The following is a 270800-nucleotide window of genomic DNA, read 5'->3' on the forward strand; positions in this document are numbered from 1 at the left end:
AACCGGCGTGACTCGGTACGGTACATTGGAAAGTGGGAGCTGTAGAGAACACAACATACTTGTCGGAGCGGTCCGTCTGTTTGCGGGGCGGGAAGGGGCTGGCAAAATCCGTCTACAGCAGTGTATTCTTTTGGCGTTCTCGAATCTTGTCGACCTTGTTTTCAACTGTCGTGTGCTGGAATGATGCGGACGAGGAGGCCGCGGCAGCGTCCATGGCTGGTCACCCGAGTGTCGTTTTTTGCTCAAACTCTGTCTCTCTCGCGGGCGTCCCGTTGATGCGAGAGGTACAGAGCGACGCATGACGACTGGGTGCCGTTCGCAGGCCGTGCACTGAAAACGTAATGGTCGGACACATGGCCAAATTGTGGCGCGACAAAAAGTCGCGCCGAAAAGCTCTAGCCTAATTATACACACCTGCATTCGGTCCGGAAACGAAGTTCACTGCAAGAAAAAGCCGCAACAAAAGAGCGCTAATTCCTGGCAAATTTTTAATCGGGAATTTGTAGTTCTTTCAAAGTACAAAAATTGTTGTACAAATCACAATAGAACCGGCGTGACGAGTGCTGTGTGCAGTCCAGGCCTCGTTGTAGCTATGTAGCTTGTACAAATCTCTTTGTACTTACTACAATCACCGTTGGGTTGTTTTTTTCGTACAGTTTTCGTGGTACTTTTTTTGTACTATTCACACTTTCCTATCCGTCGAAGCGACTGGGTCGGCAGGCGACGGATGCCGTCTGACGCGGCGCATCTCGGCGGCAGCAGTAGGGGGCTGTCCATAAAATACGTCACGCGTTTTTGGGTCATTTTTGATTCCCCACCCCTCCCTCATCACATCTTTGTCACACACGCCTGTAAGTACCGTAGGCGGAAAGCATGGCTGTGCTCTTCTTGAGCAGATGGAGGGTGCTCGCAATGCTCACACACTGCGTACTTTTGTTGTGCGTAGCTTTTGCGCGGCATGCGCTTGAAACGCTGCCACGCTTGGTTCGCACTATGAATAGTGTGACTGTCCCACACGTGGGTGCATTGTGGCGCGTACCGGTTGGCGCGTAGTGTACAAGCTAAATGGCCCGTCATGTGCCCGCGCGCTCTCGAGAGCGCATCCTGTTCAGGCCCCTCCCCCCTCGTTGACCCTCGTTGACCGGTACTGTATCGGGGAACGACTAAGGGCGGCCGCCGGCCGGGACTTGGGGCGACTGCCTCCCTCGGCCACCCTTCAGGGTCACCCTAGGGGGCCACCCCTGCCAGTCTCCTCGTCACTGGCAGATGGGCCAAATTAGCAGAAAGCAGCCGCGCTTGCAGTGATGCTGTCAATTTGCAGGCGAACGGTGACGTGTTTGACGGCGGCGAGCTCGATGTGGCGACACGTTCTTAGGCCGACTGTCCTCAAATGATTTGCCTCCCTATCTAAACTTAAAGTGTGTTTTTAGCAGATGATACATTATACACAACGACATAAAGACAAAACAGAAATAGTAGTGTAGATAATGTATCAGCATGCTAGCACTCAGGATGCGTAAGGATGCGAATGAAATGTCTGTAAGGGGACCGATTCCGCGTGCGCGCCCGCCGCTTGCTGGGGCTCCCCGCCTGTCTGACTGCCAGCTCTCCTGGCCGCCCGCTGGCCTGCCTGCAGACTGATTCCGCACAGTGCGGAGGGGCCCACCCGCATCACTCTGTCTCTCTCGCACTCATGGGTACTGTCGGTCGGCGGGGCCCCTCCGCACTGTGCGGAATCAGTCTGCTGACTGCCAGCTTGCCTCGCCGCCCGCCCCGCCGCAGCTCGGCTCGCCGCGCCCGCACCCCCTCCTCCCCCACCCCTTCTCGCAAGCAGGCTGCGCCGGCCTCACGTCCAACCACTCGCTCAGGTGTGATTTCCCCTGTAAAAAAAAAAACGCGTGCGGAAAAGTGCGCATTCGTCGAGCTGGGTGGAGGGAAAGTAGACAATCCTTCCTGCATGTTTCCAGAGAGAGAGTCATGGGAAAGCTCGATTTTAGTCAGGGAGAGGTCTTGGGAACCGAAATTCCAAATGTTGTCACTACTCTGTGAGAGATTTGAGACCTGTTTGTGCCAAGTTTTGCTTCCCTAAAGATATGCTGGAATTAATTCTTTTGAAATGGTTGTTTCAGTTACGGGAAGTCTTACCAGTAACTCAGCCGCCCAAAAGTATCAAATCCGCAATTCTCTGTGACTTCGCTGGAGCCCAGCAACGCAGCGCAGCCCTCTTGGCCAAGTAGGTGCACTTACTGGGAGGAGCTAAAATGAGTTTGTGGATCCAGAGACCGAGGGGGGGGGGAAGGGGGGACGATCAAAAGTTGCCTATCTTCAGGGGGCAAAGTGTGGCTTTTTGAGGTTCTGAAAGAGGGGAAAACTTGAATGTTTGGTCTGGAAAACGGAAGCCCATTTTCAGTGACAACGTTACGCACTAGGGGCAGGAGGTTATCCATCTGGTCACGCTGCGGGAACTAGGACAACTCGTCCCGGGCCCAAGTCGACCCATGTCCATCTCGACCCTGCCCTTTCGGCCCCCGGGTTAACTCACCCCCGAACAAATTAATAAATTAATTATTTGCTTAAATATTTTTTAGGGGTGGACCGATTTGACCTGCTTGGGACGAGTTGGCTGTCACCCGCATAATGGGGTAGTATGTGGGTCAGAGAGCCAGCGTAACGTGACGCTAAAGTGACGGCTAAACCCTTCAAATATGAGAGCTAAAAGTTCAAAGCTTTTCCATGAGAAATTGTCTAGTATTACGCTGTGTAGGGAGGCCAGCAGAACGCCAACCCTTCCATGCCTTGTGTCTGCCAGGGGCCATCCATAATGTACGCGCGCTATTTTGGAGTCAACCCTACTCCTATGTCCGCGATCTAACCTAACCTTCCCCTTGGGCTGTCTGTTTTGGTGTAACCCCCCCCCCCTCTAAAACTATGGACGTACGTACTTTATGGATGGCCCCCAACTTGGCCTTGACCTCGTGACTCCTTGCAGTTCTGTACATGAGTAACGTCTTCTCTTCCAGGTCCAGTCGGCAAGATGTCCTGTCCGCCCTGCGACGCTGACATGAAGGAGATTTTCAACAGAGAAGCACTGGATGTCTACATAGAGTCCATCAACGATTATTCGCCTCTTTGGGAGATGGCGGAAGAGGAGGGAGACGGGCAGAAGAAGGGTGACGAGGAAAGCCCCGGGGAGATTGTCGAGCCTAACACATTGCTCAAGCCCAAGCCGGTGTGTCATGAACTGTGGAACCAGACACTCATGGACCTGGGCCTCCTGCTCGACCAGGATCCATTTCAACCGCTGCCGGCTCCGCCCTCGCCCACGCCCCCGCAGCCACGGCCGCCAACGGCGGCCCTCACCATCGATTGGCCCCCGCTATCACCGTCGCTGCCGGCCCCGCCGGCCCCGCCGGCCCTGCCGGCCCGCGAGATGGACTCGCTGCTGTCGGCGTGGCCGGTCAACCTGCAACCATCACCACCACCATCACCCCCATCACCACCGCCAACGCCGCCATCACCAACACCACCTCCGTCGCCGCCACCGTCGCCTCGCAGCGTGGACGACATGGGGCCTCAACGCGAGCCACCCGCGTGCCCCGCAACCATCCCTGCTGTGCCTTCCGTGGTGATGATCATCTCCGTCAAGGAAGGAGTCGTGGTGCCAGTCCCCACCCTCGTCGCGCAAGGAGTCTCGCGTTTGGTGACCATCCCCAATTGCGTCGCTCCGCCGCTCCTGCAAGCTGGCCTCCGGAGCGGCCGCGAGCGACTGTCCAGCTGGAGCAGCGATGTGGTCATGCCCATGACGCCAGAGTCCTTGGCATCACCCGAGTCCATGGCATGGGACTTCTTGGACAGCGAGTCGTCGGCGTCCTGTGCATCGCCGTCCTGTGTATCGTCGCCGACGTCCCCGGCGTCGCCGCCCGCCCCAGTGCCGCCGCCGTCCCCGGCGTCGCCGCCCGCCCCAGTGCCGCCGCCGTCCCCGGCGTCGCCGCCCGCCCCAGTGCCGCCGCCGTCCCCAGCGTCGCCACCCGCCCCAGTGCCGCCGCCGTCCTCGGCGTCGCCGCCCGCCCCAGTGCCGCCGCCGTCCTCGGAGTCGCCGCCCGCCCCAGTGCCGCCGCCGTCCCCGGCGTCGCCGCCTGCCCCAGTGCCGCCGCCGTCCCCGGCGTCGCCGCCTGCCCCAGTGCCGCCGCCGTCCCCGGCGTCGCCGCCTGCCCCAGTGCCGCCGCCGTCCTCGGAGTCGCCGCTCGCCCCAGCGCCGCCGCCGTCCTCGGCGTCGTCGCCCTGCCCAATGGCCTCCCCAGAGGCAGCCGCCCCGAAGAAGCAGAGGGCGCGTCGTGGGGGGCGGGCTACCTCGAGGGCCGCCGCGAGACCGAAGGGAGTCCAGCCCCGCAGCTACGGCGGCCGTAAGGGCGCCGCCGCGGCCAGCACGCAGCCACCCGGCCCCGCGCCGGCCCTTGAGGCCGCCCTGGAGGCCGCCACGCCGTCGCCTCGGAAAGCGCCCTCCCCGCGGAAGACGTCCTCTCCCCGGAAGACGCCCTACACCCGGAAGGCGTCCGCGGCCGGTACCGCCGTCCCTTCGCCCATCAAGGACTCGGCGCCGTCGCCAATCAGGTACTCCGCGCCGTCGCCCATCAAGAACTCGGCGCCGTCGTCCATCAAGTACGCGGCGCCGTTGCCCCTGCCCAAGGCGTCGTCGGGCAGCAAGAGGCGGTGCCGTGGCGGCGCCGGAGTCAAGCTGCCGCGCGAGGGTACCTGCCCCGTGTGTGGCAAGACCGACCTGAAGCGACTCGACAAGCACTATGACACCCACAGGGAAGAGAAAAAGTACCACTGTACGATGTGCGACAAGTCGTTTCGCCAGTCGGAGCACAAATTGCGGCACATGAAGAGTGCGCACGACGTGAACAGCCCCAACCGCGTGGTGGCGCCGTGTCCGGTCTGCGGCAAAGTGCTTTCTAGAAGGGACAAGCTCAAAGAGCACCTTCGGAAAGCACACGACCGTGACTTAGACTCTCTTTCCGGGCGTGCGTAGGCGAGTCCTTCGGGGCTCCTGCGGAATTCGAAAGTTCATCAACATATACGCAATTTTAATTTGAATGCAATGTGAGATACTGAAAGTAGTAAGGAAGAGCGTGGCTCTTGTTCAGTTTTGTGTGTGACATTAAAATTGCTTGTGTGTGATGTGTTTCGGGAGGAGCATCAACTGACTGTAAGGGAGAATGTGTGTTTGTGTGAGGGAGAGAGAGAGAGAGTGAGTGAGTGAGTGAGTGAGTGAGTGAGTGAGTGAGTGAGTGAGTGAGTGTGTGTGGGGGGAGGGGGGTGGGGGAAGGTCCGACTTATCTTCCATGGGGGGAGAGGGGTTGTGAGTACCACTGAATGCTAACTTAGAGAATCGATTTTATGTGCACTCTGTGTGTAGATTTATGCAGCTGAAAACTGTTTGGATCAAATTGGCTGATATTTTGTGAATTGATATTGTATTGTTTTTTGACAGGGTCAAACAACTTAAACAGCAATGTATATCAGGATTTTAATTTAGAGTCTAAAATACTCTATATGTTTTGTATTTTTACAAGTGCTTGAAAGTATATTTTATTAATTTTATTTACTGTGGAGCAAGCATTGTATACATGTTGGTTTTATGTAAATTTCCCTTTTTTTGAAAAAAAAAAAAAGAGTTTTATTACAATAAATTTTTTTGGCATGGATTCTTTGTATTTACTATTGCCAGAAAGTGAGTATCCGCACAGTTCTATTCTTCACTAACTTATAAAACACCTCACACAGTCATAGTAGACCTCGTAGAAAACGTAATTAGAAATTATCGTTGGCCGCGGGACTAGAGTGAGAGAGAGAGACACACAAAGAGGCTGTTCGAGACCTTCGGCTGGGGAGTGCGAGAGAGCCAGCGACACTGCCATAAATAGTTCGTTCCTTTGAGAGAGGCCCGGAGTGCGCGAGAGAGGTGTGAGAGAGAGAGAGAAGGCGGTGCGCAAGGTGCGCATGCAGTAGACGCAGAGCGGACAATGTTCGGCGAGGCTGTCTTACGGCCGACAAGCGCTGACACACGACACGTCACCCAGTATTGGCGGAACGGCCGGACAGCTTTCGACGAGTCCTTTCGTCGTTGTGTCTCTGTCGCACTCGGAGAGAGAGAGAGAGGTGTTTATTGTGCTAGAAAGGCAGAACGACGAAGAAACGACTCTTCGCTCGGCTGCACGGCCACGCCCCCGCCACATGTTTGCTACAATGCCCGGCGGCCCGCGCGACTGGCGGTCCGGGTCCGGCACCTGTAGACTCATTCCGAGAGTCGTTTACGTCGCTCTGTCTCTCTCGCACCTAGACGGGACGCCCCACGAGTGCGAGAGAGACAGAGCCACGCTCGGAATCAGTCTGCTGCCGCAGCACCGCGCACATGCCCAAGGCCATGCCGCGTGCCGCGCGGACCGGTTGTGCAGTCTTCAGAGTCTCCATCCAACAGAATCCCGAAAACTTATCTGCCTTCAGGGACCGCACGGCGTCCGGCAGCACAGGGGTGCGAGTGAGACAGCGAATAGCCCTACACTGAAAAACCAAACGTGGTCTATAGACCTCACCAACAGGTGTGGTCAAATGGGTGCCATTTTGACCTCATCAGTTGGTGACCACGTTTGGTTTTTCAGTGTGAAGTTTACCGAGGGGCGTACCGTGGCAAGCCGCCCGTCTCCAACCCGCGGCGGCGTGTCGTGTGAATAGGGTATTTCGGAGCAGCCCTGGCCCGGAAGAAAAAGAACAAAAACGGAAGTTGGAAATGACAGTTTATGTGAGAAATATACGCTGCGGGTGCTCATCCGTAGCGTATATTTCTCATATAAACTGCCATTTCTAACTTCCGTTTTTTTCTTCTTCTTCCGGGCCACGGCTGCTCCGAAATACCCTATTGGTCGTGCGTGTGTTGATGATCCTGTCTCATTTGGGGAGACTGTTGCTCGCGCGGGACGGATGCGGGGGCCATAGAGGCCATGCGAAGGATGTGGGCCGAAGGGCGGCATTGCCATGGCATTGCCGAGCAATGCAATCTGATTCTGGGAACAAAGAGTGCCCTCTGGTGTTTAGTTTATGGTTCCGGTCCCACCCAACTCGCGCGGGCAACGCGCTGCAGCCGGGCTTCCGCGCTTACGGCTCGTCCGACCCGCTCGCATCACAGTACTGTACATACAGCGCCTGATTGGCAAAAATACGGCCCGAATTAGTGACAGTTATTACTGCTTGTGTCGGTCGGGCCGTGGGAAACCTTCCCCACCACCTCGCTGGATTTTCCATGCATGTAATGAAAATGAAGCCAGGGCTGGCCAGGCCACTTAGACTCTGGGAGTCCTGCGCGGAGCCTCTCTGCTGGTGGACCTTGAAGGAATCATCCTAATAGACAACAGGCCAGGCAGCTACATTGTTGTGACTCGGCAAATCGCCCCCCAAATTTTGGTCAAAATAATCAATGACTTCTCGCGGGTCCAATTTGCTGAGTCCCTACGCAGTGTCCGTCTTCTCGCGGCTCTCACGGGCCCGGGCCTGATTACATCGGTGTCGATGCCACCGCGGCCTGGCTCCTGTGGAGGCCTGGTTACACTGTGTGGGCCCCAATCAGAGCCTGGCACGGCGCGGTGTGGCACGGCATGGCATCCTCCATGCTTGCCGGGTTTTACTACTTTTCTAGGAAATCGTGTCGCGATCAGGAGGGGAGAATCAAATAGCGGAGCCGCAGGAGCGCGGGGGGAGAGGAGGGTGCGACCCGCAGCGTTTGGACTAACGAAGCACGGAAGGGCACAGCGACCGGCGCAGCTTTATAGCATTTAAATCGATGTGTGGCGGGCGTTCAACCTTCCTAAACCATGTTAGAGTAGAAGAGACTGACAGGTCGGGTCTGATGACATCTACTGTGATGAGCTTCTCTCGCGTTCTCTGTCTGTCTGTCTGTCTGTCTGTCTCTCTCCGATTTCCTCTCTTCTTTTCTAATTTTGGAGAATTTCCGAGAGGGGACCGGGGGGGGGGAGTGTGGCATCCTGCCCGCCTAACGCGGATGGACGACGGGCCATCCTCCAATAAGGTCATACTCAAATGCACCACTATTAATTTCTGCACTGCGCCGCCTTGCCCGTGACTCACTGGCTTAATTGACCCTTGTGGCGAGCGACACAAGTGAGATACATTGTTGCGAATGTTGCAAGTGCGCTGTTGGCCACATGCACAGTAGGAGCCCCCAGGAATCGATCGGGTACTTAAGTGTCGACGCCGGAAGGGGCCAGGCAGTTGAGTCCCGAGCACGGTCCAGTGCAGTGAGTGTTGTGTGCAAGAAAGTGTAGTGTGTGAAGCCCTGAGAAGCCAACCCATCTCGTCAGCCAATAAAACACCATACTCGCGAGTAAAGTGTTTCACTGTCAAGAGCCCTAAAGTACCCCTAAGACCGGCCCCTGTACTGTTGGATAGCGCGCACTGACCATCACACCCAGACAGGGAGCCACGCGTCACAGGAGGGAGGGAGCCAGAGTGGAAGGGATGACGACCGGGTCACGTGGTCCACGGTTTATCTATATAAGCGTTGGACGCGGAGTCCGGGCATCAGTCCTCATCGTCACTCCAGGAGCTCCACAGAGTCCCCCTGTCAGTCTCGGCGAGGAAGCTGTGCGGGATGCCTACCTTGGTCCTCATGGAGTCTGGGCTATCTCTGGCTTAGGTATGCGAGTGGAGAGGCGGATCCGTTTCTAGTGTATTGTATCTGCAGGTCGAGGGGGCACGCCCGGCTGTAAGGCGGTAGCGGTGTTGTGATGTGTTTATGTATGCGTGTGTGTGTGTGGGAGAGAGAGAGAGAGAGTGTGTGTGTGTGTGTGTCCAGCCCAGCGAATGGCAGAGGTGCCGAGCCGAGCTCATGGCGCGCTTGGGACCGGCCTGGCGGCTGTCTCTCTCGCGGGGAGTGGCCGCGGCACCATGAGAGGTGGCACTTCCCTCCGGACCGCCCGGCGGCCACGGTAACTCGGACTGCTTGGTGGCGCCGGGGCGCGCGGCTTTGCAGCAGCTGGTCCGCACGACCAGAGCAGGGTGGCGCGGGGCGCGGTGAGGCTGGCTAGATGGCTAGATGGATGGCGAGTGGCGGCGCGTGGCTGTGTGGCTGGCGGTAAGCTGGCGGGAGGGAGGGGGGATGCGGCGTTGCCAAGTGGGCCCCGCGGCCCCGCGCGGGCCCACTGTAGCCCACTGATGCTCCTGGCGGTCCGTCCCGCGCGGCAACGCGGCTTAGGCGGTGCCCCCTCGAAGCTCGCGACCGCGACACTGGCAGCGCCAGCAGCAGCGTGAGCGTGCGCGAACGAAGCTAACCCAACTAGTATAGCCCGTTGCGTTGCTGCGTTCGCCCGACGGCAGGATTCGTCTCGACGGAGCGTTTGCGCGCGGCATGTGTGTGTGCAGAGCCCCGGTCGAGTTGCACCGGAAAAGCCGACTGCTGCTGCCCTCCACGGTGAGTACTTCGGCCGGCGTGTGTTCAACTGTTCGCAGCCCGCGCCAGTTTCCTTGGTGTTGCCAGCGCTGCGCCGCTCCGCCGAACGCGCCCAGCCTTTCGGTCTCGAATGCCTTGGCCTTGGTTGCGGGCCGGGCCGCCTGTTTTCGGGGAACTGCCTCGGCAGGCACGCCCAGGACGCACCAGCCGTTGACAGGGCTCTGGGGTTTTCTGCGTCCGCCTGCGCTGGGGCAGCGGCGATGTCCTCGAACAGCTGACGCGCTGACGCAGCTCGAATTTGGCGCCAACCGAAATGGCACGGATGTTTACATCAGGGTTGCCGCTTATTGTGCCTAACGGCCGGGCAAAGGAAAGGGGACGACTAAATGCCTTTGCGATAGCTGCTCTCGGGTAGCACTCTTCTTTATTGGCGCCAGGTTGCTGACGTGCGGGCGTTCGACATCATTAGCTTCGAGTTGAGATTCCGAGATTCTACGAGCGAGCGCTACTGCTGCTTTGTTTTGTCCCTAAGCGGCGACACCTGGTGGCGCGTCGCTTGAATCGTGTGGGAGTGGATTCAGTGCCGGCACAGTGTATGGCCGCTGGCAGCTCGGGACCCCGCCGCGACCGCAGCCACCTCTCCGCGACCCCTCGAAATTAATTTTTTCGTGACTCCATTTGCGGTCGTGACCGCAAGGTTGGGAACCGCTCCCCTACCTGGTCGTGGGCCATAGAAAAAGGATTCTTACTCTATCTAAGTCGTGGGCTCAGAACGGTTTATAGCTGTGTTTCAGTACAGCTACCGGATTACAGATGTACCTCCGTGTTACGGTGTTTATAGCTGCTCCCTAGGAGGGAAAGAGGGCAGGGCTCATAAATGGTGAGTGGGTGGCCGTGTTTATGGCCGCTCCGTCACGATGCGGTAGTTCAGGTAGCTTCATTGAAGTTGTATGCAAATCGAGCGGCACGCGACGCGTCGCGACGTCCGTCGTGGAGAGTCGCTCGCTATCACCCCGAAGGGCCGAAGGTCCGAAGGGGGTGTCGGGGTGGCTCTTCGACAGGTCCGCCTGCCGCTTAGGTTGCCCGCGAGTCGTCTTCAGTCTGACTGCGCTAGTGTCAGCGTCTCCAGTTCACGCCGTTGCAGTCTTCCGGCGTGGACGGCTAAACCGGGTAACCGACCCAAGCTGTCCCTCGCTGGTGTCGGATTGGCCTTATCGTTCGTTGGTCGTGGGAATGAATGGGCCATCGCCGCCAGACGATTTATTCTGAGGCGGCGGCGCCTTGTCCCAGTCCAATACTATTAGGAGAAAAGGTTTCCAATTTCTTGCTCCAATTTTGCGATGTTTTTTCAGGAGCTGCCGCCGCCATGTCGCAGCAGCTGGAGACCGACGAGCGGGCGTCGGCGACACCGACTCCGTTGCCTGAACCGCCGGTAGCAGTGCCCATCGACCCAAGCCTGTTCAAGAAGCGCAGCAACAGCCGAAGCCCCCGCGGCGGTCTGAACCCTGGTTCCAACCCTGGTTCCAGCCCCGGATGCAGCCGAAGTAGTCCTACAGGTTCCAGCTCAAGCCGAAGCCCGCGCGGTGTTCCGAACCCTGGTTCCAGCACCAGCCCCGGATGCAGCCGAAGTAGTCCTACGGGTTCCAGCTCAAGCCAAACCCCTGCTGCTGGCCCCAGCCAAACCAGCTCCCAAAATCATGGCTGCAACCAAAGGCATGGTTGCTGGCAAAACCCTGGTTGTACCCGCCCTGATTGCAGCCACTCTGGTTGTGACCACCCTGGGTGCAGCCACTGGGGTTGCAGCAACCCTGGTTGCTGCCGTAACGCTGGCAGCATCGCCCCAGGTCAAGACAACAGCGGCAGTGGAGGTCCTTGCTGCGGCCATGCCCTTTGCTGCAGCCGCGCAAGCCAAGCCAGCTCCAGCCACGGTTTGTGCAGCCAGGAGAAGGGTGACCAGGGCCACTTCGCCGCCGCGGCCGCCGCCACCAGCATCGGCACGTGCCCCGACGTCGACGTTGACCTCTCCACCTTCTTTATCAAGGAGGAGCCCGCCGACGTGGACCCCGCCGACGTGGACCCCGCCGAGGCCGGCGCCTTCGGCGGCCTCCCCGTCCTCTCCATCGCCAGCGTGGCCGGCAACGCAGACGACCAGTGGGGGCTGCAGACCACGCTGGACTTCGAGGCAGAGGTCAAGACGGAGCCCATCGAGCAGTACTACGACTTCTGCGAGTCCGAAGAGGAGCAGGACTTCGACGCGGAGGCGGAGTACAGCAGCGTGGAGCCAGCCGCGTCGCGGGTGTCCCCCGAGGTGGAGGTGCTGCCAGTTCCGGCGCGGGAGTTCGAGGTGGTGGACCTGGAGGCTGAGTGGGAAGATCGGGAGTCGCCGCCCGGCAGCCCTCTTGGCGACAAGCAGCCGCCGCCCCGGGTGGTGGTCAAGGAGGAGGCCGCCGGCGCCGCCCGCGAGGCGGACTTCAGCCCTGCGGCCGCCCGGCCCGCCCAGCCCGCCCAGCCCGGCGCCGAGGGGGTTATCAGCAGAGTGAAGGGCGAGCGGGACCGCGCGGGCCGCTCGGAGCGCTCAGTGAAGCTGGAGCGCGACCACGACGAGGAGGCCGGGCGCGCGCTGCTGTTTGGCCAGCAAGAGTTCCCCGACGACGGCGAGGAGGAGCTGGTGGCCGACGAGGAGAGGCAGGCCGACTCCGAGCAGCAGGAGCGGACGTCAGGCCGCAGCACCGCGCTGTACCCGGCCGTGAGCTCCAAAAAGCTGCTGGAGATGAAGTTGCACGTGGCCACCATCGTGAACGTATACAATGAGATGAAGAAGCCACGCTTCAGGACGTTCTCCGAGGAGCGGGCGTCGTCCACGTCGCCCGTCACCGTCACCCACAAGTCCAGGGCGCGGCGCCCCCACAGCCCCGCCGGCCCGGCCGACAAGCGGCGTTCCAGCCACGACGCCTCGTCCAAGAAGGCCAAGCGCGACCCCAGCGCGTCGCCGTGCCGGCGGAGCAGGCCGAGCAGCACGGACACGGCCCGCGCCAAGAAGGCCTCTGGCCGCGACCCCAGCCCGAGCAGCAAGGACGCCAAGCACCCCAAGAAGAAGGCCCTGGCGCCGGCGCCCGCCTCCGTCAAGAAGAGGCGTCTCCAGGGCGTCAACGAGGAGGTCGCCGACGAGCCGCTTTCGCCGCCAGCGCCCGCCTCCGTCAAGAAGAGGCGCCTGCAGGGTGTCAAGGAGGAGCCCGTAGACGAGCCTCTGTCGCCGCCAGCGCCGCCAGCGCCCGCCTCCGTCAAGAAGAGGCGCCTGCAGGGCGTCAAGGAGGAGCTCGCCGACGAGCCGCTGTCGCCGCCGCCACCAGCACCCAAGTCCAAGAAGGCCTTCGCTGGCCCCGCCTCCGTGAAGAACAAGAAGAAGCTGCCGGTGCTGCCCGCGGCCCAGCACCCCACGGTGCTGTCGCCGCAGTACGACGGCCGCTCGCCGCTCTTCATGGAGGACGACACCCCCCGCAAGAGTTACTCCTCTGGACCTGCGGGTAAGTGGTCAAGTCCAAGTGGCACTAGCCTACACTAGCTCAAACCCCCCGCCCCGACCTTCCTTCATTGATGACTGAACTGCTGAACTGTGCTCGGTTTAAGGACTTGCACTTTAATTTGTTACTATGGGCAGGGAAAGTGGCAATTTTCACCTTTATTCTGGTCTGTCTTTGACTTTTGTCTTGTGCTTACAGAATCGTCAGAGAAAGGACCTATTCGGGCTTCGGTGCGTCCATCTTGGCTCGAGTCACTCCTTTACAGTATTGGTAAATGGAGGCCGGAGTGGCTCAAAGTATGTTTCACTTTGATGTACATGTTCTTTAAGTTGCATTTTCTTTGTATCTTATTGACATTTTGTGTTGTCAACAGGAAGCCCGACATATCAGTTCAAAGAAGGTCCCACCTCTTCTTCCAAATATGGAGAGATTTGATGTGGAAACAAAACATTTACAATTTGACTCAATAGATGAGTATTTGAGTCACTTCCAGAATGCGCTCTTGATTGAACTGTGGGAAACCATCCGGAAGGAATCTAGACCATCAAAACCGTAAGATTTTTTTCATTAACATAAAATAGAATGAAATTATTTGTGAAGTTTCTGTTGGCTGGTCATGGGTTTTTAGAGGTGGTGCACCATTTTCTGGAAAACCTAAGTTTTAAAAGGTTCAGTAACTTAGAAATCTTCTTTATTTGAAAGAAAAACAGAGAGATGTAGTTGATTGTTTCCTTGTTTTTCCAAATTTTATGATTTTATTCTTATAATTGCCAGTAAAAGTAGTGTGTAAACTTATTGTAACCCTTTAGATTATATTTTTACCTTCAAGATGAGTAACTGAATCTGAATAATCACCTTTGGTTCCCAATCTCTCAGCCTTTTTACCATCTGATGTCTTTGCGTCTTATGCAGGTTCCTGACGGCTGTAGAATCATCACAAGACAAGCCTTTGCTAGGGAACAAAAGAAAAAGAACTCTCACATGTCATTGTAAGTTGGTTATTAGTTATTATATTTTACGAATCAAAGCCTGATTTGTTTGTGTTCAACTCCCTGTCAAGTCAATATTTGTATCTTGCATTAATCCTACAAAAGATAAATACATTTTGCCAATCTTATTCCAATCAGGCGGGTCTGATCAGAAAAGCCCATTTAGACTTGGAGATTTGGTCATCGTTGGTCCTATTGGAAAATCCTCCGAGCCAGCTAAACCTCATTTTGGTTATATAGAAGTGGCCTCTAGAAACCAAGTTGTGTCAGATTCTGTCAGGCTATCTGTGCATCTTCAAGGTATGCTGTGGTTTATCTCATTTTACATTACTTTCAGGATTACACAATATGTATAGATATTTATGTTTCTACAAGGGCGGAGAATCCATTATTTGGCTTCACATATAACTAGCTCTCTTTTTCTTATTTGCAGAACATTTTAAAAAGGAGCCTGATTTTAAGTTCTCTTTTAAAGTTACCCTGTGTTCAGATGATAACCCGGAGACTGTTCCCAAAGTGTTAGCGGTGAGTTCTTTTAATATTCTAGTGTGTTGAAAAGTTTCTGTGTCAACTGTATTGAAGCCTAACCTTTTATATTTCCAGCTAAAAAAGCTAACAAATGTTTACGAGGAGGTCGAATTATTTAAGTTCTTATCTGATTTTGCTATCCACAATATGGCTCCATTGGTTTTGAAGCCATATTATGCAATTCGACCAGAACCTGTATTTGGTTTAAAAACTGTAAGTTGCCTTGATTTTTTAACATAGTGAATCCTTGTTATTATTTTTTTCCTTCTTAATTAACTTACTGTTACATATTTCAATGGCAGGGTGGAGACCTACATCCTCTAGCACAGAAGCCTGTGTTGCTCTCCTTAATCCAGGATATTGTTGACTATGAAGCTCCATCTCTTAGTGTTGTGGAAGGAGGACCTGGAACTGGAAAAACCCACTTAGTAGCTGCCCTAGCGCAGGAGCTAGTTGAACGTAAACATAAGCTCAACAGAGATTGTTACGTTATTATAGCAGCAAAATCAAACAACCAATTGGATATAATACTAGAAAAGCTGCAAGCTAGAAATCCCATGTTATCTGATGATCCTAAAAACAGAGACCCTGATGCTTTCCGTCCAGTTTGGCTTGGGAATGAACTGAGGGTGGGTGATAGGTTGAGGAGAAATAGTTTAAGACAGTTGGCAGAAAAACATTTGTTGAAACAGAATACAGAGCCCCTTGAGAAAGACAGGCGTGCACTTATGAAGGAAATTGCCAGGAATGAAACAAAATTAATTAAAATGACCAAGAAAAATTTCAATTTTCCTGACATAGCTTCTGCAACTGCCAAAATGAAATTAGAGTTGACTCTTTTAAATGAGCGGATAGAGATGATTTCTTCACAAGTAAGTTTTGGGAATCTCGTTACAACAATATTCATTTAAGTTGCTCTATCTATTGATCTTCATTATACAGGCAAAAGACGAAAATGTTGCTTTCTCAACTATTTTGAAGAAATGTGACATACTTTTAACAACATTTAGTTGTAATTTTTATCGCTCAAAGGCTCAAGAAGCCATCCTTCAGAGGTAAGTGCCAACAACTTTTTCTGTTATGTAAGTATTCATCAATTTCCTCCAAACAAGAAAATATTTATTCAATAATTATGTAGAGGTATGTCTTTAGCCCTGTGTGCATGTGCACAGGTTTGCTGCATAGCAGGGTTTTTATGACATCAGACCCTTATCTAATTATTTAACGGCCTCTGACACAAGTACATACAGTACTATTGAAAGCAGTTTGATTTATCTTTACCCAACCATTGTTATTTCTAGCAATCAACGGAAACATAAAGTTCTCATCATTGATGATGCCTCTGAAGTAGGGGAGCCTACAGTCATAAAGCTGATGGTTCTCTTTGGAATCACAGATGTTGTCCTCTTTGGGGATACGAGGCAGCACACGCCTTACGTGTCCAGTAAGGTAAGATCCTTTTTTTACTATTTATGGGAATTTAAGTCTTCTGGCCTTTCTGGCAGGTTTTTAGTTCATTGTGAATCCTTTGTTGCATGTTTCATTTTAGTGGGCTCGCAATGCTGGACTGGTAGTACCCCTCATGAAAAGGTACACTAATGCTCTGAAGGAGGCGCAATGTGTGCCCCCAGCTAGATTCTTATCAAGGCAATTTCGGATGCATCCTGATGTGCTCAGAGGCATCAATAAAACCTTTTATGAGGAATCTATGAAGCCATCAAACGATTATAAGAGGTACTTGGCAGAAGTTCAGGAGCATCAGTTGCGGCCTTATGTATGGTTCAACTGTACATACTTTGACGAAAAGTGAGCTTTTTACTTTCTTAAAGGTTTAGCTGCCTATGATTGGAATTGCTTAAATATTAGTATTAATTATGTGCTTACAGGAAGAAAAAGAAGAATGAAGCTGACTTTGTAATAAAACTGCTCTCCTCTATATTGTCATGCAAATCATACCCAAGCGACAGTGTGAAAAAACCTATCAGTGTCATTTCATTCTCCAAAGATATTAATGCCCTCCTTGCTTGCACCGAATAGTGAGTATTAAACATAATCTCTCCTTTTCTATGCTAAGGATGTAGATTAAACAAAAATATTGTTTCAAATTTTCAGCGCTAAATACTGTGACGTGGCAGAACATATATCAAGTATGGAGTATGATATTGTCATACTGTCATTTGGGCCATCAATGAGACTACGTGTAGACAGGACTATTTGTGCCCTGACAAGGGCTCGCAAGTCTCTCTTCATTTGTGGCAACATTGAGGTAATTGTCTGGAATTGTTTCCCCTTAGCCAATCGTAGTTCCATGTTTCTAACTTGTTTTATTTTATTGCAGGACTTATCTCCTAAGTTTCTTGCTTTGTTCAAAGATGCAAGAGACTTAAATTGCACTGAAGATGTAACCACTGGGGACATTGAAGTAGAGGATATTTGTAAATTAATTAGGATTTAAGATTAGATTTATGTGTGTGTATGGTCTTTTGGGGCGCAAGCAACAGGGCTGCATCAACTTCCATATTTTTCCGTATAGCATGTGTGTTCTGAATAGATTATTACCCCCGACATATTAAGCATGTCCAGAATACTCATGTTTGGTGGAAAAATTTAATTATGCATATATAGGAATTATATACTAACATAGACTATTTGGACCAATGAATTTCTTAAATCAAAGTGTCTTATGTATATTTTAACCAGGCATTATATTTAATGTAGGATATTTGTATTTTTTTATCTATTAATAGTATAAAGAAATTGTTTTATACTGTTTGTTGATCATGTACTCAAATTTAAAGGGGAAAAATGTGTCTTCTTATTACTGTTTGTTATTGAGTGTTTTTCTTTCTCATTGCATAAATGAATGAGTTAATAATTAACTACTCTGATTGGAATGGTTGTATTTTTTTATCAATTGATAACAAAAAGTTAATTTTTTTATTCTCTGTTGATCATTTACTCAATTTATTAAAAAAAGGTGATGTAAGGAGTTTGTGTAAGTCTCTGCTTTCTTATTTCTCATTACTGAAATGAATGAGTTAATAAATAAACTCCTCTAAAAATCCAACACTTGTGTGCTACCCTACCCCCTCAAAAGAAAAAGACTCTAGCTCTGCATTTTCGTTTGTCGAAATAATCTTCACGCTGTCAGTTTTCGGCTTTGGACAATGCTCAAGTCCTCCAAGCAAGGGGAGGTGGAAGTGGCCCAATTATTTTGTCCACCAAGAGAGCAGCTCGGCGCGGATCCAAATAGTCCGTGGGTCACTGCAATGCTGTGAACAGAACTGATAACGTATGGGCCTATTTTATACGTCCCCTGGTGGGAAACTGGGAGGAGGGGGGGTCCAAGAATTTTTATTGGCACTATAAAAATGAATGGAGGCGCGGGGTATCGATCCCCGTACCTCTCACATGCTAAGCGAGCGCTCTACCATCTGAGCTACGCCCCCATTACGTTCAGTGTAGAAAGAAAGTCGGTACACAATTGGCCCTGGACCCACCTGCCCAAACCGGACTGGGCTGGGCGTTGGCCTTGCGCCTTGCCAAGCGTTGCCCCACCAACGGCAACCGCCGTGAGCCAGCCGACCACCGATGGCCGCGTGGAGGGGGAAGCCCCAGATACCTTCGAATCATGTCAATCATGTACTATTCTCTCATAAAAGTAGTCCACATTTCCCAAATTTCAGTGGAATGATCCAGTTTTATTCGTTCTTAAACGTACCCTAGTACATGCATTCGACGGTTGCATAAAGTCTATAAGTAAATGCACCGTTACAATGTGGGCATGGTTCCAGCTTATCAAGCGTTCCAACAATGTTGATTATTTTGTGAGAGTAGTAGCTGGATGCACTGAATTACATTCTGCATTTAATATTGTACACGATTAAATACACGTTAAAACACAACATTCATGTCCAGGTGAATCAACCCGTAAATCGTCAATTTCTTAACTCAATTGCTTCAGTCAGTCTTTGGCAGCCACAGTCCACTCTCCATCGTTGTCCCTTTTGCTCACAAATTTCACCCAGACTCATACACAGACAGACGGACAGACACACACACACCTGACACCTACTCTCTCTCTCTCTCACTCACGCGCACACACATTGACACCATTCTCTTTGTGGATTGCATCGTACAAAACAAATTACTTAGTTTTATAGTATTAACTAAAATGCATCAAATACAACCTTCAGTTTAAAATGTACATTTTCCCCTTTCTGTTCCAAAGTGTGACGTGCAGACAATTTTCGTGGACGAAAGTGTGTCTACAAACTCATCGTGCCACTCTTCAGTTTCTAAATTAATACAAAAATACATCTCCTTAAAACTAGCCTAATAAATAAATAAATAATTCCATCAAATAAATTAGCGGTGAGCTTCCCAGAGAAGGCGGAAGTGTTTCAGTCTCCATGCCCTGGACCTGGAAGACCTGGAACCTGGAATTGGTGTCACTTCTTTTTCCCCTTCTTGATGGTCCCCGTCTTGCTGCCCGAGTCCGACGCCTTCCGCTGCTGTTGCTGCTTCTTGGTGGCGCCCCCGCTGGCCCCGCCCGAGGGCATTGGGGGCGGTGTCGGCGGCGCCTTCGTGGTGGCCCCTGCGCCGACTTTCGGCGAGGCTGGCGCTGGGTTGCTGTGCTTCTGGGGCTGTGGTGACTTCTGCTGAGGCGGTGGCGCCGTGTCGCCAGTTGGCTTCGCGGCCGAGGCTTCACCGAGGGGCGGATGGTCTGCCGCCTTCTTGAGCACAGGCTTCGGGGCGATCGCCGGCGGGCTGCCCGGGGCGCCGGTCGCGCTGGCCGTCGCCGCGGGGGTCGCCAGGGTCACCCTGGCCGGGGTGGGGCTGGCCGTGGGGGTCGCGCTCGGCGACGGTGCAGGCGCCGGCCTGGCCAGCGTCGGCGGCGTTGGCAGGTTGGCCTGGGGGCGGGGCTCGGCCGGCTCGGCCGCCTCGGCGGCCAGCGGAGGGCGAGTCGGCGCATGCACCTGGGGGAGGTCCTGCATGTGCACCTGGGGGTGCGGCTGCGTAAAGCCGTAGTCGCTGTCGTCCGTGGCCGCGGCGCGCACCGGGTTGTTGGACGTGGCCTTGATGATGACGCGGGGCTCCGGGCGCCGCAGCGTCACGCTGCTGGAGGACGTCTGCGTGACCGGCAGGGGGGCCGCGTCCTCGCACGGGTCTCGCGCCCGGATGATGACCCTGGGCTCGTAGCGCACCTGCGGCGGCGACGTCCCCGGCGTCCCCGGCCCCGCGGTGGGGGCGGACGGCGTCGGCGTGCTGCCCGGCAGCTCCGGAGTCGCCGGAAGCATCACTCTCGCGCCGACCTGCGATCGTAAATGTCGATGTCACCCTCGGTGTCACCACTTCTGCGGTCATGGTTTCGGTTGACGGACTCACCGGCTGTTGCCTCCGACCCAGGGTCGACGAGATCCTCGGCGGGGGCGCGGGCCTCATCCTGTTGTAGAGGCCGGCGTCCGCGGCGTCCATGGGGATGGCGCACGGGTAGGCGCACGGGAACGTCATGTTCCTCGCCATCTGGAGGTGTCCCGGCGGCAGCGACCGTCGCCGCGCGGCTGCCATCTGCATGGCGCTGAGCTGATGGGGCAGAGGGCCGCAGCCCGGCGCGTCGCACACGGGCAGGTCCGGCAGCACCTGCTTGTGGAGAGCACCAAGTAAACGCGGGGTTCGTCGCAGTGCCGGGGCGGGGGAGCGGTCGCGCGCTTACTTTGGGGTAGTTCCTCCTCCGCATGCTGTCCAGCGCCTCCTCGGCGCACATCTCGGCGGCCTGCTGCGACTCGTCGCGCGACGTCACGTTCACGTCACGCGGGCCCACGAACGAGTGCATTGGCGTGGCCATGGGCGTGGCCGCGGGGGGCGACGGCGGGCCGGGCGCGACCACGATGTCCACCAAGCTGGGCTGCAGGTCCATGACCACGCTGGTGATGCTGCGTCGTCGCTCCAGGGGCTGCGCGGCAGGAGAAGGAAAATCAAAAATCGGGTTCGAGCTGCAAAATCGAGACGAGAACGGAAGGACTCTCACCAATCCGTCGACCTCGTCCACGGCCTCGGAGCGCTGCAGCGAGGGCCGAGAACACAGCGAGGGCGTGGACCTGGTCATGCCGGCCACGGTGCTCTGCCCGCCCTGCCCGCCCTCGGCGGCGGCCTCGGCCAGCCGCGCCGTCTCCTCCAGGGACTTGCTCAGCTCGATGGGGAGCTGCCGCAGCACGGACGACGACCGGGCCGCGGGGGTCGCGTCGATCGCCACCGAGACCTGGGGAAGGAGGAACATCGTGAAGTGCGTCGTCCCGGCCGACTAGCTTCCAGTGAACTCCGAGTACTGCTCTACCTTCTGCACGGCGGCCTTGGTGCCGCCGGGACGCGGACTCTGCCCGGGGCTGCGGCTGGCCGCGTCGTCGGGGGTGTCCGGCTGGTCCGTGGACGAGCTGGCGGACAGCGGGGCGCGGCCACTAGCACGGCGGCCTCTGCGCAGGAACCCCGGCGAGCACCTCTGCACCACCTCCTGGGCCACCCAATCGCGCATCCTGGAGGCCGCGTCGTCGCGCCCCTCGTCCTTGGCCGGCTGCCTCGCGCGGCCCATCCTGCTGGTACTCCTGCTGGCGCCGCGCACCGCCTCGTACAGGTCGTCCTTGCTGTCGGCGCGGCTGTGGCTCGCCGGCCCCAAGGGCCCCGACGGCGCCCCCACCCCCGCGCCGCGCGTCTGGCGGTCCCGGCGGGGAAGTCCGGGCCCCGTCCGGTTCAGGAACAACCGCAGGCGCTGTCCGAGGCCGCGGGGCTGCTGCTGAGGCGGCGGCGGCAGGGGTGGCGACGCGGCGCTGCAGGAGAAGCCACCCTCCGCCCCGGACGGAGCCTTCTTGGTGTACGCGTCGTCGCAGTCGTCCTCTAGGCCGCCACCGCGGCACTGCGAACTACACAGACCGCCGAGAGTCAGACCACCCACCCGAGGGGTGAGTGGAACTCTCGGAACCAGCCCGCAGGCACGAAAGGCTCTTACCTAAAGAACTGTTGCTGCATGCGCAGGCGGTTCTTCTTGTAGTACAGGAAGCCGAAGGCGCACACGTTGACGAGCAGAAACGAGATCCCCACTACGATGACGACGGACAAGGCCAGCGCCGAGGGCGCCACGCGGCCCAGCCCGTCCTCGGAGGCGCGGTCGCGGTCCTCGACGTCCGCGATGGTCAGCTCGAGGTCGGCGCGGGGCGGCGACGGCGCCCCCGGCGTGTCGTCCTGGCCCGAGTTGACCATCGTGCCGTAGGTGCGCCGGGGCGTCGACAGGTCCTCCTGGAACTCCGCATCGTCTATACTCCACTGCTGTTTCAAAAGCACGGGGCACGGTGGGCCAGAAGACCGGCGGAGGCGGCCAAAATCTAGACGCGTTTTGAGCTCCAGAGTCGCGAAAGAGGACTCGAACCGGACTTATGACCCTGCTCTTCGAAAGAGGAATCCATTGGTGGGGTCACACGTTCGGTTCGAGTCTCATTTACCGACGCTGGAGCTCAAAACGCGTTCGGGATTTTGACCACCTCCGCCTGTCTTCTAGCTCTGCGGGCCATCGCCACGGGCAGCGCTGTGCGCCTCACCTCGCGGTCGCGTGGCCGCTGGAACAGGCGGGGCACGCCGTACACTGCGCTGTCCCGGTTGCCCTCGCGGTCCTGGGGAGACCAGGGCTCCGTCTGGGGGTTGCGCAGCAGCTGCGGCAGGTCGTGGTTCCAGTACTTCATCTGCTGCGCCCGGTAGTGCTGGTCCACGCTCAGGTGGATGCCTGGAAAGCGTTTCACACACATTCTGAAGGATGCACAGTGGAGAATTGGCGAAGGCCTCAATGCGGCCTGCCGTCGCACACTTACTGATGTTCAGGTACACCATGTCGGTCGTGTCAAACTTGGGCCAGTTAGGGGTCCTTCTTCTCGGTATGTTTGGGTCTCTGTAAAAATAAACGCTCAGTTTTGTTTGTTCCGGTCAAGGCTTTGTTAGCTGTCCTCGCCGCCCCAGCGCTCACCCCTTCTTGGCGAAGTTGGTCCAGAGCGTGATGATGGTCTCCGCGAGGCGCTTCTCGTCCATGGTGTAGTGCTTGTTGCCGGGCCGCGCCGCGCTGGGCGTCAGGGGCAGCCCGAACACGTAGGCCAGCTCGTCGCCCTGGACGGACTTGTCCACGGCCGGGTAGTTGCGGTTCTTGGTGCGGTGCGTGAACACGTACAGGTAGCTGCTGCGGTTGGCCTCGGCGTGCAGCTCGGCGGTCTTGATGACGGGCGCCGCGACGCGCGCGTCGGACAGGATGTCCAGCAGCAGGTCGCGCTGCCCCTCGGCCGCCACGGGGTGGTACAGCGCCGGGTCCTGCGCGTACTCGGCCAGGGTGCTGGCCAGCACCATGTCGGGGTGCTTCTCGAAGCGCGCGTGCGTGTAGCGCTTGAGCATGGCGTCGCGGTCGCGCTCGGGCACGCCGTAGGACAGCGACTTGCCGTCCAGCAGGTGGTACGCCTCCTGCTCCGTCACGCCCAGGAGCAGCTCGTACCTACACCACAAAAAGAGAAGTTTGGTGACGTTTTTCGTGACGTGTTTACTTTGATCTGTGGTGGCGGCGTGGCTCACCGACTGAACAGCTCGCGGTAGGTGCCCATGAGCTGCAGGGGCTCGTTGGGGATGACGCTGCCGTCCACGACGGGGCCGAAGGGGGTCTTGAAGGGCGGCCGGTTCACCTTGACGGCGAGGAGGTCGCTGAGCCGCCGCTTGCGCAGGCAGGCGGCCAGCTCGTCGCTCAGGGGGCAGTTGAGCTCCGAGGCCACCTGGATGGTGAACTGCAGCGGGCTGGGCGTCATGGCCCAGTCCGCCAGCGCCGTGCCGCTCATCAGGATGGCGCGGTGGAACAGGTCTGCGGAGAAGAGGGGTGAGCGAACAAGAACAAGCCGCACTCCTGTCGACACGATAGTCCTCGCCGCGGCACAGTGGACCAGAAGACCGGCGTCGGCGGCCAAGACTCTAGACGCGTTTTGAGCTCTAGAGTCGCTAAGCAAAACTCAAACCGAGCGTGGCCGCCGGCGCCGCTCTTCTGGCCCACTGTGCTAGTTACTCACTGCTGGAGACGGGCGAGACGAGCAGCAGGGAGGCGCAGGCCGCCCCGGTCGAGTGCCCCATCAGGGTGACGGAGTGCGGGTCGCCGCCCAGCGCGTCGATGTTGTCCTTGACCCACTGCAGGGCGGCCACCTGGTCCAGCAGGCCGAAGTTGCTCACGGTGCTGTCGTGCACCCCGGGCCGCAGGAAACCTGGCGGGGCAGCACGGCGATAGTCATGTGTCGTCATGCATTTGTCTTCACGGCATTTGTCGCCGTTTTGATCTACTTTGCGGCAGGACTGCTCCCATGGGAGAGGAAGGTCTGAAGACGAACGAACGGAGCCGAAGCCGAGCAGCCCGAGCGAGCAGGCCAAGCGCCTGTGATGGACGGGTTAGGCCTGCCCGTAACGCAGCGGCCGCGTGCGGGTTGCCTACATCCAGGCGCCGAATGCAGCTCGACTGCAGCTCGACTGCAGCTCGACGCCCTCGAGGAGCGGCGCCCTGTTGGCGTGGGGGGTCCTGCGGGCTGATTCCGAGCAGTCCTCTCGTCGCTCTGTCTCTCTCGCACCCCGGCGGGGCGGTCCATGAGTGCGAGCGAGACGGAGCGACGGGAGCGCGCCGTTCGGAGTCAGCCTGGTGCTGGGCGCCGCAATTAGGGGAGTGAGTGGCCCCTGCGGCCTCTCCCCTCCCCCTCCCCCTCCCAGGAGGGCCTGTTTTTGTTCGGCATCCCGCCAGCAGCGCGCCCCGTCGCCACGCCTGCCAGGTGTGGCGATGCCCCGGCGCCCCGGCGCCCCAGCCGTGCACAAACACCCTCCGCGGCCGCCGCGCGCTGCAGTGTGTGTGTGTGTGTGGGGGGGGGGGGGATGATCAGCTGCCGCGGCTGGCCGACGTCCAGTCGCTGACCCCGATATCGCACAGTGCGGCGAAACGGCCGAAACGCTGGCGCCCGCCTCGCGGTGCCTCTCGGTCGTGGGGTGTGGAGTTCGGGGTGGGGGTGTTGGGCCGCAGCAGCGACGCGTCATCATCCGCAGATGTCCGCCGCAATTTCACCGCATTGTACCATTTTGAAGCGCGCCCGTCTGCACTAAATCAGTTTCTAGGACGTCGCGGCGGGTTTTCGTGCCGCCAGGCCGCGCACGGAAAATGAAACATATTTCCCGGCGTATCAAACATGACGAGTGGCGACGGGAATAGCCCTTGCCTTCCCTTGCCGCGCGTCGGCAGGGCGTCGGCTTGACGGCCCCGTGCCGTGCCGTGCCGTGCCCTGCCCACCCCGATGTCGTGACGAATGGACGACGGGCACAAAGGCAGCTTTTCATCGCCGGCGGCCCAATCCGCCGAGCAGGGGCTGCTCTGCCAAAGTCCGTCCGTCCGTCCGTCCGTCTGCGAGTCCAGCCAGGGGACACTGGCGCCAAAAGAACCGCTGAAGCCGCTGAACCGTCGCGGTTTGAAGGTACGTGGTCGCGGCCGCCAAGAAGGCCGTGGAGGCCATGGCGCCGCCTCGCCGCCCTGCTGCACTGCAGGCCGCTGCACTGCAGGTGTCCTTTGCGGACGCGGGCCCGGCGGGCACGCGGCATCCGAGGCGCCCAAGGGGCGTCGTCTTCGCCGCTGCAGCGCTTCCGCGAAAATAGCGCCACGGTGGTGCCGGCCCCCCTCGCCGCGGCCCTGGCTACGCCCCTGCCCCAACGGGGCCCAACGGGGCCCAACGGGGCCCAACGGGCGCTATTTCGGGGCGCATGTTGTCGTCGCGGCCCTGCCCCCACTCCCCCCTCTCCCCCGCCACTTAAAACCAGGTAGGGCACGACGCGGCTCGCAGCTTCGCGTGGCATTCCCCGCGTTAAAATGCCTCCGCTCTGGCGTGGCGGCGTGGCCATCAGTCAGTGGCTAGTTGTCGCATGGCCTTGCGAACCGAGCGGCCCGACCGCCCCTCCCGAGACGTAACCGCCGGCAGCACCAGCAGTCCGTCGGTCTGCCGCCGGCGAGGTTGTTGCACCGGCAGAAGAGTTGACCCGTCGGCCGTCGCGAGGGGGGCCTCGGCGCCAACGTGCATTACTACACCGCTCTCTCTCTCTCTCCCTCTCCTCCTCTCTGCAGACGCGCGCGAAACTCACCGAGGATGCCCAGGCGGAAGTTGAAGGTGACGACGATGACCTTGCCGTAGGCGGCCAGCACGGAGCCGTCGTACGGGGTGCCGGCGTTCCACTCCAGGGACTCGCCGTGGATGTAGACGAGCACCGGCAGACGCGACGAGTGCGAGGAAGCTGCAACAAACAGAACACGCGTCGCCTGTAGGTTTGTCTCTCGTTCTTTTCGTGGGGGTGGGTGAAAATTTGGTCCAGGATCCTGTTTAGCGCCACGCAGTTGACGGACGCCCCCGCGCTTCCTGGCTGCAGTCCCCGCGGCACCCCGTTGCACAGTGGGCCAGCAGACCGGTGAAGGCGGCCAAAATTCTTGACGTGTTTGAGCTCCAGAGTCGCTAAATGAGACTTGAAGCGAACGTGTGACCCCACCAATGGATTGCTCTCCGAACGAGGAATCCATTCGTGGGGTCACACGTTCGGTTCGAGTCCTGTTTAGCGGCTCTGGAGCTCAAAACGCGTCTAGAGTTTTGGCCGCCTCCACCGGCCCGCTCCCTCGTAAAATGGCCTTAATTAAATTTAATAAATGTTATATTAAATCTTTATTAAGTTTTCATTAATATTTAACAAATACCAGTTTTATAAAATTTAATTAACTTTAATGAAGTTTCTTATTAACTTTTGTTAAGGGCCCGTTAATAAGGCCAGATTGGTGAAGCAGCTACCAATAATGCATCCAGGTAGCACGTCATAGGCTCTTTCCGTTAACAAAAACTAGTTAAATATTGTTAAAATTAACAAGTTTTAATTCAATTTTTTGGTTTTAATTAAAATCTTTTAATAAAATACCTTGTTAAAGTTAAAGTAATTTAATTAAAGAAGTTTTGATTAAAACCGGGAAACGTTTGAACTGGTTCGATAATTTCGGATGGATGTTCGACAGAGACCCTGAGGCCGGGTAAGATCCCCCTAGACACCTGCCTAGAGGAACCAAGTCAAAAATCAGGAGATCGGACTCCTCTGAGCGCGACTGGTTCAGAGGGATCCGCCTGCGCACCTTATGCTAGCGGCTATGCTAGTGAACTCCGCGAGCTAAGGGATTGAAGTAGACGGCAGCGCCATCTAGCGGCATACAAGTTTTTATTAAATTTAATTAAATCTTGCATTCATAGGACTGACTTAACATTATCGTATTTATTGCCTTGAAAAGCGCGTGCTTGATGTCGATGCTCAATTAATGGAAGCTAGTCCCTTTCCTCGCTTTTGTCCCGTTCAAGTCACGCTGTTCACGAAGACAAGCCTCTTGACTTATTGACATGATTAAATTAGATCGTAACATAACCCGTTAACTTAATCCAGGGCAAGAGTTCACTTTAATCAAAGAAGTCTTTAATTTAGGAACATCCGTAACAAACTCAAATTAAACACCGAACTAAACTTAACAAGACCGTCCAATGTTGTTAAAGTCAATTACAAACGAGTTTAATAAAGAAATATTTTTAACAAACATTAATGTAAGGTTCAAATTAAATTTTGTTAGATCATTTTTTTAATAAATCCAACTAATAAATTTTTGTTAAACACGGCAATTTAACAAAAGAAGTTTAATTAAAGTAGACGATTTAATTAAAAGTTGATTACTCTTAACAAAACTTTAACAAAAATTTTATAAAATTTAATTTAACGTTTTTACGAGGGTGTGTTGCTGCAGGTCAGTGCACGCCTCGGCATGCACGTATTACGTGCAGTGCACTTCCCGTTGTATGGCGGGTGTGCTTGTGCGTGGGAGTGGGTGGAAATAATCCCGTGCCGGTGTGAATAGCCAGGACACGGCGTATTCTTGGCCGCGAGTCCTTTTTTACGGCGGGGAGGGAGGGGCGGGGGCGCCGCCCTGTTGTTTGGCGTCGCGCTGGTGGCGCCTTCGCTGTGCCTTCGCTGCGCCTGCGATGGCCGCTGCCCTTGGACCCCGCGGACCTAGGGACCGGGGGCGGCGTCCCTTGAAACCGCGAGGACCGAACGCGCACTGTAAAACCAGAAGCTTTACGCTGTTGTGGTGCAGCGGCGGCAGTGGCACACCCTTCGAGCGCGCGCCGTTTTTGCACGCGCGGGCCAGATTCCGTAGCGAGTCGTTTCGTGTCGCTGCGTCCCTGTCGCGCCCACGGTGCGTCCCGCTCGGGTGCGAGAGAGACAGGGCGACGAATCGCAGACCCCAACCCGTCCATATGCGTGTGATTACCGTCGGGGAGTCGCGTTCGCGTCGCTTGCCGCCTTGCCTGCCGCCTTGCCGCGCACCTACTGCTATAAATAAGGCGATCTTCGGAGAAGGGGGAGGGGGGGGGGTAGGTGAAGGGCAGATGACGGGGCCTTTGAGGAGGACCAACTCGCCGTAATGTGCTCTGACGTCCCCGACGTCCCCGCTCTGGCGCGCGCCTCTGGAAGGAGGCCGTCGAGGAGGACAGGGGGAGTCGGGAATCTCGTTTTATTGCACAGTTTTCGTTACACTCTGCTGCACCAACTGCAAACTGCTCTCTCTCTTTTACAAAACTGTACGAAAGAACAGAGATTCGACGGCGTTTGCGGGTGCGGTCTGTCACAGGCTGTGCTTGTTTCTTCTCGGTAGTGCTGTACTTGTAGCTTGTAGCGTGCGCTGCTCATGCCGATGACTTTCGCCAGGCTCTGACTGCGGCTCTGGCAGTGCAAGCACACTGCAAGCGCGAAGGGCCCTTTGCGCGCCCAGCCGGCGCCAGCAGCGGCCAGCAGCGCGCCCGTCTCAAAGTCCCGCCCCGCCCCCGCTCGGCATCATACACTCGGCGCCCGCGAGCCAACGCAGCCACCTGGCCAAAACCAGAGACCAGCGCCAACAAACAATCCAGGGGCGGACTGGAATACCCTCTGGCCTGTGGTCGTGTTTTTAGCCGGCCAGCCTGCCACGCAGTGGCGTGGAGATCACTGTTGGTGCACCAGGGGAGGCTGCCGGACCCGGCGGCCCAGCGGCGGGCCTCGCCATAGGAACCCCTAGGCCTCACGGCCTCACGGGCGGGTAATCCTGTTAATTTCCATCAGATGAACCTCGGGGCACGGTGTCGGTGTCGGCAGGGCGGCGGGGGCGCGAGACTGTTTGCCTCCTTGATCACGACAAGCGCCTCAAGCTCAAGTCCCTCTGAGTGTCTCGCCGGGGCGATTCCCAGCAACACGTGTAAAGCCTCTCTTCAAGTGGCTCGCTCCGTCTCCGTCGCACCTTCGGGGCGGCTCGCGAGTGCGAGAGAGACAGGGCGACGAAAGCCACACGCTGTTCGGGATAAGCCCGCGGCGGCGCGTTCCGGTTGTTTGCTTTTCGGTCCGAAGTGTCTCCTCGGCACGCGCGGGTCGTTATTGATGCGAGCCGCCCCCGCCGCCATGCAGGCCGCCATCGTCCCGTTTCCCTAAAAAGCGTCTCGGGTTGCCTCTCTTCTCGCGTCCGCCAGGGCCCCGCGCTATGGCCCCGCGCCACGCGTCGCCTCGCCTCGCGATGGATGGAGACGAGTTCCGCTTCCGGAGGCCACACCAGTCGCAGTGTGATGACTTACAGTGAGCTAACTGAACACTTGGTTTTGTTTCTGGGAGACGTCCCCTAGAGGCGCGAGAGAGACAGTGAGACGAAAGTGACTCTCGGAATCAGTCCGCTGCAGCTGCTGGCCCAATGGCAACCAGACATCGCGCGCCGCCCAAATGATCCCCAACGTCACGGACTCAGAGGGACCCCAAGGGGACTCCACAAGGGACTCCAAAGGGAGCCCGAAGGACCGCACCGCCGCACACCGCACCGCGCTCAATGCGCGCGCCCTGCCGTAGTAGTACTACGCGCTAAACTTAGCCCTCGGCGTGCCGCGTGCCGCGCTGAGGGCGTGACCGACGCGGCGTGACGCGGCGTGACGCGGTGTGACGGGCACCTCGATCTCGGCCTCGGCGAGCACGACGGCCAGCACGACGGCCAGCACGACGGCCAGCGCGTGGAGCGGCGCCGCCGACAGCTGTCAATCCGGCGTCGCGCAATCGGGACGGTTTTCGAAAAGCAATCAGTTTTGGATAGTGATGGCGCCTTGTTTATCGCAACAGAAGTCTAGCTAGCCGTTTCCGAACAGGGGGTCCAACGCGGTGTCTCTCTCGCACCCATGGTGTGTCTCGCAGATCGTAGAGAGAGACGAGGCGCTGCTGTTCGGAATCTAGACTAGCCAGTGGAGATAGAGGAGTGCAAGGGGGAGACGCCGTCGGCGCGTCGACAGAGAGGGGGTCTGTGTCTGCGCCTTGACTTGCATGCTTTTGATTTATCCCCAGCCTCTCCTCTCCTCTCGGGCTGCAGGCTCCGCGACCCTGGTGGCTCGCGTCACTCGTCGACACTTCGACGGGATCCTTGACGGGTTCCTGGGCCTCCAAGCACCCTCTGCATACTTCATCCCCTTGTGACGAACGAGTAATTTGGGCCACTTCTCACCCGCCTGCCGCCTCTCTGAAGAGTCTTCTCGTCGCTCTGGCTTTGTCGCACTCGTGGCGCGCCCCGTAGGGGTGCGAGAGAGACAGAGCGACTGTTCGGAATCGCTCGGCGGTTAGTGATAAATCCTCGCTTCATGACTGCAATGTCCTCGCTGCCCGCGCCGCGCTGATGCTGATACGTGCAGCTGGCTCGTGTTAGTGCCTCAAAACACGCAGCTTACTGTGCGCGCACTGCGCCGGGCCGGGCCGGGCCGGGTTGGGTTGGGCCGCCGGCTCGGGTGGCCAAACAAACAGCAGTGCAATATACAGCTCCCTTAAATACCGCGCGGCGCGTTGAACCTCGAACCTTGATCGGCTGGCTGCATCGACGGGCCGATTTACTTCACTCCGAGGCCCGAGCCGAGGCCCGAGGGACGTCGAGGCGGCCGGGCCGAGAGGCCGGCTGCCCCTGGGCTGCCCCAGACGCGACGCCCTCCTTGGCCAGCCCGGCCTGCTCGGCCTCGGCCGCCGCGACGCGACGCTCGATGGCGCCGCCACAAAGCAGCGCCCGTCAATTACCGTCGATGGAGTCGTTAATCAAGGCCAGATTTATACCGGTATGATTTTTCATTCCGTCGCAACAACAGCGTGGTCGGCGGCGTCGCGACGCCGGCGTCGGCCGCGGCGGATTCCTTGGCCGGCCGCCAGAGTGCGTGCGGGGCGGGGCGGGGCGGGGCGGGGGGAGGCGAGGGGCAGCTCCACCGTGTCGCCGTGCGTCTCCGCGTCGCCGCTGCCGCCATGCACACCGTGTGCGTCGCCGCGTCGCCGCGTCGCGAAGACCAAGCCCGCCCAGACGCCCCAGACACAATCAAAGGGGAGGGCGGCCGGCGGTGCGACGGCCGCGGCGAGACGCCGCTATGGAAGTCCCCCCCCCCTCCCTCCACCGTCTGGCGACCGGGCGGGCGTATTATTGTGTCTGGACGCAGCCTCCCTCGCGCATGCCACGCCTCCGAGGGGCATATCGTGACAGACGCAGTAATTGGGGTCGCCGTCGCAAGCAGCCGTTCAAAGGCGCGTTCGGGGACGGCGCGTATTCGCAATGGAGCAGCCCGCCCGGCGACGCTGCACAGTGCGCCAGAAGACCGGTGGAGGCGGCCGAAATTCTAGGCGCGAGGTCCGGAGTCGCTAAATGGGACTCGAACCGAACGTGTGACCCCACCAATGACTTGCTCTCCGAACGAGGAATCTTTTGGTGGGGTCACTCGCTCGGTTCGAGTCCTGTTCAACGAGCTCAAAGGGCATTTGGAGGTTTGGCCGCATCCACCGGTCTTCTGGCCCACTGTGCACCTCGCTGCGGCGCGACGACGACGGGGACCGCGAATGCACCCGTCCACCGCGCGTCCTCCCTGGCCGGAAGCTTTGACTTCGGGGAAGGGCCAAAATAGTCGGCAAGTACCACGGCGTGCTGCGCGCCGCGTGCACCGTCGCGCCACATCCGTCGGGGCAGGAAGTGCCTTGGCACCTCCGCCACGGCCTTGTTGTCCACCAATCAGAACAGCGTACCGCGGCACCGCGGCACCGCCTGCATGCGTCCCGCGCCCGATTCCGCTGAGCGACGTTCACACTCAACCCCCGAAAAAATGTTTACAAACATCCTGCTCGGAAGGCGGACGTGCTGCGCCCTCTCGGACGGGGCGTGTCGGCGTGTCAGGAAGAACACATGATTATGCACTTTGAGGCGCGTTTGAGGAGTGGCCCCGGAGGCGCCGCGTGTCAGGACGTCAGGACGTCGTCAGGACGTCACGACTCGCATTCCGTCAGGCCGACGCGTCACGCGCGCGTCGTCGGCTGATCACTTTGTTTCAGACGGCGCGCTGCGCGCTGCGGCCTCCCCGTCGTCGGCGCCCTGCTCGGAGGGGCGGGGGAGCGCGCCGAGGACGGTGTGATTAACTACGAAACATGGACATTGCGCCAGGGCCGCCAGGATGCCGACGGGACGCCCGAGACGCTCACCATTGTGGACGTCGGCATCCTGAGCCACCGCGTTCATTTATCCTCGTTGTCCTGGGGCCCCGTGGCGCCGCGAGGACGTCGACGTCGCCGTCAAGCCACGTGACAATAACGAGAGTGGCGGCCCGACGGCGTGGCGGGCTGGCGGGCTGGCCGCGCGGGGCGCTAAATTTACCCCGGAATGGTGGTCGGGCCGAACCGCGAAGAGGCCGCGCTTACGCCGATGGCGACGGCGACGGCTCAGTGTTGCAAGTGCAACAAGTGGGCATCGGCGGAGGAGGAACGGGGTGACACACTAACGCCGCGGACCAGTGCGGCCCTCCCTGACTGTCATGCGAGTGTTTTCGCGGAGTTTTGGCGGGGCGGCCCCACCAGTTGCCGGGTCTCACCTTGTGACGGCGCGTACACGTTGAGGTACAGGCAGTCCTCGCTCTGGTCCTGCAGGTAGGGCAGCAGACGCTGCACGTGGCCCAGCCTGCCGGGCGACGCGTCCTGCAGCGTGAGGTCGGGCAGGGCCTGCGGGCACACGGGCCCGAAGCGGTCCGCCACCCTCAGGCCCTTCCACTGGCTGGGCGAGGCGGGCGGCATGAAGCGCTGGCTGCCCACCGGGGGCTCGGCGTAAGGCAGCCCCAGGAACTGGTGCACCTCGCCGAAGCCGGGCACCGAGCGCACCACGCCGACCAGGCGGCCCTGGCGCACGATGACCTCCCTCGTGACGCCGGACGACGGGTAGCGCGGCACCATGTCGTCGTACTGCTGCTGCTGGTAGGGGTACGCCGGCCCCGGGTCCGCGATCATGTCGCCGTCGGCGTTCTCCGCCAAGACCCCCGTGGGCGTGAACTGCGCCGACTTCCTCGGCGAGGACGTCCGCGAGCGGCCCAGCATCTCCCTGAGGCTGGCCGTGCCGTGCGTGGCCACGCGTTTGGGCAGCGCGCGCCACAGCACGGACTGGCGCTCCGTGTCCTCGGCGTCGTCGGCGCCCTGCTCGGCGCCCTGCTCGGTGCCCTGCTCCGGGGGCGGCGTGCCGATGCCGAAGGGGCCCAGGCCCGGGCCCAGGCCCAGCACGGGCAGCGGCTCCAAGGGAGCATTGAGGACGGGGGGCGTCGCGGCCGCGGCCAGCACCAGCACGGCCATCACCGCCAGCAGGGGCGACATGGTGGCGGTCAGCCTCGGCCTCGTCGTCGTCCTGGGTCGCAGAGACCCTGGAGCTGGGTGCGGGGGCTGCTGAGGAGTCGGGGCAGAGGCCTGCTGCAAGCCATGCTGGCCCCGATGCCGACGCTGGTCTGCTACCCCCACTGTCGCATGCCGCGCCGGTCACCGGCCGAGGCCTTCCCCGATGACGTTCCGATGGTCACTTTCACTGCGCACTGGCATGTCAGCCGACACCACACTGCACTGACGAACTCGCACTTTGTCGCGCCGGTCTCGTTCACGGCCTCGGAGGGCAAACGTCACGCGCGTGGCGCGGTGCCGCCGCGATCGCACGCCTCGGCCCCTCGGCCCTCCCCGCCGCGCACGCTGCCAAGCGCTGCTAAGCGCCGCCAGGACCCCGGCGTGACTGCCACACTGCCACTGCCGAGGGAGGCTGTGGTTGGGGCGCACCGCACCGCGCCGCACCGCACGCCGAACGCGGGGCCAGGCACAGGCACACCGGCATGGTGGCGCGGGGCGCGCGGGCCGAGCGCGCCAAGAATAGCAGCCCAGCAGCCGCCACCGTCTTCGCGGTACTCTGCGACCACGACAGCCACCTCCTCCGCATCCGTCCGCCGTCCGCCCCGCGACCACGCCGATGAGGACCGCGGCCACCGGCGACAGCGTGGGGGCGGGGGCGCCAGGGGCGGCCAGGCCGCCAGGCCACTCGGACTGCAGGCGAGACCGCGCCGCGCGCCACCGCACTGCAGCGAACGTCTCAAGCGGCCTCGGGGGAAGTGTCCGAGTATCCCACGTGTCTTTCGGGAAATCGGAAATCGGAGTTCGCGTATTGACTTCGGCGCCGCCGTGGGCGTTGGCGGGGAGCCCCGAGGCAAAGCGCGCGGGCAACGCTCCACAGGTGGCGGTGCGGGGCCGCCTCGCCGTGCCCAACTAGCTACTTGGCTTCAAAAACCCTCAGTGCTTGGACATGGTAAAGAACGTCAACGCGCCGATTTCAAGTTCTGCGATCAGTCCCTCTTGAGAGGAGGGGCCACGGCAATTTTCGGCTGCCGGTCTTGGGTCGCGAGTCCGAAAGGGTTGAGAAACGCGTAGCTAACAAGACCAGCCGGGCGCCGGGTAGGCAGGCAACTGTTCCGGCAGCTCTCTCCCTACGCAGCGTAGAATAAATTGCCTACCTCCACGGCGTTCGCCAGCCGGCGGGCGGCAGGGGCGTGGCAGCATGGTGGCACTCGGGCTGCAGAGCGACCAGTCGTTTCGTCTCTCTGTCTCTGTCGCACTCCTGGCGCGCCATGTAGAGGTGCGGGAGAGACAGAGAGACGGTCCTTCTGAATCGGCCGGCCTCCGTGGATTTCCCCGCGAAACTGTCCGGTCCGCTAAAGGCACGGTCGAGGTATATGGGTAACGGTAAGTTGGTGCTTGTTGGTACCCGTCGGCCCATCGCGACTCGCAAGGCGGACAGCGCACAGTGGGCCAGAAGACCAGTGGAGGCGGCCAAAACTCTAGACGCGTTTTGAGCTCCAGAGTCGCTAAACAGGCCTCGAAACGAACGTGTGGCTTTCTGGCCCACTGTTCAGCGTCCCTCGCGACGTCCTTGCCGCCGTTCAGTTCCGAGCCATTCGTCGTTCTCGAGTCCAGTCATCGAACCCCGCGGGACCCACGGGCCAGCCTGGTCGGCCTGGTCACAGGTGTGTGACTTTGTGACATGCCGCCCAGGGCCACCCTGCAGACTGATTCCGAGAGTCGTTTTCGTCGCTGTCTCTCTCCCATGAGTGCGAGACAGACAGAGCGACGAGGACGACTCTCGGAATCAGTCTCCTGTCATTAGACACACAGTGACAGAGTGGCAGCCGATGCTCCAGTCCAGTCGCGGCGTCGCGGCCGCGGCCGATGACGCCGCGACGCCGCCGTCGAGTGCGTGGCGGTGGTGCGCGCGGCGTTGCCACGTCGGCGCGCCGCGAGTACGGCGAGTACGGCCTGGACGGAGGGGAGGGGGATCACGAACTCCACGCTGCACCCCATCACGGCGATGCACCGCATAAAAAGCGAGCCTCGTCCTTTTAACTCTCAGCTGAACCGCGCCCGGCTCGCCGCCACGCCACGCCACCATGTTTAAAAGGCAAACCGGCTGGCCCCGCCCCGCCCCGCCCCGCCCCGACCCGCCGCCCGGTCTCCGGTTCAATGAGGCGGCGGGGGAAGGCACGGAAGGCAATGACCCGGCGTGGTGCGCCGCGCATGTGTGTGCTTCACGGTGCACTGCTTGCCTTGCTTGCGGTGCGCGCCGCGGCTGGCGCAAGACCGGCGCGTGGCGTAGCGTGGCGCCGTCCTGTGGGGTGGTGTGGCCCACTGTCTCTGAGAGCACGGCGTCGAGCGTCGAGCTCGCGTTGCACCGACGCCAGCGTTGTTCCTGCTGGCGTCATTTCGAATTGATTCCCGCTCGCCGCCCCTCGCGAGGCCCACTAGTTTTAGCATATGTGTGCTTGGGCACTGGGTCTGCGCGAGTGTTGACTCATCAGAGCAGCTTGCTGCAGGCAGCTCGAGCGGCCGGGCGGGGTGCTTGGCGTGCTTCGTGGCGCAGGGCGGGGCCGACCGCGCCCGACCGGTAGAGGGAGCGCAGTGGACTGATTTTTCATCGCTCTGCCTCTTTCGCATCCATAGGGAACGCCCCGTGAGTGCGAGAGAGACATAGCGATGAAAACGACTCTCTGAATCACTGCGCTGCGCAGCGCAGCGTGGTGTTCCCGGTCGGTCGGCCTAGGCGGCCCGCATGCCGTGAATCCGTGCTGGTGAGTGGAGGGCCCTGGACACTTTGTCTCTCTCGCGCTCATGGGGCGTCCCGCATGGCCGCAAAGGGTGCGAGTGAGAAGGAGCGTGAGGGCAATGCAGCGCGTCCTGCCCGTGCATTGCGTCGTGTACGGTGCGGAGAAAGCCTCCGGCGACAGTTCTGCCGGCATGCCGTTTGACGGTTCGGCGGCGGCCTCGGCCGGCACTTTCCGTCCGTGCGGGGTAGAGAGCGTGGGGCCCACAGTGGGCCAGAAGACCGGTGGAGGCGGCCAAAGCTGGCGGCAGCGAGTCGACGGCGACCATAGACGCGAGGCGGACTTTAAATCGCCCTACCTGCCGCGCCTGCGCTGCCCTGCTTACCGGGCCGCCTTGGCCCTTCAGTCAAATTAAAACAATGGTCGCACTGGTCGCGCCGCCGGAAGTGGAGCGGAGTGGAGAGACAGAGCGACGAAAACGACTCTCGGAATCAGTCTGTCGGGTCGCTGTTATCATCGAGGGAAGGTTCTTTATTTGGCGATCCTGCGGGCCGCGCCCAGTGTGCCGCGCCCTCCCCGCGCCGAGACACGGCCTGCCGTCTTCTTGGCCGCCTTCTTAGCCGTCCACGTCGCCGACGTCTCCGTCTCCCACTGCGACGATAAGGCGGACCTCTCGCTTCTATGAACCGCGCCGTCAACACGGTGGCACGGATGGAATGGCGACGGCGTGGAAAAGTGCCACTCCCCGACAGCGACAGCGGGGCAGCCCGGCCGGGCCGGCCGGCTAGACGCACAGCACATGCACAGCGCGCAGGGCTGCCGCCGCACGCCTAGGGACGGTGCGATATAAGTCGATAAGGACAGGCAAGGCAAGGCGGTGCGCGCGGAGCAAGCACCCATTCGCTGTGTCGCCGATAAGGGAGGCCTGGACTCGCACACACACACACACACACACACACACACACACACACACACGATCGCGAAGCAAGTCCAGTCTCGCAGCGTTTCCTTCCTGACTATCGCCTGACGCGCTGCAACGTCGCGGCGACGACGCCGACGCAGCCCGCAGGGTCTTTGCCTTGCCAGGGGGGCTGGTGCAGGTGTTGGAATGCCATTTCCATCCAATCGCGTCCCGCCCCGCCCCGCCCCGCCCCGCCACGCCCCCCGCTCGCGAGACCATGCCGAAGTGAAACAAGCCTCGCCTGCAGCTGTCTCCGTGTCCTCGACGCCGTCCTCGCGCGTCGCGCCCGTCGCGCCCGTGCCTCGACGTTCCCTGGCGCCCCGCCGCGCCCCGCCCCCCTCACCGTCCCCTTCCCTTCCGCCCGGCCGGCGCGCGTGCTTCGTGAAGCACGGGGGGAGTAGTGTCAATGACACAGGAAGAATGGGAAAGAATATCGGGAGGAAGCGGATTTCGGAAAGAACAAATACTAGATCCCCCCCTTTTCATTTGCATCTGTTCATTTCGTCGGCCGAGCGAGCGTGTGCCCTGCAAGCGACTGATTCCGATTCGTCGCCGTGCCGGGGGGGGGGGGGGGGGGGGGGTGAGACGGACAGCAGACTGATTCCGAAAGTCGTTTTCGTCGCTCTGTCTATCGCGCACTCGTGGAGCGTTCTTATGGGTGCAAGAGAGACAAAGAAACTCTCGGAATCAGTCTACAGAGCGACGAAAGCCCTGCTCGGAAGCAGACTGCCGTACATTCCCTTTCATCAATAATTCACGAGCGATGCGAGTGCGTTTTAAAGAGCTCCCCTATCGGCTTCGGTTCGGGTTCGGCAGCTCGCCGGAAGGTTTTTTAAAGCGCCCTTATCTGGCGTGGCCCCGATTCGGCTTTTGACATCGCACTGATAAATGCGGGAGCGCCGGGCTGTGGTGCAATGCAACGCGCAACAGGCAACACTGGACTGATTCCGAGAGTCGGTTTCGTCGCTCTGTCTCTCTCCCACCTAGACGGGACGCCCCATGAGTGCGAGAGAGACAGAGCGACGAAACCGACTCTCTGAATCGGTCTGCAGGCGGAGAGGCAAGGCCGAGTACAAGTTTAAAGTTCCCTGGCTCCTGGTTCCTCGTTCTCGGACGTCCTGAGGTGGCTCCGAGGTGGCTCGCTGATGTACAGCATAATTAGTCGTGTTACAGCATGATACTCAGAGGGAAACACCACTCCCTACACCGAGTATGCACAGCCTTTGTCTTGGGCGGGCGCGGGCGAGAGAGACACACACAGATCCGCCGCCCGCCGCGGCTGCCGCCTGTGATCAGGAGGGTAGGCAGAACCCAGACCGGACGGTGCGGCTGGTTGCATACGCCTACGGCGCACGGCGGGCCTTGCGCGTCTGTCTGTCTCGCTCTCGCTCGTGGACTTCCCTCGGGCTGCCCGTTTCGTAGAGCGGACGTTGCTAAAAACGGAAAGAGGAGCACTCAGCGGGCAGGAGGAGCTTGACGAGCCGGGGGCTAGCCGGGGGTGAAAGGAAGCGCGATGCGCGATCCTCCTGTTTTGACTTGTTTGTTTGTTGGCCCACGCGCAAACAAGGCGATTTTCCGGCCTCTCACTTCTGAAGAAAACCGGCGTGTATGAGCCGAGCTCCCATGCACATGCACTTGCACACACACACATCGATCCCAGCCCCAGCCCTCCCCTAGTTGGGCAAGAGGCCGCATGGGAGCGCCAGCAGCGGAACTGCGAGCAGAGCGAGGTGGGGGAGAGAAGAGGGGGGCGAGGCGAGGAAGGAAAGGAGGCGAGGCAGACAGACGGGACGGGACGCGACGGGCGGACAGCGACGCGGCACAGCAGGGAGCAGCCATAACAGTGTCTGGATTCTGGAGCCCTCAGAATCAATAACATCTGTGTGTTTGGCTATTCCTCATGTGTACGTGTTCATTTCGAAAGTCGAATTTCGGGCAAGTTGAAATCGTGAGCCGGAGCTTTTGTGTTTGGGGCCCGTCGTGAGGTCTGTTTCGAGGCCAGACTGTGTCTACATGGCTTTTCGAAATACCTAACGGTTCGGGCCCATCCTACTTTTCCCAACAGTCCCAACCAATTTTGTTTCGGCTCTCTTGGACTCAACACTAAATTCTAATTGTGCTTTGTATTGGAAAATTGAAGAAGTTCTGGAAAGAGAACAAGTCTGTTCAGTCCAACGTTGTGGTTATGTAAAGCTGATGTCTGTTGTGAATTGTTTCACTATGTGGCTGTGAACTGTTAAACATCATCTGTGTCTAAAATTACTCTTCAAACTCGTAATTTTTTATGAGTCTGATTTGCCAGGCTAAATTATAATTTGTAAACATACCTCAGTTTCTTTTATCAACAATGTTTGCTCCTTTGTTCTGTTGACTTGGTTGTTTTGTTGGCGTGTAGCTATTGCTAGTTACAACCTTCAATGTGACATGCAAATTTTCTCGGCTCCTGATTTCTATTTGGCTTGTCCTGTGTGAATTTATTCTCATTGCATGGTTCTTTTAACTTTCAGTTGTGTGCCAGGAAGGTTACATGTAAACGCCCGCTCATCTGCTGGGCTTTCAAAATTACACTATTTATAGAAACTTAACTGAAAATGATAAATCAAGATTATGAACGTCGGCTGCTGCAGCAAGCAGAGAAAGCCTGCTGGAACCCTTCCATGTCTCCAGTCAAAACACCAACCAAAGATAACAGCTACATGGACAGAGTGAGTTATTGATTAGCTTTTCTCTCGATGATACATTTGCACTATCAACTTTAGCCATTTGTATGACTCTTGTTTTGATGCAGTTGGGATCACCACCACCATTTTCTCCACCACCATATTCATCACCTCAATTTGGATCCCCATCACGAGGCCCAACTATTGGTGACAGATTTATTCCAGCTCGTGCTGGCAACAATTGGCAGACACAGTTCGCAATGATAGCAGTAAGAGATTTCCTCTTTCCTACCATTTGCTTTGCGCATTTTCTGTGATCTGGAGAACTTACTCAATTTATTTTACAGGACAACTCTCCAGGCAAGAAACTACGCGAAAACAGTGAAGCCACGAGAGAAAATCGGGAGTGCCGAGACAGTGCTGCCTATGTGTGCTTACTTAAAAATGAACTGTTGCAAGCTGGAATTGAAGACTTAAAAGGACAAGCAGAAGATCGCCGTGCTCTTGCTCCACTGCACAGTGGGAACCTGTTTCAATATACCACTCCAACCAAGCGCCATAATTTTACTTCACCATATTCTGTGTCTCCAGTTAGTGCTCGTAGTCAGAAATTACTGCGCTCTCCTAGGAAGGCTACTCGTAAAATCTCCCGCATACCATTTAAGGTATTACTGAAATTAATTCAAGTTTCACTTGGATTTATTTGTCATTGCAGCTAACTGATTTATGTGTTTCCTTTCCTTTGAAGGTTCTTGATGCACCAGAGTTGGGTGATGATTTCTACTTAAATCTTGTTGACTGGTCAGGTCTCAATATCTTAAGTGTGGGTTTAGGGACCTGTGTTTATTTGTGGAGTGCCTGCACCAGTCAAGTTACTCGTCTGTGTGATCTTTCTGGAGATTCAAATTCTGTGACGTCAGTAGCCTGGAATGAACGTGTATGTATGCCATTATGAAACAATAATTTGCCTACATGTCAGGAATGTTAAATAAAAATGTGTTTGTTTGCTTTTCCCCAGGGAAATCTTGTTGCCGTTGGAACACACTTGGGCTATGTCCAAATCTGGGATACTGCTGTCAGCAAGATGGTCAACAAACTTCAAGGCCATTCATCTCGAGTCGGATCATTAGCATGGAATGGGGACACTCTTGTGTCTGGCAGCAGAGATCGCCTTATAATGCAGAAAGATGTCCGAACTCCCTCCATTTTGCCGGAGCGACGGCTCGTGGGACACCGCCAAGAAGTATGTCCTTCAATATAAAACTGTTTGTTTACTCTGCCTGTTTGGAACTTACAAATACTTACTACCTCTTTCATTTTTAGGTATGTGGCCTTAAATGGTCTCCGGACAATCAATATTTGGCGTCTGGTGGGAACGATAATCGCCTCTATGTATGGAACCTTCATTCCTTGTCACCAGTTCAAACCTACACTGAACATGTAGCTGCTGTGAAGGGTGAGTGCCATGCATCCTTTGTCAACTGACTAATTTACTGTCTTCTAGCTCACCTTTATTTGATGCAAAGAGAGGGTTGCGTGATTGATTGATTCATTGATTCATTGATTGGTGTTTTTAGCAATAGCATGGTCTCCACATCACCATGGTCTCCTAGCAAGTGGAGGTGGTACTGCTGACAGGTGTATTCGTTTCTGGAACACCTTAACTGGGCAACCCATGCAAAGTGTGGACACCAACAGTCAAGTTTGCAATCTAGCGTGGAGTAAACATTCATCAGAACTTGTAAGTAATGTTTCTACATCTGGTTATTTCATGCCGCACTCAATTCCTTTGTCTCGTCTACAATGTATTTACTTTCTATGCTTTCAATTTCCAGGTGAGCACCCATGGCTATTCTCAAAATCAAATTCTTGTGTGGAAGTATCCAAGCTTATCTCAAGTAGCAAAACTAACTGGGCACTCCACTCGAGTTTTATATCTTGCCATGTCACCAGATGGTGAAGCTATAGTCACTGGAGCAGGTGATGAAACACTGAGGTTTTGGAATGTGTTCAGCAAGACCAGATCTCAAAAGGTAACCATGCAATAAAATTGGATCAATATACTTATGTAATATCTGAAGTTTTCCATACTTTCTCTAATCTGCCCTTTCTTTTTTCTCAGGAAAACAAATCAGTTCTCAACCTTTTCTCTAGTATCCGATAGTTGAAAATGTTACAAGCAACTATGAATGCAGTGAATCTGAGACAAGAGGACCAAAACCAAAATCATTCGTAGTTTGTGAAAACAGCTAATTTAAACCTGATTCAGGACCTTGTCCTAAATTCTTTAACCCTCTTACGAATTATTGTAAATAGTATTTATCAACTATTGAGATATATTTATCTGTACATAAAAAGTAGTGATAAAACATGTGCAATCTACTATCGATGGAAGTGCTTTGGCAATAGGATGCAACTGTCTTTCTCGGTTGAGACAAACCTTCATATTCCACTACAACTAAAAGAAAACTGTTAAATGCAGTTTTGTTTTATGAAAGCTGTGGTATTTAATTTACCCCTTTGGTTGAAATTCTACTTATGATACTCAAATAGTTTTTTAATTGACTCAATAAGAGTGTCTGTTAATGTTTTGAAAATGTCTCTCCATGCACTTTGTTAAATGCCAGTGACTTGTTGACAATTAACTCCCTATTATTTTTTGTAACTTTTTATTAGGAAGTAGAAGGAACAGTAGTTCTTCTAAAATTTATCATGGCAGTTAATCTTTGACACATTACTTACGGTCTTTGAGTAGTGGTGATTACAAAAAAAACTCTTTTAATGTCTGATGTCTTATACTGAATCATTTCCTTAGACATCACCAATTTTGCATTGTCATCAAATCCATACCATGATTTTGTTTATGTAAAGATCCGTTTGGTTCGCTTCCAATTGCCTCGAGTATAACCTGAAATAGTTCTCATAATTTGTGATTTTATGTTTAAGTTTTTACAACTCGAAATGCATTTATTAATTTTAGCATTTCACAAATATATTGAATTTTTTTTTATTGAGCTGATGATGTGGGTTTAGTTCTTGATAAGTTATTCTAAAGCTTTATGTAGTAATCTTCAAATTAAATCATAGCAATTTGTATTTTTTGTTTGTTCAAGGCATTAGTTAATGTCTTACTTGTTTTTTTTCTCTTTCATTTCATTAAATCTTTATTTAGAGTTTTATGTTTGTGTGACAGTTAGGGTGTGACAGTATGATTGTTGTTCAATGTTTTTCTTTCTAGTATGGATGAATGTTTGGTTTTTTAACTGAGTGTGTCAGAAGGCACTGCTTGATTTGATAAGTAGGAAGGTTTTGTGATGTTTCTCAGCCTATGAAAGGCTTTGATTCAATATCGCATGCTAGTCATATCAATAGATTTCCCTTCTTACTTGTCATCTGACTTGGTCTTGCCTCCTTACAGATTTCTGTTTGAAGATGACACTTGAAGTCGGAGTAGTTATCTTAGATTAATCGGGCAGTGCCGCCCTAACTTAAATATATAAAATGAATGTGTTTATACTCATTGTTAAAGAAAATAAATGATTGTCTGATTATTTATTTGTTGCTCAGTATCCCTTTTAAATTGTCTTAGTTGGATCAGAACCACTACTGTTGCTGGCCAAAAAATTGAGAAGCAAGCTATGTATTGTTGTCACTTTTCAACAAGAGCAATATTAGTACGTACAGCAGGGGCAGCTTGGGCTGCTTATTCCATCACATTAAATCTGCCTTGGTCTGCACTGACAGACTTGGCCACAGGAGACTTGGCTACTACGGCACAGCCAGGATTTGACGTGAGAAGATGTAGTCAGACGATGATAAATACTTTAATTTTTATTTTCAATTTCATAAATAAATTAAATATTTTGCTGTGTTGTTATAGTTCCTGGATAAGAGAGATCTTACTTGAAGAACATCCATGAGACATGACCACAGTGAAAACAATTCAATCCATGATGACATGTCAACAATTCTAAAATTGCCTCTCACAGGAGGCACCAACAGACTACAGGAGATTCCACCTTGATCTGTAAAACCAATAATTTAGCAGTATAAACTTAACAAATTCAACAAAAAATATACAACTTCATCTTTCTGCCCTTTTAGACACAGGGAAAATAAACAATAATAAGTACAATGCTGACTGAAGAAAATGTATAAAAAAATCTGCTGAGAAAATTTTCTTCACCGAATTATAGAAATAAATACAATGTCATAAGTGTATAGAAGCTTAAGAAATTCAAGCTTCCTAAAGAAAAATGAGAGTACACTAATTCACCAGGATGGACAGATGTCTTGCTAATCAGCAAACTAGCTCGTGTACACAGACCCTCAATCATAATAATAACCATAAAAATATTAAAAGAACTCCCCTTTGTCACTTAGAGAAGTTCTCTATCTTAGGTGGCAAAAGATGCCTTGCTGCTGTAGATTTCTTACAACTTTACTTAACTGAAGGAACGTAGAAACTCCTCTGGCTCTGGATCCAGTAGTTGGCCACCATCGCCAGGCACCACCTTTGGTAACCCAATAACTAAACACAAGACCCACGCTAACGTCAGGACTACAATGGGAGGGGATTCCACAAATTTGACTTAGAATCACAGTCGTCTAGAAAGTGTTTCGACTGGGACATGACGTCCAGCGTTTTAGTTGCTGTATGGTAGGCGCACCGACAGACCAACAGTCTCAATGAAGCAATCGCCCTACTGCACGCTGCGCTTGGCTGCGCTCTGCACGACAGACGGGGCGAACTGAAGAAGTGCTCGTTTCTTCTCCGCCTCTCCCAGTCTCGTTCGCTTTCATCCAGCTTGATGTTCGCGCGTCTCAGTTCACACACACATACGCTCGCACAACGACGTGCTCAGGCCTTGGGCGTCCGGTACACGCCGGCGAAGAGGACCGTCTTCTGGCCCTTGTCGTACAGCATGTAGACGAACGGGTGGTTGCAGATGAACTGGATGGGCGTGAGCGGCCGCGAGGATCGGAACGCGAACAAGGCCGTGGCCCCCGCCGCCTTGGTGCCCTGCTCGTCCACCTCGATCTTGGCCTTGTGCATGATGCGGTCGAACAGGATGCCGGGCTGGCCGGTCAGGCTGGTCAGGTTGGCCGTGGGCTTGAACAGGTCGCCGACGCCCAGCGCTTCCAGGGTCTGGGGGCACAGAGGCAGGACAGTCAGAGTCGCGCCTCGGTGGCGTCAAAGTGCGTGCAATAGGCAATGGCAGCGAGTGGCTCCTACTCCTACCTGGACGAGGTCGGCGGACTGCTCCACCTTGAAGGTCGGGATGGCCACCTCCACCTGCCGGGGCATGAGCTGGTCGTCAACCAGGTCCAGGACGACGTCGGGGGTGAGCGCGCCCAGGATGCCGTCGACGCCGTTGGACACGCCGGCGGTGCCCTCCACGCCCATGCCCTTGACGAAGGGCGGCAGCAGGATGTACATGGACACGTCGTGGCCCTTGTAGGGCAGCTCCAGCACGTGCGCGCCGAGCTGCTCGGAGACCTCTGCAAGGGGGAGGGGAGGGAGATCTGCGTTAGTTTGGTTCCACACTTGAGGGCTCTCAGGACGCCTTACAGACAGGGAATAGGCAGTCCCGCCGGACAGGAGTGCATTCGGGACTGCCTACTCGCCAGGCGCCATGACCCGCCTTGGACTTCGCTTGCCACTGCAATGCAAGGTCCCTCAAGGGCACTTCCCCGAGACATGGGCACCCAGTGGCACCCAGGGGCGGCCATGGGGACCCAGAAGCAGCCCACCCCCCACTGCGGGCAAGATATCGCACCGGGCGGCGTGGCCAGCGCTATCAGAGTGTCACAGTAGCTACTGACGTCGTCGCGACGTCGAGCCCTGTCGCCCCGTCCGTGTTTTGCCGCGCTTCGCTTTCTCCTCTCCGACCCTTTTTATCGACAGATTCGAAAAGCCCTCCCTCCCGACTCCCAGCCCGGCACTGAAAGCGACTGCTTACTGTAGTTGAAGCTGCCTTTCTGCTTCATCATGTTGACGATGGAACGCTTGTCAGAGGAGATGTGGAACACCTCGGCGTGGGTGTTCTCGGCGGGGAACTGGGACTGCCACAGGCCCTTGAAATAGGCAGCGTTCGCCTGAAAGAAAAAATAAACACATTAATATTCGACCGCAGACAGCACCACGCCGCGCTTGAATCCGCGACAAATTCGTAGCGCACTTACAAGGATAAGCTTGGTGTTCTCGTGGACGCCGTCCTCCGGGATGAGGTCCCGGATGTGTCCCTTGGTGACGTTCTCCACCCACTGGTTGATGGAGGCGCGGGCCGCGGCCGGGTCGCTGGCGAAGTCCATCACCTTCAGCTCGGCGTCCTGCAGGATGGCGGCCAGGCACTCGCGCACGCTCTGGGACTTGTCGATGAACAGGCGGTTGGCGGAGCTCAGCTCATAGCTGGACGAGTTGAGGGCGCGCTGCTCCAGCGTCTTCTCGTCGAACTTGTAGGCGTACAGCGTGGCCATCTTGCCCAGGCCGTCGGGGAGCTGCAGCACGCGCTTCACGGACTGCTCCGTGTGGCCGGCCGCCGTGAAGTACGCCAGCAGCAGCGCCTGGTAGATGGAGTGCGGCGACACGAACAGGTTGCCCTCCGAGGTGGCGGCCAGGTGGCGCAGCAGGTTCACGGAGAAGGCGCGCTGGCCCTCCGAGAGCGCCTGAGGGAGGAAGCAGGTCAGCGTCAGCTCCAGGCTCCACGCACAGTGGGTCAGAAGACCGGTGGAGGCGGCCAAAACTCTAGACGCGTTTTGAGCTCCAGAGTCGCTAAACAGGACTCGATTCGAACGTGTGACCCCACCTATGGATTGCTCTTCGAACGGGGAATCCATTGGTGGAGTCACACGTTTGGTTCGAGTCCCATTTAGCGAGTCTGGAGCTCGAAATGCGTCTAGAATTTTGGCCACCTTCACTGTTGTTGGTCCACTGTGAGGCGATGACTCGACAAGCACACTGAGGACTCGGGCGAACCCCGAACCTGCCACCGTCGACTCGACTCACCTGGCGAGCGTTGATGCCCTGCGTCATGGCCTCCTCGTCCACGCACAGCGCCTTGGCGGGCTCCTTCGGGGGCGCCAGCGCGGCCGGCGAGGGCGCCTGCTGCGGGGCGGCGACCGCGGCGCTCACCACGCACAGCGCCACCACTGCCAAGGGCAGCCATCCACCTGAGGAGAAGAGGAAGACGGAAGGGGTTATTAATCGAGCCGAGGCTTCCAGCAGACTCATTCCGAGAGTCGTTTTCGTCGCTCTGTCTCTCTCGCACTATTCGGGATGCCCCATGAGTGCGATAGACAGACTGCCGTGGGCGGGCCAATTAGAGTGGCCCATTTTGGCGGCACTTCGAAAGGGACGATCGCGATTGGCCAGCCTCAATCTCAACGTGACGCGGCGACGCGGCCTCGGGGGAACCGGCAGCAGCACACTCATTCCGAGAGCTGAATGGTCACCCTGTCTCTCTCGCACCTATACGGAACGGGCCATAAGTGCGAGAGAGACAGCGCGACGAAAACGACTCTCGGAATCAGTCTGCAGCAGCAGCTTGGAATGGAACGCCAACCCGGCAAAATAAATTGATCCCCGGGCTTCACAGGCTCCCGTTCCGGGCAAAAGGGCCCCCGCTTCGGGGCTTGTGTGGGCGTAGGGCGGGACGGGGCGAGGCGGGGTGCGGCGGGGCAGGGAGGGGCGCCATTCATAAAACGCGGAGGCGTTGGGTCCGCAAGGACTCGCGGGGGCGTAGATCGGAATGAATGAACACCGGGGTGGGGTGGGGGAGGGCGAAGGGGGTTGTTGATCAGCCGCGGGCGATGCGGGCCCCGCCGAGGCCCCGCTCTCGCGCTTTGCCTTTCCCGGCCTTCGACGATCCACGCGAAAAACAAGTGGCGCGGGCGCCACGGCCTGCAGCCCACAGTGGATCAGAAGACCGGTGGAGGCGGCCACAACTCTAGACGCGTTTTAAGCCCAGAGTCGCCCGAACGAGGAATCCATTCAGGCTCGGACTGGCCAGGGCAGACAGGCAGTAAAGTCTGCCGGGGCCTTCGGGTTTAGGACCAGTAACGTCACAAAGTTGGTCAAAAAGTGATTGAATCTCAGAAAGTAGCCGTTTTTGCTGAATTTGGGCGGCCACTGCGTCCGATCTAGTTGCGACCAACGGCCTCCCTCGACGTCCCAGTGTTCTTAAGACCCTACTCTTTCATGCCCTGTATCGGGAAGACGTTGACCACAACGATTTTGCCTTTGACCGCAACGATTTTGGGACCAAAGTTGGCCAAAAAGTGGTCGAATCTAGGAAATTTGCTGATTTTGCTGACTTTGGGCGGCCACTGTGTCCAATCTAGTTACCGTAAAAGGCCTCCCTCGACGCCCTTGCATTCTTAAGACTCTACTCTTTCATGCCCTGTATCGGGAAGACGTTGACCACAACGATTTTGCCTTTGACCGCAACGATTTTGGGACCAAAGTTGGCCAAAAAGTGGTCGAATCTAGGAAATTTGCTGATTTTGCTGACTTTGGGCGGCCACTGTGTCCAATCTAGTTACCGTAAAAGGCCTCCCTCGACGCCCTAGAATTCTTAAGACCCTACTCTTTCATGTCCTGTACGGGAAGGTTATTGACCGCAACTAGTTTGGGAGCGGTAGCCTCACAAAGTTGGTCATGAAGGGTAAAAACAATGATGATCGGGGGCCTTTTGCGCTCTTATCCGCCGGGGCCTTTTGGGGGCCAGTCCGAGCCTGAATCCATTGGTGGGGTCACACGTTCGGTTCGAGTCCCAGCGAGTTTGGAGCTCAAAATCCGTCTAGAATTCTGGCCGCCTCCACCGGTCTCCTGGCCCACTGTGCGGTGCCTCTTCGAGTCCTCGGCGCGGTAAGTCCGTATTATCCGCGCGTCTGCCTCTCCGCCTTGACGAAAGCCTTGACCTCGGCCAGGAGAGGCGCGGTGCAGCAGGGCGCGCCGCGCGCCGCGCCGGGTGGAGCTGTTGGCTCGGCTGTTGGCATACCGCTGAGGCGCGTTGCGCGTTCGGGGACAATCCGCTTCCTGTCTCCGTCGCTCCCGCTTGAGCAGGCTGGCCGGCGCGGGCAGTCCGACGGAGACAGAGAGTCTCAGGGTGAACGCACCTCGAGCCTCCTCACCGTGACAAGGCTGTCGCCCGCCCCGCGCCGAGCACCGCGCGAGCACCGCGCTCTCGGCTTTTTGTCCGTCTGGGGTCTGGGCCACAGTGTGCTAATATGCACGGCGCACACACGCACAAAGGCACACTCACACAGAGTGAGATCCACCGGCCGGCCGTTCGAGAGGCTCTAGAAACGCGGCGAGGTGCCTGGCTGCAGACTCATTCCGAGAGTCGTTTTCGTCGCTCTGTCTCTCTCGCACCCATACGGGACGCCCCATGAATGCGAGCGAGACAGAGCGACGAAAACGACACTCAGTGTGCTGGGTGTCCTGGACGTCCTGGACGTCCCGGAATTCCCCGAGCGACGGCGAGAAAGGAGTGCTGCGTATAATGCCCTGCCCTGCTGCCTGCGGCTGCCAGTGCCAGGGTCGACGGGGCGAGACACGTACAGGATGGTCTCGGACTTTTGCTCTTGTTGTCGCTCTTGATGTTGCTGCTGCTGGCCGTCCAGTTAATCGGCGATCTCCATCACGATTTGTCCCGGCGTGCACGTTGCACGTCGCCAATAATTTGCAATGCCGACGCGGCCAGCGCTGCGCTGCCATTGGCTGCCATGCGCCTCGAGGTATGGCGATGTGCACGAGGCCCGCGTCGGCGGCCCGACATTTTGAAAACGCGATCCGTTTTTTTCGGGTCCTTGTTGACGGCGTGCCTCAGGGCCGACGCGGAAGTCTGTCGCACCGAGCGGCGCCTGCCGCCATGCGGGTGGCCGCCATCGTCGCGACTCTAGCGTCGCCTCGCCCAGCGCGCTGCCACACCACACCGGCGTGCATGAGGGTTAGGTCGCGGTGGGCTCACCAGCACGCCAAGCGAGCCGGCCGGGCCGCGGGCCGCACCGATCGGCGGCGCCTCGCCTCGATGCCACCAGACTCATTCCGAGAGTCGCTTTCGTCGCTCTGTCTCTCTCGCACTCATGGGGCGCCCCGTGTGGGTCGAGAGAAACAGAGCGACGAAAACGACTCTCGGAATCAGTCCTGCAGCGCAGCCTAGCGCGGCGTGCGCCGCCATGGTCGCCATATCACTGCCAATGCCTGCGGCAGGTGTGCTCGGTTCAGCGCGCTTCCCCGGCACTGCCGGCACTGCCCACGCCACACTGCAAGCCCCACTGCAAGCCCCGCCATCGCGTCGGAAGCTCACTCCGAACAATGTGCTTTCGCCTTTTCCCTCTGTCTGTCTCCTCCGCACCAATGCGGCACACGGCACGTCACATGAGTGCGTGAGAGACAGCGCAGCGCAGGGCCAGGAGACCGGTGGAGGCGGCCAAAATTCTAGACGTGATTTGAGCTCAGGAGTCGCTAAATGGGCCTCGAACCAAACTTGTGACCCCACCAATGGATTCCCCGTTCGGAGAGCAATCCATAGGTGGGGTCACACGTCCGGTTCAAGTCCTGTTTAGCGACTCTGGAGCTCAAAACGCGTCTAGAGTTTTGAGTTGTGGCCGCCTCCACCGGTCTTCTGGCCCACTGTGTTGCGCGACGAAGCGCGGTTTTGAATGGGCCTGCCGGACGCCACGGGACGAACGCTGCTCTGGATGGGATGGGGCATCTAATTGGCCTGGTTCCCCATTTCGATGTCGGCGTCAGCACACTGATCCCAAACAATGCTTTCATCTCTCTCTCTCTCTCTCTCTCTCTCTCTCTCTCTCTCTCTCTCTCTCTCTCTCTCTCTCTCTCTCTCTCTCTCTCTCTCTCTCTCTCTCTCGCACTCATGCAGCGTGCCGTTGGGGGTGCGAGAGAGACAGAGCGACAAAAGAGCGGGATCGCTCTGCAGCAGGTCCACCGGCGCGGCCGCCCCGCTTCCTGTGCGTCCGTTTGAACCCACCGTGGTGGGTCGACCGCGGTGTGTGGCGCTGTGCTAGCTTTAGCTTTAGCACGTCGAGGAGGCGGTGAAGTACACAACGTTTCGAGTCTTTTCTCGAAGGTGTCGGTAATTTTGAAAAAAAAAAAAAAAACAGAACTGAGGTGAGAAGGCGTGGCATTCCCGGCCGATAGGAGCCTCTCCGACAACACGTCTGACGGGTACTCGGTGACGTCACCCAGGACGCGCACTCGCGTACGACTGACGGGGCGGGGCGGGGCGGGGTCGGGCGGGGCGTCCCGCGAACTGAACACGCACACCGTGGACTCTCTTCTGCCGGTCTCTAGTCCGGCCGACGACGCGGTGGGCCCCGCACCACCCCAGAGGCTCTGCACTGCCAGAGAAAGCGATCCAGTAGTTCGCGGATCGCGTTTCCACTGTGCCGGCACCCCCATCGGCTCAGCCGTCCCGGAACTGGGAGCAGCAGGGCTGCATCTACCGCTGCGGCTCGGAAGATATGGGGATGCGTCCAACTCCGGCGCTGGATGTCCCGACGGTCGAGTCCGGCCTTCGGCGTGCCGCGCCGCGTCGCCGCCCTGGCCGCCGCCACAATGCAGTCCTTGCGCAACGCCCCGTGCCTCTCCCTCCCTCCCACGCCACGCGCCGCCACGCGCCGCCACGGCCGCGCCCAGGGCGGCACGACGGCGAGCCCGCCGAGTTGGGGTGTCCATCTCTACCTGGTGTCCTCCACGCGTGATGCAACGACCCGGGAAAACCGCCGGCGTTTTGAGAAGAAACTACACGGAGGAGGAAACGGCGTTCCGAGCGCAGGCCGAGGCTGCCCAGGCCTTGGAGCGCCTGCCGGCGAGCGGGGTAGGCAGGCCCGGCGCACAGCGCTGCGCCGAACGCAGCGCGCGGCCTACCTCGCAGGCGGGCAAGCTCCAGGCCGCCGCGGCGCGCGCTCCGATGAACCTCCATCCCTCTCCTCCCCGCCCGACACTCCGGCACGCGGCGAAAGCGGCAGAAATACAGGCGGAAACGGGAAGAGCGGGCAAAAAATCGGATGCGGGACAGACAAGCCCAACCAGCCCGCCGTGTGCCGCAGCAGTGCCTTTTCTTATCTGTTGCACATTCCGAAGTCCGCCTGGCGTGCTCCGGAGTAGGCCTCGGGGGCTGGGGGCGCCCCGCGGGTGGCGGGCCTGGCCGACGGCCTGGCCGACGGCGTGCAGGTGCGGCGGGCGCGCGCGGGGACTCCATGGAGGGGCCGAGGGTGGCAGTCCTGGCCACCCCTGGCGCGTGATAGCGTCCCGCACGTCGCCGGCCTCCCCCTTCTCCGTCCACGACGCCGTGCACCGAGCCGAGGTCCACGCCTCCGGCCGTGACCAGGTCGCGGATGCTCGCCGGGTTTTCCTAATCTCAGTGGCACCGGCCGCCGCCGCTTGCCGCCAGCTCTACCGACCGCCAGCGCGGGTGGCCCTCGTCCACCGCGCCACGGCCGACTGCGCACGCACCCAACCTCGATGTGAATGCGTGTCTGTCTGTGGGCATGTGCCCAATGTGAATGTGTTTGGGGCGGCCGCGGCAAGACTGGGCGACTGGGCCACTGTAGGACTCCAGGCCACTCCAGCCCCCCCGAAACTGGAACAGGTTGTGGGACGTCACCGACCGGACTAGCCGGCCGGTCGGGTTGCGGGCGTGACCGGTGTGATGTCACGTCTCGATGCCACACTGCAAGGCCTGGCAAGGCCTGCGTGAGTCAGGCGGCACGCACTGTGCACCGCGGTGCAACGCTATCGCAATCACCCCGAAAAGCAGCCATCCGACAAAAGAATCCCGAATCGGAGTTCTATTTCGGGCCGCCGATCGAGGACACGTTGCGTGCGGCCTGTGGACACAGCAGTCATCCGGCGACGAAAAAACAGGGAAGACTTTCGGGAGGTTTGGCTTTGCCGCCCGACGCACAGTGGGCCAGAAGAACGGTGGAGGCGGCCAAAACTCTAGACGCGTTTTGAGCTCCAGAGTCGCTAAACAGGACTCGAACCGATCGTGTAAATCCACCAATGGATTCCTCGTTCGGAGAGCAATCAGTTGGTGGGGTCACGCGTTCGGTTCGAGTCCTGTTTAGCGACTCAGGAGCTCAATACGCGTCTAGAGGTTTGGCCGCCAGCGCCGGTCTTCTGGCACGCGACGGGGCTGTGCGGGTCGGACTTCCCGCCGGGGCGCCGCCAGCCCTGGCTGCCCTGGCTGCCCTGGCCAGCGCGCCATGAACACGGCGAGCAGGAAGGCGGCCGGGAATTTCGAGTCGAAAAGGGAAAGGAGGAAAGCCTGGGCCAAGCCTGGGCCGGCCTGGCCTTGGCCCAGTGCACGGTGTAGCGACACGGTGTAGCGACACGGGGGAAGCCCCAGCGAGAGCCTCGCCAACGAGAGCAGAGAATTTCCCGGCCGGCGCGGGGTCGAATCCTCATCGTGCCGGATCTCAAGAAAGAGTCTTGTGAGCCGCCGCCGCCACGGCCGTGCGCCGCCGCCGTGCGCCCTGCTGCCGTCACCTGCGCCCTCGCTCGGCCTGAGTGAGTGTGTGTGCGTGAGTGTGAGTGCACGGCGGAGGTGTGGGTGTGACGTAACGCCGGACTGAGGCTCCGAGTTCCCCCCTCCGCGAGCTCCGCCGCCCCCCGACGCTTTCTCGGTCTCTGAGTCTCAGCCGGGCCGGCACGCACCGAGCCTAACCGCCTAACCGAGCCGCCCATTCAACAGCACTCGCATGGTGTTCCTGCCAGCGGCCCGGCGACGGCGCGACAAAAAACAAAATCCAAAAGCGCCGCCGCCCTGCCGGGGATCGAACACGGAGCCGGCCGAGGAGCCGGCGAAGGTCGCAAGCATGGGAGGCCAACGACACGCCAAAGGCTAGCCAAAGGGCATCAAGGCCACCGTGGCGCGCGCTATCAGGCGGTCGGCCTGTCAGCCATGCTGTCAGGCAGCTAGACAGCGAGCCGGTCCAGAAACACGAGGGAGTCCAGAGCTAAGGCCATGACCGGTCTCGTGTGATTCAGGTGCAAAAGTGCACGCGCGCACCTGCGGCATGGCTGCCATGGCCGCCATGCGGGGCGAACGCGGCTGGCGTGCGCTTGAGTCGGGCTTGAGTGTACAGCAGCAAACGACTCGGAGAAAAACATTGCGGGGCCGTGCTCCAAAAGACAGTAGGCCTTGCGCGATGTAAGAGGGGCGTACGTTGGGTAGGGCTGGGTCGGGAGGTTGCGATCATGGGTCTTGTGTTTGGGTACGGCCCCCCGCCCGGTGTTCGCCTCCAGAGGCAAAGTCAAAACGTCTTTGCGAGGGCAGTCGGTCGGGCAGCGCGCCTCGCGTCACACTCCGCGGCAAACACGCACGATCCTTCTGGCGACGCTCCACGACGACGAGCTCGAGCGTGACCTACAGGAGCTCCTCCCGGTTATGACACGGCGCAACGGCCTGCGCGCCAGCAGGGCCGGCGGCGGAACTGTCCAGCTCCGCGGCTTCGCGGGGGCACTATGCACTAAAAAGTCAAGTTCCGCTGCGACTGCACTTGGCTGTTCGACCGGACGCCGGCGTGGGGCACGGCGTGGGGCACGGCGTCCAACAGGTGCCGGCTTACCTTCCGTGCTCGGGGACTTCATGATGTCGACGCGGTGCACTGCGGTGTGGTGCGGCGTTCACTCTGGCAGCAGCTCGGTCCAGTCGGGGTCCTGCTGCAGTCACGGCGGAGGCACTACTGACTGACGGCGGTCGGCGCGGACGGCGCGATTCAGCAACAACTACGCTCTTACCCGCCACGCTCCGCACCAGAGGAGTTTCCCGCGGCCCGGCCCCGCGAGGGCCCTGCCCCACCCCGCGCCCCGCGCTCACAGAACGCGTTCCCGAGCCGGAGCCGAGTGGGACGGGGGCGCCCGAAGCGGCGCCGAGCGCAGCCGAGCCGGCCGCCGAGGGAAAAGGGCGTTTCGGTTTCACCTGCCGGCCTGCCGGGGTCTTTCAGGTTCTGCCCGGTGGCCGGCCTGGCCGGCTTGACGGCGTGCTGTCGTGGCGCTGGGCTTCCTTCTTGTTCCGGGGGAACGCCTCCGACGCCGCCGCCTCGCGCCCCTCGCGCCATTCATCGCCCCTTTTGCACCGCCCGTCTGCTCTTCTTTTCTCCTCTTTTCACCCCCCCCCCCTCCCCCTCCTCCCCCTCGCCACCTGCGGGGCTGACTCGGCACTGCTCGGCACTTCGCGACGGACACGACTCCCGCTTGTTTTCGCAGTGAGTGTGTTTTCGTCCCGGGGGTACTTCTCGCTCTGGAAAAAAAAATACGCGCGTTGGACGAAAATCGTATGCCGTGGTGCTGAGCGAAATCCGATGCCGAGGCTCCTCCAGTGTGCGCCCACATGTGAGCGAACACCGGCAAGTCGTGTGTCTTGCGCGGTCAAGTGCACCATGACGTGTTCCAGGCGCGCTGCCTCCAGGAACGACTCCCGGAACCCCCTCTCGGCTGGAACGACTCGCGGAAAGTCCTGCGGCTCAAGGAGGCTGCGTCCGGGTCCTGAGGGAATCACCACCGCGAGGCACAGAGGCGTGCGCAGAAATTTTGAAAGGGAGGCGACGCTTTCTGCCTACCATCAGGCGGAATGCATCGTAATTTGCCTACCTCGCAGGCGGCTGACTACTGCGGAAAGGGTGAGGGGTAGTCATGACCCCCAAACCTCCCCCTGCGCACGCCACGACTCCCGGAACACCGACCGGGCCGGGACCCACGAAGCCTGCTGCCTGCGTCCGATGCCGTTCTTTTCGGGGAAAACGATAAAAGTCGGTATCGCGAGAGGAAAAGCGGGCGCGTGATTGTTTTGGTTTTGGTTGCCGTGACAGGGTTCGCGAAGCCGCTGCTGTGCGCCCCGCGCTGTGACGCTGTGACGCCACGCGGCCGCTCTTTCGTCACCCTTGCCGGCTTGGCTTGTCCCCGCCTGCCTCTCGCTTCTCGGAGGAGGCAAGTTTCCTTCCACATTCCTTGCGCAGCATCAGCGCCGTTTCGCAAAATGTCCAAACCGCGTCGCGTACGCGGCCGGCGTACTCGCGAGACAGGGGCGCCTATCCTGGGAAGGAGGCATCCGCGCATCCGCGCATCCGCACCCGCCGCGACAATGGCTCGCGGCGCGCCCTGCACCTGCACGGCCACACGGCAGTCGACCTGGCGGCCTCGGTGGGGTCTTCGACGTCCTCAAGGAGCGGCCGGGCCGGGCCGGCCGGGCGCGATGACGTCAGGGGCTGCCCAAACCCGCGACGACGACGTGCCCAGGGCCCAAACAATGGGCCGCCTTTTGGTCACAGCGGAGCCAATTGAACTCCGTGAAGTACCGCCTTGAGCAGACCGATTCCGAACGGCGCTGTCTCTCTCGCACCCCTACGGAACGCCCCACGAGTGCGAGAGAGACAGAGCGACGACAGCATAAGGCAGGTGCTGTGGGGCCGGCCTAATCGCGCACTCGCGCGACGCGACACCAGTTGGACGACTTCCAGAGACGATTCGTTATTCGTGTTCAACAGCAGCCTTAGCCTTGCCTTTACGGGCCCCGTGTACGCGACACGCCCAGGGTCTCCATGGCCCCAGCCAGGCCCTCGGCGCGGCAGTAGACTGATTCTGACCGAATCCGAAAGTCGTTTTCGTCGCTGTCTCTCCCGCACCGGTACTGGACGCCCCATGTGTGCGAGAGACAGCGACGAAAACGACTCTCGGAATGAGTCTGCAGGCGCGGTGCGCGGGCGGCGCGAACGCGGACGGGATTCCCGGGGCCGTCGTCGCGTCCCCGGTACAAAGCGCCAAGCGGGGCAGCGCGCACCAGGCACGGGCTGGTGGCACGCCGTGCGGCACGGGCACGCGGAAGGCGCGCGCATTCGCGTTACTATTGTGTTGTTGGTCCCTTCGGTTCGGCCCGGCCGGCACCCGTTATCGGCATCCAGGCGTTATGGTCACTCCTCCGAGGAACGGCGGGAAAGGGTGACTCATGGGGACGACCAGACCAACCAGACCGGGCCGGACCAGCCAGTCCAAGTACTCGCTCGGGCCACTTGGGAGGGAAGACTGAACAACGCTGGGGAAACTGTGGAATTTTGAGCGGGTACCTCAACCGAACAGACGACCTCCCATGAGAGTGTCCCTCACGCCCAAATGTCATGGATGTTCTCCGTGCAAAAACTGTCCAAGAGTCAGGATAAGGAAGAATAACACAAGTTTGGTACAAAAAAAGTTTATGAACACAGTTTCAATCATTTCGTTTCTGCAGAATAAAGTCTCATATTGCCCTTCCACACAAATTTTTTTCTTTCCTGTATAAAGTTTTCAATTGGCATTTTCCAGAAAATTTATATCAGGATAAAGTCTCTTGACAGTTGCAAGGAAAGTAAGTTTCCTTAAATCAATTACAACATTAAATATATTATATTAATTAAAAAGAATGACTAAAGTTGATATTTCTTTACTTTAAAATTCACTCTATAAACACACTCAATCAGATATATCTTTGTGCAGGGTATGACGCTACAATAAGGATATCATGAGGGCATTACATGGTATTTATGTGAGTGCTCAGGTACGCGCTTTTTTACTAAAATGCTCTAAACAATTAAAAAAAAATTCTGCCATTGCAGCCAAAAAGCCTATCACCCAATTTCCTTCATAGAAATCTTGGTATTCTATTAACAAATTCAATAACAGAAAGCGGTGGGTACTAACTACCCATTAACAACACAACAGACCTTGATAAATAAGACACAAGTATCATGTGTGATTAGGAGAATAGATCTAAAAGCACAAAATCCCATAAATTAATAAGGCTATAGTTGATTTAACCAAACGTGGGAGAGGAAAAACTATGAAGGATGTTACAATGTACAGATCAGACCCTGATACTTAAGTGCTTGAAAGCTTGATCACAATATTTTTAAAAATGCATACAAACATTCTTGATTGGAACACTTTCTCTCCACTTGCTAAATTTAGGCAGTGAAATATTGCCGAAAGGAAGCAAGAAGAGAGAGAGTGAGAGAAAGTAAACTAGCCTGCACTTATCCACCCACTTTCTACCATGTAATTAAATATATGCTTCAATGGCTCCCCATCCAAAGTACACGTTTGAGATAGAGTTGGTCCATTTTCTCTCTTGCTACCCTTGTTGACATGCATCTGCAAAGAAGAAAAATCAAGGTCAGTGTCAACAGAAGCCTCTCCAGAAAACAACCCAGTGACAATCAAAACCTGCTCTACCCACCTCGAGAAGAGAGTATTTAGCGCCATAATATTGATTAGGTGTAATATTTAATGATGAACATAGCTGAAACACGGACCGTTGGATTAACAATGAACACTGACAATGACCTAAGTGTGACCACGGATGATGGTGGAGCACCAAGTTTACCTTAGCCTCATCTTTGGAAAGCAAAGGGTAGCCGGGGAGGGCCGCGACGTCCTGAGGAGTGTCCCCTGCCATGGTGTCGTCGCCGTCAGCGTCCCCGCCACCCTCGGCACCGCTATCTGGACTCACGGGAAACAAGCAGCGATCGTTTCCCGTAGATGTTGATTTTTTTATGATTGAGTATGAGCCGCCTTTTTCTCTGTAATGCAGAATAGACCTGTGTTAAGAATGTGTCAGGGAGATGTTTCAAGTCACCGGCACATTCAGCCCATGTTTCCCGCACGTATGAATTCAAGCACATGAGTTGCAGTTCAAATGAGTATGAGACGCAATGTGAAGTTTAATTGAATCAAAATTATAGTACAAAGTGTACAGAAAGTCTCCTAAAACAGCAAGTTAGCATTCAAATTTCATCAGTTCACCTTGATGCTTCAAGACTAAATAATAGAATTCAGGAACATGCATTTCCCAATCATTTTATGACCACTCCAAAATTAATCAATGAAAAATAATTAGAAAAAGAAGACTATTTGGAGACAACCAGCTACAAACGTAAACCAGGGGTAAGTTGGGAAAGAAAATTTTAAGTGAAGAAAGGTACATCCACCTGGGGTTCACAGATCTCTATATACATTTGACAGGAATTTCATGTTAATTTTTTTGAAGTCAAAATGTCAGCTCTACATAGGTGTACTTTTCTAACCCACCTTACCCACAGACATAAACCTTAATAAAGACTTGGAAGGCACAAACACCCAGGCATAACTCAGTATTTATCTACAAAGCAGGAAGACTAAGACTTACAAAGTAACAACATACACACACATTCATGGTTATTACTTTACATCAGTGGAGAAGAATCTTGATGTAATGTAACCTGAGTACTCTGATAAAGTCAGACCACACCACATCACACGCAATCAAACAACCTTTAATTGCAACAAACAGTCCATCAAAACCAACTAACCTTCTTTTTGACTGCGCTGACAGAGGAGAGAGGGACACATTGCAGCTGTCCTAGTCAATAGTAAACATTGTAGTAATTTTTCAATTGAAAAATATGACCCATCCATTTAACAATTTTTATGATTAATTGATTGCTTACCGAGTTCCTGCGCTTATCCCTGGCTTCTTGTCTGAGCTGTTCAAAATGATGACATTCCTCAACTGTAGTAATTCCATGGCGACGGTATCTCATCAACTCATTAATTCGAACTTCAAGCTCACGCTGGCGTCGAATGCCTGACAAGAACTGCTCATGTTCTTGAGATGAATGAAATTGTGTTAAAACACGCATGTGCTCTTGGAACTCCCTATGAAAAACGCATTGAAAAACACATTAGACATGGCAGAAAATGCAATCAATGAGATAACTCAGTATGAAAAGAAAGTGTACCTCTCCTCTCGGGTCAGCTTCTTTTTCACAATAGGACGCTCTTTGCGAGTAGTAGGCTGGAAGAAATTTGCCACAAGCTGGTAATCTCTGCCAACTCTTTTGCGTCTAGCCCTTTCTCTTAGTCGTCTAGTATACATATCCACTTGAGCAAGTTTCAGTGCTGAAAGATAAAGAAGTAAAAATTGTTAAAGAAGTAAAAATTTTAAGCGTGTTATGTGATGTCTCATTCACCTACCTATGTCAAGTTCATCATCTTCTGTGGGGTGAATTGATAGTGGGGAAGCAAGTGATTCAGCATCATTGTCATACTCCTGAAAAATCAGAACACAGAATTTCTTTAGATTCTGACAAGCCAAAAAGATAACAATCATCAATTTGTATACAACAGACCTTTTCATAATCATCCCTGAGAGGCATGTAGCCCAACTGAACACATTCTTCAGCAGTAATGTCCAATGGTGGTAACTTGTTAATTTGTTCAGGAGCAAGCGGACCTTCATCAGGGAGTGAGACTTCTGCTAAAAGAGGGCGCGAGCTGGCAGCTGAAGTCCATGTAGCTTTGCCAACATTACCCTCTAAATAGCGAGAAATGTACTCCTCTCTAGCTTCTACAGTAATGGTAAATTGCAGAGAAATGTTAAAAATGTAAAAAATATCAGATAATAGGCACAATAATTTTGAAATTAATTCTTAAGTACCTTCAGGAGTTCTGGTTTCAATGTGACGACTAATATCTTCCCAGTTTCCAAACCCATACTGCTCAATAGCATCAAGAAGGTGCTGTTCTTCTTTAGCTGTCCAACCACTTTTACCAAAACTAAGTCCGACAGATCCTGAGTCCTGAAAGAATCATGTCAGTGGTAAAATATTTATTTACACTGAAATAGTTCATATAAATGTGTAAAAACCAGATTAATCCTCACTTTAAATTGATAAGGGTGATTATTTTTATGTGGTCCAATTTCAGCACCTGCTGCAAAACACTAAATCAGGGAAAAAAAATTATTCCATAAGGTAAGTAAAAGGAATAAATAAAAAGCAACTTTGAAGTCCTGCCTTACCTGAAGGCATATTTCAAAATCAGTGCACTCGACGCATTTTACACGTAGTCCTGTTACGTCTTCTTGGCAGTAGGTGCATTGTGATTTGGCGAACATGTCTGTACAGAGAAAACAGAAATTATTATGTAAGCTCCACAGATTCAAACAACAAAAAGTTGTCAAAATCATCAAAACAACAACAAAATAAACGTCAATCTAAACAAATAGACATGTTACAAAATTAGCATTGATGAAGATCAACTTAACAGAGTAAATTTGAAAAGAAGTGAAAAGTTCGAGGAAAAATAACATTTATTTCATACATCATTTCAAAGTCAGTAAAGAAAAGGAAGATAAATTCAAATTGCTCCCCACAGACTTGACGCCATTGAGGTTAGTGGCGCGGGCGGGCGGGTCACGAAGGCAGAAAAATGGATCGACGTGACGGGGACGCCACTACGGACAATCTGCATTTCCAGGCCTCAGCCGGGTCAGACCTCGCGACTATGAGCGGAAATAGGTAAACTGAGCAACAGAGAAGGGGAGACGGCATGGAAAGGTGCCAGATGTTGCGCTACAAAGGCCAAAAATGCGAAAATAAGGTGGCACAAACATACCTTTCGCCATTGAAGGACCCTCCCTCCTCCACCTCCGCCTTATTCCTTGCCAACCTAGGGGAAAACATGAACTGCGTACCTTCACGAGTTGCGTGTTTCATATTTTAAACTTGGCTTCAGATGGTATGACATTTTGTAAAGCCAAGTGACGAATTTCTTAAAAAATTGTCAATTTTGAGTTTTTATCTTTTTTTCCTTGCTCTTAAACGATTACATTTAAGAGCGATTATAGTGGAATGTATAATGTTAGAGGTTTGCTATACTGAGCCTATGAAAAATTGCCTAACTTGGTTGCTGGTTGCCTACCTGCAGGGCATAGGGATATTATTAAATTTTCCCCCCCTTATCCTCCTTATCGTTCTGTTAGCAGGAGATTAAGAGAGTCGTTCTCGCGAGATGACGATGCGCAGGCCTGCCCCTTAGCAGCAGATAAATTTGGTACCACACCCAAATAAAGATATGTAATAAAGGGAGAGCCATCCGGAGCCATCCAAGAGAAGGAGCAGCTTTGACGAGGAGGGAAAACAACATGGCTATTGCATGTGTGAAAGAAATACAAAGTCTTTCAAGTAAATTACTTGGTCAACAGTTTTTTTTATTTATTATGCTCTTGGAAAAAAATCCAGTGGCAATGAGTGACAGTTTAATGCTAAGTTTTCTTCTTTCCTCCACTGAGCAACAGAGCAATCTTCTTCTTCCTTTGAGCGCCTTTGTTAATTTTCCTCTGGTAGAAAGAAAATAGTATCAATAATAAAGCAGAAAAACATACAGGATGTTCAAAATTAAAATTAAATTTTTACCTTTTTCTTCTTGGATTCCTCAACTGTCTGTCCCTGGAATCTTGTATGTTTATTTTTCTTTGCTTCTTTTCCTTTAGATTCATTGGAAGCCTCTTCAGATTGTTCTTGGAATCTTAAATGTTTATTTTTCTTTCCTTCTTTCACTTCAGATCCACTGGAGGCCTCTTCGGTTTCTGTGCCTCCAACATTCGGTTTCACAACAGTTTGCTTTCCCATTTCTTCTGAGGCATCATTCTTCTTCTTTTTCTTGCGTTGAATGCCAAGAGCTGCTTCTCCTTCTCTTCTCATTTTCCTTTTTGCTTTTTTTGCCATTCTTTTTTCTTCATTAGCACTTATTTTCGGTTTAGCCTTGGCATCGGTACCTACATGGCGAACAGGTTTAGCTGACAGAGGCTTTGCTAGAGTGGACTTTGCAGAGGGTTTCGCTCTTGTGACAGAAATTGTTCTTTTCTTTAAAACGCTTCCATTGAGGTGAAGAGCTAATTCAGCAGCATCTGAGGTCTGAAATTTAAATAATAAAAAATTATAAATTATATAAAGTTATATGACGCTTTGCAGGCTAGATGTGTAAGAAGACCTACCGTAAAGTTCACGAACGCTATTCCTTTTGACACGGAAGTTATAGGATCCCTGACAATACGCACACTTTCTATGGGTCCACACTCAGCAAACAATTGCCACAAGTCCTCCTCTTCGGTAACTAAATGAGGAAACAAAAGGGAACAGTGTGATAATGTGCTTCACCCACATACCATACAGAGCGGAAAGGTCACTTGCAATAATTACCAAACGGAACATTCCCTAAAAAGACACACTTTTTAGGGTCCACTTGTGGTTTGGCACTTGCACTGTCAACACGAAGGTGATGATCATGAAACACAGAACCATTTGCTTCCAAAGCTGATTCAGCATTCTCAGAGTTCTTGAACACCACATAACCATTAATACTTGATCGTTCGGGATGAAACTTATGTTTGATCACAGCGACCTGTGGGGTTTTAATTTAAATACTAGTTAAAAATCTTAAGATTTGAAAAGGTGATGAGCAATAAAAGAATCAAATAACCTCAGTACCTTCTTAGACACACGAGGATCATTCAGTGGAGCACATCTTATCCTGACTGATTCCACTTCACCATACTTTGAAAAGAACTTAATGAGTTTCTTTTTGTCACTGTGAGCATAGGGAATATTGCCAACAAATATTGTCCTAGAATTCTTCTCTGAATTATCAACATGTTTACGAGTGTTATTTTTAATGTGGACTCTTCTTGCAGCATTTCGTTTAAAGGTATCTTGATCCTGGGGATTATCTTCACCAGCTTTGGAGTGCTCTTCAGAATTATTAAGAGGAACATAGTCTTCACTGAAGTTAAAAGACAACAGGAATTTATACTTCAGCAGGCCTCAAGTACGTAATTCATTGCCCAAGATATAATGGAAGGTTTACCTATTGTGTAAGCTGTAGGACACACCAACAGTGTCTGACACATCATCGCCAGCAATCTCTGCTTTCCGTTTTCTTGAGATTGTGGATCTGATTTTATCTTTGATCTTCAGACCTTTCTTCAATTCAGTAAAGACATCAGATTTACCTGTGAAGAAAGAAAAACGTAATAAATTTGGAAGGAAGAATAACATGTTAGAAGAAATTTATAATTCGTGCATAGGAAAAATGTAGCCCAGGTGACATGAAAACAGAGAAGCTTGCTTAAATAGTTGTCAAGCAGTCTGCAGTGTTAAATTGATTTCCAAAACATAACTTTGATGTAAAAGCCAACACAATAAATAGCTCCAGTTGTCGGCCACCTGGGCTAACAAGTTGATGGATGTACTACCTTTTAACTTTGAACTAGGCTGCTCATCAGAGCTAAAAAGAAAGAGATGAGTAGCATTTTGAACGTGATTTGAGCAGTTCAATCAAGTATTGTTTAAATTTCAAACCTTGTATTATTCTTTGGTCGAGGAGTTAACTCCTTGAATATAATTTTCTTGGTATTAGCAAGGCCATTGGAATTTCCGGATATTAAATCCCCAAGGCTTCCTATTTTATATCCTTCCATCGGAGAAATTATTGTCCACTTAAGGAAAGGTCCGATGAAAAAATGTCAGTAGCTTGACAGGTGAAAATAAGAGAATCAAATCACCATAACCTGCAAAAGAACGGAAAACTTGTATATCTAGTAGCAATTGATTGATTGACATTCAAAACATAAAAGCGCTTCAGGTAGATAGTGCTAAAATTTACGCAATCAGCCACCTTAGATAGCAGCAACTCCTAAGAAACAAACTGAGTACAAAATATGTTGTGTTCAGTCAATAAACCAACGTGACGACCGACGACCATGCGCCGCGCTGAGGAACGGAAACGGAAATTGAGGCCTAGCGGCGGGAAACTATGAAAGTGAAAGTTCGCGGGGACATGAGAAGGGTGGTACAGGAAAAGTAGCAATCATCACAATTTTCACCAACACTTGTTTAATTTCATAAGCATTTCTTAAAAATAAGTACATGTTGGATATGTGGCAGTCTCAATGTGGACAAATTTAATTAATGCAGTTTAATATACATATGTGTTAAAAGGAGCTTAGGAATTGGCTCCAAGTTCAAGGTACAATTCAGTGACAGTTATCATCTACCACCATAAAATAAACAATCTTGAAAACAAGACAATTTCAACTGATACAAGCATTCTGTTCAAGGGCAAAATTACAAAGAGATAATAGCCAGACCAATCCTAAGATTACTATTTAAGTTTTGGCCAAGAGAGGAACACCTTGCAATCTGGCAGTAGCAAATCACACTGAGTTAGTGACATCAGGCGCAGCAGAAAATTACTTGGAGCGAGCACTGTAGATATCATTTACTTGTGAGTTCTGCTAATAACCTATCTCAAATAAAAGTCCATGGTTCTTTATAAATACAAACAGAGCTTTAAAAATAATTTTAATTTCAACAGAATAATAAAATAGATACATAGCTAATTTGGAACAGTCGTAGTGACAATAATGAAATTTACTATAACAGAGACCATACAAAAAGTTGTCATTTAGTGCAAATTAGGAGGCTCTTGTCACAGCCGGTAGGGAGCCATTGCAAAGATGGTATCAGAACATTGGTTTTCTTCTGCAGGGAGTAGCAACCCTAAAATAGACCAGATTATATATACTTTTAGCTGCTTTTAACAAGTGAAATGAGATTTAGATGAGTTCTTCCATTCTCATTCCCTAATCAGATGTAGCTACGTACTTAACTCAGAAATTAAGAGATTGCAGGGTTGATACCCCCTTACCTGATCAATCAAATTCAATTATAAACTGATATAATTTAGTGATCATAAATACAACACAGCACACTGGAAATCAAAACCACATTGAAACCCCCAGACTCCAATTAAAAAGACACTTAAAAGGATAAGGATACATCAGGCCGAGCAGAACCAGCTGGTTGTAAGCAAGGTACCCAAACACCTTCTTTCGAGCCAGTATTTAAAATTTATTTCATGTATTATAACTTAGTACACCATCCTCCAGATGATTCTTTATAATAATAATAATAATTTAATCTATGACTTGGCAATTGCATTCCAACCTTACATAAAGTTGTACACATAGCCTGGGATAACATGCTGCTAAGGTCATTATTTTACAATAAGATTATTTAAAATTTATATATAACACACTCAAGTTCTAGAACATTCAGAAAGCTTAAAACTCAATAAGAGTCCAAATAGAACTGTAAAGCTGGTGGGTCACTTTTCCCATATGGAAACCTTGCAGTCAAGTTACTTAAGAGATCACCAAGACCATTAATAGTTATCCACATGCAAGTACACCTCCACAAGAACAATAAGCCTGGAATGTATTTCTAAGTGAACAAATTAGACATGCTTTGATAGAAACCTGCTTTATCACACATAATGAATACTGGACACAAACAAATTAACAATGCTCTGCAGCTTATCATTTGAACATATCAATTAGATTGAAATTCAAGCCCAATCAACCAAAATTACAGCATGAATTGGTCTTCCTTGCAGTCTTGTAAAATGCTTTGGACTGGATGCTTAGGCCCTCTGACTTTGCAACAAGGTCATCTAATTTTTCTCCTCTTTCCAGAACTGCCTCAATAGTACTGTGCTGTAATGTTAATAACACAAGTGAGACAAATGATGACCAAATAAAGATGATATTAGAAAAGAGAATCAGGAATAAATCTATTACCAGGATAATTTTAGTTTCATCTAACTCTTCTTGAATTTTAGTCATGGCATCAGCTTCTCGGGGATTTTGATATTTGGCCAGGTATGTGTTGATCTGGTTGAATGCAATGCTGGATTCTGAAGATGTAGGCCATACGTGAGGAGGATATTTCTGGGCAAATTCATCCAAAACCTGTGCATATAACAGTTTGAATGACAATGTGTTGAAGTTAACCCTATTGAATATCCATGCTCTTCCATGTACCTTAGTTAAGAGAGTATGGGATACTCTTTGAGGATATTCATGATCACTTATAATAACTCCAGCCAGGTTGTCTCCTCGAACATAAACGTGGCACATATATTCTGAAAAACAACAGTTAAGGGTGCACTTAGGAACATAAACAGAGTGAGCCTTGATATGACTCAAAAGATAGAATGACCCTGTTATGTGGATATACTTCAGGATGCATACATTCTACTATCAGTAATGATTAGACTCACCTCCCTCTTTCACAGACTGCCTTGCTGCAGTTTGGGTCCGCTCAACAATAGTCTTGCTTACAAATGCCATAAATTCCTGAACACTTCCACGTTGGAAAAAGCTAAAGGTTTGCAGATCATAGGCAGCCTTTAACCAAACGGCACTGTTTGGATTTTTGTACAAAATACTCATGGCATAAAGTTTAACCATTTTAGGCGATAAATAACCTGTAAAAGATGTAATTCAAAGATAAAACAATACTGCAATGCATACCGATACAACTGTCATTGGGCTATTCATGCAAAGTATTAGCAATTTCTTAGGTTATTGATCAAAACATAGTTAACTCAACAAAACGCAAGAGGCACCACCGAAAATTTCTCACAATTTTTCTACAAGAAACTTAAACGAAAAAGTAGTGTTTGTTTAAAAAAGCTTTCAATTTAGAGGAAAATAAAGAAAAGATTGACATACCTTACGTACAGGCGATCAACAATCTGTCAGATCACGAAGACCGACAGGCGCAAATAAAAAGCGACACGGATGGCACTAAAACCTCCACAAATGTGCCACGATGAAATATAAAATTGTTGCGTCCGCGCTTTGCCCACTTTCACAGCAACACTTGATGTTTTTATGCGAGACTGTTTTTGTTTTTGTTGTTAATTTTGTTGTTGTCAAATGAAGATGGCAGAGGAACGGAACCGGATGTGAGATTAGCAGACAGCAGCAGACAGACGACAGACGAGGAGAGAAAACAAAAGAGAGCAGGCCCAAAGCAGCTGATGGTGGGAGTGATGAAGGTTCCAAGTTGGATTTCAATTTTCGCCTCATCGCAACAACTTGGGGTGTAGCTCGTTGAGCGAAAGTGATTGAGAAGATGGCGAGGATGTTGGGCCAGCTGCGCGCCGTCGTTGCGAGGCTGAACGGTGCCAGCTCTCTAGCGCCTCTGCCTCTCCTGCAGCACAACCTAACCTCGCCAAACCTGCATCAAGTGCGCACAGCCGTCGGCGCATTCAACTCCCAAGGAAGCGACAGCCTTTGGAAGAGTATCACCATCGTCAGCAAGAACGGAGCGCGGCGAGGACGAGGCAAGAAGACCAACTCTCGCCTGATCAAGGACCTGTACAAGGGCGTTGCTTTAGGAACAGGACAGGGTGACAACAAAATGGTGTGGCCCGGACTGAACACCAGTGTTCTGAGGGGAAGACAAGTGGTCCAGCAGGGGAAGATGGAAGAGAAGGAAGACCCTAATGCAGCAGTGAAAGAGGCAAAGGATGAGGTGCAGTCAAGACGCAAACTGCACCCATTGGACAGGGGCTTCACCAGTGTCAATGTGTGTGGGCGCAACTTGAAAAACACTACAAATTTAAATTTTCATGAGGACTTTGACTTTCGTGTTATAGACTCAAGAAACGTGTCTCACATGACTGGAATGTTTGGCAGATATCAACAGGCGGCAACTGTTGTAGCATGTGGAAATGGTAATGGAGTGATTGGACTGGGAGCCGGCAAGGCATTGACTAGGAATTCATCTATCCAGAAAGCAGCCAACAGAGCTATTATTAGGCTTGTTCATGTTGAGAGATACAACAATTCAACAGTGTTGCATGACTTCTTTTCTCAGTACTATGCAACAAAAATTTTTGTCACTCGGAAACCGGAAGGTTACGGCCTAAACTGTCATCGAGTTATTGCTTTGATGTGCAGGCTTATTGGTATCAAAGACCTAGAAGCAACAGTTGAAGGATCAGTTATGCCCATGAACATTGCAAAAGCTTTTCTCCTTGGACTAGTCCAACAAAAGAAATATGAGCAGTTTGCTGAAGAAAAGAAATTGCATGTAGTGGAATTTGACCCAAAGCGCCGCAACTATCCCTCTGTTCTGGCATCGCCTGAGGTTTGCCGTAGTAATGTTGAAATCCCCACATCTGAGAGTATTGACTTTAATCAGCATGCCCTGGGTGGCAAAGTTAGGTTTGAAAAGCCCAAAAGGGCACCTTTCTTCGTCAGGCTGAAGGGCTGGGAAATTCATCTGAAGAGGACAGAGAGAAGACGTGGGGCTAAAACTAATGAGTATGAGCTTATGGCCAAGTATGGTGAGCTGAATAGCTTTTTGACAGCCAAATATCCAGAGGCGGTCAGACCTGGTGCGACACCAAAGGAGTAATCTTTGTAATAATACATTTGTATCTTAATTTGTAAATTAAATGTTGATAAAATTATGTTTGCTCGATCTCTTTTCAATACCCAACACCTAACAACTTGCTCTCCAGTTTTTAGCTAAATATGTAAAACTTTTCTCATATTTTCAAGGAAGATGATTGTAATAAAACTAATAGTCCAGTTTAGTCTTTATTATTTCATCATTGAAGATACAGGTACAATAAAAATGTTCAATTTCTTTACTTTAAACATTAAGTATACAGTCTCCAAAGCCTGGAGCATACTGCTTCATTTTAGTACTCTAAAGCCAGTACTCAAATCTTGACTCCTTATCTCAGTAATTACATTTCTTGGGTAGGAGTATTGACAATTAATTAGCTCTTCAAAAATTTTATAAAATTGCACCACTACAGGTTTGACAGTAAAAAAGGAAAACTACAATGTAAAATTCTAACTAAAACTAAAATAGCACAAAGTATTACACAATTGTGCTTCAGTCCATAAAAAATTGACTTGCACTTAGTGAAGTCAAATTTACTGAAGTTATCTGAAGCTGACACTCAAACGGGGCACATCTATAAATTAAAATGGATATGATTGCACCACAGAGACATGCATCAGTTAACAATGTGATGGAATTCTATTTTTAACAAGATTCCTAATTAATTTACAATAGCGATGTTATTGGTGCCTGCATGAGGGAATGGCTGACGCATGCTGTGAGAAGAATTTCTCAGGCCAGCCAACAAAAGGGCAAGCCGCTCCTGTAATGAAACAAAACACATTAATTGGCGCACACAGTTGTAGCCTTTATGTACGATCGAGAAATACTTACCAGTAATTGGTGAGTGTAAGTGTTGACATCCCCCAGCATCTGACGCATGTGAAGTCTTTCTAGTTGAGATTGTGCGTAGGTCAATACCTTGTCACCCTCCACCCGCACTGACTAAAAATTAGAAAAAAATGTATCACATTTCACATACTTGCAGCTGGACATAAGATGTTAAACGAAACAACCACACTTACTTTCAGGACACTGTTGGCCACGACAGAGACGGTCTTGGTGTTGGCACCAGCCGCAGTGTAGTTGGCAAGGTGAACCACCCGGCGGGCCACCTCCCGCACCAGCAATGCTAAACGCTCCTCCAAGGTCTCTGGAGGGACTTGATTTTCTGGCTCATTTTCACTAAGATGTTTCCATACAGCACGGCACTGTTCGACAAATGCACGTGGGTCCTTCACAAGCTGTGAAAAAAATACATTAATGGTTTTAAAAACAGATTGTTGGTGATCAAAAAGTACCCGATCCTCCACTCACTGTTTCAGCAAAGTAGACAAGAGTGTGAAGGGTATTCTCAGTGTCCTTCCGCAGAGCACGAGCCTCCAGCAGGGTGCGGCGGGTGATCCTCCTCTGAAGTTTGCGAGACAGTCTATCAGCACGCTGCAGGGCTGCTCCTCCTTTGGCCAAATTAGCTCCAACTGCTAGAATTGCAATAATAATCAAAACATTAATACCTTGTCAAAGAGATGTTTCCCTCGTAATCACTTTGATGCACAACAGGAACGCCTGAGGGTAGGCAGCCCATAGGGCACACGGGTGGGGCCGTGGCCTACCTTGTCGGCTAGTTGTTATTGGCTAGACCACATAAAAGAGCGTAAGTTATGCAAACCGTGACGGATCGTCCGCTTAAAGCACTTCGCCCACCCACCAGAAGGAAAACCATCCCCCAAAATATTGAGAATTACCATCCCCATTCTCGGTGGCCGCGTCTCCCGGTAGGTACTTGTCGACGTACTGGTCGGCGGAGTCCAGCGCGCGGGCGGCCAGCGTGTCTGCAATGCGAGCGTTGGTGGCGGTCATGCGGAGCACCGGAGCCACGACCCGCATCGACATGTAGTCCCGTCCGACGGTCATGAGCTGCAAAAGAGCAACGGACACGGCGGTGAGGGCGAGCAAAGCAAACACACGGAAACCAAAACAGCACTTAAATCGCCTCACCAGCTCGGGGGGCATGTGGATGATGGGCACGTTATGCTCCACGACGTCCAGCCCGCGGCACAAGATGGAGTCCACGACGGCGAGGGGGCCGCTCAGTGGGCCCAGCAGGGACAGCGACCGGCCGATGGAGGACTTGACCGCGCCCTCCGCGGTGCCCAGGCCCCACTGAACCACGGGGTTCACGTTCTGCAACAGAGCGTCACGAGGGTCAAGGCGTGCTCCAGCAGGGACCAAGGATTACGGCTCGGAGAGAGGGGGGGGGGACGCTCACCTTGACCTTGCTGTAGACGCCCGAGACGATGCTGACGCCGGACTCGACGACGGGGAGCGCCAGCACGCGGGACACTGCCTCCATGTGAGGGAAGGCTGCCGTCGGCTTCTGCTTGTGGGCCACGCCAGCGTGCGAGTTGTTTGACACCGGGGGCTGCGGGGGCTGCACGGGGGTGGCGGCCGGCGCTGGAGGAGCTGAGGGGGCCGCGGGGGCCGCGGGGGCGGGGGTTGGTGCCGGCGGGGCGGAAGGAACAGGGGCCGGAGCGGGGCTGGCGGGGCTGGAGACGTGGTTCTTGGGAGGCGACTTAGCGGCCGGCTTCTGCGCGTCGGCGGGGCGCTTCTGCTTGGACTTCTGGTTCTTGTGGTTGTCCTTCTTGCCAGACTTGGGCTGCTCCACGGGGGCGGGGGCAGGCAAGTCCGGCATCTCGTCCTCCGACGACGAGCCCAAGTCATTCGCCAGGGCCATCGGGGCGACCACGGGCGGAGACGACGACGGCGTGGACGATATCATGGTGGGCGCCATCTGGTCGGAGCAGTTGTTCATCTGCTCGTTGGCCACGAACTCCTCGTTGATGGTGACCTGCCGAGAAAGAAACAAAGCATCCGATGAGCGGGAGACTCTCCGAACGGCTGGACGAACAGCCAGTGCCGTACAGTGTGCATACGACTGGCGGGACCGAAAGACTAGGGGGAGTCGGGGGCTGGTGCACGCGCGAGTCGGCGCCGCGCGTCTTGGCGTCTCGGGTTCGACAGCTTCGACTTGCCGGCCCGGCAGGCAGCTGTCACTGCCACGTTACGCCGGGAACGCCTCGGCCATGGACGGGGCGGGGCGGGGCGGGGCGGGGCGGGGCGGGGCGCCGATCTCGATTACAATGCCGCCCTAAAGACGAGCCTAAAAGCCCAAAGGCCGGCTGGCGGACCCGCAGAGGCTATCGGCGTCAAAGCCAACAGGCCAGGGTCATCTCGGCCGCGGCAAGCCGGGCCCTCCGGGCACAGCCGGGCCGGGCACCGCCAGCTTCCCTTCCAGCGGGCCGAGAAAGCACGGCCAAGCATGGCAGCAGCCTCAGCCTGGCTCCGAAGGATCGTTTCGTCACTCTGTTCCTGTCGCACTCGCGGGTCGTCCTGTAGAGGTGCGAGAGAGAAAAAGCGACGAAGGCGGAGTACAGTGTGGCCACGGCAGGGTGGCGGCCAGGCGAGCCAGGAAAACAAGGAAACAGAGTCAGTGAATCTTTCCAGCGCGTTATGGCATGATGGCCCGGCTCGTGGCTTGGGGCCAAACGACTGGCCACTGCACCCATCTTCAATATAACGGCTTCAAGCACAGCCAAGCACAGCCCGATAAGGAACCAAACGACTCATTTTGTCGGCGACACGAAAAAAAAACAGGATTCGGGAAAACAGGGGCGGGTTTGGGGGCGGGAGAGGTCGCACCTTGCCTCTTGGCCGCGGCGCGAGGGAGACTGACACTCAACCTTAAAGCCCTGAAGGGTTCCACCGCGAAGGGAAGACCAGAAAATCACCGCCCAGCACGGGACGCCTTCGGAACGCCTTCGGCGTGGCCGTTGGTGGGGAAGTCCAAGACCAAAATGTCCCCGTGCGCTCCACCGCCACGCCGCGACCTCCCGCCGCAAACAATTTTGACAAAGCAAAAAGTACGATTGGACTGCAGTCAGGGGCGGCGAGCGTGCGCGACAGCGCGGCTGATTATGAGACCTCCGTTGAGATAGGCCCCCGGGCCGGCAGAGGCCGGTCAGGCCGAGCCCCACTCACTGGGGAACCGGGGAAATGTCTCACGGAGACTGCCAGCGCAGGCACCCAGCGGCCCAACAAAATTCGCACTCGTGGTGCATGGCCAGCTGCAGCGCGATTGCGTACTCTCTCTCTCTCGCACTCGTGGGTGCGAGAGAGACAGAGCGACGAAACACTGTGCGGATGTGGAATCAGTCGACTGCTGCAACCTAGACTGGAGGCTCGAGACTCTGACTGGATGGACTACAAGAGAGCATCAACTCGCGTAACACTCCGTACACAGGCTGCATATAAATTGCAAATTCCCCGTGCATTACCGTAAAAAGTCCATTAACATTGCCAAAGTGCTACTGAAAGTAAAGGGAAGGATGATTAAATCAGCCGAACTGCAAAATGACACAACATAGAACTGCACCCCTTGGAATGAGCTGCAACTCATGACGCCCCGCCGCGACTACTCACTGGCCCTCGAATCAACAGGTGCAGCGGCACGGGGGCGCACTTCCGCCTCGACCGCTGGCGCGTGCCCAGCGAGTCCCTCCACATGGCTCCCGGCCTGCTTGGCCTGCTAGGCGGCCTGCGACGATGGCCTGCGACCTGCGGCCCGGTCTGCCGCCCTCGCCCTCAGCGCGGCCGGCCGGGGCGGCCGGGGCAGCCGGGGCAGCCAGCGCCCTGCGTGGAGAGAAGACTGGACCGGGGAAGGGGCAGGGGGTGTCCCTCGCGGCCCACCGCGGCCCACATGGCCGCCACGTGATAAGCCCGCGGCAGATCAAATAGCGCCGTGCACGATAGCGAGGCGAGCGGCGAGCGGGCCGAAAAGGGTGAGTGACTGGACTGTATTTCCACGCAGCCGAACCCCCCACTCCGACTCAAATCAGTGCCTTCCGGTGCACACAGCCCTGCAGCCTGGTTCTGAAGACAGTTTTCGTCGCTCTGTCTCTCTCGCACTCATGGGGCGTCCCGTATAGGTGCGAGAGAGACAGAGTGACGACTCTCGGAATCAGGTATGATAGACGCGATCGCGAGCATCCTCCCGTTTTGGCAGAGGGGATGGTGGTGGGGTGGGGGCGGGTGGTTAGACAGCACACATTCCTATCGAAACCGGTAGAATATGTGTACGTACTCCGGAACGTCATCTGGAGAAAAGCAGTAAAAGTTCCGCCAAACCAGAGTACTTGTGGGTCATGCCTGCTCCGGCGCGCACCCCGCACCGCTGCCTTCGACAAGCCAGGCAAGGTGCGAGTTCTAGACCAGCCCTAGGGCAACACAGGCAACGCAAAAGAGTGACCCAGGTCAGGTCATGGCAAAATGCACAGCGGCACGGCGGCCACGAAGGAGGAGGAGGAGGAGGAGGCGGCGGCGGCTCGCAAATAAACATGGCTTATCTCCCTCCAATAGCGCGCCCCGTCCAGTCCCAGATAAATTATTTCATTTGTCATGGCGGCGATGTCCGACGAGGCGTTCACGGTTAAGGTCGCCAAGCCCAAGTCGGCCCAAAACGGCAATGCGGGGCGGGGCCGTGGCAGCACCGGAACCGCGGAGTTCGGGACGGAGGTGGGGACGGTCACCAGCTTTGGCTTTTCCAGAAGGGGCGGTTTCCGAATCGTTGCACGAGCGGTGGAATGGGGCAACCGCGGGGTTCCGCGCGACTCGCAACGAAGAACGAACAGCCCCACAGTAACTAACCTCGTGCAACATTCGCACAAAAGCCTTCCTTATCACGAGTGCCAGCAGTGCGAACCGCGCGGCGCAGGCGGCGCACTTGAGGCCCCGCTGGCTGCGGCTGGCTGCCACTGGCCCGGGCCTGGACGGGCCTTTGTCTGGGCCACTGCAACCCCGCTGCCAGCATCGCCATGGCAGCGTGTCGCTAACCAGGGCCGTCTGCCTGGACCGCCTCGACGCCCATTGTCACCGGGCCGTCGGCCATTCCCCCGACGCAAAACAGCTCCTTGTAGGGTAGAGAGAGACGCCGGCAAAAACCGAGGGCGCAGGTGCAAAGGCCCCCCGCCGACTCTACTCACGAGTCCGTTGGTGGCCTCTAGGCTGGTGGTCATGATCGCGGGACGGTGGTCGCGGTGGGTCGGGGCGGGGCCGGGAGACGACGGCAAGGTGATGGGGCCGGGCCGGGGCGGCGTCGACTGTCGCAGACTGTCGCGCCGCAACAACCGAAAACAAACTGGCGGACGGGGCAATGGGGCGGGGCTGCGGGGCTACGGCCACCGGCCAGTCAGTCCGGGACGGTCGGGGCGGTCCGCGAGGGGCAGGGGGCGCCAAGGGGCACCTTAGGCCAGAGGCAGGGCAGGCAGGGCCAGTCCGCTCCGCCCAACTCCGCCACGCCGCGGCGCTCCCGCGTTGCGCAAAACAACCGACTAATTGGGAGAAGGGGACTCGACTCCTTTATCGCCTTGATACACCACAAAACTCACCATTCTTGTTCGGGCCTTGGCCGTCGCTCGCTCGATTCACCGCAGCAAATCCGGCAAGGTTGGCGACTTGGCGACGCACCGCGCAGTCCGTCGGTGCAGTTGCAGCTGCTCTGCGCGCTCTGCGTCCAACACTGCGTGGCACTGCGGGGCACTGCGTGCAGCTCACTCGCGACGACGCCGACGCCGTGGGCTCTGCGCCGCTCTGCGCAGACCGGTCTGTGGTTGACTGAAGACGCGACGCACCGGGTCGGCAGTCGGCAGGCAGGGCCAGCCGTCAGGGCCAGGGCTTCACTTGGAACTTGCGCGCCAGGCTGGGCCAGGCAGGCTGAGGCAGGCAGCAGGCAGGCCGGCGGAGGGGCGGGGCGGCGGGACGGTCTCGAAGTCCAAGTTCCATATGCCGTCTGTCGGCGGGGCTGTCTGTCTAGCTGGTGAGACTCGTCAGCTCGCAGTCATTCGGGGACCACTCGGTGGCCCGAACCCGAGCCCGATCCCTGCCGAGCAGGCGGCGAGCACGTGGAGTGGAGGCGGGGGAAAGGGGTAGGGAACTCCCGCGGGGAGGAGGAGATGGAGGCGGGGACGATCCGCGAGCATCTCAGGTGCATCGTCCGGTGCACTGCCCTGCCCGCCCTGCCCCGCGGGCGGAACGCGGAGCGACGCAGCGCAGGCCCACCTGCCCCGCCCGAGGCCCCGCCCCCCGCCGCGGTCCTTGCTGACGCGGACTGATGCCGCGGGAGACTTCCCTCTCTCTCTCGCACTCTATGACGCGCCCAACAGGTGCGAGAGAGACGGCCCTACGTGGAATGACTCCGCTGGCGCCGCGGCCGCCGCGGCATGGCATGGCCCGGCAAGGGCTTGTTGCTCCTTGCTCCTTGGCGCGCGTGATCCGAGAAGACGCCGCCGCCGGGGCCACCGGGTCAAAGTCCACGTCGCGACGGCGGCCCCGCGGCCCCGCAACCCCTCGACACGACACCTTAAAACGCGGCCAGTGGCGTCATCCTGCCGTCTGGGCGTCGCGCGACCCGTTTGCCATCTCTCTTTGTGACTTTGTCGCTGATTCCGGACAGTGCTTCGCCGCTGTCTCTCTCACGCCCCGAAGGGGACACCCCATGAGTGCGAGAGAGACCGAACCAGCCCGCTGCGCCATTGTTGCCGATACTCCTGTGCATGCCTGTGCACTACAACGACTGCAACAGCCATGTAGTCTGGTCAACAAAAGCGCGCCACGCACGCTGCACGTCGCGGCCGCCACGCTAGAGTCAGACAGCGCTGCCACAGCCGTGGCGGGCAGCTCCGTGATACGCCGTATCACACAGCCTGCACTGTAAAACTCACCCCGAAAAAAAGAAGTTGCCAGCCGGACTGCCGGCAGCACTTTTGCACCGCCTTGTTGTCGTTAACGCTTGCGCTGTACTGCGGAGCGGCGGGCCCGGCGGGGTGCGTTGTCGAGGGTCATTCCCTCGCCGTGCATCCCCGCGAGGGCCGCGGGTATTGTTGTGCCGCTGGAGGTCATTCATCCATTTTCCGCGATGTACTCGATCGACTCGATTGAATGGCTTGTGTACCCCAGCCAGCAGCAGGCTGATTCCGAGAGTCGCGTTTTCGTGTTCCTGTCTCTCCCGCACCTATACGGGGTGCCCGCGAGTGCGAGAGAGACTCTGCGGCGAAAACGACTCTCGGAGTCGGTCTGCAGGGTCGATCATCGCTGCTTGGCGGCCGCCGAGTGTACACTCTTGACGGCCGCGGAATAAAAAGGGGTCCCGGTGAATGCATTTTCGTTTTCCGCCCGGTGCGTGACGTCACGGCGGGCCTATTTATAGGCGGCTGCCAAAGGAGCGACTTGGGTGACCTGAAAGTCGCTTCCGGCTTCGCCGTCATTGTCCACAAATAGTAGTGCTGCGCGACGAAGGGGTGTCACGTGGTCGCGTGCCCGCCCCCACCGGCCTTCTGGGCCACTGTGTGGCGGTTTCTTTGAAAAGGACAGAAGGGCCAAGGGCCGGCGAGGGCTGCCCGAGGGCTCCTGGCCAGGACGGCCTGGCCTGGCCCCTCCCGTTCCACGCGTCCAGATTACTCTAACCGGTTCGCTGCACTGCAGAGGTTGCACGGGCCGGCGCGGTGTACTGCGTTCTATGTACTGTGTACTAGTCACCGCGGCGCCGAACGAATCCAAGACTGCAGTGCCGAGTGCGTCCAACACCAACTGCGGTCCGTAACAAAAAGATAGGTAAACCAAGCCGAACTGACCTACAACCCCTCAATCCTATCTTTTGCACTAAATACATTCCGGCCTCATGGTCGGACGGTTGGCAGGTGCGGTGCGTTCCGCGAATTCAAACAGTAATTTGAAAGTAGGCTTTGAAGGCTTATGGTTCAATGAGGTCTGGTTCTCGACGGCGTGGCTGCCGTGGTTACAAGCGTGCTTGCATGTGTGTGTGAGTAAAGATAGAGTGATGATAGGGCAAGCCCTGCAGGGCCGCTCCAAAGTGCACAGTCCTTTTGGTTCTGTGGTGTCCTGGTGTGAATCATACTTTCTCGCCCACACTTTCATCGACTTTTAGAAGCCGCCCCCGTTCCGCGGGAGCGAGGTCGTTTTTTGGTTCCAGTCCTCTTTTGCGCCACCGGTCTTCTGGCCCCACTGTTGAGGGGGGGGGGTGTCGGCAAATAGTGCGCAGGGCCAGGTTTGAACACACGCCCAGCTGCTTCCGGGCGGGAAGACGTCTACATCCGGCGAGCCGAGGTGAAGGGAGATAGGCCAGATAAGCGGAGAAACAGAAAATAGAAACGCCGCTGCGGCCGAGAAGGTGTCCCTTTGGTCCTTCCCTCGCTGCCGAATCTTCTTCGCTGTAACCGCACGTACGCGCGCGCGGCTCGCCTCATAGCTAATTGCCATCTTGATGCTTCGACCCGATACCGCAACGCCAGGGCGACTTTGGACCGTACAAAAAGGCAGTTGTGCTGATTATCACGATGCGAAGTGAGACTTTCGGTTCCCTTTGGCGATGCCGGTTACAGGCGATCGGAGTTTGGCCTGACGACTCAGCAGACTCGCCGCAGCCGTTTCGCAGTGGCCTAGTAGGCTTCCCTGCCTCTGCACCGATCACGCGTCGCGGAACACGGTTTCATCCGTGAACGAAACACCAAAGGACCGAAGGTGCACCCGCAGCGAGCATTATTAAACCGTCAAATGTAAACAGAAATTTTCCGACAAATGGATGTCGATTTGACATCGCTCTTTCTGGGTGTAGGATCTAGGCAAAGATACCCCTTGCACCCAAATTTTCCAGTTCGAGGGGATAAAGGTCAGAGCCAGGGTTGTGTAGACAGTTGAGAAGAACACTGGCACATTCTACTTATCGCGACGGACAGAGCGTTTTATGAGCTGCACGTCTAGACTGGGGAAGTGGTAAGGGGGGCAGGGGCTCAGGGGCCGTTCTTTAACTCGCTACGCACATCTTACAAACGCCGAGGCATTACCTGTTGTTTTCGTTTGTTTCTTTTGCGACAGGATTTTTAAACCTCTCAACTCTCAGTAATGACATGAGAGAAGACCACAGGGGCAAGGTAGGCCACCGTCTGCACGCCGGTGTGTAGCGGAGCGGGCTGGTGGCCTACCTCACAGGCGCTATAGGCCACAGGGGCAAGGTAGGCCACCGTCTCAACGCCGGTGTGTAGCGGGGCGGGCTGGTGGACTACCTCACAGGCGCCAAACGCCCGACTGCCTAGGCAACGCGCCACCAGATGATGTGTGGTGGTTGCCTATGCTGCAGTCTGCAGGCGTTAGCAGTGATGGCATTTCATCGCTGTTTATCTCAGGGCACGTAGTTCTTTCTGTGCTCTGCCTGTGCACTGTGTCTGACACGGCCTGTCGGCTGCTTCCGAAAAACTCGACCAAGTCGCCGAAATGCCGACAGCTTCACGAGAGATAGCAAGTAGAGTTCTTTTCCCTTTTGACTCTCGAATTCACCAAAAGTGTTGAAATGTTCACATCCCACTTGCTGGGCACGCTTTCTGGCAAATGAGGCGCAGTATTTGTTTGGACTAAAATATACTTTGGAATTTGTTTTGTTTTTTGGTTTGGAGAGAAGGTAAAGAACCGGGCTACTTTCTTTGAAATTACTCAAAAAAAAATATATTTTTCAAGGAAAATGGCAAATTTTGTTATCATGAAAAGCTGTTGAATAGCCATCACGCTTTGAGGTACCTGGCATGATGTTTGATGTGCTCTTCAATAAAAGTAGAAATAAAGTAATAGCCATGGTCATAGCCATCTCTTAGCTGTAAAACAACAGGCATGTTTGCAGCTTGGCATGCTTTCACAAAGTTGTCAGGTAAGAGTTGAGTAAGCCATGTATCCTGTGTACCCTAAAAAACAAAAACAAAGGAAAGCAAGGATTGAATGAATAATAAATGAGTTAATATATCAATAATTTTGAAGTTTAAGGGGTGGAGAAGTGAATAGGGAAAAAGTATTGCATCTAAATGCACCAGTGCTGAACTCTAAAAATATATGGTTTACCTGGTCAATCAGTATGTCCATCGGAGGACCTGAGTAGTTTTTAAGAAGAAGGGTTGCATCATACTGAGCCCACAGGTCGCTGTCTCCACTTCCTCGTGGGCCCAAATAACCAGCAAATGCCTTCTGTCCCCACGGCACTTCAGTGGGGTTGCAAATGGGAGCAAACGCAGAAACAGTCTTGTATTTTCCAGGGTTCTTCAATGCACAGATCAAGGCACCATGCCCACCCATACTAAAAACAAAGATTCAACATTTTAAGCATGTATCTTTACACTCTTTCAAATTAACTTTAATAAACAGAATGCCTTACGATCAATTCATACCTGTGCCCCATGATTGAAACTCGATCAGATGAGACAGGGAAGTTATCAAAAACGAGTGCAGGCAGTTCTTTAGTCACATAGGAGTACATGCGGTAGTTCTTTTTCCATGGCTCAGCAGTAGCATCGACATAGAAACCGGCTCCAGAACCAAAGTCCCACCCATCATCCTCACCAGGAATTTGCAAGCCACCTATCAAATGCAAGTGAAAACTCAGTTACTATTGGAGTTACCACTGACCAATAAAAATGCAAAGGGTGCAAAGTGCTTACACCATCACATTACTCACGAGGACTTGTATCTGGACAAACAATTGCAACACCATGTTCTGCGGCATAGCGATGGGCTCCAGCTTTAGTAATAAAATTCTGCTCAGTACAAGTGAGGCCAGACAACCAGAATATTAATGGTACCTTCCCATCTTCTGCCTGGGGCGGGAGATAGATGGCAAAGTTCATGTGACAACCAAGTTCTTTGCTGAAATCAGAAGACATGTCCGATGTAAATTGGCAAGCCATACAGGCAACATATGGCAGTAAAGGAAGAAGACGATAAGATGAAAAATATTAAAACTAAGTGGGAGACTGCTATCTTTTTTGCCGATGTAGTGGAAAGAATGTCATCGCTACGAAAATCACACAAACCTTTCATGAGCAAAGACTTTCTGCCATCCTCCAAAACATTTAGCGCTGGATGTTTCTGTCAGCGCCATCTAAAAAAAAAAAAAAAAAATTAAAAATATGTTGAGAAAAATAATCTATGAAAAAGACGATGAGATAGTAAAATTAGTTTGATTTAATCCGCTTTTCATCGAAAACTCAATGTGCACCAGAACGAAACCCTTACATTTCTTTGTCCTTGAGACGTGTGTCTGCGACTTGCAAGTGAAAGCAGATGCTTGACTAGTGGGATAGCGTTACACTTTCTCGCGAGGAGCGACACTGTGACGAAATCGAAGAGATTCACAGTTCCCTCCGACACTCACAAACAAACCAAAGATAAAAGGACCGATAATCATGCGTCAGATCTTTCTTTACGTACCGGCCCCTGCCCCCCACCTTCATGTTTTTATGCCCGTTGAATGAAAAATTCAGATGCAAATTCTTGCAGTAAAATTTTGTTTTGGCTAGGTTTAGGTATTAATCTCAGGTGAAACAGATGGAAGTGCGAATGGCCATTGAACTGCCATTGTAAAAAGCAGCTAAAGATTTTTACAAACGTGAGTTTGTCCGAAAGGTATTTCGCTACTACTTGTTACTTCTCACACGGGGGTTGGCAATAAAGGCGGGCCGGATACACGATTTGAATGCCGCCGCTGAGATTAGGAGGACTGCGTCGAGTTTGACGCAATAAATTGAAAGAAAAGGGTGATGAGAAAACAGAATGGTCATTTTCCTATGCTGTTTGAGAACAAAGCATGTAGTTGTTGAATCTTTTTGTTTCTTACCAGGACAGGTGAATGTGAATACCTTCAAGGAGGGGGAGGAGTCACGTGGTCCTGGCAGCCGACGGAAGTCATGACAAAATCGCTGGGTTCCTGCTTTGTGTGTCAACAAAGCAGAAAGACTGTTAAGACCGGCCCGTTCATCTTAGGACGCAGTGTCTTTATGTCTGTCAAAGGGAGTTGTATCTACCCATTCAAGGTGCGTCATTTAAAATTAATAACCATAAACTTAACATCCCTGATTTTTCCTTATCAGATGCTTAGGTTGCGTTAAACGTTCAAGAGGTCCGGGCATGTTTGGATTTTCCAGTGTTCAGTTCCTCCTGTTTCGTTACAATAGTTCCTCATGGTTTTCATTGAAAATAGTTAAATTGCATGTGTCTTTTGTCATGTCCCTTCATCATTTGGACCGTATTATGTCAAACATTCAGGTTAGGATTCGTCACTGTGGTCCAGTTTACTGCTTTCAGCTGACAAGTACTCTGATAATGGGATGATGTTTTTAAAATGACCCCAAATATACTAGTAAACTGAAGGTTTTAATCTGCATCCATCTCTACACTGCTTCTGCTGTTTTCTTGGATGTGAAAATTATACTTTCTAAACTGTAAAATTAATGTCTCTATTTTGTTTTTGTTTGTTGCAGTCATGAACTCGTACCCATATGAGGTATCCGGACTGCTTCTTGCTCCGCCGCCCCCTCCCCCTCCCCCGCCGTCCTCCGCACCACCACAACACTCCGTAGAGTCAGGAAGAGCTAAGGCTCCTGATGCCCAAGTGCCTCATCACAGTGGTCAGTTCCGCCAGGAAGCTGGTTATCCCATGGCGTCCATGCCTCCCCACCATTCATCCATGCCTCCGGGAAATAGTCCAAGAGGTGTGATGATGCTGCCTCGAAGTCATTTAAGTCTGCCTCCACCTCCACCACCTCCACCTCCACTTGGTGAATCGTCCAACACACAGCACCGCTATGGAACTCCGTATCATAATTCCTCAGCTCCTATCTATCCCCGGCCTAATAATCCCAAGTTCCAACAACATAGAAAGCCTTTTCAACCAGGCCCACCACATTGGGCACCTGTGAAACATGCCCCTTCAGGTCTCCAAGGGCCATGGCAAGTTTCAAATGCAGAACGTAAGTGCAGAGTTTCACTCATAAGCTTCAGACTAGAGGTAAAGTTCATCATGTCACTACAACCAATTTTGCTGCAGGTCCAACTGGAGTCTTTCAACAGCTTCATCCACCTGGTGTTCCTGGTGAACAATACACTGGTAAGCCTAGTATAGGTCATCAAATAACAATTATTGTCAAGGAATGATAGTTACAGAAATCTGTTTTACAAATAAATTTTAATCTTCACCTGACCAGGAGATAGCAAGCTAACATCTCTTGCAGACCCAAACTCCACTATGGAAATGGAAACTAAAGCTCCAACAACAACTAAATTTACTCCTGCGACCACTTCCTGTAAGTTGCTGTAAATTAAACACTTGCCTTCTCTTTCCCTTAATTCCCCCTTTAATACAGTATATTTTTTTCAGACAAAGATTACAAATTAGAACAGAATTTAGATCCAAAAGACCCAAAACTACCCAAAGAATTAACTAATCTGTTTGAAGCTTTGACTTGTAAACTGTGTGAGGTTTTGGTGAGTACTAATAGCTGTCAGCTGGTTAAAAGTGTTTCTGTAATTATTTCTGAATTGGACTCTCTTTATTCAGTCAAGCTCTACAGTGCAAGCCAAAGTTCATTACTCTGGGAAACCCCATGAAAAAAAGGTCCGGCAATGGCTGCAAACATGGAGTGAGCAAACTGGAGAACCTCTAATTAAGAGACCAAAGCTGGACACTCCAGTAAGACTGTCGTGCAACATTTAAATAAAAATGAATTGATATTAATGTACAAACTACTAATTCTTTTCTACTTTCCAGACTGAAATTAACCCTGAGGATTTTTATTGTAAACTGTGTGATGTTACTTTCACCTCAGTAAAGCATGGACAGCAGCATAGAATGGGAAAACCTCATCAGAAAGCTCTTAGACTTGGTTACAACCCATCAAGGTTGTACATTATGTTCAAAGATGAATATTTTAATTCTAAAACCAAACAACTAAAATATTTTACAGTGTAAATAATTTGATGAAACAAATTTTTTGTTCCAGAAAAGCTAAAAAGGTTGAAGCCCCCGCGGACCCAAATAACCGGTTTGGTATAGGAGAAAGTTTTTCTCAGCCTGGCTCTGATGAAGCAGTACCTGACCCCATGAGTAAAGACCCTTTAAACCTCTTACCAACAATAAAAGCACCACCACTACTTAACAATAAGTAAGTTCTTTTTTCTTTTTTTAAAAATTTATTAATGTTCTGGCATGCCTATGAAGTTACGTAGATTAGTTTTTAGGGATGTACAACATAAACCTCTCAAAATTTGCCGTAAACCGCTTTCATTTGAATTTCTCGTACCACAGGTTTGTCTGTGAACTTTGTAAAATTAGTACCACTTCCCAAGAGCATCTTGAATCTCACTACGCTGGAACTAAACACCGCAAAGCTCTGGTAAATGCTGCAAGATCTGGAATAGTATCTGAAGCGTCTGTAGTTCCCCCACCGGTCGAACATGCAGAGTCTATTTTGGCAAGTGTCATTACGGATGGAAACATGGCCAGAACTAATGCAGTTTCCACTGACATGTCGATCTATCGCACCCCATCAGGTGAGTACCACATAAGCTCCTAAGTTCTGGTAAGCACTGCCCGGTGCATCGGTTCGGTTTTGGCTTCTGAGAATTAAGAAATAGACAACACATTCTGACATTCTTGTGTCACGCACAAGCACGGGACGGGGACGGGGGGTAGCGCTGTGCCGCCGTGCCGATACTCCAGGCTGGTAGAGTGCGCTAGTGTCGCTCTCTGGTCGCTGGTCGCCCCGTCGCCCCTTCCGGTCCGATCCGGCTGGAGAGACATTTGACTTCGTTGGTTGGTTCACCTGTTCGTGGCAAATAGCACGGGAAAGGGGAAGGAGGAAGGAAGGGGAAGAGGGGAAGGGGAAGGGGAAGCGTTTGTTCGTGGCAGTGGCATCCCCAAGCTCCTTTTCGTCGGGTTTGACGCATCCTCGCCTTACTTCAAAACTTGAATTGATCGCTTTAAGAGTGCCTTAGCCTTTCCTCGTGTCGTGGAAGTGAGGTGCGTACTTTCGAAATCGATAGCGTTACTTCGCGGCAGGTCTTTTCTTGGAACTCCGTTGCTTTCGTTTAGCCTCGGCTACGCTTTGCCGCCAATGCTATTGCAGGCTTGAGTGGCCTAAATTGTTTTTGATCGAGAACGCCCTTATCCCCTACTCCTGTTGTTTGCTGCTGACGAGAGGGTGCGGTAGTTTTAAAAGATGGTGTGGGTAGTGCGCGCGCTCCTATTTGTCGTATATTATCCATAGTTTGGGTCGAGAACTCGAGAGCGTTATTTTTGAAGGTTAGGGACCCATTGGGAATCTGCATATGATGCGGTTTTGTTTGTAGTGTTGCTACCTTCAACGTAACTTGGATGCTCACAGCTTAAGATTGTTCTAAATATGTTCCATCCTTTTTCCTTTGTGTTATTGCCTTATCAGTTATTTCTGGTTAATTTCAAAGCGCGTTCTGTTTGATTTGGCGTTTTGCCCTGGCTGTTTCAGTTTTGATTAAATAGTGATTTTATTGTTTTTCTTCTTTTAAATTGGATCATAAAATGTTTCTTGTTATGTGATGGAGAGGCATGGTTAATTTTGATGCTGTACCCAATGTTTCATAACTTCACATAGATTATCTGTCATTCGGGCTTCCTACAGCATCACCTATTATTAAAACTCTGCATTAAGCACTACGAACTCTTAAAAATTTTCTGTTATTTATGTGTCCCACTCCAACTGCAGCCAATTAGGGTTTGTTAAATTATCTGTTAATGTTGAATCGACTATTTCTTCTTCTTCTTTCAGGACAATTTTACTGCAGTCCTTGTAACACTACAGTGAACTCTGAAAAGTCTTTCAGAGAGCACACGGAAAGCAAACGTCACAAATTTAAAGTGGCATCATCAAAACGCTTTTAACATTTTGACTGAAAATGCGTCAAACTAGGTAATCACACTTGAATTCAGAACTTCTAACCAGTCCAGTGTATTAATTTTACCACCTTTTTTCCCTTGTGCTGAATTTGTGTTCTTTTACAGGCGGTCAAGGTCCGGTGTGACCCCTCAGAAGGATGAGCCCGCTAACCAGGCAGGAGAAGTAAAAGGAGACGAGGAGAAGTCTGTTAAAGCAAGTTTGGAAACTGTATTTGAGAAGGAAGACAATTTAGAGAAGGGTAGTGAAGCTGTTGAAGATACAAGTGCTGACAATGCCAAGGTTGATAACGCTGGGCTGAAAACAGAAGAAAATCAGACCCCAACAATTGAAAATGCAACTTCTGGAGAGGATAAGCAAGATGAAGTATCCAAAATCAGCGGCTCTCCCAGGAAGTCTGACACAGGACTTATTGAGTTAAACTGCCAAGTGTGCAACTGTTCATTCACCAATTATCATGAGCACATGAACAGTGAATCGCACAAGTCTAAAATTAGCCATTCCCCTTTGAAGACTGATACGCAAACGAGTGCTGAAAAGCCTGCTACCAACCAGGCTCAGAAGCGCAGTGGGGATCAAGATTCTGCTCCATCACCGAAACGGATGAAAAATCAAAATGCTTCAAATGCCCCCAATGAAAAGTTCAATTGTGACATCTGCAAGTTGTCTATTCTGAAACAGCAGGACTACGAGCAACATATGAATGGTAAGCGCCACATGCTGAACGTCACCAGAGCTCAAGGCAAATCTTATTGCGAGATCTGCAAGCTGTTCTTCAATTCTCCAACCGATCTTAGTGACCATGAGGACTCTCAAATGCACAAGAAGAATCTTGCTGATAGAAAGCAAGATAAGCAGCAATTCGAATGCAAAATATGCAAAGTGATATCTCTTGGTCAGAAGCAATACGAACAACACTTAACCAGCAAACGCCACAAGCGCACTGTGGAGAATCCAGGTACTGTTGTTGCTAAACCAGCTGCTGCTGTGAATGGAAAAACTGAAGCCAAGCCAGCTGCTGCAGCTGCAGTTGTTGTGGCGTCTGAAAAGAAGTGGCTGTACCTCTGCAATGCTTGTAACTTTGGATGCAACTTTGATAACCAGCTCTCTTCACACATGAATCTTGCCGAGCACAAGGCTGCTGTAATTGACATGAAGAAGAAAGGTTTGATGAAAGAGGGAGCCAAACCGAGCCCTGCAAAGTTTGCCAACAAGCCTGCTGCCGCCAACAAGCCAGCTACTGCTAATGCAGCACAGCCTGCTCGGAAATTCACTCCTGGCAATGCAGGAAATCGTCCTAATGCAGGTGTCAACAAACCTGGTCCAAAACCAAATTTCAATGCTGCAGGTCCAGGCCCTTCTGTCACTTACAATATCGTGTCTGGCCCAAATGCTAATGCTGCTGCTGTCCAGAAGCCAGGTCCTCAAGTCAATAGGAAGGTCCCTGCTGCAGGTGCAGCCGGGCCAAAGAAAAACATTCCTCCCAACAAACCTGCTGCAGTGCAGAACAAGCCACAATTTGCTGGGCGTCCGAATCAACAACGATTCCCTGGTAAACCAGCTGAAAATGCTCCCAACAAATTTGTTGCAAACCAACAGGCTGCGAAGATGGGTTTCCAGAATCAAGCTGCTGCCTTCCGCAATCCAGCTGGGAACTTTGGCGCAGGCGTTGCACCTCATCATGACAATTTACATGCTGGTGGTAACTTTGGAGCCTACAGAGCTGCAAACTTTGGTGGAAATATGAGAATGGACGTGAACCCTGGCGCTGATTTGAGGAACGATTTCCGAGGCAATGTGAGGGATGATTTCCGCTCTGACGTGCGTGATGTGCGTGACATTCGCGACGTCCGTGACATCCGTGACATACGCAATGTTGATACCAGCGCCGGGAACAGGGGTGATGCTGCATTCCGTTCTGGTTTTTATAGGGAGATGCCTGCTGAGTCTTCCCGGGCTGACTTCAGAACCTTCAATGACATGGACACACGGTCAGATGTAAGGCCTGGTCCCATTGTGGATGCGGGAGATATGCGAAGTTTGGCAAGGAATGACATGGCTGATCTCAGAGGCTACAGCAACAATGATATGAGGGATCTGCAAAGCGACAACAGGAATGATTATTCCAGGGAGCGAAGCGCCATGTCTGGCTATGGAGCATCTGCTGCCTTTGCTCAGACATACCGAGGCAATGAAGAATACAGGTCCGACAATTATGGCCGAGCTGCGCAACCCACAGCATCTGCAACTTCGGGTAACTACTCGAGTGGCATGATGTCCAGTGGACGCTATGATTACATGGATCGCAACTCATCAGCATACAGCAATCAATATTCTGCTTCATCCAGAGGCATGGGATACATGGGTAATGTTTCACTAAATGGTCGCTGAAATTCTACATTCTTAATTTGTTTTTCTTAGTATTGCAATCAAACTTGAATCATTATATTTATATAATGACATCTTTTATATTGTAGACAATGTCAAGCCTATGATTATGCAGATTCTTGTATAAATAATATGTGCTTTTAAATAGCATTATGCTATCACTAATATGAATAGTTACAGTAGATGCACTGTATTTTTATGTTTATTTAACTTAATCAATTTGATATGTCATTAAGGTGACGTCATCAGCGAGCAATTCAGAGTAATTATTTTCACTCCATTTACTTCAAGTTTGTAAAAAGTATGCATGGTCTCCAGGAATAAATGTTCATGAATTTTTATTTAGCTTTCCCTTTTCTTTTTCTTTTTTCTAAATAAGGTGTGCTTTTGCCGTGTGCTTGTAGTTGTTTGAAATCAAGCACCACAATTTTAAACACAGACACAGTTTGGCAAAGAAGTATTTTCTGTGTATCTTGAGTTGAGTTGTTTACGCAACAAGATGATGAAAAACATATTGATTTGTGTTCTTTGACTTCAAGTCCCAATGAGCAATTTCTCACTGTGATCTTTCACTTTGATCTTAGACAATTGTGCAGTGAACCACGCGTGCACACTGACCTATATTGTTGATTTGTTTGATTTGCATCTCTTTTTGGGCGGTAGCTCAACTCAATCTGTGTATTCTTAAAAATGAGTTTGCAAATTTATTAATGCAACCTATTTTGCAGAACATCGGTGATGGTAGAAAAACTATGAAATTGTGAATCAGCGGAGCTCATGTGAAATCTAGGCCATGTACATTAATTCAGTGAGAAATCAAAGCTTTACTACCTCTTACTTAAATTGTGTACACCTACATCAATTATAGTTGATTATGAAAGATTGTTCTTGAATGTGAATGGTTTAGTTACTATATGAAGATGGTACAAATGTGATTCACAACTCAATAAAAAATAGTTGCAAACAATTCATTTTTTCAAAATGCATTTATTTATAACAATACCTTGAAGTTAAAATCTTTCAAAATGAGCCCTCTTGAAAGAACTATTGGCACTTCCTCCTGTATTCTGAGATGATGAACTACATTCTGTCCAATATTAACAAACTTGAGATACAAACATAAATGGAATATGGAAAATATCAAGTGTAAAACTCAGCGAACATCTTGAACATGTCATCTCACTCCCCCAATTAAGAAATGGCAACAAAGAGTGCACCTGCAGAACCAATTTTCTTTGCAAAACTGCTAGGGCAACAGAATTGTTATAATGGGGATAACTTCAAACATGTCATCCCCAATATAACTAAAACAAAAGAATATTTAAAAAAATAAAATTAAAGAATGAATTAGGCATCTAGGGAAGATATTCCAAAGAGGAACAATACCCATTTATTGATTGTATGAGGAATTTGTATAAACACAAAACCCCCTTCTCATGGTAAAAAACATGAAAAAAAATTTAACATTCAGGGTAAATAATGGAGGTGGGAGTTTATCAACAAAGTATTAAGATGCAGACCAGTCTTTCCTGCAAATGCATTAATGTGTAATTTAACATCAGTACAGGGTGCTGCAACCACCTCATGTATAAGCCTTTTGTTTAAGAGCAGCACACATACAAACAAGACAGATGGCCTTATTTAAGTACAAAACTACTTCAAATCTACTCTGCTTTTATGAGGTGTTGGTCACAATTAAATTAGACAAATACAATAAGTCACAATGTGCCAGTGAAAATATTTGGGAAAATCGTACAAGATTGCCTCTCAAATAGAACACATTACTGTTTCCTTTCTGTTAAATTAAGCGTGAACTTTCCACAGGCAATATTAATAATTGTGTGTGAACTAGAGTCAATCACAGTCAATGGACAAAAGAAACCATCTTTGTCATCAAGATACTTATCTTGCAGTTGCAATGATCTTTTCATCTTCATCTTGACAAAGCTGAAAGCGGGTTTAAATTGTGAGATGTCCACACTCTCATTGGAAATTATTTTCATGACATTACAGCTGCTGTACTGTACAATGAAATTAGGTCATAAATATTACAATACAATCATATAACAATAGCATGGGTAACTAGAAACGAGACTCCACCAAGAAAATCAAATTAACATAGGAATGGAAGTTGGATTAAAGCTGAATACAGTAGTTAAGTAATGCAGCACCAATAAACAAATACAAAAATTACTTTTTAAAAAATCTAAGGAACAAATCTAATAAAATTTAATAAAATCTCAAGAGCTGAAGAGAGAGGGTGGGTGTAGAGAGCACCCATTGTTCAGATCATTATAAACTGTGAGAAAAACTTTCCTTTAAGGAAGATAGTCTTAACTATCTGAAGGTGGTGTAGTTGGTAAAGCAGCACCAATGGTCATATTAAAATAAATTTTAAAATAATAACTTTATAAGAAAACAACAAACAATTATCTGATAAATCGAAAATCTGAAACAACAAACATAAGAAATATAAGTCATTCTAAGGTTCAAAACTCAGTAAGTAATCTTTCAGTGCAGGAGGAAGAGGCAATTTGTTAGCATGCTCCCCAGGACACCTATTCAATGCCTTATAAATAGTCACTCGACAAATTTGCTTGAGTGTACGAGGTGTAGCATACAATTCACGAATCACATTAAGGAGAGCTGTACCCTTCACTGATATGATGCCTGAATGTAGAGCGGTAAAAATAACTTTCAAACAAGAAAAAAGAGGTCTATGTTCCATACAAAGGTAGAAAAGCATAATAACTGTGACAAAGTTTTGGGCTGGGTCCATTGTTATGTCTTCTTTTCTGCATATTGTCACTATGTAGTAATAGAGAACCTGCAGAAGAAAAAAAAAATTATTAATACAGCAGTGTTTCTTGTGATCACAAGATTCCTTGAAAGACCAGCAAACCTACATGGTTGGATGCTCTCTTTAAAACACAAGATTGAGAATTACAAATTGTTATGTGGTCTGGGGGTGGAACAATTATGTTGGGATCTGCACCATGTTGAAGGAGAGCCAGGGTGAGGGAATGCACATGAATTAGATCTCCAGGTGAACGAGCCTGAGTCACCATCCCCATTACTGCTGGGAGGATATGTGGTGTCTTTTGAGAAAATCGGACATTAGGATCCAACCCATGTTGAAGAAGAATTATCTAAACAAACAAAAAAAGCATAAAATAAATGATTCCAGGACACTTTTTAGGAATTGAGTTTTTTAAGTTATTGAAGATTACTTAAAATAAAAGGTTAAAACTTTTCTTACCAGTAAGCTACGAATGAACTCGAAATTCTGAGCTTTTTCATCTTGACGTGAAAGGGCTATACTCTCACTGGCAGTAAACATGAGAACATGTAAAGGCGTTAAGTTGGACCGTGAGGAACAGTTCGGACTTGCCCCATGTTTGCATAAAATTCGAACACAATTTAAATAACACACCTGAAATCATTTTTAATTATTATTATTATTGAGCAGGAAAAAGGTGCAAAACGACAAACACAGGGGTGTGTCAGACCCTATACCACAATCTCGAACACAGTGCATTGCACACTGTATACAATCCCCATATTTTTGTCAGTTTTCAATTAATTACCTTCATGTTGTGGTTGAAATGATGTAAAGGATCTTTGTTGATTAAGGGGACAAGGCAGACCATAAGAGGGACAGAACCATCACGACCAACAAAGTTTGGATTTCCACCTTCTTGCAGAAGCATATTAATAAGCTCATATCGGAATTCCCAATCTCGAACATGACGCAGAACACAAGCTAGTGCTGAATTTCCTGGCTGATTAATAGAAGGTCTTGCTCCATTTTGAAGAAGATAGCGAACCTTCACAGAAAAAAAAAAGGAAATGTAAAAGATAAGATTTGATGTTCAAATTTCTCATTACAATTGAGTTTATGCCTTTGCAACCCTACCAAATGTAAAACATCCCACTTGTTCCAGGGTTGATTATCATGATCATAGCCAAATCTTGCTTCTTCCAAAGCATATCTTACAATAAGACCATGGAGTGGAGTATTGCCAAGGGAATCAGCTTCATTGATGCACTCTCGCATTCCATTATCCAACAGAAGACGTGTTGTTGCCAAGGTATCTTGAGCAGATTTTCGCCCAATAAGGTACAGTATATGTAAAGCAGTCATTTGTTGAGTTGCTGTGCGGACCGTGGTCTGGGCTCCACATCTAAAGAACATGACCAAATTAGTGAGGCTCTAGGTAAATACAAAGTAAGACTTTAGATAAACTTACGATATTAGAAGCTCAACAAAGCGGACATCATGGAGAGCTGCCTGATGTATTGGGTAGTACTCATCAAAACACAAGTTTACTTCTTCAGGTCGTTCTTCCACTAGGTACCTACAGCAATTCAGAGCACCTCTATCACAAGCAATGTGAAGTAAAGGACGCTTGGCTTGCCATGGAAACCAATGTTCATCTCCAGTTTGAATAAGAAGTTCCAGTATTCCTACCTACAACAAAATATATTGGTTTAATTCAAAGTATTAAGGAAAATACTTCTTATTGACAAAAGAAGAGAGGCAAATAACAACCTGGTCCCCATCAATAGCATAGGAAATTGCATTTTGAAGCTTGTCACTTGTTCTTTCAGCTGGTATATGGTCACCATATGAACTTGCTAAATTAAAAACAGAACAGAACATTGCTCAAGTGATACATGCCTTTGTCAAGAAAATAAACCAAGCAATGAATATCGATTTTGAAGAAAGGTTTCATTCGTAATATCTAGAACTTACAATACTTTCCCCGCTCTTCACAGTTTTGGCTGTGAGGTCCAGGCCAACACATGCGTGCCTCCACATCAACCCTTGCACCATGTTTAAGGAGAAGCTCTACAATTTGCTCATGCCTGAAAAAAGGAAAACACCATGTTGAGATTATGAGGGTTTCTATATGTACTTCCAGGAACCTTTGAGAAATCTTACCCTTTCAGACATGCAATATGCAGTGGGAAAGAGCATGCACTTCGATTAAGATCAGGATTTCTTGAGCAGATCCATCTTACCAAGTCTACATTGTTGATGCCAATACATTTTTGTAATAAATTGTAACCCTCTCCATTATGAGCTAATAAGATATTATCACACTGTAATTCAAAATGGCCTAATGTTAACAAAAAATTGACAGTCACAATAGAACAATAGAGATGGAACAAAATGTGAAGATAATGAACCTTTGGTATTCCTTGCAGAAACCCTTCGAGTCTTTGAATATTTATGCGGGGGTTAGCTCTCAAGACTTCAAATAACTGCCTCACATGGTCTCTTGTCAAATCCGAAATGCCACGATGGTTTGATACAAGCAGGCCATTGCTGCTGAAGAGGTTGCTGAGTGCACTACCCATTCCTAGGCACCCAAGGGGTACCCCCCTGCGGGCACCAGCGACCTAAGACCCGGCTACATTACAGCATCATTTAAGAAGTGAAGGAGCGAACCTGCAACCATAAAATTACAATCAATACAAGCTGTATGGAACAACAAAAAATAGATCGAAAAAAAAGACAGGAAAACAGAAGGGTTAAGGCAAGACAAACTAGAAACCCCACACTATTCATGTGGTTTTTAGAGAGCACATAATCGCATCACATAACATAACTTTGTTTCATCTTTGAATGTAGAATTACACCGGATAAAGATTTTAAAGTTTCAGAGAGAAGGCTGATCCCACCTCAATTTTTACAAGTCAAAATTTATGTGTAGCTCTTCCATTCCCAATAATTCTATGAAACAAAGATGATGCTCAAACCAAACAATGTACATCAGCCTATCTTGCACTTGTGGTTAGATGGACGAGGGCAACAAAAGAGGTTAATGTTAACGCAATGGGTGAACTAAGGAATGGGACTAGAGGAAACAAGTTCCTGCCATCACGGTGGGCGATGAAAAGTCATAACAATGTTCCAGACCAATCTTGCCCGTCTTCCCAAAGCTAATACAGTCATACAAATGCAGACGACATTCAATTAATTAGGAGTTCCCTGAGAGGGGACAGTCTTTTTTCTCGTTCGCCATGAACCAGCAGGGCAGGATAAGGAAAAAGTGCTCACTTACCCCGAAAATTAACGTGATCTTTCACATGCATACATATGACAAAATCCGTACATGTAGAGGTAAATCCTCAACTCGAGAAAATGCTTCTTGAAATCTTGCAAGTTTTGATGTTTTGGGCAGAATACTCCTTCCTGATTGGTCGCATGGAAAGTTGTCGTTCCCCGTTATTCCTGAAGATGGCAGTAGTGGTCGTCCTCATCCTACTCTGTCAAGTCTCAACGAAAAACGATTCACGTCAAATGTATTTATTTGGAGATTTCTCTTGGATTTCTTAAATCTTTGGGCCAAGAAGTTTTTTCCATTGCAATTCAAAAATAACTACCTCAGTTATTGGCCTCCAGGCATAACTGTACGAAGTGTCCTAGTTCACGGATCAGTGGTTAGCCCAACTGTAACCTATACTATATGTTGTCCTAACGTTATTAAGTTTATTTGCTGAACAAAATGGACGGAATTCGTGGAGAAGTCAGTAACAAAATAAGAGTAAGTCTCTCTTTGGGTGCCTGCCCAGTTTTTCATTTTGATATCCATAAAAAAATATTTGGTGTGCATATCTTATGTCATTCTTTTTATTACTTCACGACAATTTTTCTATTACTTCTGTGTTAATTTTAACCATATTTTTGTGGGTATTTTGTCTCTACAGTCAGCTATTAAGGCGAAATTAATGGAGCTCGGTGCATATGTTGGTAAGAAGAAATGGACAGGAGAAAGTGTCTTTTGCGTGTTTGCAAAAACAACTTGTCTACTGGCTGTAATATTTATGTAACTTACATCCTTGTTATTTCTTACTGGCATTTATCTTGTGCAGATGACGAACTTCCTGACTACATCATGGTCATGGTTGCAAACAAAAGATCAAGGCAACAGATGGAGGACGACTTGCAGCTCTTTCTAGGTGATAGTACATCTACATTTACAGCCTGGTTACACACAGTTTTAAATAAGCTGCAGCAAGTTACAGTAAATAACACAGGTAACTTCAAAATTACAATTCTATTCGATAATCTCTTCCTGCCACCTCTTTTTCATATTTCTTAAACCTATCACTTCCCCTTTCAGAACTAAAGAAAGGTTCAGAGAAGAAAAGACCCTCCATTGATGATGAGAAAAAGGACAAAAGAAAAAAACTAAAGAAAGAAAAGGACAAAGAGAAGCCCGAGAAGCTTGGAAAAGCTCAAGAGAAGAGTAAAATTAAGAACAGTGCTGGTGAAGACAAAACCGAGGACACAAATCGTTCACAAATTCAAGGCAAGCAAATCAAAAGTGAGCCTGTTGACCGAGCAGTTCCTGAAGGTATCATGTTTGTTTGCTCTACTTCATATCTGATTTAACATAATAATAATAATTAATTCTATTATTATAATAATTGATGTCTTCATTTTCAGCTTCCCTGCAAAGTAAACTTTCCACTCATGTCAATCATCAATCAGCTAGTTCAATTACTTCGACAATTCAAGAGAGAAATTCCTCCGAAGCAAGGGCCAATGAAGAGGAGGATGATGATGATTTCATTAATATTAAAGCCGATGTCGAAGCAGGTACATGCAATTCATTTTACTTTCTTTTTTCCCCTGCCAATTAAGGTACATATCTCATCTTTTAACCTTCTTGCAAACTAATTCTGGAATTGTAGATATGTGGGGTGAAACAGATGAGACAGCTGCTGCAGCTAAAAATTTGAATAAAAGTGTAGCTGCTCCACCCCCCTCAAGGGAATCTAAACAACAGGAACCAAAGGAGCAGGAACTCAACAGAGATCAAATGAACCCAGCAGCATCTGAGAAATTGACATCAGATTCAATATTACCAGATGCAGCTTCAGTATCAGCTTGTGTTTCACCTTCCAAGGTATTCTTTATACTTTGTTCATCGAGTACTAAATAATGGTTAGCCAGATAGTAGTATTTTAATTTTTGTTGTGCAGAATATTGAGTCCAGACCTGCTCCACGTATAATAAAAATATCGGAGACAATTCGGCAAGAACAGGAAACGATGAAGCCATCTTCTAAGGCTGTCAGAGACCCTCAGGTAAGCCTCAATCAAACATTATCCTTTTACATTATGTTGGTCTGAACCAGAAACTAACTATTACTAGCCCAGTGATCAACTACTAGAATTTTACTTGACATAATATCTGGTTAAATTTTCTTTGCCCAGCAAACATTTTTGGGCTAGTATTTAAATCTACTTGCTATGTGCCTTAAGCCTTTTTTTTTCTTGTTTCTGTGACTACACCAAATGGCAAGTCTCCATTCTCAGAGAAGCTATACCCATCTAGTAGAAGCTTTCACTTGAAAGAAAATTGGTTACAATCTTATTGCTCATGTGTGAATGTTGTGAATGAATACATCTGCTGCAGGGGGATAGAAGACCACCTTCCCCAATTTTCTTTACCAATACGTCAGAGACAATTGAAGATGACTCAGAGATCTTTGGTAGGCGCATAGCATGTGAACTCAGGAAAATGTCACCTGAACTTCGTAAGTTAGTTAAATTGAAGATTGAGCAGGTGTGTACAAGACAATTCATTCCTGAAGTAGAAGTAACACTCTGTGAATCTTTAATTATGCTGTCTCTTGTCCTCAAAGGACATCATCGATTATCAGGGAACTCCACATAAAGGACATGAGATCACAGTACAGCCACTTAAAGGAAATGACTCAAAGAAGAAAGCTGCTCCCAAATCTAAAAGGCTCAGGGACAGATCAAAAGAAAAAAGACGAAAGAGGAAAAAAAGATCTGAAGTCGCTATTGGAAGATTGAATCATTCAAGCCACACCAACTTAGACAGAATTAGCCACAGGCTAGAAATGTCTTTAGAGGAAAATGGAAATAATGCAAGACTTTTGCCAGTTAGGTTTGGACCCCTCAGGATGGATTCACCTTCATTAAGTAGGACTAGAGTTACGAATTCATCGAGCAGAGTGGATAAGTTTCGATCATTTGTGCGTGATGAAAGCCCCACTCCTCCGAGAACTGTGAGCAGTGTAGTTACAAGCTGTAACCCATAGTGCTCAATTTGTTTTGTTCATTAGTCCTTTGAGTAGAGCCAGCATCACCATGTGATATTTCACAAATCAAACTGAGTAACTACATAAACCATCTACCATCTATTCATCTTCCCATTTTAACATCAGATTTTGATTACTTTTTTATTTATTTCTGACAGCCAATCTCTGTTTTCCATCTTTACCTATTTCTTGTTTTTGTTTGTGGTGGAACTTGAGTTCTGTCAATTTTGTGTATGGAATTTCTTTTTCTTACATCTCAAGATTTGTGATACTTTTTCCACAATAAATGCAAATTAGTAACATTGTAAGACTTTTATTTTGACTAACCCCACTACAAATTGATTACTGAGTTTGAACTCTTGCCATTTGGATGTCACAGTCACAATTAGCTTCCGATTATTCCTACTAAAGCCTTTACAAGTCTTCAATTAAAAATATAGCAAATGTTTTCTTGAAACATTTCTTGTACTTAAAACAATGTATTTCTTGTTTTTCAACAGGGCTTAGCAAAGCGAGTGTTCCAGTCCCATATTGTCAGCTTGAGGAATGCACAAGAAAAAACAGACAGAGACAGGACTCTAGGGCGGAGCTCCTCATCTCATTCTAATGATAATCACTCTCGAAGAACTGACCAAAGAAATAGAAAACGCGAGGACCTAAGAGAAACTCTTCGTAAAGAGCGGCAGAGAGAGAGAGAGCGTAGTAGAGACCGGGAACGAGAGCGTAGACGTTCCGGGGATGGAGCACGGAAGGCCCAGGCTAGAGGAGATTCTAGTTCAGGCCGTGCATTTTCGTCTCACAGGGATGAAAACAGCCCAGATCCGTCTCTGTTGAGTGTTGTTCGAGTGACACCGCGCCCACAGATGCCGGCTGCTCTCCAAGCGAATCGATCACTCATACTCAAAGCAGTAGCTGAGGCACAGAAGTCTGTTTCTAAACCTGTTGTCCGCCCTGAGCTGGCTGATGTAAAAACTCGAATTAAACCGCTGCAACTCAAACGATCTTTGATGGACAAAGGTCGAATCCGTAAGCAACTAAATGTGCAGACACTATCTTCATTAAAGGTACACAATACAGTGCTCTGTAATGTTCTATAGTTTACCTCTTTTATTCTACTGGTTTATGATTGTTATGCATGTAATTTATATTTTACACCTTTCTTTATTTAACAGAAAAGTCAGTCTAATTCAAAACAGTCCGCTCACCTTCCATCCAGAGACGCTCTGAGGAAAATGTCCTTCACTGTGCTTGGACAAAAAGCAGCACCATCTCAAGAGTTTCAAGGAGCAGGTAATGATAACAACACCTTTTTCAGTACTTACTGTGGTTTTTTATTTTTTAAATTGTTTAATTTTTTTTAAAATTTTGCTCTTGCAGAATTTGGTGACATTAGTGATGAGAGCTCGATCATCATAGACCCCTCTCTTAACATTCTTATTCAAGTGCCTGCATCTCCTGGTTAGTAGACATCTCTTTCTGGTTGCGTTAATTTTAGTATATTCAAAGTATTCACAATCTAAACAGTCTTGTTGTTTGAACCCAGTTGAAGATGCTCATGAGCCTCCAGATCCTATTCAAACTGAAAAAGTTCGGAGGTGGATTAAAGATGTAGAGGAGGCAACCAAATCTGATACCATAAACCTCGATACCAAAACAGACTTAACAACGGATGCAGGGGTTGAGGTTGATAATTATGGGTTAGAGAGTGCCTCTAAGCCCGTGAGCGATGAGGACTTTGAAGACACTTTAGAAGTTGATACCAATTCTCTGAAGACATCAGATATTCACAGTGTTGTCATCTCAGATGATAGATCTTTGAGGTAAGTGTCTCCTTTAACTGCTCAATCTAAAATATTGTTTTAAAAATATTTAATATTAATGAACCCATTTTAGGCAACCAGCTAATACCCAGTTTGTAGTTACCTTGGATGGGCTTGACCCTCGATTATTACGGTCTTTTGCAATGGAAGGTGACGGATGTGCGGTTCAGATGAAGGAACAGATCGACGCTGAATGCCATCAAGATGATAGGGAAAGTCTCATAAGGGAGGAGTTGGTAAAGGAGCAGCTTCTGCGTGAAGAGTTACTGAGGCAACAGGCAGCAATCAGAGAACAAAAGGCAAATCGGAACAATGCATCAACTGTGTCATCAGTAGTTGCCCCTGTTAAGAGACCTGCTTCTCCTAGTTGTTTCTTAGAAACTCGACCTGCAAAAGGTGAATTTAATTTTAAAATGGTTGAACTTACCTAAACTCACTTCACCAGAAATGTCTCAATATATAGCTTTGTCTTTTGCAGTATCAACAATTCAGAACAAGCCTGCTACTTCTGAACGATGTAAATTCTGGCCCTCTTGTAAAAATGGAGAAAAGTGTGAATTCCATCATCCAACTGTGCCTTGCAAGTAAGCTTTTCATTCATACTATGCGAGGAATTGAAGTTAAAACATACTTACTATCTATATCCTTTCAATTTATACTTTATAGGTCTTTCCCCAACTGTAAATTTGTCGACCGCTGTCTATACATTCATCCAAACTGCCGCTTCAATTCTATGTGCACAAGGGCAGACTGTTCATACACTCACACTGGTCCAAGACCAAGTCTCAGCACACAGACTGTTGGTTAGTAGGATATCTTTTAAAGCCAATGATAGCTGTTATTTTTTTAACTTGCAAGTTATTATTTGTACCTTTGTTTTAGGACCAAACCCTTTGACTAGTCAACCCATCAAGCAAGCCTGTAAATATTTTCCTAACTGCAGCAACCTCAGCTGCCCTTATATTCATCCAACAGTGAGTGTTCCTTTTATACCTTACCATAGATATTTGCAACTTTTATTTAAAGTCTAATTCCCCTTATTTATTTCTGCAGGTGTGCAAATTTGGAACCCACTGCACACGTCCTAAATGTCAGTTTATACACAGTGACAAAGGACTCATGACGAAACACAAGTGGGTCCGACAGTGAAGACTGATCAAACAATAGCAAACTATGTTTCGGGGTGATGTTGGTCATGATTTTGTCATTACTGAAGCTTGAAGGTGATCAGTAGTTATATCTGCCAATTCAAGTGACGCTTGATACTAACAGGACTGAATTATGAATTATTCTAATGCGCTTCTGTGTAAATAGATAAATTTGGAAAGGAGGGTAAAAGAAGTTAGGGGAAAGAAGATTAAAGGTTTATAAGGAAACAATGAAATTATTGTTTTTGTGAGCTTGTTCAAAACTTTCAAAATTGTTATTGTTTTTTTCTCTTGTTGCATATCAGTTAATGCAAATAAGTAGCAATGATTCGTTCACCTACACATCATAATGATTCGATTCACATATTTCATTCATTTTCTAGCTGCATGAGTTTCACATTTGTTTTGTTTTCTGTACACTGTGCATCAATAGAGTGTAATTTTGTTATACAGCTTCACATCAGCCGTTGTAAATATATTTTTCAAGGGACACTGGTGCAAATTTCCTTTTAGATTTTACAGGTCTATTGGAGTGCAATTTACTACGACTAATTAGTCTGTGATTGTTGAACTGATGTATTCTATTAGTAGTCGATTAGTATATTTTTGTCTTATGAGAATTGCAAGTGCATAAGCACGAAAGGTTTTGCAACATTGTAAGACTTGAGAGGAATTTCAGAATAAAACAGCTTATGCATGAGCAAGCATTTGCTATGAACTGCTCTTTGTTTTTAATGCTAGGAAAAAAGCTACAACTCCCATAGGGAATATGGCAGCATACTTTATACACCCTGAATAGTCCAGCGTTTCAAGTGCACATGCATGGCAATGTGTGGAAAAGGATAAGAAGGGCAGTTGAGAGAAACTACTAATGGGAAAATTAACTCAGAGGTATAGTCCATTCATTGTTGTTTATTCTTAATGCTTCCTAAGAATGAAAACACCATCACTTTAGATCACATCTGTATACAGCTTTGCCATTGCAATATGAAGGGTACAAACAAATGCTGTAAATATTACAGCGGACATAGCAACTGTGCAATGACATCAATTGGCTGATTTGACTTGAAATTGATTATGCAACAGGCTTAACAATTGACAACACAGTGTAGATTGACATTCTACTTTAAATATAACTGAATACAAAATCACTTGTGTATTGTGCTAAATGGCACAACAAATTTTTTAGCTTTTACTCTACAAGAATCACATCATTTTGTAAGAATCCTGCCAATCGTAAATTAATGTCTGAAATGAGAATACATAATGAAAGCAGCAACATCAATAAACAGATTTAAAAACTAAAGAAAAAAAATGCAGAAGACAAAAAGTGTTAAATTAAAGAGACAACTGGAGACAATGGTCGGTAGCAGGTTTGCACAGCAATTAGAACTTAAGAGTAAAGCTTGGAACAACTGGGCGGACTAACTGGAGGTAACATGATCACACAAAGCCTTGAAAAATTCAGGTGATTATGATTGTGATCATTATCAGTTTCACCAACCAGAATATCACAGACAAGTAATTAATTTATGAGTACATCAGTACACAATCTAATCCTATTATGAGAACATGTCTTAATACATAACAATTAATTTACTTTCTGAGGGTTCACATTATTCTTGAACACCTTGGAAGCTCATAGTTTGAGATATATTCAGAATTCACTGAGTGACATATGCCAATAAAGTTCAGAGTTTTTAACAACACTTTCATGCAACAACACTAATGAAACAATCAATTTTTTTAAACAAATTAACAATCAGTTAGAAATAGCCTTAAATCAATAATGCTGCTATAAACACAGCAGAAATTAATGAGTCATATTTACTACATTGCAACTTGCTTACCTTAGTAAGATATATACACACTGTACAGTAAATTTATTGATATTTGTACACAAATCTCTTTCATATATACAAAGATCAATTTAGATATGTCATAGTGACATTTAACAACAGTTCATATTAATTTTAAAGAGAACTAACAAGAATCTACACCTTAAAATTAGGAAAACGTAAGAAACAAATCATTATTATTAAATTCCATAACAAAATAAAAACTTTCCATCCAAAATAGACTTGGAGACAATTTTTCCTGTCATTGTGGAAAAGTTTTGCTTATGGCCTTCTCAAGTGATAATAACTTAATCATACTTGTCATTTGATAGACACATCAAAGAGCACTTAGATCTTCCTTCAGCCATTGTGGTACAACATGATTTCCCAATCGTTTGAAAAGTTTCAGAAGGGCTGTGTTGTGTGACAAGTAGTACCGCTGCAAGAAAAGGAACAAAGGAAAGATAAAATGATAATGTGGGTGATTAAGTTCTTTTTGTTTTGTTTTTTAAGTTAATATATACCTGCAGTAGTTTGTAAGATCGTTCTTCCATTGGGGGGTATTGACGTCCTTTACTTCGGCCCAAACACTTGGTATGATCAGAACTTACTACTTGGCAATAAAAACCTTTCTTCGAATCATACCTGAAAAAAAATCAGAGGTGGAAAGTATGAGATCTCCTCATCGCTCTATCACATTAAATCTTTAAGGACATCTAGAATATAATATTATACCTAAGATGTTTTGAATAATCGAAGGGTGGGGTAAGTTTCAAAAACCGCTGCAGCTCATTCATAACTCCTATAGGATTGTTACGAAGTTGTTCACCGTCTACTATGAGTAGTTGTTGAGGGGGATAATAAGAAAGCCATCTCTCCAAATGTTGAGAGTATTTACCAGGGTTCAGACACCTGCAAATTTGAAAGAAGAAAGTTGATGATGTTTCTCCTGTTTTCTGGTAGTGACAATAAAATCTACTTGCACACTATACAGTACCTGTTCCTCAATTCCCTTAGAGTTTTAGGAGCAGTGTCTGTTGCTGTAATGACTTGATGAAATGAGTAATTGAGTGCAATTTCGTCGCCATGCGCCCGCATGTGTTGGTACCATGAATAGGCGCGACGAGCAGGAGAAATAAGAATGGTGACCAGTTTGGCATGAGGGAGTAAAGCATGTGCACGTCGAGGAACAAGGTCTCCATCAAAGTAGGTTGCACTTTTCTCAAACAAATAACGAGAAGTGGAATTTGTTGGTGTTGGGAAAAAGCTCATATACCTATTTAAGGTGCAGAAACAAGAAACAAAGAATTACTTTGTGAATAACAAGAGGCATATTATAAGAACAGCACAGGTACCGACCAATCCAGTCCCCGATAATAATTTTTTCCATTGAAAAACTGAATTTCTTCAAAAGTGTCTTGGCTAGGAAAGTTGGATGATACTTCAGGATGCATTGACAAAAATGTATATAATGCTGTTGTACCAGTTTTTTGGGGACCAATCACCAGAAATCGGGGTAATTGTTCACATGTTTTATTGCGGGACCAAATTTTTTCATGCCTCATGTCGTCACAGGGATTCTGCATGAACGAAAGAAATGCATTCAATAATGAGTAATTTCCATCATAATGGGTTGATGAACAGCATACATGTATTAAGAAAAAATTTACTTACTCCCCAAACAGGATTTGCTTCCTCTGGATACATTTGGAAGTATTTCTCTGCTAGTTGAACTGGAGGAACAGATATCAACCGCAGATTGGTCCAACATTGTACAAATTTAATGACAGACTCAAAAGTATACAATGCTAGGCGGTCATTCCCATAGTTTGACATATGCGTCATAAAGATATTCATCTGAAATAATAATAAAAAGTTCAGTTTGGAATGAATCAGGTGTTGTTTGAAGGTGCAAAAGATAACATTTAAGGGGAAAGTGTCAGTACTTACAGGATTGTAGACTATTGTCTGGAAAAGTTCACCTCCTTGAATAGATTCATCCAATTTTTCTCTGCCCCCAGGATATCTTTCAATAAAAATTGTATGAGTAAACAAACCACATGTTTGTCTTGGTAATACCTGTGATAAAATGGTCAGATAAGATGATCCTCTAGTCCAAGTATAGAATAATAATGGTGTAGCTTTGTGACTTTTACGAAGATTCAAACAAACCAACCATGATGTTACGGTGTATGAAACCCCTTCGAAGGCGAGCCGGGCGCAAATGAGGATATTCTTCCGTAGACGTCACTCTCACATTCCATACACGTTTCCATGCCGCATAAAGAGGTTCATGCACTGGATAAACGCCGGAGTGGTGTGGGGAAACAGAATATCCAGTATCTGTTGGTATTCCATGCTCCTGAAAGGATTATTTGGAATGTATAAACTCCTTCTCTAGTCAATGACACAAATTTGAGGCAGTCAAATTTCAAGTCCTTTGGCCTTACCTTTGCAAAGTTTTTATTCAACATCATGTCTGTGGCCAGGAGAGTGCCATTATCATAGAGATGTGGTTGTTGATGGTTCCACATGTGACTAAACCACGTGAACTTATCAACATTTTCTAGAAAAAAAATAAGTTTAAACACAATATTAAAACATATTTTACAGGTTAAAGATAATGACATTGGAATTGGGAGACCAACTTACCAAGTAGCATGTCATCTCCTTGGTTTTCTTCTGGAGCTCCATGGTGAAAATATTTTCCGGAAAAGCCCAAATTGAATCGAAATCCTGGTACCATTTGCTGGATTCGAGTTTGACTCTTGAGAAGTGCATGAACATCGTCTTTTAAGAGCCGAGTGCCACGCTCCCCCACAAATATATCATCTATATCTACAAGAAGGAACCTTTGAAGACTTACACTCAACTGTCCATGAGATAAATAGGACAGAGAGTCAAGGAAAAGAAGTTTGTGGAGCCAGAAACGAAGACCTGCTCCAAACAGTATTCTTTGTATGCCATCAATTGATCCATGGTCCTGAAAGCAATAGAATACGATGAAATGAAAAGGTGAACAAACAACTGACAATAACAACTTAGTTTAGTAAGGAGACAAACCTGCACAATGGTGGTAAGAGGAGTCTTATCCTGACCACCCGGACCATCTCTTAATGCCCAAGCAAGGGGCTCGTATGTAGAGTGGTTGGGATGAAACACTGTCCAATCTTCACCAGGCAGTTGACCCCAGGCACTTTCACCAGCTCGCGTCAATCTCAGAATAGGTGATGCAGCATTTAAAACAGCATCCTGGATAGAGAGAAACAATAAAAGGAATGAGCCGGAATTCTCGACATCTATAACACCACAGAAATTAGTAAAAGCTACCTTAAGTCGTAGATTTGTATGAATGTATAATGGAAATCCCTTTAACTGCGCACCCACAAGGGTTTCCTCTGAGGCAGGTTGAAAGGCAACCACACCAACACTGTACTCCCGGCAATATTTGTCTATAAGTTCTCGGTTCCACTTATCCATATTCAAATACTTGTTGATGTTCTCAAACACTATAACTCCATACTTTCCCTTATCTAAATTTGTGAGAACTGGAAGGGATTTTCCAGCCACTTCTACTTTGTACCTAAAAAGAAAACAGATGGGAAAAAAAGGAATAAGTTAACAAATTTGTTACCGAATTTATTCGTTTTAAAAACTAGGTGAAGACGCACTTTATCCTGTTGTACACTAGAAGTTCTGCAATTTCTCTTCCAAGGCGTGAGTAAGTTGTTTCAACAAAAACTAGAACTTTAGCATCTATTCTCAAACGAGCCGCAGAGCGATGATCATGGGCTGGAGTTGGTATCCGAGATGGGCCCCCAGCCACAGAGCAGCGAATGGCAGGCTCTGGCCTTGTGTCACGCCTAATGAGACTGACAAATACAATGTACCATTTTAATACACTGACACGTTAAAGAAGGCAGACACACAAATACTACAAATTGCTTCCTACCTGGAAAAGGGATGATTGCCAAGGTAATGGGTGTAGTAAAGGATGGAGATAGTTGAGAGTAGAACAAGAGCAGCGACACAGCGCTTCACAGTGACAAGTCTGGTGAGACAAGCTAAACGGGAAGACTGACGCGCTAGTGAAGAGCTGCTCCCTCCAACATGAGAACCAGGCAACAGCAACGCTGCCTCGCTGTTCCCACCGACTCTGATTGAGCCTCCCAGCTTCTTCCGACTTTCAGATGAAAGCATCTTCATATTAAAATTATTGTCTTCCACAGACACACACACTCGCGCGCACACACACACACACACTCACACACACACTTTGAGTCTTTCTAATAAAAATGGCTTTTGACACACTTCATCCGTACTATGGCACTTGAATGCACATTTCTTTGCAATGAAGACAGTCACACAGGGATCAGACTACTGGCACATCAGCAGGCCGTTTCTTTTTATCTGTCGATCTTGGCATCTTGACGCCATTTGGTGTGCTTCCTCTGAGTGTTGACCAGCTTTGGGGGAGGCATGGTGGCTCACTTCAGCAAATACTTCACTCTTCGCCTTGGGCATCTCACATGAATGCACCCTCTCACACCAGGGCCACTGGAGTACACAGCAACACCTGGAACAAACACAAATTCTGTAAGGTTTTGGCGGCAAGACGAAGGAGAAATATGGCAAAGTTTAACTTGGACAGGACAGAATGTCGACAAGGGGAAGATCGCGCGAAAGAAGTGCTGCAGACCTACATCGAAGTCATGACAAGGCAAGGAGGGATGGGGAATGCCACGGCCTGGACCGCGTGTATTGGAGGTACTCGTCCCTGTCCAACCCCAGACGAGGTTCCTGCCTGAGCGCAGGCACTACACGGTACAGCACCACGCGGGGGCGGAGGCGACCGTGCGCCCGGCCGGCCGGCAGACCAAACACTGGAGCACGAACGGACGGGACGGGACTGGACGGACAGCAGCGTAGTGGCGGCAGGGCTGGGCCTGGCTGGGCGGAGCGCGGCGCGGCACGCACGCCGGAGCCCCCTCCCCTCCCCGCCACACCGCACTACCGCACCCGAACGCTCCGCGCTCCAGTCGTCAGTCGACAAGACGCCGCCAAGCGCCGCCGGCCGCCAGCCAGCCCGTGTACCCCCTTCCAACAAGGGGGCGTCGTGCACAGGGCGCCAGCGCGCAGCGTGCGCCGGCCAGCGGCTGCAGCAGCAGCCAGTGCCGTGGTCCACGTAGGTGCAGCATGCAGCACTAGTGCAGCGAGGTGCAGCCTGGCAGGAAAACGAAGGCCAACCTGCGCTCCCTTCCGTTAGTAGCTTGGCGCCATGACGCTACAGCCCCACGGGGCCAAAAAATGTCCCGCAAAGCGCGTTAATTTATTACCAAGTTGCGTATGCAACCACGGCGTTTGCTGTGAACTAGTTCACGGCGTTCCTGTGTTCTCAGTTACAGTGTTCACTGTGATCTGGCCACAGTAAACGCCGTGAATTGGAGCCTGATTTCAGTACGTCGGTGCTCCGGCGTCATCCTCACAGTGTTTACTGGGGACCAGATCACAGTGAACACCCCGAACAAAATCACAGTGAATCCCGTGAGCAGATCACAGTAAACGCTGTGAATTGACTCAGTGAAAACTGGTAATAAATTAACGGCATTTACAGGACATTTTTTGGGAGAGTGCCACGCGGGGGCGGAGGCGACCGTGCGCCCGGCCGGCCGGCAGACCAAACACTGGAGCACGAACGGACGGGACGGGACGGGACGGACAGCAGCGTAGTGGCGGCAGGGCTGGGCCTGGCTGGGCGGAGCGCGGCGCGGCACGCACGCCGGAGCCCCCTCCCCTCCCCGCCACACCGCACTACCGCACCGCGTGCCGCTCCGCGCTCCGCGTACGTGCCGACAAGCAGGCTGATTCCGAGAGTCGTCTTCGTCGCTCTGTCTCTCTCGCACTCATGGGCGTCCCTTATAGTGCGAGAGAGACGGAGCGACGAAGACGACTCTGGGAATCAGCCTAAAGGGACGCCCCAGCGCCGCCGAGCGCCGCCCAGCCAGGCGCCAGGTACTCCCCCTTCCAACAAGGGGGCGTCGTGCACAGGGCGCCAGCGCGCAGCGTGCGTCGGCCAGCGGCTGCAGCAGCAGCCAGTGCCGTGGTCCCCGTAGGTGCAGCATGCAGCACTAGTGCAGCGAGGTGCAGCCTGGCAGGACAAAGGACAAGGACTCTACCTGCAGCCCTTCCAGTGTGGGGCCGTGAGGCGCCACTCCGCCGCTCCCCAGCGGGGCCAGCAGGGCAAAAGGCAGCAGGCGGGCAGCGTCAGCGACGCACCCACCAGCCCGTTTCCGAGGAATCGTTTCGTCGCTCTGTCTCTCTCGCACCCGCACGGGACGCCCAGTGAGTGCGACAGAGACAGACGTCCAGCTTCCGGTACTTCCGGTTGGCGGGACAGGACGAGTGGATCGCCTGGTCGACTTGGCGGCGCGGGCCCGCTCGCCCCGCCACGGCCCCCAAAGGGGCTTCAATATATCCAGCGAGAGCGGTTCGAAGACGCCGTCGTCCTGACGGACAGCTTGTCCGCCGTGAAGGCGCTAAACAATCCCCACCCTACAGCCGCCACCCCCGAAGAGTTGGTGGTCGCGCGCCGCGACGCGGTGGCGCTCATGAAGTCTGGCGTCCGCATCGCTATAGCCTGGGTCCCTGCACACAAGGGCGTGGCCCCCAATGAAGCGGCGGACGCCGCGGCCAACTTGGCACGGACACAGGGTGATATCACTGTCCTAAATCTCCCCCCCCAGGCCTTCCACGGACAGCAAAAAGATGCCGCCTGGACAAGATGGGCTGAGGCCTGGAACGCCAGCCCCATCGGTCGCCACCTTCACGGCCTAGAACCGCGTCCCCCGCGCCAGCCGTGGTACAGGAGGGCGCAGAGCAGCCGCAGGACCTTGAGCGCGATGATCCGCCTCCGAATCGGCCACGCGGCCACCCCCGCGCACTTGCACCGCTGCGCCGGGACCGAGTCGCCCCGGTGTCCCCGCTGCGGCGGGACACGCCGGCGCAAAGAAACTTGCTGGAGATTGCGCCTTCGGGGGTTCGTATCGCGCTCGGGGGCGGAGGGGCGAGGAGGCCGGCATCTCCCCGACCTTCCTTCTAGCTGCAAAATCCGGCCCGAGCTCTCCGAGCTCTCGAGGGTTTCCTCAGGGAAAACCCCCATATCCAACTTTAAATGTTCCCGCGCACACAGCACACAGCGCCTTCCGCCCCGTCCCGTCGCTGCCCCGGGCCACTATGCGCTAAGCGCGGAGGCCGGACAAAAACCGAGAGTCTCTCTCTCTCTCTCTCCCGCCACGGCCCTCCGCACTCCGCGCAGCAAAGCACGCCTCTCACTACAAAGGCCCGCTAACACGCATTCATATTCAAACCCCGGTCCCCCTCGCCATGGCCATGCCATGGCATCGCCAGGGGGACCCAATGGAGGGAGGCCGACGGGGACGGGGGGGACCCAACGGTGCAAAGTTTGCTGTACCGCCCTCGACGTCGACGCCCTCCAGGCCGTCCCGTCCCCTGTCTGCGGCCCACTGTGCCCTGGCGGCCCCAAGGGCTGCCCCCGGCCCTTGGTCCATTCTTGCGCCCGATTCCAAAGGCTCGTTTCGTCACTCCGTCTCTCTCGCCCCCGACGGGTCGCCCTAGGGGTGCGAGAGAGACAGAGCGGCATTTGGCGGCTGGTCAAACTTGGCCTTGGTCGCGTTGGCGGTATTGTCGCGGGTGGTGAAGGGATAGGGCGGGGTCCGGCACAGACCAAGTCCACCCAAGTCTGCCCCACCACCGAGGCGTCGACCACCACTGCAAAACAAACCGGACCAAACCGTGTGTTTTTTTCGTCCTTGTTTTTTTTTTTCGGACCACACGCCGAGCGACACAGTGTTCCGCAAACGGCTTAGGCCCAGCGCAGGGCTAGCGAGCGGCTGGGCGGCAGGGCCGGCGCGGGCCTCCAACGCACATACAGCTGTTTGTTCAAGACACACGGGGCGACGCGACGCGACGTGGACGACATGGACGATAATCCTAGGACCACGCCCTCCCCTCCACTCCGCCCGTCCGCGGCGCAGCGCGGCGCGCAGAGGGAAGGACAAGTCGGTGGACGCCAAGAGAAAGTTACGAAAACGGTGCAAACGTAGTACGCACTGCCAAACTAGACAAAGACAGAAAGAAGACATCGAGTGGAGTGAAAGGTGACTGAAGAAATGCCGGTTCGAAATTGACCGGCTCGTTTACTGGAAGTTTGGAGCTCGCAAGGCCCGAACTCCCAACTCCAACCGTACGTACGCACACCGGACCGGGCGTGTTAACCCCGGTAGAAAAGGGGGGGGGGGCGATTCACAATACGCATTGTCAACAAACAACTATTCGTCTCTGCGCCGCAAGAACAAAAAGCGAGTTCGCGCAGACGCGCTCGCAATACGCAATACAATCGGCATTCCCAACGTGGAGCCAGAGGCACGGCGCGGACGCCCGGGGGGGGGGGGGGGGTACACACAAAGTCGCTCCACAACACGTATCAGGAAGATGTCGCCAAGTATCGCCTCGCCCCTCCTCCCCTCCCCCCAACTGTCAAAAAGAGACCAGCAATAGTTAGCGACAGGCTCCGCGCCCCGCGCCCAGGTACAGTACAGAGAGCGGCGGCCGCCAGAGACCCCGATGAGTCGGTTCGTCGCTGTCTTCCTCGCACCCACGCCTCCGTGCGACGCATGAGGGCGACAGAGACAGAGGGGCGAAGAGACTCTCCGGCACAACACTAGTGCACAGTGCACTGCGTTTCGCGATCATCACCGTCCGCGGCCCCGCTGCGGGCAGTGTAGCAGCTCACGAGCGCAGACCCCGCCAGCCAGCCAGCCAGCCAAGGGCCGGCCGAGGGCCGAGGCAACCCGATTCCCCCTAGTAATGATGTGTTTGACCCCCACGTCACTGCGGGACGGCCCCTACGGATACTCCGCCCGACCTATAGCTACTTTGCGATATCCGCGTCCATCCGCACCTCCGGGCCGGGGGGCAAGGGGGCCGGCGATAAATCTCAGCCCTGGCGCCCTGGCCCGGCCCCGGCCGACAGCACCGAGGTTATCGAATATTCCGCAGCCAAGGCGCGGCGGCGCGGCGCGGCATGATTAATAGATGGCCGAAAATCCGGAAGTCCGGAGCGGAAATACGAAAAAGAAAACGACCCAAAGTGAAATGCGCTGGTGGGCCGTGGCCGTGGCGGCCGCGGGGGCGGTAAAGCGAGAGCACATTCGCGTTGAAGGGCGAGATGCGGAAAATGGCGGGGCCGCGGAAAATGACGGCCGGGCCTTTGTTTCGATGAAATCGGAAGTAAGCGAGGGGAGGGGGAGGAGGGATACGACCGTGGGCACCGCGGCATCGGGCAGTGTACACGCGGTTCACGCCAAACAGCTGTGTTCGACGGCACGGTGAACATCGCCGCAGAGGGAGAGAAAAGGGAAGGCATGCCAACACGCCACGCAGTCCAAGTCCGTGCGGCGTGCGGGCTTTCCGCCGGGCTTTCCAACGCGAGCGCGATCTTGATGAGGGGAGGAGGGACGTCCCACCCCCACCCCTGCAGGCTGGTTCCGAACAGCGCTGTCTCTCTCGCACCCCCACGGTACTAAGGCACTGAGTGCGAGAGAGACAGACTGCGCTGCCCCCTTCCAGTACCTTCCGGGAGACGGCGAGTTGTGGACGAGGGGCTGGTGGGCGTTCAACAGAGGGTAGCAGCCCCGGGCGGCCCCGGGCGGCCCCGGGCAGCGACGCACCGCCAAACCGGAAGTAGACTCCGGGGGAGGGGAGAGTGCACCACGAGCACCGCGCACCCACCCCACGGCCTAACAGTGCACAGTGGGCCAGAAGACCGGCGCAGGCGACCAAAATCCCGGACGCGTTTTGAGCTAGTCACCAAATGGGGCTCAAACCGAACGTGTGACCCCACCGATGGATTGCTCTCCGAACGAGGAGTCCATTGGTGGGGTCACACGCTCGGTTCGAGTCCTGTTTAGCGACTCTGGAGCTCAAAACGGGTCTGCCGCCTGCGCCGGTCTTCTGGCCCACTGAGCAGTGTACCGACAGTGCACCCCGAGGGGTCGGCAACTCATATATTACTTCGTACACGGTGGCTATATTACCTGTATATTACCATATATTACTTGCATATTACCACAATTTCGCCTCTATAATACCCCTATATTACAATATATTACTTTGTATTACTTTATATTACACATATATTACCTATATTACTGGTAATATACGTATACTCCCTCGTACACGGCCAAGGGAAGTTGACGACCCCTCGGTGCACCCCCAACCACCTCCCCGCCAAAGTTGATCACGGCAGCCAAGTTTTCTCAAACGGCCCGCTAATTAATTGCATTTTCTTGCATGGTGCCGCCCCGTCGCGCCCCGTCGCCTCGGCGAGCAAGACGAGCGGAAAGGTGAAAGGCAGAAAAGGATAGAGAAGTCGAAGCAAACGCGACAGGGACGACGGTAGCGTTGCGGCGGCGCACCTCCTCCGAAACGCATTCCATTCCGCAACGCTTTTCAAAATCCACTCCGTAAGGATCCGCGGAAAGAGGGTGAAGAAGGCGGAAGGAACATCCTGAAACTCTTCTCGACCCGGAGCGAGAGCCCGCAGAGGCGAGCGCGCCAGCCGCGCCAGCCGGCCATGTCAGACGAGATCCGGAGCAAATTCAGACGCGGGTTTCCGGTTTCCAGTGGCGCGGCAAGGGGCAAGGGCAGCAGCCGAGCGAGGCCGAAGGGATTTCCGAAGGGTCGTCTCGTCGCTTTGTCTCTGTCGCGCTCATGGGGCGCCGCGTAAAGGCGCGAGGGAGACAGCGACGAAACGTTCCCTCGGATTCGCTCGGCTGGCCGAGGCCGGCCGACGTCGAATTGTGCTGAGCGAAGCTGAGCGCTTTCCGATAACGACATAGACAGATGTCGCACTGCCGCGCTCCGGTAGGGCCCCAGCCCCAGCCCGCCCCGGCCGCGGCCCTCCCAGCGTTACCCCCAACCAACAACCGGCACGGGAAAAGGGGGAGGGGGAGGGGTCTGCCACTCCCCGCCACTCCCGGCCACTCCGCACCGTCCCTAATGATGCGTTCAACGACTGGGTTCGGTTCCAGCGTGGCTCCAGGCTAGACTGGACCCCCGACGGGACGCCAACGCCGAGCCTCCAGTGCCGTGTGGTGCCGTGCCTCCGACGCCGTGCCTCCGACGCCGAGCCTCCAGTGCCGTGCCCCGCCCTCGTCTGCCAGACGGACCACTCACTCCAGCGCGAGTGCGCAAAGCGGCACAAGTAGTGTCGCCTGCAGGCCGAAGGACCGACTGGGGCCCCGCCGAGGCCCTTTACAGCGTAGCTAAAAGCAGATTCGCCGCGCTGCCCTCGAGGCGCCGCCAGTGCCGTGGCAGTGTGGCAGTGCCGTGGCAGTGCCCATCCTTTACCTGGACAGGCGCGCGCGCCAGGTAATCCAGACCAGACTGCCCCCTCCCCTCCCCCTTCCCCCGCTCCCCGGGCAATGTCGCCTGCTCGATGCGACGGCGACGCTGCGACGCTCATACAGTCGCCTCCTCGCCACGCCTGTTTGGTCAACAGTCTGAAACAAAAGGGAACAAAAACACAGGCAGGCAGCGCAAGTGGCGTCCAGCCGGCGCCTCGGCCCTGCCCCGCCCCGCCCCGCCCCGCCCCGCCCTGCCTTCCCTGTCGCAAGGATCCTCGCTGGCGGTGCTGGCGGCGCCCTGGCCGTCTGGCGGCCGATAACGCGGAACGCCTAGCCGGGCAAACATCGTCATGGCATCGATCGAGTCGCCGTCATTATGTCGTCCACTCCGCCCTCGGGGCGCGAGGCGCGGGGCGCGACCACGGCGTCGACCCGCGGTCGTAAACACGCGCCAGGAAATTGCCTCCACGCCGTCGACACGGCGTCGGCGCGGTGCATGGCGGCACGGCGAGGGTGTCGACGGCGGCGGGGCACCAGCGGCCGCCCCCTCAATCCGAGGGATCTCTCTCGCACCCATGGGGCTTCCCTTAGGGGTGCGAGAGAGACAGAGCGACGCATCGCGCCGCCAAGGAGAGCAAGGCCGCCGCGTTGATCCGCGCGCTCAAAAAACGGCGGGGCGGCGCCAACAGCACGGCCAGGAAGTCCCCGGCCCCGAACATGCAGAACGGCGGCCCGGTCCACGACGCCGTGCGACGCCGTGCCAGAGGAGGAGCAGAGGGCGCCGCGGCCAACCCCGACCCACATCACGGCGGCCGTCACGAACAGATAGAGCCCCCGCGACCCCCTACCCCCCGCGGGGCCGCGGCACAGCGGCGAAATGACACACAGTGAGCTTAGGGCGAGCGGGGCGTTGCGCGCGCGCCATGGACCGCGGACCGCCCGGCCTGGCCGAGCCGGGGAGGAGAGGGCTTAGGAGGGCTAAGGGCTCGGCCCTCGGCTTGGCCCACGGCGTGCCCCCAAAGCCCTCGGCTAGCCCGCGGGCCGCATGCCGGCCACGCCATCCGTTTCCATGACGGCCATGCCGCGCGGCCCGCGGAGCAGCGCGCAACCAGCAGACTCATCCAGAGAGTCGCTCTGTCTCTCTCGCACCTGTACGGGACGCCCCAGAAGTGCGAGGGAGACAGAGCGACGAAAACGCCTCTCGGCATCAGTCCGCAGAGGAGCGCGGAGCCATTCCAGCGGACGGGGCGGGCAGAGGGGCACGCCAAGTATGCGCGCACAGTGGGGCGGACGGACAAAGGACGCGGCATCGCGGGGGCGCGCGGAAAAAAAGAAGAAAAAACAACAAAAATGGAAATGACGGAACTTGTGCACCGGGCTGGACACACGGGGAGTATTTTGAGAGGCCAGCCGGCGGAACCTACTCGCTCGAAAAGCGAAGAGCGCGCGGTGTATAAAAAGAACCCGGCATCGCGCGCGTCGTGATGGTGATGGACCACCCTCAGCCTCGCGTGTATACAGTGTACAGGTGCGGACGACACCAGTAGTGTACAACGTTCAAGTGCGACGGATGAAGGAGCGAGATACCAGGAGCTGACTGCCTCAAAAAGGTTCTGGCGGAGAGGCAGCGCCAAGGCAGCGCCAACGGGGCCAATGGGTAGTTGCCTAACTCGCAGGGGTGTTTCATGCAAGCCGCCTGACAGCGCTGTCCCCAGTTTCCACTCCGAATGGCGCGAGGAAACCAAGGAAACCGACGCGAGGAACACGGGTGACGCAATGCATTGATCCTTCGCCAGTGTGGGTACGTATGCACCAGCGCGGCGCGGGGGAGGTGTATATTCACTCTGTGTGAGAGTGTGTGCGTGCGTGTGTGCCATTGCATCCGATGATCAGCCCGCAGCAAACAGAAGGAAGGGGTAAGCTTCCAGCCCCCACCAACGGCGTCAGGTTTGTGTGTTCTTCCGAGAAACGTACAGCCGCTCAGCCCCCCCCCCCTAAACCCAGCGGGCCCCGCGTAACCGCTCTCCACGGCTTGGAGGCGGATTCATCCGGGAGCGACGCGGCTGGGCTGAGCCACGGAGATAGAAGCCAGCGCGACACACGAATGGGTCATCTTTTTCCCGCATGCAAAGCACCACAGCGGGCGTGGACAACAGAGGCTGCTCCCGAGCAGTGTATAGTGCAGCGGTTCTCAACCTTTCTCGGCTCGCGACCCCAAATTTGTAGCCAAAAATTTCCGCGACCCCCAGGAAAAGTTTCGCGACCCCACGGGACCCCTCCTTTAGCATGCCACTGCGTCTGATCCGAGGCGGGCATTTTGCTCCCTCAACGGGGAATTGGTCTTTGGACCTTCCTTTAGCATGCCTCTGTTACGGAGTGCGATTATCAGTCTTAGTTTGGGAGCAGTATTGTCTCAAAGTTGGCCAAAACGCTCAGAAATGTCTTTAAAAAATCATGTTTTGGGTCGATTTTAAGCAGCCACTGCGTCTGATCCGAGGCGGGCATTTTGCTCCCTCAACGGGCAATTGTTCTTTGGACCTTCCTTTAGCATGCCTCTGTTACGGAATGCGATTATCAGTCTTAGTTTGGGAGCAGTATTGTCTCAAAGTTGACAAAAACAGGCACAACGATTTTTCAAAGGCATTTCTGAGCGTTTCGGCCAACTTTGAGACAATACTGCTCCCAAACTAAGACTGATAATCACACTCCGTAACAAAGGCATGCTAAAAGAAGGTCCAAAGACCAATTGCCCGTTGAAGGAGGACGAAATACCGCCTCGGGTCAGACGCAGTGACTGCTTAAAATAGGCCCAAAACACGATTTTTCAAAGACATTTCTGACCGTTTTGGTAAACTTTAAGACAATACTGCTCCCAAACTAAGACTGATAATCACACTCCGTAACAAAGGCATGCTAAAGGAAGGTTCAAAGACCAATTGCCGGTTGAGGGAGCAAAATGCCCGCCTCGGATCAGACGCAGTGGCTGCTTAAAATCGGCCCAAAACACGACCCCAGCTACCTCGCCGCGACCCCTTAAAATTTTTTCGCGACCCTAAGGTTGAGAACCACTGGTATAGTGTACATCCCTCTGTCTCACTCGCACACTCCGGACTCGTACTCGGAGCGTCCCGCGGGGTGCGAGAGAGACAGAGCGGTGGGTTGCCTGTCTTTCACGTTCAAAACGTCAGGGCTGGCAGCCCGCCGCTCTTTCGCATGTTTCCCTGAACACTCACGGCTGCCCGGCAGCAGACTGATTCCGAGAGTCGCCTCCGTCGCTCTGCCTCTCTCGCACTCACGGGGCGTGCCGTCAGGGCGCGACAGAGACAGAGCAACAAAAGCGACGCTCGGAATCAGTCTGCCGGCCCAACACGCCCACGTCCAGCCCCCTGCAAAGATAATCCCCTCTCCGTCCGGCCGGGCTGGCCCGGCGCCTCGCGGTCAGGGGCTGCGCCGCTGCACTGCAACAACGGGCAACGGGCCCCGCCAGTGGCCTGCCACCCCCACACCCCGACGGCCCGACGGACGGCCGAAATAGGGGCATACACCGCACACCGCCCCGTCCTGCCAGTCCTACCTCTCATTCTCTGGCTCGGTAATTTGATTACGAGTTTCCGGTGTTTCCGGTCCGAGCCATGGCGCCATGGCGCACGACGGGTGGCGGGGGGAAAGGGGGGGGGGGCATGATCCAGACCCGGACCAATACCAATAAAAGTCGGGGGCAGTCCAGTGCAGCAGCAGCCGCGCCTCCCCCGGGAGACCCGTCGTCCAACTCCACCCAGCCGTGTGCACCGTGCACTCCAAGCAAGGCCGATTGCCTCGATTGCCTAATCCAGCATCAAACGGCGGTGACATTCGCGACCCGAAAACAACAACAAAGGCACGGTCGCAATCCCGGCGTCCCTTCCGCCCCGCCATTTTCCCTTTCCTTTCGCTGGAAGAGTTGGCGTGGCGACTCTTGACGAGGAAAACATGACGGGAAGGCTCGTCTTTTGGCCGTCGCGACGCCCACGCCACTGTACGGGCACGCCACGCCACCGGCCAGCAGGCTGTCTCTCTCGCGTCCCCCCGAGTGCGGCAGAGACGGAGCGACGGAGTCTGCGGGCGGCACTGCCGGCACACCAAAGCCGGGATAAACACGCGCGGAAGCCCCGGCCGCCCCGCCGCCCCCGGCCGGCAGGGAGGCTAAAAGGAGGAGAAAACACGGTGTGCCTGCGCGGCCTGCACCGCTTGCACCGCCACTGCAGCAGCAGGCTTCTCCGCCGGAAGCGCGCGCGGCCGGAGAGTGGCCGCGTGACCGCCTACAGTGCAGTACAGTACACCCCGCCGCGGGATGCTGCTCTGCTGCAGCAGACCCACGTGAGGCTGGTGCACTGCATGATGAGCGCACTGTAGCGAGCGCAGCAACGCACACACCGTTGGCCGCTTCAATCGAGCCAAGGTCGTCGTAGAGGTCATATAGTGGTCATGTCGAGGAGGTCGACGTGGGTGGAGGTCGTCGTGGGTGGAGGCCGTCGTGGGTGGAGGTCGTCGTGGGTGGAGGTCAACGTGGGTGGAGGTCGACGTGGAGGTCAGCGCGGAGGTCGACGTGGAGGTCGACGTGGAGGTCGACGTGGAGGTCGACGTGGAGGTCGACGTGGAGGTCGACGTGGAGGTCGGCGCGGAGGTCGGCACGGAGGTCGACGCGGAGGTCGACGCGGAGGTCGACGCGGAGGTCGGCGCACGGATGCCGCACGCGCGGAACGGGTCCAATCCAGAAAGTTAAATCGAGGCACGCGACGGGAAAGAGGCAAGGACAGCTGCACACGATCGGAGGAAGCGCGCGTCATGTGTGCAGGCGGTTTGGGAGAGGGGGGGGGGGGCTGGCGCAGGGAAAAAGGACGCTTCTTCTTCAGCCCCACGTGCAGCCTGCATGGCCTGCATGCAGTGCAGGTGCAGTCACGCGCGTGCGGCGCGCCACGAGCCGCGTGCCAACACGTCCAAATCGATCGGCGTGCGGCGGTGCGCATGGCGGCGCATGCATTTTCCAGCGTGGGCGGGCGTGGCGACGCGACACACTCTTCTCTTGGCGCTAAAATGACAAAATGACACGGCGCGCGGAGGCGTGGCTTCGGCAGGCCGTCGAGGCCGCGGTGGATGACGGCGGACAGGAAGGACAGCGCGCCGGGCCGCGGACCGGACGATCACGACACGACGGTCACGCGACTTGGGTCGCGTTTGTGCAGCGGAAAAGTCACCGCCGTCGAGGAGATTCGAACCCGAGCCGGCCAGGCCAGGGCCTCGCGGACGGCGGCGCCACCGCGGCACCCTTCGCGGCACCCACAGGCTTCCCGCCCCTCCGCCGCACGCACCGGCACGCACCAGCACACGGACGTTATCGTCGCTGTGTCTCTCTCGCACCTGAACGGGACGCCCCATGAGTGCGAGAGGGACGGGGCGACGAAAGCGACTCTCGGAATCAGTGTGCGCCACACACGCCCGCGCGCGTGGTGCACGTGGTGTGGCACGCGTCCCGCTTTTCCGTAATCGGCCGGCGGCTTGGCCTGGCTTGGCCTGGCTCGGCTGGACGCAAGGCTGGTCGCCCCCCACGAAGAGGGTGCGGCGGCCACTGTGAAAAACCACCAAGCCACGGTGCCACAGGAAAAACTGCATTTCCGCCAGGAATCGCACCACGGCAAGGCAGCAGACAGATAAGGAGAGAGACAGTGCAGTCAAAACGTGCAGCCAACGGCAGGAACACAGGCAGTGCTTGTGCCTGAAGCGCCGACAAGAAAGTCGGCGAAGGCGGCGACTTGACGGGACTGACTCGATGAATTTAATATTTCCTCCAGAGTGGAAGAGAGCTCGGTTCTCGATACGGCGTCCAGAGGCGGACACCAATCCTCCGCGCCGCTACATTTTGCATCGCTTCGTGTATAATCTACCTCCTGCAGTCTGCGCGCCGAGGCCAAGCCGAAGGGCCGAAGGCTGACGGGGCACAACACGTGGGGAGCCACTGCGGCGCAACGTGTCTGGCCAGGGCTGCAGACTCATTCCGAGAGTCGTTTCCGTCGCTCTGTCTCTCTCGCGCCCTTCAGGGATGCCCCTTGAGTGCGCGAGAGACAGAGCGACGAAGACGACTCTCGGAATCAGTCTGCAGCGCAGCGCCCGGCAGCGCGCTCGGCGCGGCTAGAGAATGTGCTGGCCACATTTCCGGAACGCTAACCGAGCTGTCTATGCACGGGCGCTAGGCCTCGGCGCTAGGCCTCGGCGCTAGGCCTCGGCGCGGACGCAGTGCGAGCCAAGGGGTACCCAACTCAAGATAATCATTGCACGTCTAGTAACTAGACTCTAGTTGGTAATCAGTGAAATAATCAACATCATCCAGTGAAATGACAATCATACTTTCGGGGATTCAATCACTTTTGACCATTTTTGCGAGACCACTGCTCCCAAACTATCAGCGGTCAAAGCCTTCCCGAGGCGGGGCATGAAAGAGTAGGGTCTTCAGAATAGTAAGGCGTCGAGGGGGGCCTTTGACCGCAACTAAATTGGACGCAGTGACCGCTCAAAGTCAGCAAAAACGGTGATTTTCTGAAATTCATTCACTTTTTGACCATTTTTGCGAGACCACTACTCCAAAACTATCAGCGGTCAAAGCCTTCCCGAGGTGGGGCATGAAAGAGTAGGGTCTTCAGAATAGTAAGGCGTCAAGGGAGGCCTTTGACCGCAACTAAATTGGACGCAGTGACCGCTCAAAGTCAGCAAAAACGGTGATTTTCTGAAATTCATTCACTTTTTGACCATTTTTGCGAGACCACTGCTCCCAAACTATCAGCGGTCAAAGCCTTCCCGAGGCGGGGCATAAAAGAGTAGGGTCTTCAGAATAGTAAGGCGTCGAGGGAGGCCTTTGACCGCAACTAAATTTCACGCAGTGGCTGCCCAAAGTCACCAGTATTTAATTTCTGACACTTTAACAGCTTTCCGAGGTCGGCGCTCAAATAATCCCCAATATTTTTCAATAATCAACATAATAACCTCCTATAATCAGTGATGAGCGACAAAACCCCGCAGTGATTGGCCAAAGGAGCGCGCCGACAAGGACCAAGGACGAGGGGGGGAGGGGGGCACAAAACGGACAGAAAGCGGAGGGCGGTGCGGCTAGGCGGCGCGGCCGGTGAAGCAGCACGACGACGCCGTGGACGACGATGCCACGCTGCTGGAGACTGGGACGGGAAGATGGGATGGGAGATGAGGGGGAGCGGTATCTCCCCGCGCCGCTCCGCCGCACTCCGGGGCAGCTGGCGCTCGACCTGGCTGGGCTGGCGTAGCGTGGCGTAGCGTGGGTTGGGTGGACCATGGACCGGTTGTTCGGACCAAAAGGGCACCGTCCAGCGCCCTCCAGCAGACTCATTCCGAGAGTCGTTCTCGTCGCTGTGTCTCTCTCGCACCTGGGCGGGCTACCCCATGAGTGCGAGAGAGACAGAGCGACGGAAACGACTCTCGGAATCAGTGTGCTGCCCCAGGACCGCGCGCGGCCGAGGCTCCACAAGTCCGTCGTCATCGAGGCCGAGGCCCTGAGGGGGGCCAGGATGATTCCAACCGAGCTTGTGACCCCACCAATGGATTCCTCGTTCGGAGAGCAATCCATTGGTGGGGTCACACGTTCGGTTCGAGCGACTCTGGAGCTCAAAACGCGTCCGGGAATTGGACCGCCTTCACCGGTCTTCTGGCCCACTGTGCGCCGGCCCGTTTGCCGGCCAGTCTCAGGATCATCCCTGCGGCTTGTCTCGTATTTAGACCGGGCCGTAATCCGCATAACGAGCCCCCGCAGCCCCCGCTGGGTGCAGGTGGGGCGAGGCGGGGGGTGCCGGACGACGGATGGCGCGGGCGGGGAGGCAGGCGGCAGCCACCGGCCAGGTTTTGTTCTGCTGGCCACAGCTGGGCAATCCGGGCTTTCACTGCAACCCCGTCGCCCATCCCCCGCGCCCCCGCCCCGCCCCGCAACAAAGCCCAAAGCCCCGGCCGCCAGCGAACGTCGCGCAACGGGGAGGTGCATAATGCATCAGGCTGTGAGCGTGAAATCGACACGGCAGCCACAAAGGGTGCTCCAGGCAGGTGCGGCCAAAATAGCACGCACACTGCGGGGCTGCGGGGGCGTCGGGGGCGCAGCGCGTCTCGGAACACCCCCGCACTGTTGGCAACCCGTCGCACGGCGGGGCAGACTCGTAGTTCTCCCCTGGCGCCACGCTCTCATACGCTACACCTGATAGGCGTCGAGAAATGCCTGTCTGGAATTCCCCCTCCACTCCCCCCCCCCTTGGGCCACGGGCGCCACGGGCCTCCTTCTTTGTGTGAGAAGGCCCCCAGGCGGCCTGGCAGCGCTCGAGGCACCTGATGCCTATTTTACCAGAAAATTAATAGGTCCCCGGGACCGGCGCCCCCCACCCCTCCCCTCGTCTAGAACTATCAATTAGGCGCGCACACAAAGAGAGGCACTCACCCCATGAGGAAGGGGCAGCTGGAAAGGGGGGGAGGGGGTTAAAAGTAAACACGGCTCCCGGAGAGACAGAGCGAAGATGGATAATTAACGCCAAATAACAAAAGCAGAGTGGACAAAGAACAGCAAGTGCCGGCAGACACGACAAGAACACGGCCGAGCTATCAATATTTACCAGTCTGCTGCTGCCGCCCCTGCCGCCGCCGCGACGAGGGCCAGGAATGTCGATGTTGATGCTCCTGCTACACTGGGCGACCATAACCTCCAAGCGTTGCTCTCCTCGCGGCGCCGCGCGCAGCCGGGAGGACGTTTCCACACCTCGCCGCGCCCGCAGTCAGGGCGAGACAATGCCCGTCATGTCGATTATGACATGTCGACGCTGCACCGCTCGCGTCACCACTTCAAGTCGGAGAGGGCCTCCTCTGTGTGCTGCACAACACATCCAGTCTCGCGCCCCGCCAGCGTCCTGGCCGTCCGGGCGGACCCAGGCCGGCCGAATCCGCGGGGGAAGCAGCAGTGGGGAAGGCCGAATCACCACACACGGCCGGCCGGTGACATTCACAGCGCGACCCCGCGAAATGACAACAAACTCGCCCCTAACCTTATCTCTGGCGACACAAGAACTTCCTTGTTCGGCGGCCAGCCGTCCACTGACTTGCCGCCAGAGCGCGCTCGCGCTCGCGCTGCTGCCTGCCTGCCTGGCCGCCCCGCCGTGAACCCCAACTGGCGCGGCTCGCCATGGCTCGGCGCCCGATTCAAGCCAAGTTACGCCCACGAAGCGCACGAACGCACGAAGCGTACGAAGTGCACAAAGTGGGGAAGAAAAACATGGGCAGCCCCTCGACCAAAATTTTCGAACTAGTTTGGTGGGCGGAGACCGAGGCGGAGACCGAGGCGGAGACTTGATGGTTGTCGTAGCCGAAGTCACCGATCCAAAGCTGTGGGTTGAATGAAGCTTCATCCGGGTGCTAATTGGGCATGGAACCGGCATTAATCCACTACGCAAGACTGTTCAAACCCCTCCCCCCCTTAGAGTGCAGAATGCCTGAGCCTACCCGCACGGCAAGAGGTAACCGCACGTTGGTTGTCAAAATGCGTGGCCTCTGCAGCGCCCGACAGACAGGCAACCACCCCGGCCCGCGACGCACAGGTGCGGAGACGGTGGCCTACCCTGCCCCTGGGAATGGCCCTGCGTCGCCTTGCGTGCAACCGTACCGTGCAGGGCCTCTTCTCGAAAGAGATCCCGCAGGTGTCCTTCCGCTGGGCGGCACGGCGGCAAGGTGCCTCCTAGGCGCCTCCGGGGATTTGAGCACGGTTACGGTGTAGGGGTGTCGTCGGTGTGGAGGGAAGGGAAGGGCGTGCGCGGTGCGCGGGCGTGTGGGATTTCCCTTGGAAGGCCGGCAGGGCCGGGGCAGGGCACCTGGGTCGTCTCGAGTCCCTGCAGTCTCATTCCGAACAGTGCTTCGTCGCTGTCTCTCTCGCACTCATTGGGCGTGGGGCGTTGCGAAGAGGCGAAGGGGAGCGACGAAAGCTTTGTTCGGAATCAGCCTGCTGGCCGTCCCCTCGCAAGCCTCGCAGCTCTCCGACGGCTTGTTCTTGTTTCGAATGCTGCACGGGGAAATGGGCAGGGGCGGGGGCGCAACTTTGGCGATGCAGTGCGCCCCGCCCCGCCCCGCCCCGCGCGCGTGCTGGCGTATCGCCCCCTTCTGCTCCAGGAAATGGAAGTGTCTGCATGACATGTCAGCCCAGCCAGGCTAGGCCAGGCGGGCACCACCCTCAGCAGACACGGACAGAGGAATAAAAAAAAAGAAGGACCTCATTTGCATGCAAATTGCAATCCCCATAAATTCGCACTTCTTCCTTTTACATTAAAAAAAAATCTGCTGCGTGCTCTATTAATTGCTACACTCTAACTTGCATACTAACACGTTGTCCATCTGCCGCTCTTTTCAGATTTATTTCGAAAACATCGGAAAATACAGTTGCGGGGTGAAGGACGAATCGAAAATAAAATAGAAAATAGAAAATGATGTCCAGCGAAGCGGATGGGAGTGACAGGAAAAAAATGAGAAAGCCTTTGACAGGCCCAACGAAAGAGAAGCAGAAAGGCAATCGGAAAACCGAAAGCCATGGGCCTGTCACCTGCTGTGATGATGGATCGAAAAATGTCTTTCTTTCTCCCTTTTCGACCCATCCAAGAGGCCCATTTCGCGCTGTAGAAGCTTAACAGCATTTCCAAAGATATGTGCTTCCATTCATTGATACAATGAACGACCCAACATTGTTTCCAACTTATTTGCGGAAAAAATACCAAGCGGAAGACTACGTTAGTGGCTGTAAATGAGGGGTGGTATCAGGTGTAGCCGGTGCGTTCAAATTTGCCGCGAATCAGCAGCAGACGATTTGGGGGGAGGGGAAGGGGGAGGTCACGTGGTACTCACACAGTCTGTTTCAAAACAACTTTTATGGTTAGGTTCTGTTGTGCTCTCTTTTGGTGATGTCAATCCTTGTGAAGACTGCAGTAAAGTTCGAACAGGGACAAAATTATTGATAAAATGCAGCTTGAGGTTTAGTGCCAAGCAGTGTTTGTACAATGGCAGTAATGGGAGACTTCAAGCAAAAGTTTTCTGGTCTCCTCAATAAGTTGGTTAGTTGTCACTTGTCAAAACTTCAACTATCTTGTAGTATAAATACTAAGAGTCCTACTTTGTAATCGATCTCACATTTTCTTTTTCTTTTCTCAACGTCTTTATTTATTCCACCAAGCCTGTAGCCATATGGTCTTCGGAACATGACCATTTTGTACATTTATTTTGAGTGGTCTAGTTTTGAAGTATTCTAGTAGATATAAATAATTTATAATATTTCAATAAAAGTTTGATTTCAATTTTTGTCTTACAACACGACACATTTTTTTGGGCTTTTTTAAAAAAATTATGTGTACGCAATTTTGCTATGTTGCAGGGTAATCAATCACGATTATCATTGAGCAGTCCGTCTGAAGAAGTTTTGAAACCAATTTCGAATGAAGGATTTGTATCCACCCCCTCTAAAGAAGATGTGAAACCTCCAGAAGAGCCGGCAGAAATTTTATCAGATGATGAAATATTGGAATCCGTGGAAAAAGAATATTTCAAAGAACTCGATTTTGACCCAAGTAGACATGAATTGAAGGTTTGCAAACTCTGGGAGAAATTATATGTAAATTAAACATTCAAAATTTAGTAACAAATTCCAATTTCTTTTTTTTTTTGTAGAAAATAGGCGAGACATTAATTTGTGATGAAATTTTAAGCCATTCAGAGCGACTGCACAGGCAGCAGAAAGTTGTATCCAAGAAAGTCTTATCTCAAATACTGACAAATCAAAGAGCATGTAATGAAGAATTTGAAAGGTATTAATACTTGACTAATAAGATTCATTGTCATCTGCCACCGGTTATAACCATTATTCTTTTTTTCTCGACTTGACAAGGATTCAGAATCTGCAATCTATATTACGTGAGACCTTATCCATCTGCCGAGATGGCAGATCAAAACTCAATACAGGCAAACAACAGCTAACAACTACAAGTTTAGGAATACTCGCAAACTACCGCAAGAGACAGTTACTACGGGGAATATTGCATTCATTAAATACCATCAAAACACTGGTGAGTAATTTTTTTTTTGTTACTTGCAGCTGATGCTTACAGAGGGAAAACTATCTTGTATACTCTAAATATTATTTCTTTCCAGCAACGCTCAGAAGAGCATATTCAGGTTCTATTGAGTGAGAGCAGATATGAAGATGCCATAAGTGAACTACTTGAGTGTCAATCTGCTGCTACTTCACTCAAACGCTTTGCATGTGTGGCCGCTCTCAGTGGAAAACTTGTTGACACTTTGGTGATGACCGAAGAACAGTTAGATGTAGCTCTAGGAAAGGTAAGACTTCAAACAAACACTCCATAAATATTTTAACAAGCTACTGTATTACCAAAAACAATGTTAAAAAATATCTTTTATTGTGATTGAACAGATTTGTGAGAAGTTTGATGAAACATTATATGGACAACTGCAGGCAGCTTATGCATTATTAGGCAAAACTCAAGCTGCTATGGATCAATTACACATGCACTTCACTTCAGCCATTCAAAATACAGCCTTGAAGGTCATCAAGAGTTTTGTAGGTAAATCTGAATCCGTTGTTGCTACCAGTGGAAAGCAGTACAACGAGCTGTGTAAAGTTAGTATATTTTTAAAATCATATTCATCCTCTATCTGGTTTCCTGGAGGAGGTAGGAGGAGGTAATCCTCCTCATAAAAATTTATCATTGTTGCCTCTTGTCATTAGAAAGTGAAGGAAGAAAATTTCATTCCTTGTCTTCAAGAATTATGCTCAAGTTTATGGAGAATTGTTTGCAGTCATCATAGAGTGGCATTATGGCACCAGAAGCATACTGTTGACAAGGGCACAAGTAAGCATTGTTACAATCATTGTATTTTTATATTTTTATCAGGGATATTCGTTGGGACATATATCAGCTTTTTTTGTGATTTGTATTGTTTGTTTTTCTTTAAGACAAAGGCGCTGATTTGGAAGTCAGTTTCACAAATGAATACATTCGACAGAAGTTGGAGAGTATGCAAGCAAGAATATGGCAAGATGTTCAAGCTCGCTTCTCAACCTATCTTTTCTCAACTGATCTAGCCTCATTCAAATTTGATAATTTTTTGCAAGTTTTGGGCTTTGTGCACAGGTATGATTGGAATTCTATTAGAAGTTACCCCTTGCCTAGTATAAAAAACCAGTGACAAGTTTTGTTTAAAATTTAATTATGTTCTCCTTCTAAATTGTTTAGGTTAATGGAAGTTGGAGAGGAGTTCTGTGGAAGCCAGTCAGAAGAACTGCAGAAGTCTGTGAGACTGCAGAGTGAAAACTATTTTGCTAAGTACCATGCTGGATGCTTGGAAGAACTTCGCATATTTTTGGAAAATGAAAGCTGGACACACTGCCCAGTAAAAAGTGACTTCACCTGCCTTCAGCTTCAAGAATTTCGTTCCCTACGAGGTGTCATTCAAAATATTGGTCTTCATGAACAGCAAAAGCTTCAGCAGAGCCCTGATAGTAGCAATCAGTCACAGGATAGCAATTCAGTTGCTGGCGGATACTTTTCACGATTTTCAGAGTCTGGCACACCTTTTGATTTAGCTAATTTTGACCTACAAGAAGAAGATATTTTAGCAAATATTTCCGTAAGTGTTTGTTACTTGGACCATGTTTGTCTCAAAATCGTGTAAAATCCTCACAAGCCTGGGTCTTTTGTAAACCTAGGATGAAGCTTCGGGCTACTTTAGTGATGACAGTGATGAAGAAGTGCCAGAGGAACTGAAAGGAGATTTTGTCGATGAAGGGCATGGCGATCCTTCTGTTCACACCAGGTTTGTGTTGCCTTTTTGTGTACATTTTATTAGTATCAGTCACCTATTCTCCGGGCAATGCTTCCTCTTGAATTGCATATCCTCTTGACTCAATTCAATGCTTGCACAGCAAATCGGTTTATAATGATATATTGGCGTTGACTAGGGTTTGGTTCGTTGTTGAATACCTTTTGTCCACAAAATCTTTCATTATACTTGCTCTTAACAGCCAGGTTGCAGTTCGGTTTGAGAACTGTGGGCGTGTACGGTTTGAACAAAAAAAGTGAGTTGTGTTCCTGTTAGAATTTTCTCACTCAGTAATATTTTGGATGTGCATGTTGTGTTGACCAAGTAACCAGTTGTAATCATCTTTCTTATGCTTCCTGCTGTTTGTCAATTTTTTTATCCATTCTTCTTTACATTTAGAGTCTATGCTTTTTATAATTCATGTTGCTTTTAACTTCAAGAGTTTCACATACTTCTTTATTCCAGAGTAACTCGAAGCAAAGGTCGCTCTTCTCTGCCCAAGGGACCGCTCCTAACAAACACAACATTAACTGTCCTACGACATTGTGGAAAATATTTGCAAATGAGCAGACTTTTACGTACAGTTGCCATGGATGTCATAATATGTTTATCTCAGCTCTTCCAGTATTACTTGTATGCTGTCCATGCTTTTTTCACCACCGATCTTGTAAGTTCAATTAAAATTTGTTAATCAATAAAAATTTTTTATAAATGCTTCTTGATTGAGTAGTAACTAATCTTATGTTTCTAAATTTCTCCATACTTTTAGGCTGTGAGCCAACCAAATCTGTATAGTGTGAAGCTCCAAGCAGCTTTGAAACGGATTAATGCTGAATTAATTCGACCTGAGAAACAACCAAGTGCCATGGTGCAAATCAATCAAGATGATAAGAAAAAAGTACTCTGACTTATACTGTATATTTTTTTAGATAAGATAAGATATGTTAGTGATGGCTCTCAAAACATTTTGAATTTTATGTCTAGGTACCGCAGCCTCATATATCACCTATAGTCAACATCAATGATCCGGAAAGCCTATTTGGATTATCAGAGCGTGTAGTAGCAGTGGAATCCCTTGTATTTTTAGCAGATCAATTGGACTCTATTAGACCTTACCTGGAGCATTTGGTTCGTCATGAGCCTAGGAAACATTATATTCAACAGTTTTATTTACAGGTATAACTGAGATTATTTCACTGGATTGTTTTTCTGTTACAACTCTGATTTCAAAATTAATTTTCATCTCAGATGGTTAGTGTGGCATCAGATTTACGGTTGCCTGTATATGCCTGCATATCTGGGAGAGCACTTGATTTACGTACTATGTTAAACATGATGGCACGTGTCAACTGGGAGATAAAAGAGGTTTCAAGTCAGCATAGTCCCTATGTGGATTCTGTGTTAAGAGTAAGTAAACAGCTTGACAGGGCTTGACTAGAGTTTCACCCAAACCACCATTATTAATTAACTGACTTTATTTTTAAAAATTTCTTAGGATATGCAAATTTTTAGCATGCGTCTGGAGGAAGCTGCTTCTCACCTATTTATTTCCAAAGACGTACACAATACTTTGTGGGAAGCTCTTGTTATTGTTTGCTGCAGTACATTTGTCGAAGGGTAAGACATTGTGATCAGAGCCCATTGTTGGGACTTAATGTAAACAAATGATAATTTTTATTTTCTGTTCAGCTTTTCCAATGCAAAGAAATGTGCAACTGGAGGCCGGGCTTTAATGCAGCTTGACTTTACCCAATTCATCTCTAAGCTTGAAAAGCTCACCACATTAAGGCCAATTCCCCATAAAGAATATGTAGAGCTGTATGTTAAAGCTTATTACATACCAGAAGAGCAATTGGAGAAGTGGATTCGTGAGCATACAGTGAGCATCTAATGTATAAAAAAGCTGTTATAATTTTGATTGCTTTCACCCTCCAAATAAATGCTTTAAATCATTTTTTCCAGCAATATTCAAGCAAACATCTTCAAACACTGATTCAATGTGCTTGTCAAAATAACAAGAAGACTCGTCAAAGACTGTCGGGGGTTATTGAAGAAATGGAACGGCTTGGTTTAATAAAGTAATTTTAAAGTGGGTTAGTAATTACATTTTTGTGAAAAAGAAGATGTAAGACTCTTTGAAATGTGATAGCAGTGAATTGTACTTCATATGATGTTGTAGATGTCAGTGTATAACTGCTGTGTCAGATTTTTAGGGGTTGCAACTTTTCTCGCACTGTGTGCAGTTTTCTACCAGGAGAGTAACAGAATGCCTAGTTGAAAATAAACTTTTTGTTTTTGCTATCATTGTATTTTGCCATTGTTGTAAAAACAAAAGGAATTGTCATAATTATTTTAATTCAGTAGCTGCCCCCTTTTCTTTCACAACAAAATCTCATCAATTCTTTGACCATAGGAAGAAATGATCTGACTCCCCCTTTTCTAAAACTGAAGAGTAATACGGAACTAGCATATTTTTCTTGTGTGGTTTGTGGAGATCACCTGCAAGCCCCAAACTAACAAGCCCCAAACTAACAAATATGTAGTTTTAAAATGCAAAGGAAGTGTATTTTTCTACTACTAAAGTGATAATTATTTTAGTTGTTTGAGCCAATGATTGAATGTTACTGTTTTTGCATTTTTAATTGAAGTGTTAACAGAATGACTTACTGATTTCTTGAAGGAAAAACTCACTGTGATGTATATACTCTGTCTTATTTGTTATAATCCATGTTGTTAACCACAATGGTTGGATATTGGATGATATTGGATGACCACCAACTAGGTCATTTTTATCTTGTTGATGGCCATGCATTTCTGTTTGTATATTGGCATGAATTTTTAGCATTTTATTGTTGCACAACCTCGTCGGATATAACATGGAAGAGAAATGTTACCTTATTTATTTTTGTTATGGGTGCACGAAGCCCTTTATTTTTTCTCCAGTCTAAGTGGCTTTTCAACAGTATTGTGAAACGGAGTTGATTGATTATGAATAGGCAGTGCAAAGTAAAAGAAAAGTGCATTCCACGTGTTTTGACCACTGAATGTTTTTCATGACAGATTTAACCATTTGTGCAATTTGAATGAATACATGGAAGTTATTTGTGTTCTTAATACCTGTTGTGTCTTTATTTGAATTGCTTGGTTTGGCATGCATACCTTGGAGCGATTTTTCGTAAGTTACTTCTTTGGTTTTGTTGTAGTTTTTGAAACCTTCTTCTTTTTCTTTTTGCCTTTTCTCTTTTTCTTTCCTTTCTTTCCCTTTTTGGACTTGCCAACTGATATCCCAGCTCTGAAACTGACTCCTCTCCACCATGCCTGGATAGCAACAACACTGGATAGAACTTTTTTCTTTGCCTCATATGCGGCTCGTATTGCAGCAGAATTGTTAATAATTTGCTGTTGTTGCCATGCCTAAGGGAAACGGCAAAAACAAGACAATTACTACTTTGTTAATCTTTTGGTCTAAGGGAATATCTTTGACATGGCATACTTCTTCCTTAAGTTCTCTGTGTTCTTCCTTTTGTTGCTCGAGAGCATTTCGCAGTTGCATATTTTCAGTTTCACGATGTATCATTTCAGCATCATACAAGTCGGTCCAATGATCTAGGTCTTTCTTCACTATCTAATGACGGACAAAACTAACTCAACAATTGTCCTTAATGCTTGATACCTGTAATTCAGTGCTGAACCAACCTCAATATCTCTGGCTAGAAATTTCATGATTTCTGCATGGACTCGTTCTTCATTTGGACCATCAGGATCTTGAAGTTTATTAATAGCCTCATGGAGAGCATCCTCTTTACGCCCTAGAACTAAGCCCTGCTGCTCTCGCCTGTTATGTTCCCAGGCATGTGCATGAGAGATGGTGAGCCCATCTAGAAGGTATGTGTCGTGCAAGTTGGTCTACAGCAAGGCACAAGAAATGACAAAGAATTCGAGCCTGGAGAAAAGCAAAACTCTGTGACGTAAAGGTTCCGAAGCCACCAACCGTGAGGAGCTCTGTTTTCTCCTCCCAAAAGGTGTACTGCTTGAGCATGTTGGTGCGGTCCCTGGCAATCTCTTGGGCGAGCCGCCTCCTCTTGTCGAGTCCTTCTCTGTGCTGCTCGATCAGTCGGTCAGAGTCCGCCATGGCCGCGCTCTGCCAGTCTATGGCGACGCGCAGGGAGCCGAAGCTGCCTTTCTGGTGCAGCTCCGTTAGCACCTCGTCCAGCACGCTCTCGGCGAACCCTCTGCGCAAAGGGTCCTGGCGGTTACAGAACGCCCACACTGGACTAAGGGGTGACTGGGTCCGAGAGTCCTTTTCGTCGCTCTGTCACCTTGGAACGCCCCATGAGTGCGAGAGAGACAGAGCGATGCAAACGACTCTCGGAATGAGTCTGCCTAGCCGCTGGCGCTGGCCATACCGGTGGCGCTGCACCCTGAGCATGGCCGTGGTGCGCGGGGACCACCGGCCCGCCATCTCAGGGAACATCCTCGCCGACGGCGGCGGCCGGCCGAAGCGCGCGTCCACGTTGCGGAAGGACTCGTCGAAGGGTTCGCCCGCGCCGCCCGCGCCGTGGTCGCCCGGAGGCTGGCTGGGCAGGCCGGGCAGGCCCTTGCCCAGGATGGCGAGCTGGTGCACCGCGTCCTGCACCACCGAGGCCACGGCGCATGCCTCCAGGGCGTCGAGCTGCGGCCGGTACCGCCGCCCAAAGCACAGGTGTGACGGGGAAGTCCTGTGGCCTTGTGAGGTGTCGGCCTCCGCGCCGAAGCAGAGGTGCGACTCCTCGCAAATCAGAGACATGCTGGGACTGCCTCCAAGTACCACCTGGTGGACCTGGTGCCACTACCACCCCCACCCTACTGGTTAGACATTGTTGAAGCAGAAGCAGTGGGGAAGGGTGGGCTCTCCTAATTGTTGCCACGTCAGGTGACAGAAAATTAAATTATTTCAAGACTAAAATAGGCTTATAATTGGGAGCTAAGCATAACAGCAATAGTTGTCAATTACATCAAGAAAATTTTGAGTTCAATTGCAAATAATAATAATAAAACAAAAACAGTATGCTAGCCCATTGAGGGAGCATATTTTTTTACTATATCACGATACAACTGGAAAATTTCATCACACGCTGAGCGGCACTTAAGAATAGCTTCTTGGTACTGAGTCTCAGAAAAACTGCCATCCGTGCTGGATGACACAATATTCTTATTTACATTATCAAAGGCAAATGTCATAACTGCACAGGATTCCTGGAAAAAAAAATATCATTTAAAAATGACAGTTTGTACTTTTTAAGAATTTGTAATCTTAAGCTAGCAACCTACCTTGAGCTGTTTTTCATCAGGATCCAAAATGATGTCTCCATTTTCATGGATCATGCAGTTAACAGCAGCAACTAGAAATCTCATAGGCAGCCCAGAGTTCATTATGGCCAGGCATCCTGCATTTATAGCACAGGCTAATAGCTAGAAAATAATACCAGTGTAAGTCTCAAAATTTGATTATTATTATTCTGAGGGGATTATAAGGACTGTATTCCTGAAGAACTTACACCACCAGAATCCTGCATCTCCTGTATAGAAATAGTTATGAGTGTCCGGGGATGTGCTGTGGTTAGTATAGCAGCTTCAAATGTATGCTGCAGTGTACTTTCACTCATTCGATCTGGGACACCTAAAAAAAAGTAAAAGGAGCCACATTGAGTTTTTGCTTGGTTTGCAAGTAAAAATGTGGTGACATTTTTTATATTATAGAACACGAACTTACATGGTAGTCCACTTTTCGGTCTATAAATTGCCTCAATAGCAGCTTTTTCAATGTAAGTTTTGTTCGGTTTCGCCTCAATGGGTCCATAAACACCTGCAATAGCAGTAGTGTCGCCTGAAAATGTCCATAAAAGAATAATTATTTTTTGATAGGCAATAAATAAATAAGTGAATTAGGACCACAAAAAGTGCTTTCAAATATACTGTACCTTGAGATACTATGGCACTTCCATCAGGTCTACTCAAAACATCCAATTCACAGAAGAAAGGTCTGAGCTTCTGGTCTTCAACAGCTTCTGATGAAGTCGAGGGAGACATATCAATTTCTTAGTTTGCCCAGAGAGTTATGTCAATATTCCCCCTACTTGTTTTTCAAAAAAACACATGCGCGATGCGAAACCTAACCTCTTATTGCCCAAACACGCCGTGTAAACAACTACCACTGCTATTCGCAGGTCAGTATTCACAGCCATGAAAAGTCGTCTGCATCTCATCTGTCGTCTGCAGCACCTCTGACAGGCACCTAGTCAAAATTCGAATTTAATCATAGACTTTGAAGGGACCTTAAAGTAGTGAAATAAACCCCTTTCAATTTTTAAAGGTGTTTCTTAAGTGCTTCTGATAAGTCAGCTTGGAAGTGCTCCTGTAAGCATGTTGGCATATATTGATTTGGTAGCTGGCTGGACCATCTCCACTGTCATTACTTCTTTTTGAAAGAGTTCCTGGGATTGAATTAAAATGAGAGCAATAGCTTGGTCAGTATGGGTGTTCATAAATTTTGTTTTTCTTGGCATGTGTGGCTTCTTTTATATACTCTGCTCCCAATATTGGGGTTACGTAGAGCGTAGACATGCTTTTATGGATGCATACACCAACAAGAAAAGCAATATTGGCCAACATCACATCCAGTATTATACAGAGGCAGAAAATCATTTGGATCATGCTAAGAAATTACTGGACAGCCCAATCAAAGACGACCTGGCACGCAAAGCACGTGCATCACCCTTAGCTCGAGATAGGCATGAAAATTCTGAAGATAAGAAGAAAGGAGCCAAAACTTCTTTGACCACCCACACAGAAAGGCCTAATAGCAAATTAATGGAGAAAATTTCGAAACACAAGAGCCATTTGATGATTCAGTTGCGTCGAGTACTGCATGATGAAAGCAGTGTTTTCAAAGCGAGAGGGGAAGGAAGCAACCCTTATAATGTTGAATACCTTGGCCCAAGGGGGTCGTATGACAAAAAGACTGCTCGAGAACTTGTGTGTGCCCTTAAAAAATCTGGCATTGTGCGAACTGTTGTGAAGGATGATGAACCATTTAAGTCTATGGATCTGGGAGACAGTTTCCCTCAACAGCCATTATTTGGGGATGATCAAATTTATGAGAGTTGTGCTGTTGTAAGTAGTGCAGGGTCACTTCATGGATCTGATCTTGGAAGAACCATTGGTAAATTATTTAAGTACTTGTGTAATTGATGTCAACCACACTTACTTGAACTGCTGTATAAGTGCATGTTTTTTCCTCTCTTATAGATGACCATGATGTTGTCCTACGCTTCAACCATGCACCAACTGAAGGGTATGAAGCTGATGTTGGGCAAAAGACCACAATAAGAGTGGTTAATTCTCAAGTCGTTTCAAAGCCCGAGTATAATTTTCTTGATTCACCACTCTACAAGGACATAAAAATTGTTGCATGGGACCCATCGAAGTACAATCATACTATGGACCAGGTACACAGATTTCTGTTTTGAGCATTAAAAGTAAAGTTTAAAACATTAGTACTAGTTACATTGATTTTCTTTTTCAGTGGTACAAGAATCCGGACCATGACATATTCACTTCTTATTTCAAACATCGATCTTTGAATCCCGACACACCCTCGTTTCTCCTGAACCCATCATCTTTATGGGATCTTTGGGATTATATTCAAGCTCTGATGCCTCTTCGGGTCAGGCGCAATCCCCCATCATCTGGATTTCTCGGTGGGTTTATACAGTTTCAATAGGCACGATGTTTAAATAAACTATTCAAAACGTCTAACTAAATTATTTTATGGCTTTTACAGGGTTAGCACTTCTTCTTCCTCACTGCACCCATGTGGATATGTTTGAATTTATTCCTTCCTTTCGCATGACAAAACGTTGCCATTACTACGATCATGTAGATGATATGTCATGTACGTTTGGCGTATGGCATCCATTATCAGCTGAAAAACTTCTCTTACTTTCAATGAACATAGCCAATCAGACTACAGTGTTTCGTGATGGATATATTCGCATTCCTGGGTACCAAACTCTTGGTTGTAGTGACTGATCTATTTTATTCAGTAATAAACTTTGAGAGTTGGTATCTTGTTATCAGTATTTGATTTAGTGTAAGTAACCAGCTCAAAGTATTTTAACGTTTTTGAGACTTTTTACTTTATTATAATCTTTTCATGTTATAAGCCAAAGTCTTTGTCTTCTCATTTAACATTTTTGTGGTATGAACATACTGTTCCTGTTCTCATACCATCTTTCTCAACCAAAAAACAATCTAGTCATTTTCGTTGACATACATTTTAGCTGTGATAAAGAGTCTATGTTCAATTTTTTTCTTAGGAGTAGATCAACATTCATTGGTATGAAGCTATAATTTATTGTCAGTAATCTCAGCAAATACGTCTGTTTTACTCATTGTTGATTGTTCATCAATAAAACATAGCTGTGATACTAAACAGGCATGTTACATTCCATTTCCCATTCACCATTGCAATAGAAACTGCGCCGCAGGTGCGCACAACGCCGTGCCGGTTGGGCCAGCCCGCAACGCTTTGGTGTGGCACCGTTGCCTACCTACAAGGGGCTCGGCAGGGGGGCGGGTAGGCTAGCCCGCAACGCTTTGGTGTGGCATTTTTGCCTACCTTCAGGCGGCCGCACATGCACAGAGCTCCGCGCTGTTTTCTTTCTCTCACTTTTATTTTCGGCTGTGAGGTGCGTTTCCAGCCTGGGCGGTTCAAAGCGGGACGGCACTGCGCGCTCTCGCCGCGTTCATTGCAGCGGTCGAGGGGGAAACGACTTCGGTTATCCGATGTACAGCAAATTGGTTATCCGCTATCCGGATAACCAGAAATTTCGAAGTAATCCGTGGAAATTCTGAGGTAATCCGGGTAATCCGGGAAATTCGAGGTAATCCGGTGGAACCGGCGTATCCACTGTAATCCTGGAAATTTTTAGATGTAATCCGGAGGTAATCCGCGGGTTATCCGGGGTTATCCCTATCCGATGTACACAAAATTTCTCAGTCGTTTCCCCCTCGGCAGCGGTGCTTTGCGAAGTTGGTTCCAGAGTACGTACACAAAGAGGGGAAGGCCTTCTTACACATAGAGCTGCATACATCATCACAGACATGCACCACTCACTCACGACTAAATCTTTTCCGGGCGGAAACTGCCCCTCATGCCACGAGTCTTTTATTTAAAAAAAAAGGGGGTGCGTTTTTACGGTGGGTTTGCAAAAGTAAAACGCGTGGAGCCACGAGTGCTGCGTTCGTTGCAGATCCGACTGAAGTAGCTGAAGAGGCCGCTCCTCACCGGCAGCGCGGCACCGTGGAGGGACAAAGGCGGCGCCTGCAGGTTGATGCCGAGCACTGCTTTCGTCGCTCTGTCTCTCTCGCACCTATACGGGACGCTCCATGAGTGCGAGGGAGGCAGAGCGAGTAGACAGCGCTGCAGGCCAAAGCCCTACTGCAGGCGCGGAAATTCCTGCCTCTTTGGGAAGTGCAGGTGCAGACCCCCCCCCCCCTCTCTCAATCTAACTTGATGAATGGGCGTTTGGAATCCACTTGGCCCGTCCGGCTGGAAAATGCGCTCCTGGATATAAACGAACAGCCCGCGCGCAATATCGCACCCTCGACCTGCTGCCCCCACTCCCGGTGCAGTGCGTGGACGCGTGGACGAGAGCGACGCACCAATTAGAAGAGACTGTTATGGCGGGGCAACGACAGAACAGGGAAGCAGAAACGACGCGAAAAATTGCCACCACTCGAGTCGTATTGCGCGGGATTCCCCGTTGACGATGATCGCCGCGATAATTTTAATTTTACGAGCGCGGGAAAATGTCGCGAGCAATGATGCTGAAGTCCCTCCACCCGCAGGCGGCAGGGCGAAGGCGCAGAGTTTCAGCACCTCTCGCACGGCCTCGACTCGACCGAGGCCTCCACTCATTTCGTCTATTTCTATTTCGGGTTTTGCGACGTCTAGCGACGTCTAGCGACGAGTCGCCTCCACTGCAGCTGTTTCCAAGCGAGGCCTTATTTGCCCGCTGGCCCGAACAACATGAACCGCGTCAATGCTCACCGCGCTTAGCCGGCAAACAATGACAGAACACCTGTTTTACGTCAGGCCCGCAGACCGATTCCGAGAGCCGTTTTCGCCGCTGTCTCTCTCGCTCCTGTGCGGGACGACCCATGAGTGCGAGGGAGACAGAGCGACGAAAGCGACTCTCGGAATCGGTCTGCTGAGGCTGGCCGCGCCAGGTTCAGCCACCCGCACTGCGCACTGCGCGCTGCGTTCAAGAAAGCGAAAGCGCGCTGCGATTGGCGGCTGGAAGCGCTGGAAGAGGAACACCAATGTAACTCACGGCGCGTGCCTCGCGCTAGCGTGAGCACACTGCCTGAGGCTCAATCCGAACAGTCGCTCTGTCTCTCTCGCGCTCACGGGGCGTGCCGTAGGGGTGCGAGAGAGAGAGAGGGCGAGTCAATGTGCCGACGGGGTACCCAGACAGGGCGAGTCAATGTGCCGACGGGGTACCCAGACGGCGCAGACGGCCGGCCACTCGATTGCGTGCATTGGGCTTGCATTCCTAACGCTCTTTTAACACCAGTCCGATTCCGGGAGCCGTCTCTCTCGCACCTACAGGGAGCGCCCCATGAGTGCGAGAGAGACAGAGCGACGAAAACGGCTCTCGGAATCAGCCTGCTGCACCCCAAGGCCTGCAGAGTCACCCCGCGGCCGCGGCCGGTCAAGATCAAACGAATTGGGCCGAATAAGGAACGAGGTGCTTCCTTGGTCTCGCCGCGTCCGGCCGTGGGGGTTCCCGCCTCTCTCGCACTCATGAAGAGTGCCGTAGGGGTGCGAGAGAGACAGGCAGTGCGCGGGTAGTGCGGCAGTGGCACGCGCGGGGCATTAGGCACGCGGACAATGCCAGATGCTACAGGACGACGTGCTTCCGCGTGGCAAGGCGTGGTCCACTGTGTGTACGGTGTGTACGGTGTACCGGACCGAGTGGCAGTGCCGTCCGTTATTTACGCAACGGGCTGAGATTACCTTGACGCCCCCCGGACTACCGGAATCCTCCCGGACCACCCACAGCCTCTCCGTCCTCCCCTGCCAGAGCGCCCCGCCCCGCCCTGCCACACCCCGCACGACGCGGCGCCTCGGCGCACAGTGGGCCAGAAGGCCGGTGGAGGCGGACAAAACTCTAGACGCGTTTTGAGCTCCAGAGCCGCTAAGTAGGCCTCGAACCGAACGTGTGACCCCACCAATGGATTCCTCGTTCGGAGAGCAATCCATAGGTGGGGTCACACGTTCGGTTCGAGTCCCATTTGGCGACTCTGGAGCTCAAAACGCGTCTAGAGTTTTGTTCGCCTCCGCCGGCCTTCTGGCCCGCTGTGCGGCGCCCTCGTCAAGGGGGCCTCGCCGAGTGAGAGAGAGACGGAGACGCCACGGCGGCCGCGGGGGTGGTGCGGGGCGGGCTGTGACAGGGCGGGGCGGGGCGGGGTGGGGTGGGGTAGGGCGGAAAGGCAGACCCACAACGCACTGGGCTAATGTGTGATAAGCATGGCCCGTTAATTAAAACCCCAACGGCTGGCCGAGCAATTACTTTCTGTCACCTCCGCAGCGGAATAATCCTGCGAAGAAACTCCGAGCGCAGAGAGCAGGGCGCAGAGCGCTCTACCCGTGCCGGTGTAGGTACCCGGACGCCTGTCCTGTTTCGGTTGGGCCGAGTCTGCCCCGGACGGACGCCGGCCGCCACACAGTGGCCCAGAGGGCCGGTGGAGGCGGCCAAAACTCTAGACCAGCGGTTCTCAACCTTTCTCGGCTCGCGACCCCAAATTTGAAGCCAAAAATTTCCGCGACCCCCAGGAAAAATTTCGCGACCCCACGGGACCCCTCCTATAACATGCCACGGCGTCTGATCCGAGGCGGGCAGTTTGCTCCCCCAACGGGCAACTGGTCTTTGGACCTTCCTTTAGCATGCCTTTGTTACGGAGTGCAATTATCAGTCTTAGTTTGGGAGCAGTATTGTCTCAAAGTTGGCCGAAACGCTCAGAAATGTCTATGAAAAATCGTGTTTTGGGCCGATTTTAAGCAGCCACTGCGTCTGATCCGAGGCGGGCATTTTGCTCCCTCAACAGGCAGTTGGTCTTTGGACCTTCCTTTAGCATGCCTTTGTTACGGAGTGCAATTATCAGTCTTAGTTTGGGAGCAGTATTGTCTCAAAGTTGGCCGAAACGCTCAGAAATGTCTATGAAAAATCGTGTTTTGGGCCGATTTTAAGCAGCCACTGCGTCTGATCCGAGGCGGGCATTTTGCTCCCTCAACGGGCAATTGGTCTTTGGACCTTCCTTTAGCATGCCTTTGTTACGGAGTGCAATTATCAGTCTTAGTTTGGGAGCAGTATTGTCTCAAAGTTGGCCGAAACGGTCAGCAGTGTCTTTGAAAAATCGTGTTTTGGGCCGATTTTAAGCAGCCACTGCGTCTGATCCGAGGCGGGCATTTTGCTCCCTCAACGGGCAGTTGGTCTTTGGACCTTCCTTTAGCATGCCTTTGTGACGGAGTGCAATTATCAGTCTTAGTTTGGGAGCAGTATTGTCTCAAAGTTGGCCGAAACGCTCAGAAATGTCTATGAAAAATCGTGTTTTGGGCCGATTTTAAGCAGCCACTGCGTCTGATCCGAGGCGGGCATTTTGCTCCCTCAACGGGCAATTGGTCTTTAGACCTTCCTTTAGCATGCCTTTGTTACGGAGTGCGATTGTCAGTCTTAGTTTAGGAGCAGTATTGTCTCAAAGTTGACCAAAATAGTCACAACGATTTTTCAAAGACACTTGCGACCGTTTTGATCGACTTTGAGACAATACTGCTCCCAAACTAAGACTGACAATCGCACTCCGTAACAAAGGCATGCTAAAGGAAGGTCCAAAGACCAATTGCCCGTTGAGGGAGCAAAATGCCCGCCTCGGATCAGACGCAGTGGCTGCTTAAAATCGGCCCAAAACACGATTTTTCATAGACATTTCTGAGCGTTTCGGCCAACTTTGAGACAATACTGCTCCCAAACTAAGACTGATAATTGCACTCCGTAACAAAGGCATGCTAAAGGAAGGTCCAAAGACCAACTGCCCGTTGAGGGAGCAAAATGCCCGCCTCGGATCAGACGCAGTGGCTGCTTAAAATCGGCCCAAAACACGATTTTTCAAAGACACTGCTGACCGTTTCGGCCAACTTTGAGACAATACTGCTCCCAAACTAAGACTGATAATCGCACTCCGTAACAGAGGCATGCTAAAGGAAGGTCCAAAGACCAACTGCCCGTTGAGGGAGCAAAATGCCCGCCTCGGATCAGACGCTGTGGCTGCTTAAAATCAGCCCAAAACACGATTTTTCATAGACATTTCTGAGCGTTTTGGCCAACTTTGAGACAATACTGCTCCCAAACTAAGACTGATAATTGCACTCCGTAACAAAGGCATGCTAAAGGAAGGTCCAAAGACCAGTTGCCCGTTGAGGGAGCAGACTGCCCGCCTCTGATCAGACGCCGTGGCATGTTAAAGGAGGGGTCCCGTGGGGTCGCGAAATTTTTCCTGGGGGTCGCGGAAATTTTTGGCTTCAAATTTGGGGTCGCGAGCCGAGAAAGGTTGAGAACCGCTGGTCTAGAGTTTTGGCCGCCTCCACCGGTCTTCTGGCCCACTGTGCGCCAGGCCGCGCGGGGCCGAGGGACCTGGAGGGACGCAGCGACGGGGAGGGCGCCACTCGCCACTCGCTGCAAACGCTGCGCGGTGCGCGGCGGACAATAAAAAGTGTTTAACGAGTGCGGCACAGTGCAGCACGGTGCGACTTGCACTTTATGCAGCTCAGGTTCGACCCACTTAGCGACCGGGATGGCGCGGCCGGCGCGGCCAGCGCCACCGGCAGGCTCGGTCCGGAGGCCCGCCCCGTCGCTCTGTCTCTCTCGCTCCCCTCGGGGCCCCCGGGGTCCTCGGGACCGCCCCGCGAGTGCGACAGAGACGGAGCGACGGAACGACCCTTTCGGAATACGCGGCGGCGCGACATGCAAAGTTACATAAATTTGACGAGGGGCGCTAAACCGAGCTAAAGGGGCGTGATGGCCATCGTGGCCGTGATGCAAGTGTCGCACTGTTGCAGTGCAGAACAATGCAGGCCCCGCAAACGGCGCGAACAGCGAGCCAGCGCGACAGCCGCGACAGCAGCCACACCGACGAGACGGCCCACCGCTGCGTCGACGCCGGGCTGAGTAGGCAGTGCGGTGACGTGTCGCCTCCTCCAATAATACGCGAAGGTCCCCACGATAAGGTGCCGTCCCGGCCCAGCGCGCCCCGCGCGGCATGGGCCCGTCCGGTACCCGTCCGGTATCGGAATGTCACACCCAGCCACAATCCGTCATCGGCTCGAAAAAAAAGAAAGAAAAATAAGGCCACTTTGAGCTTAAAAAACCACACACACACACACACACACTCGCCGAAAGGCGACGACCCCGCCGCATTGCAGGGCCCTGAGTCCTCCGAGGACGGCCGTCCCACCGGAAGTTTTCACCGGCATGAGTAACTACGGATGCTAACCTGGAAAGCTTGGGCGGCGCCCCCGCCCCCGCGAGCCTGGTCCCCGTCGCCTGCCCCCCCACCCCTCTTCCCCGTCCAGCCAGCCTCCAAGGACGCGAGCCTGCCCCTGCTCCCCTCCCCCCTCTCCGCGACCCCAGATCGCCGCCGCCGCCACCCCATAACAGACGGAATACAAGGGAAGCCCCAAAGCTTCGCCGGCTCGGCACCGTCGGCACGTCACCGCGCCGCCGCGGCGTAACACTGTAACACGCCTGCCGTAGCTTTTTACGACGCAGGTTGTGCGTCTCGGAGGCTCCCCGTGAAGTGTGTGCGTGTGTGTGCACACCTGGGTGCGTGTGTGTGAGTGTGTTCCTTGTGGCTTCCATTACTCTGGAATGCCCGCCAGAGAGGAGCGCGGCGCCGACGCGCGCGCGCACGCGCACTGTATTTCCTATGGGCGAGCCCATCGGCCGAGGCAGAGTCGGGGAGAGGATAGTAAGAGAAAAATCAATGCGGGCCAGTCCCCGAAACTGACAACGGCGGTATAGAAAGCGCGCGGCGTGGCGGCGTTAAGCTGATTAGCGGCTTTCTTCTGCTTCCTGCCGAGCGACTGCTCCACTGCTACTTGAGGTGGCCGGTCTTATCAGTGGGACTGACTTGCCTTGCCTCCCTCGCAGCGCAGCGAGACTCGCAGGCCCCGGCGACAATGTCGTGATAGTTTGGGCGGCCGAGCCGCGGTCGTGTAGCCCTGTGCCAGCCCTGTGCCAAGGTGACGAAGATAGATGCCAACGCCGGGCCCGGCCCCGCCCACCCCGGCGGTGTGCGACCTGGGCGCGGTGGCTGCGGCCGGCAGCCGGCCCGGTCCGAAGAATCGGTCTCTCTCGCACCCCTACCGGACGCTCCATGAGTGCGACAGAGACAGGGCGGTGCGGGACGGCGGGGCGCGGGGCAGGGCGGCGCGGTGCCGACACTCCCGCCCAAACTTTGACCGAAGCCTCATCGGCCGCCGTGGATGGGACAGCCCGGTCACCGTCACTTCGCATGGACGCGGTGCCGTCGCTGTCTCTCTCGCACTCCGGAAGGGGAGACGCGAAACCTACCTCGGAAGCAGCCGAAAGGCAAGCCCCGAAAACGCTGCTGACAGCGATAAGCATCCCGAGATCTACGCCGGGAGTGACTCAGCGGCCCTGATTCACTTTACAAGTCGGGGCGAGAAGGGAGTGAACCGAGTGCACAGTAGTGCAACCGCCCAGCGATTCGAAAGAGTCGTCTCGTCGCCCTGCCTCTGCCGCACTGTCGCAAGGGCTCTCCCTCTGGCCCTCCACGAGGGTGTGAGAGAGACAGCGACAAACCGCTCTTCTGAATCCTCGCTTGTCGAGTAGAGGATATCGACTGCTATCAATACTATCGAAACACCGCCTGCGACAGACAAGCCGCCCCGGGCACGACGCGAAAATAAAAGCAACATCCGCCGTGCGGTGTGGCACACTGTGGCAGGCGCGCGTGCGATGCGTGATGCATTTGTTTGGCGTGTCGCGTCGTTTCCGCGTGAGGGACCGCCGGCCTTACCGCCGGCCCGGCGCGGCGCGCGGCGCGCACGGTGCGGTGCGGAGCGTGCGGAGTAGAGCCCCGAGAGGAGGAAGGCTTTGCTCGGGATGGCACGGCGAGGCGCAGCCAGCCAGCCAGGCAGCCAGCCAGCGAGCGGCGTGTAGCCTGCGGCGTGCCTGGCGGGGCGGGGCGGGGCGGGGCGGGGCGGGGCGGGGCGGGGCGGGGGTAGGACGATGATGCCCATGCTGGTGCCAAGAGGAAGCCCCTTGAAGCTCATTGGTTTGCCGGAGCCAAAGTGCCCCTGTCAGTTACATGGCCATTAGGTGACGGTGGTGGCGATGGCCGCGGGGCGCCGGCCGTTCCAGCCCGTCCCGTCCCGTGCCCCACCTGAGCCCTTCCGACAAAATAAGCTGTGGCTGTGGTTGTGCAGAGCTTTGGAAAAATTGGCGCGCCAAAGGGAACACTGTGCCACTGACAAGCGGGCTGGGCTCAGTTTCGTGGTCTGCTGCCGTCTGCTGCAACTCTGCAACCCGTCTGCTGTCCTCGCTGTAAAGGCGGACTTGAGACTGTGCTTTCGTCGCCCTGTCTCCCTGGCACCCCAAACAACTACTGCACCCTACGGGCCGCCGCAAAAAAAGGCAGTGTTCGGAGTCAGCCTGGCGTGCCCCTGAGCAACATTCTCCTTGCAAATACGGAGATGCCGAGAGCAGTGGCGCCTAGCTGTAAAATTTCGCGGGGTTCTTGCTCCTCCCCCTTCTTGCAAACAAACTTAAGACACCAAAACAGAAAAAGAAATCTCCCAAGTTGAGCTTCTTTTCCTTCTTTCGGTTTCCCTCCGCTGAGCCACTCCGACTCTTCTCTCCCCCTCTCTAGTTCGACGAGTTCATCACATGGCGGAATTTCCAGCCAGTGATCCAAACCGAGACCATTGGTCCACCGCAGCTGCTGCTAGCCACCCACGACCCACGTCCCATGGCTAGAGGCATCTGCTCTCCATGCCACAAATTCGCTCAATGAAATCCCCGAAATCAGCGGCCGGGCCACGATTGGCTGCGTCACCAGGCTGGTCCGCAGACCCGCGCGCGGCCGCGGGCCCCATGCCGAACGGTGTCGGCGTTCTCCAAGTTTCCTGGAATCGGTGAGCGTGGGGGCAGCCGCTGGCATGTGTTTCTCACAGAGCCAAGGCCTGTTGGAGCGGGCGTAACTAGAAACGTTTTTGGGCCCTGACCTCAAATAGGACTCGAATCAAACTCATGACGGCACCGGATTCCTCGTTCGAAGGGCAATCCATTGGTACCATCATGTGTTCGATTCGGGTCCGACTGGAAGACGAGCCCCGAACGTGTCTGGAGTTTGGTCCGCCCAAACAGGTTAGGTCTTCTGGCCCAGTGTGTCCGGCAGGAGCGGCGGGGCGGAACAGAGGGCTGGTTCTGCTCAAGCCGCTGGATCGCGAGATTGGGTGGGGTCAAGGTGGCCGATGACCGGGCAAGTGCCGGGCCGTGCCGAGTCGAGCCGACTCGAACCGCATCCAAGCGATTCTGTCGAAATGAATGAGACGGGGCAGCAGCTCCCTCGCGGGGCTACGCGTCGAGCACGGCGTCGAGCACGGCGTCGAGCACGGCGTCGAGCATGGCGTCGAGCACGGCGTCGAGCACGGCGTCGAGCAAGGCGTCGAGCCGGCCAGTGCAGTGCTGGACCTCCCTGGTTACATCGATTCAAAACAAGACGAGCCCGAAGACACCTGTGTTTGAGCACAGCAACGCCTTTCAAGAACGTTCGGACAGTTTTGAGTGAGCACAGCTGCTGCAGCGGGGACATGCCCAAGGGCCTCGTCAGCCGCACGCGCAACGGTGCACACACACACTCAAAATTATTTCCCTCGAACTAACTGTCTATCTCGGCCCGGAGCGGCCTTCCGGACGTAAGCGTGCAACAAGCGCGAACAAACGCGCACAGCGCAGTGGCAGTCGGAGTGTGTGATGGTGACGGGTCGCTGCGATGACGCATCGCTCCGAATCACAAGCAAACGCAAGCAAAGCACTGCTGCGCCGAGGCATGCGGCCGAGGCAGTGGCTCGTCGCTTGTCTCATGCATCACTTACCATGTTGTGCTTCGGATGCGCTCCCAGCTTCACAGATAATCGAGCTCTAAAGAGCGAACTGCTAAAAATTTCGAAGCAAGACAAAATGGCGTGTCTTTTTGGCATTGTTGATCAGGGATTGGTGGTCACACACAGCACAACGTGCTGTCGTTAAGCGACAGTACACAGCGTTAGCATTCCCGGTGGCAACAATCTTACAGGTGATGGATATTTGTTGGTGAGTACAATACAGTGTACTCGAGTACGAAGTAGGCTTGGTTTGGTTGTGACGGTGATGTGCCGTCTTTCTTCGAAACAAAGGCGAGTACACAGATGGTGTGGAGTGCGAAGGAAGGGAGGACAGATGGCAGGCCCTCTCGAGGGCTCTAGGGCGCGCCGCCGGATGCACCTTAGGGCTGGTCCAGACCTGAACCGGTGCTGCCTGCCGAGCGTTACCAGCCTGGTGGTGGCGAGGCTCCCGGGAGACAACACACACAGACACACACTCACACACACACACACACCAACACGCTGCCAAGGGTGCCCCCTCCTCCCCCTCCCCCACACACACCTGCCAATGTTATAAAAGCGGGTGTCGTCGTGCCGTGCCGCTTCAGTGACTCGTCGCATCGCGCTGCTTCGCGCGGCCCCGAGTCCCGCCGTCCCGCGCGCCGCAGGCCGAGCCCGCCGAGCCGAGCCGAGCTGCAGAGCCGAGCCGAGGCGCCGTCGCGTCGCGGGGGACCCAGCCGGACAGACGGACAGACAGACGGACGCCGAGCTGATTGGAGCACGGCCACCACCACCGTGGTTTTGGGCTTTACTCTAGCGGCCGTCCGTCCTGTAGTGCCTGTAGTCCGTGGGACCGGATCGGAGCGGGATCGCGGCGTGGAGCAGCCGACTGAGCGGACGGACTAGCGGGCAGCGAGCGGAGCGCGGCGAGCCGCACCGAGCCAAGCCGCCGAGCCGAGCCGCCGAGAGTCAGTCAGTCAGTCGCAGTCATCGCCAGGCAAGCCAGAGGCAGCCAGAGGCAAGCCGCCGCACCGCCAGGCCGTCGCGAGTGCGGAGCGTGCGGAGTGCTTTGCCGTTGCGGCTGCAGTGGGCTGCAGTGCAGCGTTACCGTGGTGCAGGCAGCGAGGCAGCGATCGCGAGCACCCCGACGAGGACCGCGAACCCACTGCGGAGCGCGTCCGCAGGTGGATCTTATCTTATCGCGGGACAGAGCCGATCGCGGCACTGCTGGGCGCGGCGTCCGCGGCGTCAGTGACAGTGAGCAGCGACGTGCCCACCGCGGCACCACCGCCAACGCCATGCACCCCGTCACCATCCTGGGCTGCGGCCTCCTGGTGTGCGTCGCCGCCCTCAGCACGTCGGCGCTGTCCGCCTCCGGCTACGACGCGGACTCGGTCACGACGGACACCCAAGCCATGGTGAGTGTGTGTGAATGAAACCGGCCGCGTGTGAGACGTGCGCCTCGCGGGCATGAATGGGACCCAGTAGTGCATGCAGGGCGGCGGGGCGACGGGCCGGCGGGTTGCCCCGGCAGCCGGGGAGAGATAGCAAATGGGACGGACGGGCATTCCCCGGGTGGGCGGAAGGGCGCCGCGAGGAAGTTTGCTTTTTGACCTTAAAGGACCACCATTCCAGTGTACAGCCCGAGCCCGGTACAGTCCCCTGCTGGCTGGCGCTGCTGGCTGGCGCGGAGGAGAAGGGAACCAAGGGAACACACCCGACGATACTTAACGCAATAAGCGCGCGCGCCACGCCCGCACTGTTTGCAGCCGTTGTCTGCTTGCCCGCTTGCTGCCCTCAGGATGTGTCGCAAGGCCCTCCAGGACGGCGTCGTCTTGCAAGGGCAGGGCCGCCAAACCGAACCAGCACACTGACTCCTATACGGTACTCCCCATGAGTGCGAGAGAGACAGAGCGATGAAAACGACTCTCGGCGGCCGTCCACAAAACCGGCAGGGCCACCACCGTGTACAAAACGTTTTCTGGATTGATTAAGTCCATTATGCACAGGTTGCACATCGCCAGGCCCAGCGGAACAGCCCTGGCTGGGGTCGGGGTCGCGCGGCAGCAGGTGGGGGGCTGGGGGCCATCGGGGGCTCGAAGGGCCCCGTGCGCCGTTCGACGCGGTGGCGGCGGTCGCGGCGGTTCCACCCAGTTTGGGTACTTTTCTGCTTCATTAAACATGGCTGAGGCGAGGGCACGGAGCAGGGCGCGGGGGCGGGGTGGCCGCACTTAAGGGCACGTTGAGAAATTCAATGAACAGAGAAGGTTGCGTCCCCTGTCCCCGGCGAGGACCTGACGGGGACCTGGTGGCGGGCGCGGCGCGCGGCCGCATGCTTGACTGGCTCAGGCCCGCCAGCCCTTGGTCGTTGTTCCAACTTCCAACCGCTGGCCTGATTTCAAGACGACTTTTCCCCCTTGTTGGCGTTTCGCGTTCGGCAGCCGCTCCAGTGACTCGCTCATTTGGGCCGCGCGGAGGGGGGGGGGGGGAAGTCCCTAGGTGGCGCACGTCTCGTCTGGCGGGCCGAGGCACTGCAGACTGATTCCGAGAGTCGTTTTCGTCGCCCTGTCGCTCTCGCACTCGTAGTGCGTTCCTTGTGGGTACCAGTGAAACAGGGCGACAATAACGCGTCTAGAGTTTCGGTCGCCCCCACCGGTCTTCTGGCCCACTGTGCGTCTCGCGGAATGAGTCGGCTGCCGGCAGCGTAGCGGTCGATTATTAGCCGTCTAGGACACGCGGCACACGTGCAGAGCGAACGACTCGAACGACATCAATTCCCTCGCACGGCGAGACAAAAGTCCTTGCAGAACAATCACCGTCATCCGACCAAAGGACAGGAGCGGCGCGTTTCACGTTGCCCTTTCTTTTTTTCGCGCTGCCAAAACACCCGAGTGGCGGCGTGGGCTGCGGCGATGAGCGCGGGGCACCGGCTTTGATGAAATATGAAAGGTCCGTCTCCCCCCCCTCTCTCTCTCGCTCGCTCGGCGCTGCGCCGCGGAGTGTGACGCATCAGTGGGAATTGAAACGAGCCCAATGGCTGGATCCCTGGATCCTCGCGGCGCTATCACCGACGCCAGCAGGCTGCTTCCGGACGGAGCTTCGTCGCGCCGTCTCCCTCGCACCGCTGCGGAAGTTGCGGCAGGCCCCGTGAGTGCGAGAGAGACGGCGCGACGTGTTCGGAACGAGCCAGTGGCGGGCCAGCTGCAGCCGAGACCCGGCGGCTGGAGCCGGAGCGGCTGGCGTGAGGTACAGTGTGCAGGCCGGTGAAGCTTCAGCCGCTGTACAGCGTGTCACACGACCGCGGACGCCGTCCGTTCCTCTCCCTCTCCCTCTCGCGGACCGTCCCGCAGGCGGTAAGGGCGCGAGAGAGACAGAGCGACGAAGCACGGTTGGAAATCGCTCTGGGCGACGTGGTGGACGAGGACGACGAGGACCGGACACAATTGCAATTGTGCATCCCGGGCCGTGCCGGCCGCGCCAGGCCGTTTGCTGTGCGTCGCCGTGGCGTCGCGGTCCCTGCCGAGCGATTCACAGGATCGGTTTGTCGCTCTGTCTCTCTCGCACCCTTACGGAGAGCCCCATGAGTGCGAGTGAGACAGAGCGTGGGCTGGGCTGGGCCGGGATGGGCGGCGCGACCTCGCCGTGCATTTCGCCTTTCGTGTGGCGCCGCGGAAATTTCCAGGCCAATGCCACACCGAAATGTGCATCATCGCGTCCCTGCGGCACTGGAAGTGCCGGCATCGTTTTGCCGACGAAAACGCCGTTCCTGGAGGCCGGCAGGCCAAAGTGCAGGAAATGCCGCATCTTCCTCCGGCTAATTTATTTTTCTTTTTCCGATAATGCCAGTGGCCGGCCACTTTTCCGTCCGAGCGTACTACACTGTACTGGTGTAGTACAGGTGCGGCGACCGTCGGGCGACACACGCCCCCCCCCTTTCCCCCTTCCGGCGAAACGCCATTGGGTCCTTTTGGTTCGCTCTGATAATCCAGCCTTTTTGTGACGCTGTTTACGCCGCAAATCGCTGCTTGCGCTAATCCGGCTGCCGGCACTTGCGGAGCTTGCGGTGTAGTGCTGTGGCCACCGCCGCCTCGCGCCGTCGCGCCCCGCCCCGCCCCGCCCCGCCCCGCCCCGCCCCGCCCCGCCCCGCCCCGCCACGCCGGAAGGCAGTCGACGGCGGCGGCGGCGGTGGTTCCGAGCGGCGGGGCGCGGTACTGCATCCACAAGCCTGCCAGACCGCGCCGCGGCGCGCCGTCTACACCTGTGCCAACCCGTGCCAACCCGTGCCGAGCACAGGAAGCCCGCGTGCAGTGCGGACTGCAGCGCGGACTGCAGCGCGGACTGCAGCGCGGACTGCAGCGCGGACTGCAGTGCGGACTGCAGCGCGGCGCAGCAGCCAGGATCGTCTCGTCGCTCCGTCTCTCTCACTCTCTCGCCATGATGCGGCGTCTCGTAGGGGTGCGAGAGAGACAGAGCGCCGTTCGGAATCGCAGCCTGCAGGCGCGCGGTGCGGGTGACAACGGCGAGGCGGCCAGCAACGGGCGAGTGGTCAAGTGGAATCCATTTGTGTTTGGAACGTTTCCGCAAAAGCAGATTCAGTCGAACCGCGCAGTGTGTAATGCAGGCGCTGAATGCGGCTGACACAAACACGCTAGTGACTGGTTCCGAGAGTCATTTTCGTCGCTCTGTCTCTCTCGCACTCATGGGGCGTCCCGCATAGGTGCGAGAGAGACAGAGCGACGAAAACGACTCTCGGAATCAGTCTGCTGGACGCTGCTGCTGGAACGAGGTCCGCCTCCCTTCCCCTGCCCCTTCGCTTCGCTTCCGCACGACGACTTTGGAACAACACTGGAACGACAACAATCGGGGCACGACTGGCGTACTGGCGCACTGGCGTCGTTTCGCGTGAGATGGAGGCACCGGGCGGCGGGTTCAAGAGGTGGCCCGTGACTCACACACCGCTCCCTCCCCCTCCCACTCTCCACCTCGCCGGACCGCGGTGCCGCCGCCGCCGTCCGACACGATTCCGCCCCGCCCCGCCCCGCCCCGCCCCGCCCCGCCCCGCCCCGCCTGGAATGTGACGATTAGAGAGGACTCTGTTTTCCGTCCTCTGCAGCAATACCCTTCCCGTCAGGAACAAGGGTCTAGGACGCAGACCGCACCGGCGGTGGCGGTGTCCACGCCACTGCAGAGCGATTCCGCACTGTTCTGTCTCCCTCGCATCCCTACGGGCTGCCCCATGCGTGCGAGAGAGACAGAGCGACGAAAGGTTCGTTCGGAAACAGTGTGCTGCCTACCCATTAGGCGGGGGGCTTTTGAATGGCGAGGTGCTTGCCCCGCGTGCCCCCGTGTTGGTCCAAGGGGACGGAGAAGGGGAGGGGGGGGGGCAACAGAAGTGGGACCCCAGCCCGGCTGCTCCAAACGCAGACCAGCCAGCACCACTGTTCGCCAATAAGCACCTGGCCGCCGAACAGCGAAACGGAGCCGAACGGAGCCCAGTGGCGCGGCCGCGCGGCTCTAAGGTAAGGAAGGCCATTGAGTGAGTGAATCACGCTCGGTTTGCGACCGGCCGTGGCGTGGCGTGGCGTGGCGCGGCGTGGCGTCGGCCAGCTCATCGCCTCATCGCCGCAATGTTTTGACGACTCGTCTCGTCCGCCGCGCTGCCGAAGCTGAATGGTCGCGGCGGCGAGAGTCCGCCCGCCGCGTAGAGTGCCGCTTGAATGGGCGGCGCGGCGGCGCCCGCCGAGGCGTTTCGTCGCTCTGTCTCTCTCGCACCGCAACGGGACGGCCAGCGAGTGCGACGGAGACAGCGCGACGACCAGCCCGCTGGTACGGCACGGTGCACCGTGGTGGGGGGCGTGGGCTGGGCTGCAACTGGAGTAATTATTCACTGCACGCCTTGGCCGTCCGTCGTTCCTGCGTTCCTTTCACTCTCTCGCACTTCCAGCCGGCCCGCCGCCTTGCCGTTCCTTTCACTCTCTCACTCGCACTTCCAGCCGGCCCGCCACATCCTGTGTTCCGCGGCGAGTGTGGCGGCACGGTACCGCCGCGGGGCGGGGCGGGGCGGGGCGGGGCGGCCTCTTCCTCCTCGGTGGACAGCTCAGGCCGTTCTGACCCAGCCCCGCCGACGCCTTGCCAAATGGCCCGTTGGGTTTCCCGGTCCGGGGCCGCGACGTCCGCTCGCCCGGCCGCCGCGCCTCCATGGACCGTGGACCGTGGACCAGACGCGTTACCTTACGAATGGGGTAACGACCGGCCACCGGCCCCATTCAATGTCGCTCTGTCTCTCTCGCACTCGCCGTCCTTGGCTCAGGGGTGCGAGAGAGACAGAGCACGACGAGGGCACTGCTCGTGATTCGAGAGCGGAGAAATTAAAAATCGTAATTGGATTGTGGCGCGCGCTCGTGTGGATCGCCGGGCGGGTCCAGGGCGGCGTCCTCGTCAGCGGTGTCGTCCGGGGCGTGGCGGCGTGGCAGGGAATTCCAAGATAAAACGCGTTGACGTCGTGCGGCCACACTGTGGCCGGGGCGGCCCGACGCACCGCTCGCGTCGCCGGCAGAGCAGAGTCGGCAGAGTAGCAGCCGAGGGCGCACGCGGCGCAAGTCACTGCGGTGCGCCCTTGCTTCTTGAAGGGGCGGGTCGCGGTTCGCGTCCCGGCGCCAGACGGCTCATTGACACACTTTCTCGAGGGGAGGACTCGCGGCTTTGCTCGCGCTGCTCGGGGCGGGGCGGGGCGGGGTGAGAGGTGCGCAGCAGTTTGGCGCAGTCTGCGAACCCTCACGGAAGCAGCACCTTAAAAAGATCGCCCGAGATCATCTCATCGAGATATTCACTAGGCCATTCCAGCCCCCCTACTCCGTCCGACGGCCCGGCGGCCCGACTGGGTCGGCCTGCAATCGCACACGCTCGCCCTCTCAGACTCTCAGGACAGCGCTGCTGCTGCCTCGCCCTTCGCCCTGGGGACGTGTCAAGTGGCCCGGCTGCAGGTCGCTCTGTCTCCCTCGCACTCGCCGGGCGTGCCGCGCGGCCCGTGAAGGTGCGAGGGAGACGGACGCGACGGTGAAGCACCGCGGTCGGGTCACGAGGGCGTGGTTTTGGCCGCGCCGGAACTCCAAGGAATCGGGCAAATCTTTTCGGGGAAGCCAATCCATTGGAGAGCTGATTGGTGAGTCACCGGGCCTATTCGCCGTGCGCGCGGCCCGGTTCCAGCAGCGGGCCACGCTACGCCACGCCACGCCACGTCGCGGAGGCTGAGTGGACCTAGTGGACCGCCACGCGACAACGCCACGCCACGCGGCCACGCCGGCCATCACAACAACAAACACCTCGCGTCGCCGCGCCTCGCCGCGCGTTCGGCTGCGTGTATCGCCTGAAAATACGTCGACCCAGCCCCGGCAAGGTCGGCAGGGTCAGCAGCGGGGTCAGGGCCCTGCCTCTCGGCCCTGGGCCCTCGGCTCAAGGTCGCCAATTGGCCCAGTGTCGACGGCGGTGAACTCGGTGGACGGGCCGTGCTCACACGCCCTGCCATCGACTGCCTAGCCCGGCCCGGCCCGGCCCCACGCAGGTACGGCGGGCACGGACCGTGGGAGCCCCGGCTCGGCTCGGCTCCACATCGCCGCGCCGCCTCGATACTGTCACGTGATTGGAGCAGGGGCCCACAGCTGCGCGCTGCGCGTGGACCCAGCCGGCAAGGGACGCAGCAGCACGGCGTCGTCCTGGCCGGGTTGCCGGCTGCTCCATGCTGGCCGTGCTGGTCTAGCCGGTCCCGTTTGCGTCTAATGACCAGCCTTGGACGCCTATCAGGCCGTGGCCTAGCGTGGCGTAGCCCCGGCCGCAGGGCCCTGGCCGCCCTGGCCGCCCTGGCCGCCCTGGCCGGCGTGCCTGTGGGCAGCCGGGCGCAGTCCCACAAGGGCTCGGGTACGAGGGTACGGAGGGCAGCCCCGTCGCTCTCTCTTTCACAGCCCTGCGGGGCGGGACGCACAGTGGGTCAGAAGACCGGCGGCGGTGGCCAAAACTCTAGACGCGTTTCGAGCTCCAGGGTCGTTAAACAGGACTCGAACCGAACGTGTGACCCCATCAATGTATTCCTCGTTCGGGGAGCAATCCATTGGTGGGGTCACATGATTGGTTTGTGCCCTATTTAGCGACTCTGGAGCTGAAAACGCGTCAAGAGTTTTGGCCGCCTCCTCCGGTCTTCTTCTGGCCCACTGTGGGACGCGCCGTGGGTGCGAGAGAGACGGCGCTGTTCGGAATGAGCGTGCCTGTCCTGGCGCCCATTTCGTCCAGGCCTCGTGCAGCACGGTATGCAAATCATCCGGCGCGCGCGCGTCTGCGAGGAAGCGCACCCACACACGCACGCACACACGCACGCACACACGCACTCGCCGCACACACACAGACACGCTCCGCGCCAACCAGCCTGAGGCAGGCCAAGAATTTTTGCGCATCGCGTAGTCTACAGCTCGTGTCCGCACATCCTCATCCGCATGCAGGAGTTGGGTTACGCTCGTGTTAGTGTGTGTGTGTGTGTGTGTGTGTAGGTGTGCGACTCTCTGTGTGTGAGTGAGCCCTGCGCGTGCGCGCCGCATTGCGTGCCGAGCGTGTTGGTGTAGGCGAGTATACCTTCTCTGTATCGGCGTGGCGTGGCGTGGCGGGGCATGCCTTTCCACGTGCTTGCGGACTACGTAATGCTCAATGCTCGCCGGAGAGGTTCGAGCCGAGGCAAACCAATCCGGCATCCGCGCCAAGGACGCGCAAACTTCTGCCTGCCGGTGTCTGTGTACGTGTTTGTGTGCATTTGCACGAAGCCAAGCCCTGGTGGCACTGTCTCAGTGTCCCGGGCGTCCAGCGTGGAACTCCAGTAAGATTACCTTTGGCATAACTTTGACCGTCCTTTGGCCGTCCTTTGGCCGTGAACCTCCTGGCGGCGTTGTATGGCAGGACTGTCATCAGCTGGGCTTCGCCGTGGCTTGGCGCTTTGCGTCGCCTGTCGCTTCGCGTGAGTCCTGTCTCGTGTGCCAACGACCGCGGCGCGCGGCGCGCCGTCCCCTGGAGCGTTCGTCTCTCTCGCACTCGGGGCGTTGCCGGGCGTTGCCGAAGGGTGCGAGAGAGAAAGAGCGACCACCGTGCGCGGAAGCAGCCTGCAGGCGCCGGCCGCGCCGGACGGCGGCGGCATTCAGTTCAGGACCTGCAGGACCTCGTGCAGGAAGTCTTCCAGGACCTCGTCTAGGACCTCGTCGAGGACCTCGTCGAGGACCTCGTCGAGGACCTCGTCGAGGACCTCGTCGAGGACCCCGTCGAGGGCCCCGTCGAGGACCCCGTCGAGGACCTCGTCCAGGACCTCGTCCAGGACCTCGTCCAGGACCTCGTCCAGGACCTCGTCCAGGACCTCGTCCAGGACCTCGTCCAGGACCTCGTCCAGGACCTCGTCCAGGACCTCGTCCAGGACCTCGTCCAGGACCTCCTCCAGGACCTCGTGCAGGACCTCGCCCAGGACCGAGACCTTGTGGTGCCGCGACCGCGACCTCGTCGCGCGGCCAGGCCAGGCGTGGCGACGCTGTCCCGCCGCCCGCCGTGCCGGGGCCCTTCTCGTCTCGAATTGAAAATGACGCCAACATGAATTACGCCATTATGAATTACCTCCGCGCGACTGAACCGCCGAACGCCGTCGCGCCGCTTCCTGGAATTCCCCCTCTTCCCTTTCCCAGCGGCGAAAATAAATAAACGCCGCGCGGGAAGGGCGCAAGTCGATGGAGCACTGCGGATTTTTGAGACCCTGTGCAGGCCAGCCGACCTCATCGTTGATCCCGGAAACATCCACGGACACACTCACCCTGGGCCCCTCCCCTCTCAGAGCGCAGTCGCTGTTAGTTTCAGCACACTCCGCGCAATGGTCTTTGTATCCCTCGCCGTAGTTAGCGCGATGCATCCGCATCCACCAGTGCAGGGTTGTCGTCTCGGTTCCCCCCCGAGGCCAAACTTGATGATGTGCTCCCGGTTTAACTTTGCTAATCCCCAATTTCCCATTTCCCCCTTTTCCCTCTGCGTGCCTGCACTGCGTTCCGTCCGCCATCCCCCACTTTGAATGGAACATGGAACGGAGCCGCGGCCCGCGGTGCAAACTGGGTCGTTTTCCCCTCGGCAACCTTGACGCCCAGAGTGGCGCTAGGCGGCGGGCTGATTGCGAAGGGTCCGTCTGTCTCTCTCGCACCCCTGGCGGCCCTGCGCGACGCCCCACGGGTGCGACGGAGACGGAGCGGCCCTCGGGCACGCGGAGGCAGCGCAGTGACTCGGCAAGCCCGGCAAGCGGCGGCCATTTAATTCAGGAATCGATATCACGGTCGCTAATTCGGACGAAGCGACACGCGGAGCGACAGGCGCGATGGTTCTGGTGACACGGTCGTTCAAGCGTGTCGCGCTGCAGCCACTGCCGCGCTGCCGTGCTCCAGCCGGGCCGGCGGGGCGGGGCGGGGCGGGGCGGGGCGCCTCGGTGTGCCCTTCCAGCGCGCAAGGGCGAGTGGCGGGCGAAGCGCGGCGGCCGGGCCGAGCGAACAGACGGACCGCGGCGCCGGCCAGGCCCGCCTGGCCCGGCTCATTCCGAACACATTTCGTCGCACAGTGGGCTAGAAGACCGGCGCAGGCGGCCGAAATTCTAGAGGCGTTTTCAACTGCAGAGTCGCTAAACGGGACTCGAACCGAACGTGTGACCCCCACCAATGGATTGCTCTCCGAACGAGGAATCCATTGGTGGGGTCACACGCTCGGTCCGAGTCCCATTTACCGAATCTGGAGGTTAAAGCGCGTCTTGAGTTCTGGCCGCCTCCACCGGTCTTCCGGCCCACTGTGCGTCGCTCTGTCTCTCTCGCGACCCAGCGGCCCGCTCTGGGAGTGCGAGGGAGACGGAGCGACGACTGCAGTGGCGTGCCGCGGGCCGCGGGCCGGCACCAGTTCGCACTGCTTCGAACGCGGCGTCGCCGGCCGACTCGCCGCCCACGACCTCACGAGTCTCAAGAATGAAGCGAGACGAGGGACAATTAGCAGTGGCGGTGCCTAGGACGACTCGTGGCCCCCGCTTCTGTCCAGGCCGGGCGCGGCGCGGCGCGGTGGGGCGCGGTGGGTGCCACGGGGGTGCACTATCCCCGATACAGGCGTCTGCTTTTGCAGGAACACTCCCGGGACGGCCGTAGGGATGCGTCAGACGCGCAGCGTGTGGCTGTGGCTGTGCTGGCTGTCAAATGCAGGCGATGCGGCGCGAGCGTGCCGGCGACACTGCAGACTGATTCCGAGAGTCGTTTCTGTCGCTCTGTCTCCCTCGCACTCAGGAGACGTCCAGTACAGGTGCGAGAGGGACAGAGCGACGCAAACGACTCTCGGAATCAGTCTGCTGTACTCCCGAAAAGCCCGCGCTGCGTCTCCCCAGGTCGTCGGTCCTCGCGAGGGAGCGCCAGGTGGTTACGAAATTCCCCGAAGGCGGCGTGTGTCACAGTGTCGCGGCAGGAAGGCGGCGATAAGACGCGCCCCATTGCGGGCTGGTGCGGAACGGCGCCGCCGTCTCTCTCGCACTCACGGGGCGTCCTTTGGAGAGGGAGAGAGAAAGAGGCGTTTCGGAAGCAGTGTGCGGGCGGGGCACAGTGGGCCAGAAGACCGGTGGAGGCGGCCAAAACTCTAGACGCGTTTTGAGCTGTAGAGTCGCTAAATGGGACTCGAACCGAACGTGTGACCCCACCAATGGATTGCTCTCCGAACGAGGAATCCATTGGTGGGGTCACACGCTCGCTTCGAGTCCCATTTAGCGACTGGAGCTCAAAATTCGTCCGGGATTTTGGCCGCTCCTCCAGTCTTCTGGCCCACTGTGAGGGGCCTGGCGGGGCCTGGCGGGGTGGCGCTCTCATTCATTCCCCCGTTTGCGCATTGAATCAGCCAGCCCGTCCGTCCCGCCTCGCTTCGCCTCGCTTCGCCTCGCCTCGTCCTAAGAGGGCTCACCAAACCAAAGAGTGGAGACCATGCGGCCATGTTTGGCGGGTAAACTTGGCTCCGGCACGCCGCCGACGCCGACCGACGCCCCGCCGACGCCCCGCCGGCCTCGCCGCGGTCGCCGGGCTCCAAATTATTCTGGCTCGACTCGGCACGGCCCGGCCGGGCAGAGCGGGGCAGAGCCGCCTCTTTCATCACGTTTTCGGCGTCGTCGTCTGAAGGGCCTGCAAGTTTCATGCCGCCCCTCGCCTGGACCGGCGTGGTGCGCCGTCTTGGTGGTCTTGGAGGGAGGGGGCTGCAGGGGCGGCCCCGCCGACCCCGCCGTCGCCGCGTCGCGCCCCCAGTGTGGTGGCCGCTGTCGGTGTCCAGCGGGCTCATTCCAAAGAGTCGCCCTGTCCCTCGCACTCTAAAGGGTGCGAGAGAGACAGAGCGACAAGCAGTGCTCGGGATCATCCTGCAGGCGGCATACGATCACGTGTGGTCCAGAGCCGTACATCGGGCTCAATGTACGGCTCTGGTGTGGTCTAGCCCTCAATGGTAATGACAGGGTAGGCAGCCCGCGGCGCACTCCTGCCTGCTGTTGCCTACCTGCCGGGCGCTTGCCTGGCTCGCTCTCCGAGGCTCTCATCCTCGCCGTGCAGTCCCTCTCCTGCCCGCTTCTTTTCTTGGCTCGGCCGGTAAGCGAGAGCTTTACTATTGTCGGTGCGACAGTGCGACAGTGAAAGGATTGGCCCGCCGCCAGTTCTCGCCCCGCAGCCCGGCGCAGCCCGCAGCATGACATGGCGCGCGGCGCAGCGACGTGTATGGAACCTCACACACACTGACACACACACACACACACACACACACACACACACACACACACACACGAACACACCAACACACACACACACGCGCTCGCTCGCAAGGGCGTCCGGACCGAAGAAAGAAGTGCGGCCGTGGTCAAGGAGCTCTCGGGCAAATAGACAAGGACGCCCTGATTGCGAAGTTTGCGACTTTCCTCCCCGTTGGTCGTCGGCGGGCCGGGCGGGCCTGTCCTGGCCTGGGCCGGGCTGGGCTGGGCTGGCTGGGGTCAGCCACCCCGTCTGCATGGCAGGCAGGCACGGCACGGCGTGCGTTCGGCGTGCGTTCGGCGTGCGTTCGGCGTGCGTTCGGCGTGCCTGGTGATGAGCGAGCGACGTCGCACCTCGCGTCTCGTTCGCCTCGTTCACACGGAGCGCACGTTATTAACACGTCCGGGGTTCGAATACCGAAGCGGCCCGGCACGGCGCCGCCAGCGCGGCGGGCGGATGGCATCGTAAAACCTCACATTGTTGTTTTCGGCCGCCGGCGGCTGCGTGGATGGTGGATGGATGGGGTCACGGAGGTTCATCACTTGGACACCTCCTCACGTGTCGGGGCGGGGCGGGGCCGGGGTGGAGATGGTGGGTCTGGTCAGGCCATAGCCTAATCCATATGCATGGTGCATACGTAAGCCGGGCGGTACGGTGTGCTGCTGGCTGAGGCTGGCATCACTCTCTCTCTCTCTCTCTCTCTCTCTCTCTCTCTCTCTCTCTCTCTCTCTCTCTCTCTCTCTCTCTCTCTCTCTCTCTCTCTCTCTCTCACAAACACTGGCGCACCGCAGGATGGCGGTGCGTGTGGTTGTGGCGCGGCCGCCGCGGTGCCGTACTAGGGCAGAGCCAGGCCGCGAAAGCCGCGATTTTGGATATTTCCCCCTCGCCCCGGCCTCAGCCTCAGAGAGGCTCAGCGCTACGACAAACGCGGTGTGCCCGGGGTGCGCCCCGCCCCGCCCCGCCCCGCCCCGCCCCGCCCCGCCACGCCCCGCCACGCCCCGCCCCGCCCCGCCACGCCACGCCACGCACACACGCACTGCAAAGGGGCCGTTGCGTCGCCTCGCCGTGCACCCGCCGTGCCTCCACGCCGTGCCTCCACGCTGTGCCGTTCCGTTCGGCGCGCTGCCGCCGCCTCTGCCGCTGTCTCGCCCTCGCCGCCACCCCGCCGTATTTGCGAATCGATATCCGCGATGTCGCTTTCGGCCGAGTAATCTCCGTGGCCAACCTTGCAGCTTCCGCGTTTTCATCCGGCCCGGTACCGAACAAAAAACAACAACAAAAAAACAACAACAAAAACTAGAGCAATACACGAGCGTCGCGATTCTGGAACCTCGGCGGCCGAGTGGGCGGGCCTGCTGGCCTGGCGCCACACTCTAAATGTCTCCACGGTGAAAGACTGCATCCACGTTCAGTACTATGGTGGTGGAGATTTTCCACATTATACGAAAATTCGACGAAAAGGTGGTGCAATGAATTTTCAGAAGTAAGGTACACGATATGCAGAATCCCCACTTCGAGACTTTTAGAGTGCGCGCACACCTTACTTCGCTATCGTGGCGGCTTCGGACTGCGGGCAGTGCAGGCACGTCGTGTTGCTATCAATCAGGTCACCGCGCTGCTGCCATGGCTGCTGCGCTGCGCTGCCCCAAGCCGACGCGACGTGGACGTGGTCCCTGGCGGTCGCGGCGGTCCGCGGCGGTCCCCGCCAGAAAGTGACACGCTCTACTTCTTGACGCTCAGATGGCGGCGCGCAGATTAGGGGACCCAGGGCCCAGGCCGCCCGGGCCGCCCAGGTCTGTCTAGGTCTAGGTCGCGCGGCGATGCGGCGGACGCGCCGATACGGTGAGGCCACCTGACGAGCAGCTTGTACTATCTTACTCTACAAAATCCAAATGAGCTCGTGCAGACGCGTTTTGTGCTCCAGATTCAGTAAATGGGACTCGAACCGAACGTGAGACTCCACCAATGGATTGCTCTCCGAATGAGGAATCCATTGGTGGGGTCACACGTTTGGTTCGAGTCCTGTTTAGCGAGTCTGGAGCGAAAAAGGTGTCAAGAGTTTTGGCCGCCTCCTTCGGTCCTCTGGCCCACTGTGCACTTGTTAGTGTGTGTACTCGCCAAGTGGAATCTGTGCACTCACTTTGTAGAGTATACTCTGCCTCGGCGTCCGCCCCATGTTCGGCGCACTGGGAAATGGCGCGGTTATTCGTCCGGTCCTTGTCCAATAAAACGGTGCGTCTGGCCGGCCGGCCTGCACAGTGTGGGCGCGGCGGGGCGGGGGACTGCAGACTGACTCCGGGCGGTGCTCTCGGCGCTCTGTCTCTCTCGCACTCGTGGGGCGTGCCGGCGTGCCGTAGGGGTGCGAGAGAGACAGCGCGGGGGATGCGTTCCGCGTAGACTCGTGTTTACCTCGCCGTGCATGCATGAGAACAGAGTCGGAGGCTCCGCGAGGGTCCGCGAGGCTCCGCGAGGTGGACGACCCCGCGTGGGCCCGGCAGCCTGCAGGCGTCTGTCTCTCTCGCACTCGCGGGACGAGCCGGCGTGCCGTAGGGGTGCGAGAGAGACGGAGCGACAAAGCGCACCGCGGCCCCCCGGCCGAGGCCCGGACCCCTGTCATCTCGACCCGGGGATGCAGTTCTAATTTGGGAGACGGGCTAATTTCATGAGACGCGTGGCGTGGCGTGGCGCAGCGTCCCGCCGCCGCACAGATTGGATTGGCATTCACGTCAGACACTCGGCGGCGCACAGAGCCACCAACACGCAGCGACGCAGCGCGCGCCAGCAGTCTCACCCGTTTTTTTGTCCCGAACGTTGTCTGGGGTCTTGCTCGGCGTTGTCTCCGTCTCTCCCCCCCCCCTCTCTCCCTTACAGAGAGCTGCCTATGGGTGCGAGAGGGACAGAGTGACTCAGCCAGCTAGGGGCGCCGGAGGCTCGCCGAGTGTGGAGTCCAGCTGAATGCATGCCATGCCTGGATGGCACGGCCTGCAGACTGACTCCGACAGTCGTTTTCGTCACCGCCTCTCTCGCGCCTGTACGGGACGCCCCATGAGTGCGAGAGAGACAGCGACGAAAACGACTCTCGGAAGCAGTCTGCTGTCGGAGCTTCCTGGAAAGCCTGACGGCGAGCCTGACGGCGTCCTCTGCTGACCTTTTGTTTTCGAGTGCCGCGACGCCGCGTGTTGTGCCTGTGGCCTGTGCCCGTGTGACACAGGCCGGCCAGTCACGGCCAATGCCAAGGCCGATGCCGGTGTCCTAATAATGCAGACCGGCAGACAGAGCGAGCCCAGCGCGCCGTGTCGTGCCGTGCGTGTCATGTTCCCCATGTCGCCGCTGGGATCCAGAGCGCCGCAGCGCCAGCCCGGTCCATGGAGCCGGTCGACACGCGAGCGCGAATCCCATCGGAAAATGGCGATGGCAAAGAGGGAGGCCGGTGCTGGCCATGCGAAAGATTCACAGTGCATCGAATGCGGGGCACAGGGCGGCGCGGGGCTGCGGACGGTGCCCTCGCTTCACGCCCACTGCGGACAGCCCAGCCATTCCGGACACTGCCGCGTCGCTCTGTCTCTCTCGCACCTTTACAGAGCGCCCGCGGGACGCCCCATGGTGATGGCGAGAGAGACAGGGCGACGAGAGCACCGTTCGGACCCAGCCTGCAGGGCCTGTACAATATAGTACAGAGGCACGGCTGCATTTGAATAACTGGAGCTCTGTAGGGGCTCGCGGGGTGGGAGGGGGAGGGGGAGGCGGGCAGCAACCCGCCGACCCGATTGGCCTGGCCCGCCTGGCCTGGCCTGGCCGGGGTGTACTCCAATGACGCCCCTCCAAAGCACACAGAAGCACCCGTCCGCGCCTCCGCGCCCCGCCAGCCTTTTTCCTCCCTCACTCCGCCCCTGTGCGAAATGCGCGTCTAGTTTTGTCCTTCTCGAACGGCGGCGGTGTTGACGAGAGAGAGAGAGAGAGAGAGAGAGAGAGAGAGAGAGAGAGAGAGAGAGAGAGAGAGAGAGAGAGAGGAGAGAGAGGCACCCCATTGCGCCCCCGCCATTGTCGTTGTCTGCGCCTGCACACTCGTACCTGGCGGCTGCATGGCTGTATCCCTCAAATTGTTCCTTTTCCCTGCGATTATGTACGTACACTGAAAGCCTTGCCGATCGCCGTGTGGCGTGTCGTGTGCAGGCCAGAGACAGTGGCAGGTGACGAAGGTGGACCACGTGGCGGCGTCGCAGCATCGTCGGCTTTGTTTCCGGGCCAAACACAGCCACAGTCACCTGCCCCCGGGCTCCGGTCGCTCCCCCCGCGGGGCGCTGTGCCCGGCTGTGCCCGGCGGCGCCCGCCCGGGGCCCCTGCCGCTCCCTGGAGTGTTTCAGTTTGAATGGGCGACGGCCCCGAGGGGATGATTTGAAAACTTTTCCTCCACGCCTTTCTTCTGATTTCCTTTCAATTCTCTTGAAAGTGGCGCCTCCCTCCCCGAGACGCTGCTGGGCTGGCCGGTGCGACTACAGTGGTGCAGGGCGCTGCAAGTCATCCGGGAGCGAAGCCGCGCAGCCGCCCACTGCGGCAAAAAAGTGACACTTAAAAATGAGACGACTCGGAGATGACACACCTGCCGTCAAACCTGTCTCAGCTTTTCGCCAAGGCTTTGCTCACGGCGACGACGGAGGCAGACGGAGGGCAGGTGAGTGAGTCAGCCAGCAGACTGATTCCGAGAGTCGTTTTCGTCGTTCTGTCTCTCTTGCACCTGTAGGGGACGCCCCATGAGTGCGAGAGAGACAGAGCGACGGAAACGACTCTCGGAGTCAGTCTGCAGCCAGCCAGCCAGCCTCCCACAGGTGCCAAGGCGTTGGCGGCCCGGTCGCCTTATGGCGCTCCGGTGACTCAAAGGAAAGGGTGCTGCAGTGGCGTGGCGAGGCGTGGCGTGGCGTGGCGTGCCACTCTTACAGCACCAGAGGGAAGGACCGCATTCAGCGTCGTCGTTATCCCCCAGACTTCGCTCCACACAATAATGTTCAACTTTTTTGTCCGTTTTCCCCGTCCTGTTTCATTGTGACAAGCGTGCACCACATGCCGCGGGGGCCGCGGGGGCCGCGAGGCGCCAGCAAGGGACCGAGAGATCCCCCCTCCGGGCCCTCTCATTCGGCATACAGCGCGCGCGGATCAAAAGTGGAGAAAGAAAACAAAAACACGAAAAGGGAAAAGATTGATTCGCCTTTTCTCCCGTTGCTAATGAGACGCCCGCCTTCTTTTTTGTTCCCGGCCAATGGCGGGCCGAGTCGATGCGTAGCCGCGTAGCCAGCAGACTCACTCCGGGACTCCTTTTCGTCGCTCTGTCTCTCTCGCACTCGTGGACCGTTCCGACGACGTGCGTGAGAGACAGAGCGACGACTCTCGGAATCAGTCTGCTGGGGAAGCCGCGCCAATCAGGGACCTCATTACATCCCCCTTCCTCCCCCGTCGACCTCCCCGACCTCCTGGACCTCCTCGACCTCGTCACCGACAAAGGACTTTTTATTAAAACTTGCGCGCCGCCGAGTTGGTGTTCGAACCCGCCGCCGCCAGGTCTCCAAGACCGATCAGTTTTGCGTGTCGCGGCGATACTACGTGCGTGAGAGAGAGAGAGAGTGTGTGTGGGTGTGGTGTGTGTGTGTGCGTGCGTGTTTTGCGTGTGCGGGCATTGGCACGCGAGCGTGACATCCGGAGTGATTCATCCAGATTTGTCGTCTCCCCGCGACAGCGCGACACCCGGGACACGACCGTGTCAAGTAGTATCAAAGCGCTCGTTTGACCCACCCACACCGTTAAAAAATTAACTCCATTTTTACAAAATTGTTGTAAAAGAAAATTGCGGCCCTACAAGCAGACTTATTCCGAGAGTCGTTTTCGGTGGCTCTGTCTCGCCCGGACTAATAGGGCGTTCCATCTTGTTCCATATAGGTGCGAGAGAGACAGAGCGACGGAAACGACTCTCGGAATCAGTCTGCTGGCCCTGCGCCTCGGGCCCGGCCCTGCAAGGCCCTGCAAAGGCCCTGCAGGGTGCGCCGCAACGCCCTGCACTGCAACCTGCAATCCGACGTCCTTTCGGCCCCAAGTCCCCAGAAAATCACACGCCCGCAAGCCCTGAGGCTGCGGCCGCACCCAGCATAGGCGCAGTTGCGCGGCACCGGCCTGGCGCGCGCGCTCCCAGCCAGAAAACACACCCACCACACACGCACGTATACACACTTGCCCACCCGCATGAATCACGAGGTGCAGATAGAGGCCTAATCCACCGCGGCCCGGGCCGGCTGCCACTCCGCCCCGCCTCGGGTCTCTAGAGCCGGTGCTCTAGAGGAGGGAGCCCAGAGCCCAGCGCCCCGGCAGGCGAGGCAGACGCACCTTATTGTCCACGATAAGGTCCTCGGTTGGGACTGCTGCCTGCTATGCGGGGCCCCCGCCAGCCAGCCAGCCAGCCAGCCAGCCAGGCAGGCAGCCAGCCAGGTGTTTCCCCCTCCCCCGCGCGCTGCCTCCGTGGCTGCCACTGCTGGCCCGAAAAATGCATTTCACACTTCGCACCGTGTTTGCCGTGGCCGCGTTGTTTGCGCCGACGGGGCCGGGAGCTGTCGTGACAGAATTGACAGAATTGAGGCGGGAATTTGGCGGGAACGTGTCTGTGCTTCTGTCGATAACTGTCTTATTGGCAGCAGCCCCGGCTCACAGTGTGGCTCACGCCCCACCCGGCGACCCGGCCACACCCGGCCAGACTCGGCCTAGGAGGAAGCCTTTTCTCATTATTCGCCACATTATGGATTCTTTTCCCGGACTAGCCACCGGCTGGCGCGGGCTGGCTGGCTGGCTGGCTGGATGGGACAGCGGCCAGCACGGCGCAGTTCCCCTGATATGTTTGTTCGCGAAAGTCGCCCAGCAAATTGTCGCTGTTTTTGTTGGTGTTTTGTTGGCCGCATACGGTTCGTGTTACGTCATTTTTTTTATTTTTTTTGCACTTCTGTGCAGTGCGCGCGCTCAGTGGGAGTAAAGTTTTAAAATGCCGATAGCAGTGCAGCGGCGGCACCATCCTTAGAAAAACAACAACATGACGGCTGTTTTTTTTTGGGGGGGGAGGGGATCAAGACGCTTTTTGTAAGCTTTGTGGGAAGGCTAGGTTAGGGCCTGCAGCTCAAGCCGCGGCCCCTGCCCCGCCCACAGCGTGCACACTGCACGCGAAAAAGAAGTGCAACAACATGGCAGCCCCCAAGACGCTTACTCTTTCGACCCCGTTCCTCCGTTCCGCCTTTCCTCCGCCTCTTCCTTCCGGCGCCTTCCGCGGCTCGCCACGGCGCGGCGGCGCATCGCGGCGTAGCTGTGCTTATCATTAAAAGCGGAATCGGTCAATATGAACGAAAGCGTGCACCGCGCTTCCTGGTGATGGTGGTGGTGATGGCGGTGTGAGACCGCAGTGCTGTGCTGTGCGGCGTTCCGAGTTAGTTTAGAGCAGCGGTTCTCAACCTTTCTCGGCTCGCGACCCCAAATTTGTAGCCAAAAATTTCCGCGACCCCCAGGAAAAGTTTCGCGACCCCACGGGACCCCTCCTTTAGCATGCCACTGCGTCTGATCCGAGGCGGGCATTTTGCTCCCTCAACGGGCAATTGGTCTTTGGACCCTCCTTTAGCATGCCTCTGTTACGGAGTGCGATTATCAGTCTTAGTTTGGGAGCAGTATTGTCTCAAAGTTGGCCAAAACGCTCAGAAATGTCTGTAAAAAATCATGTTTTGGGTCGATTTTAAGCAGCCACTGCGTCTGATCCGAGGCGGGCATTTTGCTCCCTCAACGGGCAATTGGTCTTTGGACCTCCTTTAGCATGCCTCTGTTACGGAGTGCGATTATCAGTCTTAGTTTGGGAGCAGTATTGTCTCAAAGTTGGCCAAAACGCTCAGAAATGTCTTTAAAAAATCATGTTTTGGGTCGATTTTAAGCAGCCACTGCGTCTGATCCGAGGCGGGCATTTTGCTCCCTCAACGGGCAATTGGTCTTTGGACCTTCCTTTAGCATGCCTCTGTTACGGAGTGCGATTATCAGTCTTAGTTTGGGAGCAGTATTGTCTCAAAGTTGGCCAAAACGCTCAGAAATGTCTTTAAAAAATCATGTTTTGGGTCGATTTTAAGCAGCCACTGCGTCTGATCCAAGGCGGGCATTTTGCTCCCTCAACGGGCAATTGGTCTTTGGACCTCCTTTAGCATGCCTCTGTTACGGAATGCGATTATCAGTTTAGTTTGGGAGCAGTATTGTCTCAAAGTTGACCAAAACAGGCACAACGATTTTTCATAGACATTCTGAGCGTTTTGGGCAACTTTGAGACAATACTGCTCCCAACTAAGACCGATAATCACACTCCGTAACAAAGGCATGCTAAAGGACGTTCCAAAGACCATTGCCTGTTGAAGGAGGACGAATTACCGCTTCGGATCAGACGCAGTGGCTGCTTAAAATCGGCCCAAAACACGATTTTTCAAAAGACATTTCTGGACCGTTTTGGTAAGCTTTGAGACATGCTGCTGAACTAAGGCGGGCATTTCACACTCCGGACAATTGGTCTAAAGAACTTCCTTTAGCATGCCTCTGTTACGGGGGGCGATTATCCCGCTTAGTTTGGGAGCAGTATTGTCTCAAAGTTAGCCAAAACGCCCAGAAATGCTTTAAAAAACCATGTTTTGGTCGTTTAAGCACCACCTTGTCGAGGCGGGCCTTTGCTCCCTCAACGGGATTGGTTTTGGCCCTACATGCATCTGTTACCCGGGGTGCGATGCGTCTTAGTTTGGGAGCAGTAGCAAAGTTTTGCCAAAAACGCTCAGAATGTCTTTAAAAAATCATGTTTGGGTCGATTTAAGCAGCCACTGCGTCTGATCCGAGGCGGGCATTTTGCTCCCTCAACGGGCATTGGTCTTTGGACCCTCCTTTAGCATGCCTCTGTTACGGAGTGCGATTATCAGTCTTAGTTTGGGAGCAGTATTGTCTCAAAGTTGGCCAAAACGCTCAGAAATGTCTTTAAAAAAATCATGTTTTGGGTCGATTTTAAGCAGCCACTGCGTCTGATCCGAGGCGGGCATTTTGCTCCCTCAACGGGCAATTGGTCTTTGGACCTTCCTTTAGCATGCCTCTGTTACGGAGTGCGATTATCAGTCTTAGTTTGGGAGCAGTATTGTCTCAAAGTTGGCCAAAACGCTCAGAAATGTCTTTAAAAAATCATGTTTTGGGTCGATTTTAAGCAGCCACTGCGTCTGATCCAAGGCGGGCATTTTGCTCCCTCAACGGGCAATTGGTCTTTGGACCTTCCTTTAGCATGCCTCTGTTACGGAATGCGATTATCAGTTTTAGTTTGGGAGCAGTATTGTCTCAAAGTTGACCAAAACAGGCACAACGATTTTTCATAGACATTTCTGAGCGTTTTGGCCAACTTTGAGACAATACTGCTCCCAAACTAAGACCGATAATCACACTCCGTAACAAAGGCATGCTAAAAGAAGGTCCAAAGACCAATTGCCTGTTGAAGGAGGACGAAATACCGCCTCGGATCAGACGCAGTGGCTGCTTAAAATCGGCCCAAAACACGATTTTTCAAAGACATTTCTGACCGTTTTGGTAAGCTTTGAGACAATGCTGCTCCCAAACTAAGACTGATAATCACACTCCGTAACAAAGGCATGCTAAAAGAAGGTTCAAAGACCAATTGCCGGTTGAGGGAGCAAAATGCCCGCCTCGGATCAGACGCAGTGGCTGCTTAAAATCGGCCCAAAACACGACCCCAGCTACCTCGCCACGACCCCTTAAAATTTTTTCGCGACCCCACTTGGGGTCGCGACCCTAAGGTTGAGAACCGCTGGTTTAGAGGTTGGCTCACATGCATCAGGTGGTCCGGATGAGACTGCTGCGCTGAGCTGCTGCAGGCGGTCGGCAGCAGCTTTTGTCCAGAAAATGGCGCCGCTGTCGCTGCCTCTGTCGCTGCCTCTGTCGCTGCCGCCGCGTGCCCTCGCCAAGGCCACGGCCCGCAGAGGGCCCCGCACGCGGCGCCGCCACCGCCATGGCGCGCCGCGGTCCGGGCCGGCACCTGCACGCCACGCGGGCTGTGCCGTGTCCGGCGAGGACCGTCCTGGACCGACCCGTCCGGGCCCCGCCGCCCACGCGCGAGGCAACGAACTCCTGGCCTGCAGCGCCAGGGCCAGGGCGGCCAGGGCGGCCAGGGCGGCCAGGGCCAGGGCGGCCAGGGCGCAGGGGCGCTACTAGGACGGCGATTTTGCGATTAATCGCAGGTGCGATGCGATTTTTTCAAAAAATGCGTTTTCGATTTCGGTTTTGAACCTCGGCGATTAATCGCAAAATCGCAAAATCGCAAAAATCGCTAAATCGCAAAAATCGCACCGTGCATGGATTTCGCGACCACTGCACCGAACGAGGTTTGCGCGTGTGGTCGGTGCCACTAGTCTGCCATTTGACCACTCAGGAATTTGTTTTTGCACTTTTTAAAAATATGTGCCATAAAGGGGTGGTATATGAGTATTGTTGCGTTTGTTTGCGATTTTTGCGATTTTGCGATTCTTGCGATTCTTGCGATTTTTGCGATTTTTGCGATTCTTGCGATTTTGCGATTAATCGCATGAAATCGCGATATATGAGAAATCGCAATCGCGATACTAAAATTTGGAAATCGCCCGTCCCTAGGCGCTACTTGGCGGCGAGACGTCCTCACTCCCCAGGCTGCGCCATGGCTGCGCCGCCAGCTGCGGACTGATTCCGAGAGTCGTTTTCGTCGCTCTGTCTCTCTCGCACTCATGGGGCGTCCCGTACGGGTGCGAGAGAGACAGAGCGACGAAAACGACTCTCGGAATCAGTGTGCAGGCGCCTTCCGAAACGGCGCCTCCTCCCTCGCACCCGTGCGGGCCGCTCCGCGAGTGCGGGAGAGACAGCGCGACGAGGGGGCTTTCGAAAAAGCCTGCACCCTGCCAGGCAGCCAGCCAGGCAGCCAGCCAGGCAGCCAGCCTCGGGACAAAAGGCTCATCACGGCAGGAAAGAGAGAAAGGCACACTGCGCGATATCGCTCGTCCCGGCCTGTGTCCCGGGCCGCGGGTCGATAGACACGGAGGCAGTCAAGTGGCCGAGCACGTCCCCGCTGTGCCCCGCCATGCCCCGCCATGCCCCGCCATGCCCCGCCATGCCTCGCCATGCCCCGCCATGCCCCGCCATGCCCCGCCACGGCCTGGGGGCACCCCGGGCAGGACCAGGGCCCCACACGTGGCGTCGGACCCGGCGCCGTTTTCCAAAAGGCTCCACGTGTTTATTGTGCTCCCTCTTTGCACCGGACTGCCCTGGCCTGCCCCGGGCTGCCCTGGGCGATTGGGTAGTCAAGTGGGAGGGGGCTGGGCTGGTGTGGTGCACACGTTTACCAATGCAACCTGTTGGCGGTGACAATGAGGCTGGCCGCCTGCCCCAGGCCTGCCCTCGCCTCCCTCGCCGGGGCTCAACCCCTTCCCCCTCCGGCCCTTTGTCTAATCCCAGCCCTGCTGCTGCGAGGGACGTACATATAGTCGAATCAAGGCGAACAGTTCCGCCGCAGAAGGGCTGGGCCGTGTCCGGTACGGGTCCGGTACGGGTCCGGTACGGGCCATCAAGCCATTGTTGCATGGAGATGGGGTCCCAGATGACCCAGCCCGCCCGGCCGGAGAGGACACGCCAAAAACTGTTGGCCAGCCGGAAATTAGCGGTCCAGGCGTGAGTATCACGTCACGACATCAACCTGTACTGACCGCCTCGCCGTTGTCTGGTTGCAGATCTACCTGTCGCAGTACGGCTACCTGAGCCCCTCAGTGAAGAACCCTGCCATGAGCCACCTCATGTCGGAGGAGTCCGTCTCTAAGGCCATCTCCGAGTTCCAGTCGTTCGTCGGGCTCAACATCACCGGTGAGTGTGTCGGTCGGACCCGCGGCACGCGACCACGGCGATGACGTCCGCCGAAGACGGCGTGGCCCGCGCGCCTTGTCACCGTCGCTTTTTTGTCGGGCATAATTCCCGCCCGCTGCGCGCTGCGGCCTCTCTCTTTCAGAAAGTGGAAAGGCGGCTCCGTTTCGTTTGTTTTGCCCTTTTTTCCGGCTCTTCGCGCTCCCTGACTCCTTTTCCGGCCCTCCCCGTTGTTTCCACTGCTTTTTTTTTTCGACGGCGATGACGCGTCGCGTCCAATCCAGAGGTCACAGTCTTGCACCCTCGCGACGGAGGCAGCATGCGCGGTGTCCATGCCCTCTGCCAGGCTGCTGCTTCCTCACACTGTGGCTTTTTTGGTGATTATAGTCCCATTTGGTCCCATTTGAAAACCATTGTTCTAAACGCGTCTCGATAAGTCGCGTCCGTCTGAATGGCCATCCTGGATCACTATGGGCTCCGGCCACAACGCTCGCGTGTCCACTTGGAGTCCACGCGGTGTCCGCGCCCCTCGGGCCCTCGCCACGTCATTAGCTGCGGGCAGACTCCGAGAGTCGTTTTCGTCGCTCTGTCTCTCTCGCGCCGCTACGGGAAGTCCCATGAGTGCGAGAAGGACAGCGATGAAACGGCCTCTCGGAAGGAGTCTGCTGCCGGCCGTGCCTTGGCCGTGCCCTGGCCGTGCCCATCCAGTCCCTCGGCGTGCGTGTCGCCTCGCGTGACGGCGTCCACTCGGACAAGACGTCGCCAGCGAGCCAGCAGCGAGCAGCACTCCCCTGGACGTCGTGGACGTCGTGGGCTCTGACGACTCAGTCTCACTGTCTACGGCACTGCTGATAATTCTCGCCCGGTTCGTAAACGGCTGCTGCGTGGTGGAGGAGCGCGTTCAAACGAAGGCCATGAAGTCACTCTATGGAATTCCGTCGAGTGAAGCGACGCGGCATCATTTTCAAACAAAATACGACTGTATTGTGCGCCGGCTCGGCTCCGTGTGACGCGATGATGTCACTTTCGTTGATTCCTCGCGATAAGGATGCATCTCGGAAAAGGAGGGAGGGGGCAATACCCGCGCGGTGCATAGTTCATACTCAGTCAGACTCACGCTCACAGTGGGAATCACACACTCCGGCTCACACACACGTTCACACACACACACACAGAGGCGCAGGGCCCCAAGGGCAGTCAGGGTTACGACCCGGTTCAAGGGTGCGCGTTTTTGCAGTGGCGGACGCGGCTCACCTTCCGGCCGGATGCGCCCTATTGTAACACTCACTGTAACACGCGACCGGCCCGTCGATACCCCGCGCACCGAGTCGCCGCTCCAGAAGGTTAACACGCAGAGTCTCTCGCGCGCGAAGTAGCGCATTGCTAGCCGGTTTTCTTGTGGGTTGGAGGCGGAGGACTTTATCTATGTCTGACCCCTGCGGCGATACTCCGTGCGTGTGCCCCGACGACAATGCGAGCTGCGCTAACTGCGGTTGCGGACCTTGCGCGCGGAGTATCGACGGTGTGACGGCGTCGTTCGAGGAAGCCCAGCAGCCGAAATGAGAATGGGAATGATCGGCAGTCAAGTCAGCCGGCGGCGATAGGCGGGTTAATCACGATCCCGCGAACGGCGGCGGGGCGGGGCGGGGCGGGGCGGAACCAATGAACCGAAAACGCATCCATTCGCGGAAAACAAACCGGCAATTAGAGTAGATGACGGCGCTAGCGCTGCGGAATCGCCGTCGTGTCTCTCTCTGTCGCACTCGTGGGGCGTCCCGCGTCGGTGCGAGAGAGACAGAGCGACGAATCACCGCGCGGGCTGGCCGGGCTGGCCGTCACGGCACGGCCCGGCCGCACGACGCCGCGTGCGGAGCGCGAAGCGCGCGAAGCGTGACGCCGCGCCTTACAGCGTAGTGTACAGGATCCGAAAGCAATCGGACTCAAGTTTAGCTGTCGTTTTGCAGTGCTTTGCAGTGTTTTGCAGTGGCGCACAGAAGGCCAGAAGACCGGCGGAGGCGGCCAAAACTCTAGACGCTGAACTGGGCTTGTGACCCCACCAATGGATTCCTCGTTCGGAGAGCAATCTATTGGTGGGGTCACACGTTCGGTTCGAGTCGAACTAAGCGACACTAGAGCGCAAAACGCGTCTAGAATTTTGGCCGCCTCCACCGGTCTTCTGGCCCACTGTGGTGCCGCTTGTAACACCTTGATGCTTTCGGTCGACAGGCAACCTGGACACGCAGACGCTGCGTATGATGAGCATCCCCCGGTGTGGTGTCAAGGACAAGGTCGGCGTCGCCTCGGACCACCGCAGCAAGCGCTACGCCCTCCAAGGTAAGCCAGCCTCACAACCTACACTGTGTAGTACCCCAAGAACACGAAACGCTCACCGCTGACGTCACATTGTAGTCGAAATTTCGACCAAGTTTGACGTAATTTTGACTTTCTTCGACTGCTTTGTGAGTGTTTCGTGTTCTTTGGACAGTTTGGGCCCATGTAAGTTACTCACTGTTTGTCACTTGCACTGTTAAACCTCTGCCTCGGCTTGCCGACTCGTCCTCGTCGCGACGAGTCTCCACTGCGATTGCTAATGTTCTCGCTAAGCAGCATAATGGTCGGCTCGGCCCCCGCCGCCCCCGCCGCCCCCCACGAGGGCCGGGGAGCGAGTCTCACGGCTCTAATCCGCCCCCGGCCAGCAGACTGATTCCGCACCGTCGCTCTGTCTCTCTCGCACCTCTACCTAACGCCCCGCGAGTGCGAGAGAGACAGAGCGACGAAAGCATTGCTCGGAATCACCCCACTGGCTGCGGCGGCGGCGGTGCCACGCGCCTCAAAGTGCCATTGGATAAACGAATGGGAAAATGCCGCTTCCAGTGCACCTGACGACAAGGCGATCGAAATTTAGTTGACTCGCGACGTGCTGGCCGCAAAGTTGTTTGGCAGGCGGGTTGAATGAATTGTTAAAAATGCGGGCGGTCCGTCGACCCGTCCTGCGTGCGTCCCTCCCAGCAGACCGATTCCGAGTCGTGTTCGTCGCCCTGCCTCTGTCGCACCCATGGGACGGCCCGTACGGCTGCGAGAGAGGCAGAGCGACGAAAGCGGCTCTCGGAATCCGTCTGCAGGCCGAGTTTGGAGGAAGCGTCGGCCGGTCACGTCCAAGGCTGCGCACGCGTCGGCAACGCGCCAATATTTCGTCCGCCGCCGTTTCCTAGTCCGGGTCCACGCCGTGCACGCCGTGCACGCCGTCAGCGAGGAGACGCTCTCCGCGACGCACTGCTCGCGTGCCTGCAGTATGCACACTGTCTTGTCACGCGCGTGCCAGAGCTGCGCGCTCGTGCCAGTGTATGGTGTGCGCAACGTCATGCTGTGGGTCTTCATCGTGATACGATCAGAGAGCTTACATTCATTGATCCAAAGTGAAGATACCATTTTGTGGAGAAGAGTCACCGTCTCGGAAAGAGGAAACTTGCTTACAAACTAGTTACTGCGCTAACCTAGGTCGCCACCGCGAGCGTGCGGCGGCTCGGCGCGCGCAGCGCCATCTCGCGGCGACTCGCGGAACCTCGTCCGCGCGCGAGGCCAGTTTGAGCGGTGACACTGCATTATGACAGATTTGTGTCGTAAAGTACTGATAATCAGCTCAGTATTAGGACTGCACGGCATTTCTCAGTAGGAAATTGGGAGTGATGGCCGGTACACAGTGGGCCAGAAGACCGGTGGAGGCGGTCAAAATCGCAGACGTGTTTTGAGCTCCTGAGTCGCTAAATGGGACTCGAACCAAACGTGTGACCCAACCAATGGATTGCTCTCCGAACGAGGAATTAATTGGTCGGTGACACGTTCGGTTCGAGTCCCATTCAGCGGCTCTGGAGCTCAAAACGCGTCTAGAGGTTTGGCCGCCTCCGCTGGTCTTCTGGCCCACTGTGTGGCAGTGCATGGAGGGAGGCATCGAGGAGCGACGTCGCCGGGCGGTTCGGCGGCGACGAGGTTTACCACCGGCAACGCGCCTCGCTTGTCCGCACGCGAAACGCCAGCAAACGAAAATCGAGAAAACTGTGGACAAAAGATGAAAGCGGGAGGGGGTTGTTTTTGCAGCTGAGAGAAATGAAAATAAAACAAAATAAACGTCGAGCGAAGGCGCGTTCGTTAAGACTGAGAGGCCGGAGGGGGAAAACTCCATCGCCAACAGTACTAAACATTTTTTCAAACGAGCAATTTCACAAATTTTACGAAAATCCCGGGAATATTCAGGATCTATAGAGTTGTGTTCTTTTAAAATGAAGGGTCGCTACGTTTCTTTTACCCCCCTCGTCGAGCAGCGCGTAGCAATATCATGGCAATTGCCGAGCCCGAAATGGCGCACGATTGTGGTTTGGCCTCTTACCTTCAAGATGAAAATAAAAATGCAAAGGGTAGGCCGCTCGGTGGCCTGCCCTGCGTGGCGGGTCTGCCTACCCTCGCGTGGTCAGGCGCTCCCGCTGGGCTGGCTGTGCGACCCACAGTGGGCCAGAGGCGCCTGCTCCCTTCGCCTGCATCTCGGCGATGTTGGTCCAGCCAGACGGATTGCATTGCAACCAACAAAGTAGAGTATCATTGTCCGCTGGACGAGGGCGCGGGCGGCCCCGCTGCCCCGCCTCATGCACAGCGCCGCACAGCGCCCCGCCGGCCGGGCCCGGCCCGCTTCGAATCCCTGTGCTTTACGGCGGCCAGCTCGGGGCGAAGCGGGGCGGAGACAAGCGGCCGAACAATATCCTTCCATTTGAAATTTATCGCCGAGGGGATCGTCCTCGCTGGCACTCGCCGCCGCCACAACGCCGCCAACTGCGTCGCTTGTTTGCCCCGTTCTGCGAATAACAGTGTCTGCTTCACAGGCAGCCGCTGGCGCGTCGAGAACCTCACCTACAAGATCTCCAAGTGCCCCTTCCTGCGAATAACAGCCTCTGCTCCACAGGCAGCCGCTGGCGCGTCAAGAACCTCACCTACAAGATCTCCAAGTACCCCTCCCGGCTGCGCAAGCGCGACGTCGACGAGGAGATCAAGCAGGCCTTCAGCCTGTGGTCCGAGTACACGGACTTGACGTTCACGCCCAAGTCGAGCGGCTCGGTGCACATCGAGATCCGGTTCGAGCGCGGCGAGCACGGCGACGGCGACCCCTTCGACGGCCCCGGCGGCACCCTGGCGCACGCCTACTTCCCCGTCTACGGCGGCGACGCGCACTTCGACGACTCGGAGCGCTGGACCATCAACTCGTTCACCGGTAAGACGAGTTTTGGCCGCCTCCACCGGTCTTCCGGCAAATCCACTGTGCGAAGGCACGGACCGTCATGGCTTCTGTTTACATTGCAGGCACCAACCTGAAGCAGGTGGCGGCGCACGAGTTCGGCCACTCCCTGGGGCTGTCCCACTCGGACGTCCGGGACGCGCTCATGGCGCCCTTCTACCGCGGCTACGAGCCCAGCCTGTCGCTCGACTCGGACGACATCGAGGGCATCCAGGTGAGGGCCGAGGCATGGACTCAACAGTGTGGCGGACATTGGCTGGACACCGGCGGGAAAGGGGCCGATAAGCCAATAGAGGGTGGACGGGCGGGCAAGACGTGCTGCAGACCGATTCTGCGAGTCGTTTTCGTCTCTCTGTCTCCCTCGCACCTACAGGGCACGCCCCACGAGTGCGAGAGAGACAGAGAGACCAAAACTCTCCCCGCATCATCGCCACCGCAACGGTGCATCCTGACTCGCCGCCGGGAACAGCAGGGCGTCGTTCCTCTGTCTCTCTCGCACCCACGACGGACGCGCCATGCGTGCGAGCGAGACAGACTCTGTTTCGGAGCCCCGCGGAAACGCGCGGAAATTGGCAGCGGGAGCCAATAACAGTGTCCGGGCCGCGAGTGGTGAAACCGCCACCGCCGCCACCACCACCACCACCACCACCACCACCACCACCCTTTTTTGGGGCCGGCCCCAGGGCTGGCCCGCCAACGCCCCAACGCCCAGCTAATTTGGCCGTCAAACCAACCTAGGACTATGCGAATGTTTTCCTGTGTCTGTCCGTCCGTCCGTCTGTCCGTCCGTCACTGTCCGTCCGTCCGCCCGCCTTGGTCGCCGTGCATAGGCAGCGTCCGTGCTTGACTGAGCAATCTCGAGATGAGCTCACTGGAAGACTAATCACTGGCTTGTAGTGGCCGTCTCGAACTCTGGCCGCACCGTGCCGTGGCGTGCCGTGGCGTGTCGTGGCGCGCCGTGCCTAAACTCAACCGGAGTGGAGTCGCGATCGACCAGAGTCTCGGGAGGCGGCGGTGCGGCGCGGTGCGGCGCGAGGGAGCTTCGGGCCGCTTCCTTCCAAACTTTGCTGGCCGCGGCTAGAAGGCTAGAAGCTACTGTGCCTGGGACTAGACGCCAAGTGGAACACCACGCGAGGGTACACGGCCGGTACAGCACAGTCGTTGCGTCGCTCTGTCTCTGTCGCACTCGCGGCGCGTGCCCTGGCGGTGCGAGAGAGACAGAGCGACGGCAGCCCGTCCCTTGTGTCCGCTGGCTTACCCCAAAATAAAACAAGTCCCCGGATTTCGGACTGGCGCGCCATGGTGGAGCGCGACGCTCCGGTGCTTCGCCTTGGCCTCGCGCACGCCACCGAGATGGGGATGGGGACTCCCCGAGGGACTCGCCAATTCGAATCGTCCGATACACCGTAAGCCCGAGGAGAGCGATTCAGCGCAATGCTTCAACGCCCTGTGTCTCTCGCACAGCCGCCAGAATATAAGCACCCATCACACCCCCTGGATCCGCCCCCGCGCCACCTCTGAACACCGCTTCTCTTGTCTGACGTGAGATATGTCGCAGGCGCTGTACGGCAGGAAATCCCGGAACACGGATCGCGACAGCGACAGCGCGGGAACCTCGAACCGACACACCACCGAGCCGCCCTCCGAGGAGGACGCCGAGCTGTGCACCAGCGCCTCCGTGGACACCATGTTCAACTCGGCCGACGGCTCCACCTTCGCCTTCAAGGGTACGTGGCCACGACCACTTGGCGCCCAGTTGATTTGGTGCACTGTTGACTTGGTGCAGTGTTGATTTGGCGCACAGTGTGGCCAGAATCTAGACGGATTTAACCCTGGCTTGACCTCTGTTAGATGGGACTCAAAGCAAACACTTGGTACCAAAGGATTCCTTGCGCCAAGCCATGTAATAGTCAGTTTGGTTTTTGAGTCGAGGGCGTTTGAGGCACACCTTAGGACTGCCCGACCTCGCTGACGGCCTGCCTGACCTCGCTGACGGCCTGCTTCTCCTTGTAGGCCAGCACTACTGGAAGCTGACGGAGGAGAGCATCGCCCCCGGGTACCCACAGCGCATCTCCAAGAGCTGGCCGGGGCTGCCGGGTGACATCGACGCCGCCTTCACGTACGTCAAGAACGGCAAGACGTACTTCTTCAAGGGGTCGCAGTACTGGCGGTACACCGGCAAGAAGATGGACCCCAACTACCCCAAGCCCATCTCGGAAGGCTTCACCGGCATCCCCGACAACCTGGACGCCGCCTTCGTCTGGAGCGGAAACGGCAAGATCTACTTCTTCAAGCGTAAGTATGATCCCGTCCGGCTGATGACGGGAAGCAAATTGGACTCGAGTCCAATCCAATATCGATACATTGAACCCGAACCACACCCGCGCGGCCGAGGCCGGTTCCATACTGGCTGCCTGTCCCGATATTCACGTCGCTCTTCTCTCGCAGGTGACAAGTTCTGGCGGTTCGACCCCGCTCAGCGGCCCCCGGTCAAGAACACCTACCCCAAGCCCATCGCCAACTGGGAAGGCCTGCCCAACGACCTGGACGCCGCCCTGCAGTACACCAACGGCTTCACCTACTTCTTCAAGGGCGGCCAGTACTACCGCTTCAACGACAGAGCCTTTGCTGTGAGTGCACGACAATATGAAAACCAGAGAAATCCGTTGGGCGCCTATCTAAATACGCAGGAGAATATCATCTCTGCGTTTGACTCGGGGACCGTTGATCCTTCAAGAGTAGTCGTATGCACGAATGACGCGTACCACGACGCCTCAATTTTACCAGTGTGTTGACGACCATTTCCGTTGCAGGTGGACGTCGCCAACCCGCCGTTCCCCCGGCCCGCTGGATACTGGTGGTTCGGCTGCCGCTCGGCGACCAAAGGCACTATGGGTAATTTGCAGCTGGCGAACCAACCGCCCCGCTCGGAGCAGCAGGAGGTTCGCGACAAGGTGCTGTCCGCTCTCATCGCCGCCGACCCCAAGCCCGGCCCCGGCGAGGGGGCGGTGGCGGGGGCCGCGGTGGCGGGGGCCGCGGCGCAGGGGGCCGGCAGCGGCGAGGAGTACGGCGCGGACCCGTCCCCGCGCGGTGGTCCGGACTCCGTGGACGACCTGATCCTGGATGCAGGTAGGCGGAGGGCCACTGGCACGTGGTCGGGCTCTGGGGCAGACCACCAACAGGATGAACTAGCCGCGGCATGTCTTGCAACCTCGGTCCAGCATGAAAATTTCACACGTAGACGTGGTCTGCTTCCAGAGCCCTGCACGAACGCGTCCCGGCGTTATTCACTAAAACAACCACATTCCATTTTTTTAACGTAATTACTTTTAAAACATCAACTGACTAATTGATTAATGTGCCCCCGAATCGCTCGCCTCCCCTCACCGAATTGTAAATCAACTCTCCCGCCCCATACCGCCAGTAGATAGTGAATGAAGCATGCTAGTGCACTGTACAGTATCGGCATGTGGATATCCGCACTGTCTCCGTAGATCTGCCACTCAAATATTGTTTTCCAGTACGAATTTTGCAAGTAGGTGGCCGTCGTTGTACTGAGCGTGCCACTACGCTTAAGCGCATCAGGCGTTTCAACTTCTCTACTCTCGTCTGAAGTCTCCTCAATCTAGTAAGGTTTCGCCGAATCTTACCAGTAAAAGTACATAAAGAAACATAAGTAGTTTGACAGCAAGAAAACCAGTTGATTAATATAATGTTTTTGTTTAAATTTGATTGAACAAGCTAACGCCACGCGTGCTGCCTGGGTCCCTTCGCCACCTCAAGGGTCGCGAACAGAGCACGAGGCTTCTTGGGCGCACTCACGACGGGGCGTTACGGCACCGCGAGCAATTCAAAGAAAGGTTTAAAAAACAAAAACAACAAGCTTACTGCACTGTGAAAATTTGGATTGTCACTTGATGACAATTTCAAGGCTAATTTCCCTTGCAAGAATTGTCGTCAAACCTGATTAAAACATCGTTGTCACGGCCATGCAGTAATGATTGGAGGAGCTTCAATCAAAATGTCTTCCAAAATTTTGTAATAAAAAGACAACAATTTTTCACAGTGTGCCTCTTGTGCTGCCCAAGACGCCTCGGAAATCGCACACAGAAAGCGCGCTCGAATAGAAACTAGAAAGTAATTTAAGATTTTTCTTTTCTCACTTTCACCTCACGTGTGTACACTATTTTTCGTCAATCTTTTGCACTACTTTGGTTGCACCTTTTGCGCTTTAGTGGTCCCAGCGGCACAAGGTTCTCCTCTTCTGTTCCAGACGGCCTCTCATTTCGCTCCTTCATGCCGGGCTTGGCCTCGGTCTTCCGCGCGCTGTTTGGCGCCAAAACGGTACCGCCTGTTTGAGCGTGTGCCGCGCGAGCCTTTTTCTTTTCCTTAACCTTTTCTCAATCACGTTAACACTTACCTAGAGTAACAGTTGAATCACACCCATGCACGCTCTGCTGACGAAGCACGTTTCGAGTGTTTGATCACAATTCACTGGTATGATTCATTTGTTTGAGCTTTGAATGGCCATTAGTTTTTCGCCGCTACCAGACTACTTACCACTAATTTGAGACACGTTGTAGTACATGTGTGGTATCACGCCGTCGCCATAATCATGATCCTTTTTTTTTCAGTGTATTGTGGGATTTTGTGGCACCCTCTCTTCTTCTCTTTGCACTCTTTCTCGCACCCCTCGCCGGGGACGAAACGTGTTTGTTTCGCATGCAATTTGTTGTGACTGACTGCGGTGAAGTAGCAATATGGGTCTTGTACCGTTATTTATTGCATTCGTTGTTTTGGTGGGAGGTTTTGCACAGCGTGTGTGTTGGGGGTGTGGCTTTTCGTTTTTTTAAAGGGGCGGTTGTTATTACGTGTGTGTGCGTTGTTTGTGTGCGTGTGTGTGTTTTTGAGGGTGTTAGTGCGTTTGCGTGTTGGACTGAGTAGTTTGTAGGCGGTGTGTGGTTGACGCATGCATTCGGTGTCTCGTTGGACGGGTTCCTCCTCTTCGCCCCTATCCACCCCTTTCACTCTGGACGCACCCGGATTGGCCTCGTTGGAGGACTGTGTTTTTAAAACGGCGGTTCAAAAAATGTGCCCCGGCACGCCCCTCACGGGCACCGGCCTTCGGCCCTTCACCTGTCTCTTATCGGCCCCTCCTTGTCCACCTGATTTTCAGGACGATAGCGTTGGCTGAGCCCCGACGACGCCCCGCCACGCCCCACCTCGCCGTGGTCTGCGTCGAGAACGTGTCTAGGACGCCGTGGTCAAGGCTCCACGAGGCTGCGTTCGAGGATGTGTGATAAGTGTGTGTGTATGTGTGTGTGTGTGTGAGCATGTGTGAGTGTTCGTAATTGTTTGCCTGGTGAGAGTTTGGATGTGTTTGTGTGTGTCAGGGAGAGTGAGTGTTTGCGTGCATGTGTGTGTGTGACCATTTATTATGTAGTATTTTGTTACGACCCCCGTGAGGAGGGGCGAAGTATTAACGAATGGATGTTTTCTAGTGGGGAAATGTAGGGGATTTCAATGTAAATTATTCTCTGGGTTGTGTAAGTTCTCATTCCCGGTGCGCGCTTTCATGACTTACTTTAGTCGTCAGTCTGAGCTCGACGTTGTTATGTTTTTTTCGTTGTTTTGTTTTTTTCTTCGTTTTGGTACTTGTACGTCAAATGGTGCTTAAAAGGCCTTTCAATGAGCGGAAGGAGAAATCGGCGGGGGAGACAGGGAAAGGGGAACAAGATGCATGAGTCAGAGTGGCTTTTTTCCGGTGCGAGAGAGAGAGACAGCGAGAGAGCGAAAGAGTGAAAAAAGAGAGGGTGGCAGTGAGTGGGGGTGGGTTCCTGAGACAGATGTGTTGCTTGTAGCGGGGCCTTCCGGAGATGAACACGACCCCCATGACGAGGAGAGCGCGGCTGCGTCTGCGCGCGGTTCGGCGGCGGTGGCGGCGCTGGTCGCCGTCGCGGTCCTCTTGGCGGGGCGCTGAGGAGCCTGCCGCCCCAGTGAGGCAAACTCTCCAATCCGCGGCTCCGCGGTGCCTCCATCGACGGGCCGCACAACCGAGTCGTCATCTGACAGAGCAACGTATCTGCATGGGGGATCCCACGGTAGATACACTGTTTTGTACGGATGCCACACAATCTGCCTCTGATCTCGCCGAAGCGCGCTGTGCCGCTGTGCCGCGCCGCCCCCAGGACTCGTCCAGGACTCGTTCGGCAACGTGTTGCAGTGTAGGGTACATCACAAGCAAAGGCCCACGGAGGAGGCCTCCCAGTACTTACAGTCCAGGAACGCGAGACGCGCACTGCCCCAAGTCGCCACCCGTTCTGCTGCGTTACTCGGCTCGGCAGCTACTGAGGAGCTCTCTAAGCTTTCTCGACCAGATTCCCGCTCGCCTGCGAAGCGCACGCGCGGTTCTCAGTGTTGGGTCTCTAACTTGACTTTTAAGAAATAATAATTGTGACTGAATTTATGATTTACTGTAGCTGTCCGGACAGACACGTTTCTTGACCACTTTTCTGTAAGTTTTCGTTTTTAAAGGGGGAGGAAGGATTCTTCACCTGGTAACTTCTCTCCAAATTTTAATTTTGAAATGGAGCTCTGTCCGGTCCCGGGGACCAATATGCTCTTTACTTGGGTTTCTGCTTCAATCGGAGTCTGATTTTATTGGGCCGAAGACAATACATTAATGGGGTATTTCAGTGTTGTTTTTTTTAGCTAAGGAAACTTGGGGTGCTCGCCATGGTGCCCAACCCGCAGTTTTAGTGGCAGCATTTAGACCTAATTTAGGCAACTGTGTCAATGAGTGAGAAAATGAGCTGTCGTGTGAATGCGTGTGAGTCTGCGTAAGTCTTAAAGCGTCATTAATTAAGAAAGATGACTGTGATCCTGTACCTATTTGTTCAAGTTGCAATTGTGCGCAGCTCAAAAGTGTACATATATCATAACCGAATTGTACATTACAACTGTGACATTTAAATCGCTAGCTAATATGTATTTCTTCTTTCTTTGTGAGAAAGCAAGAAAACTAATAAAACGTTGGCAAGATGTCAAACCCTGGCTTCCATTTCAATGCCTTTCGGCCCCTCTGGAACACCTCATACATCACAGCAGACGATCCGAGACAAAAACAAACTCGGCGAATGGAAATAACAAGAAACCATTGTCGTAATCCATCAACGAGGTGAAACTGCTGCACTGGGAGAGGGCACACGCACTGGCCGCCCCGCCGCGCCCCACCACGCCCCGCCCGCCCCCCCCGCGGATCTGGGTCTGGGTCTGGAGCTGGCCAACCAAGCCAGGCTGGAGGCTGAGGCTGCTGGAGGCGACTGGGGGCCGGCGGAGGCTGCGGGGGCGTCGTAGGGCCGGAAGGGGGGCGGGGCGGGGTGGGGCGCCGAGGAGAGTGCTTCAGGCAAGGCCTGGGCTAGGGCCTGGGCTAGGGCCTGGGCTAGGGCCTGGGCTAGGATGACCGAGGGGGAGGGGGGCTGCAGCAGCACCCTTTGTAAATCGAAGACGGGGGTGGGGGAGGGGAGGTGCCCACAGGGGTACCGTCCACGGTCGGCGCCGGCTGAAGCCGGGGAGGCAGCACGGGGCGAGGGAGGCGGGGCGGGCGGGGCGGGCGGGGCGGGCGGTAGGGGTGGGGGAGGGCTGGTAGGGAGCCCGCATGGAAATGTACGCTGGGCCGCCGGGTTATCGATCCTCGGCGCCGAGGTGCGCATGCGCCAACCTGCCGTCCCTGGCCTGCCCTGCGCCGCCCTGCCCGTCCCTGCGCGGCCCTCCCGCCTGGCTCCCGCCTCCCGCTTCGAGCTTGGGGGTCGGGCGGTCGGGCGGTCGGGACTCTGTACCAGAGGAGTGGGAGTGCCAGGTCCCTCGTCGGCTTTGCTGGGCCGCCGCGACGCCGCGACCCGCCGCCCAGTTGAGACGCGGCGCTGCGCGGAGCAGTGGAGTGCAGACGGAGCAGGACAGAACGCAGCAGCACCGCCATGGCCGCCGAGGCCCTGGCCGAGGGGAGTGGTGCCACTCGGGCGGCACGCTGTGCGCGCTGTTAGTCCGTGGTCGCGACATGGTGGCCGCGCGGTCCGTCGCCAACCGCACGCCTTCGTCCACGCCGCGTTCCCCCAGTGTGTCGCGAGTGGCAGTGGACTGTCAGTGCTGATCGTCTCGACCAGAACACCACTTTTTCTACTAGGATACTAGGATAAGATTTATTTTTCTACGTGCGACTTTTTGTTTGATCGTGTGCGAATCTCCGCGAGTGCCAGTCAAGCCATGGGACTGTTCGCTGTGGCCGTCCGCGGGGCGGCGCTGTGACGCTGCGTCATCCGCATGGCCAGGCCTAGCCGGGCCACCCAGGGCGCCATCCCGGAGGCCATCCCGGAGGCCATCCCGGAGGCCACCTCGGAGGGCGGGACGGCAGGCAAGGCCGCAGGCAAGGCCAGGCCGGGGGCGACTCATTGCTCGGCGTTTTCGGATCGTCACGCGGCCTGACAAGAGGAGGCATGAGAACGCCGCGCCGCGAGCCACACGCACAGAACGCCGCCGTCCCTCTCCTCCTGGCCCTCCACCACCTCCACCACCTCCTCCCCGGCCCCCTGCCGGCTTCGGCCCCTTCGGCCACCGCTGCTAACTTGGCCAACTTGGCCGCCCCCGCCTCCGCCTCCACTCTGCCGCTGCCGCCCCCGGCGACACCCTGCCAGCAGTGCCAGCGCAGCCGTGGTGGCCGAGGCCGGCATGGGGGCGCGGGGGCGCTCGGGGGCGCACGTGTCGTAGGGCCGTGGGGGCCATGCGGGCCGTGCGGGCCGTGTGGGCCTAGGGGTCCTCGCCGTGCCTTCGCCTCGAGACCCGCGGGCCTCGCCCACCTCGCCCACCTCGCCCACCATGCCACGGGCGCCACGGGCGCCACGGGCCTAGGCGAGAGCGGCCGGGGCGGAGCGCGCGCGGGCGGAGTAAGGGTCCGATGCCCTCCGGGCGTTCCCTTCCGCCAGCCGCACCGTGCGCAGCGCGCGCAGCGATGCACCGCCTGTGCCCTGCGCCGCGGCCCCGGACCTGGTCCCTCCACTTCGTCCACTTCGTAGCTGCTCAACTGGACTTGCTCCGAGGGGCCGGACCATGCCCTTGGCTTGGCCGCGGGCCTACGTACTCGTCCACACGCTTAGCGACGTCCCCCACCACTCTGCTGCGCTGCTGCTGCTGCTGCTGTTGGCGACCGGCACCGTCGTCGGCGACCATCATCACCACCACCGGTCCAACCACTACGGCATAGCGCAAAGCTTCGCCCAGGCCCTCACTGGCGGGCAGGGCCCCGACGCAGAGGGCAACTTCTACCAGGACTCCCCCATCTCCAGGCTGAACCCCTGGCTCTCCGCCTGCGACCTCGCCCACCCCGCCACGGCCCCGGACCTGCAGGGCCCGTGTGCCACCATCATGTCGCGAGGCCCCGGCACCGGCCACGCGCACCCCATCAGGGTCAACGGGGACATCGCGGAGGGGCCGGGACCGCCGCGATCACTGCCGGGCACGCCGCCCGGGCCCGTCAGTGAGGAGAAGTGCCCCAAGTCCTGCTCGGCGCACAACGCTTCACACACGCAGTGCCTTCGATACCTCCACGAGTCGGACAAGGAGAAGCTGTGCTCCAGCATGAGTGAGGCCCGGCTGGCGGAGTTCCGGCTGCGACACTGTTGCGAACACTCGGTGGCCAACTCGCTCACGCCCGAGGCCCTCAAGGCCGTCCTCTCCTCGTCCACCCAGTGCCTGCACTACCTCGGCACGCTGCTCGACCTGGACGCGCTGGCAGCCAGGCTGTCCTGCGAGTTCGGCGAGATCCTCTCTCGCTTCGACTGCGACCATCTCTACTCGGTCAAGTACCGCTGCACTCACTGCCAGGTAAGCCGGCTTTAAGGGCATTCGGCCGGAAACAACTACCTAGCTTCTACTTTACTTTGCCTCGGGCGTGTGCTGAAGGGCATTGCATTTTCAGCAAAACAATGCTCCCCCTTGGCAATTCAACAGGAGTTCTCCTTCCCGAGGCTCCCTTCCCGCCAAAACCGGCAACTAATCGGCGCCGCTAGTACATCGCATCCTCTGGTTTCAAGCTCAGCCCGCACGACCGCCGCGTCACACTTTACACCTTGATGGCGAGCCAAGCCACGCCTAGCCGCCCCGCGGTGCGCAGTCGCTCACACTGAAAAGGCGTCCACTTTGTCCTTCCTGCCCGCACTGCCCTGGCACTGCCGCACCCCATTGCTGGAAGAAAGAAATTGGATGGACACCCCCTCGCCTCCCTTCCATCTCCAACAGCCTCCTTTTCTCGTGCACAAGTGCATCCCCCCCCTCCCCGTGCCGTGCCCGCCCTGACAACTGCCCTTCTTTCACACAGAGCCCCCACGTGACCCCCCCCCCCTTTTCCCACAGTGGCAGGCTGGGGGTGGCGACCGACAAAGAGCGCCGGGGGGGGGGGGGCAGAGCGAAACGAGTCCTCAGGTGCGGAAAAGGCCGCAAAAGGTGGTCCATCTACTTTTGCACCGGCCGCTTGCACCTCGCTGTCCAGACACCTTCCTTCCCTCAGAGGGAGCACTGAGCACTGCAAACAGCTTCAGGCTCGGACTGCACTCCAGTCGCGACTCCCGCGTTGCCCGCAACCACCACGGCGACGACGGACAGCCTTTTCCTCCTAACCTTTTTTTTTCGTGGACGGGTGGTAAGGGTGGGGGCATCCCAGGCCGGAGGCCGACCCCCCTCCGCACCCCTTTCTCCCCCAGCTTCCTTCCCCCTTGGCCGCGCTGGAATAACATACACTGCAAAGGCACAGCCCCAAAGCAAATATTGGCCTTCACCTGTGTGGAACACTCGCTCGCGGAACACAGGGCGCGCGCGTGTGTGAGTGCGTGCGTGTGTGTGCTTACGCGTGTGAGGGTGCGCTCTGTGCAATGGACTGGACTAACACTGCTGCCCACCCTTCGCCTCGTAACGAAAGCAGTGGAAATCATACTCCTGCCAGACCGGCCACTGCTCGTTCGTCGTGGTCAGCTCCGGCCGAGAGATATTCGCCCCAGCCCCTTAATTCCCTCTACATTGTCTCGCGGAAATGATTTCCAAGTTATTTTCCCGTGACCGGGGCCGGGGGGCGAGCCGTCGGGGCGGCGAGCGGACGGCCGCTTTGTCATTCGAGCGGTGCAGCGGCTCAGCGCCCCCATAAAATCATCGGCCATAACAGCGTGCGCCCCATGGGTCCTCCCCCTCCCCCTTCCCCCTCGAATCACATACGGCCGACATACGCAGTTATGTAGTGTAGGGGCGACCAGTGAAATCACGGCAGTAAAATGGACCGCCCGTTCAGAGCGGCAGGACGACGAGGACTGCGCAAGCCACTGGAATGTTTCTTTTTAGCAGATGATACCTTTACTACTTCAAAACATACCTAGAACTTTACAAGACACAAAAAGGTGTCAGCTAGCTTTTACTCGAGAGTCCAGAAACCAAGTGACTTGCACATGTGTATCCTACTATCTTTAGAATGAGCCCATAAAAACCCCGTAGAGGAAAAGCAAACGAGTATCATCTGCTTTCATAAACGTTCGTTAAATGAGATTTTTTGCCCCCAGCCAAAAATTTTAAAGGGTCTATCTTGTCAAGATCATCTTCTTCCTGTTTGTCGGAAGGCGGCAATTTTTAATGAAGTCTATCTCTGGCCGAGATCACTTTTTGCTGGCGCTGCCGCCTTTTGTTTAAAACTTTTCCCTTTTTTTTTTGCTGAAAACGCGGCTTGGTTTTTCCTGCCGTCCATCAACACGGTAGACTAAAATCCCGGATTTCCAGTCAAAGAGAAGACTCAAACTATCCCTTACCTAGCCCGATTTCCACCATCTTGAGGTAACCAAGGCTCGTGAGTTCGGTTCCAGCTCTCTTTTCAGACTCTAGAAATGAACTCAGAGCCATACTCGTCTGAGCTGTGTGCGGCGAGTCGGGCCCCCTCGCTCCACCACTCGCGAGTCAATACGCACGGTGCTGCAGGCGTTCCGAAACGTGTTCAATCCCTCTGCCTCTCTCGCATCCTCTCGGGACGCCCCCTGAGTGCGAGAGAGACAGAGCGATACTCAAGCCCCGTTCAGAACCAGCCCGCTGCGTATGGTAATGCCTCTGCGCGGCATCAAAATGCAGCCGGATGCAGGCGACCTGTCCTGTACCCCCCACCCACCCCACCCCGCCCCCTGCTCGGAGTCCGCGGGGACCAGGGCGGCCGCAGTGGCGCGCGGGGGACGGAACCTTATACAAGGCCTAGCACGGCCTCGGACAGCGCGCGGCCCACTGGCCCGCGCACACCGGAACTAACTTTCCACCGCATCCGTGTCCGCCCCGTCCGCCCCCCGACCGAGGCCTGGCCGGGGTGGTCGGTGCCGACTCGGCGGTCGGCGAACGGTGTGGGCAACTGCAGACTGCAGGCAAGTTAGCGGCGACACAAACCCGGAAGTCCAACCTCACATGTCAGGCCTGGCGGCCCTGCAGGCTGATCCCGAGAGTCTCTCTCGCACTCATGGAGCGTCCCGTATAGGTGCGAGAGGGACGCAGAGTGACGGAAAAGACTCTCAGCCTGCTGGCCTGCGTTTCAACACAGCAGCCGTGCGGTTTTCGCCAAGGAAAGGGACCGTCTCCTCCGCGCGTGCTTTTTGCTCCAAGCAAGGGCGCGCACATGCCGCGCAAAAAAAAAGCCAATTCAGCTGAGTCCTTCTCTCTGAGTTCCCTCCTCTGATCCGGTTTTGGTTCGACCGGGGAGGTACGATCCCGGCTTACAGCCCCCCGTCCGTGCTCCGACAATTCCGTCCAGTGGCCGCAGTCGCCGGTGGCGTGGCGACGCCGCGTCCCGCCGCGTCCCGCCGCGCCCAGCTTTGAGCGCCTGCAGTGTAGGCCGCCCCCTCGCTCCGCCGCACCGCTGCCCGGCGGGCTGGCCTACCCGGAGGTTCGCAGGCGGCGTCCGGCGGCGGCAGTGGAGGCGGTCGAAATCCCGCGCGTGTTTTAAACTCCAAAGTCGATAAATGGGACTCGAAACGAACGTGTGACCCCACCAGTGGATTGCCCTCCGAACGAGGAATCCATTGGTGGGGTCACACGCTCAGGTCGAGTCCTGTTTAGCGACTCTGGAGCTCAAAACGCGTCTAGAGTTTGGGCCGCCTCCAGCGGTCTTCTGGCCCACTGTGCGGTGGCGCGCGGCGGAGTAGAACCGATCGGGCACGTTGTTGGGCGAGCACGGCGCGCGGCCGAGGCCAAGAACAATGGCGGCCGTTATGCAATGCATTGAATGGACGGCTCATTGACACGCCGTGTAGTGGAGTTGTGTGGCATCCGTACAGAACAGTGTATCTACTGTGGGGCTCCCTGTGAAGATGCGTTGTTCTGTCAGATGGCCACTCAGTTGAGAGGAGGCGTTGCGCGACTCCAGCGAGCTGGAGCGCACATTCACTTCATACAATAAATTGTCATTGAGTCAATGGTACTGTCTTTCAATGTCATTTCGTGTTTGACAGATCAATGTTTCACATTGGTACGAGGAAATATTGCGAGGAGTTAAAACGTAATTTTACTTCAGTTACTTCAGCTTCTGTCGATTAATTCCAACCTATTTCACACAACTCGAAGCGTGGGGAGCAGCGGAGCGTGACGCGGAGACAGCGGCGATAGGGTTACCGGGCGGCCCGGCCGGTGTGGGTGTAGGGCCCTGTAGGCGCTGGAGGGGCCCGAGGAACCTCGCGGGCCACTGTCAGGCTCGTCCGGGAATCCGACAGGCCGGCAGGGCCGAGGAGCCCCGCCTAGGGGACAGCACAGGGGTGGCGTCGCAGTGGATTCGCCAGCAGACCGGCGGAGGCGGCCAAAACTCGAGACGCGTGCAGAGCTCCAGAGTCGCTAAACAGGACCCGAACCGAACGTGTGACCCCACCAATGGATTGCTCTCCGAACGAGGAATCCATTGGTGGGGTCACACGCTCAGTTCGAGTCCTGTTTAGCGACTCTGGACCTCAAAACCCCGCCGGGGCTTTGACCGCCTCCACCAGTCATCCGGCCCACTAAGCGTTCCGCTCGCTTTGCTTGAGCGCCTCTTAGTAAGGACGGCCATGTCTCGTTTTGCAGTGCAGGCGGGCATGTGTCGGGCCCGAAATGGCGTACGATCATGTGTGGTCAGGCCTCCCACCTCGCCCCCCGCACCGCTGCGCGCCGGGCTGGCCTACCCGGAGGTTCGCAGGCGGCGTCCGCCGGCGCGCCGGCGAGGGCAGGGTCGACATGAGCCCGCTCCTCGAACCAAACGTGTGACGGGGCTGCTCTCCGAACGAGGAATCCATCGGCGGGGTCACACGCTCAGTTCGAGACTCGAACTCCGAGTCCTGTTTAGCGACTCTGGATCTCAATACGCGTCTAGAATTTTGGCCGTCTCCGCCGGTCTTCTGGCCCACTGTGCTGCGGAGGTCTTGGGGCCTCGCGGCTGGCAGCTTCTGGTTCGCCCTGCCCTGCTCATACAACCTGTACCTCGAAAGGTTGACAGCCATTCCGGCGGTCCAGTGAGTCCAGTGGTCGGGCGAGTCGGGCCCACGCCTCCGGGTGGCTGGCGCCGAGGCTGGCGCTGCAGGCCCCGGCAGCGACGCCCGGCTACGACAGCACTCCGGCCGCCACGCCCGCGCGCTCGGCCGCTCAAGGCTGGCCCGGTCAAAATCCGGCACCCCCCACCCCCACCCCCGCTGGCCCGCCCCTCCAGGCCGCGGGCCGCCCCTCCACGCCCCACCACGCCCCCACTGTGAGTACGGCTGGGGCTCCAGGCAGCGGGGCCCTGCACGGCCGGCACGGCCCCAGCGGGGCATGAATGGGAGCGTGGCTGCCTGGGGCTGCCTGGCTGCCAGGCTCCAGTTATTGGGATGGCAATCGATCCGGCAGCAGCCAGAGCAGCCAGCGGCGTGCAGCGTCTTGCCCGCGTGCCGCCGCGTGCGGCGTGCCTCCGCACTTCCCCCCTCGTCCGTTTGCGTGACCTTGCTGTCTGAACACAGCCATCCACAGCATCGGCTATCGGACTGGCACTCATTTTGTGCCAACACTGCAAAGCCGGTGGTAAGTTTGCGTGCCACAAACTTGGCTAGCCGTTTTGAATGCCACAAATTGGCAAGCTTGGCCCGGTAATACTCCGCAGCTTGCCAAAATTCGGCAAGCTTATGAAGATTTCCGACCAAAAAAGGACCATCAAGTGACGACTCAAATTTTGACAGTGTGGTGGCCCGTGGCCCATGGCGCCCCCGCATTGCGTTGCCCTCCTTGGTGCGGTTGGAAAATGACGTGCTAAAGTGCGCTGGTCCGATAAGCATCTAGTGGGGAGCAATCTAGCCCCGCCGAGCCCCGCCTAGCCCTGCAGTGCTTGCGGAGCGTTGCGAAGGGCTGTGTACACAAGGGCGCCATTGGTCGCGCAAAGGGCGGGCGTGAAGGGCGTGGGTGTCTTGTCCGACAGAGCGAGAGGGAGCCAAAGGGAGTGGCCGCGCAACCCCAGAGAGCCGAGGGGAGGCGAAACAACAACTCTGTTGTTTTTGGGCGACTGCAGGCGACTTATCCATGGAAGGGCTTACGTTTGCAGCCCCTAAAGTGTCACGACTCCGTGCTCAAAAATAATCGAGTAGAAATTAGGGTGCGCTAACTTAACATTTATTGGGATTTTGGGTTCCTATATATCTCCAAATCCGATACGGACTCGAGAAGGGAAGCGCGTTAGCGGCCTCTTGTTGTTTCGTAAGCCGGCAAGCGAAATTGTGTTACAAGCTCGACCAACTTTTTCCACTCTGATGGAGACTTAGAGACAAATGTGTTACGTAAAGTTGGCTTTTGCAATCAATCTCTTACAATGCTCCTGCATTCTCTGGCTGCCACGAGAAGCCGACAGGAGAGACTGGCCGAGACTGGAACGGGCCGTGTTACGCAAGTGGCCACTCCGTTGGACGCACGGACGACAACAACATTATTTCGCAAGCGAAAAGGTCGTGAAAATCGTGCACACACTCAATTACTTTTCAGATTTTTGTGCAATGCACGAAAAATTTGTGCGTGATGTCATGTCAGATGTTTTGCTGTGCCGGTTCGCGCGCACCCCCAGCCAGCGACGCCGGAGGAGGCCCGCCCAGAAAGAAGGAGAACAAGAAGAAGGAGAAGAAGGGGAGGCTGGCGAAGTTAGTGGGGCCCGGGGGCGACGCGGGGTGGGTCCGGATCTGGGGCGAGGCGAGCACAGCGGGTGCTGGAGGGGGGGGGGGGGGGGCGGTAGGCGGGCTGGGGACTTGCCAGCGGCACCGCGGGGCACCGCGGGAAGCGGCGAAGCGGCGCGGAGGGTGTTGGTGGCCCCGCACCGCTAAGACAAGAAGAACGCGCCGAGTCATGCCGAAGGCCCGACCGAAGGCGGCAGTAACGGAAGTAGCGGCAGAGGCGGAAGCCCTCCAGGCGGGGGGCCTCGCACCGGCACGCGCGCGCACCGATTATTTCCCTCCAGTAAGGGTGGGAGCAATCTAAATGTCTTACGATGAAAGGCTGCAGCAACATAATGTGGGGAAGATTTCACACTGTTTTACCAGTAGTATTGCCCTCTGTTTTCAAGACCACTGGACCGCTCCTTGGCCATTCCTCACGAAGCCGTCCCCTGGGCTTGCCCTGGGCCTGGGGCGGCCCCGGCAGCCCCGGCAGGCGCGTAACGCGTGACACACCGCCAGGGAGCCTCCGGGTCGGCAACGCCATGCCGCCGTGTCCGCCGGGATGGCCTACCTGCCCTGCTGCGACGCAGCGGAGCACTGTGGGCCTGAAGAACGGTGGGGACGCCCAAAATTCCAGACGCGTTTTGAGCTGTAGAATCGCTTAACAGGACTCGAACCGAACGTGTGATCCCACCAATGGATTGCCCTATGAACGAGGGATCCATAGATAGGGTTACACGCTCGGTTCGAGTCCTGCTTAGCGACTCTGGAGCTCAAAACGTGTAATGAGTTTTGGCCGCCTTCACCGGAGTTCTGGCTCTGGCCCACTGTGTGTACGAGGTGCACTACTCGTCGAGCGTCTGTGTGTGCACGCGCCCGTGTGTTTGTGGTCCCATCAAATGTGTAGCTGACCCAGTTACGCGGGCGCCAACAACGCTGCGCCGCGCTGTGCCGCGCTGCGGACACGGGGTACTTGACGTTCACCAGTGACAAGCGCAACACACGGCCGGCCTGCGCGCAGCACCGAGGACGCACAGCGCGAAATTTGTCGACTGAAACCGCAACACCTTACCCGCAACAGAGACGAGGATGAACAGGCCGCGGTGAGCGGCAGGTCTACTTTGAGGTCTCCTTTGCCTCCGTCTCCTTCATCGTGACCGCGACCGAGGTGAAGGTGGTCGCGTCGAAGGCGGGCGGGGGCTACACTGTGTAGGGGGACTTGGCGACGCGCGGCTTACGGGCCGTCCTATACAAGTCTTCCATGTTTAATGCATGGCAGGGCGTGCCCATGGCTGTGCGTGCCCATGGCGGGGCGGGCCCATGGCTGTGCGTGCCCATGGCGGGCGGGCCCATGGCTGTGCGTGCCCATGGCAGGGCGGGCCCATGGCAGGGCGGGCCCATGGCAGGGCGGGCCCATGGCAGTGCGTGCCCACGCCAGGGCGGGCCCGTGGGCCACTGCTGGCCTGGCCACGGCCGGATCGGACAGGACAGGCAGTGCATTAGCATGCGGCCCAAATCATTTCCAAGGCAATTATTCTCAAATCGCTTTGCAAATAAGCCCGTAAGCCTAGGTGCGCCAACTCGTCGAAATTCCGAAGCCAGGTCCATGTAGACTGTGGCGGCGGGGCGTTTTCTGGCCGTCATCCCCGCGGCCAGGCTTTACTACTGCAGCAGCAAAGATCCCCCATGCGACTGAAGTTGTCTTCCTCCTGGATTGCCGGTGACATTCCTCTGCGTGATCCCCCTCCCCTGCCGGGCCCTGCCGGGCGTGGAGGGGAAGAGGCTGCGAGGCCTTATTGAACGCTGCGCGAGGTGTTAACTTGGATACAATATAAATTCCATCGGCGGTGGTAAGGCTCGCACCACGTAAAATTTGCAATTGGAATTCCCGTCGCGTCCCGCACGCCTGGAGCGCACTCGGCCCGGCCCGGCCCGGCCCACCACAGCCCTGCCCGCCCGCTGGAGTGGCCAGTGTGGAGGGCCACACACTGACCACCGCGATCATTGGTTTCCAATCAAATGTTTTGCCGGCTGGTATTTTCCTCACAGTGCAGCGCTCAGCGACAGCACGGTAAAAACGGTACTTACCTTCTCGTTTTCCCAGGAAGCTTTTAGTAGAGACATAGCTCATTTTCAGGGGGTTCATGGGAAAACCAGGAACTGTTCTTACCGTGCGGATGTCCGTCTTCTGTCCATTGGGCTCGGGCTGCCATTGCTCCATTGACTTAACCTGGTCACCTTTTTTCCCGCCAAAATACAATATAGGCACCAATCCATTTATTTCAGATTGGATTGCAAAAAATACAGAAAGCAATGCGCCGCTGTTGCACCTTTTCCTGTCCGCCTGACCGTCGTTCGAAAGGAGGCTCCCCCCCCCCCTCCCCCTGGTGGGCAGGCAGTCTGCAGGCTCGACCCTAACAGCTCCATCTCATCTGATAAACCGACGGCTGCTGGGCCGTGCCGCGCTGCCGCGCCTTGGCCGCGCCCTCAACGCGACCCCGACGAAATTGTTTCCCTCAGCACACTAATCCATACGACCCGCCGCCTGTACAAGGGGGGGGGGGGATGCGGTTGACAATGTTCGGCACCTCCATTTTCTACACCGTTTTTCTTGTACGTACGGCGGCGGCAGCGAAAATTTGCATTTCAAATCGGGGATAGAAAAAAAAGGGCGCGGCCGCATTTATTAGGGAAACTGCAGTGTCGTGGAGCTGGCCGCGTTCATCTCGAATCGAGGCGGCCTTTTTTTTAACCGTTTCTTTTCTTCTCTCGTTTGTTGATGGCCGAGTGAAGGGGTGAGGAGGTGGCTGCCCGAACTGCCCTGTCTAGGTCTAATGGAATCAAGACAGAGTAACTCTCTCTCTCTCTCTCTCTCTCTCTCTCTCTCTCTCTCTCTCTCTCTCTCTCGTGGCGATATCGACGGTGACGGTGACGGTTCTGGTCGCTGTTCCCTGTGAGGTCGTTGGGTTGGGGGTGGGGGTTGGTCTGGCGGGCTGCTGCAGGATCATGCCCATGGCCAATCGATTCTGAGGTCAGATCAGAGAGACTTCCAGGAAGCGGGCTTGGGAATTAATTTTAACGACGATCCCGTCGGCGGGCTGGGCCCGGGGCCCTGGCCCTGGCCGGGACAGCCCCGCGGTTCGAGGCTTTGGCTGGCTGGGGCACGGCTGCTGATAAACAGGGCGGTCGCAGACCATGGGAGGGGGCTGGCCCCGTAAGCCCGGCGCGTCAGTCAATACCGCATGCAGTGGGCTGATTCCGAACTGTGCTTTCTGTCCCTCTCGCACCCCTGCGGGAAGCACCGCGAGTTCGAGAGAGAGAGAAAGAGAGAGACAGAGCGACGACAGCACTGTTTGGAGTCAGCCAGCAGACATCGTCGGTAATTAACAGTTGGCAGCAGTGCGTAGCAGCGCGCCAATGAAGCGGGTGCACTGCCAGCGAGCGGCAGTGTGTTTTGATGCCTTGTTCCTGCGTCTGGCCTGCACTTTTAAAAGGCTACGAAGCATTTGCTTCATAAGAAAATGAAGCCATTATGTTTCTTCGTATTTTGAAGAAATGCTTCGTATGGCGAAGGATTTCGCTTCACAATACGAAGTATTTCTTCGTAGATATTACAATGCCTACATTCTCTTCGTGTTGCGAAGCGATTTCTTGTAGAGTTTTTACTGTGTGTGCTCGGGCCTCGGGCCTGGGCCCAGGGTCCAGGGCCCAGGGCCTACCCCTCATCCCTCCACTGTTGCCTACCGTGCACTCCCTGGCGACAAGCGACAAAGCCCTCACCCCACCTCTCTCTCTCTCTCTCTCTCTCTCTCTCTCTCTCTCTCTCTCTCTCTCTCTCTCTCTCTCTCTCTCTCTCTCTCCCTCTGGCCGGGCTGCTTTCAGCCTTCCAGCCACATCTCTCTGTTTATTCTGCCGCTGAATCCTTTCAATGTGCTCTCCGCCGTCACTTGAGTGTGGACTTTCCCCTCCAGATTGTGTCACCCCACAGCTCCGAGAAGCTACCCCTTTAAGCATTTTTCTAGATCGCACAAACACTTGCCTCTTCTATTGCGCCTCGCCAGCCCCGTCCCCCCGGCCAGTGCCCTCCTCGCCCCGCCTCGGGCCCTTTGGCTGAGGGCGAGGGCGACGTGTCAGAGGGCCGTGCAGTGTAGGGCCCTGTGGAGAGGTCGGAGCGGTCGAGGGGATGTGAAGGTGAGGCCTGGCGCACAGTGCGTCGCTGTGCGTCGCCCAGTCCTCTGATTCTGAGAGTCGTCGCTCTGTCTCTCTCGCATCCACACGGGACGCCTCAGGAGTGCGAGAGAGACAGAGCGAGAGAGCCAGGTCCGCTGGCCGGCAACGGGACGGACGGGGCTCGTGCGGCGTGCACGTGTCCTGGCCGCCCGGTCACGTGGCCTGGAGCGGGCCGCGGAGTTACGTCACGGTGTAGTGGAGGGGGAGGGGCGGGGCGGCAGCGGTCTTAAATGCAGGAGCCGGGAAGGTGATGCGGGCGCGCGCCTGAAGGGTGAAGCGGGTGAAGTGTGAAGGGTGAAGCTGAACTCGTTGTGTCGCTGCAAAATTAGCCGATAAATCGTACCTTTCTCAAAATTTGTCGATGGTTCGTTCGCATAGCGGAGTGGAATAGAGGTTTAGTATCGGAGTACTGTAGGGTGGTGCGGGGCGAAGAGCCTGTCGGAGTGGAGGTCGCATGATGCGATGCCACTGCACCACCGCCTGCTTCACCCTTTTCGCCCTTTGGCCTCGCCCACCACACTGCATGAGGTTATATTGGGGATCGCGCTGCTGCCGCCGCTGCCGGGGAGGGGCTGTAATCTCATCGCAGCGGCTCCGGACCTTTTTTCCTTCTTTCACTGTCTTGCGCGCACGAGTGTGTGTGTGTGTGTGTGTGTGTGCGTGGGTGTGTGCGCGTCGTGGAGGCAAAGGCAAAAAAAAGACGTGGAGTTCGGTGGCGCTTTTCAATAAGGCTCTGGCCGCAAGCAAGCCGCGGCGCTGCGCTAGGCCCGACTAGGCTGGTCTGACCTACGGCTAGGGCAGGCCGGGCTCCCCTCTGCCTCCTCCGTGTACGCACACATGCACTCGGCAGGGGATCATTCGCACAGGTGGGGCCCGTTTTTTAGACCCCTAGCTGACGCGAGGCCGCGCGAGGCTCAGAGGGTAACTCCCTGCGGAAGGGGGGGGGGGATCCCATTCCGACGCGCATGTGCCAATTTTGTGACGATGTGTGCCCGGGGGTGTGTCAGTGCGTGTAGCTAGGTCAGCACACTGAGAAAAAAATTCAGAGCTGCGTACTCAAAATTTAGGTGTGTACTGAACACACACAGAGCAAGTGTGTACTGAGTTCACGCTTAAGTTTTCAGCGCGGGTGCTGAATTTTTTGCTTCAAGCGGGGCGAAACAGCAAGCGCAGCGTGCCCTACACTCTAAATTAGAAATATCCGAGACCGGCTCCGGATTGCGCTGCCGCGGTCCGTTTCATTACAGGAAACAAGGCAGCCACGGGGTTGTTTCCGAAGAGCGCTGTCGTCGCTCTGTCTTTCTCGCGCCTCCGCGGGGCGCCTCGCGGTGCGAGAGAGATGGCGGGGCAGTGGGACGGTCCGCAGCCGCCCACCTCGTAACTTCAGGGCGATGGCTGTTGCCCAGGGCTAAGTGCCCGTGGCTGCCTTGACTCGGCGGGCATGAGCCCGTTGTCGAGTGCGGCTCGGTCCTGGCCGCCCTGGCCGCCCTGGGCGCCCTGGCCGCGCTCAGGGCGTCCGGAGCGCCGGGGAATTACAAACAACGCGGACTGACGGGGTACCGAGCACCGTGGGCCACTGGTGGGCCACTGGTGGGCCATGGAGCCGAGCCGGCAGATCGAAGCGGGATCCCGTCTTCCGCCTCCCTGCTGCCTCCTCCTCCACCGCCTGCTCCACCGCCTGCTCCACCGCCTCCTCCAGTTCCCAGTCATACTCGGAGTCCCTGCGGGATCGCAGCCCTGGCGATGAGGCCCGGCGGCCGGGCTGGCCCGAGGGCTGGCCCTCCACACCGGGCGGTGACGACTGCCTCAAGGGTCCAGGGCGGGGGAGGGGGGAGGGGCCAGAGGCGCGGCCTGAGGCGCCCACGCACTGGAAAGGCGGAGTCGCGCGTCGCCGCCGGAGCCGGCGAGTCGATCCCACAGACTGTTTCCGAGAGTCGAGTTCGTCGCTCTGTCTCTCTCGCACCAAAAATCGACGTAAGGCATATGCAGTGCATTGCCTCGCGGTGAATGGTTCGTTGTGGCCCCGTCTGTGTACGGCCCGGGGCGTGGCGTGCCTTGGCAGTGCCTTGGCGTGCAGTGCTCGACGCCCGCGCCGCCCATTGCCACCGTTTCCAAGCGTCAGCTGAGCGCCGCCGAGCTGCCTTGCCGCCGTCCCGGACGGCATGCCCACACCACGGCCACCGCAAAGTGAGGGAGCAACCACCGTCCCGAGCTTCGTCGGGGGGCACCTCTCCTGCCCGCGGAGAGCTGTACACGACGGCAGTTTTTCCCGCGCCGACCCAGTGACGCCCCCCCCCCCCTTCCCGACTCAGCGTCAGGCGCGCTGTAGCTGTAGGCGCCAGCCGAGCTCGCCCCGACATAGACTGTTCCTCTGACCCTGAAGCAGCCGGTCAGTAAGCCTTAGTCGGAGACGAGCCCACCCATGATGTGTGTGTGTGCGCGTGTGTGTGTGAGTGTATCTTTAAAAGAGAGTGGTGCGAGTGTGTGAGTGCGAGTGTGTGTGAATGGGGGGCACGTGTGACACGGCGCAATCAGTCACCCTGACTGACAGCGGGTGGAGAGGGCTTCTGTATGCGGAATAGGGCTGCTCGACAAGGGCCCAATAACGGAAAGGGTCGCGGTGGCGAAAGCAGCGATCGCAGCAGCGATCTCCTGCCTCTTGCCAGTGTGCCAGTGCCCCGCCCAGGGCCCCGCCCAGTGCCCTGCCGCCTCCAAGGTGGGCAACACTCAGGACGACCCTCGGACCCTCGGGACCCTCATCGGCGGCGCGAAGGACCAAGGACGTTTGTGTCGTGGGCGCGGCGTGGCGCGGCGGGTCGGGGCACCGTCTCCTCTCCTCGAAGGCTCCAAGGGACCGAAGCCCTCCCTGACAAGCTGCCCTCGTGAGGCGGGCGGTGCGGGCGGCGACGACGACACAGCGTGCCGAAAAGTTGTTGGCCGTCGTCGGGGCTGAAGGCTTCAGCCTGGTTGACGACTTGGAGCTTGCCGAGCCGAAGCTGCCATCGCCGTCACGTCGGCGTGGTCGGCACCCCCGGGCACCTGGCCGAACAGGAGAAGAGGACGGCCTCGTGCAGAGCGCAAACAACAAACAAGTAATCACGGGGTGTTTGCCGCCCGCACTGGAAGCGGTGCGGTTCGGCCGTCGGCTACCGCTGGCCACCGCGATCTCAGCCTGCCGTGTGGCCGTCCACTGGCCTGGCTCCGGCCGGCTCGGCGAAGTGAGACGCAGCGAGGCCGACCCTCGTCAAAAGCACCTCCTTGACTCCGTCCGTGCGTGCTGCGGACGCGGGCCGCGCCGGTGAGGCCTTGCCACGACGGCACCGCGCCGGACGCTCCAGGACGCTGGATGACCCTGGGTCCGGTTGGTGGTCCACCACCAGGCTGAAGAAGGCCGAAGCGACGATGGGATCCAGCGGAGCCCGGTGCCTCTCCAAACACTCGCACCGACACTTTGAGAAAGCAGCCGCTTATAAAGTCGGCTCTGGCGCCGCCCATACTCCACGTGACGGAAAGCGTGTTTGCGCCTGACCTCCACGTCGCCCCGCCCCGCCACGCCACGCCCCGCCACGCCCTGCCACGCTGCTCGCGGCTTCTTTGGACGGTCTGGCGGGCACCCCCGCCCCCTCCCCTCTTACCGATCCGCCGCACCCCACCCTGCAAAACCGCCACCCCCAGCGCCACCATGGGGCGGCATGGGGCACAGCCACCCTGCACCCCTTGGAGAGCTCTCTGCCGCCCTTCGCGGCGGGCCGGACGGTCGGACGCGACCGGGTGGGGCTGCTGAGGGCCCCGCGCTGCACGCACGACGCGGTGCTGCCTCGCTCGCCTTGCCTGCCTTTGCGTGCGTACCCGTCGTCAAAATACCTGTTGATGGACGCGTACCCGGAGGGTACCTGTCCGGAGCACCCCTGCCTGGCACAGGACCAGGGCGGCTGGCCGGAGGCTGCGCGGCGTGCCCAGGGCCTTGCACGGGGCCGGGACCCCGTCGGCCTGTCGGCCCCCTATAGGGCCGCTCCCGGCAGGCCTCCCTTGTAGGGGGTGGTAGGCGTAGGACGCAGGGCGTAGGACGCAGGGCGTAGGACGGAGGGCGTAGGACGCAGGGCGTAGGACGCAGGGCGTAGGACGCAGGGCGTAGGACGCAGGGCGTAGGACGCAGGGCGTAGGACGCAGGGCGTAGGACGCAGGGCGTAGGACGCAGGGCGTAGGACGCAGGGCGTAGGACGCAGGGCGTAGGACGCAGGGCGTAGGACGCAGGGCGTAGGACGCAGGGCGTAGGACGCAGGGCGTAGGACGCAGGGCGTAGGACGCAGGGCGTAGGACGCAGGGCGTAGGACGCAGGGCGTAGGACGCAGGGCGTAGGACGCAGGACGTAGGACGCAGGGCGTAGGACGGAGGGCGTAGGGCGCCACCGCGGCACTCCCCACTAACCCAAATACGGCCACCAACTCACCCCAGCGGCCCAGCGGCCCAGCCCTGAGCGGCACGGCGCAGAGCCGCCCGGAGCCGCCCGGAGCGGAGCGGCGTGCCGGCCCAGGCCCGGCCCGGCCCGTGCCATTCCGCTATTGATTCTGCGTGGGAGGCGCGACCAGGATGGAACCAGTCTCGCTGCACGCGGCGCTGGCGTGACGCGCCACGCGCACGCACGCCGCACGCACGCACGCCGCACGCACGCCGCACGCACGCCGCACGCAGTGTCAAAGGCGCGAAAGGGCCTCGCTGCGCGCGCGCTAGTGCGCTAGCCGCGGTGCACCACCGCCACGCCCTGCACCTCGCCAACGCAGCACGCTCATACCGATCGGCGGTTCGTCGCTCTGTCTCTCTGGCAGCCCCGCGGCTCGCCATGAGTGCGAGAGAGACACGGCGACGAACGCTCTGTGCGGAATCAGCGTGTGGTAGCGCGGTCAGGTCAGCGGCGGTCGCTGCTTTGGTGGACGCGGTGGCGGAAATCCGTGCGCGTCGGGGAACTCTGACTCACCGCCCCGCCCCTCCCCTCCCCACCCGCCCCGCCCCTCCGCGCCCCGCCCCTCCGCCCCGCCCCTCCGCCCCGCCCCACCCCGCCTTTGACGATGCGATTGAACCAGGAACGTCTCACAAAAGCAGAGCCGCATCCCCGTCGGCCCGGCCAATTCGCTGCACCACTCCACTGCATCTTTCCTCGTGATGGAATTCCGTCGCGACGGTCCTCGCAGAACCGTGGCCGTGTCTCTGAGAACGCCGGCAATTCGCGGAGACAGGCAGGCAGGCCAGCATGCAGCATGACTACCCCTCTTATCTCCCCCTTTACGCCTGCCTGCGACAAGCTTGCCGTAATCAACTTACCGGATCCTCGGCGTCAGACAGACGGTGGCGCGGCGTGGTGGGACGCGTAACTGGATTGGCCAGCCCAAAATTAAACAGCACCGCACGGCTCCAATAATCCTGCCGCGTTCGAGAAACCGTCAGAAAATGTATCACCTCTCGCTCTCTCACACTTCCCGGAGGTGGCCAAAACTCTGGACGCTAAAATGGGGCACGAACCGAACATGTGAATGGATTGCTCTTCGAACGGGGAATCCATTGGTGGGGTCTAACGTTCTATTCGAGTCCTGTTTAGCGACTCTGGAGCTCAAAACGCGTCTAGAGTTTTGGCTGCCTCCACCGGTCTTCTGGCCCACCGTGCACTCTCGCCCCGATGATGCTCGGAGCCAAGCAGAAAAGCGGCGCGCGCCGCGCTGCTTGGCAACGCTTTATTCAGAAGACACTCAAAGGAAGGAAGTCCTCGCCAGAGATTCGGAGGGCGGCGTCATAAAGGGGGGGGGGCATGTACTTGTCTGGATGCGTCCATTACAACTTCTCTGTGTCACTTGGACGTTATGCCGTGTAATTTGGCAGAGTGAAGCAAAGCCCAGAAGACCTATTCCGCGAGTCGCTTTCGTCGCTCTGTCTCTGTCGGACTCACGGGGCGTCCGGTGTAGGTGCGAGAGAGACAGAGCGACGGAAGCTGCTCTCGGAGTCAGCGCCAGGCCTCTCCCGGCATCCCCACGCCGCAACTGGCCGCAACCAGTGCAGGTACCCGAGGCACGCCAGAGAGGTCAGAGCAAACGCCGGCAAACGCGCGCTGAAAAGATTTTTGCAACAATCCTTTGCACTGAGTGATGCGTACTCTTCAGACGGTTGGTGAAAATCAGAGTGGAAAGAAAATTTGGCAACGATTTTCCCGGTGAATGGACTTCATTTCCTGTTCATACTGTTGTTGTTTGTACTGCCGTTATCACCGTCCACCGGAGACACTTGCATTCTGTGCCATGATTAGGCTGCGTCGCCTAGCCTTAACTCACCCTCTGTGTTGTGGGGAGCGAGAACATGCGAGATGGCACTTGGCTTGAAATGGAGCTCGGGCCGCAAACGGGCCTCTGCTTTACGGGTCCGGCAGGAAAACGAACGACCTCGCCGCTACCCCACGCGCGGGTGGTCCGTGAGTCTATCGCGCGTGGAGTAGCGACGGCGCCACCCCCGCGGACGCGCCAAATCGACGCCTCCCAGCCGAAGAGGCCACTTCTTTCCCCTCAGGTTGAAGATAGGGATCTTTTGCTGGGAGGCGTCGCGATGCCGTTTCGTGTTCGCAACGCTCCCAGCCGCTCCCAGCCCGCCAAAGGACACTACACACACCGTGTCCCGGTTCTCTTTAAATCTATTGTCCCGCCCTTGCCATGAAGTCAGTCACTATGTGAGCTGGTGCGCCGCACGGCGCTCCTGCAGTGCTGACCTCGCTGACCGTGCTGACCTCGCTGACCTTGCTGACCGTGCTAACCGTGCTGACCATGCTCACCTTGACCGTGCTGACCATGTGCTGACCGTGCTAACCTTTGCTGACCGTGCTCACCTTACTGACCATGTTAACCGTGCTGACCTTCCTGACCTAGCTGACCTCGCTGCACTTGCTGACCGTGCTGACCATGCTGACCCTGTTGCAGGAGTCGTACCGCCGCTGGGTGTGCAGCTCGCTGGTGCCCCACTTTCCACGGCCCGGCGGCCCCCGGGTGCGGCCCTGCAGATCCGTGTGCCGCTCCGTGGAGCAGAAGTGCCCCTTCTTCCTGCCCGGGGACCGCGCACCGTCTTACCCCACGCAGTACGCCGGGGAGCCGACCTTTCTTTGCGTGGGTGAGTATCATCAGCTGCAGGCAGACTGATTCCGAGAGTCGTTTTTATCGCTCTGTCTCACCTGTACGAAACGCCTCATAAGTGCGAGAGAGGCAGATCGACGAAAACGACTCTCAGTCTGCTGGGCGCTGCACTTTGACTGCGATGCGGCCAACGGAATCCCGCTAACACGGCGCTCCTTGCTTTTGCAGATCCCAACATCCCCGAGTCGGGCATCCAGCGAGCCAACTCGCTGTACGACGAGGACGAATGCTGCTACAAGCACTGTGACGAGCGCGGGCTGCCGTACCTGTGCCTCAGCAACTCCTCGTGCGCGCAGCGGCCTGCGGAGGACACGCCGCAGCCCGTCATCTGCGACCCGCCCCCGCCGGCGCCCACGCCGCCCCCGGGGGAGCGGACGCTGCCGTCGGCGTGCGCCGCCCCCACACAGTACGCGCCGCCACCTCCGCTGGCCCGCCCCCGGCCGTCGCACAGCAGCTCGTCGACGTCCGTGTCGGCCGACCTCTGCCTGCTGGGCCTCGTCGCCGTCTTCATCCTGCACCAGCTCGCCGTGGCGGCCAGGGCGGCCAGGGCCCCGACCTCCTCGCCGGCGAGGAAGTCCGTGGCCGTGGCCCCCAGGGTTGAGGCCAGCCCGAGGTCGGCGACGTCCACGCGGCCGAGGCCCAAGCCGTGGCCGCGGACGTGGCACCGGTGGCAAGAGCACAGTCCGCGGCCGCGCATCAGGCTCCGGCGGAGGCCCGGACAGCCTCGACCAGTGACAGCTCGGCCAGTGAGCCTGGCGGCGGGGAGCCTGGCGACGGGCACGCCCTCCTTGGTGGTGCGGAGAGTGATGCGAAGGACGAACCGATTAGGAAAGAGGACTACAGCAGTTGTAATATTGCCCAGTGTCGTGACGTAGCGACGGCGTCAAAGCGTGTTAGAGGATGAAAAATCATTTTAAAACTAGACTTAATAGACTCTAAGAAACTGTTAATTTTGTATGATATTTAGTTTCGGAGTTCCTTGTATTAGTAATGGACTTTAATTATTTCTTTTTAAATGACAATTTTTTTTTGTCTCGTTTGTAATAACATACTGTTTTCAAAGATTGGGTGTGGTAGAAAAAAATGTTGTAGGTTACAAGATTATGGTTGGCTGACTGGCGAAGAGGGCGTCCTCGACTGAACTAAGTAGCTATTCCTCCCAGCAGGAAACGTATACCTGTCTTGGTCATAGAGCTAATACAGCCTTACCAATGGATGTGTGTCCTGAAATTGTTCAACCTTTGATGCTTAGTAGGTATTTCGAACTGATTCGAAAGAAAAATAATTGTTGAAATCCACTTTTGAAGATGTCATTTCTTACTTCATCCGTAGGTTTTTATAGTAGCTAGACGACGATTAAGACTTAGGTATTATACTTTTCTTACTTGGCTTGCATGCAGTGGGACTGGATCTTAGCCAAGGTCTGTTACCTGTTATTCCTAATGTTAGAAAAGTTCAAAGTTAGGATTGTTATAAGCATTGGTCATTCCAGTCTATGGTACGAAAGGTACAAAAGGCATTGCTAACTGACTTTGTTGTTTATTGTTGTTGTTGTTATTGTTGGTACGACCTACACAAACTATCTAAACCACTGCAGCAAAACACTGGGACTCATGGCCCCGCGTGGTTTTGTGAAAACTTTAAATGTAACTGTTAGCAATGGAGTTTGTGAAACCGATATATTTATCATGTTTATTTGGCATCACCCTAAGTCGGCACATGTGGTGCCAACCGCTGTCTCAGTCCGACGAGTGGAGGCCATGCCTGTAAATACCTAAATGCGATGATAAATTGCAGTATTCTATATTTGTCCCCTATCAATAGGTTAATGTACCTAAAGTCTGCGTGTCGAAATCAAAACCTCCACGAGTGGCTGTAAACCAGTTGAGAAAAATCAAACAATTTTCAGATTTGTAACACCTATTTTTAATGAGAATTCGTTACGAAATGAGCATGGGATGAAGTGCTATTTGTTGCTAAGTATTATTCATAGATTGTTATTTTGGAAAGGATGGGTTGACCATGGACACGAACGACATAAATTTTGATTGCATGTATTGTGGCGCTTTATTTTTTTTATCGAGTATTCCAGTGCCTTACTAATGAGCTGGCGGTGGATACTACAGGCCATAACCTCACCCATAATATTTCGTATCATTATTGCTCAATCCTGTTCGTAACCGCAATGCAGTGCAGGCAGCTCTTTAGTGGCAAAGGTTCACTCGTACCTGCATCGCTGGCCTTTGCCGGCTTTTGTGTATATGGACAAAGTGCATCAAACTGAATTTCCAGGCAAGTTGATCGTCTCTTTCGGAGGCCTGGTATTGCTTCCCGCAGATCGTCATAGTCGTGCTCGCTAACTGGCAAAAGCGTTGGGCCAAAGCTACTCCACGCGCGGGAGACTCTATGCCTGGCTCCCGCCGAGGGGTATCGACTGGATCAATTCTGTTGCCACTCTGCTCGCCCTCTTTCCTCTTGCAAACTGTCTACGTACTAAATACTGCCGTCAAACATGGTAGTTTAGTGCACCCAGGTCACTAACAATTTGCCAGGGAATATAACGACCTAGGACTAAATAAACCACGAACGTGAAAATAACACTTAAACAAAACAATCGCGTTATGTAATCTAATTTCGGTGCATGTTCTGGCCGTTCTGGCAGCAATTCCTACTTGGCCTCCCCAGTTCTCAAATGTGTAGCAATTGGTTCGGGAGTGTCATTGAATGGTTGCTACGTAGTGCGGTTTCATATATCTAAATGCAATAATACTATAGGGAACACAATTGTTTTTATAACCTGCTAAATAAATTTGTGTTAAACAGGCATCGTGCCCATACTAATCTGCCTCCACTGGTCGTATTTGTCGTCACTGTATGAAAGAATTAGCAAGGCACGTGACAAACTCCCCTTCTGTTTTTGTGTTTTAATCTTTTCTCTTTGATTCCTTACAGTAAAACAAACCTGACGGACCTCGGTGGGTTCCAAACGTTTTGTGAATTGCCGCCGCCTGTGATTGCCTTTCAGTGACGTGACATGGGCAGGTGAACTTGGGAACACCGGTTTCGTGCAGTCTGCCTGCCTCAGACAGTTTATTCTTGTCGATAATTTGCATATGTAGGCAGGCTGGGGAGGCAAACTGCTTGGCGTCATTGCTGCTTACCCCGGCTCTGCCTTGAGTGGCATCGCCTTGTAAGCAGTCTCGGACGCAATGGCACGAATAGGATTGCAACAACTGCAGACACCGTTGTGGTTCGCGGTCCACCCCTTAAATTGCATGCTGCCAGTTGAGATACAGAACGCATAGAATAAACGCAGACCAGTTGCATCGACGTAACGGTGCGCTAAACGTGTCAAAAAATAAAATTTGTTTAATATTTTTAAACGGAAAAAATAATATCGTCTGTTTTCAATGATAAATGTTCTCCCCGGTTAATCTGAATAAAGCAGCAGTTAATAAATGGAGCCATTTTTAATTAATCTTTGTTTCCTCACCCTAACTAAGCCACTTAATTTTGACTCAAAATACTAGGAATAAACCATGCATACTGCTGAACTAAATTGACTAAGAACTCATTCCAAGTGCTCGCTCAACGGAGCGGCCACAACCGCTGTTCGAGCCGTTTGAGGGTGGCATTCGACGGCTGCCCCACACTAGGCCTAAAACGGAGGGGGGAAAAACGATTTCTTTTCTCCTTGTTAAAATCTGCTGTCTTGAACTTTGTAGATGGTCGTTTGTGCTATTGGTTTAAGGGTTAAAATGTAACACAGCTAGCTCTTTTCAGGTTCCCTTGCTTCAATCATCCTTGAATGGTAAAGTTTATAACTCAAGCGGAAGCATAAACCAAAGGTCGTTATACGCAACTAAAAGACCTGGCGCATGTTGGGTGGTTGTGTTTCTCAGGGACTCCCTACTGCCGCACAAAAAGATAGAGAGAGAAAGAGAGCAATTCATTTCACTCCCACCACAGAGACATAAGGTGTAAATGCAAGGACAAATATTCAACCGTAGCCGTTATCTTTAATTTGGTACCGAGCTGTGTTCATTGCGCCTGTATTTAACGCACAAATTCTACTCTGGTAATTTTGTAAACATGGGTTGCAAACTTTGCCGCCACGATCCGGACCGAAATGCACACAACGCGTTTCCTTGTCCCGCCGTTACCAGCCCCGTGTTTATGACCCAATGATTGTTTTCCTAGTGTAACTGTGATACACTGTCTTAATAATTTAGCAATTATGTCAGTTAAGTTTCTGTATGGAAGTGAACTTGACCCAGTATCCGTTGGCCATATCTCTCAGGAGGTACAGTGCTGAGAAAAGGACGCAAGAAGGATTTTGGATTTAAAAACAAAGCATCAAGGGAAAACATAGAAATCTTTTCGGAGAAGTGAAACGCGTTCTCTGCTTTGTTGAGCTGAAAATAGAGTATGTTTCCCTCCTTAATTTCATACTCCATTGTAGTAGCTTCAATCCGTACTGGGTCCGGATATCAGTTCGAATGAGGCCCAGCACTCGCGCCCCCCAAACCCTTGCATTTTGTTCTGCCCAGTGGAATGCAACGTTGCGGGTTGGGTTGCCTGCCTGCTCTGATGCGCGCCTGGTGTCCTCTCGTCACCCGGACCGGTGCAGTGGAATCGGACTAAGTAAAATTCCGCTTTCTCACCCCTGCGGATGGTCGGGCAGGCTACCCTACCCTCACTGTGAGCGCCCCTTACTTTCGCATAGGCTGTTCATGTTAGCTTGTTCTCCATGTCTTGGTCTTCGCTCTGCTGCCTACTTAATCTAGTTGATAACGTTTTATTGAAGTCACGGTAGATCTTCCATGGGTACCCGGCAGCCTCCTCTGTAGATTGCAGTTGGACCCGAAGTGTTCGTAAGACTTCAGCCTGGTTGTAGATAGTATATTTTTTTAAAATAGGGCAGTTTTTGGTCATGAATGTTGTTTGTCTACATGGAGCCGTAAAGTATCCATTTCATTCCACTCCATTTCATACTGAAGAAGAAAGATATGTTTTTCCGGCTCCATCATTTATGGAATGAAACATTTTAAAGGAAATATGGATGATTTGTAACGCCCGTTTGGAATATTTATGATTGTTTCCAATGATTTAAGTCAGTTTTGAAAGACTTACTGACGAAACTAAATATGTGATTGAGTGGGCTTTATGGGTTCGTTCCATTGACCGCAATTGCCGTGACTGATGATGATTTTCTTAAAATTAGCCCCAACGTGTCGACACCCTCTTCAGACATGTTTTTTCCAACGCGAATAAATTTAGAAGGACTGCAGCATTCTAGCGTAGTGTGTTTGTATTCTGTGTTTGTGCTGTGTACGGGTTGTCTCCTGGTAACGTGATGATGATGATTGAATGAAGAGGAAAATTCGAGTGTGATTTTGAGACAGGGGAATGCCCAAGCATAGCAAAGTTAGTAACTAGAAAAGCTACGGTGCAATGGTTGTTCCTTTATGTAACCATGGGCATGGTCCAGGTGAGGGGGGGTTTCACAAAGAGCATAAAATACAAAAGGGTTGTCGTTTACATTGTAAGTGTTGACAGAGAAAATAAGAAATGCGCTGTATACCAGTGGCATTGCGCAACACAGTCCATTTTTATCATTGTTTCAAAAAAGAAAAAAATGTAATAAAGATTTCTTAAGTTCTGACTTCAGCACCTCTGCCTATGCAAATTCTGAGCAAAATGGACCACTGAAGGCAGACGGTACAAGTACAAGTACAAACGGAAAAGCTTACCAACTACAGAGCAGCAACATCTTATGTTGCTATAGGACAGTTGACAATAAAGTTTCTTCCAGCCTTGTATTCTGCAAAGATGGTTTCCTCCTCTGCGTTTGTCATGTCAAATGTCTAGCTTTGTGACAGTGAGGTTGCTGATTGACAGAGACGTCTGAATAAACTGTTGACAACTTTAAAGCTGAGTAGTTTTTATTCATTCCTTCCTCATTTCTCTAACTTTCGCTGCTCATCCTTACTAATAAAAATTACACAAACACATATCTATGAAGTAGATATTGAAGTTGAGTAAGTTGGTCATATATTGACCCTCCCATGGCCTTTGACGCATTTTATTTCGTGATGGAATGACTTTCCCCGTGGGTTCTGGAGCTCCAGTTTTTCGCCAGTAAAAGATCGTTTACGGCAGAAATAGCCCTCGAAATAGTATGAGGAGCCTATAGGGAGTACTCCAGCACAACGTACTGGATTTTGAGCCATTTTAGATTTCCAAAAACGGTAAAAAAACCACGCCTTCGCATTTTTTCGAGGAAAATGGTCAGCGCATTTTAATATGTGTGACCTTTCCCCGGGACACTAGTTGAGTTTGGTTGAGTTGAACAAGCTGTGGACGGTGAGTTGTCTGTGGACGGTGAGACGCATGTGATTATTGTTGCTATTTCTTTTTCCTTCTGTGGCACAGCTTCGGGATATTGAATTCCGACCGATTCCTGACCGCGCGAGAGAACGTTGCTGGGTAAAAAAAATATAAGGTCTTGAAAAATAGCAATTTCTTTGTTGAGAATTGTAGTTATATTTTGAATGTTACAAAACAACTCAAAACATTATGGGTCATCTTTTTTAATTTATAAAATTACTTCGACAATATTTTAAGCCTCGGTTTCAGTGTGCGCAAAGACACATGCTCTACATTCCAATGACACATTTTCCATTGCAATGTGATCATATCATACATCAAAAATTGCTGAACATTTTATGGTACACAAGGTAAAACAAAATGAACTTGAATGTGATTCAAAATAATAGAGAGACAAAATAATAAACCTAGCAATATACAATAAATAATGACCAAAAGATGACTAGCGGTTCATAACAATATATAAATCTATTCACAGACTTGGCTTAGTTTGGCGTAGTATAGCCCGCTTGGGCGTCCCAGCAAGAAATAGCAAGTGTTAACTAATTTTCTTTAAAAAAAAAAAAACAAGTTAAAAGGGGTTACCGAACGCTAGCTTTCTCACTGGGACCGCTTGTTACACGGATACGACTAGACCTCAAATAAAGTTTTCTGCCTTATTATAAAATGACTAAAATTAGTCACTAAAAGTCAGTTTAATGTGTCAGACTTACACAATTTCTACTTAATAAATTAGTTAATTCATGTATTATGATGCTGCCCTTCAAATAAGAGTCTACAATATTTACACTATTTTACAGAGTAAGTGTCAATCACAGTGTTTTAAGATACAGTTTTTTACTGTGTAGTTCATTCGCATGGCTTAAACGCCTGTAATATCTGTAACTTGGCTTGGCAAATTGATACAGTACAGAAGGAGCGCCTTCACTCCAGTTGGTCACATGGTCCTACTAAACCTAATTGGACTAAGAGATCACCACACAAACGGTTACCGCTACAAGAAACACAGCGCAGACTGATTCCGAGAATCGTTTCCGTCGCTCTGTCTCTCTCGCACTCATGGGGCGTTCCGCATGCGCGCGAGAGGGACAGAATCAGTCTGCAGGAAGGAAAACGACCATTCCCGGTCCCCACATCTCACAGGCCCTTCTTTCCACCAGCACCTCCGCCAGGCTCAGCACTCAGTCTCCTTGCCTGGCAGAGATGCTGGTAGACATCATGTGAGCCCTCCGTCCAGCTGGTGCCTCTTCTTCGAGTCCGAGCGGTGCAGGCCGCCGGGCGAGTGGTCCGGCGTGGACTTGAGGATGTCCGGCTGCTGGTGCGTCAGGCTGGACGGACCGTGGCCGCCGTGGCCGTGACTCAGATGCAGTCCGTGGCTGCCCACGGACGACAGGGTGGTGTTGCCGGAGAGGGGGTGGTGGCTGCCCAGCGTGCCCAGGGTGCCCAGCGTGCCGAGCGAGGACAGCGTCGTGTGTCCCTGCGACGACAAGGTGCCGTGCAGGGTGTGCGTGGCGTGCGACCCGATGGACGAGAGCGTGTTGATGGCGGTGGAGGGCCCGATCGAGTTGGTGGCCACCTGGGGGCCCGCCGCCCTGGACCGCAGCGACCGGTGCGAGCTGTTCCTTGTCAGAGACCCCATCTGCGGCGTCCCCGGCAGCGCGCGGCCCATGGCGTTCATGTAGTCGGCGATGAGCAGCGTCAGCTCCAGAATCTAGTAAAGAAACATCAACAAAATTAGTTCAAATGGCAGGTGCAGCTGCTAAGAAACTCGTACACACACTGTAAAATTACTTGAGTACGCCCTTTTGAGTGCGAAAGTAAGTACTGAGTGCACACTTACCTTCGGCTTGCTCAGAGAGAAGAGCAGTTTCTGCGAGCCGACCGCGTCGTCACTGGAGACGACTAGCATGAAGTCCTCCTGGCAGCCGCCGAAGGTGACGACCGAGGTGTAGGCGTAGCGGGCCAGGGCCTGCATCGTGCCGAGCTCCAAGAGCGTGATGCTGTCCTCCGCCACGGCCAGCCACACCACGGCCGGTTCGGCCTGTCGGAACTGAAGCACGGCGGACATGGCGTTAGCGGGGACACAATTGGAGGAAAACACTTCCCCTTGGAATGGACGAGTACTTACCCTGGCCTGGAAAAGCCCGGCTCCGAAGTACGGCCACTTCCGAGTACACGTTAAATAAATCCTCACGCAGTCGGTGGTGTTTCTGCCCTTCAGGGTTGTCCACTTTTCAATCAGTCTATCTTGCAAATCCCTGGAGAAACGAAAGAAAAGAGTCAGTCGTCACAGATTGACAGCGAAACATCAAGGTTAGGTTAGGTGTCAGAGCTTACTTGAGTCCGTCCTGCGTGAGGCCGTCGCGGTAGCGGTAGGGGTAGAACTTGTCCAGGGCCTGAAGTACGTGGTGGGCGTTGTTGCCTCCACTGCCGCGTCCCTTGTCCGGGTTGAACTCGCCAACGTCGATCTGAAAAATGCCGCGATTTAAAGTAAAATTCCGGACCAAATCCACATAGTTTTTCCGACAACCGAATTGGTTTTGTTTCACACACCTGTGCCATCAGGGAGGCCAGTTCCAGGGCCAGCTCCCGATTCAAGGGGAACCGGCCTTGCACGACCTGCTGGTTGATCTGGTAGCAGAGCAGCAGTCTTTCCCTGTCAGTCTCCCGCTGCGCGGATGACCGGTAGTACAGGCGATTCTTGAACGTCAACTGAATGACCCGGGTGTTTTCGAATTTGCCTGACCCCTTTTCTCGAAGTGCGGTCTCCCATTTGGAAATCACGTCGCAGAGCTGAAAGAAGCAATATAGGTAAGCGTTTGTGGCGAAATACACGGACGAAAAAAAGCGAAAATTTCCGAGACGGGCGTGCACACCATACCTTAGCATTCAGTTCTACGAAATGCTCCAGGTCCTTTTCGATAGGATCGTCGCTGAACAGAGTGAACCCGGAGTGCGACGAGTCTCGGCAGCCTATTTCCTGACTCAGAGTACACAGGAATTCTTCTATTGTCGTCGAGCCGTCAAAACTAACAACCTGAAAACAAGAGCAGTGTTTAAGTAGAGTCGAGAGGAACCTCCAGAACGCAGAGGAAACGCCCGAGCGTGTTTCTTGCTTGTTACCTGGTAGGCGCCGTTCAGCATGTGGACGGGGATGGCGTGGGGCAGCGAGTGGTGGTACGGATTCTTTAACAGGATAGACAGCACCTCCATTCGCGACGGCTTGGCTTCCCGGCTTCCGTTCTGGATGGTTCTCTCGAGCGCGCGCTCGCAGTAGGCCGCGTACTTGCCGCATTCAGTCCTACAATAAAAACAAAGAAAACAACTTGAGCGAAGGTTTTGCGGCGGACACGGCACTGGACTGGAGCAAGGCGCTGTCGTACTTGGTGTCGGCGTTCCTCCGGAGGTGCAGCTTGAGGTACCAGAGCAGCTTGTTGTTCTTGGGCACGAAGAGGGACACGGCGAGGGCCAGCAGTTGCCAGCCCTGCACGAACACGAAGGGCGGCGGGTTGATCTTGCAGTCCAGCGCGGACGAGCCCTGGCCCGACGCGTTGTGGCCCGCCTTGTCCGCCGCCCGGTCTGCCGAGGAGTGCGCGTCCTTGGAGACGGACACGATGGACTGAGCCTGGTGGCGGGTAGGCGGGGGTGAGGCGGACGCCTTGACGTGCTGCTCCTGCTGGAGGTGGTTCAGGATGCCGGCACCATTCCCCACGGGGGAGTTGGACGCCGCGGAGGACGAGTCGCATGTGAAGAGGCTCTGGGTTGCGCACAACAGCAATTGCTGCAAACCGGCCAGGAAGTGTGTGTTGGAGAAGAAAAACCTTATTGCAGGCTCATCGTCATTTCGAAGACAAAGTCTTAGTTCAGGGACAATCACAACTGCCCCCCCTTTTTTAAAATAAGAAATAAATATGCCCGTCTACAGGCGTAAGAAACAGCTACTGTATTTGCATTTAAAATCTAAGTAATTGGGTAATATTGCTGTCCATTATGGATTCAAACTACAAGTCAGGAAAAAAGGATTGTAAATTTTTTGGCCTGAACTACAGTCCTAGGGACTTTCTAGCGGCCACTTTTCGTGCAAAGGACAGATAAAGGACATAATGTTGCATTCCAAAATAAAAATAAATCAGAGGACACGCTCTATTTTAGAGAAATAAAAGTAGCTTCTGCAATAAGGGGTTTATAATGTAAGAAATGAGAAATGAATGATGTGGCTATATAAATGGCTGTGTTCCATGACCAGTAAGATTTTGTGAATGATGCACGTGTTTTGTAGAATGAGTTTTAGTGAGAATGGTGCTGCAAACGAACCACAACCAAGCAGAAACAGACGTCCAAAGCTCAGCGAGCAAAAATGATGATGAAAATGAAGAATTAAGTAACAATTAAACGCAACCTGCTGAATCATAAAATGAGACGTGCGAATTGCATACACCCTTTCCCGAAATTAAAGAGTAAACTTATAACCCACGGGAAATTTGGGGATCCACTCGGGTAGCCCTGCACTGACCACCAACGCAATGAGTCAAGCTAAGCACGGTGCATGACTGGACAGGACAAATATACTGCAGGTCTTTGGCAACGTTGTGAAGAGAAAAGTGGAAAAAAAGTAACTCTAAGGGGGTTGTGTGCTACAGGCAAAGTGTGCTGGTACTACAAATTTACAATGTAAACGATGCCGAAGGATAAATTGAGGATTACATGCTTCTTCTACCAGAAAATGAAATGTGCGTGGATTTCTATCTAAGGAGGCGCGTAAAGCTATGCAGTGCTTAAAATCATAATTTTTTTTTGAGAAATAAAAACAAAAACGCGTCTTGAAGATAGAAAATGATAATGACTTTCGACTTGCCGGTGTTAGCGATGAGCGTTCCCGCGCACCTTGTAGCGTGACGCTCGCTAGACGCAGTGGTTAGTTATTTTATTTATTTACAATTTCAGTCATGAGCCCGCGACCGCGTTTTTAGGGAAACCCGCAACCGACCGATGGAAGTTGTTTTTCTTCGTCTGACTTACATTTCTGAGCGCACGAATTATTGCCCGAGTTTTCTGGGATTGCTGAAAATGACGGAACATTGATACCAAATCCGCAACTCTCCCCACAAACTTCGACAACGGTGCTCGTGAAAGGGACACGACTAAAAGTTTGCTAGAGTCTATACACTCAAACGCTAACTAGCCGTTCACCCACGTCTCTTTCCCTCTAGATAAACATCTATACATCTGGTCGTTACGGTCGACGGCTACACCAAAGGTAACAGGTACGGTATACGAGTAACAAAAATTACTGTATAACAAACAAAGGAAAAGAAGCGGGCCAACTTACACGCGAATGCTTAAGCTTGCTGAGACTCCGGTTTACCTGCACCCCTCCCTTGTGGTGCACATGCCGGCTCGTCTGCTTGACGAGCGCGCACAGCAGCTCGTTCTGCAGGTCCGGCATGTCCAGGCACTGCTGCAGGGCGTTCTGGGCCAGCACCACGTGGTAGTCGATGCCCGCCTGCTCCAGTGCCACCGAGATGAACAGTTGGCAGCACTGCCGAAAGAAGCACACAATGTTAAACCGTATCATCCCGTATCGAAAAACGCATTGCAGGATGGTTCCGAACAGTGCTCTCGGGGTGTCCCTTTGCATGCGAGAGAGACAGAGCGACGGAAGCCCAGTCCGGACTGCCGACGAACCTTGAACAGTTTGATCGCCTCGGCCTGGAGGGACGCCGAGTGCAAAGTGGTGAGCGGCGAGTTGATAGGCTCTTTGCTGTGCAGCAGGAGGGGATGCCTCCACAGCACGTTGTCTGGAAGAGGAGGAAAGGAGGTGGTTAAGCGTCTGTCTGCGCGCTTCACGATCGTTTTGAAAACCAAGCAAGTACTCACTGGCATCACCGTCCGTTTCCATGAGTTTCTGCACTATTTGCTCGTACTGCGTCCCGGCGTTCGGACCCCCTCCGGACACGACAGTCAGGTGGTACAGCCAGGTGTCCTTCTCCTGCTTGGACGGCATCAGTAAATACGTTGGTCCCTGGTGAGTCGGGAAAATTCCTATCGTCATTTCGGAGGCCTCTGTGTCCTGCTCCTCCGAGTCCGAGTCCGAGACGTGGTCCACCTCCTCCACCCGCGCGTCCCTCATGTTGATTTGGCCGATGGGATTCTGAAAACGGCGGCAGGGCTGATTAGAAACGGAACAGTTCAGCAACACCGCGCCTTCAAGGAACGAAGGATACTTACAATATCACTGGGTATTTTGAAATACAAAAACATTTTTCCTAGCAGGACACACCAGCACTTCCGAGCGTGGCCGTTTTTCACTTTGGTCAGCCAGCCCTGGATGGTCGGCTTGTTGTCGTCCTTCGAGAGGAGCAGCTTCGCGGCGTTCCTCCTTTGGACGTTCTGAAGAAAAGGGAGCAAAGTCATGAGATAAGTAAAGTCCAGGTGTCCTAAACGCGTCATAGTTTAGTCTGCACAAAAATGCACACCTGAAGAATTCGGATCCAGTCCTCCATGGTGGCGATTGAATCCGCAGTTAGATAATAGGTTTTCTTTCCAGTCGAGATCTCGAAGGTTGCTGCACCGTCCGCACGGTTTATCCTACAAATTTCATCCAGGACTATTTGGCCCTGTGGTTTCCTATTAACGTCGCTCTGTAAAAAGACAGACACACAAAAATGTGACTCAATCAAAACTTGCAATCCAAAGCGCCGTCCGAAATATTTACCTGCGACTTCCAGTACGTGAGTATCCCATTCTTCAGCACGAACCACCTCTTTCTCCATGTTTTCAACTTCCCGCCCAGCTTCGCTAGGTGGCCCGACTTTTCCAGGGACTCGGTAGCTCTCTGGATGCTGGGGTAGGACGGCTGAGGTATCTTCCCCAAGGTGTTGTCCGCGTACGAGGACACCCGCATCAAGAGAGACGGCATGGAAGAATCTATGCTGGACGTTTCGCACCCTGAGAAGGCGTCGGGCGGTATGGCGTAGTCCTCAGAGAGGCCGGACTCCAGGGACGTGTCTGTTGAAACAGGAGGTTAATTAGAAACAACAGAAAACAAAAAAGGCTACACCGGTGCGCGAAATGCAACACCGCCATGCAGTTAACTGAAGCCATTGGGATTATATTTCAACCGTAGCGTGACATGCGAATTAGAGGCAGCCACACTCACCTCTCCTTATGCTCTTAGAGGGCGAGCACGAAGAGCTCTGTTTGGCCGGCGACAGGCTCGACGTAGTCTTTAGACTCTTACTTGGACTTGAACCAGATCCGCCGGATATTGACGATTCTATCGGACGTAAACATGCGATTAATGAACAAACTGGAAATCAAGTTACGCCACCAGTTTCTTGTTAGGTGCGTCCGACTCCCCTCACACTGCCGCATGCAACTTACCTGTGTTTTCACTAGAACTATTGGTGGCCCGTCCCTCGTGCCCTATCGCGTGCAACCCTCCACCGCCCACGCCACTGCTCCCGCCACCACTTTGCACCATCAAGTGATTGTGCTCGCCCTCACCGTCCGAAGAATCGTCCGAGGAATCCCCCGTGAACGGCATGGACCGGATCTGACTGGCTCTCTGAAAACCGGGAAACAAGATGTCATCGATAAAGCACACATAACAAAACTAAACCGATTACGAGAAACGAAGCCGCCAAACGCAAACTCACCCCTTTCACAGTGGCGTAAACAGGAACACTTATATCACAGTACCCCGAAGGGATTTTGCTATTATTATTGGTAGAGTCGTTTGAATTTGGATTACTACAGCTAGAGTGGACTTGCAGGCCCTCGGCGGCGACCTGCAACAGACGACAGTCAGAACTAGGTGACTCCCTTAGCAAACGCGTGTAGGGAGGTCAGAGAGCGTCCACCACACGGAAATAAGGTCCCCAAGCCAGCAACTTGTACGAGGCCAACTAAGTTGGAGATAATTTTCCTCGTCCAAGTGCCCAGTCGTCGCAACTAGCTTTTAGTGGCTTTTAGTTGTAGGTGTCACATTTTCGATTGCAGCTATCGAGCTTGGCCTATCGCTAACCTCGACAAAGCCTTTTGGTCCGTGCATGCGCGGTTCATGGCGACGCACCTGGTAGATTCGTGACTCCCAGGAGGGGAACCGGTGCAGCGGCGGCGTGGGCGGCTTGGGGGTGGAGCGGCCGGACGCGGAGCCGCTGCTGGTGCTGCCGTCCGCGGCGGCGACCCACGGACTGCGCTCCCGGCTCGGGGTGTAGATCTCGGCGTAGTCGTGCGACATGTCGTCGACGTGCGCCTCGTGGTTCCGCCCGGACGGCTGGATGGCCAGGCCGTCCACGGCCGAGCTCAGGTCCTGCGACAGCATCCTGGACGAGTCCGTCGAGTCCATGGTGGTCCTGTGCTGCGGCATGGCGGCGCTGGCGGAGAGCTGCCGCCGGTGGTGGAGCTGCTTGGCCGCCCTCTTGTGCAGCGGGTCCACCTCGGAGTACAGCGGCTCCACCGGGAGGGAGGCGGGCGCCGACTCCTCCACAGACTCCCTGGAAGCGGACGGACACGTCAGAAACAGCAACCATTTTCGCCGGACAGAGATAAACAGGCCGAGTGAATTCACCGCCAACTGTTAATTCTGCATGTACATTATCCCGTGCTTGGATGTTTCGAAACAATTTTTTTACAAATGACTTTGTTTTTGCTTTCGTGTGTTGGTACGACGTTGTGAGCCCATGCCCCCGTGTCATGCTCTTCGACCGGAACACGTAGTCCCCCGAGGCTAAAGAGTGCACTAAGGCTACCAGTGTCCCTACAGGACGTCCGTGCAGTACGAAACACCATAGAAGACAGAGAGAGACAGACAGAGAGATATAGAGAAAAAGAGAAGGAGTATAAAAGTGCCGTAGAAAAAGGAGATCCGTGAGAACGGCATGTGGTGCAAAGAACACGAAGAAAAGAGTACACCGCCTTCCCTCGGCAGTACGGTTCGCTACACGAAATGAGTCTGACGTACGTTTCCACCGCACTGAGCGGCCCACCGGCGCGTCGCGTCACTTGTGGAGAGCGGCGTGGGGACTGCCTCCCACATCTACAGGACCAACAGGAATGTCATTCATGGTTCAAACAGTGTGGTGGCAGCCAGCCCGCCAGACCTGCCGGTGCGTACCTGCTGGATCCGCCGCTGTCCGACCGCCGTCTGTTGAGCGCGTTGGCGATCAGCAGCGACGCGGGGGACGATGACATGGGCCGCGACCCCCGGCCGTCCTCGGCGCCCGCGTCCAGGCAGAGGCTGGCCCGCGAGGGGCTCTGCGGGACAGAGACAAACTTCAGCAAACAAAACCGAGACAGCCGGAGGCAGCGTCCTCGCACTCGTGGGGCATGCCACAGTGGGCCAGAAGACCGGTACACGCGGCCAAAACTCTAGACGCCTTTTTTAGCTGCAGAGTCGCGAAACAGGACTCGAACCGAGCGTGTGACCCCAGCAATGGATTCCTCGTTCGGAGAGCAATCCATTGGTGGGGCCAAACGTTTGGTTCGAGTCCCGTTTAGCGACTCTGGAGAACGTGTCTAGAGTTTTGGCCGCCTCCACCAGGCTTCGGGCCTACTTGGCCCACACTGTACACTTACAGCGCCCGGCCGGTCTCGGAAGGTGGCCGCCACAGAGGACGTCTGCGCCAGGTGGTTGCGCAGCAGCTCGAGCTGGTGGTTGCACTTCTGGTTCTGCTCCCGCAGCAGCTGGTTCTGCTCCTCCAGCTCGCGCAGCTTGTTGGTGACCCACTCCTTGATCCGCGCCGCCTTGGCCTCCACCTGCTTGGCCTCCTGCAGTCGGAGCTGGCGCTGGAATACAGTCGCACGGATTAGTTACAGTACTTTTAAAATACTATCAAAGAGAAATGTATTATTTTTTTTTTCAAGAAAAGCCGAAGGAGCGCGGTAAAAAGGGCCAAAGTAACGGCAGCCTCGCGCGACGCCACAGCAGCACATTAGCCCCCGCCATAACGGCCCCAGATAAGGCCCTTGCAGCCCTCGGAGCCTTGCTTGGAGCCCTTCGAGGGCCTCATTAAGGGCGGGGCGGCTCTACTAGACGTCGAACGCCGCCAACGCGGCGAAGGCAAAATTACCTGCTCCTCCACCTGGGTCTCGAGCTTGTTGATGGCCTGGTCCTTCTCATGCACGGCGTTGGTGCCCGACTCCCAGTCCTGCCCCTGCACCAGGCGCTGCGCCAAGCGCTGCTCCATGATCCGAACCTGCCGACAGAGGGAGAGGGGGTCGTCAGAACGAGAAGCACAAGCCGACACGGCGGTCGCTGGGCGTCCACACCTCGAAAGCAAACACACAAAGCCATCAACGAGCACAGATTGACACGGGGCCGCTCTCTCCGGCCCACCATAAACCTGCTGCCGAAATATAAGTGGGGGTTTTCCGACAAATGGGCTCGGCCGGCGCCGTTCCGCAGTCCGGGCACGACAGGTGTGCGACTGCGGGGCGCGGCGGGGCGCGGCCGCACCACTATATATGAAAATAGAGAAATCCGGAGGCGCATCGGCCGAATACCAATCCCAGCCCTGGCCGTGTCCGACACTTGCAACAGCGAGACGCCAGCGCGCTAGCAGTGCCGGTGCTCATTCACTCGTTCCAGCGGGGCCGGCCCGGCTCCAGGCCCGGCTCCAGGCCCGGCTCCAGGCCCGGCTCCAGGCCCGGCTCCAGGCCCGGCTCCAGGCTCCAGGAGGCCGTTCCAGCCCTTCCAGGCAACACAACAGGTGAGGGGACGTGACCGCCATCCAATAGGAGGCGCCCTTTTGGGCCGAGGGATAGGCCATTTCCACAAACAAAGGACCGGGCCAAACCTATCCCGGCTACCTCAGCGCAGCCATGAGCCATGCCCGCCCCCGACTTACCCATTTTAGGGGAAGCCACTATCATCTTGAGACTGTACGACGAGGCGGCAACCGCACGGCGGTCAAAAAACGTCCACTTTTACTTAAGACAAACTGGGAGAAGAAGAAAAAAAAATCAAAACGAATCTCAGATTACCAACGCTGTTTCGCTGTCACCCTCGAAAAAAAAGGAGGCATTGTCCGCGGAGGCAGCGGGGCGCGACGGGGCGGCACTGGGTCACTCAAGGGCGGCGAACCCGCGGCGTTCCCAGAAGGCCTCCCCTCGGCCGACACGCGCCGACGGCCGCGAGGGGTGGAGCTAGGGGGAGGGGTGGGGGTAGGGGTAGCAGTGCACCGACGCATATTACAGCAGATGAGCTGACGTCACACAGATCGATTTGTCTTGCCGCCGTCCTACTTTTAGTTGGTAAGTAGCCATCAGGAGACGACGGCGCGACGACGCCCCGGATGGATGTCTCCCCCCCCCCCCGACCCCCGACCCCGCCCGCCCCCTCCGGCCTGTCATACGCCCCTCCGCGACATGCGTCACACCACCTGACTCACACCGTGCCGCCTTTTCGGGGCGCCGCGCCCCCGGCGGCTACAGCGAAATTAGTCCTACTGCCGCCCCTCCCTCTAATGGAAAAGAAAGGGTGAAAACTCTACAGCCTAAAAAAAACAAACGAAAAAAAACAAATGAACGATCAATGAAAAAGTTGAGGTGACAGCGACAGCCTTGGTCTATCTGCCCGGCATTGCACACACACTGTTCAAAAAAGGGTTTGAAGGTTAGAGGGGGCTGAAGTAAGACCGAGCCACATTCAGGCTGATTTCTCGACGAGTACGGTAGACGCTCGAAAAGCGAGCTCTAGCCGAACCTACACGGTGAAAAGGGACCCTGGTTTTCCCATGAAGACAATGGTAAAGGCATAGGCGATTTCCAGGAAGTTCCTGGGAAAACCAGGAGGAATTTTTACCGTGGAAAATCGGAGTGAATGTAATGCGATCTAATGTGGCCCTGCCCAATCCGAAAAATCGAACCTCCTTCTAACAGTGCGCCTACGACTCGGGGTTGCCGAAAAATGATTGGAGGCGAAGAGTGCAGCCCGGAGTGAAAGGCAAGTCGCCACGGAGACGCGGTGACGCGGCTTCTGAGGGAGGGACCGGCCGCTCTCAAAGAAGCCTCTCATGCGTCGCGTCTGATTGGCAGTGGCGCGCTCGTCAAACAGTGCGGGGACTCGAAAGGCACTCGAAAAAGGAACGCACCACCGGCAGCGAGAACAACAAGGGCAAGAACAAGGACAACAAAGAGGGACTCTACACGCGGCACGGCGTACACGACGCGCTGCCTGGACTCGTCAGGCGCGCTCGCGGTTCACAGGGTAACTGGCTGGCCGGGTACACATGACACCCCTGCAGGAGTCCGCCCGCCCCGCCCCGCCCCGCCCCGCCCCGCCCCGCCCCGCCCCGCCGGCGCCACAGCTGGGCTTGGTGGCGGACCCCGATGACTAAGACTCACTCACCCCGCTGCCCCCGCCCCGCCCCGCCCCGTCGTCGCGGAGGGGTGGCCGTGGACAGACGGCGAGCACACAGCGCGGCGGCGGCCTCGGCTCAAAATTGAAGCTCCTGGACTTGTTTGGCAAACACGTGGGAACACGACGAACATCCCTACTGCAAACAGCAGCGGCAGCACAGCCGTGCCGAGCGCTGAGTCGGGCGCGTGATGTCTTGAGCGGGCCGCGGTTTGGAGTGCCGCGGCGTGCGTCGCCGACAGGGCTGTTGAGATTTTATGATCGATACGCGGCCATACGCGGCGCGTGGACCCGACGGGGTGAGTCATAATCCCTTGTTCGGAGATCTGTCTGGCCACCGCGGAGGGGGAGGGGGACGAACGCGGAGCAAATGGACCGCGGAGAAAGGCAGGAAGACGAAGGCGACGTCGAGATAAAAGAGTGTGGGGGAGGGATGGAGGGCGCGGGATTCAAAATATTATCTCGATCCACGCTTCGCGCTGGGCTGCGCGCCGCGCCTGGAAATAACAGGCGACGCCAGTGGAGCGTGACGACGGCATCCCCCGCCGACTAAATGAATGAAAATGGTGCCTGACTCAAAGCGGCCGGCCGCCAGCCCGAGCAGCCAGCCAGCAGACTGATGCCGAGAGTCTCTCTCGCACCTAGACGGGACGCCCCACGAGTGCGACAGAGAGGGACTCGCGGAATCAGTCTGCCTGCAGCCCCTCCACCACGCGCGCAGCGCTGCGTTGTTATATTGGAGGGGCGGACCCCAATAAGAGCAGGGGGGGCAGTCGTCCCATTTCTGGTTAATTAAAGCCGGCGAGGCAGGCAGGCGGGCTGGCTGCTCGGGCTGGCCGGCTGGCCGCAGAATCACACATGCAAAAGGGACACACACGCCGCCCGGCCCGTCCGGCCCCGATTTGCATGCAAACCGCGGCATTACAGGACTACCCCCTCCCCTTCTCCCACTCCCCAGGAGGTCCCCCAGGGGGGCCCAGGGCCGGGACCCCGTTACACCGGCACTGGGGCGCGACGGAGCGGCCCAGGTGTGGCCCATAGGTTATGCCAAGTCGGCCAAGTCGCCCGGGTGAGGAGGGTAGCGCACCGCGTCCCAGTCGCGTCGTCGCGCGCCGCGGAGCGCGGGGGAAAACATTCCTAGTGTTGAACACAACGCGAAGATCACATTGCGATTCGAACGACGAATATGAATGTACAGCGCAAGGTTCGTGTTGCAATTAAAACGACGAGCATGTTCAGCGCGAGGCTCGTATTGCAATTCGAACGACGAACATATACAGCGCGAGGTTCGTATTGCAATTCGATCGAATGACGAACATAATACAGCGCGGGATTCGTATTGCGATTCGAACGACGAATAACAACCGACTGCGAATAACCATGACTCCCGAGGGGTGCGTACTAACGAGATGCAGCGTGAATGGGCGTGGGCGCGCACACACACAGGCACACACGGGGGAAGGGAGAGAGAGAGGAAGAGAGAGAGGGAGAAAGAGAGAGAGAGAGAAAGAGAGAGAGAGAGAGAGAGAGAGAGAGAGAGAGAGAGAGAGAGAGAGAGAGAGAGAGAGAGCAACTCGTTACTGGAAAACGCGGCGCACAGGGGACAGCAGGGGACAGCAGGGGAGGGTCTCTCTGTCGGCCGCCATCAACGAATTGAAACCGCACACCTTCCCTTTACAATGCTGCTTTACGCCACTAGGCGGACGAGGGGGTGGAGCGGGGCGGTCAAAGGGTCATGGCAGTGCGAGCGGTAATTGTGCGGGGGAGGGGGGGAAGGTGCGCGTCCTGGGTTCACTACGTCCCGCTACGTCCTCACCGGGCCCGGGGCAGAGGCGGACTGTCACCGGAGTGGTTCTCTTGACGTGCTGGCTTGCGCTGGTCTCCTGGCCATGGTCATGGCGCGGGCCGCGGCGTCGGCGGTGTAGGAGCAGCCGGGTTGCGCGTGCCCGTTGGCGTGGCCGATGGTGTGGCTGTGGCCGTTGACGAAGCCGTTGGTGGAGGCGGCGAGGATGCCGTTGTGTTCTTTGTGTTCTTTCGAAGGTCCGGGGCCGTTGGTGGATCCGTTGGCGCCGTTGGCGGGGCCGTGGCCGTTGGAGGGGCCCGGGCCCGGGCCCAGGCCCCCGGCGCCCCCGGCCCGCGAGCCGGGTGGCGGTCGTGAGGGCCGCAACGTGGCGCCGCGCTGGTGCCGGTCCTGGGAAAGCGGATCGGCGGCCAGCGTGATCCCGCTGATCCCGCCGAGGGACCCTGCCGATCCTGTTCAATCTGCCGCTCCTGTTCCCGTTGTCTCCGTAGATCCCTGCCTGCAATAGGACCGCCGCCGTCAGCCCGTTTCCAGGCTGTGCTGGGCTGTGCAAGCTCTTTCACAAGGCCACCGGGCGCCCTGCCCTGCCCTGCGCTGCCGGCCCCGCTGCCCCCGCCCTAAGCTGTATAGAGTAGCACATTCGGCCGATGCCTTGGCCGATGCAGTAAGACGTCCCGGGGGATTCTGACACGGCGATTCCCGGGAAAGCGCTCGCCTCCGTGTCGCAGACAAAAAGGAAGAACCGTCCCGGGTAGAAGGACGGCAGGTGGCGGGCTCCCACGCCGGGCAAGAAAGGAAACGACTTTCTGAGACACCGATAACGAGCGAGGCGGGCCGGTGAAAATGAGTACGGTAATGGCTCAAAGCAGCGGAAGGCAGCAGCCATGTCGGAAAGAGGGTGCAAATTAAGGTCGCATTCAGTGACATTGATTTTGTTAAACGCCGACTGACTCGTTTCAAGATTAAGTGGGATGAAAATCACCACCACTGTATAAACCTTCCGACACATTAAAGCACAATTCCGGTACAATTACTTCATATGCTACGAAGTGGTTTCTCCAGCTGAAGTATCTTAAAAAGGCCTTGTCGAAACGCACAGTTATTTCTGTGAGGCCTAAGATAGTTTCTCATGATGTGAAAATGTAGGCGAGCGCGGACGCCGTGCAGCCAGGCAGTCCCGCCGACACTGCCGCGCGGCGGGCTGGCCTACCCAGCCTCCGTAAGGGGCGATGGCGATAGGCAGGCCCGGCGCGCGGCCCTGTCGGCGGCACAGCCTAACTGCACGGCGGACAGTGGGCCAGAAGACCGGTGGAGGCAGCCAAAACTCGAGACGCGTTTTGAGCTGCAGAGTAGCTAAATGGGATTTGAACCGAACGTGTGACCCCACCAATAGATTGCTCGTTCGAAGACCAATCCATTGGTGGGGTCACACGTTCGGTTCGAGTCTCTTTTAGCGACTCGGGAGCTCCAAACGCGTCTCGGGTTTTGGCCGCCTCCGCCGGCCTTCTGGCCACGCCTACGCGAAGAAAGGGACCACATCTCTCCTTTTCTGGCAGTGCCTGCCTCGGCCGCTGTCATGAAGACCGGCCTTCTGTAGTCGCCAGCCGCCCCGCGGCACCGAGGGAATCGATAGAGCCGCAACTCGGCAAGCGACGCAAGCGACGCAAGCCAGCATTGCACAGCCGCCACGGCCGCCCAGCGGCAGACCACGTGCTTCCAGCGGACCGAATCGGCACATCGCACCGTCGCTCTGTCTCTCTCGCACCCGAGTGGGACGCCCCGTGAGTGCGAGAGAGACAGAGCGCCGCTCGGAATGAGTCCACAGGCGGGACAAGACGGGGAGCGCAGCAGGCGGCAGGCAGTTTGTTTTCGTGACGGGGTCACCTTTCCCTTGCAGGGCTGTGACCGGCAGGGCGGTGCCACACAGTGGGCCAGAAGACCGGTGGGGGCGGCCAAAACCCGAGACGCGTTTTGAGCTCCCGAGTCACTAAAAGAGACTCGAACCGAACAAGTGACCCCACCAATGGATTGGTCTTCGAACGAGCAATCCATTGGTGGGGTCACACGTTCGGTTCGAGTCCTTTTTAGCGACCCTGGGGCTGAAAACTCGTCTAGAGTTTTGGCCGCCTCCACCGGTCTTCTGGCCCACAGTGTGCCAGCGTGCACGTCGATTGGATAAGCTTGCTGCTCTCTGGCGCGAGGCCGCACTGGGAGTGCGAAATGGAGGCCCCAGCCACGGTGGCGGTCCACTGTAAGTCGTTCTCGCGCTGTGCCATCAACGCAAACATACGTCGCAGGAGAAGAAAACGATGTCAGGGGGCGGGTCGGCGGGTCCACCGGGGCTGTGTTTACACTGCCTTCATTTTCCTCCCAGAGCCCCAAGTTAATTAAATTCGACGGGACCGGGCGCGCCGTCTTTTCGGAAACGAGCCCGTGATTGGCGCGGGATCCCCTGCACACTGATTGCGAAACGTCGCGTCGTCGCTCCGTCTCCGTCGAACTCGCGGGGCGGCGCGCGAGAGAGACAGAGCGACGAAAGGTCTCTTCGGAACCACCATCATCGCTCTGACGCCCGCCGTCCTCGCCGTTCTCGCCGCAGCGCCGTCCGCCCGGCCGAGGCCGTCGGCGAGCCCTTCGCCCTTCGCCCTGCCGGGCCGGGCGGGCCGGGCCTGGGCCACGCGGGGAGGGCCCACTTTGTTAGCAGCCGTGCCGTGCCGTGCCGTGCCGCGCCGCGCCGGGCGGGTGGCGCGGAGGCGGAGGGCGGCAAGGAAAGCGAGGGTTGGTTGGCAGCGCCGGGCGGCCGCCCTTCGGCTTGGCCTGCTTCGTCTGCTTCGGCTCGGCGCGCAGTGTTGCCAACCCCGAACGGCCGGGCCGGCATGGACGGCGCCGCCAAGACCGCCACGCGCGTCGTGGGGCCTGCCATGGGGCCTGCACTGGGGCCTGCACTGGGGACGCCCGGCGTGGCGGTGTCACCCTGCACGGCGGCAACCGGGCCACCGCGGCGCATGTAACGAGAGCTGCACAGCCTGCACCAACACAAACCAGCACACACACACACAAAGCAGACGCAAACACACGCAACACGCACTGCACAGTCTCGGCCAGGATGAACTCGTGTCGCCGTCGAGGCTGCTGGTCCCGTAATCCTGTCTCGGTCGCGGGTTCGCGTCCCGGTCCCGGTGGGCGCGCGCCGATTTTCTCACATGACGCGCGGAGCTGCGGGGCGACGCGACGCTGGTCGGGCCGCGGCGCACCACCCCGTCTACACCGTCTCGACGGCAGGGCGATACTACCGACCGACCCGGAGCCGCGCCGCCGCGCCGCACCGCACCGCGCGCCGTCCCTCCCCCACCACCACCCCCTGCTGCTGCATCTCCGTCGCACAGCAGTCCATAGCCGGGCCGCCCTCCCTCGCAGAGAAACAAATAAAAACAGTGGAGAGGGGGTGGGGCGCGGCGGGGCGGGGTGGGCGACGAGGAAGCGGGCGCGCCGCCCCGCCCACCCCCACCCACCCCGCCCACCAGACCAGTTTCGGGGCGACGCTCGGCAAGTTCCGACGCCCGTCGGTCGGCCCACAACAGGGCGGCAGTTTGCTTGCTGCCCGGGCACCTGTGCACCCTGCACGCCTTGCACGCCTTGCAGGCCGCGCACCTGCACTCGTGCGGCCGGGCAAGTCGTGCACGTGCAGGTGCCAAAGACCGTCATCTCCGCGGCCGGCGGCTCGTCTCCCGCCAACAGTCCCCCGGGACCCGACCAGGGCGCCGCCGATCCTAATGCATTCCGCCAAATCGATGATGCATTCGTGGCGAGGCTGGCGAGGCTGGCGAGGCTGGCGAGGCCTCCCGATGAGTTACTGCCGCCGCACGACACGCACGCGCCACGCGCCACGGAGCGCCGCGTGCGGCACGTCGCCACGTCCGGCACAAGGCGGCACACTGAGGGTCGTCTTCGTCGCTCTGTCTCTCTCGCACCGATACGGGACGCCCCATGAGTGCGAGAGAGACAGAGCGACGAAAACGACGCTCGGACTCAGGCTGCAGAGGCACGCCGCCGACGTGCGCGACGCCGCCACCACGACCGCCAATCTGGCCTCGTCAACGACAAGAAGCGGGGCGCTGTCCTTCGAGCACCGCAGGGCTCCGCAGCAGGCTGATTCCGAGAGTCGTTTTCGTCGCTCTGTTTCTCTCGCACCAACAGGCGAGGCCGCCGTGAGCGCGAGAGAGGCAGAGCGACGAAAACGCCTCTCGGAGTCAGTCTGCAGGGGTCGCGGGGACGCGCACGACGGGCACTCCACTCCCAGAGTACGGCGTACCCCTCGGCGCGACGCGTGCTTTAGCCACTACACTGCCAAGGCCGCGCGCTACTCGTCTCCGAGGACGTCTCCGTTTTGGTCGCCGCGGGTTGGGGTTGATCGGCGACCCCAATTTGCGACGACGCCGAGCCGACACTGTCAATCCGGTTAAAGCGACGTCGGTTGCCTCGGCGTCCGGCAGCCCGATAACGCCCTCACCCCGCCACCCCCTCTACCTTCTCATACATATCTGAGGCTCCACACGCCACGCCAGGCAGCCAGCCAGGCAGCCAGGCAGCCAGCCTCCACGGCCGGCGCCCCACCCTCCGCCTCGGCAACGTCTCCATTCCCCTTCTAATCCTTGGCTGGCGGCAAAAATCAATGGCCGCGGAATTTGTCGCCGTACGTACACTCTCTCTCTCTCTCTCTCTCTCTCTCTCTCTCTCTCTCTCTCTCTCTCTCTCTCTCACTCACACACATGGGACTGCACCGCTAACACGAGGGGTCGGTCAGAGGGGCTAAGGAAAGCGAGCAGGGTCGGTGGATTACACGAGGTAAGCCCGGCCGGCTCGGCCTCGGCCTCCGCCATCGGGCCGGGGCCGCAGGGCTGCAGGCTGCATGTGAGGGTGCACCTGGCGGGGCGGGGCGGGCGGGGCGGCCGAGTCCTCAAGCCTGCAGCGCGGCGCAGCGTCGAGGGGGCTGCACGCTGCACGGGCGGCTGCACTGCAATTTAATCGCATGCCGAGCTCGCCTCCGGCCCGACCCGACCCGGCTCGGCTCCGCTCCTCCGTCCGAGTTCCGGCTGCGCTCTCCGGGGCCGCGCTCGGCTCGTCGCGGCGCGTGTTACCCCATCATCATTGCGGCACGGCCTGGCCCTGCCGGGGCTGAGGAGTCCCGCGGGAGGAACAGGACCTCGCGGTGGCGCCGGTGGCGGGGCGGGACGCGACCCGAGCGCTCAGCCCGGCTACTTCCGCTCCAAGGAGAGAGAGAGAGCGGCGGATTCGCTCGGGTGGGATTTGGGTACACTGTACAGGTCACGGGAGAGGGACGAGGGAAGGTTTTCAATCAAGCCGACTGGCGGGGCGAGGCGGGGGAAGCAAACCGGACCCGTTCTTGGGAATGCCCGTGCGCTTCTGCATCCTCGGGCCCCATCCCCAGGCCCAACCCTGCCCCCCTTGGGTCGAGCAAAATGAGCTGCCCCACTCGCTGCGCTCTAAATTCGTTATTTCTCCATCGTGCAGTGCTGCTGCTGCAGCAGCGTTAACGATGCGCGAGGAAGAGGAAGCTCCTTCAGAGGGAGAGCGCAGTCTAGACCCTCCGCTGCAAGGGCCGTGGAAATTGGAGCAGAGTTTAGAGCGATTGGGCACAGCCAAGGAGGGCACAGTGGGCCAGAAGACCGGTGGAGGCAGCCAAAATTCTAGACTCGTTTTACGGCCCAAAGTCACTAAATGAGACTTGAACCGAACGAGTGAGCCCACCAATGGATTGCTAGGGCGGCCCCCTTCCGGCCGGCCTAGCCTCTAGCCGGGCCTCTAGCCGTGCCGTGCCGTTGCCAGCCGAGTCGGGATTGACTCGGACATGGCGGCGTCACGCGGCGTCTTCCGTCCCCGGGGGCTGCAGCCGACGGCCGGCCGGACGAACGGACAGGCGACACGCAGACAGACCTGCCAGTCCGGTGGACGAAATCAGGTTGGCGGGAGAGAGAGAGAGAGAGAGAAGGCGGGGGAAATCAAGCCTGAGTGCGCTGAGCCGCCTGCCGAACGAATCCGAACAACAGTTCCGTCGCGCTCTGTCTCTCTCGCACCCCAACGGGAAGCCCTACAAGCGCGACAGAGACAGAGCGACGAAGCGACTCTTGAGACCGAGCCTGATGGTGTGCCGCCAGCCAGCCAGTGCGCCCGACGACCGCCGCATAGGCCGGCCCGCACGACACGGCGCCGCGCCGCGCTGCCTACCCACGCATTACCATTGCCACTACGGGCTAGACCACACAGCAGATAGGCTGACGGCCAGAAAGAAACCCCTCAGAAACCAGCGACGCGCGGGGCAGAGTACACGGCAATCTATAATAATCAGGCCAGGTCGCCCGTATTTCCCGGTTTGCGGGCTAAAACACACACAGACATACACGCGCGCAAACACACAGACACACACATACACACGCAGGCGTTATTGCGTCCCCACAGCCGGGCCGAGGCAACAACTGGGTGCCAGGGCGTCCCCGGACCAGGCCAGCCCCCACCTTATTGTTTTACATTCTGCAAGGAAAAGCGGTGGGGCCTTTCGTGGGCACAGACTGTTTCAAGGTTATCCGGTCGGCCGAGAAATCCCCCACGAGAAAGGGTCCCTTCGACTTGCCCCCTGCCCTCTCTCTCTCTCTCTCTCTCTCTCTCTCTCTCTCTCTCTCTCTCTCTCTCTCTCTCTCTCTCTCCTCTCCCTCTCTCTCTCACACACACACACAAGCACACAATATAGTTGCCAGCGACCCCGGGTCGGGCCCGCACCCCTACTCGGTGGAACTTGGTACTCAAGTAGGACCACACGTAAGGATCCGAAGTGCTCCGCCGTGCCGTGCCGTGGCGCTGCGCAGGTCTGTTTGCCAACAAACTTGAGCCGCAACCAAAGCCCCGCCGCCGCGTAAGTGCGAGAGAGACGGAGGCCCGCGATCCCCGCGGGAGAGAAGAAAAAGATGAGGCGGGAAGCGAAAGCAACAAAAACAAGGACAGTAAAAAAGGAAATACACGTCGAAAGAGACGAGCGCGGCTGGCGCGGCTGCTGGAGCCAAATGCAGCCAAGGCCGAACCAGGTGAGAGTGAGAGAGTGAAGCGTGGGTAATTTATGGAGTGGTCAACTCTCGAATCGCCGCGAGAAGGGGGGGGGGGAGGCAGACTACTAGAGGGAAAGAAATCACAACATGAAAGAGTTATTTCCGGGTGGAGGAGAGGACCATGCCGGAGGGAAAGGCAATCTGCAAAGCACCGGGGAATCGTGCCGCCAGCATCGGCAGCCCGGCCTGCTCAGCGCCAGCAGCGCCAGCGGCTCCAGGCAGCCCGGGAAATGCGCGGGAATTTCCGGCACGCCGGGAGGAGGCGATGCTAGTCGAGTACCGGGAGGGCGGCGAGGAGGAGAGACTCGGGCGGGGCGAGGCCGAAAACCATGACGCGATTCGCGTGCAGCTAACGGGAAATTACGTCGCGTTTTGATGAACAAACCGCGGTAAATTTTACAACACTTGTAAATTTCTTTGGAAGGTTTTCGCGTTTCAACCACAGGCCAGCTGTCAAAATGAAGAAATAAAATTAATGTTGTGAAATCATTTACTGAACGCCATTCGAATAATTTCCAATAAAATTCGTCATTTTTTAAAATAAAAATGTTGTTACGTTCTCCATTTTTAAAACTTTTTTGGACTTTGAATAGCATTTGAAGTGGTTTTTCCTCGGGATCATCATCATCAGCAGCCCGCCCGACTCCGAAGGATTGTTCGGTCACTCCCGCCTTCTCGGGCCGTGAGTGCGACGAAGACAGAGCGACGAGGCGATCCGCCGGAATCCGAGGCGCTGCCACTGCCGCCGTGTTTGATCGCCGAGTCCAATACAACTCCGTTTCAATTTCCCGGAGTCGGGGAGCCGGAGCCCCCCGACGCGGTGGCCCGGCCCAGCCCGGCCCAGCCCGGCCCGGGGCGCGTGGCGGTGGGGCCTGGGGCGGCCCGGGGCCCGGCCAGGCCCGCGCCGTGCGCACCGTCACACGACCCCGGGGGCCCATGCGTCACCCCGCTACGCCCCCGCGCCGCCCCCGCCTTGCAAGGACGCCCAGGACTCGGAGGACTCGGAGGCGACGGCGCAGCGGCGCGCGGCACGGTCCCTTTAAATTCTCCGGCGCTCCAGGAAGCCGTTCCAGGGCGGGGCCCAGGGCGGGGCCCAGGGCGGGCGGGGCGCGCGGGGAGCGTCTCCGCGTCAAGCCGGTCGAGAACAATTTCATCGGCACATTTCCACGTTGCCACTTTGGCGCACTTTGGCGACGTCCAGGCCCCTCCCTCGAGCCCCGGCAGTGCACCACGCTGCAGGGCGGCAGGGCGTTTCCCCGCGGTGCACAGTGGGCCAGAAGACCGGCGGAGGCGGCCGAAACTCTTGACGCTTTTTGAGCTCCAGAGTCGTCAAACAGGACTCGAACCGAACGTGTGACCCCATCAATGGATTGCTCTCCGAGCAAGGAATCCAAAGATGGGGTCACACGTTCGGTTCGAGTCCCATTTAGCGACTCTGGAGCTCAAAACGCGTCGAGAGTTTTGGCCGCCGCCGCCGGTCTTCTGGCCCACTGTGCGGCGCCTCGGCCGAGTACCCTGGCGGGCTGGGCAGCAAGGAGTGCCCCTGTCAGGGCGGCAGGGAATCCCACGGCCCGGCCCTACCCGTGTCGCCGCCCCGCCGCTCCGCGCCTCGCCCACTCGGCTTCCTGCGCATAATTGATGGACCATTGAAGGCCGTGTCGAGTGCTTTCCGCTGTTCCCGCCAAAAACGCGGCCCTGCAAGCCTGCAAGCCGCGGCGGGGCCGCGCCTGCAGGCTGTCTCTCTCGCACCCATTGCGCAGCCCGTAGCGGTGCGAGAGAGACAGACACTGCTCGCAATGAGCCCGCCGGCCCCGCGGCATAAAGGAAGGGCTGCCCCTCCAGTGATAAATCCTGGCCTCCTCCCTGCAGCTCGCGCCCAGGCCCGCGCCGTGCCAGCATCGCACGGGCATCGCGCCGTCGGGGTCCGGCAGTATATATTCGGCCGCCAGTTCATCTTGTACAACTTTCAGGAGCGAACACCTCTACCTCATACCGGGACCGCCTTGGCGCCTTGGCGCGCCGGGCAGGGAAACAAAAGGAGGAGTGTGCGCGCCGAAGAAAACAGCCAAGGCTGCAGCGGTCTGTCTCTGTCTCTCTCGCACTCAGGGCGTCCCGTACACGTGCGAGAGAGACAGAGCGAGGAGAACGCTGGGGGAGCGCGCGGTCAAGCTTCAAGCGAGCTGCAAGGTACGAGGCGGGCCGAGGCGGGCAGAGGGAGGGCACTGGCACTACTTTGAGGCGAGGGGCGAGCGCTTGAGCACCCTAAGCCAGGCCCCCGGCCCCCGGCCCCTCCCCGTTCCCAGTGGGGCTCACGGCTCGGCTCACGGCTCGGCTCACGGACCGTGGCGCGCCGTAGCGTCATCAGGCGTCGTTGAACCGAGCCGCCCCCACGCGGACTAATGAAGTGAGTGTTGCTCCTTGATTGTCGGGCTGACCCGGACCCGCCCGGGCCGCCGCCACCACACCAAAGCACTATGGCGAGCTCTGACCCCTTCCCCTCCACGTTCGGCGGCCCGGCGCGGCCCGCTGCGGTGCGTGTGTGTCGTGTCTGTCACCCCCCAACTTTATCAATTTCAAAACTCTGCCGGCCCATCTGTCTGCGGCCTGCCGACAATATCGCAACACGCGGCCAGCCAAATCACCAGGGAAGCCATCGGGACCGCCCCGCCCCGCCCCGCCCCGCCCCGCCCCGCCCCACCCCGCCCCGCCCCGCCCCGCTCCCTGCATTTGGCATTCGGGCGGTCCCCTTCGGTCCCCTGATCGCCGCCACGCCGCCGCTCACCTTTACGACTTGCTGGGGACCTGATCACCGACCGGGCCACGTCGGGGCCACGGCCACGGCGACGCCAGAGCAGCGCGGGGAGGCCCTCAGGCAGGAGGCCAGGGTGAGGCCGCCGGGAGGTCGCCGTCAAAGCGGACTCCGAGGCCACTGTGCGTCTGGCGGCGCCCGCCAGACCCAGGGCCAGGGCCTCGGCCAGGGCCGCCCCGACGCGCAAGGCAATATCGAAACAAGGCGGCCAAAGTACGTTGTTCCGTTTAAAGCGATTGTTACGAGGCTGCTGGCTGGCTGCTCCGGCTTGCCGCCGCGCCGGGGCCCCGCTCGGGCCCGCCCTGCCAGAAGGTGGGTGGGTGGCAGCGCGCAGCGCCCAATGAACGGGAACCGCGACGCGGCGCTGCACTGCAAAACGAGTGGCCCAGGCCGTGGCCGTACCCCCCGCGGCCCGGTCGAACTTTGCCCCTCGGAGGGCCTCCGCTCTGCCCCGGCGGTGATGCGGCGCCCCTCAAACTGGCACCGGGGGACTTCCGCGTGCTGACCTGCCACCTCAAGGGTCGCTCTGTCTCTCTCGCACCACTAAGGGACGCCGAAGGAGTGTGACAGGGACAGACCCCGGTACCCCGCAGGCGGCTGGCGGGCGGCCTGCTCCAGGAGGTCCAGGAGGTCCTGCCCGAGCACGGCGCGCGGCTCGCTAGGGCCCTGTGGGCTCGGTGCCGCTCGGTGCCGCTCGGTCCGGCCGGGCAACCTCCGGCTAGCCAGCGAGGCGCTACGTGAGGTCACCCAGGACTGCTCCCAGGTGACCGGTGTGTTCTGGAACATTGGACAACCCGCACCGGACACCCCACCCCCTGCCTACCCTCGCCGAACCTTCGCCTCGAACGGCACTGGTGGCCGTTTACTCCACACCACAGAAGAAAGTGTGACAGAAAAAATGGAATGACATCACGGCACGGAAGTTGAAGATTGAAGGGTGTGATTTACATTGATGGCGAGGGAATTCAGAAATATACAGTACTTCTCTGTTTAACAAACTCTGACCAGCGAAAATCTGCTTCTTCCTGCGAGAGTAAAACCATTTCTTCTAGCTTCTCTCTCTTTTTCCCTTTTTCCTTTCTTCAAACCCTTTGCTCTGTTCCCATCAAACGAGAAACAGCCACTTGCAGTGCGGTGGCGGCGCGGCACGACGTGATTCCGCGGTGCTGCGGCGAGCACAGGGTCTGCCTCGCGGAGCGTGGGGCGCACAGTGGGCCAGAAGACCGGTAAAGGCGGGCAAAATTCTAGACGCGTTTTGAGCTCCAGAGTCGCTACATGGAACTCGAACCGAACGTGTGACCCCACCAATGGATTCCTCGTTCGGAGAGCAATCCATTGGTGGGGTCATACGTTCGGCTCGAGTCCCAGTTAGCGACTATCTGGAGCTCAAAACGCGTCCCGAGTCTTGGCCTTGGCCGCCTCCACCGGTCTTCTGGCCCACTGTGTAACGTAAGTGCAGAGCGTAGAACGGCGTGGAGCGTAGAACGTAGAGCGTTGGAGGGAGGGTGGCCGCCTTCTGGAGCGTTCCCAGCTTTCGGAACAGTTTGCGGGCCCAATTACACGCAGAGAGTTTGCTCTTGCGTCAAGTGCGAGCATGGAAAAGTTTCCTCGGACGGACGCGGTGGCGAGGCGACGCAGCGGCGAAGCGCGGCGCGGCGTGGTGGGTGATCCTCCCGTCCCGGACCGGGTGGCGGTCTGGTCTGCCGGTCTGGCCGTGGCCGAGGAGAGCCTCAGCGCGGTCACACCCGGCCGGGCAAAAAAGAAGCAACCTCCCGGGCCAGAGTCCCCATTCAATGCTTGTGTCTCGCGCAGCGGGCCCCCAGCGGGTGGTATCCACGCCGCCCGGCCCGCCCCCGCCTCTCTTGACGCATCCAGAAAAGTTTTGAAAGCATCTGATGTAGGGGCGGACATCTCCGCAGCGGACGAGACAGTTTGAGGTCCAACTTCAGTTCATGGGTCGAAACTTTGGGGCGACGGTGTAGGGGGCCCGGGGCAAGGGGGGGTGGGTTTATTCTACTCGCAGAGCCCCTTCCCTGGCAAGCAACCCTTGGCTGGTGAGGTCACAGTAACATATGGGCGGGGTCGCAAGGCTAGGAGCCGGGCCTCGAGCCGGGCGGGCCACGGCGAACCTCTATAGACGTGTGTTGTGGCTCGGGTAGCGGGGAAGCCCGGCCGCGCCGTGCCGTGCCCTGGCGTGCCGTGGCGTGCCCTGGCGTGCCAGCACCGAAGGGCCGCGATAATGGAATGGGCCCTGTAACGAAGGTGCGGCGTGCACTCGATACCTACCCGGATTAGGGAAGAGACACGCCAACCCTGGAAAAAGGCGGCCCAAAAGGGGCGGAAAACAGCGGTAGCTCCAACCGAGTACGCCACGCTACCCGATAAAAAGCAGGCAAAAAAAGGGAGGAAGACACTGAACAGCAGTAGCTCCAACAACAACGAGTACTGTGACTAACAAAACTGCCGCTTCCTCTGCAGAAAACGGCATTTCCTCAGCTAGCCTCGCTCGGGGACGCGGCGGCAGCGCGACAGAAGGAAGCGCCGGGCGTTATAAACCAACCCGCTTTGTTTTGTTTTTGTTGTTTTTCCTTTTGCATGCTGACGCCGCGGCGATAAAAGCCGCCCCTAGTGGATTGCACCCACCTTGTCCTCCGCCTCCACCGCCCTCCCTTCCGCCTCGACGACGCGCTGCTCCAGCTCCGCCAGCTGCAAAAAGAGAGAGAGAAACAGTGAGACACGTGGCGCCATCATTCGCACGTCAAGCTCTTGTTGTCCTTGTTGGCGGTCCCCCGATTCCCCGATTCGCGCCTTGTCCACGCCGATCACGGCCGCCCGAAATGCAAATCGGGGCGACACGGGGCCTTCGTAATGACCGCCCCGCCCCGCCCCACCCCGCCAAGCCACCGAGGCGCCGTCCGATGCCACTATTTAGACTCGCAGCCTTGGACGCAAATTAAATTAATCGGCGCGGCGGCAACGCCTAATGCGGTTATACTGCTACAGTACTGCTTTGGCCGCCTGCCCGGCCGTTCCTCAATGCCGCCTCTGCACCGCGACCCATTGCCCAGGCCGTGGCCCAGGCCAACGTATTGGCAGGGGACTGCGGGCCTTCGGGCGGGGCTGGCGGGGTCACCCCGGCGAGGTCGCAGGGCACCGGGCCAGGCCGCCAGGCTGCGGACGCAGGGCCGGCCGGACCCTCGGAATAGGTAAGTCCTCGGGCACGTGTGGGTCGAACATCCCCGTTGCGGCCGTGCGGGGCCGTGCTGGGCCGGCCCGGCTTCATCGCGCGGTCATGCTTCCTGCGAGCCAATCCCTGGGTCATGGCTTCCAATGCTGAGGAGGGAGGCCCGCGCCCGGCAGCCTTCGGGCCAGGCAGGCAGGCAGGCAGGCAGGCAGGCAGGCAGCCTCGCCCGGCCCTCAGCATGCACCCCACCACCCAGCTGGTGTGCCGCGGATCGATGCGACGTGCATGCATCGCGCGGTGCTGCCCTGCGCCGGGTCGACGCCGGCGCCCTCTAGCGACGCCCAGCGGCGGCGCCGAAGGGGTGCGAGCGCCGCCCTCTGGCGCGCGGGGTATCGACGCGCACGGCGTCGCGGCGCGGAGTCTCGCCGCGTCGGGACACCGCGCCACACCGCCGTCGCGACGCGGCGCGCGTCGCTACCCCGCGTCGCTGCGACCCCACAGAGTCGCTACCCCACGCCGCTGCCACGCCTCGCCGCCACTACCCTCGCGTCGTCGCTACCCTCAAGTCGTCGCTACCCCGCGTCGCCGCGACCCCTCGGCCGCGCAGGGTAGTCCCACCCTCGGCCGCTCCAGTGCGGGGCGCTAGCGTCACGGCCACTGAACCCCATCCACCACTCGGCCATACGACGAGGCCCCTGCGGGTTTACGGCAAGAGGCGATGGTGAAAAGAGGAGATGGAGAGGGGGGGGGGGACTGGACTGACCCTTGGCCTCGCACGCAGCAAGTAGCGCGGCGGCGGCCTGGTTGCCCCGGGTTGCCCCATTGGGAGCGGCCATCGCTCTGCCCCAATAACGTGTCTCGCGCCGGAACACAAGTTTCCGTGACAGGGTCGCTCGGCAACGGCCGAAAGAAGCGGCAGCAGAGGAAGAACGAGGACAGAGCGAGAAGGCTCGGGATGACTGCCGGCAATGACGACTCCCCGTCGCACCGTCGTCATCGCGCCGATTTGTCCGGGACGTGACTGGCGCGGCGCGGCGGGGCCCTCGCGACTCGCGACGTCGCGTCCCAGGCAGCCGCCGAGGAGGCAGCCAGCACGGCGCGGACGCCCCCGAGGGTGGAGGAGTCCGTCGGGTCGGGGTAACCTTACCGCCAGCGACGGCCTGCCGAATGAGAGTCGCTTCGTCGCTCTGTCTGCCGCACTCGCGGGGCGTCCCGCTGGGGCGCGAGCGCGACAGGGCGAAGAAACGACTCTTGGAGATCATTGCGACTGTCGCGCTTTGCCGTCGGCCCGGGAGGTCCACGACCGTCCGCGACGCCATGCCGGCGTGACGCGGCGCCTTTAATTAAAATCTTGTTGGCCACACGGAGGGCGGCCGGGCGGCCGGGCGGCGCGGGGCGCCAAACAGCGGGCAATAAAACGCTGGGCCGGGGCTCTGCGGGGCTCTGGAGGCCCCCGACGGGGCCCGCGCCGCCGCCCCGCGCCACTCCGTGAGTCCGTGCGGTCCAGAAGGGTCCTTGGGGTGTCGCCGGGGTCCCAGGCCGCACAGTGGGCCAGAAGACCGGTGCAGGCGGCCAAAACTCGAGGCGCGTTTTGAGCTCCAGAGTCGCTCAACAGGACTCGAACCGAACGTGTGACCCCACCTATGGATTCCTCGCTCGGAGAGCAATCCATTGGTGGGGTCACACGCTTGGTTCGAGTCCCATTCAGCGATGAGCTCAAAAGGCGTCCGAGATTTTGACCGCCTCCGTCGGTCTTCCGGCCGACAGTGCGCCCAAGCCCCTCCTGCTCCAGGAAGGTGGAAGCGGAGCGCGAAGCAAATCGAAGCGAGCAAAGGCGATGACAATTTGCCGCGCTGCGCTCTCAAAGACGGCAAGGAACGAGGGCGGGCGCGATGTCAGTGTGTGTGTGTGCCTGTCTGAGGGAGCGCCTAAGTGTGAGTGTGTGCGTGCGAGCGGATCGTGGCGGTGCCCACATGATACGCGCTGACATTGATTTCTGGGGAAAAGGGGGACGAGCTGAACCGGGAAGGGAAATGTGCGAGGGAGAAAGAGAGACGAGTCTGTCGGGGGACGGGATGGGGAGTGAGGGGGATGGAGCGAGCAAGCGGATGCAACGCAAAGCAGGTGGGACATCGAGGCGGGCAGGCCCGAGGCAGGCCTGCTGCAAATAGGAAAATGGTCGAAAATGGAATGGAGAGCAGAGGCAGCGAGGCAGCGGGGACATCCGCGGAGAGCGGGAGGGAGGCAGTGAGAGGGAGAGAGACAGAGGAGAGTGCGGCGACGGCGCGGGGGAGACTTACGACTGTTGCGGCGCGGTGCGGCGCAGGACACGCCACGGCGGGCACGGCGCGGCGCAGCAGAGGTATGGCAACATGGACCCTCCGCGCCACCCCTCCAAACTCTGTAGGTTAGGCCGCAACTGCGCGGAAAGAGGGAAAAAGGGGAGAGAGGGAAGGGAAGGGGGTGGGGGGGGCAGGGCCGCGGCGTTTGTGCCCCACTCCACGCGGCCACAAAAGGGGGCCGCTCCTGCCGAGCTCCGAGCCGCTGCAGGCATCGGCGCGACGGAGCGGCTGATGACACGTAAGCAAAGCAGGCACCGCCACCACGGGGACGTGGCACGGTCTGGGGTTCGAGCCCCGGCACCGGCCGATCCTTCGCTGGCGCCGTCTCACTGCGTGGGCGGGTCCGCTTCCGCCCCGGCGGGGAATCGAACCCCAGACCTCGAGATGACGGCGCGAGGCGTTGGTCGATGCACGTGTGGGCTGGAGGCCAAGGCCGGCAAGGCCGGCGAGGCTGACGAGCTTTCCGTGTCGCTCATGACGTTCATTATTCCGCAGGCCGAACGGCACTCTCCGTCTCTCTGTCTCTCTCGCACCGCGACGCCACGGACGGCACGCCCCACGGGTGCGAGAGAGACGGAGGAAGCGCATCGAGAGGGACGGCGCGGCCCTCGGAGTCGCAACGGCGCCGCGCGTCGTTACCGAGTCCATCAAGCACGGCGTCGTCGTCGCCGACGGCCATCAGCGTCCGCACCATTGCACCGCCGCCGTGGCGCGCCTGCAGGCTCGTTCTGGCCGCGTCGGCGTCGCTCTGTCTCTCTCGCACCCCTACGGCACGCCGCACGAGTGCGAGAGAATCGGGCCGCGGGACGCCGACGCCCCTCCTCTGGGCGCCGCTTGGCCGCTTCGCCGCTTGCGTGAGGCGCGCGGTGCTAGGCACGCCGAGCGCCGCGCCAGGCAGGCAGCCCGGCCGACTGCCATGCGTGGCGGCAAGGCCCGCCACACGGCGCCCTGGGCCCGCCGGCAGCCCCAGCCCAGAACAGGCGGCCACCGTGTCAGACAGCCAGGGGGAAATTGCGGCACCTGTACCTCCACCCGCCCCGCCCCGCCCCGCCCGCCCCGCCCCGCGACGCACTGTCTGGTCGCACACGCACAATAAGTGTCATGCCTGGCGTGCCAAATATTGTCCGCGGCATCCGCACTCCGACCAAAGTGAATATTTGGTATTCATGAGCGGGCCGGGCCGGGCCGGGCCGGGCTAGGCCCGCCAGGGAAAAGGTGCGCGGTGGACAGGACAGCCCCGATTCCAACCCCGCCCCGCCCCGCCCCGCCCCGCCCCGCCACGAAAAAGGACAAAAGAAAGGGCGAGGAATCAAAAAGGGGTGCGGCATTCGCCAGGCATTTGCCAGGCAGTGCGCGCGCCCCGCAAACAGCGTGCATTTCCTTTTTGCAGTGCCGGCGCGTTTATTTGTTTTATTCCATTGCCAGTTCGCTGGCGCGCTGGCGCCGCCGTGTTTTCGGGCGAGGCTGCATTTCGGGCTCCGCGCCCCGCCGCCAGATAACAGGGTAGTGCCCCGCCCCGCTGTCCGACAGCCGAGACCGTTTCTCTGCTGCCAGGAGCATTTCTTCGGCCCAAGAGCATTCTATGCCAGCAGCATTTTTCCAAGGAGTAACCAACTCAAGTATTGTAAATATCACTGATTACGGGAAATTATAAAAGCTTATGTTGATAGGGATTACTGGAGATCTCGGACAAAGATGGTCAAAAGTGATAGAATCTCGAAGTACTGAGGAGCGGACTGAAAACGGCAAAGACCCCTCACGTACTATTCTGAAGACCCTACTTTCATGCCCCGCCTCGGGAAGGCTTGACGCTGAAATCGGAGCAGTGGGCTCGCAAAATGGTCAAAAAGTGAATGATTCGAAAATCACTGTTTTCGCTGACTTTGAGCCGGCCTGCTCATTTAGTGCGGTCGAAAATCCCTCGCTGAATAACACACGAGGGGCCTTACGCCAGACTGCACCGCCACTGCACTGCGAAAAACGGTGCGACACACAAAAACTTCAAACAACGGGCTGGGTGTGTACTTGGTCAACATTTCGCATGGAGTACCTTTCTGTTCAAATTAACGAAATCGACTGAATGTAAGCCAATTCGATTTAATCTTTTCTCGGAGTGAGAGTGTGACACCGCACTGTTCGACCGGTCGGTGCTCTTAAAATTAACACAAGAATCGCGGTCGCTTAACAGGACCAATTCGGAAACGGCGAAATCCTCAAAATGGCAGCGCAAAATAAACGATAGAACAAGAGCAAAAGGCGGAAAAGAAAAACACTGGCAGCACCTGTTACGCAAACTAGGGCGAGCAGGCCGGGCAGGCCGGGCAGGCTGGCGGCGAGGGAATCCTAGAGCGGCGACCATCCCGTCGTGGTGAGCCTGCCTGTCTGCCAGCTCGGTCCGTGGCGTGCCATGGGCGTGCCGTGCCGCCGCGGCAGGCAGCCAGCAGTGGCAGCTCGCGCGGCCCGGCGTAAGGAAGGGCTGGAGGCAGCCGGTACCCTCTATCACAGCCTTGGCCGGGGCACGGCGCACAGTGGGCCAGAAAACCGGCGGAGTCGGCCAAAACTCTAGACGCGTTTTGAGCTCCAGAGTCGCTGAACGGGCCTCGAAACGAGCGTGTGACCCCACCAATGGATTCCTCGTTCGGAGAGCAATCCATTGGTGGGGTCACACGCTCGGTTTGAGGCCCGTTTAGCGACTCTGGAGCTCTGCACGCGTCTAGAGGTTTTGGCCGTCTCCACCGGTCTTCCGGCCCACCGTGCGGCGGGCAAGGCTTGCCGAGAGGCTTGCCCGGGCTTGCCCGGGCTTCATGAATATTCAGCCGCATCTCCATTTTTACCTGGTTTCGCTGCTTCGCTGCGACACGGGCCGCGTGCACCCGACGAACCACAGCCCCGGCGGCCCCCTTTCCCTCTGGCTACTTTGCTGCCCCCTCCCCCTTTTTGCGCCGCGGCCGGGCAGCGTACGCCTTTCTTCACACCTCAGTAGTGAAGAGGCTACAATTAACATTTTTATGAGTTTGCCCATAAACGTTACGCGCGGCGCCGCATCCTTCAAAGCAAAAAAAACAAAAACGAAAACAACAAAAACAACGCTGTGGCGCCGGGCAGGTGAGAAAAGAGGGGGGGGGGCAGCACGCCAGCGAGCGGCACACCACTGCTGCTGCACATGTGACGCACACACCCTTGACTTCCTGCCCTCCTTCATCAATGCCCATTTTACTGACTCGAAAACCGATTGACAAGGACAGAATAAAAAGCACCCCGGCGGCGGGCGCGCGAGGCGCGTGGCCAGCGCGGCGACGGACGCCGCCATCGGCACGCCTCCGCCTCCGGCCGACAGCGGCACGGGGTTCGATGGATCGCTTGACGAGCGCCAAAAGCAAAAAAAGGGGGAAAACCAACAAAACAACGGAACACGAAAAAAACGCGGCGACAAATGCGTTCATTAAATGGGACAGGGCGGCATGGCGGGGCATGGCGGCGCGGCCACTACGCCGCAAAATATGGCGCCGGCGAAGCGTTCCGAACGTACTGCCCGCCGCCGACGCTTGTCGCCCGATTCCGAACAGAGCGCTCTGTCTCTCTCTCTCGCGCGGGCCTCTGGCCGGACCGCTCGGTGAGAGCGAGAGAGACAGAGCGACGAACGCACCGCGTTTCGGAATCGGGCCGCTGGCCGAATAACTCACGCCGAACACGCCCGGCCCGCATCCATCGCTAGCGAGTACCTCGCCGTGCCACCCCACTGTAGAAACCGGCGCCAAGCCGCCGCGCCCGCCTGCGACCGAAGTGTCCAGATTGCCGTCGCGTCCGCCACGTCATGAGAAAGACCCAGCTGCAGTGCTTTCGTCTCTCTCTCTCTCTCTCTCTCTCTCTCTCTCTCTCTCTCTCTCTCTCTCTCTCTCTCTCTCTCTCTCTCTCTCACTCATGGGCCGTTTCGTCGCAGCGGTGGGAGGCGAGAGAGACAGAGCGACAAAAGCGCTGTTCGGAAGTGAGCCCTGAAGGAAGCGGGGCGGGCGTCGAGACGCATATTTCCCTCTTGAGTCGTCGTCGGCGTCGCCGCAGAGGGACGTCCCCGTCGTCCCCGCCCGGCCGGCGTCGCGGCGTCGGCGTCGCGGCGTCGGCGACGCACTCGTGGAGATGCCCGATTCATCCGCCGGGGCCCCGCGGGGGGCGTGGGGCGCCCCCTCGCTGCGGCAGACTCCCTCCCCCGCCGTCGTCGAGCGCATGGCGGCGGGGCGGGGCGGGGCGTGCGACGTCGCGGCCCAGTCGTAAGTTAGACGAGAATGTGCTCCAGGCGGCGCGACGCGGGGCCACGCGGCGCCACGCCGTACGGCCCGGGGGCCCGGGGCTTGCTCGCTTGCTCGGGGAACCAAAGCTCCCGGTCCTCCACCCACACCGCCAGAGACTCGCCCGCAAACACGCGCGCCAGCGCCGGCGAAGATAGAGGATGGAAAACAGGCACGCCGAAAAGAAGATGGAGTTCCTTTCGACGTCGGCCGGCTTGGCTGCCTGGCGCGGCCTGGCGCTTGGACGCGCATGGATGAGGGAGCGACCCACCCGGTCGGTCCACGGGGCACCACCGGGCACCAGGGCGCGAGCGACGGGGCCGGCGGGGCGGATGATGAAGAACGCCGCGGCCTACAGTGGGCCAGAAGACCGGTGGATGCGGCTGAAACTCTAGACGCGTTTTGAGCTCCGGAGTCGCTAAACAGGGCTCGAAGCAAGCGTTTGACCCCACCAATGGATTGCTCGTTCGGAGAACAATCCATTGGTGGGGTCACACGTTCGGTTCGAGTCCCTATAAGCGACTCTGGAGCTCAAAACACGTCCCGGGTTTTGACCGCCGCCATTGGTCTTCTGGCCCACTGTGCGGCCTCGGCCAGGGCCTCGGCCAAGCCGGAGCTCCGCTAGCGGGAGCGACATTGATTGATTGCCCGCGCCATTGATAAGGGCCTCGCCGTGGCGGAGCGTGGCGGGGCGGGGCGGAGCGCCGTGGGGCGCGGCGGATCCCTCAGCATCACACGAGCCACTCCTCGCGGCCTCCAGGTGCAAACAGACGCCCCGCTGCCGCGCGCACTTTATTAAAGTGCCGCAACGCACTCACACACACAAACACGCACACACACACATACGCGCCAAGAATGCGCGCGGCGTCGAGCGCACCAAATTCAAACATTAATTACGTTGACGCCGCGGCCGTGTCAACACCGACAGTGCGGTGGCAGTGGCCGGTACCGCCACTGTGTTTCGTTACTGTACTTTCCGAATCGGAACCGCTGGTCGCGCGGGCGGCCGCGGAACGCGGAACGCGGTGAAACCCAATCCCGGATAACAAGCCTCGCCGAGCACGCCGTGTCTCTCTCGCACCCTTAGCCCCCCCCCCCCGTGAGTGCGACGGAGACAAAGCAACGGTACTCGCCCGGTCGTCGCGCGGAACGGAGGGATGAATCTTGCACGGCAACAAGCAGACTCTTTATTTGACGACGGCGACGCGGACGGAGACGTGGACGGAGACGTAGACGGAGGAGCTGCGCGTCGCGATGATAGGCGCACGTCACCGAAGCGCTGCCGCCGAGACGCGGGGCGGCGGGGCGCTTGGCGGGGCGCTTGGCGGCGAAGGGAGCCGTCATATGTATTAATAATAGGGCCAGCCTGGCAGCCCAGCCCACAGTGGGCCAGAAAACCGGTGAAAGCGGCCAAAACTATCTAGACGCGTTTTGAGCTCCAGAGTCGCTAAACAGGACTCGAACCGAGCGTGTGACCCCACCAATGGATTCCTCGTTCAGAGAGCAATCCATTGGTGGGGTCACACGTTCGGTTCGAGCTCCATTTAGCGACTCTGGAGCTCAAAACGCGTCTGGAGTTTTGGCCGCCTCCACCGGTCTTCTGGCCCACTGTGCAGCCACCCCCTGCCTCGGCTAGGCCTCGGCCAGCCTTGGCCCATCCGTCCTCATCCGCGCGCGGGGCGCAGCAAGGCCTAGGCCGGCCTGGTGGCCTCGGTGCCGCCCCGCCCGCGTCGCCAAGGGGTGGCATTCGTTTTACTGTGTAGCGACGGCGGCGACAGCATGCATCATTATCCAGTCACAAAAGGAATATCAGCGCTGCAGAGCAGCAGTCTGATTTCCAACGGAGCTTCCGTCGCTCTGTCTCTCTCGCACCTGGGACGCCCGACGAGTGCGAGGGAGACAGAGCGACGATGGCGAGTCTCAGTCTGCTGGGCGACTCGGCGGCAGGGTCGGGTCCGTTGGGTCCGTCGGGTCGGCGGCGACCAGGTTCAATGCGCCGCCAGCAGCGCCAGCGCAGCGCGGCCAGCGCGGCCAGCGCGTCCCCCAGGGACACTTGTAGACCGACCCGGGGATCAGCAGGTGCACGCAGCACGGCAGCACGGCGGGCGCGGCCCTCGAGGGCGGACGGGCCGCACACCTTGCACACTGTGATCCCCACGGGGTGCAGCGGCCGTGTGCCCCGCCGCGTGCCCCGCTGCACGCCAGGGATCGATACCCACCAGCTGTCGTGGCCCCGCCGCGCCACGCCACGCCACCACACGGCCGCACTGGCCAGTCAGCCCGCTCCAGGCAGCGGGCACCAGTGGGGCCCCCGGGTACATCAAAGACCCACCCCCTTCAACAGACACAACCTCACGGACACACACCATCACACACACACACACACACACACACACACACACACACACACACACACACACACGACATTCGCGGCGACGAGATGGATTGTTTTCAGCGCCATGACTCACTCCTGCTCACGAGGACCGCGACAGCCACCACTGTAAACATTAAATTTGTCGCCGGGCCAGACGCACGGCCGTGGCAAATAGGCGCCCGGCGGTCTCTCTCGTGGGGCGTAGGGTGAGAGAGAGACAGAGCGATGCGCGCTTGTCCAGTCGGTCCACGAGGTTTGGCTGCCTAACAAGGCATGACAGAGGGCGGGACAGCGAGGCAAAACCCAACGACAAGTAGCGCAAATTGGGAATAAATGGAACCAGCCGGATCAAGAGGCAGCCTCATATTGATCCACGGAGACGCTCAATGAAGCAGCGGCTGTCTTTTTCCACGGTTGTGGCGCGCCGCGCCGCGCCGTGCCCCAGGTCGTCCACATGAGGGCGCAGCATCACCCCCCCCCCCTCCCATCCCCCGCGCACCCCACCTCCATGCCGCACCGTGCCGCACCGCCTCGGGGGAAGGCACTCTAGATTGTGTTTCCCTGAAACAAACTTCGTGGCTGAGTTACCATGACAAAGGCACTCTTTTACTAGGCGGTCCTGGTGGAGCACCGCGCGGGATGCGGATGCACGCGTGGTGTGGTGCGGTGCAGGAGCGCGGATTCGAACCCGGGACCCCCGCGGCGGGACCGGGAAAGATTAAAAATAAACAAAGCCGGCGACACGACGTCATTACTTGCACGCTCTGCATGCATCCCGCCCCGCCCCGCCCGCCCCGCCCCGCCCCGCCCCGGCCCGCCCCGCCCGCCCCGCCCGCCCCACCCCGCCCCCCCCACCCCGCCCCCGACGCCGGTTTCTAAATGCGGAGCCCCACGGCAAAGACGACGACGACGGGGACGGCGGGGCTGGGCTCCACCCGGCTCCGCCCGCCACACGTGTGAGAAACAGGTGAAAGCCACAACACGACAGCCAGTCAGTCCAGGGCCCTGCAGGGGGCGCTGCTCGGCACGGCACGGCACGGCCCTGTCGATACGCGCCATGGAAACCACTCCAGCGCAGGCAGCCCGGAAGGAAGGCGGTGCGCAAAGTTTGTGAAGCAGACGACAGCAGCGCAATCAACGAGGAGGGCAACAGTGTGGGGCCCACCGCGCAGACGGTCGTCATGTAGCCGGCGGGGCTCTGCTGCTGCGGTGCCCTGCCCTGCCCTGCCCTGCCCTGCCCTGCCCTGCCATGCCCTGCCATGCCGCCGGGGCAGTGACCGCTCTATGCATGAAGTCTTTACTGGCGCCGTGCTTCAAGTGGCCGCCTCACCTCGCGAGAGTAATTTCATCGCAGCAGCCCGGCTAGCCGCCGGCGGAATGCTTCCGAAACAGCCGTCTCTCTCGCACGCACTAGGGACGTGCAAAGGCGCGAGAGAGACAGAGCGACGAAGCGTCTTAAAGCACGGGATTGGGCGCCTCTAAATGGGACTCGAATCAAACGCCACCAATGGATCGCTCTCCGAACAAGGAATCCATTGATATGGGGTCACACGCTCGGTTCGAATCTTGTTCAGCGACTCTGGAGCCCAAAACGCGTCTAGAGTTTTGGCCGCCTCCGCCGGTCTTCTGGCCCACTGCGCGCCGAGAGGACGACGCCCCGTGCCGCGGCCACCCAGTGACCCACATGATGGCGGTTCAGTGTCGGAGGCTTGCGCGGCGCGGTCAAGGACGGTCAATCGATACTCGGACCGTCTCTACGTCACTAACGAACCCATTCTGCTTATCGCCGCCCGGCCGGCAGCCAAATCTCTAATTGAATCCGGGGCCGTGATATGACGTGTCCTACACGGTACTTCGGGCACACTGGCGAGAGCGGCACACTCAAAGTAGCAGTCATGCTTCTGCAAACGGAGCCTACCAGTCGATCAAGAGGGAGCACAGCGCACAGTGGGCCAGAAGAACCGCCAGGAGGCGGCCAAAATCCTGGACTTTACTCTAGAGTCGCTAAATGGGACTCAGACCGAACGGGTGACCCCACCAATGGACTGCTCTCTGAAAAAGGAAATCCATTGGCGCTTCATCGTAGCGACGCTTCGTCGCAACGCACGCATCACTTTTCCAGACTGCACTTTAAGAAACACGGTGCCACTTTCCGGCGCGCCAATTTGTCATCCTCCGCACCTTTACCTTCCCCGCGCGGCGGCCGTCCACGTCGCCCTGAGAAATGCGCCCGCGATCCGTCTTGAAGGGCGCGAGCGGCCGCCGCCCGCGCTCCCTCTCTCTCGCACCCGCACGCGGAGCACGCGCGGCGCCCCGCGTGCGCGAGAGAGAGGGAGCGAGAGCCGCTTATTACTCACTCAGTTCGTCCGGAAGGCAGTGTGAAAAATTCAATCCTCGTTGCCTTTTTGTCATTAGTATGACGGCGACTCGGCAGCGCGTCGCATTTGTCACACGCCCACGCCTGCCTCTCTCTCTCTCTCTCTCTCTCTCTCTCTCTCTCTCTCTCTCCTCTCTCTCTCTCTCTCTCTCTCTCTCTCTCTCTCTCTCTCTCCTCTCTCTCTCTCTCTCTCTCTCTCTCTCCTCCCTCTCTCTCTGCCCCCGGGATGGCGTTAGGGTCTGATAGACAACGCACGTCACTGCCCTGCCGAGCAGCCCCATCAATCTCGAACCAGCCGAACGCGGAAAAGATCGGCAAGGGAGGAAAAACAACAACAACAAAAACAAGAGCCGAACAAAAAAGTGGGGGGCTGGCTTGGATTGAAACGGCCATCAATGCGCCATTACACATTTTCCCTCAACTCGTTCTCCTTTCAACATGCGTGTCCGCGCCCCACCGACCCGTCAGGCCGTCCTGCCCGGCAGGCGTATCACACGCGGAGGGACAGGGAGCGAGGCCTGCCGACAGACAGATCGGTGTGATACAGAGAAGGACAGAGGCCTGCACCGACAGATCGGTGTGGTACCGAGGTGGGAACCACAGCCACACCACGTCCCACCCCCTCTCCCCAGTCATTCATTATTGAACCAAAAAGATGACAAATTTAGCCTCTTCCTCGTTCAAATAGGAGCGAAAAGATTTGTCATTGTCGAAATTCGGGTGACAAAGCGCACCTCGCCCAAAATAGGGTATCTCTTCATTCCCAGTGCACCCATCCCCAAATCTTAAATTTACATGGTGACCTCCTGGCGCGTCCTTAGCAGCTTCCGCCGTCGGTGCAGGAGTGTAATCATAGGCACTGATTTTGCTTTCCCAGACGAGGGCAAAACTTTACCAAAACAAACCTACGCGCGGCAGCAAGAAGCGAGGCGGCCGCGCCGCCTGCCAACATTCTCACACATTATGGCTCTGTGTGTGTGTGTGTGTGAGTATTGTTGCACGAACGTTCGTCCACCCCCGCACGGATCAGGCGGGGGGAGAGAGAGAGAGAGAGAGAGAGAGAGAGAGAGAGAGAGAGAGAGGAGAGAGAGAGAGAGAGAGAGGGAGAGGAGAGAGAGAGAGAGAGAGAGAGAGAGAGAGAGAGAGAGAGAGAGAGGGAGAGGGAAGGAGGGGGAGGGGCCTAACCACAGCAGATTAAGACGAGGAGGCAGGGCGCTCCGCTGTGCTCCGCGGTGCTGCGCCATTGTTAAAGATTTCCTTCCCCCAACAATATTAGTCTTTGTCGTGGATCCGCCACGCTGCTGCCACACTGCCATTATCGCGGCCCCGCCGTCCTCGACGGGGAAAGAGGGGGCGTGCTGGAAGAAAAAAAAAGTTTTGCGCTAATTGTTTTCTTTCGGCGTCTTCCGAATAAAAACAGGAGCGCAACAAAAAAAAAAGAGGAGAGATATCCGGAAAGTGTGACGCGGCCGCCGCGGAGGGGCACGTCTGCAGACTTCCGAGAGTCGTCGCCCTGTCTCTCTCGCACCTACACGGCACGCCCCATGAGTGCGAGGGAGACAGGGCGAAGAAAGCGACTCTCGGAATCCGCCTGCAAGGCCTGAGTGCGTGGCACCCAGCGGCGGCACGCCACGCCACTGCGGGGAAGGTTTCCGAAAGAGGGAGGACTTTCGAGTGGCGGCGAAATTGGCCAAATCACACAGTGTGCCGCCACTCCGCGCTCGGTCCCGCCGCTTTGATGTCCCATTTAGGGAAACACGCGCCTCGCGCCCCCTCCTGCTTATTATCGTCGAAATGCGTTTCCATCTCGGTAACCGGCAGACGCATTCCGAGAGTCCTCGCTCCCTCTCTCTCGCACCTGTACGGGACGCCCTGCGAGAGAGACAGAGCGACTCTCGGAATCAGTCTTGCTGAGCAACTGGTCGCCATGGGAACGGGACGCAAGAGCGCGGGGGTGGGGGCGGCGGCGTTTAAGACCCGGTGCACACAACAATAGGTCGCGAGCTCTACACGACGAGGGCAGGCAGGGGGAGCTAGCGAGTCGAGCGGGCCGAGCGAGCAGGGAGGGCCATTGTCACAAGTGACAAGTGTCACGAGCTGTATACATGAATACATCGCCGCGGCCCTCACAACCCCCTGCCTCGCCCTGCCTCGCCCTGCCTCCACGGCCCGGTGGCCAGCAGCGCGCATTTCCTAATGGCGGGGCGAACGCCGCGAACGCCAAAGGGGACGGCGATGACGATAACGCCATCTCATCACCACCGTGCCATCGACATTGCCATCGACAGTGCCGTCGGAAGCGTGGTGAGGCAGGCGCCATTCAAATGAAACATCGGGACCTGCGTCACCACTGTCGCCAGGGGGAAGGGCGACAGTGCAGTTAGGCATCTCGTCAGCACCGCGGTGCGCGCTCCACACTCGTGAAGTCCAGACACAGGACACGGAATGGACAAGAGACACTTCACGAGTCGAGATTTCCATTCTGGTCAACGAAGATGACAACCAAGTGGGAGTTATCCGTGTTTGTTGGGGTTGGCTGGCGGTGTGGGGAAGGGGAAAAGGGGGGGGGGGCGTCGTGGCCGGCGCCTTACTCGGACCGACTGGCCTGAATAAAACAAGGCCATGATGGGGTAAAGGCAAGGCGGTGGCCGCGGTGGGCCGGCCGCCAAAACCAGTGCGGCTCTGCACACAGATTCAATTCCAGCGGGGCGGGGCGGGGCGGGGCGGGCTACGCGTGTGGCGACTCTACCCCGCGCCTCGCGTGGACCTCTCAGTCCGACAGCCACCCTGGCCTCGCCTTGCCCGCGGCTAGCACCAGCCCAGCAACAGCCCAGCAACAGCCCAGCAACAGCCCCGCAACAGCCCCGGAAGAAAAATAACGCATTAGTAGACAACACAGCGAGGCAGTACATTAGCCCATTGTGCGTCCCCCAGCTCTCCACAGGGCAATACATCGTGCAAGGGGCGCGGCTCCGCAAGGCCAGGGAGGCTAGGGAGGCCAGGGGCGGCCGGGGGATGAACGTGTGTGAGAGGGGGGAAGGGGGCTGCACGCACAGGCTGCACAGGGGTGCACAGACAGACAGACACACAAACGCAAGCAAGCGCACACAAACAAACACGCTCTTAGGGCCCCCGTTCCACCGATAGCAGTGCAATGAGCCCGGCAGCCCGGCACTGACACAGCAACGTTCCGATAACTGCGGTATCTCGCACTACTGGCTGCCACGGCCGTGTACCGGGTGCACTGTACAACAGTGTGCTCCCAGTGCTGCAGGACTGATTCCGAGAGTCGTTTCTGTCGCCGTCTCTCTCGCACCTATACGGAATGCCCCGTGAGTGCGAGAGAGACAGAGCGACGGAATCGTGCAGGGCGAGCCATCGAGGCCAAGGCGAGCTCAGCCTGCTTCTCATGTAAGGCAAACTCCAGGACGGCTTGACTATGATGCACCCCCGGCCGGTATTATGCGGCCCCGGGGGCCCCGGCCGCCCTGGCCGCCCCGCCAGTGTGGGCCCCAGGCCCCCGAGGGGGATGCGCGCCCTTGATTTCACGAGCACCGTGGAGCGGGGGGGGGGGGGGTAGACCCACCGTCAGGACCAGGAGCTTGGGAGGGGCAGATTAAAGGGGAGAGAGAGAGAGAGAGAGAGAGAGAGAGAGCGAGCGAGAGAGAGACACACACACTGCTGCACAGAATGCCGTCGCGGTGGCCGAGGCCGTGGGCGCGTCATGCCACGCACGGCGCCTCTCGTTCCATTTCATTTCCTGCGACACTGGAGCTCAAAACGCGTCTAGAGTTTTGGCCGCCTCCACCGGTCTTCTGGCCCACTGTGCGTCGGGGTGCGAGAGAGACACCCCGCTTACCACGCGGTCCAGCCAGTCATTATCGCCTCGTCCGCCACGAACCTGCAACACAAGAAGAAGGACAGCATGAGCAACGCGTCCACCAGAAGCGGCAGCGGCGGAACACGGCGACGGCAGTTGGAGCCGCCTAACTGTCACACAACTTCAAGGCGCCACGCCGCGGCGCTGGCCGCAAATTCGATAAAAACTTCCCGGGCGACGCGGAGGGCCCCTTTAGGCCGCAAAGCGAGTGTGAAGCGAGGCCTGGCGTGGCGGGGCGGGGCGAGAACAAGCAGCGCGACGAACACCCGACCGGAACGCGAAAAAAAAATGTGCTGCTGAGCATAATTCTGTAATGAACGTGGTTTATGCATTTTTATTCCCATCTCGCCTCCACTTTTTCAGCATCTTCCCGGTGCCGCGTGCCGCGGGGGGGGGGGGGGGGGACGCCTTTACGGCGGGGTGGGCCGCGCGCCTCGACGCCCAGGGGCAGGCGGCCAAGGCGGCCTCGGCGATCACGCCCCCGGGCCATTTGTACACACACGGCCCGAAATCAAAACGGCCCTAGTCGGGCCGGCATCGGAACGGGGCCAGCAGAGGGTGGGGCACGGGGTGGGGCCCCGGGGGCACGCCGGGGGGAGGGGGACGCATCGGTGCAGTTAGACCTTAACGGCCCCCGGCCCCAAGCACCCGGAGCACGGCGTGGAGGGCGGCAGGGCGGCGAACCGGTGAGGCTGGGGCACTGGCGCAGTGGCACGGCGGCACGGCGGGCACGGCCACCGGGTGGAACGACGACGACGGCGAGGGCGTCCTTGACGCCGATGGAAAGCGACGCGATTAGGGAACTCGTTGGTCCCTTTCCTGAATGGCGCGCCACTCCGCCACTCGCCGCACTCCGACGCCCATTCAAGGCCTCCGAGGCCGTCACGACCCTCCACGCACAGTGGGCCGGAAGACCGATGGAGGTGCCCGAAGCTCTAGACGCGTTTTGAGCTCGGTTCGAGACCCGTTTAGCGACTCTGGAGCTCAAAACGCGCCTAGAGTTTTCGCCGCCTCCACCGGTCTTCTAGCAAATGCACAGTGCCACGCCCAGGCCAGCCAATCACGGCCCACAATCGCGGCGGCCGGTGGGGCGGCTGCGTGCGGAGCGGAGCGGCGCGGAGCGGGGAGCGTGCGGACTGAAAAATGCATGCAGGTTAGCCCACTTGAAAGGGTGGGGCGGGGCGCGTGCAAGGTGCTGAGGGCGTCCGCCGCAACGGCCGCACCGCAACCCACTCGGCCCGCCCGGCCCTTACTCAGCCGGTCCAGGCCCCGCCGAGGGCCCCGCCGAGGGCCCCGCCGAGGGCCCCGCCGAGGGCCCGGCGCACGAGCGTCGTCGGGCACGCAGACGTGTCCACCCCGACCACCCGACCGCCAGGCCGCGACACTTCCGCCTGGCCTAGTGGAGCACGCCTTTCAGCGACACAGCGACAAACTGGTTTCCACAAGAAAATCCAGCGGCACCAAAGCACCGCCGTTCAACCAGTGCAGGCAGCGGCCCGAAATCGCGGAAAATCCGGGCGGAAAATGGTTGCCAAGTTTCCCGGATGGCCCAATAAATAAGGCCGGCCCGGCCATCGGCGGGGTGCAACAGCAGGCGGATGCTCTGTCTCTCTCGCACTGCTGCGGTGTGCCGGAAGGGTGCGAGCGAGGCAGCACGACGGGGGCGCTGTTCGGAGCGCGGGCGGCATATGCAGCCAACGACTGCGCCAAATTTACGAGCGATCCCTCTCCGGGAAAACGACGCGCCGCGCGCAGCCCAGCGCGCCGCCCCCTCCAACGAGAGCGACAAAGCGTACAGAATGCGAAGGGGCCGCGCGTCAAGACAGTAAGGGGAAAGGAATGGCCCCCCGCCCCGAGGCCGCCGTCGGCCGCCCTCACCCCCCGGCGCCGCGATTGGCACGCATACCAACATGAGGGCGGAGTGATAGCGCGGCGCCGCGTCCCCCGCGGGGAGGCACTGGGGCACTGCGGGGCACTGCGGGCCGCCACGCCGCGCCACGCCGCGCCCCGAGGACTTGGAGGACCAGCAAAGGGCACGGCGGCACGGAGGCACGGCGGCGCCACCCGGCAGTGCCACCACCCCGCCAAGCCGCCGAGCCATTTCCAGGGCAGCGTCGCCACGCCGCCGCCGACGACGACGACGACGACGCCGCGCTCCCTTCAAACGGACGGGAAGAGACGGCCGCGTGAAAGGCGCGTCGAGGTTGCAGCCAGGAAAGGGTGCTTCCGAACGGCGGCGCTCTTCGTCCCTCTGTCTCTCCCTTCGTCCAGTGTGGGTGCGGCGGAGACAGAGTGACGAAAACACTGCTGTTCGGAATCAGTCCAACGGTGGGAAAGACCTTTTCCCGCACACTCACACAAACAGGCGCGCGCGCGCACACACACACACACACACACACACACACACACACAGCGCTCAAAACCAATAAAACGCGGCGACGCCGGCGTCAGACCTTGTTTCGACGCCGTGCGACACGTCGCCACCGTCGTCGTGGCGTCGCCTTCAGGGTGCGACCCCGCCCCGCCCCGCCCGGAGCTTTGGCCCCGCCAAATTGAATGCAATCCGGCGAGATAATCGCATTGCGGTGCGGCAGTGCACGGCAGTGCGCGGCAGTGCGCGCCTGGCGCATGCAACAGTGCAGCGACGCCAGCGTGTAATAGGGGCGCGCTGCTGCGCTACAAACTGAATACCTGCAGCGCTCCCACCGACACACTCACACACACACACATTCTCTCACACATATACACGACACACACACACACTCGGCGCCAACGCCCCCGGAGGCAACAAAGTTATGCAATCCGACAACAAACTCTTGCGGCCAGCCCGCACTGTGCATAACTTTGCTGCGGGTGCCGTCCCAGACTGTAACGCCCTGGGGGCCACAGTGTGCCCGGCGTGCCCGGCACAGCGGCGGCACAGTGGCGGCACAGTGGCGGCACGGGACGCTCGGAGCGCCGGCGGCGAGGTTGGCGGCAATGGCGCCAGGAATGCGGACCTCGCCGAGCGAAGCGCCACCCCTGGCAGGTAGGCAGGCAGGCAGGCAGGCAGGCAGGCAGGCAGGCAGCACATCACATAACTTGGCCCCAAGGTTCACGAGGTCGCGCGGCCGCCTGGAGCGCCGTGCTCTGGGTGCCATAGGCAACCCGCTCGCAGCCGTGTCGCCGTCTTGCCTACCCGCCGGGCGCTCCGACCGATGCAGCTGCCCGCACTCTTCGCCTGTCTCTCTCGCACCCCTTCGGCACACTCCACGAGTGCGAGAGAGACAGCACCGGCGACGGCTGGCGCCAGCTCGGCCGGCGGCGCTGCGACTGCAGTAGCGCGTCCTGCCTGCCAGCCCTGGCGGGGCGGCGCGGGGCCCGTCCCGGCGGGGCGCGCGGCACTGGCCACTATAATGCACCATAAATCCAGCGCGGGACGCGGGGCTGCGGGGCTGCGGGGCGCCACTCAGCGCGACGCGGTGCGACGCGGTGTCCGGTGACAGCCCCGTTCCCGCAGCCCCACAGTCCGGACAGAGTCCGAAGGGCCGTGTCGACGCTCTGTCTCTCTCGCACTCGCGGGGCGTCCCGCAGGGGTGCGAGAGAGACAGAGCGACGAAGCCACCCTCCGGCATCGCTCGGCAGCCAGCCTGTTGCCTGGTTCCGAGGGATCGTCGCCGTCTCTCTCGCACCCCTCACGTCCCCGTGCGAGAGAGGCAGCGACGATCCTTTGGAATCAGGCGCTCGGCGGGCCGGAAAAATAACCGTTGGGTCCCATTTCAATGCGCGACAACGGCACCGGAATAGCAAGCACGCGCCGCCAGTGCTCCACCCACCGCGAATCAAACCGCCATCACCGAGGCCATGACGGCCATGGCCATGACGGCCGCGCCGCCGAGCCGGATTTAAATTCAGCAGGGGGCGCGGCGCACCGCCGGGGAACGTCGGAACGCGGCACGGCGCGGCCACGCCCCCCTCTCCGGTTCGCTCCACCAATTACGCGGCGACTTGGTGTAGATTCGGCGGGAAAGGCGATACACTGGCAAGGGAGGGGGCGGGGTCGTAAGAAAGAAAGATACCCGAAGCCGCCGCGCGCTGCGGTCGGTCAGGACACCGCGCCAACCCAATAACGTTTATGATCGCCATCAGCGTGATGCATGGCTCTTTAAAGAGCGGCCGCGCGCGCCTCCAGCGAGGCCTCCGTCCTGGAGGCAGGCGGCCTGGAGTCGGCCACAACGCGGCCTGGAAATTGGCCCAGAGGCTGCCTGGAGGCGGCCCGGGGTCCCAGCGCCAGGTCGATACGCAGTGGTACTTGAGCCCCGCATCCGCCCAGAATACCTCAATCAGGGGGGTGTTTGGCAGGCGCGGCGCGGCGCGGCACGGGGCTCCCTCGACGGCCCCGGCAATCAGCTGGAATCGAGCCCCACAAATCCGGGGCCCGCGCCGCCGCGTCACGCACCGCCACATTTTTGTAGTGATTTTCAAAACGTGCCCCGGAAACGTGACGAGGGCGACGTAGGCGGCGGCGGCAGGGCGGGGAGGGGAGGGGAGGGGGGGGAGGGGGAGGGGGGGGGGGGCGTCGCGCAGGGTCGGCCCGAGTCGCAGGTGGTATCAGCGCGGCGCGTCCCCGCTCTTCGATATTCAGAACTCAAACACAGCGGACTGCGTGCGCCTGCGTTAGTGCGACCATGCCGAGCCACGCCAAGCCACGCCAAGGGCCGAGCCAAGGGCCGAAGTGGGAGGCCGCTGGGCAAAAGCTTCCCTCGCTCGCTCGTTAGAGCGTCGTGAGATCAAGACCAACCGACTATTCTTCAAGTCACACCAACTATATTTCAGTGCACACTGTTTTTCGAGTCACGTAGACTGTTTTTTCAGTTCAAACTATTTTTCAACTCACAGACCTGGAGTTAAAAGGTCGCGACCCACTAACCTACACCGTAAGGGACACACACAGAGCTTCCTTGTCTGGCCTGACGCCTGCACTGCCACGGCTCCACCCCCCGTCGTCGTGTCGCCTGCACCTCAAGACGGGCCACCGTAATTTGAAAAGTGGGCGACACGGCGACACTCTGAGGACGCACTCCCACGGCCGTGTTCCGGCACGCCCCCTACCAGTGTGTCAACAACGCCCGGCGACATTCGTTTCCGCATTCACACATTTGGCGCGCAAATTCAGACAAACGCACTGCGGAGAGGGGAAGCAAGCGACGAGGTGCTTGATTCCGAGGGTCGGTCTCGTCGCTCTGTCTCTCTCGCACTCATGGGGCGTCCCGTACAGGTGCGACAGAGACAGAGCGACGAAAACGACTCTCGGAATCAGTCTGCTGAAGCCATAGAGCCTCGACCGCGGCCCTCCACAAGGGGTACCACAAGGTCAATGCCAGGACCCGCGTCTTGGCGCGCTCCTCCGCCCTCCGGAACCGCCAAAGTCAACGGCAGTATTTCCCCGCGAGGCAGGGCCGGCAGGGCAGACCAGGACGCCGGCCCAACTGCCGGTCCCCGCGGCGCGAGTGCCGTTACACTGTTACACGAGCCTTCCCGCCTTCGTCCTGCCACCGGCCGAGCCGCGGCCGAGCGTTCCCCGGCGGGTAACTAGTCCCCGCTCTCGCTCGCCAGCACACTGAGAGTCGCTCCGTCTCTCTCGCACGTCTACGGGACGCGACATGAGTGCGAGAGGGGCAGAGCGACGAAAGCGACTCTCGGAATCAGTCTGCAGACCGCCGCGGCCGGCTCAGGACTCGACGGGGACCTGGGAAGGGGAGAGCGGAGACGAACGAAGAGCTGCAAAAAAGGGATCCGGATCGGAGACGGACAGCAAGACAGCGCACTCCCTGACCTTACCCATAAGCCCTGCGCGTGCTGGGACTGGACGAGCAGGGCGGCCAGGGCGAGAGGACCCCAGCTGCACTGCAACTCCAGGGTGTCCGCCTCCAGCCGGCCTCGCCCGGCCGCGTCCAGAGGGGTCAGTCCGACTGGAACGCGCCGTCGTTGGAGAACCCGACCGAGTCCAGGTGCCCCGAGCTCCTCGACGTGCCTGCCTCCTTTCACTACTTCCATCGTCCCCCGTCGGCCGAGGTTCATCGCCATGTCACACACACACACACACACACGCGCGCGCGCGCGACAAAATTGGCATGCTCGGTCGTCGAGTAAAACCGAAGCACTCGAGTGCACCGCGCCGTGGTGGCCAGCGAGGCATTGTGTTCGCGGGCCGCCACCTCGCCGATGAGACCAATTAAAGCGCGCGACGCGCCGCTCCGATTTTCTGTTCACGATGACAGTTTTTCTACGTCTCTCTCGCACTCGTGGAGCGTCCCCTGAGAGTGCGCGAGAGTGACAGAGCGACAACGAACTGTTGGGAAAGAAGTGTGCCGCTGGTGGTGGTGATCCAGCAGAGCTATATTGAATCCGAACGTCATTTTCGTCTCTCTCTCTCTCTCTCTCTCGCACTCGGGGGGCGTTCCGTAAGGGTGCGAGAGAGACAGAGCGTCCATCTGCAGCCGGCCTTGCGCCTTGCGGCCGGCCGGCCAGACGGACCGGGGGCGTCGCAGGCGTTGCAAGCGGCGCGGCGCGCCTTGACCTAGCCAGCGCGTGGGCGCGCCTTGTAGGGACAGAGGCCGGACGAGGCGGGGGGAGGGGGAAGCAGAGAGAGGGAGAGAGAGAGAGAGAGAGAGAGAGAGAGAGAGAGAGAGAGAGAGAGAGAGAGAGAGAGAGAAAGAGAGAGAGAGAGAGAGAGAGAGAGAGAGAGAGAGAGAGAGAGAGAGAGAGAGAGAGAGAGAGAGAGAGAGAGAGAGGATAAAAAGGAAAAGCAAGTGAGCAGCGGAACGCGAGCAGAGGACCTCAATAACCTCTCCGCTGCCGCTGCCATGCCGCTCGCCAAAGTTGCTCCTCTCCTTCTGCAAATGGACGCCGTTTTCCCCGGCAAGCTCCACGCCGCTCCGCGTACTCGCCGCGCGCGCGTCAAGTTTATGACGCGGCGGGAATTTGAAGCAAACTCTTGCACGGCCGGCACGGCCAACGGCACGGCAGGGGGATGCAACTCGAGAAGTACTTGGCGGAGTGCGTCGAACACGCGGCCACCTCCGAAAACGAAAACTCGGAGGGCGCGATCCGGGTTTCGAACCGCTGACCTCGCCGGCCGGCCGACGCACCTGTCGCAAGGCAAGCGCAGCGCGGGCAAGGCAGACGTGGGCGGCGAAGAGCAGCTGCCCGCTGCAGCCTAGGAACGGTCGGCTGCCAATGTCGACAGGGCTGTCAAACGCAATCGCACACAAAAGAACCACCTACATGTCGAAAGACTTCAACCACCGTTAGAAAATGACAAGATGAATTTCTCGCGCACCGTTTCCTCCCGCCTTTACCAAGCCAACGGTGTTTGAGGGAAGTCCCGCTACAGACCGCATCCCATTTTCTGGGGAGGACCCAATCACAATGGGACACACTTGCGGGTCACGACGGCGACGCGAAATGCTATACAGGTGCGAGAGCGCGAAGCCTCTGCGGCGGCGGCGGGGTTCTACTGCGCGCCTCGGCACGAGCGGAAGGGCGGGGCGGGGCGGGGCGGGGCGAGTTGCAGCAGGACGTGACACCGACGTGACAACAGGCTAATCACGGCGTGTCGTGTCGCTGCGAACGAGGCGTGATTCGTGATTGCGTTGTCATCGACGACGTCACGACGCCGACAGCCGGACACCCGGACCGGAAGCCGCCGGCGGACGGACGGACGGAAAGACAGACAGGCAGACAGACAGACAGACAGACAGACAGACAGACAGACAGAGAGGCAGACAGACAGAGAGGCAGAGAGGCAGACAGACAGGCAGACAGACAGACAGACAGACAGACAGAGAGGCAGAGAGGCAGAGAGGCAGACAGACAGGCAGACAGACAGACAGACAGACAGACAGACAGGGGCAGCAGCGTTTCCCACGCCTCGGTCGACGCCCCGTGACGACGCCCCGAAAAAACAATATTCACGGTATTTGGATAAAATAACAACGAGGACTGTTGATAACTGGACAGGAGGAGAGGGCCACTCTGTTAAAAAGAATTTTCGGGGAATCTATCTAGTGTCTGCTTCAGGCATGATATTCGGAAGAAAATCGACCGGATGTTAAGACGGTCCGATGAAACATATTTTTAGCAGAGGAGGCATCGATTCCCGTTGTCAGGAGGTGAGATTGCGGTGCTAACTGCCTCCATCCTACGCCCAGGCACGCGTAGTCACGCGCGACCGGCCGCCTTGCCTCCGAACGCGAGAACGCCTTTCAAATGAGGAAATGACATAATTGCAGCGGCTGCGGTGTTTATTCGATAATAGTGCGAAGGCACGCCGAGGACACGCAGGACGAGGGCGGGTAAGTTTAGCGGAGACAGACGGACGGACAGATAGACAGACAGACCTACAAACGGCGTTCATCTTCTACTAACACATCCGGAGCTCCCAGACGTTCACCTCGCTACCCTCCACGGACCAGCCAGCGCGGCAGGCAGCCAGACAGCGAGGTGTATACATTTCCCGCGTTGCAGCGAGAGCACCTCCGCGAGGAAAGTCATTTTCCACGCGCGTTTCCGCGCTGAAACGTCGGACGTTTGACAGCCGCGCGCCACCCAGGCGGCCCAGGCAGGCGGGCAGGCCGCTGCCCCGGAAAACGAGTGCAAGGTCGAGAAAAATGTTCGCCCTGACAGGCAAGTTATTGCGCGTGGTGTCTAGAGACGAGGCGCGCTAGGAGGAAGCCGGGGACGGGGAGAAGGGGGGGGGGGAGGGGGGGGGTGAAGGGCAAGGGCCAGGAGGACTAGGGGGAGGGGGCAGGGGGGCAGATGGGTTAGATAGGATGAGCCAGGCCGATGCATTAGGCCAACGCGGACGCGTGTTCCCAGCGGGGCAAAGCGGATAATGCGAGACCGTGGCCCTGCACGGCCCTACGCCCCACGGCCCTTCACCCCCCCCCCCCTTTCTGTTTCCACTCGGAACGTGTGTGTCCGTGCTAGCGTCGTGGCGGCACAGAGCCTCCGTACGCTCGGATGGAGCTCAGTCTGCAAACATTTGCGCAAGCCCAGCCGATGTAGCAGGAAGAGAGGATGGCGAGGGGGATTTGGGGGGGGGGCAGCATGAGGCGCGCTCACATTAGCTGGGCGTTCCATATAAAGTGCAATGAGAGGCCCCGGAAGGCGTGCGGAGGCCAAGGAAGGACGAGGCGGCCCGGGCAGGTAGGGCTAAACGACTATTGCACTTGGCGCAGGTCCAACGAGATTGCAGACGCCCCGGCCGCCGCATCCCCAAACTGTCGCGGGGTCAACAACACACACACGCACACATACACACACACACACACACACACGAGACGTCTGCGTGACAAGCTCTCCAGGCCCCCAAAGGGCCTTGCTCTTGCCGCCTCCTCCACGTCCTCGACGTCCTCGACGTCCTCGACGTCCACGGCGTCGCGGGGAGCAGCACTTTTAATTCACGCACTTCGCAGGGGAATAAAGGTCGTCGTTTCGACCCAAAGTATCACTCACACACACACACACACAAACACGCGCCATTTTTGTCGTGTGGGTGGAATTGCACACGGGCAAGCACTACATGCGCACTTACTTACCTACGCACGCTCACACTTACGCACACACACACAAGCGCGCGGCTCGCATAGTCGCGGCAGTGCCCCACAAAGTTGAACGTGAAAGGGGGAGCCAAGACTGCTGACAAGAAAGAGTTTGCGCGCGGCGGGGGCGCTGTGGGTAGCGGAGTCACCAGGGCTGCCTTTGTCCAAACGGGTACCGTATAAAGCCAGTACATTACTACTGCACGGCGCGCGGGGGCGGGGACACTGTTAAAAAAAATATGAAAATTCAGACTGATTTCGTCTTACTTGGTGGTCTGAATCGTAAATTCATAAAATGGTACGAATATTAAGACTAAAGGTCTAAAAAGTGTTACCTGTTGTCTGAAATTTGAATTTAGACTAGCAAGTCTGAATATTTAAAGCAATGGCTATCAAGTTTTGTACATTGTCGTCCGAAAACTAAATTCATACTTGTGAAGTCGGAAAACTGGTGAAAAAACGCCGTCCACTTTCTACATTTTTCGGCTTTCTCAAAAATTTTATCAATACTACTGTTGTATTTCAAATAATATTTACGTTTAGTGTCGTAAGAGCAAACAGAATGTTTAAGAGCTCCGAAATGGATACTTATTGCTCTATCCGCTAGGCGGCGCTAGTGTCGCATGGTTGATCTTTCGGAGCTAAAATTGCCTCTTGAAGGCGAAAGTGGGTGAATATTTTGTTACAAACTTATTCCAAATGATTGTCTGAAAGGGCATGAGCGCACCAAAGCAAGATTGATGTTAATATGTGCAATGTAAGCTAAATAACAGAGAATACAATTTCCCTCTCGCGCATGGCCACGGGTCGACGCGTGGTTGGGCTAAGGCCGCTCACCCTCGGACTTCGGCAGTCTCCATTAGACTCTCCACTACCTCGGGAAGGAGATGGCCGCTACCGTCTACCTTATTTTTGCCTCGAGACGATCCGCAGAGCGTCTACTACAAACTAACGGCAAAAGTTAGCCGATTTGGGCTCCACTATATAAAAGGCATTTATTGGTGCGACTGTTTATGTTCTTCGTACAATTTAGTCTGATAAAACGGACCGACTGGTATCATTTTTCATACAACAAATTGATCTGAAAATTCAGACTAACGTCGTCTGAAAATTTAAGACCTCGAAGTATGAAAATTTTGGTATGAAAATTCAGACTGAATGTAAGTAAATCGACTTCTTACAAAAAATTATGAATTTTCAGTAATTTTTTTTAACAGTGAGGGGAGGGGAAGGGGGCGCACTGGAGGTAGTTGCGAGTGGAAGTGGTTCGCACTGTTCGTCGAACCAAAAGTTCCTCCCGTGCCTGCGCAACAGTGAAAAGGGACACCGGACGAAATTTCAGGAGGGTCGAGGACCAGACTGAAAAATCGGCTGGGCTAACGAACTGTCTTGCAGGGTGCGGGCGATGGCCACCGGAGCGCGGCGCGGGGGTCAGCGGTCTACCAGGGCTCGAGGTGGCAAGGCCGGGGAAGGGTGTCCGTGGCAGGGCTTCCTGGAACACTGAACCCACGTCACACACACACACGCAGAGAAAGGGAGCAATTTCAAAGACGCAGCAAAGCTCCACGTTCCACGGGGACCGACGGCGGCGACCTGATGCAACTGTTTTCGCTGACGCTGCACGCTGCGCGCCCCAAGCCAGAATCGAGTGCACGGCGCACAGTGGGCCAGAAGACCGGTGGAGGCGGTCAAAATCCCGGACGCGTTTGGAGCTCCAGAGTCGCTAAACAGGACTGCGAACGCGTGACCCCAACGCGACGACTACGCCACTGTAGAACCCGCCTAGCAGTGCAGGCGCATTGAATGGGCCCGGTGGAATGATAGCGTGGAATGCACTTCATTCTATTTTGAGGAGCGCGGGTTAGCGCGGGGCGCCCGCCGTCTGCGTGTGTGGGTGCTGTAGGCCACGAGCTAGGCGCACACGCACGCACGCACGCACACACACACACACGACACACAAACACACACAAGCACACACACACACGCACGCACGCACACATTCACATGCGTACATACGCACAGGGCCCCTCGATGGCGTATACGCAGCTAGTTAGCTGATTGTACAGTTAGTACAGGAACTTATGCATGATGAGGCAGACGCGGAAGCGGCAGGCTGTTAGTGGTAATGCCCCACCTGCGGTCACACACACACACGCACACACACACACACAGTGTCCTTCCAGCCCACGACGACGTCGCCACGCATCGCAGTATAAGGCGCTGCCTACTCGATTTCCATACAAAGTGACGGGGGACTCGTTGTTCTTCGGCAACGCCCCGCCCCGCCCCGCCCCGCCGGACAGCGGGCAGGACCCCGAAAGGCAGGCGGGCGGCAGGTGCAGCCGGTGAAGCCGTAAGAAATAAAATGAAACACGAAACGCGACGACGAGTGAGATAACAGCTCGGACTGCAGCCCGGCCGGATCCCCGTTGGGCCGAATGCCTGTGAATGACGCGCCGCGCCACCACGTCATCTCAATCACATCGCGCAGCCGAGTGTCGCTCTGTCTCTCTCGCACTCGTGGGGCGTCCCGTACAGGTGCGAGAGAGACAGAGAAAGGACTCCACGGGCCGCGAGCACGGCGTGTCCGCGGCGTGGCGTCCGCTTCCGATTGAAAAATAAAAGCTCTTTACGCGGCGTGCGCGTGTCTGCCTGTCCGTCTGCTCGTCCGCGTTTTGTTTGCACGCTGCTACCCCACTCGTCAGGCGCAGGGAAGGTCCATCACAGTGTGCAACCTGACTGCAGCGGCGCGGAGCGGCGCGCGGCGCCATGCATACCAAAGGAGCACACTTTGCTTTGTTTGGACGCGATGCAGTCCGCGCTGCAGTGCGGCGCCCTTCGTGACGTCACCGCGCCGTCCGCCCGGCGCGCCGTCTCTCTCGCACTCACGGGCCGTTCCGCGGGGTGCGAGTGAGCACCGCAGGAAGCGTTCATCTGTGGGCACTGCACTGTTAAGTGGCGCTTCCTCTTATTCGGTTTCCCTTTCTCACGCGGCGCGGCTCCCCTTTCGTCGACCGCCCGGACGGCGGGGCGCACAGTGGGCCGACGCGAGACCTCAAAACGCGTCTGGAAATTTGGCCGCCTCCACCAGTCTTCCGGCCCACTGTGGGACGGGCCCAACCGCCCGTGGTCGGCGGTGGCGGACGGCGGCGGTCCTGAAAGGGACAAGCAGGCGGCAGCCGAGGGTCGGCATCCTCACCGAGATAACCTCACCGCCATCCAGATACCACCGCGATCACCGCCACCGCGTCCAAGCCACGACCAACTTCCGCGGCACCGGAGAGGAGAGGGGGAGGGGGGCTTTGTAGAAGAGATGTGTGTGTGTGTGTGTGTGTGTGTGTGTGATGGGCACACACTAGTTACGGCTGCTTCCAGCGCGCCGTCCTCTGCATTTACGGTTCGCTTCGGATGCGCGGGGCCACATCACGTAATCGGCGCCGAACCACGCACGCATGCATTCTCTCTCTCTCTCTCTCTCTCTCTCTCTGGGATTAAGGCCCCGCGACGCTCTACGCTGCGCGAGGCTACGCGAGGCCGGCCCTCTCCACGCTGCTGCAGCAGGGCCAGTTTTAGGCGCGGCATGTAGTCATCAGATAAGACCCCCCGGCGGCCCGGCCCAGCCCGCCCCGCATCGCCCGCCCCGCCGCCATGACCTTCGGACCCGCACACACTCACACTCACACACACACACTCACACACACACACACACACACACCCACACACACACACACACACACACACACACACACACCAATTATTCACTATTTATAACGCGGGCACACGCGGGTAAAAACACAATCATGAGCGGCCAGTTTAGCCGGTCGCTCTGGCCGATGCAGGCCGATGCAGGCCTAGGCAGGCATTGACCGGCCGAGCCGCTCACTCCGTGCCTCCACAGTGGAGTCCACACACAGGCCGCCCGGCCGCCCGGCTGGGGCACAGTGTGGTTCGGGTTCCCCCGGCTCGGCTCGGCTCTCTGCCCCGGCCATCGGCCACGGCGCGGCGGGTAGGACGACGGCCAGCACACTGATTCCGAGAGTCGTTTTCGTCGCTCCGTCTCTCTCGCACTCGTGGGGCGTCTCGTATGGGCGCGAGAGAGACGGAGCGACGAAAACGACTCTCGGAATCAGTCTGCTGGCCGCGATAGGCCCCGGACAGTACAATAGAGGCTCTTGTCATGTGCACCGCCACGTGCACCCATCCGTCCCGCGTCCAGCATTGACGCGCGCACACACGCACACACACAGCACGTACGCATAAAGGACATACACCACCCGAGTGTGGACCACACGTACATTTCCATGCGCCGTGTGGCAGAGGTGTTTAGCGCTGGCCCTCGCGTCACACACACACACACACACATGCTCACGCACACACGCACACAATAGGGCGGGGGGAAGGGCCGCGTGTTTGGAATACTGAGGGGCGACCGGCGGCGACCCCGTATACCACACACACACACACACACACACACTGGCGCTCACTCACAGCAGGCGCACACATGCACAGAGTCATCAACATTACATCATGATCGTTGAGTCAATCAGCCCCGTCGATGAGTGTGTGCATAACATATGGCGAGTGAGGGAGCATCGCACCACGCTGCCATCATCGCCCGCCGACATCATCACGACTGTATAGTAGTATATCACCGATTTTCGATATTTCGTCATTTTCGCTGCGTCTGCGCGGACATCGTCCAACCAAACCGCATACTCCGCCGAGCGGGCTGCTTACATTCGCGACCACGAATCACCTGCCCACGCCGAAGACGCGCCGCCCGAGCGCCTTGTGTGTGTGTGTGTGTGTGTGTGTGTGCCTGCGCGCGCGCGCGTGCGAGTGTGGGTGTGGCGATCGCATCGTGCGCCTTTACGTACAGCCTTTCACCTTCACGCCGCGACACACCGGCGACACGCGTGGGCTGCTGCTCGCAGTCACGTGACTTGTGACACGACACGCGCGTGTCGCTGTATGCCCGTCCGTGTCTGCCGCGTCTTTGTGTGTGTGTGTGTCTGTTTGCGGTCACATTCGTTAAGCGCGCGCGCACGCATACGTACACCAACACCAACGCACGCGCACACACCCAACACAAACACACACACACACTCGGTGACGAGCGTTGTGTTATGCAGCCGGAATGGCAGCAAAAACGCGCCCGGTAACGCGCACCCGCGACACACACACACGTGAGGGTGGGAAAATTTGATATCACGCCGACGGTGTGGGCCTTCTCAGCCTTCCGACGGGTTTAGCGTTACGCCGGATGCGCCGGGGTGGCCGAGGTGGGCGCCGGAAGTCGTGGCCTCGAGGTCCCCGACGACGGCGTCCACGGCGGCGGGGGTGGCGGCGAGCGGGGCGAGGCCAGAGCAGCGTGCCCGGCCGCCCCTAGGTGCCATCCCCAGACAAGGGCGGGAAATAAGAAAAGGGAGGCAAGGGCGCACTTCCGGCCTGGAGCTCCGGGGCCCCGGGGCTTGGCATGGAACCCGGAAGCGATGAATGGCGGCCACAAAAAGTGCAGAATGAAAACGCGTGCCAAACGGCCTTCCACGCCGCCCCCGCCCGCTGCAGCGCGCAGCCCGCCGTGCCGTGGTACCTGTCTGCGACGGGGCGGGGCGGGGCGGGGCGGGGCGGGGTGCGGCGGGATCACCCTGTACTACACAATGGAATGGCCCATCTCGCGACGAACGGCGCCACTCCAATAGCACCGCCGCCGCGGAGCACCGCGCGGGGCGTCCACCTTTGACCCCGCCGACCGCCCCGCCCCGCCCCGCCCCGCCCCGCCCCGCCCCGCCCAGGTTCGGCCCCAACCTCGTCAAAGTTACAGAGGAACCCTTGCCAAAAGGAAGCGGGGAGTCAGCGGAACGCGGCGCCCCCGGGCGGGCAAGGCCCTGGCCGCCCTGGCCGCCCCCACGGCCCCCGGGGAAGCCCGGAAGGCAAACGACCGGAAGTAGAGTAGCCGGGGCTGCTGGTGCGGCTGGAGCGGCGGCGGCCCACGGCCTCAGACAAGGTAGCAGGGACTGACTTGGCGTCGCGCCAGCGAAGCCGCCAGGCCAAGCCGCCAGGCCCACCAGGGCAGCAAAGTTAAGCCAAGCCGCCCACCCCATTCGCCATTCCCATCGGATTAAGGTCCCTCCGGTGACCCAGTGGAGTTAGTTACCATAGCGCGCTGTATCACCGCGCAGCCCGAGCTGTCAGCCGCCGTCTTTAGGTCAAAACGTCGTGCTGCCAAGCAGGCAGCCAGGCAGCAGCGCACACTATGTAAATGATTGGTTCAATCCCGAGCGCGGAGTACGCGGCGCGGCGGGCGGGGACCCTCGCGCTTTACTGCTCAAGGGAACGGGCCCAAGGTAAGAGGCTGGCCAAGGTCGCGTCGAGTGGATCGGACGGCATGGCAGTGTGGTGGCACGGCGGCGGCAGGCCCGGTAGGCCGGCGGCAGCGCCACGGCAGCGCCGCCTACAAGATGTCCCGCCCGGTTTGGCAACGCTGGAGAGAGTGGGTTGAAGCGCGGGGCCCGGCGGGGCCGGGCGGGGCCCGGCGAGCGGCAAAGGAGCAAGCCCGATCAGATTGCGAGGAAAACGGGCGCCGTGTCGGAAATTTAAAGATACAAGCTTCGATTGATCAGTCATTCATCGCTCATGCTGCGCTTGGCTCGACACCACGTGTGGGTTCACTTTGTGCACACCACGCGTCATGCGGCATGTACTGAACTTAAGCAGACTACTGTACAAAGTATGTCCCAGGATATTTTTTAGTGTATGAGGACAAGCACCCACTATTTTGTGTGAAATCATTTTACTATCTCATCTGCTGCCATCAACACTACCCCTCCTGCGTCCTGAGGATGTGTATTCGTATCGATGCCAGTGGCTGATTTCACACGGAATTTCGATTTCGAGAAGTTGGTTTCGAGATCGAGATGGCGTGTCCCTTCCCGGCGCTGGCCGCCAGGACGACCTACAAGTTGAGTTCCCGCGCCAAGTGTCACATTTCCCCTCCTCCGGTGAAACTGGGACGCCAAGTGTACAGCGAAATTCCCCTCCCCCGGTAAACTTTCGCCTTAAATGTCGCTAACAATCGGAAAAGCGCGGCCAGGATAACAAGGAGAAAGAAAGGCACAAAACTAAACTAATTTTCTAAACTGATCCCGGGCAAAACCCCTATCGCGGCCCCCGCCCCCTTTTTTCAGCGAGCTACTTGTGAAGACGTGAGGATCCCGTGTGACTCTCGCAAAGAGAACGAGAAAGAGGGAGAGAGACACGGCGAGGAGGGCGCAGGAGGCAGGGAGGGAGAGAGTGAGAGAGAGCAGGGGAGATCAATGTCTCAAATAAATAAAAAGGCCGCTCCCGCTCCACCCCTTCTAAAGCCAACCCATATCCGGGCCCCTTCGCCCCGTGCCTCCGCGTCCCACTCCCCCAGTGGCCTGGCCATGGCCTGCTGAAGCTCGACGAGGGACTAGCCCTTGCAAAACAACTGGGCGGCCGCAGCGCGTCTTCGGGTCTTTAAAGGCCCCAGAAAAAGCCACGACCATCTTTTCCCTTTTCTTGCACTCGTCTTCTTCAGAGGGTTTTGGCCCCGTGTGCTCGATATTTTTTGGCAACACGGAGAGCGTTGTGCGTTTCAACCAAGACAGTTGCTCAACAAAAATAAGATCCAACTAAAAACGTACAAGTCACTGACATCAAAATTGATAAAAATTAAAGTTGACCTAGGTAAAAATTCTCGGGAATTACGAAAAACGCAGATTTTGCGTCGTTCGACAAACAGAACGAGATCTCTTAAAATTTTGGCGGGATGCAGTGAGAGATCTCGCGAGAATAACGAGATGCAATAAAATTGTTCATTCAATTTAATCCGAGTGTTTTCAAACCTATAATCGATCGATGAGGTGGTTCAGATTCTATTTTGACAGTGTAGTCCAGGGCGAGGCATTGTCTGCCCGCCGGGACGCAATAGCCGCTAGGCAACCCGCAGCACGGCGGCGTGCCCGGCTGTTGAGGCAGACCCTGCAAGGACTGATTCCGGGAGTCGTTTTCGTCGCTCTGTCTCTCTCGCACCTAGAGGGAACGCCCCATGAGTGCGAGAGAGACAGAGCGACGACTGTCGGCTCGGTTGGAAACACGACAACGGCGCATAATGACCGCGGGCCGAGTCAAGATGGGGGGGACGGCCCATGGGCCTGGCCGGCCTGACCGCCGGGACTGCGAACTTGTTGCCGAAGGTGTTGGCCTACACTGTCCTGGACACTGTCCCGGGCACAGCCTCGGCCCAACAGAACGCCCGCGGCACTCCAAAATAGAAGCGAAGATGTTTACCTTGTTGAGCAGCTCGTCCAGGGACTCCATGTCGGCGGTGGTGTAGTTGTTGTTGCTGCCCGGCTGCACCATGAAGGTGGCGTTGGTGGCGGCGGGCTGCGCTGGCCGGCCCGGCCCCAAGGGGTGGCTGGCGGCGGAGCGACCCACCGCCTCCGTGGTGCTGATGGTGAACACCTTGGCTAGCGCCGCGCTATGCGCGGCATTACTCTCTCACAAATTCAGAGACCGGCTTGCCGGTCAGGGGGGCTGCAACAGGAGACACCAAGTCAGACGGGGCCGTCTGCTTCGTGGCCAGCTCCGTGTGCAGTCTGTGCCGGGCCGTCAAGCCGCCAACCCCAGCAGCGAGTTGCCTAGTTTAATAATCCCACAATCAGAGCCCCGCTTCCCGCCGGCCCCTTTTCTCGCAGACAACCCCTCCCCCCCCCCCCTCTCTCCCTCTCTCAGGGTTTTGTGCGGTCATCCCGGCCCGGGGCCCTCCGGCAAAAACCAGAGCCCCACCCCGCGGCCTGCCCCCCCTGCCGCCAGCTAATAGCGCCCTAACGAGGCTCCGTGCCCCGACGAGCCCCGATTCAGACCAGTTGTGTCGCCGCTCTGTCTCTCTCGCTCCGCGACGGGCCGGCCCGCCAGTGCGAGAGGGACACGGCGAGGGACTGGGCCTGCAGCCTGGGCGAGAAGGGTCTTCAGGGCGGCCACAGCGCGCGCCATCAGCTGACGCATTAAATTCGGACAAGACAAAAACGTCTCGCGGTGGTGCATGACGAAGGAGGACGGCCAGCCTTGCCGCCCCACCTGCCGCCCGTCCATGGCGTGCCAGTGGGTGGCAGGGGCGTGCCAGTGGCGTGCCAGTGGCGTGCCGCCGGAAGTCTCCTAGGCGTGGCCATATTTGCTCAAGCAGCACATGAGGCATGCTGTCTGCCCAGCAGGGCGGCGTCGCCGTCGTCAAGGGCGTCCTCGAGGATGCACGCCCACACGCAGCTCGCCGCCACACCGCGAGGCACCGCCAGGGCACCGCGGGGCAAAGGATGCAGCGGCTCCCCTTCTTAAATTTAAAC

The 270800-nt window shown here is 56.1% G+C and overlaps 21 protein-coding genes, 1 non-coding gene and 1 pseudogene across 50 annotated transcripts in view; 10 read left to right on the plus strand and 13 right to left on the minus strand.

Moving 5' to 3' along the window:
- The first annotated feature begins 3034 nt into the window (after positions 1-3034).
- On the plus strand, positions 3035-5534 carry LOC117643985 (vegetative cell wall protein gp1-like). The gene is made up of 3 exons (XM_034383172.1): positions 3035-3889; positions 4532-4824; positions 5495-5534. The coding sequence occupies exons 1-3, from the start codon at positions 3035-3037 to the stop codon at positions 5532-5534; spliced, it is 1188 nt and encodes a 395-aa protein (XP_034239063.1).
- A 2523-nt stretch (positions 5535-8057) lies between these two features.
- On the plus strand, positions 8058-17568 carry LOC117643986. The gene is made up of 15 exons (XM_034383173.1): positions 8058-8710; positions 10816-12987; positions 13183-13280; positions 13358-13536; positions 13897-13973; positions 14112-14273; positions 14407-14498; positions 14577-14714; positions 14804-15373; positions 15444-15556; positions 15803-15950; positions 16051-16307; positions 16388-16537; positions 16614-16767; positions 16840-17568. Exons 1-15 carry the CDS (start codon positions 8533-8535, stop codon positions 16954-16956), a joined length of 4605 nt encoding a protein of 1534 aa, XP_034239064.1. The 5' UTR covers positions 8058-8532; the 3' UTR covers positions 16957-17568.
- Positions 17569-17877: 309 nt separating this feature from the next.
- Positions 17878-17950, minus strand: Trnaa-agc. Its single transcript has one exon. It is a non-coding gene; the product is annotated as a tRNA-Ala (tRNA).
- A 405-nt stretch (positions 17951-18355) lies between these two features.
- On the minus strand, positions 18356-33251 carry LOC117643987. The gene is made up of 15 exons (XM_034383174.1): positions 32486-33251; positions 25671-25820; positions 23582-23770; positions 23100-23379; positions 22510-23022; positions 22358-22434; positions 22091-22272; positions 21505-21791; positions 21292-21418; positions 20839-21210; positions 20533-20763; positions 20218-20457; positions 19890-20147; positions 19419-19816; positions 18356-18362 (listed from the first exon to the last, which is right to left on the minus strand). The coding sequence occupies exons 1-15, from the start codon at positions 33249-33251 to the stop codon at positions 18356-18358; spliced, it is 4077 nt and encodes a 1358-aa protein (XP_034239065.1).
- Positions 33252-38712: 5461 nt separating this feature from the next.
- LOC117643393 (fizzy-related protein homolog) lies at positions 38713-43180 on the plus strand. The gene is made up of 10 exons (XM_034382259.1): positions 38713-38869; positions 39473-39670; positions 39754-39894; positions 39973-40290; positions 40374-40562; positions 40644-40868; positions 40949-41081; positions 41203-41366; positions 41461-41658; positions 41748-43180. Exons 2-10 carry the CDS (start codon positions 39557-39559, stop codon positions 41787-41789), a joined length of 1524 nt encoding a protein of 507 aa, XP_034238150.1. The 5' UTR covers positions 38713-38869; positions 39473-39556; the 3' UTR covers positions 41790-43180.
- A 256-nt stretch (positions 43181-43436) lies between these two features.
- Positions 43437-54379, minus strand: LOC117643394 (serine protease inhibitor 88Ea-like). The gene is made up of 6 exons (XM_034382260.1): positions 54227-54379; positions 46635-46798; positions 45812-46294; positions 45589-45724; positions 44868-45127; positions 43437-44774 (listed from the first exon to the last, which is right to left on the minus strand). Exons 1-6 carry the CDS (start codon positions 54246-54248, stop codon positions 44487-44489), a joined length of 1353 nt encoding a protein of 450 aa, XP_034238151.1. The 5' UTR covers positions 54249-54379; the 3' UTR covers positions 43437-44486.
- Positions 54380-56828: 2449 nt separating this feature from the next.
- Positions 56829-61141, minus strand: LOC117644101 (transcriptional adapter 2-beta). Of its 7 annotated transcripts, none has more exons than XM_034383311.1 (12): positions 61062-61141; positions 60466-60563; positions 60328-60387; positions 60103-60244; positions 59795-60012; positions 59640-59715; positions 59405-59564; positions 59114-59321; positions 58976-59025; positions 58012-58207; positions 57865-57927; positions 56829-57779 (listed from the first exon to the last, which is right to left on the minus strand). In XM_034383311.1, the coding sequence occupies exons 1-12, from the start codon at positions 61069-61071 to the stop codon at positions 57651-57653; spliced, it is 1410 nt and encodes a 469-aa protein (XP_034239202.1). In that variant the 5' UTR covers positions 61072-61141; the 3' UTR covers positions 56829-57650. The 7 variants fall into 7 exon arrangements, 6 of the variants coding, with proteins under 6 accessions (XP_034239202.1, XP_034239200.1, XP_034239206.1 ...); XM_034383309.1 differs by lacking the exon at positions 61062-61141 and adding an exon at positions 60824-60948; XM_034383315.1 differs by lacking the exon at positions 61062-61141 and adding an exon at positions 60820-60948.
- A 490-nt stretch (positions 61142-61631) lies between these two features.
- Positions 61632-64268, minus strand: LOC117644102 (nucleolar protein 12). The gene is made up of 9 exons (XM_034383316.1): positions 64122-64268; positions 63806-64014; positions 63700-63731; positions 63312-63456; positions 62936-63227; positions 62648-62849; positions 62443-62561; positions 61862-62362; positions 61632-61785 (listed from the first exon to the last, which is right to left on the minus strand). Exons 2-9 carry the CDS (start codon positions 63922-63924, stop codon positions 61711-61713), a joined length of 1485 nt encoding a protein of 494 aa, XP_034239207.1. The 5' UTR covers positions 63925-64014; positions 64122-64268; the 3' UTR covers positions 61632-61710.
- Positions 64269-64380: 112 nt separating this feature from the next.
- LOC117644105 (synaptobrevin homolog YKT6) lies at positions 64381-67219 on the minus strand. The gene is made up of 5 exons (XM_034383318.1): positions 67021-67219; positions 66567-66773; positions 66328-66428; positions 66085-66255; positions 64381-66000 (listed from the first exon to the last, which is right to left on the minus strand). The coding sequence occupies exons 2-5, from the start codon at positions 66754-66756 to the stop codon at positions 65863-65865; spliced, it is 600 nt and encodes a 199-aa protein (XP_034239209.1). The 5' UTR covers positions 66757-66773; positions 67021-67219; the 3' UTR covers positions 64381-65862.
- A 57-nt stretch (positions 67220-67276) lies between these two features.
- LOC117644104 (28S ribosomal protein S5, mitochondrial) lies at positions 67277-68771 on the plus strand. Its single transcript, XM_034383317.1, has one exon. The coding sequence runs from the start codon at positions 67427-67429 to the stop codon at positions 68714-68716; it is 1290 nt and encodes a 429-aa protein (XP_034239208.1). The 5' UTR covers positions 67277-67426; the 3' UTR covers positions 68717-68771.
- A 117-nt stretch (positions 68772-68888) lies between these two features.
- LOC117644100 (lipid storage droplets surface-binding protein 1-like) lies at positions 68889-75502 on the minus strand. 6 transcript variants are annotated; one of them, XM_034383308.1, is made up of 8 exons: positions 75157-75502; positions 70983-71561; positions 70712-70897; positions 70459-70630; positions 70031-70194; positions 69739-69957; positions 69548-69658; positions 68889-69476 (listed from the first exon to the last, which is right to left on the minus strand). In XM_034383308.1, the coding sequence occupies exons 1-8, from the start codon at positions 75157-75159 to the stop codon at positions 69375-69377; spliced, it is 1536 nt and encodes a 511-aa protein (XP_034239199.1). In that variant the 5' UTR covers positions 75160-75502; the 3' UTR covers positions 68889-69374. The 6 variants fall into 6 exon arrangements, with proteins under 6 accessions (XP_034239199.1, XP_034239195.1, XP_034239196.1 ...); XM_034383304.1 differs by lacking the exon at positions 75157-75502 and adding an exon at positions 74752-74896; XM_034383305.1 differs by lacking the exon at positions 75157-75502 and adding an exon at positions 74417-74443.
- A 3753-nt stretch (positions 75503-79255) lies between these two features.
- On the minus strand, positions 79256-81060 carry LOC117643786 (S-formylglutathione hydrolase). The gene is made up of 6 exons (XM_034382870.1): positions 80837-81060; positions 80635-80702; positions 80280-80467; positions 79993-80182; positions 79670-79901; positions 79256-79515 (listed from the first exon to the last, which is right to left on the minus strand). Exons 2-6 carry the CDS (start codon positions 80700-80702, stop codon positions 79339-79341), a joined length of 855 nt encoding a protein of 284 aa, XP_034238761.1. The 5' UTR covers positions 80837-81060; the 3' UTR covers positions 79256-79338.
- A 418-nt stretch (positions 81061-81478) lies between these two features.
- On the plus strand, positions 81479-88882 carry LOC117643783 (YLP motif-containing protein 1-like). 2 transcript variants are annotated; one of them, XM_034382866.1, is made up of 11 exons: positions 81479-81633; positions 82081-82569; positions 82647-82706; positions 82804-82902; positions 82977-83083; positions 83157-83288; positions 83367-83497; positions 83599-83760; positions 83904-84148; positions 85402-85542; positions 85635-85777. In XM_034382866.1, exons 2-10 carry the CDS (start codon positions 82083-82085, stop codon positions 85512-85514), a joined length of 1536 nt encoding a protein of 511 aa, XP_034238757.1. In that variant the 5' UTR covers positions 81479-81633; positions 82081-82082; the 3' UTR covers positions 85515-85542; positions 85635-85777. The 2 variants fall into 2 exon arrangements, with proteins under 2 accessions (XP_034238757.1, XP_034238756.1); XM_034382865.1 differs by lacking the exons at positions 81479-81633; positions 82081-82569; positions 82647-82706; ... (4 more) ...; positions 83599-83760; positions 83904-84148 and adding an exon at positions 84461-84617 and having other exon boundaries at positions 85635-88882.
- A 4-nt stretch (positions 88883-88886) lies between these two features.
- Positions 88887-94135, minus strand: LOC117643784 (ankyrin-1). 3 transcript variants are annotated; one of them, XM_034382867.1, is made up of 11 exons: positions 93987-94135; positions 93109-93370; positions 92861-93021; positions 92672-92784; positions 92468-92553; positions 92166-92386; positions 91832-92099; positions 91503-91742; positions 91175-91348; positions 90822-91064; positions 88887-90742 (listed from the first exon to the last, which is right to left on the minus strand). In XM_034382867.1, the coding sequence occupies exons 2-11, from the start codon at positions 93277-93279 to the stop codon at positions 90398-90400; spliced, it is 2022 nt and encodes a 673-aa protein (XP_034238758.1). In that variant the 5' UTR covers positions 93280-93370; positions 93987-94135; the 3' UTR covers positions 88887-90397. The 3 variants fall into 3 exon arrangements, with proteins under 3 accessions (XP_034238758.1, XP_034238759.1, XP_034238760.1); XM_034382868.1 differs by lacking the exon at positions 93987-94135 and adding an exon at positions 93842-93939; XM_034382869.1 differs by lacking the exon at positions 93987-94135 and adding an exon at positions 93801-93820.
- Positions 94136-94171: 36 nt separating this feature from the next.
- On the plus strand, positions 94172-100687 carry LOC117643781 (zinc finger CCCH domain-containing protein 14). Its single transcript, XM_034382861.1, has 16 exons — positions 94172-94469; positions 94633-94675; positions 94798-94962; positions 95049-95282; positions 95375-95527; positions 95623-95837; positions 95914-96018; positions 97502-98065; positions 98174-98291; positions 98379-98459; positions 98545-98821; positions 98895-99217; positions 99300-99405; positions 99488-99624; positions 99704-99795; positions 99875-100687. Exons 1-16 carry the CDS (start codon positions 94431-94433, stop codon positions 99968-99970), a joined length of 2748 nt encoding a protein of 915 aa, XP_034238752.1. The 5' UTR covers positions 94172-94430; the 3' UTR covers positions 99971-100687.
- A 174-nt stretch (positions 100688-100861) lies between these two features.
- On the minus strand, positions 100862-122372 carry LOC117643782 (bifunctional heparan sulfate N-deacetylase/N-sulfotransferase). Of its 3 annotated transcripts, none has more exons than XM_034382862.1 (15): positions 121885-122372; positions 105760-106383; positions 105479-105679; positions 105138-105390; positions 104871-105059; positions 104460-104790; positions 104258-104373; positions 103984-104169; positions 103758-103886; positions 103482-103664; positions 103167-103387; positions 102805-103083; positions 102543-102719; positions 102332-102452; positions 100862-102246 (listed from the first exon to the last, which is right to left on the minus strand). In XM_034382862.1, exons 2-15 carry the CDS (start codon positions 106011-106013, stop codon positions 102145-102147), a joined length of 2742 nt encoding a protein of 913 aa, XP_034238753.1. In that variant the 5' UTR covers positions 106014-106383; positions 121885-122372; the 3' UTR covers positions 100862-102144. The 3 variants fall into 3 exon arrangements, with proteins under 3 accessions (XP_034238753.1, XP_034238754.1, XP_034238755.1); XM_034382863.1 differs by lacking the exon at positions 121885-122372 and adding an exon at positions 106511-106707; XM_034382864.1 differs by lacking the exon at positions 121885-122372 and adding an exon at positions 106507-106707.
- A 1762-nt stretch (positions 122373-124134) lies between these two features.
- Positions 124135-130252, plus strand: LOC117643514 (syndetin). 2 transcript variants are annotated; one of them, XM_034382441.1, is made up of 18 exons: positions 124303-124356; positions 124674-124883; positions 124967-125103; positions 125184-125361; positions 125447-125635; positions 125730-125936; positions 126045-126168; positions 126273-126450; positions 126553-126946; positions 127026-127132; positions 127341-127394; positions 127604-127805; positions 127908-128036; positions 128123-128314; positions 128387-128545; positions 128634-128755; positions 128828-129017; positions 129101-130252. In XM_034382441.1, the coding sequence occupies exons 1-18, from the start codon at positions 124303-124305 to the stop codon at positions 129218-129220; spliced, it is 2946 nt and encodes a 981-aa protein (XP_034238332.1). In that variant the 3' UTR covers positions 129221-130252. The 2 variants fall into 2 exon arrangements, with proteins under 2 accessions (XP_034238333.1, XP_034238332.1); XM_034382442.1 differs by lacking the exon at positions 127341-127394 and having other exon boundaries at positions 124135-124356.
- Positions 130253-130292: 40 nt separating this feature from the next.
- On the minus strand, positions 130293-131941 carry LOC117643517 (annotated as a pseudogene).
- Positions 131942-132069: 128 nt separating this feature from the next.
- LOC117643518 (exosome complex component RRP46) lies at positions 132070-133309 on the minus strand. Its single transcript, XM_034382445.1, has 5 exons — positions 133099-133309; positions 132891-133004; positions 132676-132797; positions 132449-132589; positions 132070-132373 (listed from the first exon to the last, which is right to left on the minus strand). The coding sequence occupies exons 1-5, from the start codon at positions 133205-133207 to the stop codon at positions 132188-132190; spliced, it is 672 nt and encodes a 223-aa protein (XP_034238336.1). The 5' UTR covers positions 133208-133309; the 3' UTR covers positions 132070-132187.
- LOC117643516 (beta-galactoside alpha-2,6-sialyltransferase 2) lies at positions 133241-135577 on the plus strand. The gene is made up of 4 exons (XM_034382444.1): positions 133241-134339; positions 134426-134625; positions 134703-134877; positions 134961-135577. Exons 1-4 carry the CDS (start codon positions 133628-133630, stop codon positions 135206-135208), a joined length of 1335 nt encoding a protein of 444 aa, XP_034238335.1. The 5' UTR covers positions 133241-133627; the 3' UTR covers positions 135209-135577.
- A 10476-nt stretch (positions 135578-146053) lies between these two features.
- Positions 146054-182397, plus strand: LOC117643377 (matrix metalloproteinase-16). Of its 3 annotated transcripts, none has more exons than XM_034382223.1 (10): positions 146054-146767; positions 169942-170071; positions 172295-172402; positions 175020-175325; positions 175415-175563; positions 176908-177076; positions 177363-177644; positions 177798-177979; positions 178163-178478; positions 181211-182397. In XM_034382223.1, the coding sequence occupies exons 1-10, from the start codon at positions 146648-146650 to the stop codon at positions 181327-181329; spliced, it is 1881 nt and encodes a 626-aa protein (XP_034238114.1). In that variant the 5' UTR covers positions 146054-146647; the 3' UTR covers positions 181330-182397. The 3 variants fall into 3 exon arrangements, with proteins under 3 accessions (XP_034238114.1, XP_034238115.1, XP_034238116.1); XM_034382224.1 differs by having other exon boundaries at positions 146058-146767; positions 178163-178244; XM_034382225.1 differs by lacking the exon at positions 181211-182397 and adding an exon at positions 180526-181140 and having other exon boundaries at positions 146061-146767; positions 178163-178244.
- Positions 182398-184335: 1938 nt separating this feature from the next.
- Positions 184336-204849, plus strand: LOC117643988. The gene is made up of 6 exons (XM_034383175.1): positions 184336-185225; positions 202723-202909; positions 203101-203279; positions 204333-204439; positions 204530-204698; positions 204757-204849. Exons 1-6 carry the CDS (start codon positions 184452-184454, stop codon positions 204847-204849), a joined length of 1509 nt encoding a protein of 502 aa, XP_034239066.1. The 5' UTR covers positions 184336-184451.
- A 4605-nt stretch (positions 204850-209454) lies between these two features.
- The window catches only part of LOC117644179 (uncharacterized protein CG43867), a 68057-nt gene continuing 6711 nt past the window's right edge, over positions 209455-270800 (minus strand). For 2 of the 10 annotated variants that reach the window (XM_034383456.1, XM_034383457.1), the window contains exons 2-26: positions 269749-269994; positions 236055-236117; positions 219396-219521; positions 218902-219111; positions 218441-218580; positions 218288-218362; positions 217397-217820; positions 216981-217112; positions 216706-216889; positions 216482-216598; positions 216038-216330; positions 215799-215963; positions 215551-215712; positions 215200-215473; positions 215008-215120; positions 214652-214861; positions 214342-214383; positions 212706-213103; positions 212446-212623; positions 212204-212359; positions 211876-212115; positions 211660-211790; positions 211451-211580; positions 211163-211372; positions 209455-211033 (exon numbers count right to left, since the gene is read on the minus strand). In XM_034383456.1, coding sequence (XP_034239347.1) covers positions 210539-211033; positions 211163-211372; positions 211451-211580; positions 211660-211790; positions 211876-212115; positions 212204-212359; positions 212446-212623; positions 212706-213103; positions 214342-214383; positions 214652-214861; positions 215008-215120; positions 215200-215473; positions 215551-215712; positions 215799-215963; positions 216038-216330; positions 216482-216598; positions 216706-216889; positions 216981-217112; positions 217397-217820; positions 218288-218362; positions 218441-218580; positions 218902-219111; positions 219396-219521; positions 236055-236117; positions 269749-269820 — 4740 coding nt within the window. In that variant the 5' untranslated portion in view covers positions 269821-269994 and the 3' untranslated portion in view covers positions 209455-210538. Of the gene's footprint in view, positions 211034-211162; positions 211373-211450; positions 211581-211659; positions 211791-211875; positions 212116-212203; positions 212360-212445; positions 212624-212705; positions 213104-214341; positions 214384-214651; positions 214862-215007; positions 215121-215199; positions 215474-215550; positions 215713-215798; positions 215964-216037; positions 216331-216481; positions 216599-216705; positions 216890-216980; positions 217113-217396; positions 217821-218287; positions 218363-218440; positions 218581-218901; positions 219112-219395; positions 219522-223499; positions 223727-226572; positions 226592-236054; positions 236118-269748; positions 269995-270800 lie in introns of those variants that run through there. The other 8 variants (XM_034383459.1, XM_034383460.1, XM_034383466.1 and 5 more) reach the window with 8 other exon arrangements.

Source organism: Thrips palmi, unplaced genomic scaffold (genome assembly GCF_012932325.1).
Source record: "Thrips palmi isolate BJ-2018 unplaced genomic scaffold, TpBJ-2018v1 HiC_scaffold_17, whole genome shotgun sequence".
NCBI lineage: Eukaryota > Metazoa > Arthropoda > Insecta > Thysanoptera > Thripidae > Thrips > Thrips palmi.

Excerpts from the sequence above, each read along its gene's own strand:
- LOC117643985 (XM_034383172.1), top strand. The coding sequence starts at position 3,035 with ATGTCCTGTCCGCCCTGCGACGCTGACATGAAGGAGATTTTCAACAGA. Across the intron at positions 3,890-4,531 it reads CCTGTGCATCGCCGTCCTGT|ACGCCCTACACCCGGAAGGC; the intron begins GTATCGTCGCCG and ends TCTCCCCGGAAG. Across the intron at positions 4,825-5,494 it reads ACCCACAGGGAAGAGAAAAA|GGTCAAACAACTTAAACAGC; the intron begins GTACCACTGTAC and ends GTTTTTTGACAG.
- LOC117643986 (XM_034383173.1), top strand. The coding sequence starts at position 8,533 with ATGACGACCGGGTCACGTGGTCCACGGTTTATCTATATAAGCGTTGGA. Across the intron at positions 12,988-13,182 it reads TTACTCCTCTGGACCTGCGG|AATCGTCAGAGAAAGGACCT; the intron begins GTAAGTGGTCAA and ends TTGTGCTTACAG. Across the intron at positions 13,281-13,357 it reads GGAGGCCGGAGTGGCTCAAA|GAAGCCCGACATATCAGTTC; the intron begins GTATGTTTCACT and ends TGTTGTCAACAG.
- LOC117643987 (XM_034383174.1), bottom strand. The coding sequence starts at position 33,251 with ATGTCGCCCCTGCTGGCGGTGATGGCCGTGCTGGTGCTGGCCGCGGCC. Across the intron at positions 22,435-22,509 it reads ACCAACTTCGCCAAGAAGGG|AGACCCAAACATACCGAGAA; the intron begins GTGAGCGCTGGG and ends TTATTTTTACAG. Across the intron at positions 21,792-22,090 it reads AGCGGCCACGCGACCGCGAG|GAGGACCTGTCGACGCCCCG; the intron begins GTGAGGCGCACA and ends GCGGAGTTCCAG.
- LOC117643393 (XM_034382259.1), top strand. The coding sequence starts at position 39,557 with ATGATAAATCAAGATTATGAACGTCGGCTGCTGCAGCAAGCAGAGAAA. Across the intron at positions 39,895-39,972 it reads CACAGTTCGCAATGATAGCA|GACAACTCTCCAGGCAAGAA; the intron begins GTAAGAGATTTC and ends TTTATTTTACAG. Across the intron at positions 40,563-40,643 it reads CAGTAGCCTGGAATGAACGT|GGAAATCTTGTTGCCGTTGG; the intron begins GTATGTATGCCA and ends GCTTTTCCCCAG.
- LOC117643394 (XM_034382260.1), bottom strand. The coding sequence starts at position 54,248 with ATGAAGTCCCCGAGCACGGAAG. Across the intron at positions 46,295-46,634 it reads AGGGCATCAACGCTCGCCAG|GCGCTCTCGGAGGGCCAGCG; the intron begins GTGAGTCGAGTC and ends TTCCTCCCTCAG. Across the intron at positions 45,725-45,811 it reads AGAACACCAAGCTTATCCTT|GCGAACGCTGCCTATTTCAA; the intron begins GTAAGTGCGCTA and ends TTTTTCTTTCAG.
- LOC117644101 (XM_034383309.1), bottom strand. The coding sequence starts at position 60,917 with ATGCAGATTGTCCGTAGTGGCGTCCCCGTCACGTCGATCCATTTTTCT. Across the intron at positions 59,322-59,404 it reads AAGCTGACCCGAGAGGAGAG|GGAGTTCCAAGAGCACATGC; the intron begins GTACACTTTCTT and ends CGTTTTTCATAG. Across the intron at positions 58,208-58,975 it reads TCAGCGCAGTCAAAAAGAAG|AGAAAAAGGCGGCTCATACT; the intron begins GTTAGTTGGTTT and ends TCTGCATTACAG.
- LOC117644102 (XM_034383316.1), bottom strand. The coding sequence starts at position 63,924 with ATGGAAGGATATAAAATAGGAAGCCTTGGGGATTTAATATCCGGAAAT. Across the intron at positions 62,562-62,647 it reads TTTAGGGAATGTTCCGTTTG|TTACCGAAGAGGAGGACTTG; the intron begins GTAATTATTGCA and ends TTCCTCATTTAG. Across the intron at positions 61,786-61,861 it reads AGGAATCCAAGAAGAAAAAG|AGGAAAATTAACAAAGGCGC; the intron begins GTAAAAATTTAA and ends TCTTTCTACCAG.
- LOC117644105 (XM_034383318.1), bottom strand. The coding sequence starts at position 66,756 with ATGGTTAAACTTTATGCCATGAGTATTTTGTACAAAAATCCAAACAGT. Across the intron at positions 66,256-66,327 it reads CCCATACTCTCTTAACTAAG|GTTTTGGATGAATTTGCCCA; the intron begins GTACATGGAAGA and ends TTATATGCACAG. Across the intron at positions 66,001-66,084 it reads ATGAAACTAAAATTATCCTG|CACAGTACTATTGAGGCAGT; the intron begins GTAATAGATTTA and ends TTAACATTACAG.
- LOC117644104 (XM_034383317.1), top strand. The coding sequence starts at position 67,427 with ATGGCGAGGATGTTGGGCCAGCTGCGCGCCGTCGTTGCGAGGCTGAAC.
- LOC117644100 (XM_034383302.1), bottom strand. The coding sequence starts at position 73,276 with ATGTGGAGGGACTCGCTGGGCACGCGCCAGCGGTCGAGGCGGAAGTGC. Across the intron at positions 69,958-70,030 it reads TTGTCTACTTTGCTGAAACA|CTTGTGAAGGACCCACGTGC; the intron begins GTGAGTGGAGGA and ends TTTTTTTCACAG. Across the intron at positions 69,477-69,547 it reads CTTACACTCACCAATTACTG|GAGCGGCTTGCCCTTTTGTT; the intron begins GTAAGTATTTCT and ends GTTTCATTACAG.
- LOC117643786 (XM_034382870.1), bottom strand. The coding sequence starts at position 80,702 with ATGGCGCTGACAGAAACATCCAGCGCTAAATGTTTTGGAGGATGGCAG. Across the intron at positions 79,902-79,992 it reads GTTTCAATCATGGGGCACAG|TATGGGTGGGCATGGTGCCT; the intron begins GTATGAATTGAT and ends CTTTGTTTTTAG. Across the intron at positions 79,516-79,669 it reads TGGACATACTGATTGACCAG|GGTACACAGGATACATGGCT; the intron begins GTAAACCATATA and ends TTTGTTTTTTAG.
- LOC117643784 (XM_034382867.1), bottom strand. The coding sequence starts at position 93,279 with ATGGGTAGTGCACTCAGCAACCTCTTCAGCAGCAATGGCCTGCTTGTA. Across the intron at positions 92,785-92,860 it reads CATATTGCATGTCTGAAAGG|GCATGAGCAAATTGTAGAGC; the intron begins GTAAGATTTCTC and ends TCCTTTTTTCAG. Across the intron at positions 92,387-92,467 it reads ATGCTATTGATGGGGACCAG|GTAGGAATACTGGAACTTCT; the intron begins GTTGTTATTTGC and ends ATTTTGTTGTAG.
- LOC117643781 (XM_034382861.1), top strand. The coding sequence starts at position 94,431 with ATGGACGGAATTCGTGGAGAAGTCAGTAACAAAATAAGA. Across the intron at positions 94,676-94,797 it reads GGAGCTCGGTGCATATGTTG|ATGACGAACTTCCTGACTAC; the intron begins GTAAGAAGAAAT and ends TATCTTGTGCAG. Across the intron at positions 94,963-95,048 it reads AGTTACAGTAAATAACACAG|AACTAAAGAAAGGTTCAGAG; the intron begins GTAACTTCAAAA and ends TTCCCCTTTCAG.
- LOC117643782 (XM_034382862.1), bottom strand. The coding sequence starts at position 106,013 with ATGAAGATGCTTTCATCTGAAAGTCGGAAGAAGCTGGGAGGCTCAATC. Across the intron at positions 104,791-104,870 it reads CTCTTACCACCATTGTGCAG|GACCATGGATCAATTGATGG; the intron begins GTTTGTCTCCTT and ends TATTGCTTTCAG. Across the intron at positions 102,720-102,804 it reads CTAAGGGAATTGAGGAACAG|GTGTCTGAACCCTGGTAAAT; the intron begins GTACTGTATAGT and ends TCAAATTTGCAG.
- LOC117643514 (XM_034382441.1), top strand. The coding sequence starts at position 124,303 with ATGGCAGTAATGGGAGACTTCAAGCAAAAGTTTTCTGGTCTCCTCAAT. Across the intron at positions 124,357-124,673 it reads CTGGTCTCCTCAATAAGTTG|GGTAATCAATCACGATTATC; the intron begins GTTAGTTGTCAC and ends GCTATGTTGCAG. Across the intron at positions 126,947-127,025 it reads ATATTTTAGCAAATATTTCC|GATGAAGCTTCGGGCTACTT; the intron begins GTAAGTGTTTGT and ends TTGTAAACCTAG.
- LOC117643518 (XM_034382445.1), bottom strand. The coding sequence starts at position 133,207 with ATGTCTCCCTCGACTTCATCAGAAGCTGTTGAAGACCAGAAGCTCAGA. Across the intron at positions 132,798-132,890 it reads ACCGAAAAGTGGACTACCAT|GTGTCCCAGATCGAATGAGT; the intron begins GTAAGTTCGTGT and ends ACTTTTTTTTAG. Across the intron at positions 132,374-132,448 it reads CTGATGAAAAACAGCTCAAG|GAATCCTGTGCAGTTATGAC; the intron begins GTAGGTTGCTAG and ends TTTTTTTTCCAG.
- LOC117643516 (XM_034382444.1), top strand. The coding sequence starts at position 133,628 with ATGAGAGCAATAGCTTGGTCAGTATGGGTGTTCATAAATTTTGTTTTT. Across the intron at positions 134,626-134,702 it reads ACAATCATACTATGGACCAG|TGGTACAAGAATCCGGACCA; the intron begins GTACACAGATTT and ends TTTCTTTTTCAG. Across the intron at positions 134,878-134,960 it reads CCCATCATCTGGATTTCTCG|GGTTAGCACTTCTTCTTCCT; the intron begins GTGGGTTTATAC and ends TGGCTTTTACAG.
- LOC117643377 (XM_034382223.1), top strand. The coding sequence starts at position 146,648 with ATGCACCCCGTCACCATCCTGGGCTGCGGCCTCCTGGTGTGCGTCGCC. Across the intron at positions 172,403-175,019 it reads CAAGCGCTACGCCCTCCAAG|GCAGCCGCTGGCGCGTCAAG; the intron begins GTAAGCCAGCCT and ends TCTGCTCCACAG. Across the intron at positions 177,077-177,362 it reads CTCCACCTTCGCCTTCAAGG|GCCAGCACTACTGGAAGCTG; the intron begins GTACGTGGCCAC and ends TTCTCCTTGTAG.
- LOC117643988 (XM_034383175.1), top strand. The coding sequence starts at position 184,452 with ATGCCCTTGGCTTGGCCGCGGGCCTACGTACTCGTCCACACGCTTAGC. Across the intron at positions 185,226-202,722 it reads ACCGCTGCACTCACTGCCAG|GAGTCGTACCGCCGCTGGGT; the intron begins GTAAGCCGGCTT and ends ACCCTGTTGCAG. Across the intron at positions 203,280-204,332 it reads TCTGCGACCCGCCCCCGCCG|TGGGACTGGATCTTAGCCAA; the intron begins GCGCCCACGCCG and ends GCTTGCATGCAG.